This window comes from Dasypus novemcinctus, chromosome 13 (assembly GCF_030445035.2).
Source record: "Dasypus novemcinctus isolate mDasNov1 chromosome 13, mDasNov1.1.hap2, whole genome shotgun sequence".
In the NCBI taxonomy this organism is placed as follows: domain Eukaryota; kingdom Metazoa; phylum Chordata; class Mammalia; order Cingulata; family Dasypodidae; genus Dasypus; species Dasypus novemcinctus.
Window position 1 is genome coordinate 31,502,691 of NC_080685.1, and position 234,070 is coordinate 31,736,760.

The following is a 234,070-nucleotide window of genomic DNA, read 5'->3' on the forward strand; positions in this document are numbered from 1 at the left end:
TTCCTCTCTGCAGCCGGACTCCTGCCCAGGCTCCTCTCACCCCCACCTCCAAGGGGGCTCTGCTTACATGCCCCAGCATTTCCACTACCCTACACGCCCTCCTCCTTAGCTCCACCCACAGCCCCACAGTAGGCTAGCAACCAAAAATGGGAAGTAAAACTAACTAAAAACAAGAACTGAAGCCAACCACTCTCTCACTGCCTCTAGAAAAAGAGGCCAATGGGCAGTCCCCCTGAGGGGAACCATCTGAAAGAGGTCACCCAGGGCCCTGACACCAGGGCAAACGGGCAATGGGCTGACACGGGCACACCAACCAAATGAGATGAAAATAAGTTTTCTAATATTGGAATCCCCAACTCAGCCACTGGAACCCAAATGAATGCATCCCTTTATTTTTATCCTTGTATTTGTCAATACCCTGTGCCTTATTCCAAGAAAGATGTGCAGCTGCTTCCTTTGTTGGTGCCCCCTCTTCAGTGAGGCAGAGAAAAGAGCTTTTTCTTTCTGAGGAGCCGAGGTCTCTCCCTGGCTCTCCGACTCCCCATCTTCCCTCGGGGCTGGTAGATATTGACAGACAGCATCTCATGGGGTTCCAGGTCTTTTAATTTTCCCTGCTTGTTTTTTTTTTTTTTTTTAACAATCAAATTGGCAGAAAAGTGGCTGGGGATGGTGGGCACTGGGGGTCCACTGAAAACACCCCCAAATTCACACCGAGGTTTCAGGTCACGGTTGCTGAGGTGGTGGATGAGCTTCGGGTTTGTCGATTTCCCATCCCACCCCAGAACTTCTTTTTCCAGATGGCTGGGGAAGAGGTCGGAATAGATCCCCACTCCTGTAGCTGAGGTGGGAAGACATTTCCCCTTCCCGCCTCCACCCCTGGAGTCCTTCAGAGATGTGGAGCTACAAGGCTGCGGTCTAACTGCCTACAATCTCTTAAAAATATAAAACACGTGCAGTTGGCTTTGGTACAAAAAAACACAAAACAAAACAAAACATTCTGGTCCCTGTGGGGGTTTCTCCCTCACCCCCCCACAAGCCACGGCCTCCCCAGCCTCCATACCATCAATTCTGGGAAGCCAGGTTACCTCCCTGGGGTTTCCCCAGAGGACAGAGAGCAGGGAGAAACAGCAGTCCAAGTGGCGGGAGGGGGACACGGCCCTGCCCGCACCCCTTTTAAAGGGGCAGGCGGGCCCTGTGGCTGCAGCCTCCCCCCAGAGATGGGTGTTGCTGGGGAGGGGTGTTAGGGCTAGAACCCAGCAGCTGCACGGAGAAGCCCAAATGTACCCCCGTAGTGTTAAAGGACAAGATCCCCACCCCCCGATCCCTATGGCTTGGTTCCCACGTCCCTGGTCCTTTAAATCTCCCCCTCCCCCCATAACAAATAAACAATAAATAAATAAATTTTCCTAAAGTAGAGGGAAGAAGGCATGAAAACTTGGTATCCATGGTGTTCCTGTTGGAAGCCACCAGGGGGCACTGTGGCCTCGCCCCCCCAGCTTCCTGCGTGGCCCCAGGGATCCCCGGATACCAAGAGCTGGCAAGGCCAGTCAGCAGTTCTTTCAAATGTTCCCTCGCCAGTGGCAGATTGGAGTCCCCAAGGTTTGCCCCCCGCAGTAATGTTCTTCAAGGGGACACAGGGCAGGGGGGGAGGGCAGCCTTAACTCTCTGAAGCCACAGGCTCCCCGTCGCGGCTCTCGGTCTCCTCCGGGATGTCCTGCATTCGGGTGAAGTCTGAAGGGGGACAGAGCAAGGCCAGTGAGTGAGCAGAGCTCCCACGAGGAAGCGCACCCCTAGACCAGTGCCTCCCAACGGGGGCCGAGGAGCTCCACGTGCTAGGGAGGGCTGGCAAAGGGTCTGAATCCTCGGGTGAGGGGAAAACCTGTCAACAAAGCAAGCACTATACCTACACACAGGTACTCTGCACACCTGGTAAGTATACGAAGATACAACTCGATTACTAATACTGGCTTTGGCTATTTTGTAGTTTCTGGACCAACTATTAGAACTTGGAGGTCTTTGAAGTTTTCATTCTTTAAAGATCCCTGATCCATGGGAGAGGGGGTGGGCCCTAGAACTGCACCCCCCGCTCACCATCAGACCAGACAGGAAGTCCTCCCTGTGCCCTCCCAAGAGCTGCTGCAGACCCCGGCGGCCTACCAGGGCCCATCCTGAAGATTTCAGGGCTGCAGGTTGCACACACCATTTGGAAACCATGGCCAGAGGGCCCATACCAGTTGCACCCCACACCTGTCCCGTCTCTCCAACGGGTCTCACCTCGTGGACTATGGGGCGGAGATAGGCGGCTGCTCCCTTCCTCCTCGCTGCCGGTGTCGGGGTCACTGCTGTCTTGCAGCCGCTCCTCAGGGCTGCCCAGCTCCTGCCTCTCTCGGTCCTCGAAGGGCCGATGGGTGGAGCGAATGGTCACAGGCAGATCCAGGCGGTCGTGGCCTCGGCTGGGCTGCGAGAGTGGGCAGGAAAAGCACTCACCTGGGGGCAGTGGCCCTGCTGGGCCCCGGGACGCTACTCTCTCCACCGCAGCTCACCGAAGACCCTCTATCAGTAGATCCGCCACCAACTGATTTCTTGCAGAGCTACCACCAAGGCCTTTCTTCTAACACTCCCTCAACCCTGCCCCCATTTCAATTTCTTTTCAGTTCTTTAACCAATATTCTAATGTCCTTCAAGTGAGCTGCCTGATTTCATTTGAGCTCAAACCTCCAACAGCCCAGTTTCTTTCAGGTTTCCACACGAATACTCCTGTCCGGCCCAGGTCAATTCACTCCTTACCCCAAGCTTCTTACCTGTGGGGGCGTGAAGCTCAAGTAGAGGGCATCGCCTGCGGGGAGGCTGCGCCGCCGCGGATCCAGAGGCCTGCGGGCCCAGGGGGCCTCGGCAGGGAGGGGCTCGGTCTGGCCCAAGGCGGCCAGCTGCCTGCGGGCCTCCTCGGCCTCCCGCTCCAGCAGAGCCCGCGCCTGCTCGCTCTCCCGCAGCCGGGCTTCCAGACTGCCGGCCTCCGTGGCCCGCTCCTCGCCCAGCCGCCGGCAGCGCCGCAGCTCCTCCTGCAGCAGTGCGTGTTGCCGCTGCAGCAAGGCTAGTTCCGTGGCCTGCTTTTCAGGAGCTACAGGGGCAGCCCCGGCCCTGCCTGCATCTCCATCCCGGGAGTTGGCTCGGGACAACTTCTCCCGCCGCTCAGGGCCCTCGGGGAACCGGGCTTCCATCAAGGTGTCCTGCTGGGCCACAGCGGCCTGGGGACGGAATGGGAATAGACGGGTGAATCAGCCATCACGCCCCCCATTTCCTTCCACCCCTCACTGTCACCCCTAGGGCCCAAGCCATCAATCCTGGGGAGCTCGGGTTGGGAAAGGCTTAGAAAGGCCGGTTAGGATGATTCCGTCGCTCCTAAATGGGACTGGCTCTCTTCTTCCTCATTCTAGCCCTAGTCCCTCTGTGGCCTCTCCCCTCACTGACCTGTAGGCCATGCAGAAGTCCATAGAGATTGACCAATCGCTGTAGCGCCTCCTGAGGACAGAGGAGAGGGTGGGAAGAGGGCCCAAGCTTCAGGGCAGGAGAACTGCCCAGAAGTTGAACAGGTGTGGGTGTGGGGGCAAGAGGACACCAGGTATTTTGAGGTGTAGACTCTCCCCAACACCACTCTAATTTGGGCTCCAGTTTCTCAGGCTGAGAAACCCTCCCTTCAACCTCTTCTACCACCAAATTCCCATCTCACCTCCTGGGGAGATCTCAGCTGATTTCCATTTCGATCCTGTGAAAATGGACAAGGATGGGGAGTTAGCAGGCTCACAAGTTCCTGGTGCCTGCCCTGACAGCCCTGTGCCAGGGGGGGTCTACAGGCCAGCTGTCCCTGTCCCAGCCTCTAGCCAAGTCCTGGAGCCTCTTGAGGACCCACCTTCTGACTGGAGTCTGAGTCGGCTCTACAGAGCTCAATGGAGCCATTGAAGGTTCTGGCCTCACCATCTGTTCAAAGGGGAAAAGGCTGGGCTGAGCTCACTTCCCCAGGGCCCTGACACCACTTGATCCCTGGTACTCCCCCCACCTCTTCCCTTTAGCCCCTCCCACCCAATCCCTGGTCCCCTGCCCTGGCACTCACTGGCAGTGACCCCAGGGCTTGTGTTCCCACCGCTGTCCAGTTCCACAGGCAGGGCTGGGTCCCGGGACATGAGGAGCAGCTCTACCCCAGGCCCTACCAGCAGGTCTTTCAAGCCTTCCACTGAGGAGAAAGCGAAGAGGTGAGATCAGGAGCTGCCCAGAGCCGGGTGCAGAAGGGGAGGGGATGGTCCTCATCCAATCCACAAAGACCAGTCAGGCGTCTAGGAGAAGGCTCCTGGCCCCAAGGTAGTGGGGTCTCACACAACCACATTTGCCCAAGGGGCAACACAAGTATATACAGCATGAGACCAGCCCCTTCCCACCTTCCCCAGCGCCTGGCACAGCACAGGTACCCAAGTGTGTTTATGGCCTATGGGGTTGACAGCCCCCTTGTCTGTGTGTGTCCAGGTCTAGCCATGTATCCACATTCTGTGATGGCGGGCAGATGAGCCTGGGCTCTTCCCTGAGAACTCCCTCACCCTCACGGATGGCATCCTGCAGCAGCCGCTCGCCACGAGGGGACTCGAGGGACTCAGAGCGGAAAAGACCCCTGGGCAGAGTAGGCAGGGGCATCCCACTGCTGCCATCCTCTTCGACCTGGAAATGGGTCATCTCAGCAAACAGCCCGACCTTCTCCTGCAGCAGCTCCACCAGTGCCCGGTCCTTCTGCTGCAGCTCCACTGTGGATAAGGAGTAAGTGAGCAGAGGGAGGGCCAAGGGTGTGCCCAGAAGAGCCAGTGGAGGGACAGCCCTGGGGAATAAGGGGCCAACGCTGGGCAGACTGACAGGACTTGATTTTATTTTGTTTTGCTTGCATTTACAAAAAAGAAAAAAGAAAAACCATTTCTTAGGAGAAAAAAATAATAAATGCACTTTTGTTTTAAGAACAGAAGTAAAATGGTTTGTGGCAGGAATTGCAGGCTGTCCACCCGTTTTCATTCATGCCATCTTCCTTTAATTAGAGAATAATGCCTACAAGTTTCATCTGGGCACATGGCCGTCCAAGTGAAAGACTACATTTCCAGCCTCCCTTGCAGCTAGACATTGCCACATGACTAAATTCTGGCCAACGGAAATGAGCTCTTATGGATCTACCCTTAAAAGCAACTGATTTTTGTATAGCAGTTGGTCTTTTTGCTTGGCAGTTAGATCACACCCTAAACTAATCCAAGGCTCTATGGTGAAAAAGTAAATTGCTCTCCCAACCTTAGTCTTCCTAGTTTCTCTTCCCATAGTAATCTTTCTACAGATATCACACACACAATACATGTGTGTGCATATATATATATCTCCACCCCATTAATATATATTGAATTTGAATTTTTCTAATTCAATATATATTTTTATTAGAGAAATTATGAGTTTATAAAACAGTCATGCACAATGTGCAGAATTCCCATACATCACCCCATCCCCATTCTTTTTACACAAATGGTAGCATGTACTTTAAATGTTTTAAATCTTACTTTTTTCACTTAATATATTTTTAGTTATGGATTTATCTCAGTCCACATAAGGGACATCTCATTCTTGTTAATAGTTGCACAGTATTCCATTGTGCGGCTGTTTCATAAATTACGTAATGAGCTCCCTGTGGGTGGGGACTTACTCTTGATTCGTCGCAGGTAAGCCTCGTCCTCTGTCTCAATCAGGGGGAAGTCCTCCCTGGATGGGCACCTAGAGGGATAACAGGTTGGAAGGGTTGGAGAGAGGAAGCTAGACCAAGAACTGCCCTCTCTGACTCTCTGGGTCCTGCTTTCCTTTCCAAACATGTTCTATGTTTCTTTCTTCTGATAAGACCCATCAGCTCCATGGCCTGGCCTCATTCACTCTTGACCCTCTCCTTTCCTTAGCACAGATCATATGCTTTTACTGGTATGTACGTCTCCAAAGACCACTTGGAGAGGGATAAGTGGCATCAAGCAAACTGGGTTCAAATCCTGGCTCCACTACTCATAGGAAGTAACCTATTTCCTCACCTGAAAAATGGAGATAACATCTTCCTGACAGGTTTTATTGGGTTAGGACTAAATGAAATAATGTAATAGTGCTTTCCATATGGCAAAAGTTCAACAAATTACAATTAATAATGTAGTTAAAATTTTCACAATTTTAAAGAATACTATTGGGAAATGGATTTGGCCCAACAGATAGGGCGTCTGCCTACCATATGGGAGGTTCAAACCCAGGGCCTCCTGACCCATGTGATAAGCTGGCCCATGGGCAGTGCTGATGCACACAAGGAGTGCTGTGCCACACAGAGGTGTCCCCCACGTAGGAGAGCCCCACGCGCTAGGAGTGCACCCCAAAAGGAGAGACGCCCAGCGCAAAAGAAAGTTCAGCCTGCCCAGGAGTGGCACCGCATACACAGAGTGCTGACGCAGCAAGATGACGCAACAAAATGAGACACAGACTCTGGGTGCCGCTGACAAGAATATGAGCAGACACAGAAGAACACACAGTGAATGGACACAGAGAGCAGACAACTGGGGGGATGGCAGGGCAGGTTAGGGGACAGAAATAAAAAAAATCTTAAAAATAAATAAATAAAAAATAAAGAATACTATTAATATAACATCACAGTCAGATACACAGTTGACTGACCTTAAATCTCATGCATGTCCAACAGAAGCTGAAGATTTGCAGCTTTAGCACACTAAATAATTTCCCTCTAGCTGGTACTGTATTGAGTTTGTTGGTGGGACTGGGTCCTCTTATCTCTAGTATCAATGCTTTCATTAGCCTCTTTTTCATCCATTTGTAGAAAATGAATGTGAAATGCAATACAATCCAAATAACTGCCCACTGCTTACAGACTGAGATGTGAAAGCAGCTGCAATTGTATAGTTGGCTGGCAGGCTTACTACCATGTGACTGCTCAAAGTATTCCTTTGCTTGTCAGCTTGAGCTGCAGCATTTGAAAGCTGGTCAGGCTTGTCAGCATATACAATATGACTTTATAAGATATAGGAACACTGATGAGCTTTCCTGCCTGAGGCCCCCTGGTCTCTCCCCCAGCCTCGGCCCCTTGCCCCCTGAAAGCTAGGTTCTGTTTCCAGGGAGCACGCTGGCCTAGAACTCGAGACGGCAGGTACCCCAAGGCCACATGCTCGTGCAAGCGAGCAGGCACACACTCACACGCGCACGCTCTGCTGAATGACACGGATCCAGGTGCTCCGGTCATCCCGGGATGCTGTGTGGACCTCGTACATCTCTGGGGGAGCCGCGCTGATCAGAAACATCCCTTTCTCCTGGTTGGCGATATCCCGGACTATTAGATTTTGTAGCGATACCACTGAGGGCTTGTCCTGCCAGACAGGGGGAAGGAAGGATGAAGCCTGGGAATCCCACCCCTTGGGTATTTAACTCTTCAGTCCTTCCAGAATGCCCAAAGGATGGAACAGTCAACCTACAGTACAAATTAAGAGCCCAGGCTTTGGAGTCAGCCAGAGAGAACTTAGAAACACACGTCACCCTTGACAAATTATTTAATGACCTTCAGCTTTACTTACCTCACCTACAAAAGAGGCTGATAATAACAGACCTTCCTCATAGGTGTCAAAGTGCCTGCACATGGTAGTTATACCTCTTAGCTACTCTCGTTTATTGTTATATTGTAGTAACAGTTACAATAAAGTTGCTTGACTCTGGAGGACTCCAGGGTTCTTTTGGGCTTGGGCAGGAAAGCGAGGAGGGCCTGAAACACCAGTCTGTGCTGAGAAAGGGAAGGAGGAGGGTCTCACCAGGGCGGGAAAGATGTACTTCTGGTCCTTCTCCTGGAGAAACACGAGCACATCCGTCATCAGCAGCATCAGCACATCTGGCAGGCAGACCACGGGGGGAGCACGGTCAGCGCTAGAGGTCTGAGCAGCCGGGCCTCCCTCCTTCTCAAGGACCAGGCTACCCCTTGGAGCTCCGGATTCCTCTCTTCCCAGCCTCTGTCTTCCCTCAGGTTGTTCTCTCCACCTTTTCAGACCTCCCACCTAAAACCTCCCCGTTCTTGGAGCTCAGGAGTGGGGGAGGGGAGATGCATGTGTCATCAGGTGAAGCATCTTCTTAAGCCAGAGGGTGCCTCCAGGGGTCACCCCAGGCCTCCTCCCCAACTGCTGGAGCTTTCTCAACCTGGGGCAAAGACCTCCACATGATCCATCGGTGGGTCTCAGGGGCTCTGCAAACCCTCTGAAGGTGCATAAATACTTTTATGTGTTAACATACACTTGTGTATTTTTCTGGGTAAAAGGGTCTAGAATTTTGTGAACATCAGAAAGGGTTCCCAGAGCAGTAAGGGCCGCCCCTTTTAGGTTGCATGTCTAACTAACTTACAACCTTTTGGGTATCTGACCTAAATCTCCCCACTCCAGCCTATCCCTACTTCTCATTCTGTGCTCATGGGGAGGGAGAAAGTTGGTTTCTTTCCTTTAAAGGACTGAAAAAAACTCTCCTCCCCCATCCACCCATCTCTCCCAAGGCTGAATAATCCCATCTTATTCCAGCCTACCAGGCTCTTCATTTTCCTTCTCTGCCCCACCCTTCAAGCTCTCAGATCCTATGGGGTCCTGTACTTTAGGACTGAGGGAGAAACAAAGGTCAGTTCCATAAAACTTGGCTGTCACAGTCAAGAAAAGGCACAGGCACCTTTGCCCCTGGGGCTCTGACTGAGCTGTGGGCACGTAGAAGGGGAGGGCTTCTGCTAAATGCTTCAGAAATAAAGCTCTCCAGCCTTGCTATTTTTAACCCCCCATGGTTTATATTCTTAGCTGCTGCGTGGGAGGGATGGGAAGGAGAGAAAGGGATGAAGGAAAAAAGCTGGTAAAGACTGACAGCATCCAAGCCCATGGACTGGCATTTTCATGACATGGGTGCAGAGGCTCAGAAAGGCTCCGGGCTCAGGTACCACAGTTTACTTTTGTCCCTCATTCCTCACCCCCAAAGCCGAGGCTGCTAGTCTCTTGCTTTGATCTAGGTAGGAGAGACCGCCAGCACAGACAGACTCTGGGAAGAGTGTGGGAAAGTGTGCCGTACCCCCAAGTGCCCCCTCTGCTTGCTCTCTCTCCCTCGGCCCTGCCCAACTTCACTGGGCTCAGTCCCCACCTCTAGGTCTTTCCCAGCTGCCTTCCCAGAGCATCTCATTCCCCAGCCCTAGTAGCTGGGAATCCAGCTGGTGGAGCAACTGCCCTGATCTTATCTTCTGGTCTAGCTGTTTCTCTGTCTTCCGCATCAAACTGATAGCTCTCTGGGGACACAAGGTCCAAAGAAATGAATACTCATCCGGAAGTCTCTGTATGGTCATTGAAGTTACACCTAGAACTCGGACTTCTGCTGCAACAGAGAAGTTACATCTACAACGTGGACTTCTGTTGCAAGTTGTTCCCTGTTGTTGGGTCCTATCCACTGGGTGTAGGGCTGCAGGGAGGCCATCAGGGTTGGCTATTTCTCCCTCTCTCTATCTGACCCTAGATCCTTGCCTGTCCTGAGCAGACCACTGACCTTTGAAGCGCCCGGTCGCCGTCTTCCAGAGCAAGCAGCCATCATGGATGAGTTTGCGCCGCAGAAGCTCTTCCCGGCCAAAGGGTCCCTTGCCAGGCACTGGGGCCTGGGCCCGGGGGTCCATGCGGTTATAGATCTCCTGCAGGCGGGCCCCCTTCTCCAGCTCATGCACGTCCTGGTCCACGTTGGACAGCAGCTCCTTCACCAGCCCCAGTGCCATCGTCAGGTCCTGGCGCTCCTCCTCAATCCCTGGCACCAGGGGGTTGGGATGGGGGTGGCTCAGCCAGCTGCATTCCAGCCCCAATTTCCATCCTGTCTTGACTCCATCTTGGGGGGCTGCCCAGGGTCCCCCACCGACCCCAGGCTGACCCTACCCTTTCCCTCGGCCATCCCGAGACTTTCCTCGCCCCGCACCGCCCTCTCCCACCGTCCTCTCTCCCCGCACCCGCCTGCTCACCATGGGAGTGCTGCAGAATGCGGTTGATGAGCACCGGGTACTTGGTGATCCGCTGCGTCACCAGCAGGATGCACTCCTGCACCCCGTGCCGCTTCAGCACAGCCGAGCGGGTCACCTTCTGCAAGGCAAGAGGCAGGGCTCAGGGCCAGAGTGGCACAGAGAGGAGGCCGCAGGGGCATCACAGGCACGAAAAAGGGTGCTGGCCTTAGAGCTTGCGCCCCAGTGCCAGCCCTGCCCTGGGCCCCTGTATGCCTGTCCTTGGCCTGGGTGAGGCACCTGCCTCTGGAAATCAGGGATAACGACGTCACGGGGATTGTGAGGACCAACCAAGACAAAGGAGAAGTGCCTGGGAGATCCTAAGAAGGGCTCTACCAGTAGGAGGGTTGTTGCTGACTGGCTCCAGGCATGGACGGCCCTTAAGGGCTGGTGAACTTTTAAACCGATCCCCCCAATCACATGAATGGGGAAAGCTGAGCGTGCGCCGTTAGACAGGGTCCTGAGTGTGGGTCCTGTTGAGGCATGCTCACCCGGATGAACTGCTGGAAGCGTTTGTCTCGGGCATACAGCTCCTTATAGAGCTTTAAGGCCTTGGTGTGGCGGCTGCAGAATTCCGAGTAGGTCTTACGCATCTGCTCTGCGTTGGGGCCTGAGAACTAGAAGTTGGGAGAGGAAGGTTAGATCAGCGTATCCTCTGAAGCCACGATCTATCCCCTGGACACACTTCTGGCCTCCTGCCAAAAGGGCCAGCTTCCCACTTCCTCCGAGAGCTTGGAGGCAGGAGAGGTCTACTCTAGTCATGCCTCCTTCCATGCCAGTGACCCCCGGGGTCCTGCCTTTTCCCACCTGGTTGATAAGCAGGTCGCCCAAGCGATGGATGACGAAGTTCCGGCTGCTGCCGGGACACAGGGCCTGGTGTCGGCGTTCCAGCAGCTGGCTGAGGAAGCGCGTGTGGATGTCGCTGAGCTCATCCACGCAGGGGAACAGGCCCTGGACCACGCCCGGCTCCAGCTGGAGCTCCTCCAGCATCCCCGTGCGGAAGAGGCGGGTCATGATCTTGAGCGTCCGCACGTGGTGCAGCTCCGTCTGGATTAGCTCTGTGGGGACCACAGGACACCCAGTCTCGACCTTGGTTTGGCCGTGACTGGGGGGGTGCCCTCGGAGCTCAGATGCAGCTTCCAAGGTCCCTTCCAGGCTGCCATTCTGCACTATCATGATCTTAGATCATTTTCTAATCATTGCTGTTTCAGGGCAAGAACCTGTATCTGCTCCCTGTCACTGCTGGGCCCAGAGCAGGCAGGGTAAAGACAGAGGGTTGGGTTGAAGGAAGGGAAAACACAGGACCTTGGAGACCAACGGTCCCCAGCAGTGGGGGCCTCCTGGGTAAATTGTGGGGTACCAGGCAGGGGTTCGGAGGCCAATGGGATGGACAGGAAGGGTCTTGAGAGGTGGAGGTTGCAGAAGGAAAGACAGTGATAAACAAGGCCGAGTAGAGGGCAGGGGCTGGGGTGGGCATCTTGGCTCACCATAGATGACGTCCTGCTGCTTCATCACCTCCTTCTTGTGCTGCTGCAGGAAGCTGCTGTCCACAGCAAGGCTCCAGGAGTCGGCTGCAAAGTCCTTCTCATCCATCTCAAAGTCACTCATAAGCTCATTGTAGATCACCTCTGCACCTGGATATAGGTGGGGAAAGCAACTCACAGCCGAATTCTCTTCCTGGGATCCCAGGCCCTTTCCAGATCCCTCCCGTCCCTGCCCTTCCCAGACCTGCCCCCACCAAGCCCTCCTCCCCGGTGCCCCCCAGGCCCGGGCATGCCCACCTTCGTCGATGAGGGACTCCACTGACAGGGTTCGGTTCCGCATATTGAGGGAGTCCGTGGACTGAGAGAGGATTCGGCGCAGTCCCAGGGGAGACTCATCATTGAAGTGTCTGGGGGGGGGCAGTCTGTGTCACCCCCGCCTGGGCAGGAGAGCCCTTCCCAGGTAGGCGACCAAGCTGGGATCCAAGAGGGAGTCATCCTAGGTTCTCCTCACCTGTCCTCAATTCTGAGCCCCCCGGTCTCCGCTGCCACCCTCTCTGCCTGCCTGGCTTCCCCTTGCCCGAGCAGAGGCTCACCCAGCAATGTTGGTGGTGGAAACGCTCTTGGATAAGGATAAGGAGGAGCGGCCGCGGCGGGAGCCGAGGAGGGACTGCCGGAAGCTGTCTGATGGGTAGATAGCAGAGCTGGGCCGCTCCCGGATGGTTGCTGTGAAGGAGAGGGGTCATGGAGAGGATACTGAGCAGGCCAGCTTCAGGCGCTGAGGCCTTCCCGAGGCCCTCGCATGAGGCCTCCCCTCCTACCCCACCCTCCATGCCCCTCCCGAGAAGAAACATGACAGCAATGCCACCTCACATTTGTGCAACACCTTCAATGTTTACAAAGAGCTTTTACTTGTCTCATCTCTCCCCCAAAACACGCCTGCACACAAGAGGTGAGAATTTTCCTATTTACTTGTTTGTTTTTTGTTTATTATTGAAATAAGGAAAATGCTCTCATAATAACTGAAGTGGCGAATGCACAACTAAGTGATTATACCAAATGCTCTAGATTGTACACTTTGGATGAACTGTAGGCTTTATTTACAGGTACCAATTAAACTGGTTTGCTAAAAAAAAAATTAAATAAGATAATCCAGGAAGGGATCAGATCCAGGTGACCAGCAGTCCATCTGGACTCTCCTGACCTGCCAAGAGCCTGGACCACCCTTTGCAGCCCCACCCTTGGAGGGGAAGAAGGTGCTGTGTGGGAATGTGTGGTGGGGGGTCCAGGGTCCTAAGGGGGGGTGCCTCACTCCCCTACTACTCACTCTTGCTGCGGAGCGAGACAGACTGCAAGGCAGTGTTGTTCTTCAGCAGGGCTGCTTTCTGCTGCTGTGAGACAAAGAGCAAGAGAAACACCGAGAACAGCTGTCACCTAAAGGTCACCCGACAGGCACAGGGCAGGTGCTGGAGCTGGGTGTCCGGGCCCCTCGGGTGGAAGCTGGCACTGTGGAAGGGCATCGGGGTAGCTGAGCCCAGGGCTGGGGGATCCGTCCACAGCAGTAAGCCTGGCCCCCACAGGGCCGGGGCCTGGGGCTGGGGGCCCAGGCCGCCGTAGGTAGGGAGAGGGGTTGAGGAGCACAGGGGAGGGAATGAATGGGAAAGGCACGTGGGCACCGCACACTCACTGCCCTCTCCCCCAGCCCTCTGCCCGCCCTGCCGTCTCACCTTCTGCTTGACCTTGGTACAGTTGGCGAGGGTGTCTTTACAGCGGTTGTGGATAGTCACATTGCAGGCTGGGAGGGTGGGGTAGAGAGGGTGAAGGGAGGGCCAGGTGGTACAGGAGGGGACACACCCACATGCAGACACCCATCTCCCCCTGGCCACATGGTCCTCAAATATCCCTACTACCCCCTTCCCAGGCTTCTCAGCCATTACCGCACCCCAGGCCTTCCTCCCCCCCCCCCACCCTTCTTTCAAGGAGGAAATGGACTGAGAGGGGGAACAAGTGCTGAAGGTAGCTAAGCAGTCAGGAGGGGTGGGCAGTCCTAACTCAAAGATAACCTTGAGGGGTGGACTGGAGGGAAGAAGGGGTACTGGGTGCCAGAGAAGAGCTCAAGCACAAAGGTGGTTGAGAGCGGCAGCTGGACAAGACGGTCCCATAGAACAGAAGGGGGCACAGGGGCAGCTGGGATGGGGCCAAGGAGAAAATGAACATTTTCTGAGCATTCATTTAATCCTAATGACACCTGAAGGGGCAGCCAACCAACCTCACTGTCCAGAAGAGAAACCCGTCCTAGGGAGGTTAGGTCATCTGCCAGAGGCCACACAGCTACCGGTAGAGCTGGGACATGAACTCAGGCCTGCCTGAATCCAAAAACTGGGCTCTTTCCGTCCAAAGAACACATAAACCCATAACCTCTGGCTAGACCTAAGCACCTCAAAGGCCGAAGGACCCCCTGGAAGAGTGGGGACAGCCATGTCCTCCCCTGTCCCTCTCCCCCAAGCCTGCCTACAGCGACTCCAGCCGGTCTGCTTCTCCCTTCCAGGCCCAGGGAGTCCTGTTCCCCAACTCAAGCAAACCCCCAGCTCCCACACTCCATCTGCTTGTCCCCTATCCCCCGCCTGCCTTGCCATGGGATAGGAGAGAGGAGGAGAGGAAGGAGGAATCGCCAAGCCTCGGCTCTGGGACCGCTGGCAGTCCCCCTCTGGGGCATGGCCCCTGACCTTGGCCTTCTCTGGCTTCCCCTCTCCTGTCCAGCACAGGAAACTCTGCTAACTCCTTCAGACAATAGCCAGCACCATGCTCACTTCCACAAATACAAGGCAAACAGGGTGGGGCAGTAGTGGCCAGACAGAAATGGGGGCAGGGGCTGCTCCCCCTGCCCTGAAGCTCCCTTCTCCCACCCCCACCACCCAGTGTCTCTGGATCGAACCTCCGCTTTCTACCTGCTCTCAAAATAGGGCTGCCCGCCTCCCCCGTTCCCCTGGTAACAAGCTTCCCGATTGGGATTTCTGTCAGGGATCTAGATTGGGGTTCCCCTCCTCATCTCTAACTCTAAATTGAGCACTGAGGAAGTAGGGAGGCCTCACTGGTTCTTTCTAGGGGTTGCTTCCCCCAGTGCCACAGGGATTTAGAAGCTAGAGCTTTTGTCCCATCTTTCAGCAGCAGATCCCAGTTACCTCCAATCTTGCTCCACTCAGAAGCATCTCTGCCATAAATTCAGGAGGAATCCGCAGGGAGAGGGGGAGGGGAAGGGGGGCAGGCACCCCCTGGATAGGCATCTTGGGGAAGGAAGGAATTCCCTGTGTACATTCCCTGCGTCCAGGGCTACCCTCCTATGAGGGAAGGTCAGGAGTTCTAACCCCTACTCCCTCCACACACACACACACATCCCTACTGTAGCTTTCTCACTGTATAGTCAGACTAGGAATTTGAAGCAGAGGGTCCTACTCCCACGTGTCAGGCTCTGCCCCCAGGCAATAGAAAGGTAGGGCAAGGGGACCCTGAAGTCCTGGGTGTCCGGTTCTGCCCAGGAAGATGGGCAAAACCAGCTGCACGGCTGGCAGCTTTCAGCTCAGCTCCTCTGCCCCTCTCGCCGCCACACAGCATTCCTGTTCCTTCTCCAATCGGTTCCTCTAACCCGCAGCAGCTGTTGTGGGAGCCAGGGGGATACCCAGTGGACAGCAGCTGCAAGGGGCACCATCCCAGCTGCCCTTCCCCCACATTCCTGCTTATGCCACCTCTGACAGCCACCGCCCCTCAGCATGAGGACACAGAGCAAGGGATAAAGCATCTGGCCCTGGCACGTGGGCCCAGCAGGGGGTAGAGAGGAGAGCGACCCTTACGGAGCCAGGGTGGAAAGGACAGATGGAGAGATTAGGGTCCGTGGGCTCCAAGGCAGAGTGACATTCAGGATCCAACAACTTACTCGGGCAGATGAGGGCTTCCTTGGCCGTGATGCTCTTGTTGCAGGCATAGCACATGGTCATGCCCGAAACGGAGATGGTGGTGAAGAGGTGCCCATTGGTGTAGCGGGCATCCTTGGCTTCCTTCATCTTTTCCTTTTCCCGGTTCTGCGGAAAGGGTGAGAGAGACAGGAGGTAAGGCTGGGAGGTTCCAGGGAGCCTGAGGAGTCCAGAGAGACAGTCTGAGGGCGGAGGCCGGGAGAAGCGCTGGTCTGGGATGCTACATAGGTCCCAGCTTCTAAAGCAGAGCCTGCTGTGGGGTGTCAGCGCGGCCGCCCGGGCCGGGCTCCGGTGCGGCAGCCCCGAGGGGCGTCTGGGTCCCCGACCCTCTGGGTCCCCGACCCACCTGGCCTCTGCGGCTGGGCTGCCTCCTGTGGCCACTCATCTCCCCGGCTCTAGACCTCTGCGTCCTCACTCCACCTCCCCGCCCGGCTCTGCTCGCCCCCGAGCTGCTGTACGCTCTTCTCTGTGCCGGGTTGGGGGGGGGAAGATGCGCAGAGAGGAGGGGAGAGCGGGCGAAGCAGAGGGTGCCAGCTCACCAGCGCTTTCAAATCTATGGGAGTTAGCTCCTCTCATAACCATGACAACCAGTGTTGGAGCCACTGTCTCCGCGGCAGTCACGGGGGGGGGGCATGCTGGGGTGGGGGTAGGTGATCCCCTTATTAGATCGGCTATGGGGGCAGAAAGCTTCCACTGCCATCCCCGACCCCAAGGTCAGGATCCCAAACCCTTAACTCTTCCCTAACGCCCCTGGGAGGCAGCGTGTCCTCCATTAACCTCGAGGCGGGAGGGGCCTGGCCGGGGCCTGGGTCACTTGTCCTCTCTGGGATCTTTAGGGAAGGAAACTCAGGTGTTCCTGGCAGGAAGTCTCCCCTGCAGTCTAACTTGCAGCCCTTCTTTGATAGCTGCTCCTCTCTCGGATGACCTAGATAGCTCCCTCTGTTCCTCCTCGCCCAATTCCTCTCCGCAGCCTCGGAAGTCCTTGCTGACATGTGCCCTCCAGCCTCCCACTGCAGGCTGAGCTCTTCTGGCTTTGGTCTCCCTAGAGACCGGGCTCAGCGTGGGCTTCCTCAGAACCTCGGCGGCTGGAGCGTTTCCTCCTCGGCCTTCTCTTCTCCCGCTGCCCTGCGGCCGCCGCACGTCATCTTTCCTGATCTCTTTTCTGACCCCTCCTCAAGCCCCCAAGTCTCTCACGAACTGGAAAGGTGGGGAGACGGGGCTATTTCCTTTCCCCCTACCCCAGGCCCTTCCTCAGCTGTCACCTCAGACCCCTGGATATGTCCTCCACCCTTGGAGGACAGAAAGCAGGAACAGGAGCTGCCCAGGCCGCTCCTCCCACGGTTTCCTTGCCTCTCAGCAACCAAGGAGCAGGGACCTCGTCACCGGGGCTGAGGGCGCGGGCCCCGAGTGCGGGCGGCACTGGCTGGGGCTCTGGGGCAGGAGAGTCAGGACTGGGCGGAGGGGCTGGACTTGGGAGACCCGTCCTGACGCGCAGCTCCAGCCACCCTAGCAGGCCCAGCCACCCTAGCAGGCCGACAGCCCAGGGGTGGGGGAGGGGAAGGGCGGCAGAGGCAGAAAAGGGAAGTGTGGGGGCCTGAGTCAGCAGCGCGGGGGGCCACAGGGCACTGGCCGCGGTGCCCGCTCGACTCAGGGCTTCCTGGAGGCCCAAGAGCCTCCTCTCTCCTGCCTCCCCTCGGAGGCTCCAGGTTTGCCTGGTGATGAGCAGAGCCCAGAGGTCCTGAGGGTGCTCCCTTCCCTCTTCCTCACCCCTCCACCTACTTTCCTCTTCTCTCCCCATCTCCTGGTCTCCCTCTCCCTCCTCTGTTCCTCCACCTCTGCCTCCCTTCCCCACCCACCCTTCCCCTCTGCTGCCCCTGGCCCCTCCCTGCCTCCTCCCTGGCGGCCTCTCAGGGCCTCACCCTGCAGACACCCCCCCCCCCAACCGCCTCGGGAAGCTGACCCACAGCTAACTTTGCAGCCCCCCTCTTTTTCTATTCTGGCACCTACCTACGTGGACCACTAGAGAATTCTCCATTTGGTCCATCTATTTTACTCCAAATTATAGCTCTTCATTTAGAAGGTCAAATCCCCTCTGAATAATAACCTCAAAGCCAAGTCCAAGCATCCCTTGTCACTGCCCCCACACTCCCTTCTCCTGCCCTCCAGCCTTCTTGATGACACAAATAAAAAGCCTGAGCAACTTATTGCGTTCGAAAAACAAACATGCACACAATATCAGAAAGAACAGTATCTGTCTGGATCAGTGAGAGCTCCAGCACGGGCAGGGCTGCAGAACAGCCCCTCTGCTGCGACAGCTCCCACTTTGCTCATGGACTTCTGCCTCAGGCGTCCAGGACCACTCACCTGCCTAGTTGGCTCTGACGGAAGTAAGGAAAGGAAGGGAGAGAATTGGGGCTGCCAGAGGATGATCTCCTGTACCCCACCCCCTCTCTGGTATCGTAACCCCACAAAGTGACAACCCAAGTACTTGGGCTGGCCTCCTCCGCCTCCCAACACTCACCCTCTCCCGAAGCGACCCCCTCTCTAGGTGGGCCAGCAGCGGGCAGCAGCCGCAGCAGCAGCACATCCCGGCACGGGCACTGCCCAGCAGCCAGCGGCCCTGGCACTGCCTAGAGCTATTGTCCAGGAGGCAGCCTGTGCCCGCCCCAGGGCTCGGGCCGCTAAGGGTGGAAGGACGCGGGGCCTGCTTACCAGGGCTGGCTGCTCCAGCGATGGCGTGAAAGGGCCTGTTTGGTTCTTTGTCTTACTCTTTTCCAGGTGTTCCCCAGATAATCACATGGGTCCCCCAGTCACCCCTGCCAGCAGGACAGCCCTTCTCCATGCCCCAATCTGTCCTCCAAGAGAAAGGTACTGGTCTACAATCCCCAACACCCAGCCCTAGCCCTAGGGGCCCTTCCTGCTGAGATTTGCTGCAAGTCTCCTTTCGTCTCCTCTCTGTCCTGTGCCTTCCAGCCCTTAGACTCCTTCTGTCTCTTTCTCACAAACCCGCAGGGGAAGTCTTGCTTACTATTGCGCCTTCATCTACACCACTGCAACATCAAGGATTAAGTGAATCAAGCATGTGAAAGCACCTAGCCCAGGGACTGTATATTACAGACACTCAGTACCTGTTTGGCAACGAAGGAAAAAAGGCAGGCAGGCTAGACGGATGGATACTAAGACATGGGGTCACAGCAGCACCCTCTCCCTTGCTCTTGGGCCCAGCAAGACCCTCATCGCTGCTCTAGGGACCCACCCTCATTCCCTGTTAGAGCGTCAGACCTCAGACTCCTCTCCTCTCCTCTCTCCTGTCCTCCCTCCTCCTGAAGGCTCCCAGACCATCTCTCCCTCTAGTTCTTGAGCTCAGAAGGTTTCCTCTGGTGGTCAGAATAAGGCCAGCCCAAACCTTCCTTCTACTGTACGAATTTGGTCACTTTAGGGAAAGAAAAATGGGGTGAGGGGAGCCAATATGGCTTGGTGTCTGAGCACTGGCTTCCCACGTACGAGGTCCCAGGTTCAATCCCTGGCCCTGGTACCTCAAAAGAAGAAAAAAAAAAAAGGGAAAAATGGGTGAATGGCAGAGGGCACTGAGGTGACTACTCAAAAGCTCAAAGCCAGAGACAGCCCTCCCACCTGTGTCTCTCAGGCCGAGAGAGGAGAACAGCGATGGACACAAAGAACAAGGTATTACCAAAGCCTGTACTTCAACTTCCTGTGCCCAGTGGGCGGCAGGGGCTGCGAGAGGCCTAACCAGGAGAGTCAGGACTTCTCCAAGCAAGAACTAAACTCTTGGCTGCCCTTCTTCCTCCATCCAGTTTATCCAGACCAAGGTCTCTGGGAGGTTCACATGGTACTCAGAATTGCCTCTGCTCCCGCTGCAACTGCCCGCAGCCCTTTCCTCAAGACTGTGAGGCCCCTCTCTCCACACAGCTCTCTGGATGGTGGCCACTTATAGTAAGGTGGCCCCTAAATGGTTCTGCTGGGGTTCCAGTCCCCTGTGGCTCAGCCCCTGGGCGGCAGGCTGGGGAACGGGCTCTAAGGCTGGGAAATGAGGAGGTAGAGGGTTCCTGACCAGGGACTGAGAAGAGGGCCTGGGATGGTCTCAGCTACGCCCTGCCCCTTTATGAGCTTTCAGGACAAGATAAAGGCAGAAGGCTGAGGGAAGGCAGCCAAACAGAAACACTAACGTGCCAGTCAGAAATACTGCACAAAAAGACATTGCTGAACGCACAAAGGCACTTAATAAATGCTTGCTTAATGGAGATGAGACAGCGGGCCGAGGGGGTGGGCACGCTGCTGAAGCAGAGGAGGGGGAAGGGTCTAAGGGACACAGGGAATCAAATTTAGGCTAAAGAGAGGTAGAGGCCCTGAGACCCAGGCATGCTGGAGCCCAGCCTGCCCCCCACGCGGTCACACCTGTCAGGCCAGGAGAGAGAGGCAAGCAGAGAAGGAGCGGGGAGCAATGCAAACAGACGGGCGTTTGTGCTGGCGAACAATGGCCGTGCCAGGACTCCCTGCCCTCCTGGCACAGGGCAGGCCGGCTGGGTTGGGAGGGGGGCAGCTGCTGCCTTCAGCCCAGCCCCCCAAGGAGACATAAACAAACCCAGAAGGGTCTAGCCAGCTCCTCACAGCCCTTTCTCTTACCGGCTCCAGGAACCCTGACCAGCCCACCCCCTCAGCTCCTAGATAACCCTTCCAGCCAGAGACTCCAGCTTAGAGGGGCACTCGTGTGCTGAGGAGGCGTGAGCCCCCTACTCGGGGGACCACCGTTCACAGCAGTCCGGAGCATCTGGGAACAGACACAGGCGGGGCAGGCACGCAAGTGCACACACGAGCGCACACGCACACAGGCCCCATGCACACACGGCATTCACACACTCAGGTCTGCCCCCTCCCTGATTCCGCCCGGACTGAGGTGGAACCCCTGTGAGTCCAAGCAGGACCCAGCAGGTCCTTCTCCAGGTACCACGCACACCCCCTGCAGCCTGGAGTGCCTCGCAGGGACTTCCCTAAGCTCCCTGCTCCCTTCCCCCATCCTCGCTTATCCCTGCCCCCTCAGCTCTTTCCCTAACCTTCACCACCCCTAGAATCTTTTCCTATGCCCCCCAAAGCCTCAGCCTCCCCAGGAAACCCAACTCCTCAACTCCCTGGCAAGGCTACCAGCCCTCTCGGCTCCCTCCTGAGCTCACCCAGCCGTCCTCTCTCTCCTAGTCCTGCACACAAAGCCAGCCACCTCTCCCTTTCTTAGAACAAAGAAATAGTCCCTCTCCTCTCTCCCCACCCTACCTGCCTACCACACACTCCAACGCTGGGGACCTAGAGATTCCAAGGGGCCCCCAAGGCTGCAGAGCCATCCCTGGATCTCCGGCCCCTGCTCGCTCCTAGACAGAAAAGGACCCTTTGTTCTGAAAGAGAAGAAGGTTCCAGTTTGGGGGAGGAGGGAGAGGAGCTAAGGAGGGAAAGGGGGCCTGTGGGGTTTGGGGCCTGTGGAGGTAGGAAGTAGAGCAGAGAGGATTGAGGGGGTGGAGAACTGGAGAGGCTGAAAGAATAGAAACAGAGTGAAAAGAAAAAGGAAATGGGGGGGGGGCACAGAAAGAGCCTATGGGGGAGGAAAGGAGAAGGGGAGCAGGTGACACTTAAATCCCTCCTCCTATAAGGAGGTCCCAGAGAAAGGCAAAGACTGGGGTCCGGTGGTTAAGTTGTCAGGACTCATCCTCCAAGCCGGCAGCCGGGAAGCCCATCTTCTTCAAACCTCATCTCCTGCGGGGCCCCCCTCCACTTCCCACCGCAGTATAAAAAGAAAGGAGACAGCTGGTGTGCTTGGGGGAGGGGGAAGAGGGGATCCAGGGCTTGTTGGCTAAGAACCAACTCCCCCCTTCGGTAACCACAGCTTTCCGGAGGTGGCCCTCCCCTTCCGACCAGCCCAAACTGCCAGCCACCCTCCTCCGGTGGCCTTCTGGCCCCCTCATATCTATCCCACCCCCACGCCCCAGCCAGAACCCCAAATCCTACCCCAGCCCCAGGGCAGAGGGAAGAGGCAGGCTTCTGGATTCCCAGTCCTTATACCCCACCAAAAACAAAAAAACAAAAAAATAAACCACACACACACACAAAACAAACAACAACAAAAAAAGCAGGGCATGAGGATCCAGGTACTCGACCTCCCAGCTTCCCCCAGTAATGATGAATCCTGGTATCTAGCCTCCACAAACCCCTCTCTACACCCCCTCTCCAGTTCTGCTCCCCCCCCCCCCATGGCCTTCCTTTTTAGGGTGGAACCAAATTTCCGTAGTTTCAAAAAACCTCTCCCGCCCCCCTTGGCTCCACTCCAGGGTCTCAGTTCAAACGTCTGAAAAAATAAACAGATTTTCTGAGCTGGGGCCTGGCCTGGCACGGGGCTGAGCAGAGCCTGCTTGCCACCCCACTGCTCACCCACACTTCAGCCATATCACCAGGCCCTCTGTCTCAGGCCCTACTCAGAGCCCCGCTTGCTTTCCCGGCCCTCAAAGGCAGGTCTTAAAGCCTCCCCCCCCCTCCACCACGGTGGAATCTTTCCCAATTTAAGTCTCAAGACAGGTAGCCTAAGGGACTAAGAGCTGGGGGAGAGGGGAGGAGCCTTTCCAACGTGCTCGAGGGCCCCAAGAGGCTCCTGCCCCAGTCTGAAGCAGCTTAGGCTGGCACCCTGCGGTGAGGCACTGCGGGAACAAGCCGGAGATTAAACTAGCTGGGGACTGGGTCCTGGCCTTTCTGATAATGGCTGCAGTGTGGGTGCCCTGAGGAGCTGGGGGTACTGTCTACACACGCCACCTTCCTCCCACCCCAGCTCTCACTTAGTCACCTATAAGCCAGCTGCAGCGTTTGCCGGGGCCTGGGCTGTAGAGAGGTCACGGCCTTTGGGAGTGGGCCTGGGTACAAAGACAGGGCTAAAAGGTGCTTGGAATGAAGTGGCCAAGAGGTCACGAGGGGGTGGGGGAAGGGTGTGATTAAACGCCCTGACTTGAAATGGCAGATGAACCCTCGGAAGATGAGGGGCTAAGAGAGCTGGGGGGTGGGAAGGGGCGTCTGCTGCTTCAGCGTTTCAGTTTAGAACAAGGAACTTGGAAGCTAGTGGGGAAGATAGGGATGGGGCGCCCAGGAACAGGGGGTCCTTAGAACCCCTAAGGGAGGAGAAAGGATCCCAACCACACAAAGACCTCTCTTCCCTTCACCTGAGGGTGACGAGGGGGGGCCGGGGGGGGGTCTCCCTCGGCCGCCGCGACCCCAGCCACCCACCCACCCAGAGGGCAGAACTGAATCACAGCTGGAAAGTCCATTTGCTAGGAGAGGAGGAGCTGACTTTTGTCTTGGAGGGGTGGCGGTGGTGGTGGGAGGAAGCTGGGAAACCACCCCCTCCCGCCCCCTCCGCCGAATGGAGGGGACAAAGGGGGAACGACCAAGCCAGCGACTGGGGAGGGGGTACGCCGAGCGCAGCACAGTGGGGCCGGGGTGAAAAGGGGGTACCAGAGAGTCCTCACCGCCCCCACCCCCGAGACACACACCTCCCTCTGCCCGCTCTGTCCCTTACCGGATCAACTTTCTTTCCTGAGACCCAAAACACCCGGTCCCGCCGGATCCGAGGCGACCGAGCCCCAGGTGTCCTCTCTTCCCGGATCCGGGCACTAAATCCGCGCGGAGCTGGAGGCGCGGGTCGCGCCTACCGCCTCCCCCAACCCCCTCCCCACTCACTCACAGTCCCCACCCACCCCGTCCCGCCGCTTTCCCGCTGACCGCGCCGCCTGGTTTTGGCGCCCAGAAAGCTGGCGGCGATGGGGGGTGGGGGGTGCGCTGCGGGTGTCTGGGGTCGGAGGGCACGCTGAGGACCGCGAGCCGGGAAAGAGGGGTTTCACAGCCCACCTTGCTCGCCAGCTCTTTGCTCCGGTCGATCCGCGCCCGCGTGAGGGACTCGATCCGAGACATAATCCGGTGGGGGGAGCCCCGGGGACGCGGCGCGGACCCAGGCGTCCAGCTATTGTGGGGGGAGGGCGGGGGGAGGGGTCCGCCCCGCACGCGTCGGGCTCGGGGACAGGAAGTCTGACTCCCCTCGCCCGGCACCCAGCGCCAGTTCCTCAAACCCGAGTCTCCACCCCCGCCCGAGCTCAGGAAGGGGGGAGGCGGAGCGGACGGGAGGGCGGGGGACGCGCGCGCGGGACGGGGCGCCCGGGTTTGTGGGGGGCGCGGCCTGGGACAAGTACGGGGAGCCGCCGACAGGTGGAGGGGCTCCGGGGTCAGTTTCCCCTCCAGCGCCTGGGGGCGCCCTCCAGCTCCGGGGACCGGCCCCCTAACTCTGGCTGTCCTCAGACCTGCGCTCCACCCCACGCCAGGGCTTCCCTTTCCCCTCCCCCACCGCGTGACTTCGGTCTTTAAAGACCCGCCGAACGACCAGAGATTCCATCCGCCCCCAACTCTCCAGGGAACCTGGGGCCGGTTCCTTCCTGGCCTTCGAGACCCATCAAAGCAGACCAGAGCAGACCCCTTTTACGACTGGGGGAAGGGAGGGGAAATCAAAGGGGAACTAAAGGCCGCCTCTTTAGAAAGCTTGAAGGCCAGGATTCGCTACCAGAGGTCCAAGAATCGGACAGAGAGAGGAGAAAATTCTTCCACGAGCCCCCACCCCTCTGGGGCCTTCTGGACCGCACTCCCAGCCCCGCTTCTGCCAGCAACATCTGGGGTTTGCCACCTTTACTGAAGGCCACGAAGCAGAGGAAGTCCTTCCTCGTGTCTAACCGCACTTCTCTCTGTGGCAAGCTAGGCCCGACCCAAAAGACCAGAAGCCAGCCTGCACTAGTCAGGGGGCACTTGGGGCATGGCGGTCTCTCCACACCAAGGGAGTTGGGGGTGGGGAGGCATTCGCCTTCCTGGACCCTTTGTCCCGGCCTGAGCCATCCTCCACCTTTGATGAGTTTCCTGCTGTTGGGAAAATCCCTCCTTCAGGCGAACTACGGTCACTCACACTGCAGAGTATTTCACCTTTCGGGTCTCCCGTTCTCTGGAGAAAGCAGAAGCACAGAAGCCCTGGGACAGAGCCTGTGCTGTGTTTGCTCGGCCCAGGCTGCCTTTACTCCTGAATGGTCAGGCTGGGGCAGGGCGGGGAGAAGGCTCACCCCAGTCACCCCAGATCCACCGGCTCCTCGCCTGGGCTCCACAGCAGGGCCCAACTCAGCACTCTTGTAGGTGCCAATTTTAGCCTCTGACACTATTTTGGGCTCCACTGCTCACCACTGGCTGAGCTGGCTGAGCTCCTCACCCATCCCCAGCAACCCCCAACCCCCCCCCACACACACACACACATACACACGTGGTTCCCCTGGCCTCCCCTCCTGCCAAGCAGCTCCTTCTTCACCCATTCCTCTGCTGAGGATCCTTATATAGCAAAGGCCAGGGGAAAAAAGAAATAAACCATATTCGCTGCAGGGCGAGTGTAAATTAGAGGGCAGAAAGGACTTTCCCAGGGCCACAAGGGAGGCTGGTTTCTCCAGGCTTGCACCTGCAGTGTAGACCTATGGAAGGCCCCCCGGAACTCCCCCAAACCAGCAGGCTCAGGGTCCTGGTCCCAGTCCTCTTCCTCCCCCAGGGGGCAGTCAAGGCGGAGGAAAGCACTAAATTTAAAAACAGCCAGGGGCCAGGATCTGGCCTCCTGACTCCGCCCACTGGGGGCTTAAGAAGGGGTGGGCTGGGATCTCTGCTAGAAGGGAAGGGAGAGTATTGCGAGCTAAGAATGGAATCTTAAAGAGCTATACTGTAGCTTGGAATGTAAAAAGCCTGGGACCTGAACCTCAGGGTTTCTTTTGGGGACCTCCCAAACCCAACCTCAACTTAGGAGCACTCTAAGAAAGAAGAGGACGTGATCCTCCAACCCCTTTCTGTCTCCCACCCCAATCTTTACTCCACTTTCCCTCCGTCCCATCTACTGTTTGTTTCCCTGCCCCTCACTCTGTGCCCTCTTCTTCCTCTTAGGAGATGAGTAACTGGGAAGAGGGGAGGGGAAACTCCCTCCTGGCTTTAGTGAGCTAGGCCCGCAACTTGACTCATTTTCCATTTTCTATGTCCAGTGGCACAATGAACTCTTCATTCTTTTCCTTGGCATTCTCTGCTCCTTCTTCCAAACCCCTTCTTCATCCCATCCCTCCTTCTCTTAGCTAGTGATATCTCTCAGATTTTCAGTTTTTTTTTTTTTTTTGGGTACATTAGCAAAAACAAAACCAAAAGCCAGCCTTAATTTCTGCCAGAATCTAAAAATAGCCACCACCTTCCTTAGACAAATGTGTCCCTCACATTGCAAGACAGGGGAAGTCCCAGGTTGGCTCCTGGCTGTCAGAACTGCCAAAAAGCAGTTCATTTTCCTTCTTATTGCTCTGGGCCTTGTGTATTCTATGAGGGAGTAGCTAAGGCATAAGTAACTCCAGTGGACAAGAAGATGATAGAAAAGGGGAAGGGGAGATAAACTGTCATGTAAGGTTTACCGAGAAAGGCAACATTAGATAGTCAAACCTCGGTTTGCAATACAGCTCCACCTCCTATAGCAGTAGGATCTGGGGCAAGAAACTTCAACCTCTAAGTTATCTTGTCCATAAGATGAAGATGAAAATGCTTATCCTTGCCAGAGTGTTTATAAGAATTACATGAACTGACCTCTGGGAGTGTGTTTTGTTAACTGTACAATGCTGTGAAGTGGGAAAGAATAAGCCACTTCCTCCCTCACTGCTTGACTGAGTTTCTCTCTGGCCCCACCCCCTAATGTTTACTGGATTCAGGGTCCCCTCTCCTGAGCTGGGACCAGGGGGAGAGAGAAAGTCTGGGAGGAGGGGAAGGAAAAGATTAAATGCAGCAGGCATACTCCAAAGAACCATCATCACAGTCCCCTTGAGAAGGCGTGGATTCTCACCCACTGGGATTGCTCAGGCTCCTCCCAGCCCCACCCTCTGTGCCAGCCTCTCCTCGGCAAGCCTTTTAGCCAGGATTCCCCCGTGCTCTGGGCCGGCAGGGAGGGGAGAGGAAAACCTCGTGGCATTGTTAGTAGCTTCTCATTGCAGGCGTGGATGGGGGTTGAGGCTGATGTGGGCATGAGAGCTACATGAGGGTGGAAGGAGGCGGAGCAGGAGATGACAGAGCGGGAAACAGGGCAAGACAGGACCAGAGACACTGGTGAGGAAAGGCCGGTGGGGAAATCTGCTTTACTCTGGCTCTTTGCCTGCTGCATGACTGGACTCCAAAGTCTCTACCCACATTCCCCTTCCCCAGGCCACTCAACCCCACCAGCCCAGACCTGCACGTGTGGGCAAATGCAGGCTAACTGGGATTTGGGTAGCCCTGGGCAGCACCAAACCCCCCAAACCCACACTCACTCCCACTGTAGGAGAAGAGGGTGACTCCACCATCGGACTCTGCTATCCCGAACAGGAGAGCCGGTGGGGGATGCGATCAGACCCCAAAGTCTTTGTTTTTGTTTTCTTCTCATGGGAGAGAAGAATCCTTACGGCCCCACTACCCTCCCCACCTCCATCTTTCAAATCTTCTGACAGCTTCTCTTTCTCTCCTGCTCACCTGGTCTCCTCCCTACACCAGCCTCAACTCTCCATGGCCTGCGGTGAGAAGTTGCTACCAACTCCACGAGGTTTCCCTCTCCCTTCCCAGCTGGCCCAAAGCAGAGGGAATCCTGGCTAAAAGGCTTGCAGAGGAGGCACAGGCTCTGTGCCTGGGGCTGGGAGGAGCCCAAGCAACCCTGATGGGTGAATCCCTGCCTTTTCAAGGGGACCATCGTGCTGCCTGCTCTGGAATTTCTCTCAAAACTCAGCAGCCAGCCCCCCAGCTTAGAGAGTACAGGTCTACTTGGGAGGCTAGCAGAGAGGGGGAGGCGGCGGCTCCTTCTGCCAGTACTTGAAGAAAGGGGAAATGACTTCAAGCACCAGGCAGAGGTCCCAGTTGCACCAGTGCATGGAGGTTAGTAACATGGAAGAGAGCACCATGCCTTCACCTTCCTGGGATCAGAACTGCACACGGCCCCCACTCGTACGCCTGTGCATGTGCTCCCATAATCATATACCTTCCTGGCTGCCTCTCTGCCTATGGTCTAATTTCAACTCCTTCAGCTGCTGTATCTACCCATAAAATTATGTGTGTAAAAGCACTTTGCCAAGCCCAACACTCTATGAAGAAGTACAGAGGATGCTGTAATTATGATCATTATTATGCCCGATAGCGATAGCTAAGACTTCTGCTGCCCACTGCTTAGCTATGTGAGGCCTAAAGGGAGGGTGGGTTGGGCCCTCCCTTTAGGAGCTTCTGAGACTCCGGGCCTTTCTCTTCCAGCTGTCCACAGTTGGCTGCTGAACTTGGAGGCATGGGGTAAAGCAAAAAAAAAGGAGATTTCCTGGCAAATGGGGAGGAAGGCTGGGAGAGACAGCACGTGTTCCTTTAAAATTTGAACCCATGCCCGGAGTCTCAGTCTAACTGGGGGTGCCAGGGAGGATGGTGAGATGGTGAGGAAAGGAATCGGGCAGGGCAGTGGGTCCCACGCCTCTCGCTTCCCCAGTTGGCTCCTACCTTGGCCTTTCCGGTCATGCCGAAGATGAGGCTGAAGGTCCGCCGCAGGGAGGAGCCTGCCCAGGTACTTGAACTCCCTTCCAGTTGGCTACAGTTGCTGTCCCAAGGACTGCAGAGAGAAAAGGATGAGATGAGGAGGTGAAGACAGAGCTGGGAAGGAAGAAAGTTATGCCCAGAGAGATGGCGGATGAAGGTGCCATGCCCAAGAGAGGAAGAAAGGGCGTGTGAGTGCGAGACCGTGAGAGAAAGGGCGAGGACGAAAGAGGAAGACTTGGAGAGAAAGCAACCCCCCCCATCCCCGCCCTGACCTCCTCTGACTTCCTGGATGTGGACACTTGCGTTTCCAAGGCCTCTCTATTTATGAGGAAAACTCCAGGCTCCTCCCACATAACTGCAGGCTCCCCCTTCCTACCTAATCCAGGCTCAGGATGGGAGGCTCAATCTCCTCTCCTGCTGCTTCCAGCGGAAGTGGTATGGGGTGGGGGCTCTCCAGGGCCGCATTTCCCTCTTGCAGAACAAGAGCGCTGTATGCGACCCTCTCTGCTGTTTGGAAAGGGCCTCTGGGCCTAAAGCCAGTGAGGACTGAATTTCCTGGGATTTCATCAGCCCCATCCCATGAGCTAATCCCAAACCCAGAGCCAGGAGGATGTGTCAGCTAGAGATTTTCAGGACCACAAATCAGAGCCTGATATCTTAAAGGGCCCATTACTTGCTCACACACCCACACTGTCTTAGAGGCCTGACCTGCTTTAAGCAGACTTTGGCTGTAGGAGCCAAATAAACAGGTGCTGATTTTGCATGCTTATGTACATAGTTATTAAATCCCCAGCCTCACTGGATTCCTGAACTCTGCCTTCAGCCCCTGCCCTCTCCCCTTGGAGCTCTATAGTCTTTGCCCAGCTCTCCTTAGAGCCACTCCCCATTGGTCAATTAGCTGATCCACGGTCCTTGGTCACTGTCTCGCCCTCAGACTGTCCAACGGTGGCTCTGTCTGCTCACCTTTAGGTTACTGACATCAGCAAGCAACTCCCACTTTCCTTTGCTGAACTGGCACCCTGTGGTCTGGATACTCCTATTTTTCCCCCCTAATTTCTTTCCCATCCCATGGGGCCACGGGAAACCTGCCGCGCCTTCCCTCCTACAGAGAAGAGGGAGAATTCTGTGCGGCTCAGGGAGAAGGGATGTTAGGATAGTTGGAGGTCTCTCATCGGAAATGGAAAAGGGAACAGTGTTTCAGGAAGCAGAGAGACCCCTGAGACCACAAAATCCAGGACCCGGTCCCACTGCCCCTCCCCCACCTAGGTCTTTGAAGAGCTTCCAGTCCCCCAACTCACCTTTGGCTGAGGTCAGCAGCAGGGGACTGGGGTAAATTCCCTGCCAGAACAAAAGGAGAGGAGAAGTGTCTGGCTAAGGCCAGACAAAGGCGTCCAGGGCTGCCTCCCCCGCCCCCTCCACCTGGATCAGGTTCCCAAGCTGCAGGTGCATGTGACGCCATTCCTGAGGGCGGGCGCTGGGGAGCAGGGAGGGAGGGCGGGGTCTGAGCAGAGCAGACCTGGGGAACTTAGGAGCCAAGGGAACAGAACACCAGGGTTACGTGGAGAAGCCGGCTGGGGCCCTGATGCCTCAGTTCTGTTTCTGGTGATGGAGAGGACAGAGGTTTCACATTAGGCTCTCAACACTGCACCTTGAGGACAAGGGTCATTGCAGGTAACTGTCCTCCATCTCTGATGAGAACGTGGGTTGAAGAGCCTCACTCTGTCCTATGTCCTCCTTCATTGGAAGGAGAGTCTCAGAAGGTCAAAGGCTGGAATTCAGAGCTCTCATTTAAACAATGGCATGTTGGGGCTCCATGGGGGTGTGGTTAGACACATTCCATGACATCTGGACCCAAACAGCTGGCTCTGAGAAGTGGTGGTGAGATGGGCAGGGGAAGGGGCTACCACTGCTTTGCTCCCCACCTTTACTCACCAGCTGGATCTGAGCAGCTCACGAAGTCATTGATGCCACTCATGGATACAGATTTGGAAAGGATGCCAGTAGCCAGGTGGTCTGAAGGGCCACGAGATGGATGGCAGGAACCCCGATCCTAGAAACACATCAAGAGTCCTCACCCAGAGATCAGGTTTCATCATCTTCCCCTATGCTCTCTGCTTCCCCACAGACTGGCCCTTCTTCAAATCAAGGGCTCCCACCGCTCTCCACAACCCATATCTGTGATATTCCACTTGAAATAGTTGGGAAGTTATTTCTGCTATTTAGTATTCACCACTCTGCTGCAATTCAAGCCCAGGTTTTCTTAATATAGAAAATGTCTTGAAGAAGAAAAAGATTTGTGCTGAATGGTTTCCAGAGGTGACAAACTTAACCTATAGGGGCAAGTAATGACAAAAACTGAAGCAATAGGGAGTAGAAATAGTCATAGACCACACATTCAACCACTGGAGAAGGACTTTTTTCTCAAACGTACATGGAGCATTACAAAACCTGGCCACCTATTGGGCCATAAGGCAAATCCTAACACATTTCAAAGAACCAGTATCATAGAGATCACAGAAAACAACCTAGAAGTCCATCTTTAGCAAACTGGATAAAGAATCTATGATCTATTTATACTGTTCAGCAATAAAAATGAACAAACCACAGCTCACTCAACAACATGAAAGAATCAAGACACAAAATATTTAAATTATGTATGATTACATTCATATAAAGTTTAAAATAGGTAAAACTAATTGATATTGCTTAGAGATGCATACATAAGTGGTAGATCTATAAAGAAAATCAATCTCAAAAGTCAGGAAAGTGGTCATCTCTGCCAGGAGAGAGAGGGAAGGGGAGGGAAGGCTTCTGGATTTTTTTTATTAGAGAAGTTACAGGTTTACATAAAAATCATGCAAAAAATAGATTTCCCCTGCCATTAGTACTACTTTGCATTAGTGTGGTACATTTGGTACAACTGATGGAACAATATTATAATTGCACACTAATGCAAACTATGAGCAGTAGTTAATAGTGGTTACCTGCAGGTTTGATTCCTAGTTATTCACTAATCTTACTTTTAAGTTTTATACACTTTTCTGTATGTATTTTCTATTTAAAAATTTTTTAAGTGTTAAAATCAATATATATTTAGAATTTTAAATCACCCTTTTATTAAATTATTGGTTAAAGAAGAAATGATAATGGATATGTAAAGATATTTTAAAACTGAATAAAAGTGAAAATATAGAATGAAACTTGTGAGGAACAGCCAAAGTGGTATTTCAAGGGCAATTTATAGCCTTAAAACACTTCTATTGAAAAATTTTTGAAGCTGAAAATTAATGAGCTATGCCAACTTAAAAAGTTAGAAAAACAACAACACAACAAACCCAAAGATAACAGAAGGAAGGTTATAATCAAGATAAAAGCAAAAATCAGTGATGTAGTAAAGGATAAAACAGAAAGGATCAAAAAGTCCAAGAATTGTTTGTTTTTTTGAATGGGCAAACAAAACAGACAAATTCTGATAAGAGGAAGAGAAAAGAGAGAGAATACACACAGACAAAACTAGAATGAAAAAGTGGGCTTAATACAGAAAGACCAGTAATTTAAAAAATAAGATAATACTGCCTGCAACTTCATGCAAATAACTTTGAAAATATAAACAAAATAGACAAATGCTTTCAAAAGAAAAAATATATATATATAACTTACCAAAATTGAATCAAGAAGTAATAGAAAATCTGAATGGTCCTATTAAAGAAATTGAATCAGTAGTTAATTTTCCTATATAAACAAAAACAAAACACCAGGCTAAAACAGTTTTAATAGTCAAGGGATAGATCTTTCAAGGAACAGATCACTGAAATCTTACACAAACTCTTCCAAAAAAAATAGGAAAAGAATACTTTCCAACTTAGTATAGAGCAAGTACAACCTTGATTCTAAAATTACGTAGGGACAGTACAACGAAGGAAAATTATGGGCCTGTCTTTCTTTGCACCTAAGTACAAAAACCTCAAACAAAATATTAGCAATATTAGTAGATTTTAAATGGCCACAAATTGTTTACAGCTCCTCCCATTAAGAAGGAGTCTATTTCTTCTGTTTAAATTTGGGTTGATATTTTTCCTTTTGCCTTACTCTGATGAATAGAATGCAATGGTATTATGTGATTTCTCAGTCTAGGCCTTAAGAAACCTTGCAGTTTCCACATTTGCCCTCTTGGAATTCTACTGCTGTAAGAACAAGCCAAAGTCATGGATCAGATCCCAGCTGGCCTGTTAACCACCAAAAAGACTGATAAATTAGACTTCATCTAAATAAAAAACTCATGCTCATTAAAAAGACACTATTAAGAAAGTAAAAATAGGGAAGCAGACTTGGCCCAATGGATAGGGTGTCCACCTACCACATGGGAGGTCTGCGATTCAAATCCCGGGCCTCCTTGACCCGTGTGGAGCTGGCCCATGCACGGTGCTGATGCGTGCAAGGAGTGCCGTGCCACGCAGGGGTGTCCCCTGTGTAGGGGAGCCCCATGCACAAGGAGTGAGCCCCATAAGGACAGCCGCCCAGCGCGAAAGAAAGTTCAGCCTGCCTAAGAATGGCACTGCACACACAGAGAGCTGATGCAACAAGATGAGGCAACAAAAAGAAACACAGATTCCCGGTGCCACTGATAAGGATAGAAGCGGTCACAGAAGAACACACAGCAAATGGACACAGAGAGCAGACAACTGGGGGGGTGGGGGGGGAGGAAAGGGGAGAGAAAAAATAAAAAATAAATAAATAAAAAGAAAGAAAGAAAGAAAGAAAAAGTAAAAATGCATGACAGTAAAAGTAATCACAGACTTGGGGAAAGTATTCACAATACATATATCTATCTGGCAAAGGATTCATATCCAGAATATATAAAGAACTCTAACAAATCAATAAGAAAAAGACAGGGGAGGGGGTGGTTGAGTGACTGCTTCCCATGTACGAAGTTCTGATTCAATCCCCAGTACCACCTTAAAAAATAAAAATAAAAAAAGACAAGCAAATTTATAAAAACTGGACAAAAGATTTGAACAGGCACTTCACAAAAGAAGATATTCAGATCATTAATATATTTATGAAAAGGTGCTCAACATCATTTTTCAACAGGAAAATAAAAATAAAACCAGAATGAAATACCGCTAAGACATCTACCAGAATGGCTAAAATTAAAGATTGACAAAAAATCCATATTCCTAAAAATAAATCTAACAAATATCCTCAAGACCTGTATGGAGAAAATGGAGGGGTATACAATTGTCTTTGATAGGAAGATTCAATATTGTAAAGATGTCACTTTTCCCTAAATTAGTTTATATTCAATGCAACTCCAGTCAAAATCTTAAAGAATTTTATGCACTTTTTTTACTTAAGTAAATATGTTCATTTTTAAAAATTAAGAAATTCTGTTTATTTAAAGGCATTTTAGGAGAGGAAAAGACAATAACAAATTGAGAAAAGGTCACAACACATGTAACAACAAAGGGTTAGTATTTGGAATATATAAAGAACACACTGAAAATAATAAAGGAAAAAAAACAGAAGAATGGGCAAAGACATGAATAGGAATTTCACAAATGATAAAACACAAAAACAGCCAATAAACATACGAAAAAATGCTCAATTTCATTTGTAATAAGGTAATTCAAATTAAGACCACAGGGAGATGTGTAAGTACTAGATTGGCAAAAATTAAGTCTGATGACACCAAATGTTGAAGAGAATGTGGATCAATGGGAACTCTTATATACTGCTGATGGGAGTGGAAAATCATATGGCATTATCTTGTAAAACTGAGTATCTAATAACTCTATGACCTAGCAATTTCACTCTAAAGTATCCACTCTAGAGAAATTCTTGCAAATATGTGCACAAGATGGTGGTTACCTCTGGAGGGGTAGCAAGAGAATAGAAGGGAGGGCTACGTAAGTAAAGACAGATACCGTGGTGGGATTCTAGTTCCTGGGATGGGTGGGTGATGGAACATTTAAAAATATTAAAAAGACGAAAATACAGCAGAAAATATTAGCAATGCTGGCAAACTGGAGAGCACAGGTCCCATTTAAGGACATCTGAATTTTTAAAAGTGTAAGCACAGTTCTGGCCAAACAAAACAAATTTTTGGAGCTAGATTTGGCTCCTGGACTGCCAGTCTGCAACCCTGAGTATAACCCAATGAGTCTCAGACTTTAGATCTATAGGAAAACAAAACTTGCAGGAAAACAAAACAAACAACAACGAAACAAGCATATAAGAAAAAGAAAACTACAGGAGGGTTTAAAGAAGAAAATATATAATACCAAAAAAGAAAAAAAAAAAGTGAAAGAGAAGGAAAGAAGTACAAGGCAGGGGAGGGGAGAAGAGGAAAAGACAGTTCATTGAACTCATCTTCGTCCTGTGTGCCAGTCTCTGTGCTGGGCACTTTAACACCTTTTTCATCTAATAATCACAACTTTAAAAGACAGTTTTTATTGTTCTGATTTTCAGGAAGAGGAATTTACCGGTTGGTAAATGAAGGATCTAGGAATCAGTTTAACTCCCAAATCCCTATTCTTTTCAGTATGCCTCACTGAACTAGGATAGTGGCAAGCATTTGGCGATAATGGAGGAAAGCAGGTGATGGGATGAGGTGGCTCCTCGCTGCTTCCCTGACAGGCTGTACACAGCCCCTTTCTCTCAGCCCCTTTCTCACACCATGTGGGTTTGGTACCCTTGGCTAGCTAGAAGATGAGCTGGGGGGCAGGAAACCTTTAGCCACCCAGCTTTGGAGGCATCTCTGTGTGATGAGGGACCTTTAGGTAGCAGACCCAGGGGTGTCTCTAAAGCCCTCGTGAATCTGGGTTCTTAGATCCTGGTTGGAGATTCCCCTCCCCACTCCCGCCCCCCCTCCCACCCCAGTTATGTTCCTTCAGCCAGAAGGCTGGGCAATCTCTGTATCTTTTCTCATTGGCTAGTTCTATATTATCTTGTTAGACAAGTCTTGCCTTTCAGGGTACCAGATGCCTGGTTTCACCCCACAAATACTAAGTTTAGCTCCCCAGCTGAGAGATGTGGGTCCACAGAAAGAAGTGGTTGTCATGACCAGGGGAACAGGGGCCTTTTAATAAGGAGGAACGGGTACCCACGTGAATGCACAGGCACAGACACTGGAAGAAACAGAGTCTCAGAGACTGAGGCAGGACCCCGAGGTGGGGACAGAGCATGCAGACCCAGGGAAGCAGACAGTGGGGTACAGACCACAGATGCAGATTCGTCAGATAGAGTGGTGGAGAAATGCCTGGGCACAGAGAGCCCCCCGCAGCCGGCAGAACAGAAGAGGGAAGGAGTGGTGCGGCGTGGGGGGGGGGGCGAGGCGGTGGTCTTCATGGGGGATTTGTCTGTCCATACCACGCGGGACGCTTGACCACCCTGCTGCTGCAGTTCCAGAATGTCCAGTTCCTCTTGGCTCCGCAGTAAGGGGACCTGGTAGGGGTCTGCGCATCCCGAGGCCTGAAGATTCCTCCTGAAACACACATGGCCACCCCTGGCCTCCGTATCCAGCAGCCAGTGACAGGCACCAGGAGCACCACCCAGCTCAGCCCTGTTGTTTGCCCCCAGCCCAGCCCTTCCTGTTGGCATAGACTTAGTCCCAACCCAACTGGCCTCCCTTCGGAGTTCTGCTTTGACAGAGCAGCAGAAGTGGCTGCGGGCGAGGGGGGCCCCTGCTGGCCACAGGGCAGTACTGCGCTCCAGGGGAAAGCCAGTGTTCAGGGAGCGGCCAAGGGCAAGCTGGGTTCTCACTCCGCGCCCTGATTCTGACGCCATCCTTTGCCCCTGCCCAGCTAAAGGGTATGCCCAGGACTCCCTTCTCTCTCTACCCAAGGGGCAGACTTAATACTTGGTCAGGAAGGGTGAGGAGACCCCGAGGTAGAGTTGGCACCATGTAGGTCCACAGGGCTTCTCCATCTTCCATCAACTGTCTTTAAGAAGGTGCCACAACATGAATGAATAACCCTTAACTTGTCAGAATATAAACACCTCAACGAGGGGATGCAGAAAGCAGCTTAGAGCTTAAGTGATGGCCAGGGAGCCAAGGCAGCCCAGCTGCTGCCAAGCCAGCGTGGGCTCTCCCCAGAGACACATGGCACGAGGAGAGGAGGGGAGGGGAGGGGAGGAGAAGAGGGGAGGGGAAGGTAGGGGAGGGTAGAGGAGGGGAGGAAGGTGCCACAAGCCCTGGGAGAATTTCTTCAAGGCTGTTCAGGCAGGGTCCCCCTCACCTGGCCCGGCCAGTCCTGCACGGGAGCTAGAGAGGGTTGGCAGACTCACCAGAGCCCAGGGAGCTTGTCCAAGGGGGCCAGTGCCAAAGCGGAGGGACCGTGCCCGTCCACGACTAGCAGGCCCCACAGTGACCACTCACTGAACTCCTCACGCCGACCACCTCCCCGCCCCCCACCCCTGCCCTTCTCTTTCTGACTTCCTCTGACTTTGGAGAAGTGGCGAGGGATTTTCCAGGGGAGAAGGAAGACACGGGTCCCTCTTCTCCAGCCCCCCGAGCTTGTACAGCATTGTCCCCCATTGCTGGGCTATACTATGAGTTAGTCCAAGACATCTTGGGGCTCCCGCAGACTGGAAGCAATAGGTTGGCGGGAATCTGGAAATGGGACAGACCCAATGCCCCAACCCTGGGACCACTTCTTTCAGGAAATCTCCCAAAGTTCTATGGGCTTTAGTTTCTTCATCTGTAAAATGAGGGGATTGGGCCAGATGACCCCCAAGTCCCTTCCAGCTCTGACACTGTGGCATGGTTCCATGAAACCCAAAATGGCGCATGGAGGCAATAAGCGCTAAGAGCCGAGGATCCTTCCAGCCACCTCCACACCCTCTCCCCGCGCCCATCCCCAACCTGCCCTAGAGACCAGATCAAAAGAAGGAGCCAGAACCACTAGGAGGAGCCACTTTTGAAAGGCTCGTTCCTATCCCCAGGGAAAGTGCCGAGGGCCCAGGGCTCTTCAACTTCTGTCATTTTCCCACGGTGGCTGTCTCTCTAGGGAGATAATCAGGGGCCGAGTACACCAAAATATTCCTTTCCAGTGACTTTCTCCAAGGTGAGGGCTTAAGGGAAGAAGGGTCGGAGGTGCCCTGGGGGCTTACCTGCTCAGCGGATCCTGGAGCTCCCTACCAGACCCCCAGCTATGTCTCTTGAAGGGGTCGTAGTTGTGGTTACGGGCGCGGAAAGCCCCTGACCTTCGGAGGGGCACAGCATGGAAGCCATTGTCCTCCTCCTTCTCTTCTTCCTCCTCCTCTTCCTCCATCTGCTCTCTGGACTCAACCGCAGACAGGCAGCGGCGAGTGTGTCCTTGGGGCACAGGGTCTCCGCCTGCCAGGAACACCTCGGGGACAGCTCTGTTCATGGGAGGCACATGCAGGCTGGTCTGAATCGAGAAAGCAGAGGAGGGTGAGCAGAGTTCTGGAACTTGGAACTTGGAACTATAAGGGTGTCACATTCAGCAGGGCCTCGGAGACCCTTTGCTTTACCGAGGCACAGCAGTGGAGAAGGGCTGTCTCAGGGTCTCATCATGAACCGACCTCAGAGTCAGTTCTTAGGTTTTCTGCTCCCAGTCCAGAGTGCTTTCCAGAACCTAAGAGACCCTCATTTGCTCACTAATAATGAGCAAATTCCATTACTGAGCACCTGTGTGGCAGAAGGCCAAACCAAGCAAAGAGAAATAGACGTTTTCCTGCCCTCAAGGAGTTCAGTCTTATGAGCATGTACGTGTGTGTGTGCATACGTAGACAAACACACACCTGCAAATACTAAACTGTCCAGGGTATGCCAAATGCCAGCCAGGGAAGTATCAACAAAAGGCTTTGGGCTATCAAAGGAGTGTGCACATACACCTAATTGGGAGAGTTAGTAAAAGGAACCAGAAGGAGGTAGATTATGGGCCTGGAGGGGCAGAGGGGGTTGGCCTGGTTGGTGTGTAGGATTCTAGGCAGATAAAGCAGCACAAGGAAGGGGGAGTGAGGATTTCTTCTTCCTAAGGCTGGACATACGGGCAGTAAGAGCTGTTCTGACTCCTCCCCATGGAGAAGGGCCCCAAGCAGCAGCCAGAGCACCCCTCAATTCCTTCTCTCTTTCCCAGATGGCTTTGTTCTCACTGCCCAACTCCCCTGACTGGCATCAGAGTTCATCTCAGTGTGTCTCAGAGTTGAGTTGAGAACCCTTGGGCACTTTTTTATTTTTTAAGTACCAGGGGCCAGGGATTGAATCCGGGACCTTGTATATGAAAAACCGATGCGTAACTACTGAGCCACATAGGCTTTCTCCTGCATTGTTTTTTTTTCATTTGTTTTGTGTTTGTTTGTTTGTTTGTTTTTTCAGGAGGCACAGGTAACTAAACCTGGGACCTCCTGTGTGGGAGGCAGGAGCCCAACTACTCGAGCCACATCCACTCCCCCTTGGGTACTCTTAAAGTCAAAATGCTGAGCCATATTCCCCAAAGAAGGATCAAGTACTGAGGAGGCAGAGGGGCAGGTAAAGCACTAACATTTCTTTCGTACCTCTGTCCACCTCACTCCTAGGCCATGTTTCTCTAGACCTTCTGCTAGAAAAGTCTCCCAGGCTCCACTTCTCCCAGGACCACTTCCCGCTACTGAGATGTTAGGAGGGCCCAGGGCGACCTGGAAGCCCTGAGCCAGTCATCCCTCCTCCCAGGTTTTCCGTAAGAGTGTCGAGCCTTTCCCAAGTCCTCTTAACCATCCTGGCAAAGTCCAGGTTCTTAGAAAGTTGTTCCTTCAGTCCACTTTGCCCTCTCTCACTATAATTTGTCCACTCCATCTGGGGGCTGCCTAATGCCTGTTTACCACAGGGACGGAAGGGAAACAGGCACTCAGGCCCCTGCAGAGGGCATTTCTGATGCCCTGCCGGATGGGTCTTAGAAAAGGAGAGACTGAGGACACCAGCCCAGGCTCTGTGCCCATCTATGGTCATTCACATCTGGGAGCAACACAGAGGGGGGTCCCCCTTCTCCAGCCACTCACCAGGAGATACCCTCTCCTCCTTGTCTACAAACTTGGGTGCTGTGCCCTCCGGTGGGCTGGGTATAAATGGGATGGGCAGATCTGCAGGGAGCAGGCCAGAGCACGGTCTCTGACAACCAGTGGGCTCCAAAGCTGATATCTGGGTGGGGTAGGGGTGGCAGGAGTTGACAAAAGCAGCTTGAGAAGCTGGGGTGCTGGGATGAGAAGGAAGTGGAGATGCTCACTTGGAAAAGAGGAATGGAGGCTGGAGACAGGACAGAAACTGAGGGCCACTGAGGCAGAGAGGAACAGTGGGAGGATCTGGCAGGGCTCTGGTATTTGGTGACCTCACAAAAAGGGGACAGACTGCTTGAGTTGCACCCCCTGTACCCTGCCTCTGTCTGTTACTCTTGCACCCGCTCTGCCCACGGGTTTGGACTTGGCAAGATGAGTGACATGCAGGGACCTGAAGCCCTTTCCTCTTTCCCTCCATCTCTGGAGAACCTGCTACCCTAGCCCCGTGGAGAGATGCCTCTGATCCTGGGATCAATGTGTGCCTCACCCTTCTTCCTTTTCTCCAGCATCTCTGTCATTCCATTCTTGTTGTCTGCCTACTGGGAAAATGGAATTCATCAGGCTCCTTCTCTTTCACTTCCTCATTCCATTTCTTAGAAAATTTTTCATTTTTTCACCTCTATCCCTCATGCTATAATGCTAATCATTTCTGCTCCGTCCTCCAAAGAGATGAGATTTAGCAAGGCATCTTCAACCTCCTTCCCAGAGATGGTCCCTCCTCAATTTTCTGAAATTCATGTTGGGTCCCCCATCATTATGTTCTTGTCCTCGCTTCTCCTTCCATCAGTTCTCTCCCAGCCCCCTTCCAACTCCCCCTGGCCTCCTGAGCTCAGGAAATGGAGCTAGGGCACAGCCAGGGTTGGGTCTCACACAATGGCTTTATTTAGCTTCCGAATGAGATCACATCATGTCACATCACTGTTTCCGCTGAGCAGAAAGATAGGAGAGTCTGAAATAGGTCTGGAATCAGATGCTTGGGGTGGGGGCAGGGGAAGAAAGCAAGAAGGAACTCTAAGAAGTCGTTTTACTTCTCTTCCTGCCTCTGGATAGGATGGTTTTCTCATCATCACAGACACATCTGTGTCTTGCCCCCTTTTCTGAGTGTGTGACACTCACAAATGGCTCTAGTCATCTGTATTCCTTAAATACAACTGGGCACTGTGGGATGGGAGAATATAATATTTTAATAAAGCCTTCTGTTTGCCAGAGCTCTGAGTCTATGGCCCCATTTTAGGGTGTCAAGGTGGCTTTGAATTACTCTCAGGTAGCTTTGAAGTAGATCAAATTTGTTAGCTCTGCCACCTTCGTAAGCCATATAACCTTGGGAACTCACTTAACTTTTACAAGCTTCAGAATCATCTATAAAATGGGAATGATGATACTGACCTTGTAAGGGTGCTGAGAGACTTGATGATAATGGATATAATACCACTAACATTGTGCTTGATGAATGTTAGGTACTTGATAAAGGCTATTATTATTGATATGATTAGTAACAGAGAGAAGACGGGGCATGGAGAAATGGAGAGCCAGAAAGAAGAAGATCCAAGACAGACGCAGAAATAGGCCAAATCCATCCTGCCACCTTTTTCAAATGGTTGACAAAAAAATCAAGAGAATAATAATATTTTGTGACGCATCAAAATTATTTGAGGAAAGCAGATGTGGCTCAAGCAATTGGGCTCCTGCCTACTACACGGGAGGTCCTGGGTTTGGTTCCCAGGGCTTCCTCAAGAAGATGAGCAAGACGGTAAGCTCGCTGGTATGACGGGCTGGAATGGGGAGCTGATGTAACAAGATGGCACAACAAATGACACAAGGAGGAAAACATAATGAGAGACAACAAAGCAGGGAGCAGAGGTGGCTCAAGTGATTAGGGACCTCCCTCCCACAAGGGAGGTTATGGGTTCAGTTCCCAGTGCCTCCTGAAAGGAAGACAAGGACACAATGAACAGACACAGCAAACAAACAATGAGGGTGTGGGGAGAAATAAATAAAATAAATCTTTAAAATTGAAAATAAAAATTATTTGAGGAAAAAAAAATTATTTGAGGGGAGTGGATGCGGCTCAAGCAGTTGAGTGCCTGCTTCCCACATGGGAGGTCCTGGGTCCGGTCCCTGGTACCTCCTAAAACAAACAACAGCAAAGTGGCTAAGTGCTGGCTTCCCACATACAAGATTCCAGTTCAATCCCTGGCCCAGGAACCTCAAAAAAAGTTGAGTAGTTACTCTCTGGTTCTTTACAGAGAAAGTTTTGCAGGTTCCGGATCAAGAGCAAAAGGATCTCAAGATCTCAGGAAGGAAGGAAAAAGAACTGGCAGAGGGACATTAGGCACATTTGCACACCAACCAGGCATCCTGCAACAAGCCTGGAGGTGAGGGGATACTGACGACCCAACATACCCATTTCCTAAATGTCATCTGTGTGTGCCTACATTATCTCGTACAATCCCCACCATCATTTCTTGAAAAAGACATTGTTAACCCCATTTTACATATGAAGAAACAGGCAGCGCAGAGAAGTTTAGTAAGTTGCTCAAGGTCCCATAGCTAATAAGAGGTGCAGGTGAGTTTTCAAAGCAGATCTGTCACACTGTGGACCTTGAGTCCTCTTCTGAAACCACAGAGGAGCTCCCAAAGAGAGCAAGGGACTAGGTTTGAAAGAAACTCGGCAGCATTATTACTCACTGCCACCACCACCCCTGCCAAAGAAAGAAAGTTTCCAAAAGAAAATAAGATGGGGGTTTCAAAGAAATTGAACCTGTCCTTTTTACTCGATCTTAGAAATCTGCGTGCGGTGATGCCGGCAGGCAGGGCTCTGCTTACAGGTGCTGCCAGCAAACGCTAGGGGCTGGGAAGCTCTGCTGTCCACAGTCACGCAGGGCAGAGTAGGGGCAAGGCTGGCTGGCCCTTTCACAGCCTGGCCCAGGGCCCTCCATTTCCCCAAGGGGCGCAATAATGGGAAAGACACGAGGGAACCAGATAATGAAGACTGGGGGGAAGGGAGAAGCCAGGTGACATGGTCTGCTGGCTGCTTTCTCCGCTTGTCCTGGCCCTAAGGGGACAGGGTCATAGAAAACCCTTTGATGGTTCAAAATTTAACCTACCACTTCTTCTCCTGTAGAGAGTAAACCATTAATCCAACAGTGCCCCAAGAAGGGGGCTAGGGCAGCCTTCCTTCTCCTCCGATAAAGAAGGCTGGTCATAGTTCCTTCCTAGCCCTGCGCCCTGGACACCTCGCTCTGTGGCAGGCCATAATCCCCGAGCCGCCAGCCCCTCCTGCCTCCCCAGCAGCCTGACTTCAACGAGACACGATGAGTTCTGCTAGGTGCGGAAACCTGGGGTGCTGGAACTCACACGCTCTCTAACTTTTCTGCTACTTGCCACAATCCCAAAAATCAAAGAAAGGCAAAGGAGAGGATTCATTCATTCAGCAAACTTTACTTTAGCATCTACGAAGTGTCAGGCACAGGGTCAGGGATTGTGCAGGGTCTATGCAGGAATACAATGCATAGAGGCACAGGTCCCGTCCCCTGGCGGGGCAGGCGCTAGTGCGGACAAAAGCCACCTACCCAGATCAACTTCCAGGCTGACTCCTGAGGGGCACCCCCTTGCTTCCGGGGCCCACAGGGCAGAGTCTGTGATTTTATCATTAGTACTTAATTCCGGAAGTTCAGAGATGGAAAGAGAGAGCCAAGCATTCCCATCTCCCTCATCTAACCACACACCCCCATACTAAATCAGCAATCCGGCATCTCAAACACCCACCCGAAGTCACCCCTACCCCCCAGACATAAGAAGCTCACAAGTCAATCCGGATTTTTGCTGCTCTGGGCTTCCAAGTGTGATCACCTTTTCTTTTTTTGGTGTGGAAAATGAGCCTAGGGAACACCGTGCCCTCTTGCCTTCTGGGCCCTGTCGCCTATGCTTCTTCTACCAGGGGCGGAGACTTGTGGGGGCTAGGAAAGAAAGGAGTAAGACGGCCAGCTAGTCCTCCTCTACCTCCTGTCACTTTCTCGGTAGGCGTTCTGGGTGTAGAGCCAAAAGGGTGGGGCGAGAGGGTCTGAGGTTCAGAGGGACACACCTGTGAAGACTTTGGCCTCTGTGGCCCAGGAATTAACCCGTCAGATCCCAGGAAACAGCTAAAGGCAGCAGGCAGAGCAGGGAACCCCTAAATTGATGGATAGGGTAACCTGAGATCTGGAAGTCCCTGGCTCTCACGTCTGGGTTGATGGCCCTTTAAATGTCACAATAAACCCTGAGAGTTAAAGGAACAGTATTAAGCACAAGACCCTGAATTCGGACCTCTAGGGTTTGAAATGCCAGTGCAGGCTTTGAGTCATTCCTCCCCAGCAAGAAAAAGAAACCAATAGACAATATATTGGGTTTTTGCATGAGATGAACTTGAGTGAGAACCCAGGTCCTAACAATTTACCTCTTAACTGACATGGGTTAGTTAACTTCTCTGAATTTCACCTTTAATATAGGGATATGGCTGTCAACTCCACAGGACTGAGGATTTAGAAAGCGTGTTAAGGGTCGGGCATCCCTTGCCTCACAAATGGTAAGTGTTCAGTAACTGTTGGCCATGATTGTGATTTCCTGTTTGCACACTTGTACCCAACACACACACACACATATACACACACTCACACAAATGCCCCTTAACTGGCTAAAATGGAGCCGAATGCAGGAGGCTGATGGGGAAGCAACGAAGGGTCCCGCCGCTTCCTGGGGTGCCGTGGGCTCTGAAGATCTCTGGTTCTGTGGGAACGCCCACTCTTGGAGTAAGGACCTCAGCCCAGGGAAGGGGAAGAGGGAAACTCACCAGACCTGGGAGATACCCCAAAGATCGGGGACCTGGGAAAAAGTCCTATTTCATGCAGTCCCTTCGAGACTCCAGTCCAGCACGTCGGTGGGAGTGCCTCTCTCTTGGCCCCTTTATGGGAACTGCTCCTGGTCCAGAAGTTTGCATAGTAGCCGGGGACTGCTCCAGTTCAGACCAGCTGCCTCTCCAACTACTCCAGACCTTTTCTTCCCCGCCCTACTTCAAACACCCTAGACGCCCTGTGCCCAGGCCTGTAACCCCTTCCGTGCCATCACTGGTCCTGAGGCCCTCCTGGGTCCCCTATCCTGAGCACTCCCTAAGCAAAGGGCGGCTAGAGGGTGCAGGCTGGTGTGGAAGCAGGTACCGGGCGCCAAGCGGGAGTCACCCCAGGGGAAAGTAAGTGGGAACCTGCCATCCCAGGGAGGCTTCACCCTCCCTCCCCCACAGTGGGGACAGGTGCAGCTGGGCTCAGGGAAAGGGTCCACCACTGGGAACCTCTTTAGCAAGGTCCCCATTGGGGTCAGAGAGTCCTTTGCCCTCTTTCAAATTTGGCCTCAAAACTGCTTGTTGGTCCCTTTAAGAGGCAGGTTACAGAAGGGGAGGAGGAAGGATGGTATTTTTTGGTGATGAAAGTATTGGGAGGAGCAATTGTGATTACGAGGGCAGCTATATCTAAGGAGAGCCCTCGCTTCCGCCAACAGGAGCAGAGGTGACCCAGCAACTCACACACGCAGGCAACACTCACGGCTTGTTGTGGATACCAGTCTGCAGGATGTTTGACTGGCTTCCCCACGCCCCTCTCTGATAACTTCTCCACCGGTGGGGGTGGGGTTGACTCACCCACCCTGTGTCCCCAGAGGCAAAGGACAATCTGGACAGACAGGACAGACATTCCACTTCCTGAGTTACGGAGGGGTCAGCGCCGTCCTCAGAGACAGCGCTGTGGGCCAATGGAGCTAGTGGTTTAGTGGAAAGGGCACAAGTTATAGGATGTTGGAGACGTTAGCCATTAGCCTCAAGTTTCCTCATCTGTAAAATGGGAATGTTAAGAATGCTCTTCAACTTTGTATGAACCCTCTTCTTACAGCCACCCCAGGAAAAGCCCTGGAGTCCCTGCATCTTTTCTTACCCATATGTAAATAACACGTTACTCCAAGTCTTTTTCATTAAACATTTAAAAATTTTACCATAAAAAAAAAAAAAAGAATGCCCTTCAAGCTACTGATGAGAGGATTAAATGAGATGTGTGCAAAAAGTGGAGCATAAATGCTGGGTCCTTGTCAGCTGCTACTTGCTGTGTGACCTTGGATAAGTCACTTTACTTGCTGTGTCTTTCTTGACCTATGAGAGGATGAAATCAGGTGATCTATACTCATCCCCTGCTCTAAAATTCTTACTCTGGGTGAAAGGAAGAGAGCAGCTGCTGCCAGATGTGGAGCTGTATACCTTTTCCTATCTGGCAGGGTCCCAAACCACACAATGAGAAGATGAGAGGGGGCTGTTTCTCACCTCACAAGAACACAGGTGAGTGCCTGCCTCATCTTATTGATGTGGGGTCCTCAGACACCCTCTAGTTAAGCCTCCAGACGAGGAAAGCAGCTCAGAGAGGCGGTGGTTTCCCTGTGGTAGTGGCCGAGTTTGGACTGGAACCCAGTACTGCTGTCTCTGTGGCCAGTGCTGCTTCCACGGCCCTGAGCTGCGCTCTCAAGGGATTGAGGCTTGACAACTCCCCATCCTTTCACGGAATCACTCCACTTCGCCAGCTTCTTGCAAGTTTCCCCTTTACTCTCTCCAGGTAGGAGCCCGAAGCCTAGTATGGCAAGAGGACAGGCGTCCGGGCACCTGGTTCTTGCCGGTACCAGAGCTGGGCGTGTGGGTGAGGAGAGGCCAGCTGGAGGTCTGGATGACGTGGGCGGCGTGGAGGGGACGTGGAGCACGTCGGCAGCCGGGTGTGAGCGGGAGCCCCTCAGCTTTGGTCCCCAGGCTCCAGGAAGGAAGCGGCAGAGTGCTCGCTCTCCCTTCCCTCGTAGACCTGCAAGGGACACTGGGCTCAAGGCTCACTCCTCCCTGGGGTGGCTTTCAGTGGTGGAGAAGTGCTATTGCCCCTCAGCCTCCCCTGAAACAACCTCAAGCAGCTAAGAGCTCAGTCCTCAGGCCAACTATTCTGGCTAAGTCTCTCTGTCTACAGACGTCAGAGGCTCTTACATTCTCCAACACCACTACTTAAGGGGAGTTCAAATTCCATCCTGACTCCAAGGAAAGTTGATCTCTTGTGAGATGAAGCACCTGGTTTCGGCCTTTTTTCAAGATGCCTATGACGCTAACTGCTGTCACAAGGCTTCTCTTGCTGTCTGTGTTGGGTCTGGGTTCCCCTCCCGGAATCTCCTCCGTAACAAGGATCAGGGCACAAAGTGCTGAGTTCTGCAAGGAAAAGGGCTGTGGACTCTGCCCCAGCTTTTGGAAAAGGAGTACCTCCCAGAAATCATACTGAACAAGAAATGTCTTGTATTACCCCCCAGTTAAGTTTATCCTAGTCTGTAAACCAGAACCCCTCCTCCTGGAGGTTAACTCCTCACTACAGCTTCAGTGGAGGCCACAGACATCTGGAAGACTGCGTTCCCTCCCACAAAGACTAACATTCAAGGTCCTAGTGATGACACGTCGCTGCCTTTTGCCTAATCCACACCCCATCAAACTAGCTTCCTGCTTCTTCCCTACACTTGCTCTCCACCCCAAGCTTCTGACCCATTGCCCTTTCCCCTCATACTCCTGAGCACATCTCCAATGGGGGACAACGAACAACAGTAAAGAGATTCTTCTCGCCCTCTGACCTGGCCAGTCCTGGGGTGTCCGAGCCGCAGCCCCTGAAAGAGGGATGTGAGCTGGCAGAGGGCTACTCCATTCGGAGCCTCTCGTTGTCTCCATGTCCTTTTCATCCTTCGTGGGGCCCAGAGGCTCTGACTGCTGGGCCAGGGAAAGGTTAAACCGGTTGGGCAGGGGAGCAGAATCTAGACTGGGAAACTTGGTGGCAGGAACAAAGCGGCTGTTTGTTGGGTTTTCCTCCTGCCTGGGAGGCTGTTCTCGGACCACGGCATTCCTGGGTGGACAGAGTCAGCTCAGAGTGGCTTCTCCCCGCTGCTGCTGCAGCAAAAGCCAAGCACTCAGCCACTGCCCTTCCACAGGCCAGGCTTGACAGGGGCCAACCCAAGGAATGCAGGCCTCCCTTCCTGAACTGAGCTCAGAGGCACTACAGTAAGTTCAAACTCAAGAAGATCTAGTTCTAAAACGGGGAGGGCTGGAGTCAGGCACAAGCGAGAGCTTTTCAAGAACAGTCAGTAATGGGAAACGGACTTTGGCCCAGTGATTAGGGCGTCCGTCTACCACATGGGAGGTCTGCGGTTCAAACCGCGGGCCTCCTTGACCCGTGTGGAGCTGGCCCATGCGCAGTGCTGATGCGCGCAAGGAGTGCTGTGCTACACAGGGGTGTCCCTGGCGTAGGGGAGCCCCACGCGCAAGGAGTGCACCCATAAGGAGAGCCGTCCAGCGCGAAGGAGGGAGCAGCCTGCCGAGGAATGGCGCCGCCCACACTTCCCGTGCCGCTGACGACAACAGAAGCGGACAGAGAAACAAGACGCAGCAAAAAGGCACAGAAAAACAGACAACCGGGGGAGGGGAGGGGAATTAAATAAAATAAAAATAAATCTTTAAAAAAAAAAAAAAAAAAAAAAAAGAACAGTCAGTAAATAAATCCCACCAGGATGACTCCCGGGGCATGAGAACAAGCTGCTGATCTGCAGACCATCTCTCCACTCCCTCTTCCTCTAGCTGTGGAGAGGGGTTAACAGGTAAGGAAGGTTTAGGAGGATAAGAACAAGAGGGCAACAGAAGGATGGAAGCAAAGGAGTCCTAAAGGGGGCAGATCCCTGCGTGGGACAGGACCCACCACCCTAGAGGAGAGGCAGGAACTCAGCTCCCTTGCCCGAAAGCCCAGACCCTCAGGGCCTGAGAGCCACCAACCAGAGTTCTCCCAGGTGATGAAAAAATGGACAAATAGTGCGGCATTTGTTTTTATTAGAAAATCCCATTCGGTGAGCGCTTCCCTAAATCACAGCAGAGGCTGGGCAGCCTCCAAGAGTCCCACAGCTTTCACTGCATCTTCCACCCTCTTCTAAGGGGGTGAGTGTGGGGCTAGGGGTGGTGGCAGGCAGTCTCTGAAGTGCCCCCTCCTGGACCCTGGAGAGAGTTCACAGTGCCAGTTATATACCCAACAGCACCTCAGCAGGGCACCAGAGGGCCCTCTAAGCCTGAGAGAGGCATTCCTGTTTCTGTAAGAACCCACTGGATGGCTTCAGGACGGAACCAAGGAGGCTCTCATCGAGTCCTGGGCCTTTTCCTTCACTCTGGTTGAGAGTAGGGCAAGATCCAGGAGGAAGTGGCCAAGGGTGAAGGGAGAAGAGACTGCATCTGAGATACCCTTTGGAGTCTGGAAAGCAGCTGGATATTTCTTGGGAGGGGAGGGCCATGGAAGCCCCACTCAGTTCTTCTTGCTTTTGGGAGTGTCATATTTCCTCTTGCTGGAGTACCACAACAACAGGGGGATGCCGATGGAGGGAAGGGTCATGACCCCGAAGGCTGCCCAATCCAGCTATGGAGGAAAACAAAGTCGGGATTAGACCAAAGGAGAGAACTGGGAAGGAATGGGTCCAATGAAAAAGGAAGCAGTCCAGCCCAGATTTTAAGCAGAATTTTGGCAGAAAAGTTCCTAACCACTCCTGACACAGAATGGCTCTTTAAAGACCAATCTGTCTTTCAAGGTCTGAAGCCAAGGCCTCAGCTGACTCAACCCAGACTAGAAGAGAAGCTTCTCTCTTGCAAAGAATTTTTGAGAAAGGAGATGCCCCAGTCTCCTGTGACCTAACCGCTGTTTTTTTTTTTTAAAGATTTATTTATTTACTTACTTCTCTCCCCTTCCCTCCCCACCTCGGTTGTCTGTTCTCTGTGTCTATTTGCTGCATTGTCTTTGTCCGCTTCTGTTGTTGTCAGCGAAACGGCAATCTGTGTTTCTTTTTGTTGCGTCATCTTGTGTCAGCTCTCTGTGTGTGCGGAGCCATTCCTAGGCAGGCTGCACTTTCTTTTGCGCTGGGCAGCTCTCCTTGCGGGGCACAATCCTTGCGCGTGGGGCTCCCCTACGCGGGGGACACCCCTGTGTGGCACGGCACGCTTTGCGCGCATCAGCACTGCGCATGGGCCAGCTGCACACGGGTCAGGGAGGCCCGGGGTTTGAACCATGGACCTCCCATGTGGTAGACGGACGCCTTAACCACTGGGCCAAGTCCGCCGCCCCCTAACCACTGTTTACCCCTCCCCTCTCTTCCATTCCTCTGCCTTACATTCTGCCCTGCACCTTCACTAAGCTACTTACCATTCCTGGATTACACTGTGCTTTGACTTACCACTGAGCTGCTCTCTCTTCCTAGGATGCCTGCCCTCCTGCACCTCTTTGATTGGTTAACCCTCACCTTCTCTAGGAAACACCCACCGTCACAAAAGACCAGGGTAGATGTTCCTGCTGCATGATCCTACAGCACCTTATATAACCTCCATCCCAGCAGTTTTTTTCCCTTCCATTTACTTGTTCTGAGTCCTCTGTGGGCCCAGAAAATCTGGGCAAGGTCTATGTCCTATTCGCCGTTGTTTCCCAAAGTAAAGCACAAAGAATTAGGAACCTCGACAAATTCTAGACTAGACCACAACAGAGTCCCACTTAACCTTCCCAATGCTCTATCACCTAGACTTGGAACACCCCAGGACTCTAAGAAGGGGTAATACTTTCGAGGTTGAGTAGAGAGGAGGTCACATTTTTGGTTTTGGCAGTTTTTTGGTTTTGGCGTCGCTCACTGCCAATGGTTAAATCAGGATATGTGATGGTTGTCTATATATCAGATGGGGCAGGAATCAGCCTACTAATCAAATTTCTGAAGGAGGCTAAGATGTCCCAGAATCAAAGGGTGTTCTCATGCCAGCGGAAATATGAAACACCATAAAGCTTACAAAATGGGGTGAGAATCTCCTATCAAACTCCCGCTGAGCCAAGATTCCTCCTTGTCCCGGAGCACTGGTAAAGCCGATCTGAAAAGAAGAAAAGAAAGGCTGTTACGCCAAGCTGCAAATGCATGGCATCTGAGAAAGGGCAGTCTCAACCAATCCAATCGTCAGCATTACATTTTCAGTTCCCAAAGGAACTGAAGTTCCCAGAGAACTTCAAAAAGATGAAGAAAAGCTTGTGAACTGTGGAAAGCTGGATGATTCTCTCTTTACCATCTTATTATTTATTTATGTCTCTCCCCTCCCCCTTGTTGTCTGCTCTACGTGTCCATTCCCTGTGTGTTCTTCTGTGTCTGCTTGCATTCTTGTCAGCGGCACCGGGAAACTGTGTTGCTTTCTTTGTTGCGTCATCTTGCTGCATCAGCTCTCCATGTGTGTGGCACCACTCCTGGGCAGGCTGCGCTTTTTTTGCGCGGGGCAGCTCTCCTTGCAGGGCACACTCCTTGCACATAGGGCACCCCTACGCGGGGGACACCCATGCGTGGCACAGCACTCCTTGCGTGCAGCAGCACTGTGCATAGCCAGCTCACCACACAGGTCAGGAGGCCCTGGGTATAGAACCCTGGACCCTTCATATGGTAGGCAGACACTCTATCAGTTGAGCCATAACTGCATCCCTCTCTTTTACCATAAACTAGCAGCCAGGAGACCCAAGATACTTCTGTGAAAACACTGCCTTTGATAAGCGTTTACTAAACAGGGTAGGCCAGGTATACAGCTGGAATTAAAGCCAAATTCTTCTGTCTTAACCTCAGACCCTGAAAAGAATGAAGCTGCTTACTACCACTGGCACTGTGCAGGGTTACATGTGGAATGGAATGACTTGCCCTTGGCAACCATTTCCTCATTCTTTAAGTGGAAATACCCTTCTCCTATACTTGAGAGGGTGGATGCAAGGCTCCAAGAAAATAATGAGAAGAATTCTGAAATGCACAGAGCCCTACCAAGTGAGAGGAAGGACAGAGTCTGGCCTGCATTCCTTTGTCTTGGAGAGGAGGCCAAGAGTTTGGAGCACAATGCAAACAACCTCGTTCTAAGTAGCAACTGAGCCTTTGATGTGTTGTCTATTAACTCATCAAGTACCAGGTAGAACCAAAGATTCCTGAGGTTGGTTCTGAAAGTAGAAATGACCTAAGAACGTGAACACATAACCAGGAGTACAAGAATACAGTTCTGTACTATTTATGAGAGAAGAAAATTTAGAGACTGAACTGAGTGTTAAAGAATCTTGGATTTCTTTTAGTTCTTTGGTTGACTCTGTTAAGTGCTGTCCCTACTGTGCAATTACCATGTCACCTACAGCCCATTTATATGATCTTGTCAGAGGCCTTTATAAATTGGTAACTTAAGCTTTCTGAGGGCTTAGTGCCTTAATCGTCTTGCTATTCTCCGGTCTTGCATAGTGCAGGGGCTCAGTAAGTGTCTATTAACCTTTACATCAGTCAATCAAAAGACAATTTACGGGGAGCAGATGTGGTTCAAGTAGTTGAGCACCTGCTTCCTACATGGGAAGGTCCTGGGTTCAGTTCCCAGTGCCTCCTAAAAACAAAAAAACAAGCAGACAGGCAAAAAAAAAAACAACTCAGGGGAGTCAATGTGGCTCAGTGGTTGAGCACCAGTTTCCTGCATACGAGGTCCAAGGTGAATTCCTGGCCTTGGTACCTTAAAAAAGAACAAAAAAACAAGAAGAGTTTACTGCCAAGTTTCTATTATAAATGCAGAACCTTGGAAAACAAAGAGAAATCTAAAACAAAGTCCCTGGCTCCAAGGAATTTATAATTAAATTTGGGGATAAAGATTTATGCATAAGAAAGAGAACTACTGAAGAGAGAAAGTAGTTAAATGTAGCATAGACTGTAAGTGCTATAGAAGTTTAGATGTGGTCAATGAATGTTCATTGAGAGAAGAGAGAAGAGCAGTAGGAATTGCAGAAGCAGAAGACAGACCCAAGGAGAAGCAGCTCAAAGTCAGGTCTTGAAAACGCTTCTAATAATGAAGTGGAGGCAAGAGAGTATTTCAGAGAACAAAGGCAAAGAGGAAAAAGGAAGCACTGAGAGAAGAGGGGTGCAACGACGGGCGGAAAAGCTCAGCCTTGATGTGATAAGGAGTGAGTGTTCAAACAAGGGAAAGACATGCTAACGGTTGAAACTGGTAGTGGTATAGAAGATGGTTTGGAAGGGCAAGGATGGCAGTAAACTAGGCAGTAAATGACACATTCCAGACTAAAAGGGAAGCAGAGGGAATGAAGAGGAAGGGAATGCTATGATGCTTCCTTCCCACCCATTTCAACAGCTCTAGTCTGGTCACAATTTATAACATACCTCCTTCTTTAGGACAATACCGAAAGTTTCTGGTCAATTTTATTTCTAACAGAATTTAGTGGCTGCTTTGGAAAATATCTGCACAAGTTTTCAAAGTAAGGCCTACTAAAATTAGGCTGGGTCAGGGAAATTTTAGAGATCTGAGTTCCATCCAGCTAAGGGTTTGGACAACTCACCACAACGGGTCCATCCTCCTGGGCCAGGTACGTAATGGTTGCTGAGGTGAAGTTGAAATAACCAGCCTTGAGAGGGCGCAGGACCACAGTGTGGGAGACGTTGCTCGCACTGGCCCAGAGTTAAGGAAGGGATTGTAACAATCCTCCAGAACAGCTTTCAATTTGTGGACTACATGCTCCATTCACAAAACAACTGCCAACATGATGTGTGTCACGCAACATGACTGCAGGAATGAAGGCTATTTTTTAAGTCTAAAGTATGGGGTATGATATGATGCTTCCTAGTCAAGTTTTATGAGTATCAAGTATCAAAGTTTTGGAAGTAAACTTCCAATACGTTATGAGTCTGGGGAGTGGATGGAGCTCAGTGGTTGAGCACCTGTATTCCATTTACAAGGTCCTGGGTTCAATTCCCAGTACCTTCGGGAGAAAAAAAAGTTATGGGTGAAAAATTATAGTCAGTTAAGCCCATAGAAAAGAATTCATTTGCTATAGCTGAAGGAAGTTCCTGAAAATACAAAAACAAAAACCAAAAAAAATACAAAAAGAACATTTACCCTCACCAGAAAACCTAAATGGATTTTAATTCATACGGGAAAAATACAATCTAATTAAAAATACTCAGGAAATAACTGGTGCATAAGCATAAGAGATGTAGTGAATAAGAAAAGACTTTAAAGGGTCACCCATGTCCTCCACTCTAGTATCCTTCTTTAAGAGCACGTCAAACATCCTTGCCTGGCCACAAACATCTTTAGAAAAGTCTATATTGTCCTTATATGTTTCAGGAACCTGCTTCCTTCCGTCTCTATAAATTACACTCACACAACTTCCACATGTCTCTCTTGCCCCATTCTACACAGAGAGATAACAGGAGAATGGCCATGCACACTCGGTCGGCTTGAACCAACACTGCTGCTTTGCTGGTAACCTTCCTTCCCACACACCAGCCTTCATCACCCACTGCCAAGAGGATACGGGGCAATCCGGTCCCATTTGACATTGAGCATTCCAGAGACAATGCCAAAGTCTTCTGGGGGAAAAGAATCATCAGATAATTCCACATCTAAAGCAGCACTAGAAAAAGGAGGAAACAAAATGGGTAAGTAACAGATATAAAATGAAAACAATCAACAATTAAATCTGTCCCCTTGTCCTAAAATATGAGAATGAGTCACATGGTAAGTGGGGTTTGACTGAAGAATAGGATCAAGGATGGAATTCTACGGTTTAGGAGCACCAAAAACTCAGACATCTAGGAGCTGATGGGTCCAAATCTTTTCTCACCTCCATTTCTCATTATGTGGAACATGTGTGGAGAGAAAAGGCGGGGAGGAACAAGGTGCATATGGGAGAGAAAATTAAAGGGAATATAATGAAAGAAAAGGAATAAAAATGCTCATAGGAGGTTGAAACTATAGACCCCAAAGTAACAACGTCCTCTCCCTATTTCACCACAATTCTTGCTTCGATTTCTCTCTGAAACTTTTCCAATCCCAAAACTGTAAGATGGTTTCTTATTGCTTATGTAAGAATGTCCTTCTCTTCCGAAACTAGGTCCAGCAGTATATTCACTGGTGATAGCTGATGCTGGAGGTCTCCCAAAGAAAAATCACTCCCCACCAGGATGTTTCCTGTTCCCTGCTGGGAAATCCAGAAGAGCTGTAGCTCATGGGCCTCAGGTCCTTACCTTGAGCCAACATTGTAGATGTTGTATTGTAAAGTCAGGTCTCGCCCCTCCACAGCATATCTATTCAACAGTGATTTGGAGGCCAAAAGCCTGGCCCCTTCCTCTGCTTGAGTGACAGCAAATAGAGCCAACAACACTAATGCCAGCAGCCTCATCTATGGAGGAAAAAAAGAAAGTGGGCAGTTATTCCAAATAGCTTTAAAAAAATTTTTTTAATTAAAAATAAATAAAATTTACCAAAATCCTCCTGAAGTCACCCCTTACAAAGTCCTATAGTTCTGATTCCATTAAAGAGCAGTTTATAAGCCACTAGAGCTGACTTCCCTACCATTTCCACCCTGCAGCCTTTGGAAAACAGGTCTAAGCACCAGCATATCCATGGGCCCCCTTCCCCTTAGGGGCCCGGAATGAATGTGTCCAGAACAGGGCTTTCCGTGGGACGCCTGAATTGGGCCCATCTTGGACCTGCAGCAGCCTCTAGCTTTCCCTTTCACTGAGGAGTCTCCCAAGGCTGCTGCGTTCCCGTTAGTCCTCTCCCTCTCCGCCCAGCTCTACTGGGATCCCACCGAACAGCCGCGGGATCCTCCCCTACGCTCTGTATCCCCCTTGCAGCCCTTCCCCAGGGATCCCATTCATCCTCTCCCCTCACATCCCTTCTGGGTCTCAGTCCGCTCTGTTCCATCTTGTCAAGGTTACACGTCCTCACGCCGTCGTGCCCTCTCCCTTTCCCGCTTGCCCCGAGCTAACTCCCACTTGCTGGGTGGGCACTGATAAGAGACTCTCTCTCTTTCCGCCCGGACCCCCAAAGCCTCAGGACTCACCATGTACATGCCCAGAACCTTTCGGGAGCCACTAAACCGGAAGAGAGCGTCAGCATCCCAAAGACCGGAAGCAGCTCTGATAGGAAACCTCGCGATTCCGCCCGATGCCTTGTGGTAGTTGTAGTTCGCGGACGAGCCGCACCTTTCCCTTTGCAATGCCGGTAGGCCTCGCCGACCCTATCGCTCTTAAGACAGGCACGTGGGTGCCTTCTCTACGACTTTATTATTGTCTTCAGTGTCTTTTCAAGTTGACTTGCCGCTACTGTGTGTGACTAGCAACTGGTTAGAACTAACAAACCTACAGGTTTGGTTCATCTGTCTAGAATGTCAAGTGTGCTGTCGTTGGCGAACTAGGAATTAGAGAAAAACTGTTACTCTCAGGTCTACCAGCATTCTTTCTAGTCCCAGGAGAGAAACTTAGTTATCCTCTATTCAGTAAGTCACCAAGCCCTGGCTTTCATTTAGAAGCCCTTTGAAATGACTCCCCCACCCCCCCCAAAAAAAAAAAATTGATCCTTTTTTCTCCATTCCCCCATCACCATTTTCGTTCCGACTCATAACTCTGTGCTTCCCTGCACTTTTCATTCAGCTACCAAACCTCCCCAAACAGCAATTTGAACAATTTGAAGCTATTTGATCCTTGGTTGAGAGGTTGGGTTATGGAATTAGGCAGTCCTGAGTTCATGTCCCTAGGTAATCTCGAGGCAAGTGTATAGTTCCATAAAGCTTTGGTTTCCAAATGTGTAAGATGGAGATAAAGTACCCTCAAAAAGTCGTGGGACAATCAAATAAGATAATACACATAGCCTTGTTATTACTGTGCCTGGCACATGTATGTGCTCAATAAATGATAATTATAAATACTACTACTATTGTTCTGTATCTCCGTTATAGCCTTCCTTCATTCATTGTGCATTTATTGAGCACCTACTTTGTGCCTATCACTATTTTAGGTACTGAGAATTCAGTGACAAATAAGACAGATAAGATTTCCTTTCCCATGGGGATTACGTTCTTGTAGAAGGATACACATCACCTTGTATTTGTTTTAGAATCACCACTACCCTACCCCCACACTCCAGCTCCTAGACTGAGAGCAGGGATGTCTGTTTTTCATTGCTTAGTGTCAGATTTGAGCATATGGAGGTACTCCAGGAATGGATAATAATGACTTCTCTACTAACCACTTCCAGTCTGCTTCCACTATAGGCCTTTGTGCAAGCTGCTTCCCTGGAATGCCCTACTGGTCCCTCTTTCCTTAGCCAACTCCAAACCATCCTTGAGGGTCCTGGTCTAGTCTCATTCCCTCTGCGAAGCCTTCCTTGGCTTTTCCAGACCATCTTGATCTTTTATAGCAACAGAGTTAAGAACTTTTTTTCTAGTTGTTTCTGGCCTGCAAAAAGCCACCATAAGGATTAAGTCCTATTTCTGCAGTGTACACTTGTCCAGAGTCCCTACAGCCATCTTGAATACACAGGGAGTACCTGTGTGGTTGGGGAAATTTTCATTCTTTCCCAAGATTGCCTTCTATAGTAATTTCTCCAGGACTGAAAAGATACATGATATGGGTGTTCTTGTTTCTCAGGCTCAGCTGCATCCAAAAGAAATATATCTTCAGCACATACAGTTTGGAGTCCCTACAAAATAGCCTCTTCTGGATTCAAAAGAGAAATGCTTCATTTCCACTTTTACTGTTGACCCTTCTCCCATCTCTTCCCCATCCGTTGAGTCACTTGTTCATTTATTGATAAGTTTAGCATTCATTTTTGAGCACCTATTATGTGCCCAGCATTGTAATAATCACTGTGGGAGATAGAAAAATAGGATATGATGTCTACCCTCAAGAAGTTTAGATCCTAATGATGGACTGAGATATACTTGTGATAAATACTCATGATAATACAAAGACAAATGGAATGCCACAAAAGAGGTACAAAGTGTCACAGAGACCCAGAGGAAGGAGAGCACTTATTTGGTTGGGGTGATCAGTAACATGCTTTCAAAGAAGCTTCCTGAATCTTCCAGTACAGGCTGAATTCTGACAGGAAACAGGCATTCTGTGTGAGAAGCATTTCAGGTAGAGGGAAGAGTTTGGGTTGTTTTTCTCCTGTAGTCCTCATTTTCAGGCCCTTATCACACTCCTTGAGTTTTGTTTTGTTTCAGGTCTTGTTTTGTTTTTTTCCTAACTACATCCTCCTCAACTTTTTTTTTGGGGGGGGGGGGAGAATTGTAGGTTTACAGAAAAGGCATGAAGAAAATAGAGTTCTCATATACCACCCCTATTGTTAATACCTTGCATTAGTGTGGTACATGTTATATTTGATGGAAGAATATTATAATTGTACTATTAACTATAGTCCATGGTTTACATTAGACCTCCTCAAATTTGCAGCAGCCTCCTAACTCCTCTCTGCCTCCAGTCTAGCCCCTCCAATCCATCTGTCCCACTCTTGAAAGGGTGATCCCCAGTGTTTTCCCATCATCTACAAAATAAGATCTAAAAATCCTTGGCAGGCCGTATATGGTAGATTGAATTATGTACCCCAAGTCAGACATGTTCTTAATCTTAATTTGCATTCCTTTGGGTGTGAACCCATTTGTAAATAGAGCTCTTGAAGATGTTATTTTTATTTAAGGTGTGGTCCAACAGCATGAGGTTAGATATTAACCTGGATTCCTGGAGAAATTCAGACATAGTTAGAGAAAAAGCCTCAGGTAGGAGCCAGAAGCCAGAAGTCAATGGAACCCAGAAGAGAAAGGAGAGGACATCACCATGCAATGCGAGGCAAGGATACAAACCAAGGCAACCCAAGGATCACCGTCAGCCAGCCCCAGAATGCTCCGGTCTTCCAGCAGACAGTGCTGCCTTACTGATGCCTTGGTTTTGGACTTCTCATAGCCTCAAAACAGTGAGTCAGTAACCTCCCATTTTTTTCAAGCCAACCCATTGTGTGGCATTTGTCATAGCAGCCTGGAAAACTAAGACACCATACAAGGACATTGAGATCTGTCCCAACCCACAGCATTGCTCATGCTATTTCCTCTGCCATGAATGGCCAGCTGGGCCTCTCATTCCCTGCTCTATCTTATCTATCCAACCCTTTCTCACTCCCTTAAAACTCAGCTCAGAAATCCTCTCCTTCAGGCAGACTTCACTGATTGTCCCCAGATGGTAACCATGCCGCTGGCCTCTGCTCCCATGCTAACCTAAATGAACTGCATTAACGGTTTCCCTTTCTCTCTATTGGTTGGATTGGATTTGACCAATGGGTGGGTGGAGGGCATACCCATAAGTGATTGGAGGACAGGAAGAGGGTCCATTTCCCCCCATCTCCCTCTCTGATGAGTTGGCTCCTGGCAGGCATCTCCCTCCATGTAGGTACTCTCTGGGTTCTGATAGCTGTTCCCTCCCCTAACCTCATCTGATCAAGAAATGTGAATGGTTCCTGGTTGTGTGAAAATGCCAACTGGATTCTGCATCCTTGCTGATACAGTGACTGGAGCAGACTGAGCTATTCTAAATGTAGTGAATGCAGTTTAGTTGGAACCAGAGATATTTATAAACCATTCCTTTAGGAGAGGGTGATAAGGAAATCTCAGTCATCCCTTGGTGCAGGGATGCCCTCACTAAGAAAGAAGGAGGCCCTTGGTGAGGGCATCCCTGCTTCCCAGATTAGAAGTTTGCACACATCCAGGGATTCCTCTGTGTAAAAGAAAAAAAAAAAGTGGATATGCAGAGGGCAAGTGGAGCATTTGTCTCAAGCTCAAGTGAACGTTCAGCTCTACATGCCCACTCTGAGTCCCTTCCTCCAGACCTGCAACCCACAATGCCTTTCCACCAGGTCTTCCCCAAAAATTGCAGATAGAGGGGACATTGGATCAACCCATGTTGGATGGTGAGTTTCAAGTGCCTCTCATTCATCAGTCATCTTGCAGCTTTGCTTGGCCCATGCTTTCTACAAATCTGTGGGTCTGGGTCCCTATGACTTGAATATAGAAAGTTACCTTACCTGGGATGTGCTGTGGAAGCTGAGGGATCAGAGAAGCAGGGGACAGTGCTGCAGTACTACACCCAAATCTAGAGGTATTAGGCCAGTGTGGGTGGCCAGCTGGGACCTAATCCAAGTGCTTTTGGATTTTAGTCAGCAATGGGAGGCCAAGTAGCAGCTCATAAGGCTCCCCAAATTTCCCCTGAGGCTCTTGCTCACCTTGTCTACCAGGCAAAAAAAGATGGGAAGAGCAGAGCAGTAGCTTCCAACAGGCCTCACTCTGACAGGCTGCCGTGCTGGGGGATCCTCAACATCTGAAAGATGAAAGAGAAGAATGGAAGCAACAAACTAGAAGTGAAATATGCTTGCTCCATTCAGTGGGTTTCCAGTAGAACTGTTAAGATAGAGACTAAGGATAAATCATATGAGATCATATGCAGGGATTTTTTTTTTTTTAAGAGGTACCAGAGATTGAACCCCGGACCTTGAACTTGGGAAGCAGGCGCTCAAACCACTGACTACACCCACTCCCAGAGACGTATTTTTTTATTTATTTTTTTATTAGAGAACTTATGGGTTTACTGAAAATTTATCCAGAAAATACGGAGTTCCCACATACCCGCCCCCATTATTAACATTTTTGCATTAATGTGGTACCTTTATTACATTTGATGAATTATGTAATATACTATTAACTATAGTCCATAGCTGACATTAGGGTTTGCTGTGTGTATACAGTCCAATGTTTTTAAAAAAATTCTTATTATAGAAACATATGTACAACCTAAAATTTCCCCTTTTAACTACATTCATGAGAATTTTTTTATAACCGACATTTTAATTGCTAACATAGGTTTCAGAGTCCCTGTGTATTTTGATTGTGGTTTACATAGAACAATCCAGAACATTTAGAATGGGGTCAATTTTGGGATACTGAATTTAAGGATATTGACCAAGATGGCTTAATTCATCAGACTTCAAGTTCAGGATGCCTTGGTCTACATCTCATGGAAGGCCTAAGAGTCTAGATTAAGCCAGTGTCCCTGAATTTAAGGTGACATTACCAGATATCCTTGGCAGAAAAGCAATAAAAAGGAGTCTTTCTTTGCCAGTTTGGGCTTTGTCTTTTGGAGAGAATATCTCAGGCTCCAGACCACTTTCTAGACTGATAGAGTGTCAGTGATGTCATAGTTTGAGTTGCTGCCACTTTTTTAAAAACTTATTTTGAAATAATTTCAAACTTTCAAGACAGTTGCAAAAAATAATATAAACCCCATACAGAGAACTCCAACATAACCTTCACCCAGATACTCACATCCCCCAGATACTCACATCCACCTTTTAAAAATTAAAGCAGTTTTATTCACACACTATACAATCTATCTGAAATGTACAATCAGTGGTTCTCAGTATAGAGTTGTGCTTTCATCACCACAATCAATTCCAGAGTATTTTCATTGCTCCAAACATAAAACAAAACAAAACAAAACAAAACAAAAAAAACTATTACCTCTTATACCCCCATTATTGACCCTTAGCATTGCTATAGTATCTTTGTTACAACTGATTTTTTTAAAAAAATTACAGTAATACTGTTAACTATAGTTGATCATTTGCACTAGTTGTGTTTTTCCCATATACTACCCTATTATTAACACCTTGTAATAATGACATGCATTTGTTATAGTTCATGAAAAAACATTCTTATATTTGTAGTATTAACCACAGTCATCGTCCAAAATAGGGTTCACTATGTTATACAGTCCCATGTTTCATCCTCTAGCTTTCCCTCTGTAACATACATGATACTAAACTTCCCTTTTCAACCACAATCACACGCACAATGAAGCACTGTTAGTTACCCCCACAATAATGTGCTCCCATCACCTCTATCCATTTTCAAACATTTACTATCAACCTCACTGCAAATTCTGCACAAATTAAGAATATGTCCCCATTCACCACCTTCATTCTGTTTCCTGGTAATCTACATTCTAGATATTAAGTCCATGAGTTTGCTCATTATAATTAGTTCATATTAGTGAGCTCGTACACTAATGATGTTTTCATCCCTGGCATATTTCACTCAACTTAAAATCCTCAGGGTTCATCCATGTTGTCACGTGTATCAGGACTTCATTTCTTCTTACAGCTAAATAATATTCCATCGTTTGTCTAGATCACATTTTGTTCATCCATTTATCGGTCAATGGACACTTGGTTTGTCTCCATCTTTTGGCAGCTGTGAATAATGCTGCTATGAACAGTGTGCAGACGTGTTTGCTTCCCTGCCTTCAGTTCTTCTGAATATATACCTAGAAACGGGATTGCTGGATCATATGGCAGTTCTATACTTATCCACATCCAGTTACTTTTAATGTATTGCCACATTTGCCCTATCATTCTATCTATCCAACTATCTATCTTTCTATTTTATCTATTTTCTAAATATCTGAGAGTAGGTTAAATGCATCATGCTCTTGAACACTCAATACTGCTGTGTACATTTCCCAAGAACCAGGATATTCACTTATGTAACCACCTTAAGTACTCTTAAAGAATTCAAGAAACTCAACGTTGATATAAAGCTTACATCTATAAGGCAGTTTTTTGTCTATGTCCTAATAATGTCTTTTGGGGCAATTTCTTCTCACTTATCAGATCTAGTCCAGAATCATGTGTTGCCTTTAGTTGTTAGTCTCCTTAATCTCTCTTCCTCCCTTTTTAAAAATGTGAATACTCTTACACAACATGAGCTTCCCCATCTCAGCCACTCCCAAGCATACAATTCAGGAGGATTGATCCCATTCACAATGTTGTGTTACCTCATCGCCAGCCATTACCAGAACTTTCCCATCAACCCAAACAGAAACGCTGCTCCCATCATGCATGATCTCCCTGTTCTCCCTCCTCCTGGCTGCAGTAACCTGTGCTCCACTCTGTCTCTATGAATTTACATAGTCTAGATATTTCATATAAGTGGAATCATACAATATCTGTCCCTTTATGTCTGACTTATTTCATTCAACATGATGTCCTCAAGGTTCATCCATGTAGTATGTGTCTCAAAACTTCATTTCTGTTTTTTGTTTTGTTTTTAGGAAACCTCTTTCATGGGAAGCAAGTGCTCAACCACTGAGCTACACCTGCTCCCCTTTATTCCTTTTACTGAATTCCCTGGGGAGAAGCTGGATGGCTGAAGTAGAGGTAGAACTTCTTTCTTTTCATTCATTCATTCATTCATTCATTCAAGATTTATTTTATTTCTCTCCCTTTCCCCCCCATACTTCTGGGTGGGCTGCGCTTTTTTCATGCAGGGCAGCTCTCCTTGCAGGGGGCACTCCTTGCCAATGGGGCTTCCCTACATGGGGGACACCCCTGTGTGGCACGGCACTCTTTGCACGTGGTGGCACTGCATGTGGGCCAGCTTACCACATGGGTCAGGAGGCCCTGGGGATCGAATCCTGGACCCTCCATATGGTAGACGGATGCTCTATCAGTTGAGCCATGTCTGCTTCCCCAGAACTTATTTCTGAATTCTAAAATCCTCTGTTCTGGCTTCTAAGACTTCTAATTGATAGGATGAGGAGATTTTCCTCATTGCTGAGGACAATCTCCTTTGTTGATTATAGATACAATTAGTCAGAGATACAATCAACTGACTATAGATGCAAATTGATCTATGACGTATCATCAAAGTAACAATCAAGCCAGTGCTTGCTTGGCCAAGCAACTGAACACCATGACCTAACCAAGTTGACACATAAAATTAGCCATCACAATCTCCTATTGATGTTTTTGTATGGGTTTTTTTGGTGCATATATGCCCATATTTCTCTTGGGTATATACTTAGGAGAGGAACTGTTGAGTCATAGAATTAAAAATATGTTTAGCTATAGTAAACATTGCCAAACTTTCCCAAAGTTGTATCAATTTATAGTTCCTAAGCAACGTTGAGAGTTCCATTTGTTCCACACCCTCACAAATACTTGGTATCATCGATCTATTTAACTTTAGCTACTCTGGTGATGTGTAGTGGTATTATTGTAGTTTTATTTTCATTAAAAAATTTATTGAAGTATATCATTCATACAAGAACATACATAAACAATAAATGTATAGTAAAAGTTGTGAATTTACAAAACAAACTTGCAATAACATCATATAGGACTCCCAAACATCACCCACCACAGATATCTTCCATTATTTTTTGTTTTTAAAGATTTATTTTCTTTATTTCTTTCCCCTTGCCCCCCATTGTCTGCTCTCTGTGTCCATTTGCTGTGTGTTCTTCTTTGTCCACTTGCATTATCAGGCAGCACTGGGAAACTGTGTCTCTTTTTTGTTGCGTCATCTTGCTGCGTCAGCTCTCTGTGTGTGCAGTGCCACTCCTGGGCAGGCTGCACTTTTCTCACACAGCGTGGCTCTCCTTGCAGGGTGCATTCCTTGCGCATGGGGCACCCTATGTGGGGGACACCCATATGCAGGGACACCCCTGGGTGGCATGGATGGGGCACCCCTACGTGGGGGATACCCCTATGCAGGGACACCCCTGCATGGCATGTCACTCCTTGCGTGTGGCAACACTGTGTGTGGTCCAGCTCACCACACGGGCCAGGAGGCCCTGAATTTGAACCCTTGACCTTTTATATGGTAGGCGGATGCTCTATCAGTTGAGCCACATCTGCTTCCCTTTTGTATAATCTTGATTAATTTCCTTTGAATCTTTTTTTTTAAATTTTAACTTTTTTTTTTTTTAATTCTTTTGAATCTTGATAGAATTTCCTTTCCAGTCTTTGGTTTGTCTTTTCATTTTGTGTCTTTTGATGAAGAAGGGTTCTTTGTTTTAATTATAATGCCCCTTAAAAAGGCAGTTAAAACTACCTCAGAAATAATGCTTCTTTGTGATGTGGGTGAGGCATGAGGTCTTTGGACATTTCGACAGGAAACAGACATCCAGGTTAAGACAAAATATGACAACTATTCCCAATATAGTCAATGGAAAGCATTGTCCATCAATCCTTTCAAAGCCAGTTGCTAAAAGAAATGTTTTCACTAAAAGACTCCCAGAAGAACACAACTGCTTCTCACCATCCTCAAGGAGACCCCCACCTCGAGAGCTTGAGAAGAAGGTCATTAAACATGCAGGGATCTCTGTGCTGGGAACCAAGGTGTGCAGAGGCAGAGAGAGGCTCCCTGCCGTGCCTTCTGTGCCCCTGGAGTGCCTTCACAGGTTTCACTGCCTGCTTGCTGTGTTCCTGAGCAAGCCCCAGCTGCCCACTGACCTCTCTTTTGGGATCTGCAACAAGAGGGCAAACCAAGTGTCTGTAGCAAAGACAAGTGCTTAAACAACGGAAATTTATTATCCCACAGTTCTGAAGGCTTGATGTTGGAAATCAAGGTGTTGGGAGAGCCATGCTCCTCTTAAAGGAGAGAATCCATTCTGTGCCTCTCCCCTGAGTTCTGGGGGACGATCCTTGGCTGGTGGCAGCATTGCTCAACCTCTGTCTCTGTCACATGGACGTCTCTTTCTCTGTCTCTGTCTCCCTCTGTGTCCAAATTTCCTCTCCTTTTAAGGACACCAGTCCTATTGGATTAGGGCTCACCCGAGTCCAGTTTGGCCTCAAAGACTCTCTTTACAAATAAGGTCACATTCTCAGGATGGGGGTTAGGCTTGAACATGTGTTTTGGATGGAAACAATTTAATCCATAACACCAACATACTTTGTAGCGAAGTTGAGAAGGAAATGACCTGGAGATAGTCTTTCTACCAAATGTAGGGGCCTCAGATGAATATAAGCTCGCTGGAAGGGCAGTCGTTAAGGGGTAATGGATTGTATATGAACCATGCCAGTTTTCCAGAAACACCCAGAATCAGACCTATTAAAATAATACATTGCAATGATCACTTTTCTTTTAAATTCATCTCAAATTTATACAAATAATACATCCATTCGTTCTCATGGAAAAGAAAGGATGATACTGACATAGTGGGTATAAATCTCAGCTTGCAAACTTGGATTCCAAAAGATGTTAATTTACTTTTTTTAGGTATAATTAAAGTTAATTTTTATTTCCTGTTCCCTTTCCATCAGGTAGTAAGAACTTAATCTCAGTGAAGGCAGGGCTTCCCATTTTCTCCAGGGTCACCTCTAATTTTCTAGACTAGACCTCTGGTCCTTGGTCACGCATACATTTCCTCACTGGCATCCGCTAATACATCCAGACCCTGTCTGCTCACTGGCTGTGAATTCACACAGAGCACAGCTACAAACCCTCAGCCTGATCCCAAGGCCTCCCAGGCGAGCTCTCTTTCTCTTTCTACTGTTTCGTGCCTCTCTGGAGCTACAAGGGAACTCGATGGGCTGTCTAAGGCCCTTCATTTCTTTCTTGCTACTCAAAGTCATTCCTTGACTAGCAAGAAATCTTGAAAGATGTCCCAAACCTGTGGACACCCCACTGTCAGCCACTCTTTGGCTTTGGCACCCATGCTGGGGTTTGGAGAAACTCTGGTACGGTCCATTGCTCTACCTGGGAGTGGCACAGAACCCCTCTTTTTATTGGATTCGCCAACATTCTGTACCTCCCCCCACCAATCCAATACTGTGTCACGTCAGAGGGTGGGGTGGCCAGCAAAGCCTCAGACCTTTCCTCGGGGATTTATCCATAGATGGCTAAATCCATTTCCCTCCAATCTCTGCATCTTCTTTCCTGCCTCCCCACTTTGGGCAGTCTCTATCAAGCTGAGATCAGTTGAGGGAAGGGAGCAGTTGGGTAATGGAAAATGGCTCTAACTTCTCTGGTGTTCATTCAACAAAAGTTTACTAAGCACCCACCTTGGGCCAGACACTGTTCCAGGCCCTGGGGCTGTAGCACTGGACAAATCAAAGACAAGACACTGCCTTTCTTTCTTTTTTTTATTTTCTTTTTTATTTCTCTCCCCTTTCCCGCCCCCCCCCCCCCAGTTGTCTGCTCTCTGTGTCCATTCGCTGTGTGTTCTTCTGTGTCCACTTGTATACTTGTTAGCGGCACCAGAATCTGTGTCTCTTTTTGTCGTGTTATCTTGCTGGGTCAGCTCTCCATGTGTGCGACACCACTCCTGGGCAGGCTGCACTTTTTCGCACTGGGCGGCTCTCCTTGCGGGGCGCACTCCTTGAGTGTGGGGCTCCCCTATGTGGGGGAAACCCCTGCATGGCAGGGCATTCCTTGCGCGCATCAGCACTGCGCATGGACCAACTCATCACATGGGTCAGGAGGCCCTGGGTTTGAACCTTGGACCTCCCATGTGGTTGCCCCATCTGTTGGGCCAAATTTGCTTCCCTCTGCCTTTCTTTCTAATGCAACATGGTCCAATATAACTTGAAGTTATGAAGGAAATGTTCTATAATATCTGCACTGTCCAAGATGGTAGTCACTAGACACATGTGGCTTTTGAGCACTTGAAATGTAAATGTGGCTTGTGAGACTGTGGGACTGAATTTTTAATTAATCTGATTTTAATTAATTTCAAAAAGCCAAACGTGGCTAGTGTATTGGACACATCTCAGGCTGTCAGCTTTTGAAATGCAAAAGTCAAGAGTTTTGAACACATTGTTTGTTCTGTTGAGCTAAACTTGCTCCCCAAAGCCAAGAATTTTGATACTGAGGAAGCTTTTTCTCTGAAACAATGCTTCTCCCTGAGCACTGTGAAAACTCAGGGACAGAGGCACAGGATATGGGACAGCCCCCAGCAGTGTCTCCAGGAAATCCCCAAGTCTTTACTGACTCAATTGCTTCTGGGTGTGCAAAGCACAGGTCGCCTACTCAGTAAGGGGGAAGGAAGTCGAACTCCCTTTTGACGGCTCAGAGAGATCTAACAGTAGGAGAGTATGATATGAAGGACTTCTGTGTCCCCCTCGGTACCTTCGCCCCTTTGTTCCTCCCCGACCTCATTTCTGATAAGGGTGAGGAGCTATTTTAACATAAAAGCACATCAGTGCTCTGACAGACATTCTCTATGAGCAAGAGTACGGCTTGTTTCCTGTAGATGCCATGCCGTGAAGAAGGCATGGCTTAGTCCACTGTGAGACCCCCAGGAAGGGGTGAGAAGTAGGACATAGTGATTTCCCCACCACCACCGCAAGGAGCCGCAGCAGGAGGAAGTAGGGCCCAGCAGAAAGGAGATAAGGAAAAGGAAAGGCTCCTTCCGGAATAGGTACTTCCAGAGATCTGTTCAAAGGCTGACTCTGGATGGCAAACTTTAGGAGAAAGGGAATACATGTATGTCCCATTCTCCCAGGCCCGATTCCACTTGTGTTAATGGCCAGCCAATAGGGCAGTTTTCCTTCAGATAACAAGCTGTACCCACCCATTCATCCTTCCAGACTCTGGGGAATGACTTGACCGCATTGCCGAGCCTCTCTCTGCACTCCACTCTGCCACTGTGCTCATCACACAGTAGTAAGATGACTTGTTGCCAAGTCTGCCCTTCGTGGGACTGGGAGCACCTGGAAGGCAGGGACACACCTCACCTTTGTTGAGTAACTACCCTATAGATCAGGGGTTCTTAACTAGGGGCTCACGGACCCCTGAGGGGTTTGTGGAAAGATTTCAGGGGGTCCGTGAGCTTCAGTTGAAAAAATTCAACTTATTATATTTATTTCCCCTGACCTCTAATTGAAATCTAGCATTTCCTTCACTTATGAATGTCTGCAATAAATTACAGTAGTATTCATTTCATATCACATTACAATTGTTGCATGTCTTGAAAAAATCACTTACACTCATCCATACTTTGAAAATACAGTAGTTAGACCCAATGCTAGTTGAGTGTCATAAAACTATCTGTTGCTACATTCTGAGAAGGGGCCCATGGTTTTCACCTGACTGGCAGAGGGATCTGTGGAACAAAAAAGGTTAGGGACCCCTGCTATCGATGGTTATTGAACAGAACCAAGCCATGGTGGGAGAGGAAGAGAATCAGGTTTGGCTGGAAATGGAGAAGAGGCTAAAAAATGCAGACCTGATTATAGAACCAAAAACACTGCCCCACACACAGTAGGCATTCAATAAAGCCTGCCCCCAATATTTTATTTTGAAATTTTTCAAACCCATAGAAACCTGAAATGATTCAGTGAACACCTGTATACCTTTCACCTAGATTCACCAATTGCTAACATCTTGCCCATTTGCTTTACCTATCTATGTATAATCATATACATACATGCATATACAATTTTTGGAACCATTTGAGAGTCACGGACATGATGACACTTCACTAATGTGTGCTTCAGCATGTATCTATATTCCAGGAACAAGGATATTCTCCTCCATAACTGTAATTCCGTTACCACACTCTGAAAAGTTTCACATTGCTCTATTATTACTTTTTAACAGACAGGCCATTTTCAATTTCCCTCCAAAATTTCTTTTAAGACTTTCCAAAAAAATCTAGGATCCTATCAAGGATCACGTATTGCAGCATTGCATTTGATCTACACATGTGGTTAGACTAAACCCAATGAACTTCTCCCAGGGAGAGTGTAGAGAGAAATGAGAAATGCAAGGAAGATGTAATCTTGGCTATTACTTGTCCAGATTGAGAGGATGGGAAGAGAAAGGGGAGTGGAGACGGCTCGGCAGAGCTCAGGCTCTTGAAACAGACATTCAGGAATTACTTTGAAATTCCTAAATCCCTTGAAAATCTCAGACAGACCTGGCCACCTGAAGTTGGTGATGGTGTCTGCTTCTTGCCAAATTTCTCTCCAACATGTGTGGATTCTAAGGTGGATTCTGGATTTTACGTGTGCTATGTCTCGGTGCTGTTTGGGGTTTGTCCCTTTTTCAGGATTTGACCACCATCTCTTCTTCCTTTCTGTTAGTCCTGGTGGGTGCTAGAAGACGGGGTGTGATAGATGGTGGGGTGTGAGCAGGCCTAGTCTCCTCTTGCTAAAGAGTGAAGAAGGAGAGATGTGTGTGTGTGAGTGTGTGCTTCATGCTCACATGCGTAGGTGCATGTGTTGGGAATGATGTGAGCCCTCACATCCCTCGGAGGAGCCCTCCTTGAATTCAGAGGCCTGGGACCCCACCCTCCTGTTGCCATGACAACCACTTCTGTGAGGACACGGGGACTGAAGAATTGTAAGTGTGTGGTGAGGGAGGGAGGGGACACTCCAAGGTCTCATTGCATTAGTGACCATAGAACTTTAATGATGATGAAGAAAGAGAATATGACTTTGTCATCGACTCTCAAAGTGAGAGGGCAGGATATGGGCGGCAGATGGAAGCAAGGGCAGGGTGACTCCCGAACTTCTGCTTGGTGTGAGCTGCTCCACCTCTGATCAACTGCTCCTTCTCCCCTTTAGGAGCCCAAAGAAGCTTGGGGAGCCCCGGGGGTAGAAAATCCCTCCTTTAACAAGACTGGTATATCTTGGAGCTCCATCTGCAGCTTCACAGATGACCTGGGCTACCAAGCAAGCCAGGACCTGAGCAGTGTGAGTGCCCTGCCCCTGCACCCCTCCCTCCTCAGCACCCTCACCCCTTGCCCGTCTACCATACAAGCGTTTTAGCTCACCAACCACCCCAAGACATCAAGGGGCAACCTTCCATGCCTTCTCTACATCCTTCCAATTCATGCTCTTTTTTTCTAAGCATGGTTTACATGGTTCAAATTTACTCCTTCCAGAAAAAATGCCAACAAATAATAGCAATCACAACCTACATTTATTGCATGCTTGTTCCATGTCAGTATTTTTTACAGGAAGTCATATCATTTAAGCCCCATACAACCCTATACTCTTCTTTTTTATCCCCATTTTTCAAATGAAGAAATGGAAGTACCAGCAGGTGAAGTAACTCCCGAGATCACTTACGTAAGAGGCAGGGATACTAGGGTTCAAGTTAAGTCTCTGACTCAGGAACTCACATGCAAAACTGCTCCTCAATTTTTATTAGCCCCCCTTGGTAGCCTTTCAACATTTATATTCTGTTAGACACACTTGGCATGTGGACTTTTTGTTTGTTAGTTTGGGCGGAAGGTTCAAATGCTAACCATGCTTTTGTTGTTGTCGTTGAGGTATAACTGACATACAATAAACTGCACATATTTAAGGTGTACAATTTGATCGATTTTGACGCATTTACATGCACGTGAAACCCTCACCACGCTCAAGATAATAACCATACCCATCACCCCCAATTATGAGCAACCAAGCTTTCTAGAAGAGATAAATTAGAGGGTGATTATTTCCCTTACAAAATGAATCTTTATTTATACAGAGTACTTGCATTAGGATCCTTTCAGAACAATGAGCTCCCTTCTCTGCATCCGGAATATGCCCATGTGTCCTTTGCAGATGCTGCTCTAACCTCTCAGTAGTTATTTTCAGCGGCTGCTCCCCCCAAGCAGGGGGACCGCCTTTCATGACAGTGTTCCCAGTGAGTGCCAGGCTCACCCTTGCCCTCTGACCTCAGTCCTCTGCCTCACCTCCCCCTGCTCAGGCATGCAGTCCCCTAGGTAATGGGATAGGGCAGGGGAGAGCACGCTTCAGCCCTTGCTCTTGGATTCCCCCAGGAAGAAGAGCCCAGCTTTTCTCTGTCCAAGAGGCGGAAGCGGAGCAAGGCTTCCACTGTCCGGGTGCAAAGACATGGGGCGAAAGAAGAGGACGACGAGGACGAGAAAGATGAAGACGAGGGCAAGGCAAAAGGGTCCCCTACCTCTTCGCGAGCTCCTCGGTCGATTCAGAAGCGATGCCCACACTCCAGGACCCGCCAACTGGAGCACAAGGAGCACTTGAGGGTCTTGGAAAGTAGCTTGAGCATGTCCACCGCCGAGGTCAAATTGTCCCGCTGGAGCCTGGCCAGGTTGTGTGACTACTTATGCAGCTGCTGCCACAGGAGGCAGAAGGCGGTGGAGGAAAACAAGACACCAGGCTCCAGAGAAAGGAGGAGCCCAAGAGAACCTGGCTCAGGGTGGACCAGAGCTCAAAGGGGCTCCTTAGGGAACTCCAAGGAAAGGTCTGGGCAGAAACCAGAAGAAAAAGCATAATCCTTCAGCTTGTAAATAAAGCAGATTTTATTTTTGTGAATGGCATGTATGACCTGGACGATTCCAGGATTCTTTTCTTTCTTGATTTTTTTAATGGTGGATGTATCCTCTTTCTTCCTCTTTTTCTACCCTTTTCCCTCTCTGAACATCTCTTCTTTTTCTAACTCTTTATGAATTTCTGTCTCTAAGAAATTGGGCCAGTATCTAATTGAGACTTAACCTCTCAATGTGTGAGATGCTTACATTTATTGCATGCTTGTTCCATGCCAGGACATTTTACAAGAAGCCATATCATTTAAGCCTCATACAACCCTATACTCTTCATTTTTAGCCCCATTTTTCAAACCTTGAGGCCTGGGACTCCAAGAAGGGGAAAAACAACCCAAAGAGGGAGTGTCTTGAGGTAACTAACTGGCGAGGCTTCAAGGCCTAATTTTGCAGGTGTTCAGCTTCAGAGTTCTCTCATTTTCTTCCTAGTAACTCAGCTCTAAAGCAAAGCCTGTGAGCTTCTAACAACAGCAAACAATAAGAAGGAAAGAAAAACTGTTTTGACCTGAAGGAACTTAGAAGCCGTATCTAAAATTATAGTTGCTCCTGGCAACAAAGTTTAAGGAACAGCTCCCAAATTTATATTGCCCTCTTTCCCCTCAGCCTAAATAAAGGAGAAAAGAACTCGCTGCCTTCCACAACTCCCCTACTCCCTCCCCCTCACCCCCCACATTAATAATTCAAAAGGAACCTTAGAGTTCAAAAGATATTGCTAGGGAGCTGATGTGGCTCAAGCAGTTGGACGCCTGCCTCCCAAATGGGAGATCCTGGGTTTGGTTCCCTGTACCTCCTAAAGAAAACAAGCAGACAATGAGCAAAAAACACTAAAAAAAGCCATGGAACTGTACATTTTTTAAAAATGTGTGAATTATCAAGTTTGTGAACTATATGTCAATAACATTTTTTTAAATTGCTACCTTAGGTCATGTTCCCTAGAAGCTGAGCCTGAGATGGAGATTCTTGTGCAAGTGATTTATTTATTTATTTTTTAAAAAAAAGATTTATTTATTTATTTAATTTCCCCCCCTCCCCTGGTTGTCTGTTCTTGGTGTCTATTTGCTGCGTCTTGTTTCTTTGTCCGCTTCTGTGGTCATCAGCGGCATGGGAAGTGTGGGTGGCGCCATTCCTGGGCAGGCTGCTCTTTCTTTTCACGCTGGGCGGCTCTCCTCACGGGCGCACTCCTTGCGCGTGGGGCTCCCCCACGCGGGGGACACCCTTGCGTGGCACGGCACTCCTTGCGCACATCAGCGCTGCACATGGCCAGCTCCACACGGGTCAAGGAGGCCCGGGGTTTGAACCGCGGACCTCCCATATGGTAGACGGACGCCCTAACCACTGGGCCAAAGTCCGTTTCCCAAGTGATTTATTGAGAGAATGCTCTCAGGAGAAGGGGGGCAAGAGAAGCAGAATAAAGCAGGCGAAGAAAGCTAAGCAAGGATGTGATCTGAGAATCTGCTGCAGCTAATCCCAGGGAGCTGAAGCATGCATTACAGCCACAAAGTTGGCCCCACTTTTTAAATTTTCCCTTAGGGGATATGGGAACCAAACTGGGGACCTCCCATGTGGGAAGCAGGTGCTCAACAGCTTGAGCCACATCTGTTCCCCATTGGTCCCATTTTTTTTTTATTTGAGGGACCAGGGACCAGGGATTGAACCTGGGACCTCCCATGTGGGAGGTGGGCGCTGAACTGCTTGAGCCACATCTGCTCCCTGGTCCCACTTTTGAGGCAAGGATTTGGCCTTGTGTAGGCCCCTATCAATTTAAGAGTAAGGGGTTAGAGAGTGGATGTGGCTTAAGCAGTTGAGCACCTGCTTCCCACACAGGAGGCCCAGGGTTTGGTTCCCGGTGCCTCCTAAAAAAGGCAAAAACAAACAACAAGCAAAACAAATGATAAAACCACCTCAGGGGAAGCAGATGCGGCGCGAGTGATTGAGCTCCTGCCTACCACACAGGAGGTCCCAGGTTCAGTTCCCAGTGCCTCCTAAAGAGAAGATGAGCAGATACAAAGAGCACACAGTGAATGAACACAGACAGTAGACAGCAAGTGCAAAATGATGGGGGAAATAAATAAAAATAAATCTTAAAAAACAAACAAACAACAACTCAGGGAAGCCGATGTGGCTCAGTGGTTGAGCATCAGCTTCCCATATAAGAGGTCCTGGGTTCAATCCCCGGCCCCCAGTACCTATAAAAATAAAAATTTAAAAAATTAGCTGTAATTTCTCCAGCAAGGCAGCCCTTGGTGGCTGAGGGCAACTGTCCAGTGAAGGGGCCATCCATGAGCAGCCAACTATCCCCCTTCACAGCAGCTGGGTCTGGGTGTATGGCCCAGAAAAGGACGTCTGGGTAAGGCACCGACAGCAACTACTGTCACAACACACTTGAAGGGTACACAAAAATAAACATACAAACGTAAACCGAGAACTAACTGCTTCTGCCTACTAACCTTCTTAGGTACAGAAGAATACTCGACTGCAGCTCGGATACCTTTCCTTGTAATCGGAAAGGAATAGAGACTCTTGTGACCCCTTATCCTGTTCTTCTGTAACTTAGTGGTCTTAAGATCCTGCTAACAGCCCCTCCTGTTTATTAATGAGGAAACCTGAGTCATCTCACCCCACTTGTAGTTTTTCTTCTCCTAGAAGCCAGTTTCAGTCAGAATTGGCCCTCTAGACATGTACAGTAATACAGAGCCTTAACCTCTAGTAACCGATAGCTCATTCTAACACAGAATCACCTGTAGTCATGTCAAGGCCCCATTTTCGTATAGCATCCTGTGACTAAGCCTGCAACTGTTGTGATTCCATCACCTTAGACCACTTCCTCATTATCAGAACTGCACCTTTACCAGCGTACTGTGAGACCCTCAGAGTCGCTCCGGTTCAGGGAGACAGATCCGAGGCCGGCTTGCCTCCTGTCTGCTTCATTAACACAACTCTTTCTCTCTTAGAAACCCTGGTGTCACAGATTGGCGTCTGCGAGCATCGGGCAGCGAACCCGGCTCAGCAACTGTGGGGGAGAAAGGACAGCTCTTCCTTACAAAAGAATTGGCAACGAACAAATATAGAAGGAATAAGGGAAATATTAAATCACCGTTAGAACGCCAGCATTGTTATGGTTGCAGCAAGAACTAACTATGATCGTGAAGTTTGTGGGTGAAAGTTTTAAGAGAAATAGGATATTTGCCTAGTCTCAGTATCTCCCTCAAGATATTTATGAGTTACAAAGGGAAAAAAACAAACTTTACAGGGGAGAAACCTGGAAGATATCACATTTTTTCAACCAAATTATTAAGGTTAACTTTACCGCTAATATATAAATTGAGGGAAGTCTATTTGACCCAATGGACAGGGCATCCACTTACCACATGGGAGGTCCAAGGTTCAAACCCAGGACCTCCTTGACCCGTGTGGAGCTGGCCCATGCGCAGTGCTGATGCGCGCAAGGAGGGCCCTGCCACGCAGGGGTGTCCCCCGCATAGGGGAGCTCCAGACACAAGGAGTGCACCCATAAGGAGAGTCGCCCAGCGCGAAAGAAAGTGCAGCCTGCCCAGGAGTGGCACTGCACACATGGAGAGCTGACACAGCCGGATGACGCAACAAAAAGAAACAGATTCCTGGTGCCACTAACAAGAACACAAGCGGACACAGAGAGCAGACAACTTGGGGGGGGGGCGGGGAGGGCAGGAAGGGGAGAGAAATAAATAAAATAAAATCTTAAAAAAAAAACAACAACAACAAAAAGATAAAGATTGACATTGTACCTCTGGCATGAAAACACTGAGAAGGCACATCACTGCTGTGGCATTCTTTCCAAAAAGGCCTAAACTTAATCTAGGGAGAAAACGTCAGTCAAACCCAAATGGAGGGACCATCCTACAAAATAACTGCCCAGTACTCTTTAAAAGCTCCAAGACCCTGGACGATGAGGAAAGACTGAGGAACAGTCACATGTTAAAGGAGTCTAAGGAGACAGGACGATTAAGTTAAATGGAACAGAAGAAGGCCATTGATGGACAAAGTGGTAAAATCCAGATAAAGTGTAGTTAATACCATTGCACCACTGTTAATTTCTTAGTTTTAATCATTGTCTATGGTTATGCAAGATATTAACGATAAGAGAAGCTGGGTGAACTGTCTGTACTAGCTTTGCAACTTTTCTGTCGGTCTAAACTTATTTGTAAATATTAATAAAAAGGTAAATAAATTATCCCTTTAAGGAATTATAGAACATTGCCAGCCCTCCGGAATCCTCCCACATACCCTCCTTCCTAATCACAACTTTCTGCCTCCTCACAGTTCTGACTTTCATGTTAATCATTTTCTTACTTTGCATTATGGTTTTTCCTCCTAGGCAATCAGCCCTAAAAAACAAACCTTAGTCCAGTTATATTTAACAAAATTATTGATGTATTAGGGTTTAAATCTGCCATATTATTTGCACTTTGTATTCTGTTTATTTCTATTTTATCCCTTGTTTCAATTTAAATAAACTTTTAATTTAGATTTACAGAAAAATTGTGAAGATATTACAGAGCATTCCCATATACCCAATACCCAGTTCCCCCCTTATTAATATTTTATATTAATATAGTATATTTGTTACAATTAATGAACCAACATTGATACATTATATTATTAACTAAAGTTCATACTTTATTCATATTTCCTTAGTTTTGTTCTGTTTTTATGCCCCCCCCTTCTGGCCTTTTGTGTACTGTCTGCTCTCTGTGTCCATTCACTGCACGCTCTTCTGTGTTTTCGCTTGTGTCCCTTTTTTGTTGCATCACCTTGCTGAGTCGGCTCTCTGCGACATCTGTGGGCAAGTCTACCTTCACAAGGAGGCCCCAGGATGTGAACTCAGGGCCTCCCATGTGGTAGACGGAAGCCCAGCTGATTGAGCCACAGCTGCTTCCCCATATTTCCTTAGTGTTTACCTAATATCCTTTTTCTGTTCCAGGATTCCATCCAGAATACCACTTTACATTGAACCATCATGTCACCTTAAGCTATTCTTGGCTGTGATACTTTTTCAGACTTTCCTTGTTTCTTTATGACTGTGACTGGTTTGAGGAGTACTAGTCAGGTATTTTTTAGAATATCTCTTAATTAGCATTTAGCTGCTGGTTTTCTCATGATTACACTGAAATTATGCATTTGGGAGAGGAAGACAAAAGATGTAAATGTGTCGTTTTCATCTGTCATCGTTCCAGAGTATAGACAATGAACATACCTTACCACTCTCACTGTTGACCTTGAGCTCCTGGCTGAGGTAGTATTTGTCAGGTTTCTCCACTGTAAAGTTTACTCTGTTCCTGCCACCCTCCTTCTACACTGTTCTCTTTGGAAGAAAGTCATTACGTGCAGCCAATGCTTCTGGTGTAAAGAGTTTTTTTTCTACTGCCTTATGGGCAGAATATTTACATAAGTTAGTTGGATTTCTTCTGCACAGACTATTTAGCTCTTTTTCTCTTCATTTATTTTTTTAATCAATTATTTACTTATATTAGTATGGATTCATGGATATTTATTTTATATTTTGGGTTGTAATCCAATACTACTTAATTTTGTATAGGGGTATCAGAATTGTTAGCCACATATCCATGGGAAACAACTGTATCAACTAAAGTACAGTGTTTATGTATTGCTTCTTTGCCTTTAATCTTATAAACTCCACTCATTTCCAAAGTTACTTAGATCATTATCTTTCCCTTCACTCCATTCCGTAAGGTTGTTTCATACATATTTTCAATAGACTTTATTTTTTTAGAATAGTTGTAAGTTTACAGAAAAATTACACAGAAAGTAGAGTTCCTATATACGCCCCCACATATACACAGTTTTCCTGACTGTTAACGTTTTGCCTTAGTATGGTACTTTTGTTACAGTTGAAGAACCAATGTTGTTATGATTATATAACTAAAGTTCATAGCTTACTTTAGGGTTCGCTCTTTGTGTGGTACTGTTCTATGTTGTCATTAATTTTTATTGTGGTAACATATATACGGCATACATTTTCCCATTGTTACCACTTGCAAATATACAATTCAGTGATATTATACTCACAGTGCTGTGTTACCATCACCACCATCCATTACCAAAACTTTTCCATCACCCCAAACTTTGTACCCATTAAGCAATAATTCCCCATCCCCCCACCACCATCCCTGGAAACCAGTAATCTAGTTTTTGTCTCTATGAATTTCCATATTCTATTTATTTCATTTATGTGAGATCATACAATATTTGTCCTTTTGCCTCTGGCTTATTTCACTAAACATGATGTCTTTAAGGCTCATCCATGTTGTAGAATGTCCAGAACTCCATTTCTGTTTATAGCTAAATAATATTCATTGTATGTATATTTTGTTTTTCTATACATGTTGATGGACACTTGGGTTGTTTCCATCTTTTGACTATTCTTGAATAATTCTGCTAGGAACATTGGTGTACAAATACCTATTTGAGTCCCTCTTTCAGTCTCCTTTTGGATATATACCCAGAAGTGGGATTGCTGGGTCATATGGTATTTCTGTGTTTACTTTTGTGAGGAACCACCAGTTTTCCACAGAGGTGCACCATTCTACATTTCCATCAACAAAGGATGAGGGTTCCTAATACTTGCTTTGTTTTTAAAAAAAATAATAGTCTAGTGAGTGTGATGTGGTATTTCATGGTGGTTTTTTCATTTGCATTTCTCTAATGGCTAATGATGGGAATCTTTTCACAAGCTTATTGACCATTTGTATATTTTTTTTGGAGAAATGTCTATTCAAGCCCTTTGCCCATATTTTAGTTAGGTTGCTTGTTTTTTTGTTGTTGAGTTGCAAGAGTTCTTTTATATTCTGGCTATTAAACCTTTATTTATTTATTTATTTATCTATTTATTTATTTGTTTATTTTTCTCCCCTTCCCCCCCCAGCTGTCTGTTCTCTGTGTCCATTTGTTGCATGTTCTTCTTTGTCCACTTCTGTTGTTGTCAACGGCACAGGAATCTGTGTTTCTTTTTGTTGCATCATGTAGCTGTGTCAGCTCTCCATGTGTGCGGCACCATTCTTGGGCAGGCTGAACTTTCTTTCACGCTGAGCAGCTCTCCTTATGGGGCGCACTCCTTGCATGTGGGGCTCCCCTACGCGGGGGCACCCCTGCGTGGCACGGCACTCCTTGCGCGCATCAGCACTGCACATGGGCCAGTTCCACACGGGTCAAGGAGGCCCGGGGTTTGAACTGCAGATCTCCCATGTGGCAGTCGGACACCCTATCTGTTGGGCCAAGTCTGCTTCCCTATTAAACCTTATTAGATATCTGATTCCCAATTAATTCCTCCCATTCTGTGGGTTGTCTTTTCATTTTCCTCATGATGTTCTTTGATGCACAAGTTTTTAATTTTGATTAGGCCCAATTTATTTATTTATTGTTGTTGCTCATGCTTTTGATGGAAAGTCTAAGAATCCCTTGCCTCGTATAAGATCCTGAAGATATTTCCTTGTGTTTTCTTCTAATATTTTTTACAGTCAATCTTTATTTAGATTTACACATATATTTAACTACTTTCATCACTCTCTATTCCTTCCACATTTTTTTTCTTTTTATTATGCCAGAAAAATACCCTTTAGAATTTCCCTTAATGTGAGTCAGCTGGTGGTTGGTGAACTCACTTTTTGTCTGAAAATATATTTATCTCATCTTCATTTATGAAAGATATTTTCACTGGGTATAGTATTCTAGATTGGCAGTTGTTTTCTTCAGACATAGCAAAAATGTCATTCCACTGTCTTCCGTAACTGTTGCTCCTTTGAGGGTAATTGCTTTGAAAGATTTTTCTGTTTTCGCCTTTTTTTCAGGGTGCATTTTCTTTTTTAAATCATTGGGCTTCCCAAATCTGTGGGTTGATGGTTTTCATCAATTCTAGATAATTTTCAGACATTATCTCTTCAGAGATTGCTTTTCCTGCTTTCTCTCCTCTCCTTCTAGGACTCCAATTAAACCTGTAGCCCAATTTGCTGTTTCATGTCTCTTTTCTAATCTTTATTCTCCATCTTTTTATTATTCCAAGTTTAAGCCTGTATAATTTCTCTGGCCTTTTTTTATAATTCAGTAATCCTCTCTTTATCTGTGTCTATCTCTTATCCAATCTGCCATCTGTTAAGAACTTAATTTATTTCAATTGCCCAGCTAGAAATTTTCAATTGTGCTATTTTTATTGCTTCAATTTCCTTCTGAAATTTTCAAGCTCATCTTTTTTTTTTCCTTTTCTTTTTTTTCAAGGTATCAGGGCTGGGGATTGAACCAGGACCTCATATGTGGGAAGCTAGCGCTCAACCAGAGCCATACCAGCTTCCCCAAGTTGGTTTCATTTGTTCGCTTTTTTTCAGGAGGAACTAGAAACCGAACCTGGGACCTCCCACGTGGGAAGTAGGTGCATAACTGATTGAGCCACATGCACTCCCTCAAGCTCACCTTTTATTTTCTTGAAATACTAAGAACAGTTTTTCTGTATGGTAATTCTAATATGTAATTTCTGAGAGTCTGTTTGTTGTCTGTTGTTTCTGTTTGGTTTCATTCACATTGCCTTTATTGGGGTTGGATGTGTATTTGAAAAATTGTTACAAACATTTTGAGGTTTAGGACGGTTATCTTCCTCCAGACTTTTGTATCTGGAAATGAAATCTGCAATTTATCTTATTCCAACTTCAAGGCTTGAGAATTCCTGAACCACCCAGAATGTTGGGAAGGTGGGCTACAGATTATGAGGCCTAGTTTACTCCCAGTTTATCCTTAGGGATTCCAGTCCAACTAAATGTTTACCAGAGTCCCTATCCGTAGCGGTCATCAAATTCTTACTTCTTGTCCCTTTAGTTCAGTCCTACAAGGCCCCCCAAAGCACAGCTCAACTGGCAAAGGCAGCCTTTCTCCCCTGTCTGGGTTCCCAGCCAATCTTTTTAGCCCTTTGATGCTTTTTAGAATTTTTTTATATTCTTAGGATCAAACCCAGGACCTCGTACTTGGGTAGCTGGCACTCAACCACTTGAGCTACATCCACTCCCCTACTTAGGTATGTTTTTGTTTATTTGTTTGTTTGTTTTCCAGGTACCAGAGACCCGGGATTGGATCTGGAACCTCATATATAGGAAGCTAGTGCTCAACCATTGAGCCACATTAGCTTCCCTGAGTTGGTTTCTTTGTTCGTTTTGCTTGTTGTCTGTTTTTGTTATTTCAGGAGGAACCAAGCCCAGAACCTCCCGTGTGGGAGGTGGGCACTTAACTTCTTGAGTCACATCTACTCCCCTTAGGTTTTTCAGTTTCAAGTAAGAGTTGGCCTGAAACATCTAGACTACCATTATCAGAAGTGGGACCTCCCACTCATAGATTATTCACATATTCAAGAACTCTAGTCCATAACCTCACTGTACAAAGATGAAACCTTAGAGTTGTGAAAAGACTTTAAGTTCACGTAATTAGTAGTAGAGCCAGGATAAACTCCACTTGCATAAGCTCTTAACACTTCAAGTTGTTTTTTTCACCTGAGGCAAGGAGAAAGCAAGCTTGGCTGAAGATCAGAGGATGGAGCTAATGACCTAGTCCTCTTCCCAATTCCTTTCGTACATCGCTCTCCCAACTCTAATCTATATAAAAATCTCAGATACCTTATGGTCTGGGGATGAGGAATGGAAGAATGTAATCCTCCTCATTCTAAACCGTGGATTGTTGATTCTTCCAGACCAGTTAATTCCTTAACCTTCAATGTTTCTTAACATCTGTTGTGACAGAGCCTAACTTCAGATTCCTTTAGATCATACTTTATGTCCTCTAAAACCAAATTGTCTTCAGCCATCCTCTTCTCCCCAACAAAACGAACACTAAAACACTCTCACAACAAAGACCACGCCATTTATTTACAAGGGCCAGTGTGGGAGTTGGGTAGGGAAAGTCCTCTCTGGACTGCTTGGGATCCTTTCCCACTTAGAGCAAACTTCTGTTCCTCTTGCCTTCATATTCTTAGTCATGAGTCCTCCAAGCAGCTGTGCCAAATAGCACAGGGAGGAAGTGATGTGACATTCAACAGAGTGATTTCCAATTCCAGATCAAAGGTATCATTGCTACCCTTTCCTCTCCCTCCTCAAACAGAACTTTCTGGCCTAGAAGAAAATAGTAAAGACTTGAAAATATAGTGGTTGGGTAGCCAATAACCAGGGGCTCTGGAGGGAAAGATCCCTTTTCTGTTCCCCTAAAATACCAGAGTCAGGGGTGATAAAATGTGCTGGTTACAGTCCTAATAGCTTCAGGAGTACCCACACTACCTTTGGCCTACCTGCATCCAAAGGCCCAAGGGACCTAGCTTTCTTGGCTCTATCCATTCCTGCCCTTAAATGGCCCTTCTACCCACTTCCCTCTAGTTGGAGAGATCTTTGAACTGTAAATCAACAAAAAATCCACACACATTCAAACCCCTTCTCTCACACACACATGCACACAATTTCCCACTATTAAGACATACACCTATCCCCTCCAAGCTTTTTGAGGTTTTGATGGGGACCCAAGTCATTGGTGCTAAGGGACACAGACAGGTCCTGGGTTCATGGAAATGTGTGTGTATGTGTGTATAATGATGCTAAGGGACACAGACAGGTCCTGGGCTCATGGAAATGTGTGTTTGTGTATGAGTGTGTAAGCACATGTGTTTGAGGAAATGGTGCCAGTATGACCCCTTGTGAGCTGCACCCCTAAATTCAGTGAGCCCCTTTCTTTAGGTCAAATTCTATTGCATCTCTAAGTCTCCTCTGCCAGGCTATCTCACCTAAACGAACTATTAGTGCTCCCACTCCTTAACGGTCAAGTCCAACTTCTAAGCCTTTAAAGATAACTCACATTGTCTCCTTCATTCCCTTCCTCCAAAAAATCTCATTTCCTCCTCTTCTGCACAAATCTCCATTAGGCTGGTCTAGGGCTTGCTAGCTTCTTGTCCAGAGGTCTGTGTCTCAATTCCCTCTTCAGACAGGGGGAACAGGCATCTTCCTCCTCCCCCTGGAAGTCCCAACAGAGCCCAGGAAAAGGTGCCGGATGTAGTAACCAGAACAGGGGTGAGGAGAAAAGTCACAGACTGCCTGTTTCACCTGCCCTCCTACAGAGTGTGAAATTCTAGTACTACTTTTCTTCACAGAGGTTGGGCTGGGAGTGGGAGGGGAAGAGGAGGGAGTTATAAAAGTAAGCATAGGACAATCAAAGCCCTAGTGGTACAGTGGAAGACCCTAGTCCAGTAAACTGCACTGCCACTGAGAAGTTTGGAGATTGTAAAAGGCGGTTGTGTGGCAAGGAGGACGGGCCAATCAAATAAAACTGTGAAGACTGTTTAAAAAGCCCTGCTCAAAGAGGATCAGGAGAGAAGATTCAGTAAAAGATGTAAAACCAGAATTCTCTGGCATAGCTATGGGGTTGGGGCCCATGCCTCTAAAGCCACCCTGCTATCTGGAGAGGACAACGGAGAAGGCAGAGGGATGACAAGCTGCAGAGGGTGGGGACTGTCAGAAGAACCAAACACTGGCATCACGGGAGGGGAGAGGTAAGGGGCAGGGGCCGAGGGATTAGGAGAGCTGAGAGCCCAGGAGTCTCTCGATGGCCGCGTTGATGTCCCCTCCTGTGGCAATCAAGGCCTGCAGGTTGGCCTCCCGATTGATGAACCCCATGGAGTTGAGCTGCTCCAGTTGCTGCTGAAATCTCACTTCTGGCATCTGCACCTGGAAGGAAGAAGCCTTGTGAACTGGGCACAGGACCAACCAGGGGCCTAAGTAAATCCGAGGGTTTATAGTGGAGGGAAAAAGAGCAGCAGGTCTTCTCCAAAGTCCTCAGAGTCAACCGGGGGGTGGGGTGGAGGAGGGTGTCTGCTGCAAAAGGAATGGAGGCAAAGGAGCCTAGATTTCAAGTCACTAGTCAATGGTGTAATAAGGAGGGGGTATCTTAAAATTTCAAAGTAACCGATAGGCCTAGCTCAGCCTCTGTTCCTAACTGCTTTCCATAAGCACTCTGGAGATATTAACAGGCATTCCAAAAACCAAATGCTCTGTGGTCAAATAAGTTGCATGGTAACACTACCCCCAAGTGCCCTCCTGGCAGTCATCACGTACATGTTGATGTTAAAGCCCGGAGAAGGCCCCAGGAAAGAAAGAGCCCTTTAATTTTGTTGAACTGACCAACAAACACAATTATTTACAAAAGAAGGCTTTTCATTCTTAATACTCCTATTAACATCTCCTGGAAACTTTTCCCAAGGACTGTTTGGGAAGCACTATCATAGATCAAAAACTGTAGGCTCTTAGAGCTAAAAGGAGCCCAGATATCACAGTCTACCTGCCCATTCATAGGAAGAAAATGTGATCCAGAAAAGGAAAGGACCTGCCTAGGGACTCTGGTGTTCTGTGTTGCTTCTCGTCACTGTCCACAAAATTTAAACTACTCTGGACCTCAGAGATCGCTCAATCCAGCTCTCTCAGTGCCTGGCATGGAACTGAGCATGCAGCAGGTACAGAATATATTTTTGTTGAGTGACTTTTCCAGCTGAGTCATCACAGAGTCACAGAAAGGTTAAGCAGCTTGCCCAAGGTCATCCCCACTCCTCCCCAGCCCCATGCTTTGACTCTGTGGCTCAGGCGCTAGTCACCTGACTTTCCAGTTATCTCTTTAGCTATCAAAAGAATTCTTTGATATAAATAGAAATGGTGTAACATAGTGATCAAAGTGTAAATTCTGGAGCCAAAATACCCAGGTTTTCAGGTATCCATTACTTCCTAGCTATATGACCCTGAGCAAACCACATAAGCTCTCTGGGCCTCAGTTTTTTCCATCTATCAAACAGAGGTAATATTAATAGCTTCCTCACAAGGCTGGTATGAGGAGTAAATTAAGTGAGCTCTTATAAAGCACTTACAACAGTAGCTGGTACCCAGCAAGTGCTATTACTCCTCTCCTTTCCATTTTACAGCTGTGGAAACTGAACCCAGGAAGGACAGGTAACTTGCCCAAGGCTGGTAAGTGGTGGACCAGCCTGCTCTGCTGCCTCCACCCTACTGCTCCCCTTACTCTAGCCTGCATCACGAGGTGGTGGTCCCAGCACCAGCTCTGCTGCCCCACAGACCTGTGAGTTTCCACTTCCGGCCAAAAGCTGGATCATCTGTTGCATGAGCTGCTGCTGAGCACTGGAAGTCCCTGTTGGAGATGATGTGGCTGGCATGGCTGGTGAGGAGTTGGGGGCCTCGGGTGCAGACCCAGCATTGCTGCCTGCCGAGGGGGCTGCGGGCCGGGACATCCCAAAGGACCCCAGGCTGCAGGTAGGAGAAAACTGCATAAGAGACTGAGAAGTAGGAGATGGCATCCAAGAAAGGGATGGAAATGTGAGATCCAAAAGGAAAAGCAGTTGGAGGAAACAAGAAACAGTATGAAGGCTGCCAGGAGCCAGTGTGAGGCCTGGAGAGTGGCAGAGGAGTCGAAGGGGACGAGTGGTCAGAACCTGCTGTCCACCTGCCCCCACCCTCACCTGGGTACCAGCCCGGGAGCCTCCGTCTGCAAGGTCTGCAATCCCTGCTGAATCTGCAGCAGTGCCTGCATGGCGCGGGGGTTGGTAAGGATGGAGAGTGACTCTGGGTTCTGCATCTGGTGGGAAATGAGCAGAGAAAGTCAACGGAAGGTAACAGGAAAGGGGAGGCAGCCCAAACCCTGAGACCAGAGCCAAGCTGTGCCCCCTCTCTTCAGTCCCACCCATTGGGCCTCCGTGTCCACCCCTTGCCTTCAATCTCTGACTCTTCTAGGCTCCTCACTTACCTGCTGCAGGAAAACTGGGAGCTGCAGGCGGAGCTGCTCCTGCAGCTGGGGGTTTCCCGCGAAGAGCGGCACGTTCACCATCATCTGCCAAGGTGAAGGTGGTAGGGGGGAGGCCTGGGCCCATCCACCTTAAGGATTCCCCCGCCCTTACAGAGTTTTAAAACCCATGATTCGTCAATTACTCATGTAGATTGAGGTTAAACTATGTGTCCAGAAAGCTACCTATTCATGAATGGAGGTCTATAGGTTTAAATGAAATCAAAACATTTTGAAAGCCAAGATACATAAGTATTTCAAAATGTATTTCAAATGTCTGTTTAACTGAGTCTTGAGATAAGCAGAATAAATAAAATTTTCAGAAGTGAAAAAAAAAAAAAGGGTTCCCCCACAGCCAGACTCCTTCTACCCGTCCACCACCACAGGAAATCTGGCCAGCTTTTCCAAGGATCTCAAAGTACCCTGCAGGCCTTGATAGGACAGTGAGAGGAAATGGAACTATGCTCTGGACAATGATGAGTATCAGGAGTCAGGCAGCTCGGCCCTGGGTCTGATGCTGATGGTGATAGCTAATGCTTCCAAGTACATAGTGCTTACTATGTGCCATACCTGTTCTAAACACTTTACAGGGATTGACACATTTAACACTCACAATAACTCTATGAGATAAAAACTATTAAGTAGCAACATTTAGGATGCAAACCCAGGCAGTCTGGTTCCAGAGTCTTTGCTCTGCCCTTGACCACCACAAGACACAGACTTCAAACAGGGATGCTCTCTCCCCAGCACACTCCCCTTGAGCCAGTTCAATACCTGAGCAGCGAAGTCAGGGTTCTGGGCAAGCGTCTGCATCATGCTGCGCATGTAGGGGGCTGAGATTACATTCTGCATCAGCTGGGGGTTCTCAGAGATCTGCTGAAGGAGAGCCTGCATTTCTGGGCTGTTGAACATCCCTAGGACAAGGGGGGAGTAGAGGGAATGGGAGAGAAGGGTCCAGATGGAAACCAGATGCCTGACTTCAGTCTACCTTTCTTCAGATACTGAGGGGTTACAAAACTCAGAAAGGCAATGGTAAAATGGGCACCCAAGTACTATGGCATGGGTCCAAGTCTTTCCTGATTCCGAGGCTGTGTTGCCCTTCTCTGGCCTGGCCCCTTTCCCATTTACTTTGCTAAAGACAAGCCAGTTGGAACTTGGGTCTGACTCATGCCCCTCTGTACTGTTCCTACCACAAGCTCAGATAATGCTGGCAAGAATCCACTAAAGACCACCTAGATGTGTCTTAGCAGTAGAGACCCACTGCTCAAATCAAATCCCACTCAGAACCCAAGGAAGTCAAAGTTTGGTTGGAGCTGGGGCAGGAGGCCTGGAGCCTCTCCCTTTTGGTCCTCCCTCATTCTGGAGATGGTCCAGACCTCCCAGGACTCAGGAGCATGATTTAAAAAACGTGGATCAAGCCCAGGTTCCTTATTTTATAAATAAGGATACTGATGCACAGACAAGAGAAGGGACTTGCCAAAGCAAATTGTCCCCCAGGGTACAGAAAAATCAGGGCGTCTACCAAAAAGATCCTCAGGTCCGTGCATATAGCCATAGTCCTTAGAAATGAGGCCTCCCCTAGGGCGGTGCAGTGTATAACCTGCACTTCTGCTCACCGCAGTCCTGCACATCCCTCACCCCCAGCCTCCTATCTCCCTCTCCCCAGGTCTGCCCTGATTCCTCTGCAAAGCTCCCCTCCCCAGTCTGACCCATTTACACTGGAAAGGACCCATAGTGCTCAAAGAGCTTAGGAGGTGGGGCATGGTTTATTCCTAAGCCCTTCCTTAGGTCACCACCAGAAACATCAGGACCTGACCAGAACCAACCCTCACCCGTTAATGGGCTTGGCCACTACCCCAGGCTGCAGAGCCCCCTCTGTGGCTTCAGTACAGTCTCACCTTCCAGATCCTGGGGCAGTGTGAACCCCATTCAGTCCTGGGGCAGAGGGGCTGCCCTGATGACCCCACTAAGCTCCTTCCACCCTAGGACATACCTGACCCCAGGCTAGCCGCATTGATCCCAAAAGGGTTCGAGACTGTCGGGTGCACCTGGCTGGTCCCCGATCCTCCGGTGCCCTCCCCACCGGACCCGGGGGCCTGGGAGGTGGGGGGCGAGGGGCTCCAGGGGTTAGGGAGGGGCTCTCGATTCTCAGTCCGCAGAGGCTGGGAGGACGAGCTGTCGGAGTTCCCGGCCAGGGAAGAGAAGGGATTGTTGCCAAACTGGGAGGAGGGAAAGGTTTTGGGTTAAGGACTGAAACAAATCAAGGGCAAGGGCCAGCCCTTTCTCTCCTCTCACCGAATAGCCTCCCCTGCCCCAGGAAAGGGAGAATGCTCTAAGCCCTTGGAGGTCTCTGTTCCACAAAGGGTAGCTTCACCCTGGCGCTGCGGGGCTGAGCTGGCTGATGCTAATGACTGGATAACTGAATCCCTCAGGTAACTGGAGATATCACAGTTCCCCTGGTGGCTCCAAATAGTCAGTCTCTAGTCTCCTCCTCTGTGCCCCCACAGCATTTTACATACACATTTCCCACAGTTTAGTGAGATATCTATTTTCCTATAGCTCTGAAGGGGCAGAGACAAGGTTGGATTCACCTTTGCACACCCAACCCCTGGCACTAGTAGGTGCTCAATAATTGTTGGCTTGGTGGGAGCTGGCTCTCAGACCTAGCTCTTCTACTTAAGCCCTAAACTGTCTCCAGCTCCCTTTTCTAGCTGCTCTGGCCCAATCACAACTCCCCAAAGCCCTCTCCCTCATTCCCCAGGTCCCCTATTGGCATTCTCTGTCCATCCAGGCCTGCCACAACGGCATCCCACAAGGCCAATCCTCTGGTGGAGGATGCCCTGCCTAGGCCTTCTTCACCTTCCATTGCTTTCCCCACCCAATCATCCCCTCCCTCCCTGCCTAGCCTACCTCCTCACACTGGCCACTTCAGCTGAACAGGCCTCAGTTCTCTCCTGCTCCCCTCAGCACTGGACTCCTCACCATGTTACCCAGGATCATCTTGGGGTCTGTACCCCATTGGAGGGAAGGCTGCCCAAAGGCAGCTCCTGAACCTGCTTCCTCTGACCCTCCAGCACCCAAGGCAGAGGTCTGTCCAAGAGGCATGCTCAGGGTGGGCTTGCTGAGGGAGTCCCAGACCCCCTTGCCCTTGTTCAGCCTTCCTCGGGTCCCTAGAGCTTGGCAGTTCCTTCTCCCCAGCTCCCAGCCGTCCTGGCCTGAGCAGAGGTACCAGAGCAGTCTCAGCCCCTCCCCACAGGGGATTCATCTCCAGTCACTTCTGTTTGTTCAGAGTGGCTCACGGGGACTCTCCAGATCTGGGTTGTGGTTCCTTTGCCTTACCAGATGCCTGTTCAGATAACAAGGCTTGCAGGCCAGACTGCTTTCAGTCTTTGTCCCTCTTTCAGATTTCCTGTTTTGGTAACTGCCTAGCACCTCACCCCACCTAGTTCTGGGCCCTGCTTTGTTCTTCCCAATAACACCCCATGGACTGAATCCCTTTTCCTGAACTACCCATAGTGAAAGCAGCCACCATTTATTGAGCACCAACCGTGTGCCTGACACATTCATTCGAATGCTTACAATATCCCTCTAATACGCCAGTTCTCAAAGTGTGGTCTGAGGACCCCTGTGAGGTTCAAAACTGTTTTAAAAATTCTAAAACAGGTTTTCCTTTTCACTCTCATTCTCTCATGACTGTACGTGGAGTTTTCCAAAGGCTACATAACATGTGACATTGCAAAGGCCTGAATGCAGAATGCACAAGCAGATCTGAGAATCCATCTGTCCTGTATGAAGCCAGACATTAAAGAGACCTGCAAAAATATTAAACAAAGCCACTCTAAATTTTTGTTTGTTTTGGAAAATAAAGTTATTTTTCAAAGGGACAGTTATGTATATTAACTTTAATGGATATAGTTATTTTTAGATGAATTAATAAGTAATTTAAAGAAATACCTTAGTTTTAATTTTTGATACAGTAAATATAGATCAAGATATCCCACAAGAACAAAGCCTCTTTAGGATCCCCAATAACTTTTAGGAGTATAAAGGGTCCTGAGACCAAAAAGATTGAGAACTGACTGCTATAATATCTCCTTTTTTGAAAATGAGGAAGCTACCACTCAGAAAGGTTAAGCAACTCTCTTAAATCACACCACTAGAAAATGGTGGAGCTGGTATCTGAACGCAGTTTGTTGATGGCAAATATGGTTTTCTTTCAGCTAAACCAGTGGTTCTCACACTTAGTGTGCATCAGAATTAGCTGGAGTGCTTGTTATAAGCCTTTTTCAACTATTTGATTTTTTTTTAACCAGGTACATGCATTACTTTGATAAAAGAAATTTAATGAAATCCTAAAGTAAAATAAAAAAATAAATTCCTTAAACATTCACAGTTGATCCCTACAAGCAGTTTCTAAAATTCATTTGAAAGAGCAATGCCAAGAATAACTAGGGTGACACTGAAGAAAAACATGGTAGTTTCACTCTACCAGACACCAAGAAAGTGTGGTACCAGTGCAGAGACAGACCAACGCCAGTGGAACAGAACAGCCAGCAAGAAGGGCATGCACTGTGGAGACAGGGTGTGGGACAGAGGTGGTGCTGGCAAAGTGTGGGCCACCTGTACGAGGTACCAGCAAACTGGTTATCCACAAGGAACAGTAATGTGAGCGGCTGACCTCACACCTGGCTACTGCTTTCGGGACTGTGTTTAGCTGTGTGCTGATGAAATGTATATTTTTCTGTACATATTTTAATCTTCAATAAAACACTTTTAAAAAGTTAAAAGCAAAATTTGTGTGATTTATGTATCTTTAAAAAAAATAATTTTCAAAAATGTAAAAAAAAAGCAAGGGAAAAATGATCTGAGCAGCATACCACTTCTATAAGATTTAAAAATATGCAAAATATTATAGATCATTTATAGATACATATATGGATAAAAAAATAGAGATGGGGTGGGGGCGGTGGGGTTGAATGGGGCCTCATATTTTTTGAATGTAATATTAAAAAAAAAAAAATAGAGATGAATAGGAATGATAAACAGCAACCTCAGGGTGTAGTTACTTCCAGAGAGGGAAAGAAAGTAATAGGTTGGGGAGAAAGAACATGGAGGCTGCAATTCTATCTGTAACGTCTTATTTGCAAATATTAAACACGACTGGAAAAACACAAAATCCTAACAACATTAGTTATCTCTAGGGTAGAAAAGAGGTGACTGACAGGCAGAAATAGAAAGATCCCTTCTGTATCCTTTTGTTTAGTTTGTAAACTGTTCCACACTTTTTGAATGTCCTTTTGTTTCTTTTTATTACTTTTAAATTTTGAATCAAAATGTACATGTAAATGTACAGTACATTCCATATAAATTAAATTTTTAAAAAGAACCCAGAAAAGCACTGAATACATACGGCAACACATTAAGATTAGATAAAGTTGGGTGCTGGATACAAGAGAATGCTCTGTTTTTCTCTACACTTTCTAATATACTCGGAAATAATTCATGAAGTATTTTTTAAAGTGCAGATTCCTGAGGCCCAAGCCCAGAAATTGATTCAATAAGTAGTCCAAGGGTAGGTACCAGGAATCTCATTATTAACAAGCTCCCCGGGTGATTCTGATGCAGGTGCTCTGTGGACCACATTGGAGACACACTGTGTTAGGGTCAGTTGTCTGACCCCCGGGCCTGCCCCACCACCTATGGGGCCCTGGTACAAGAGATTTGTCAGAACAATGTCAATTCCTTTGACCCTACACCTCATCTACTTCCCCAGTAAATTCTGCTACCTTTTGTGCTAGTGCCTCAGTCCCGAGCCAAATTGGACCAAACCTGCCTAGGCACTGAGAGCCAGCCTTCCAGCCAAGGCCCACCCATCTGGGGGCTGGGGGAAGAAAGAGTTGACAGCACCCCAAGGCTTGCCTGGGTCTGGGGACAGGGAATCCCGAGCCCAGACAGCCCCTCCCTCTGCCCCAGCCCCTGGCCCCACCTGCTCCCGGGCAGCACTGAACATGGGCTCTTGGATGTCCGTGTACATGCGGCGGAGGGCATTATACCCTCCGGGAATGCTTTCGAGGTTGCTCAGGGCCCGGTCCTGGTTCCGCATCATCTCCTGCATCATGGCTGGATTCCGAGCAAGCTCCATTGTCTGGTAGAGGAGGGAGAGAGACAGGATGGGCCCTGGAACTAGCCCAGAACCAAGCTAGGTAAAGGGTGAACCCTGAGGAGGAGGCCCACATTAGAGCCAGAGTCCAGGGCCCAGGGTCCAGGGCCCAGGGCCCAGCAACTGCCCCACAGCAGCAGGGAATAGGGTGACCTGGACTTCCCTCTTTTCCTACCACCTTGGCTCCAACCCTGCCTCCCTGCAGGTATTTTGGCTGGCTTTTTCTGGTAGGGAGACAAGGTAAAGGCAACAACTTCCCTCCCTCAGGCTCAGGGGTTCCACAGAAGTGTCATGAGCACTGAAGAACCTGAGTAAGAGGGGACCCACCAGAGGGAAGGAGGCAGAAGAGAAAATTAACATCTATTGAACACCTACCACATAAAGGCACAAGGGTAAGTACTTTACAGAATTTAAGTCATTTAATCACCACAGTAACTCTCCCAGGTAAGTCTTCCTGTCATTATTTTGCAGATGAGAAAGGCTCAGAGATGTTAACTGACCTTCTGTCTGTGGACACACAGCCAGTTCTGCGGTGGAGCCAGGTTTCAAGGCCAGAAAGGTCTGTCTGACCAAGACTACAATGTGCTTCACAGTAAATGACAAGTTAGGAAGGGAAAGGATTCAAGTTGGGACAATGCTACCAACACCCTCTAATCCCCACCCCCAGGTCTTTGGCCTGACTTCACCTTGAGAAACACTGAGGATGGGGCCAATGGCTCACTCTCAATACGGGGTGATCTGTGTCAACCCCAAGATAAAGCAGTGCAGGAGAGAAAATGAACATAGCTTCTTGTTCCCATCCAGCTTGGAATACCTTCTCTCTCCACCCATCCCTCCATCCTTCCTCCACAAACTCCCCTCTTCTAAGAGGCCTTTATGAACCCATATACCCAGGCTCATGAGGCTTTGATCTCCTCCCAGTAGTCATATATTCATTGAGTAAATATATGTTAAGTGCCTACACTATATCAGGCATGATTCTAGGCAGTGAACAAAACACACACTTAAAATCTCACTTATCTTCTAGGGAGTTCAACACTGGAATCCACAGCTCTCTACTGGGGAAACTGTTCATCCTTATCCTTCAAAGGATTGAATGGGCCAGGAGATGGAGCTCCCAAAGACCAACACCAAAACTGCTTCCCCCGGGTCTTTCTTCTCCACTGGGCCCTGCCCGGCCACAATAATGTTCCCAAACACTCTACTCTCTTTTACTTCCAGGCCTATGCACTTGCTATCCCTCAGCCCTGAACTTTATTCTTTTTCTTCCCCTGATTTAGTCCTTCTTCTCCTTTGGGTCTCAGCTTGGATGACACTTCCTCTAGGAGGTCTCCTCTGAGCCCCAGAATAGGGTCACAAGTCCTTCTCTGCTCTTAGGGGACCCTGTACTAGCCTTATGATAGAACCAATCACACTCTAATTGTCAGTTTACCTGTTCCACTTCCCTCTGAGACCAGGAGCTCCTGGAAAGCTAGGCCTGTGTATTTTCATCATTGTGCCCCCCAGTGTTCAAGCATGGCTGCTGAATGAATGAACGTCCATCAATCAGTCAATCAATGTAGGACAAGGTAGGAAAAGGCTGGGCAGGGCATGCATGGTTCCAGGTGTCCACCTCCTATCCAACCTCCTCTCGTACCCACCTGCCTCATGAGCTCGGGGTTGTTGAGCATGTGGCTAATCTCGGGGTTCCGCTCCATCAGCTGCTGCATCTGAGGGTTGGCCATGATCATGTGACGCATCAGGTCAGGGTTCGACATCATGTCCTGGACCAGGGGATTCTCCATGATCTGCGACAGCATCTCGGGATTGGACATCAGCTGTCTCTGCATCTGCTGCTGCAGCTCCATAAAGTTGGCGGAGCCGAGGCCCAGGCTGCCCAGCCCCAGGATGCCCCCAAAGCCAGCTGTGGGGAGGGGCAGGGTCACGATCTTCTGCAAGAGCCCTCTCCACACCTGGGCAGAGCCACCAATTTCAGGTTTCCAGAATGGGCCCCATCTGTGCTCTGCTTCTCACATCTTCCTTTTCTACTTACTCCCACAGCCTCAGCTCTGATCCACTGCTGGCAAGATGTCAGCCTACTAGACCGAGACCTCTTTGATGGCAGAGACTTAAATTACTCCAGAGCTAAGCACAGGACCTAGCCCAGCACAGGCAGCCAGTGAGGGCCTATCGAATGAGTAAATAAATATTCCCTGTCTGGCTCCAGCTGAGTCTACCTTTTCCCCAGACTCTCCGGGTGTTCCAGTATCCTCACCCAGGCTCTCCACATCCCCAGCCCCATTTCTCCCCTTACTCCTAATACTCAACCACGTTCCCCTCCTCCAGGAAGCCCTTACACACTGGGCTCCTCCCCACCCCACCAGACCAGGAGCAGGGACCATTTTTCTCCCTCCTCCTGGTTCTCCCTCATTTCCCAGCCCAAAATAGGACTGTATTCTCCTTCCTAGAAGCTTACAGAGTATGGAGGCAGGGGCACTGGGGGGGCTCTCCCCAGCCCCTGGGGAGGGACCCCCCCCACTGCTCCTCCGGCTTCCACTGCCAGTGTCTGAAGTGGCGCTGCCAGAGGTAGAGGGCTGGGCAGGGGTGGCAGGTGAAGCAGGCGTGGTGGAGGGTACAGAGGCAGGGTCTGGAGTGGAGGGGGAAGAAGCAGTAGCAGCAGCTGGATCTTGAGCCCTGAGGATATAGAAAGGAGAATTAGTTGCTTGGGACACCAAGGAGAGACAAAGCACTGCCCTAATCTCAAACTATCTCCTGAGAAACCCGGAGGCAGGGGGAAGGGTGGTCAGTAAACCAGGGAGAAGGAGGAGCAGCTAGTTATCATCTGTCTTCACAGCATTCAGGGAGGAGGAGTAAGTCAATTTCCCTTCTCCAGCAGGTGAGATCGTTGTACTGCGGGGCAACAAGTGTAGAAGCCACCTTCCTGGGCCTTGGGATAGGCTCTCCCGCTGAGAGATGGGTGAGAAAGTGTCAAATGGGGGAGAGAGGGGCCCAGTCAGAGGCTAGAACTGCTCATCTTCTAAACTTACTTCTGAGGGGTCTTGATCACCAGGTGCACAGTGAGCCCATCTTTGATCCCATGCTGGTTCAGTGTGTCCCCATCCTTGAGGATCTTGCCGGCAAAGATCAAGACGAGCTGGTCTTGCTGGGCCTTAAACCTCCGGGAGATTTCCTCTTTGAACTGTGAGCAACAGGCAGAATCCGTGAGGAGGCTACTGGCCTCCTCCCACCAGGGATCCTGCCTCTTCTCTAAGAGCCTCTGCAATTCCCATGCTCCCACTCTAGTCCTGTGCGGCAAAGTTCTTCCCGCAGTCTCTTCTCCATTCCTCCAGTTGCAATAAGCAGCTCCCTTCTTAACCAAGAAGATGGACTAGTGAGAGGCTCCTCTCTCGGTTCCATCCCCAAGTCTCCCACCCTAAGAAGTCTCCCACCCTAAGAGCTCTTGCTACTATCTGCCATCCCACCTCCAATGCCTCCACCCAGCCCCCAGGGAGGGTGCTGCCCGGGCAGCCCTTCCTACCCTAACTCCTTCAGCAGCTTTAGTCCCAGGCCCTGTCTCCCTTCAGCCATTTCTCAGACCCCAGGTTTCTATCTTTCTTTATTCCCAGTTTCTGCTTCAGCATTCTTTGAACTACAGTAACAAATAGCACTTGATATTCACCAGTGAACAGTCTAAGTCCCATGAGATCCTTATTAATTATTATCTTCACTGAAAGCTGAGAAAATGAAGGATCAGAGAAATTAGGCAATTTGCTTGGGGCAGAATGGGACTCAGGACTTGACACCACAGCCAATGCTGCTAAGGGCTCAGACATATTTCTCAATTAAAGCTGATTTCCAATTCAGCTTTGCAGGGAAAAGGATTTTAATTTTGAAATAGGGTCATTTTACAAGGTTGGGGGGGGCAGTGATGGCAGCAAGGGCTGGCTTGGGGAGAGTGAGACTCCCCAAACTATCAGCGCCCCCCAACACAAAATAACATTCACTCTAAGGAAAAACAGTGCACTTGCTAAGCGAAAGCAGCTTCCAGGGTCCCTCTATTCCAACCAGATGGCCTATCTTAAGCCCCGCCTTTGTGAAATTTTGGAGTAGCCACTGAGGGTGAGAAACACAGGCAATATTCTCTCATTCCCGTATTCAACAGATTTTTTATTGAGCACCTACTGCCACTGCGTATATCCTAGAGGAGGTGAGAACCAAAGAAAACCACTTAGATTTCTCGATTTAAAAGAGTAGGAAAACCTGAGCAGAGGAAAATCCTGCCCCACCGCCCCAGGTTTTCTCCCAAGACGCTGGGCCTCCTCTGAGGCACACAGTAGACACCCGGGGTTCTCCTGCGCCCCCCGCCCGTGCTCCCGGTTCAGCACCTTGCCTGGACCCCCCCTACTCTACCTCGACACCTGGAACCCGACCAGTAGCCGGGGAGCGCAGTCCTCTTAAAGCCACGGCTCTTCCCCCTTCTCGGTGCAAGGTGCCCCCTCCACCACGCCCCCAGTCCTGGCCCCACGGCAAACCCCGGCGCCCTCGCCTCAGCACGCACCACGCTCCCCGGATCTACCCTCGTAGGGCGCCCCCTGCCCGCCTCTCCTTCCTTCCCGCTCCTCGGGTCCCTACCGGACCCCTGCCCTCCTCTCCCTGGCCCTCCCCTCCCCTCCCTCAGAGCCGCCCCCACCCTCCACCTCCCCGCAGACCCTTCCTCCGCGCGCGGTCCCCGCCGCCCGTGCTACCTCCTTGACCGAGGCTCGATCGCAGATCACAATTTCCTCCTTGTCCTTGGGGGTCTTGACGGTGACCCGAATGGGGGGCCTCGTCTCAACCCCGCTCGGCTCCGCCATGCCGCCGCCGCCACCCGGCCGCCCGCCAGCCCGCCCGGGCTCCTCCTCCTCCTCCCCGCCAGCCGGGCCGGCGGGGCTCCGCTCCGGCGCCTCCAACACTCCCCTCTCCCCGCCCCTCCCCAAGGCTTCGCCACCCCCTCCGGACCCGCCGCAGCCACAGCGCCCCGGGCGGACTGGGGGGACCACTGCACCGGGGTCCGCCCAGGGCCAAGCCCCGGGTCCGGGAGCCTGGACGGGGCCTCGCGGGGCGGTGGCCTCTGGAGGGGCTCTGGCGGGGCGGGGGGGGGAGGGGCGTGTCCCTTACTGCGGGGTTCGGGGCGGGGCGAGAGCGCAAGTCCCACCCCAGCCTCCCCGGGCCCCTTGGCGGTCCCGTCCGGCCCAGGACTGCCCCCGCCCCCTCCGCGGATAACTCCCGCTCTGGGACAAAGGACTTTCTGTGTCGCCGCTTTATCTCCGCTCCGTGTGATAACTTGGTCCTTCTGGGGAGGCCCGGTTCCCTTCCGAGCCTGGGCCTCTGTTTCCTGTCTTGGAGTTTGAATTTTCCCACCTCGGGACGTCCCCTTACGAACTCAGCCCCAGAATTGTCCCAACCCCCCCAAGGGTTGTGGCTTTACTAAAGGATTATTAAATATGCTTTCAAGACCTGGGTTTGACCTGCGCGGCCTTTCTGAGCCTCGGTTTCCTCAGGATAACAGTATCTGCCGCCTCATCTCACAGAACTGTGCATAACAGAGGAAACTGCTTTGAAAAGTAACTAAAGGTATGCTTGATAAACACAGGGTTTAAAAAATTATTGGATCGTGGCTTGTCAGGCGGACGTGACGACTTCTCTCTCCCCGAAGGGGTTAAACGTCCTGTACTATTTCCACTGTCCTCTCACTCCCACTCTTCGCCCCACACCCGCGTGGTCTGACTGGAAAGGCGAAGCAGACTTCCCAGGGTGCCTCGCGAGCCCGCCAGGAACTTCAGTTCCCAGGGCCCTCCGCGGCGGGGCGGGGTTGGGGCCGAACCACCGCAGTCAGGCGAGGAAACTACAACTCCCAGGGTGTGCCGGGGCAGCGCCGCGGGGTTACGGGAAGTGACCGGCGAAGGCCCGCGGGAGGCCGCTCGCGGGGTCTGGGTGCGAAAGCCCGGGGTTAGAAGTCGCAGGCATGCTGCGCCCCAAGGCTTTGACCCAGGTGCTAAGCCAGGCCAACACTGGAGGCGTCCAGAGCACCCTGTGAGTGCGGACCGAGGACCCGAGCGGCGGGCGCCGAAGCCGGAGTGGGGCGGCGTGTGACTCTGCGGGAGGGCTGGGGAAGGATCTCCGGGAAGGGAGGAGGCGGCAGAGGGAACAGCAGCCGGCGGAGAGCCGGCCGGGAGGGCCCCCCTCGGAAAGGGAAGACGGCGTACTGGGTGTCCGGGCCACGTTCCCTGACACACTCAGCACGGACCCTTGCTTCCTAGAAGCGCCGGTGGCGGGGTTGTGATGGGAACCCAGGCGTCCTACTCCCTGTCTTGAGCGCATCGATATCCCTTCCCGCCCCTCGCCAGGCTGCTGAATAACGAGGGATCGCTGTTGGCCTACTCGGGTTACGGGGACACGGATGCCCGGGTCACTGCGGCCATCGCCAGTAACATCTGGGCCGCCTACGACCGGAACGGGAACCAAGCGTTTAACGAGGACAATCTCAAATTCATCCTCATGGACTGCATGGTATGGAGAGGAGAGCCTCTGGCCTCCAAGGGGGATAGGATCCCTAGGGGGTGACCCGAACCCCATCCTGGATAGTCGGAGGGGCAGGGACAGGATCTCCGGAAGTTTACTAAGAGTTGTTCTGCAACAGCATTTAAAATAGGCAGGACCGTGTGCAGCGAGTGGTGTTGAGGAAGGAGCCCCCGACGGAAGGTCTGCCTGGGGTTCTGGTCTCAGCCAGCCACTTAGCAGTTGTGGGGCCTTTGGGTAAGTCACTTAACCTCTTGGAGCTTCCTTCCTTCTCAAGGTGGAACCGATACCCTGGCCCCGCCCCCAACCTTTCCTAGCTCACAGGATTGCTGTGAATTTCAAATGAAAGAATGGATATAAACTGTATGGTGAGGTGCAAACACAGGGTGCTGTCATCCCAGGTTCAGAACCATAGAGCTGGCAGGGTCTCCAGACCCTAGTCCAATCCCTTCTGTTTACAGAGAAAGGAAATAAAGTCCAGGAAAGGGAAGTAGCCATTAGACCGTGAGCTCCTTGGAAATAGGGACTGTGTCACTCACTATTGTATCTGTTCATTCAACAAATATTTACTAAGTCCCTGTATTTTTCTTGAGGCTGGACCAAAAGTAGTAATCAGGACAGACAAAACCCCCAGTCTTCATGAAGTTTATAGTCATTTATGCTTTAAATTCCGTGATGAAAATGCTGTGGAGAAAAATAAAGCAGGGAAAGGAGTTGGAGGTTGTGAGGGGCATGTGGTAGAGAGAGTCTCACTGAGAAAGTGATATTTGAGCAAAGATCTGAAGGAATTTGGGAAGCAAGCTGTGTGGCTATCTGGAGAAAGAACATTTCAACTGCAGAGGCCCTGACGCAGGATGATGCGAGGCCAAGGAACAGCAAGGTCTGTGTGGCTGGAGTGCCATGAGATGGGGACCAGTAGTGTGGGGATGAGGCCAGAGAGGCAGGGGGTATAGCATCTGGCTCCCCACACTCAGTGAAGGTTTGCTGAACCAAACTGAATAGACCCCAGAAGGTTCCCCGCAGTAACTCAGGTGGCTGGCTACCTCTCCCAGATCCCCTGGCCAACCAAAGAGGCCATTTCAGTTCAACAGATGACCCCTACTGGGTGCCTAGCCTAGAACTGGTGCTATAGGGCTATGGCTTTCAAATATTCATGACTGTAATCTAGCCATAAGAAATACACCCACTAAAACAAATATTTCATGAAACAGTACTACCCTTGTCATATGCAATGCACTTCATTTCTTGTCTCTTTTTTTTTTTTTTAATGTGGATCAGCCTTCTAGATTGATCTAATCCTAGGGTCAAACCTGCAGTTTGAAAAACCTTGCCATGGGAAAAGAAGAGGAGTATAAGTTGGGTTACTGTTCCCAAGCCCCTTGCAGTGTCTTTGGATTGAGCCCACAACAATAACATCACCCATTTGGACAGGCCTTTGTAGAACTCTTTCAGGTGTTCACCAGCTAGGGTGGACTAGAGATGACAAAAAGAGAAGCTACGTTTCTGGGAGATTAAATGAGTTTTCTAGGGTAACTTGGAGGTGGCTGTGCTGAGGCTGGAGCCTGGGCTCAGGGCCCCATGTATGTACACGGCTGTAACCCCCCAGCTGAACCTGGGTGTAGAAGGAAGGAGGAGGCCTTTTGGAAGGAGGGGGCATGAGGCTGCAAGGCAGAACATTACATCCCATCATATCTCCCCCACCAGGAGGGCCGTGTGGCCATCACCCGAGTGGCCAACCTTCTGCTGTGTATGTATGCCAAGGAAACCGTGGGCTTTGGCATGCTCAAGGCCAAGGTGTGTATGTGTCCCATTCTTCATAACCCTGGGTCAGGCCGTCATGCTCTGTCTTCGTGTCCCACTCCCACTCCCACTTCCTTTCTGGGACCCTGCTCATGTCCACCCAGCCCAAGCCTGGTGTGTGCTAATTCCCAGGAGCGGGCAGAGGCTGGTGATCTGAGAGTATGGTGTTGGGGGTAGACCTTCGATTAAGAATCCCTCTACCGGCAAGCCAGCGTGGGACTGACTTCTGTTCGCCCTCTTGCAGGCCCAGGCCTTGGTGCAATACCTGGAGGAGCCCCTCACCCAAGTCGCGGCGTCCTAACGGGCATAGATGGAAGCTGGACATCAGGGGCAGGGCCCCTGGGAAATCTTCTTGGACTGTGGGAGGGGAGATTGGGACTTGGTTTTTTCCAAGAATAAACTTCAATTCCTGCCGTATGTCTTGGCTCCTTTCTTGGATGGGAGGAATCGGAGGAGGTAGGAAGGATCAGGAATTGCCCATAGGATTCCTCAGCTCTGCAAGGATGGATTTCCACCCACTCCTTCACCATCATCATCCACAAGCAGATGGTTTTTGACTGTGGTCCCTTTGGCCCCTCTGGTGTGACCTCACCCAGCCACTGCCACTCAGCAGAATCATACCCACCTGCCTGACTAAACCTTGGGAGTGGGCAAACAGGAGCAAGGTCCAGGTGGGGGTCACCTTGGACAAAGCATAGGAGTTCAGCGTCCTTTCTTCCAGGCTTCTGGGGGTGACTTCTCTCGGGATTGGGAAGGTGTCCCCTAGCTGCCTACAAGGGGCCAACTCTCCTTTCCTAGGCAGGGAGTAGAAGGAACCCAGAGAGGGGTCTCTGAGAGGCCTTCAACTCAAGATCCCGACGGTACACACACCCTTCACCTTATCTGGCTGTTCTTGCCCTTGGTCTCCCCCGTCTCCACGTCCTTGGAGCAGATTGCTTTAGGGAGCTGCCAGCCCCTTTTCCTAGTGCCATAGGAAATGACCCATCCCAGGGAAGCGGGTGAGGCCAGAAGTCCCGGCCTCACCCAGGATAAGAAATGCTGCCCATCCCAGGCCTTGGGCTGTCAGGGAGAGGCAGACGGTGCTGTGGCCAGGATGCAGCTCCCACAGCTCCACACCAGTAAGGGTAACTGGCATCCCATCAGCCCTAACCCTGGCCCCAACAGCCCTGCTACTGGTGCCCCCCGCCCACCCACCAGTGGCTCTTTGTACCTTTCTTTGAAGAAAAAGTGGGTTTCTGCTCCCTAAGGGGCTCCTTCTAACTCACTGGTGGCTGGGACCCCACTTGCCACAAGTCCCAGGAGATCAACAACACACGTGGCTCTCTCCATAGGTCCTGGTTAGTCCCCACGTCCCCTCCTACCAACCCCTGGAGCCTGCTCCCTGGCTGCTGGAGACCAGACTGAGAGCAGATACCCAACCTGTCTAACCTGTCTGACGTCATCATTTCTCCACCCACCTGGGCCCCAGGTCTCCAGCCACCTGCTCTTCCTGTTCTCAGCTTCCGTCCTCTCAGCTTCCTTACAGTACCTGCCAGAACCGAGCGTCCCTAGGCCTTGCCTAGCCTAGACTGTGCACTCAACCCCTCTGGCTGCAGAAGTCTCCTTACCCCCAATGAGAGGGGTGAGTCCAGGACTCTTGAAAGCCGAGGGCTGAGGGCTTTGAGCCAACGCACAGACCCGTCACCTCTGCTCGCAAAGACACTCGCGCCCTCCATGCGGAGCCAAGATGGGCAACGGAACCGAGGAGGATTATAACTTTGTCTTCAAGGGTGAGTTGGGGTCGGTGGGGGTAGAGGAAGGCTGAGAGAGATCTAGATACAGAGACTGAGTGAGGTAGAAGGTCCCTTCCCACTTTTTATCTCCTACCAGGATCCCCCCAGGGGGTCATCATTCCCTCCTGATAAGGAAGCTGGAGGGAGTGGGAAACAAAAGTCGCAGGGGAACTGCTCTTTACTGTTGTAAATATTGTTGTTGATCATTCTTTAATAGTGCTGAGTTAGGCTCCGCTGCCTGGTTTCTAATGGAAACCCAAATGCCGAGAATAGTCAGCCACTGCAGCATAAGAGATGGAGGTCAGACTTCAGAAAGGACTTCCCTCATGAGAAGAAGGAAAATGGGAAACAGGCAGACTTAAGAGGAATAAAGCCATCCTGAACAACTTATCAGGTACAGGAAAGGAAAGACTTATCCCTTTAGAGGACTGGATAAACACGTGGGGGAAGGTGTAACGAATTGGGAGCAGGGTCTGGTAGAATCCAGAGGACTCCTGAGCCTGTGGCCTTGTCTACTTATCCCTTGGCAGATTCCTCGGGCCCAGATACAGGCACCGGGCTCAACTTGGTTCAGCTTGGCTGTCCCCGAAAGTGCATGTATCCTTCCTGCTTCTTTATCTGCCTCTGTGCTTGGCCCCTCTATTGCGCCCCCATACACCCCTGTCCCTCCTGCAGGGTAGGGCGGACTGCCTGGTTCTGCTTCCCCGTGCAGCCACCCCACCCCTCTGCCTCTCCCAATTTCAGCCTCACCCTCATTCAGGCTGGTACTCTCAGCCAAGCCGGAGTTGGGAAACCTGTACTCCCGCACCTTTCCCAGGTAAGGGAGACAGGGCCAGTTAGCAGCTGTCTGGGGCAACACTGCTACTAGTAACTACCACTTATTGAGCCCTACTGTGTACCAGCCCCTATCTCACTGATCACCATAACAACACCCGAAAGTTATCTTTCATCTTGAGAGGTGGTATAGAATAGTGATCACAAGCCAAACTAACTGAGTTCTGATCTTAGCTCTGCCACTACCTAGGTATTGCAGGTTGGGGTCTCCAGACACTGAGAAGAAGCTTTGGGTGTAAGATGTTTATTATGGATAATACCTGTGAAAGGAATGGGGGAGAAACAGGATGGGGCAGAAGGTGAAGTCAAACTGCAAAGCAAATATGACTCATTGGAGTGGCTGGGGGCCTGTCACCCCCCCACCTTGTTCAGTCCCTGGGCTCAGGCTGCCCCAGAGCTGGCGGCTGGAGGCTGACTGCTGGCCGCACTCCCTGCAGCAGGGTAGAAAGTCCTTCCTCCAAGGCCGGATCTGGGCAGCACATCTTTGTGTCCACCACAGTAGCTGTGTTATCTCGGGTAAGTCATTTTACTTCTGAAGTGCCTCTGTTTCCTTGTCTGAAGAAATGGGGCTAATAATAATGGTTTTCACCTCCCTGCATTGTCGTGAGGGTTAAATGAGTTAAGATGTGCAAAGCTTTTAAGACAGTGGTCAGCACTCAGTAAATGTTCACCACTAGTATCTCCATTTTACAGACGAGGAAACTGAAGTTTACAGACAAAGTAGCTTAGAAAGGTTAGAAAGCCGGTACTCAAACCCAGGTCTGTCTGACTCTAGAACCCTTGTCCTGAGCACCTTTGGGGCCTAAGGATAAGGCTGGGAGCCCACCCACAGGGAAGCTGAGATGGGGATGAGGTTCCCAGTAGGGGAGAGGCACACTAACAAGTACACACTCTTTTTTTTTTTTTTTTTAAGATTTTATTTATCCCCCTCCTCCCCCGTTGCCTGCTCTCTGTGTCTATTCCCTGTGTGTTCTTCTGTGTCTGCTTGTATTCTCATTAGACAGCTCCAGGAATCAATCCTGGGACTTTCTGGAGTGGGAGAGAAGCAATCATTCTCTTGCGCCACCTCAGCTCCCTGTTCTGCTATGTCTCTTATGTTCTCTCCTCTGTGTCTTTTGTTGTGTCATCTTGCTGAGCCAGCTCTCTGCCTTGGCCATCCCTCCTGCGTGGGGCAGCACTCCTGCACAGGCTGGCACTCGGCGTGGGCCAACTTACCACACAGGCCAGCTTGCCTTCACCAGGTGACCCTGGGCATCGAACCCTGGACCTCCTGCTTGAGCCACATCCATTTCCTATTACACACTCTTACCCGCATACACCCATACTGCTCCCTGCTCTCTCCTGCCCTGTACAAATAAGGAACTTTTTATGTTGAAGGGGTCCTCTATCGACTTAATTAAAAAGGAGACAGACCAAGAAAAAGTGATCCACTCGTTCAAGGTCACACAGCTAGTCAGAGGCTGAGCCGGGATCAGAGCCCAGGACATGTGACTCCCAATCCTTGGGTGCCAGGCTGCCTCTTCAGAACCACCTTGGGTCTAAAGGGTGGCCTCCCCCATCCCGGGTTCTCAGGCAGTGCTGGTGCAGTGTGTGGGCCGCGCTCACATCAGCCCCACTCCCGCCGCATGCCAGCTCACCTCCGGCGGGTAAGGCTGGGCCCTGATCCCTGCCACCCACTGGTCCAAAAGCTCTGCACAGCGCTTCTGGCCCTTGTCCCCGAAAACCCGAAGGCAAACGCCCTAACCTACCCACAGCGGTCACAACACGAACAGTTTCCTACACTCACTGTGCCTTGGGCAATATCTCATTTACAGCTTTTTATTTTTAAAATTTTTTACTTAGGCCAGTAAAAAGAATTTTTTGGGAAATGGGGGAAAGGAACAGAGCTTGCTGAGAAATGGGAGAGAAAGATGGAAATACATGGAGATTTGATGCGGGCTCCTCTAGGCAAAGAGAGCCCCTTTTACTTCTTACCACAATCCATAAGGTAAATATTGTTGTTTTTCCCATTTTTCCTATGAACAAAAATAGGCTCAGAGAGATAAATAATTTGCCCAAGGACACCCAGCTGGTACAAAGTAGAGCCAGGACTGGGAACCTCAGCTCTTGCATCCCAGCCCCACGCAGGGAGCAGGGACAAAGGGATTCTAACCTCTCGCCCCTCTGGGGCACACCCCCCCAGACCTCCCCCAGAGGGATCACCTGCCAAGCTGCCTCCTCACACACACCTCCACTCTCACTCGCTCCCGGCGCAATCCCACGCACCAAACCTCCCACTCTCCCCCACCTCCTCTACAGAGAGACAGGCCCCACATTCCCAGGCTCCAGAGAGACAGGCCCCACATTCCCAGGCTCCCTCGTCCAGAAGCCGCGCTCAGCCCTGCTCTCTCCTCTCCTCCAGTGGTGCTGATCGGCGAGTCGGGCGTGGGCAAGACCAACCTGCTGTCCCGATTCACGCGCAACGAGTTCAGCCACGACAGCCGCACCACCATCGGGGTCGAGTTCTCCACCCGCACGGTGATGCTGGGCACGGCCGCCGTCAAGGCTCAGATCTGGGACACGGCGGGCCTGGAGCGCTACCGAGCCATCACCTCAGCGTGAGCCGGGGCCTGGGGGCCTGCTGCTGGCGTCAGGGTCCTGGGGAAGGCCGGGGACACCTCGGGAGGGAAGGAGAGGTGCAGGATGGGGCGGCCAGGGACACCGTGGTATGTGTTCCAGGGTGGAGGGGGGGGGTGGTGTCACAGGACGCCAGGTGAGGCTCCTCCCTCAAAGCATTCAAGGCCCATTTGGGGATACCGAGTCCTGTGAGCAGCAAATAGTCCGAGACAGAATATAGTGAGACTGACTACTAGGATTAAAACCAAGAATCGTTGCCACTACTTACTAAGCCTTTGCTATGTGCCCTGGAAGGTACAAGGCGTTTTATGTAATCCTCCAAGGGCTACCAGGAGTAACCCCTGTTTAAAGAGAAGAAACCCAAGGCTCAAGCAGGTGAAATGAGGGAGGGTGGAGGGGAAGTGGGGACTGGCTCTGTGGGTGGAGATCGCCCCTCCCCTCTGTACTGTCCTCGTGCTTGGCGACATCCACCATCAAACCACAAATGCCAAGGGCTGGACTGGTCACCTCCATTTTACAAAGCAACAAGACTCAGAAGACACACAGGAAGTTATGCCTCCTGACACCTCGTCTCGAGTGTCTCCCAGTCAGCTTCAGGCCAGACTGAGTGAAGGATGGCCTTGTGTTTACGGTGGGCAGTAGCCCTTGCCAAGGGCTGGGAAGCAGGAGGGCTTCAGTTATCCACACTCGTCACCCTTGGGCCAGTCACCCTTGGGCCAGTCACATGACCTTTTATGAGCCTCCGTTGACTCATCAGTAAAATGGGAATGATGAGACATCACTAGACCTAAGGAGCCTATCGATCCCCTAGAGGGAAGCTGAATGCTTGCAGGATGCCCGGGTGGGCAGGTGAGGGACTGCTACGAGGGGTAGCTATTCGGCTAGTCGTAGAGAAGTGGGCAAGATTTGGCTGGTTGCCAGACAGAGGAGGATGCTGTGGTCAAGGAGCCCTAGGAAGAAAATCTCAGAGGTGGGGCATCCAGGAGGCAAGCTTGGCTGGAGCCCCACGGGGCCTGGGTGGATAAGACGGCTAAAATAAAAAAGGAGCTGAGCAGAGCAGAGGGCCTATGGAAGGAAGGAGGGAGCCAGTGGAGGTTTTGGAGCAGGGAGGCAAAGCTGCTGAAGACCCCAAGGCCAACGTCCCTGGAGGGCTCTGAGCATCAGGGACTGGGGCCGTGGCCTGCCCTGCTGGGCTTTGGGTCCCTGGACCTCAGTTTCCCTATTTCCTGATCTTCCATGTTCTGATCTTTGGCTTTTGGGCTCCGAGGCTGGACCCGACCGCCCTGACCTTGCCTCTGCCCCTTCCACTCCCCCTCCTCCAGGTACTATCGTGGTGCAGTGGGCGCCCTGTTGGTCTTTGACCTAACCAAGCACCAGACCTATGCTGTGGTGGAGCGCTGGCTGAAGGAGCTCTACGACCACGCCGAGGCCACCATTGTCGTCATGCTCGTGGGTAACAAGAGCGACCTCAGCCAGGCCCGGGAGGTGCCCACTGACGAGGCCCGCATGTTTGCCGGTGAGAGCTCGCCACCCCCCGTCTGGCTCCTCCAGCTTCACCAGCGCCCCCAGCTCCAGCCCCCCAGCCCCTGTCCCCACCCCCAGGACCCCCAGCCTGGACATCTTCCGCAAGGTCCTCTACCTCTGTCTCCTCCCCGCGGGGACCTCCTTGCCTTCCCATCTGTGTCCCTGTGCCTCCTGGCAGGCCCCACCATATTTGTCCTCAGATTGTCTTCATGGGCAATTATTCAGAGTTGATTTTAAGACAGCCCCACCTTGCACTGATCAGAGGGTGGGCCCCCTTTGGCTCCTGCCATCCGCACTCTCTCCAGGGGTTCTCTGGAGTTTAGAGGCAGCACGGTATGGGGGAAAAGGGACCAGGCTCAGGAGTCCCACGGCCCAGCCTGGCCCCATATCTTGTCTTGGCCAGTTACTAGACCCTTCTTCATCCTCTCTGTTTCTGGACTTCAGTTTCCCTTTACTATAAATGAGTAATAGTAATCCCATCTACCTTGTAGGTTGTTTTAAGGTTTAAATGAGCTCCTACTCATTTTAGCACAGTGCCTGGAACATAGCAAAAAATAAGTAAACATTCTTGTTACTGACCCCACAGTTAATGATGTTTTTCCCTTCCTGTCAGAAAACAATGGGCTGCTATTCCTGGAGACCTCAGCCCTGGACTCCACCAATGTTGAGCTGGCTTTTGAGACTGTTCTCAAAGGTTAGAGCCCCTGCCTCCATTTGACACCCCCATCCCACCCCTCTGGTGTCTGTGGGCAGCAGAGGGAAAGAAGACACCCTGACCTCCCTCCAGCTGATTCCTCAGCTCTTCTCCGGGCCCCCAGCTTCCCCAGGGCCTCCCCATGCCATGCCATTGACTAGCTTCCCTTGGGCAGTCCCCAGTGCCCCCGACTCAGCCTGGAGCTTAGGGAAGGAACCAGAAGGCCCCATTTTCCAGGGGGCTGGGTCTTGGCCCTTCTCCACACAGGTAAGTAGAAAGGACCCAGGGGCCCAAGCTCCGCTTCTGCCCAGCAAAACCTCCTTTCAGAGTGGCCAGCCCCAGGGCTCAGAAGGGGGCACGTGTGTGCTGAGGGCAGTGGGTTTGGTGGGGGTTCTAAATCTTCTGGACTGATCACTGCCCTCTCCCCTCTCAGAGATCTTCACCAAGGTGTCCAAGCAGAGGCAGAACACTATCCGGACCAATGCCATCACCCTGGGCAGTGCCCAAGCTGGGCAGGAGCCGGGTGCTGGGGAGAAGAGAGCCTGTTGCATCAGCCTTTGACCTTGGCCGGCACCTCCCCTATCTCCACCAGCATTTTGGTCACCACCCTCACCTCCTTTTGGGAGACCTTCCCTGCCCTTTGTTTCCAGATGTCAGGGTGTCCGGTCCCCTGCTCACAGTCCAGAGCTCTAAGGTCTTCATGCCACACCACACATCTCTATTATCTGTCCACCCCTCCCAGACTAGGGCCTTTAAATAAAGCCATATTTTGTATCCATGCCTGGCCATCCTGCTGCCTCCGTCTGTTCCTCCCTCTTCTGCTCCAGCCCCTGCCTCCCCTTCAGCTGTGGCCCCTCCTCTGAGTCCCTGTTCCCCTTCCTCCCCTCCCCCTACCTCTGTCCTCCCCACCATACCCAGTGCCCCCCAGGGCCAGCTGCCTCTGGAGCCCTGTGGTCTGGGGACAGTGCCAAGGGGGCGGGAGGTGCCCGCCCTTCCCTCTGCCAACCCCCAGGGCAGGTGGAGGAGGGAGGATGGCGTGGAGGGGAGGGGGTATCTGGAAGGCGAGACAAAGGAAACGGCATCAGCGGGAACCATCTGGTGCCCAGGGCCCTGGTGCCAAGAACTGAGGTCACTCCAATGCCAGGGGCAAGGGGAGGAGGCCGGGGGTAGACATGAGGGAGAAGGGGGAGTCAGGGTCAGCCCTGCATGTGTGTCCCAGGGACGGGGGCCTTCAGCCCACCAGGTGGAATGCCCCAGTCCTCTTTCCTTCCTGACCCCTAAGAAGACGTGGGTGGGGAGGGTCTCTGTGTCTCTGTTCTCTGCCCCTTCTCCACCCAGCCCAGGCAGGGGCTCCATCACCCTGCCTGGCCTTCCCATTCTACAAAGCAGGGTGGAGGGAGGTGGGACTACTTTCCACGGAGAAGGGAGGAAATGGGGAGAAGAGAGAGGTTGAGTGTTGGGAGCCTCAAGTCGGCGAGAGTGGGGGGCTGTAGAGAGCAGACAGGGGGAGCCCAAGGATGGGAGGGGGCCCTGGAGACATCTGCTTCTCACACGGTATGGGATGCCCAGAATTACACTAGAGAAAACCGCAAGCTACATCCCCCACAGCGGATATGCCTATACACCCCAAGATGGTCCAGAGCCACCTTCTAGAGACAAAAGACAGAGCCGTAAGTAATAATACTTTTAATAAAATTAAGTTCTTAATAGCACATTTAATACATTAACCCTCCCCCTTCTTGGTTTCTCTGCATTTTGTGCAACATCATTTTTGACTTGATTATTCATGGTCGGTTTTACTTCCCGCCTTTATTTTTTCGTTTGAAATCTTTTTTTCCTCAGTGGATCTGTGTGTGTCTTCACTAGTCTGACCACAATCCTACTCTACTTTCTACAGTGGGGAGACCATCCCCCCTGCCCCAGGGCTGTCTCCCCCAACCCACCCTACCCCACCCGCACCCTCGGGTGGAGAAGGGGACCGCCCTTCCCCACCCCAGACGCTACCATCCCAAACTAGCGGGGTCTCTAGGACAAACAGCAGGGGGGAATTCTGTCCCTAGGTGGGGCGGGAAGAGTAAAATGGGGAGAGGGAGATGTGTTTGGGGTCTCGGGCCAGGGAGGGGCACGACAGAATCATTGGTGGAATGGAACAGGCCCCTCTGGCCCAAAGGAGCGCCAAGGAGCCTCCCGCCCCTTCGACAGGAGGGAAGGGTCCCGACCTGATTGCAAGCTGGGGCTGGTAGAAGGCAAGTGCTTAAAAAATTAGTTTATTTCTCACATGCAAAAGTCAGCATCCCCAATTTTCTGTGTTGGTGTGTGGGGGGGGCAGCGATGTGTCCAGGCCAGGGTACAGTGGATGGCCCCCACTGGACACTGACAGTTGAAGGTGGACTGGGGGATCAGGGTTTGGGTCTCCCAAGGTCGCCGCTGCCCTCTCCTTGCCTGTTCCCAGGGGACCCGGTTCTCCCAGACCATCCTTCCACCCCACTGGATGGGAAGTCCTTCTATGAATCTAACTTCTGAGACACAAGAAAGCCAGTTGCAAACCTGTCAAGCACAGTACTGCTCTAAAGAACCATTATTGCGATTTCTCCCGCTGCCACGATGGCCGTCAAAAACAAAGTGGGGTCTCGGGTGGGAGCAGGAATGGGAGACGACTGTCTGTCTCCCCAACTCCGAGAAGGAAAGTGTAGTGTTGGCATGTGTGCATGTTTAAGGAATGACCTACCAGGCTCTCCAATCAACCTGCAATGAGGTGGATTGAGATTACACTTCAAGAAGGACTTCCTTAGGCCTGGGAGAAGCAAGTTTAGGAGGGTTTAAACTGTGCAGTCCCCATCCTCCCTGGGAGCCCCAAGAGAGGACCGAGAGACAGGCAGGATGGAGAGCAAGCCCAAGTTCTCAGCCTCCCCTGCCGCCCCAGCCCAGTTCCCCATCCCGCTGACAAAAGCAAGGCCCGTCCTTTCAAAGACCCTTGGAACTGAGCCCCTCACCTATTTGTCCTACAATTTAAAAATCCAAAGATTCTCAGAATCAACCCCAGCAGGCTGGAAACGCCCAACCTTCACTAACGACGTGCTCCCACCCGGTTATGTGAGGGTGGGGCCTCTCTGGGTGGGCTCAAGACACTTCCCTCCTCTATTTTCCTTTTCTTTACGACTTTTATACATTCTACTGGGCCCAGGGGCCCTCAATGCTACTATACTTTAAGCTATCTGAATATCTTCTACTAAGTAACTAGTAATTCTTTCTCTCTTTCTCTAGGATTATATGAAATAAATTTGTATTATTATTATTATTAATAATTATTATGTAGTACTTTTTCTTTTAAACCCCTCGGTTTCTCTTTTTCCTCTCTCTCTCTCTCTCTCTCTCTCGTTTTTGGTTAAAAAAAAAAATCTATTTCTCTGAAATCTCACACCTCTCTGAGGTTCCCGCGGGCTCACCAGGCCTGTTCTTGGCTTCCCTTCCTCACTTACCCCCGGGACCGGGTAGGGGAAGGGGGGGGGGGACACCCCAGGATCCTCAGTCCTCAGCTTCTTCCTTTCTTCTTAATCCCTTTCTTTGTTTGGCTCTGCCGGCTCCCCCGAGGGGAAGAGGGGAGGGGGGAGGGGGAGCCCACTGAGTGAAATCCAATCTCTTTGCAGGGCCCCAGAAGGGACCGGTTCCCCCAGCCCCTCTCCACCATCCATCCCAGGATGCTCCCCCCAGAAAAGCAAATGCTATTCCTCCCCAAAGAAAAGTGGGGGAAAAAAGGAACGTAAACCCGAACATATATTAAAAACACTTTTTAAGATTTAACTCTGAATACAAATGTATTTTTTTCTTCTTCTTCTCTCCCTACATATATTCTAAACCTTCTAAAGTTTTTTTATTTTTTTTAAGGATCACTTTATCATAAAATAAAATATCCTTTTCATATAATAAATTACCTAATAAAAAGTCTTTTTTTTTTTTCATATTAGCCCAGGTTCTTTGCTACATTTATACGGTAATAAACGCCTTTATTAAAATAGAATATTAAATTATAAAGAACTGCTTTTTTTTTTTTTTTGCTATTTTTGTTTTCTCTCCTCTGTTGGTCGCCTTTCTCGCTCCCTCTCACGCTCTCTTTCTCCCCTCTATCTCATCTTTCGCTATGTGTGTTTTGTGTTTGTTTCTAGGTTTGGCTCAATTGGTAAGGGTGGGATTGAATTTTCTGAGCCGCCTAGTGTAACAGTCTTCTGCCTTTATGGGTGGAGAGGGGGAGGGGGATCAACAGACAGACATCCTTTCTTCCCAACCCCCTCCCCACCCCACCCCCACCACACCCTGGCGACCAACCGAGGGTGCCCATTTGGTTTGGTTTCTATTGTATAGACATCTCAGGATGGCTCACATTGGCGGGAGGGAGGGAAGTGGTCACCGGCCAGTGTTCTTAGCTGTGACCTCCTTCCTCTCCCCTCCCTAGCTGGTGGTCTGGAGGGGAAGGCAGAGGGGAGGCGATTAATTCACATCGGGAGGAAGGAGAAGAGGGAATCCCCTCTGCACCCCCACCCCTGTACCCCCTCTCCACCCAGGAAGAATGGGAGTCCCACCCCATTATATACAAAGATCTCCTAGGGCCCTCTGGGACCATCCTCCATCCTCTCCTGGCCCGACCAGCAGAACCAGGGGGGTGGGAGGCTGGGGGAAGCCCCAAGTGAGCATGGGGAAGCTGCAAAGAGGGGGCACAGGCGGTAACAATACACGATTCTTGGACCATGCCCTGTTGCACCCCAATCCTGCTTCACCCTGGACTGACCCTTCTCTGAAGACCTGGTCTCTCTCCTCAACCACAGTGAGTTTGGACAGAGACATCATGATTAGTTTGCTAATGATTCAGGTCAGGTTCAGGGAGGGGTGCAGGGAGTGGGACACTGTAGGGGAGGAGCACGAGGGTGGGGGCTGCCCTTTCCTCTACCAGGCTCTCTTCCCGCCCCAGGCCCCTTTCCTTCTCCTTGAATTAGCAGATACACACGACCCTGGCTCCGGCCCCCATCCCTACAGCGATAAAAGCCAGCCCAAGAACTGTTTACTAAACGTAATGCCCACAGATGATGAGGGTGGACGTTGGACACTTCATGAACCTCAGTCTTAGTCTCCTCCCCAAATTTTCACGGAGAATGGGGACATGTTCTATTAAGAATTCGAGATGTTTCTTTGGAGGAGTGGAGGCCAGGGATCCCAGAAGGAAGAACTGAGGATGTTCTTCTCCCAGGGGGGGTGGTGTCCCCAAAGCTGGGCTGGAAAGGACAGCAGAGCAGGCAGGAAAAGCGAAGAAAGGCACAGAGAAGAGGCAAGACAGAGCTGGGACTGAGAGCATTAAGGGGAAGCAGAGGGAAGTGCTGAAGGAAAAGAGCAGAGGAGAGAGGAGAGAAACCGCAGGGAGGCAAGATGGAGAGAAGAAAGTGGAGGGAAAAGCTGAAGGGGCAGCGAGGAGCCCCGCTCTCCCGATTCCTCTAGCCCAGTTTTGTGGTGACAGATGAATTCTGAGCCCTTTATCCATTGCCTTTCCCTCCCCCAGAAGTTCTAGGCAGACTTCCCAGAGGGCCCCAACCCGTTAGGCTGTGGGAAACTTCTGAAGGGATTCCCAAACAGAATAGGGGGGTAGGGGGTTAAAAGGTCATGTTAGGAGGTCAGAGGTCAGGGCCAGAGGGCTTGAGGATTGGAAAGAGCACCTCTAGAAATAATTCTCCCTCTCCCTATTCTCTACCTCCTTCACAAAAGAAGGGGTAGAGTGACACACAGATGGGGAGGTGGGCAGAGGGGGTCAGGATTATGAGATTCAGCCTTAGCCGCCACCTCTGGCAAAACAAGTTTCTCTTTGCTGCTTCCAAGATTTAAGGGTGCGTTGAGGTATCAGGGTTGTAACTCTAGTAACATTTCCGGTCTGGCCCTTTCCCAACCTTCCCAGGGCAGGGTGACCAGAGGCTCTGAAGGTGGCCCACCCTCTGGCCACGATCGCCTTGCCTTCCCTACCCCCTCCCCAGCGAGCGAGTATCTCTAAGCACCTTGCCCCTCAAATCACTGATTTCCAAAAGGCCCGAGTGGAAAACAGCTTCCGGGTAGGCCCCTGGGAGTCGGCCCAGGAGGCCGGGGGCAGGGAGGCTTAGGAGAATATTCGGATGGCTTGCGTGGCTGTGATGTGGCAGACGGGACACTCCGGGTCCGTCCTCTCGCAGATTCGTACTGCACATTCCATGCAGAAAAGGTTGTGTCCGCAGGGAACGAGCGCGGCAGTCACCTCGCTCTCGAAGCACACCATGCAATCCCGCCCGCCGCCCGGGCTGCGCAGGCCGCCCCCGCCGAGTTTGGAGAAGCCCTGGAGAGGCTCTCCAGGCGGGCGCCTCGGGAGTCCGGCCAGCTCGGGCCCTGCGGAGGTGGCAGGCGAGCGATGCGCCCCGGGAGGCCCGGCTCGGGCCTTGGCGGAAGAGGAGGAGGAGGAGGAGGAGGAGAAGAGCACCGAGGTGGGCGTGGCGTTCTCCTGGCCCGCCCAGAGCGGGGGACTGGTCTCGGCCACGCCGTAGTACACGTCCTGCTTGCCCACACCATAGCCCGGAAACAGGTACCCGCCATAGCCAAAGTCGCCGCTCTGCTCGCCCAGGCGCGGGGCCTCAAAGCCGGAGTCCACGCCGCACTCGCCAATGCAGCCCAGGCTGTTCTGCCGGAACGTGGAGAGCGGCTTGCAGCCCGGCGGGTGCACCCGCCAGGCCTCGGAGTAGCGGCTGTCGAGCGCGGCGTCGGGGCTGCCCGCCAGGAAGTCGTTCTCATTGTTGTACTCGAGGATCTTGCCGGTGCGCACGGCGATGTGCGTCTCGATCTCCTCGCGCGCACGCTCCACGTTGCCCGGGGCCCCCGTGATCTCAAACACTGGGTCGCGGTCGCGGCTCGGCGTGATGATGTACGTGTTGGTCTGCTGCTGGATGCGCTTGATCGTGGCCCCCTTGGGGCCCACCACCAGCCCCACCACGCGGTAGGGCACCCTCACACGGATGGTCACCTGGCCGGGCAGGGCAGGCGCCACACCGAAGGCCGCTCCGGACTTGTTGCGTGAGGCTCGGATCATGGAGAAGTGCTCGGCGGCCGAGATGATTTCCCGCCGGGCTGTGGCCACGTCTTCCCGCCGCCCGGTCACCATGAACACCGGCTCCTCGCCCCGCACCGGCGTCTTGATGTAGGTGTTGGTCTTGGCCCGCAGAGCCTTAATCTTGCAGCCTGGGATAGGGTGAGGAAGGGGAGAGAAACCCACGGGGCGAAAAGTTTGTGCTGGGACCAGTAAGTTCCCTGATCCTCACCCAGAAACCACAGCCCCCCAGAGACCTCTGTCTCTGCCTTTTGAGCCCCCCCTCATTTGAACAATGTACTCCCCAGATCTCAAATCTACCCAACATGCGTATTTAACCATAGATTTCAAAACGTACCAACTTCCCCGCGTGTTCCATTCGGGACCTTCCAAATGCATTCACTGACCCTCCTAGACAAGATGTGAACCTCAGATCTACTCACTAACTCCTCCCCACCCACCGGCTGTTCCCTCAGTTTCCCTGCTGATTCCTGAGACACAGTCCCCCCATCTGTTACTGACCTCCATCTTTCCACAGAACCTCCCGTGCGCTCAGAAACCCCACAATCTACTCCTCACTTGACCCCCTATTCACGAAAAGTGTCCTTAAATCTACTAACCCCCATCTGCTCTCTGACCGCCCCCCCTTGCCGCCTATCCGTTAGTCTTTCTCAGTAGGTCCCAAATTCATAGCGAGTTTGCAGCAACTAGTGGGGTGTGGGAAACCAGCAGAGCTTCAGGAGGGGAAGGAGTGTGAAGATACAGATAATCACATCCGAGGGAGCAGCGCCCAACCCCATGTTGGCTGTCCCCTGGGGGCAGGAGAGCAGAGCTGGCCTGGGGGCTGAGAAGGGTGAAGGCCAGAGGGTGTTCTGACCCCTTCTTCGGCTTCGAAGTAGGAGGGGGCTAAAACTGGGAGGCTGGGGAGAAGCACAGGAAGAGAGAGAAGAAAAGCCGAGACAAAGAGACAAAGAGGGAGAAGGGGAGAGGGGAAAGTAAGGGGGGCTGGGATGACCAGGCCATCTCTGATGGCTGCAGACCCCGATGGCTGACGAGGCAAGCCCCCCTCCTCCTTTCAGCCATCCCCCATCCTAGTTCACACAGGAGCCCCAGACACTTAGACCCTGTCACAAAACACCCATGCCACATGTATGTGAGTTTGCACGCACATGCACCTAAGAGCCATGAGGCACCGTGTGCCTTTATCTAAACAATACTTGTGGGCCGAGCCGAACGTACCCTTACACACGCCTTTCACACACGGAGTCCCTGTGGTTCAACCTTTTGTGCATCCCACCCTTCCATCCCCATCCTCTCCAGTACATAAATAGCACATTCCTATACACGCCCACAACTTTTGCTCCATTCACATATACACACGCTCACACCCTTCCCCAGATATGCAGTTCGCTATTCCCTTCTGCGTTCCCCACCACACTGCCTATCCCCCCAAAACCAAGGCCAGTGGTCCTAGTTTCTAACTCTGCCCCAGCCCGCCAACCACAGGCCGGGAGGCGGGGGGGAGCCTTTTTTTCCCCCTCTTTTTCTTCTCCTTCCTCCACTCCAGATGGCCTTTCCTCCAACCCTACCAGATTAGCAGCTCTTCTCATCTTCAAGAGACCTCAGGAAAGAGAAATTGCTCCTCTTCCTTGCCCTGTCTTCATACCTCTAGGCAGTTGAGAAGGCCTACCTGTTATCAAGTCCACATCCGTGCTGCTGTAATTGTCAGTAAATGACTTTTATTTGTGAGGCATGGATGGTGCAGGGAGAGTGAGGCCCTCTCTCCTACCACCTCCACTCACATGGCCTCCGAAGGGCACCCAGGATCTGAATCTAAGTTTTGGCTCCACAAACTTAAGTGACAGCAAAGTGTCTTTGGGGCCGGGGGCTGGGATGAGGAGGACAGGCTGGGGCATAAGAGCAAGGAGAAAAGCGAGCGGCCTGGACTGCCGGCGGCCCTAACCCTACATTCTGCAGCCCTGTAGAAGAGTGTCTTCAAGGGACCTGCTGGGCTTCACCTTCCTAGAGGTCAAACCAAGGGGTACTGCCACTGCAGCAGGAGGAGGGAGGTTAGACAAGAGGGAGAACTTCCGTACACTTAAATCCCCCTATTTTTATGAGGAACAGGCCCATCGGATGCTGAGGTAGAAGAGTGCTCCCATTAAATTCCAGGACCTCCCAAGACCACCCTCACACCTGGGAAAATATATAGTGTCCCCACCCAATTCCAGGGCCCGGGATCCCCAGATTCTGACAAGAGGAAATCCAACTTTCCCAAACCTGAAATCTCGAGAGGGAGGGCCCCAGGGGGATGAGGGGTGTGCAGGGAGTGGCATCGTCCCCACCTCCATTCTGGGTCTCCCTGCGAAAACCCCCCAGCCCCCCGCACTCCTGGTGGACGAGGTGGGATGAGGAGCAGGGGCCGGCCCGGCCGCCTCCCCTCTTCCCCCGCCGGCAGCCGGCCTCCTGCCTCACTCCCAGCCGGAATGCAGCTCCTCTATTGTTCCCCACTGTGGGACAGCGCCTCCCCCGCTCCTCCCCCAGCCCACACCTCCCCAGCCCAGCCCCTCTGCAATTTCCAGACTCCCTCGCCGCCCCCCCACCCCCAACTCCCTTCTTGGAAACCCTGAGAGGGAAGGGTCCCCAAGATCCCGTCTGTTCGATCTGGACTGTCACCAACACCTCCCCCTCCCCGGCCGCCCAGGGATGCTGGAGCCAGGGAGGGTGTGGTATCAGACACACTACACTGGATTAATTCTACAGCCCCCCCCCCCCCAACAACACATCCAGACACACACCCTCCACCAAATGTCCAGGTGAAGGTTCCTCGCACCCCGGCACCCCTACCCCCTGCCCTGTGCCACTCTCTCACTACTAGAGACCCCTCTCCAGGCCTCTGGCCCCCGGCCATGGCCAGCCCAGAACAAAAGCCGGAGACGGAGGAGGAGAGGTCCAGGCCCCGACATTGCTCTTCCTTGGAGGCAGCCCTTCCAAAACCCCGTAGAAGGTCCAACTTGGATGAGTGGGTGACCACAGGACCCCCCTCTGCACAGCAGCCCCCGTCACCAACTCTCCCCCAGTCTGGGACCCTCCCCTGAGCCACACCCCCTTCCATTCCTACACTCAGCCCAACAAAGAGACAGCTACTCAGTCTGGATGCCCGGCCAGGCCTCCCCCAAAGTCTGTAACTCCAGGAGGCTGGGGGTCCCAGGAGTGCCCCCCTCCCCAGTCCACCAGCAGATACCGGAGTAGTGGCTTCTGAGTGACTCTTTGCACATTCCGCCAGTTTTTCCAGCTAGGAGTGGACACCCCCTCCGGACAGCCTCCCCGGATTGGGGGACCGAGCCCCCTCCCCTTTCCCTCTCTCCGTGCGAGGATATTTCTTTGTCTAAGGGCAGCTCCCTGGGGGAGGAAGGATCCCGAGAACCGTCCCGACTAGGGGTAGCAGGGAACTTTGTGGCACTTGGAAATCAAGGGAGGGGGCGGGTCCCCCTTTGTGGGGAAGGGACACAGCCGGAGGCGGGCAGGAAGGGAGGAAATGAACTTTCCGCGCGGGGGACGGGTGCCCCCCACCCCAGCCCCACTCCGCGGTCCCGGCGCCCGCTTACCTTGCCTGCCCACGATCTCGGCCACGTGCTCCGAGGTGGGCACGGGCACACACTCGGTGGTGTTGCTGCTGCCCTTCAGGCGCAGCTCGGCCTCTTTGTAGAGAGCGCAGAGCTTGGCGTCGCTCGCCCCTTTGGGGGCGGTGGGGGGCTGGGGCGGCTGCGCCGCGGGGGCCGCCGTCGGGGCGGCCGGGGGCGCCGCGGGCGGCGGCGGCGGGGCGGGCTGCGGGGGGGCGGCCGGCTGCGCGGGGGCGCCGCCCCCCCCGCCTCCCCCATCTTCGCCCGCCGTGGGGGCGGGGGGCTCCCCCAAACCCAGGAGGCAGAGTTGATCGAGAGCCAGCTGAAGGGCGCGCTCGTCTTCCAGCAGCCCTCGGTCCTTAGCGCTTCCCCCGAAACAGCCTAGTTCCCCAAAGCCCCCATTTCTTTCCATTATTCCAGATACCACTAGACTAGGCATGGCGAAACAAAAGCTGGGGGAGAGAGAGAGAGGGAGAGAGAGAGGTGGTGGAAGGGAAAAGAGGAGAGAGGAGGGGAGGGGAGAGGAGAGGAGGGGGGTGTGTGGGGAGGGGGGAACAAAGAACTGGGGAGGGGGGAAGAAAGCGAGATAGAAAGATAGACCCTCCTCCTAAGCCCCCCTCCCCAAACACCCTGTAACCCGACTCCCCTCGCCCCAGCCCCCGGGATGGGGGTGGGGGGAAAGAGAAGCAAAACCAAGAAAGCAGATCTCTTCTCCTCTCCCAGGGTGACGGGGGGCGGGGGGCTGCGGGATCTCTGCCCCCACCCCTCCCGCCTCGGACCCGGAGTCTCTAGCCCCCGCCGTCCAGACGCCCCTCCCGGGCTCCCGCACCGAGCCCCAGTCCTGGAGCGGCGCTCAGTGGCCCCCAATAGAGCCCAGCCCCTTCCAGCGCTCAAACTCTTTTGTTTTAAATGAACTGGATGGAGCAGCATGGAACTGACGGGAGGGGGGGCGCCCGGGGCATGCTGGGAGTTGTAGTTTCCCGCCCTCGGGGGGCGCGTGGACGAATTCCTCGACCCGCGGAGGCTGGGGCTGTGCCCTTCGGGCTGCACCCGCCGCGCGGAGGCGAAGCCGGGCAGCGGGATGGGCGACGAGGTCCCTAATTTTTCCAAGGGGCGGGCGCGGGGAGAGGGGGCCGGGCGCAGAAACGGAGCGGGTTTGTAAAAGGCTAACGCAGCGCGCGCTCTTCCCAATACGGCTTCCCCACCCCTCCCCGCCGTTCCCGGGTCCCTCTTTTTTATGGTAATGAGGGGGGCGAGGGGCGGGGAGCGGTCCGGGCTCGGTCACTGCGGCTTTCTCTCCCTCTCCCCTCTCCCCCCTCCCCGCCGCGCTCTCGCGCCGCCGTCCCCCTCCCGCCCTCCCAGAGTCGATCTCGGCTCCGGGCCGCGGGGAGAGGTTCTCAGCAGAGCAGACAAAGCCCGCAGCCGCGATGGGGGGAGACCCGGCTCTGCGCCCTGTGGGGGCCAGAATAGGGTGCCGGGCTGGGGGGTGGGACCCCCTGGCAAAGGACGGGATCCTCTTGACCCCAAGCGGCAAGCCACCCCCCGCCCCCCAGTCGCGGAGATCTCGGAGGCACCGACTTGGAGGTGAGTTATTTCCTGGTCCTCTGGTCAGTGGAGGGGGGTCGGGGAGGGCTGTGGCGTGCTGGGGTGAGGAGGAGGAGGTGGGGGCTTGGGAGAGGGGAGAAGTGGGAGGCCGAGAATGGCGCGACAGCGGTACTCTCGGAGGCACGGTGTGACAACAGTTCTGGGTGAGGGTCTTGAGCTTGGAATGCAACGGAAGGAGGAGAGACTGGGGGTGGCCTGGAGACCAGGCTTCCTGGAGTCCTGGGCCAGGAATACAGCTGGGGGTGATCGGTCCTTTGGCTATTATTACCATCCCACTCTTCTTCACCCACCTCTTCCCCATGAATTCAGCCCCTTTGACTCAGAAAATTTTGGTGAAAGTGAAAATAAGTTTTTAAAGCTTAAATGGAATGACTGGGGACTTTTAGAGTTTGAGGAAGTTGGAGCACAATGCAGTCTTTCCTTCTTTTCCCACTTCGTATCTTCGGTATTTCTTTTGTCACCCTTTTTTATGCCCGGGTCTTCCCCAAGAAGAGGGATAGTACTGCAGCTTGAGGGTCTGAGGTCAGACTTGAAGAAGGACTTCCCTAAAGAGTATTATAAGAATGGGTGGCTGAGCTACACTGGTGAGATGTCCGTTTCCGGAGTGCCTGGGAAACCAAAAATCGGAACTGGTTTGTGAGGTAAAGCCCTGCTTGGAGGCAGGGGAATGAATAAGATGACCTCACAGACCTGGCACTGCGAGGCCTGGAGGGCTGAGCTGCAGCCCAGTTCCCTAAATTGATTCTTAGAAAGAGTACCTGGAGGGGCTGGGGCATGGCACGCTGCAGGGCTCTGGCTCCCTTGCTAGGCAGAAGATTCGGGAAAGAAGAGCCTTCACAGAGGAACCCTGCAGAGGGGTTGGGGAGGTGTGCCCCCAGATCAGGGGTTTAGCGTAAGATTAACAAGATTAACAACCACACGGGTGCCAGCACACGGGGCAGGAGTGGCAGAGGAGGATTGGACAGGCAGGACCGCGGGGAGTGGGCTCTTCCTGAGCCTCGTCCCCTCTTGTCTGTCCCAAGGACCTGGATTGGGGGGAACCGTGGTGCTGGGGACCTGGAGCTCTCGCTGGGGGAAGATTCCTACTCTGTGGCCGGGAGACTGTTTTTCACGTTAACAGACATCGTGAGGACTTGCATAGGACTTCCTGTGTGCCAGGCATCTTTATGGGGCCACCAGCTGGTTTGAGCCTGCCTGTCCCCACCGAAAAGAGTCCCCTCCCCCCTGAGACACCCACTCCTGAATTTGCCCTGCCTCCACTTTCCTCCCTGCTAAGCTAATTAAAGCAGGAGGTTAATGACCAAAGAAGCCTTGGGGATTTGCCCAGGGAGGAAAACAAAGGACAGAAACAAGTGTGCCTGAGTGAGGAGGGGACAGCTGCGGAACGGGAGAGGGGAAGGCTGAGGGGTGGGGTGATGGACCCACGTTACCGATGCACCAACAAGGACGATTCAGCCCCTTGGGTGTGTCAAGGCACCACGTGTCCACCCTCAGGATCCCACTGAGACTCCCGACAAACATCCTTGATGGCAGAAGAGAGGCAAACGTGGACCTGGCACCCTGGAGGGCAGGTGTGCGTTTGAGGGCACTTAAGGAGGTGGCACGGGTGCACACACATGGGCTCCTGCGCCGAGCTATGACGTGTGTGCCTGCAGCTTGGAGGGGGCCAGTGTCCACACTGGGGACCACCAGAGTGCCCAGGCCCCACAGGAGCCCAAAAGTGGGCATCTTTAGGGGCGGGATCTCGGGGCAATGGACCCTCTACAAGCTCCCTGAGACTGGAGGCTTCCTTTGTTCAGGGGACCTGCCTGTCCCCTGCCAACGCACTTGTGCTGGCCGAGCGAGGCTTCTGTTCACGGGCACTGCTTTGTCTCCCCGCTCCTGCGGCCCAGTCTAGAATTATGCTGATGAGGGCAGGCCTTCCTCAAGCGATTTGCTTGGAAACAGATGGATACCTCCCTCTCGCTTTATGACCAGAAAGGTGTGTGGGGGCCATAGCTTCAGGTCCTTGGAGGGCAAGGCTCTGTCTCCCGTCTTTGTCATTGCTCCCACCCTGACCCCCCAGTGCCCAGCACACAGCCCCGCCCAGAGCAGACGCCCTGTAAGGGTACGCCGAGTGTCACTGCGTGTGCAAAGCCTCACGGTCTAGAAGGAGCAGGCCTCTGGAGCCAGACATGCTGCTTGTGAGCTTGCCATCTGAGCAGCCATTTAATGCTGAGCCTCAATTTCCTCATCTCTAAGATGGAAATAATAAACCAAGTCCCCAGCACAGTGCCGGGCTCAGCCTAGGTGTGCAATCCATGTTAGTTTCCGGGCCTGGTTGTTCTGCCCTTGCCGCTGATTTTAGCCGAGTTGTGGTCTTTGTTGGTTACTTTTGATTAATTCAGTCATTCAGCCAACCAATTCCTATTGCGCTAATTCGTGCCAGGCATTGGAAGAGCTCCTGACCCACTGTGAGGCACTTGAAGTCAGTTCCGGTTCTAGACTTGCCAAGACAAGATCATCCCAAACAGCAGATTATTCCAAAAATAATTCCTGTTGAGTAGTGGAATGCAGGCAAACTCTGTCGCTGTCTCTCACTAACACACACACACATACACACACACACACACACACACACACACACGAGCGCCAGGCTCCTGGCCTCAGGCCTGGGAAACAAAGGACCCTGTTGAGTTGGCCGCAGGTACCTTGTGTGCCTGTGCGAGTCTAGTGGGCCTGGCTGCAGGGCAGAATGGGTGACCCAGGCCAGAGTGCAGGGCTCCAGGTTCCACGGGGAGGCTGGAGGGTGGGAGCGGGGCATGTGACCCAGGCTGCGGGCTAGTCTGCGTGGGTCGTGTCCATTCTCTCCTCTGAGCAAACCCAGGCCCCAGCTGTCCCTATCTGGACACCAAGTACCCAGGGATGAGGGCACACACCTAACATCTGCCAGCCCCCCCATCCTATTCTCATCCCTAGACACTGCTCAGAGCCCCTGGGGTCGGAGGGAGACACAGGAGGCTGCCACCAAGGCTGTCCTCCCAAACAGGCAGGCCTTCAGAGAGGTCACCTCCTCCATCTCCCTGCTCCTATCAGGATGACGTCTTCCTCTGTCCTAGTCAGCTGAGCCTGCCCTCCTCTGCTTTATGGGGTTCTCATTTTTCTTAATACCACAACTTGGTGGGAAGTCCACCTTGCTATCTTACCATCATCCTTCCTGTCGAGAGCCAATTTCCTCTCTGTTGCTGGAACACTCTCAGCTCATTAAATAATTTATTTCAATCAATGAGGATATATTGGGAAAAATTCTCTAGGCCACACAAAAGAAAGCTCAGACTTGATCTCTGCCCTCAGCGAGGCACAGAAACTGGCCTACACAATCCAGAGAACACGGACGAACAGGAGTAAAAGTGAGGGCAAAAATGTCCTTCGGGCCTGGGAGGGCTCCAGAGATTGGAGGGAAGAGGAGGTCACGGTGGGCCCGGCCTCCAGGGGCCTCCAAGGCCTGTCTGAAGTTTGAACTGGGACAGATGAACCCATCTCCTTCCCTGGGGCCACCTCAGCCCTCCCCCTCCTAGTTCCCCTGCACTGGCTGATTTCTCCAGGGAGAGCAGCTCGGAGGGGCTGGGGTGGAGCCTGGGCCCCCCAGGACAGCTGGCTGACAGGGCCCCTCTGGGACTCAGGGCTGGACCCGGGCGTCCGGGAGGCGGGTGATACCAGAGCTGTGACAGTTGGTCCCCAGATTCCTCACCCAGTGGCGCCAGCTCTGGTTTCGGGCTGGGGCGGGGAAGGGGAAGGGGGCCTGGTGCCAGTCAGGGCTGGGAGTTCTCGGGGGGGGAGGGGGGGCGCAGGGAAGGGGAAGTAGTAAACATGCCCTTGGTGCGTTGTTGAGGGGATTTTTCTAGTACACTGTCTGTGCCAGGCACTGTACTAGGTGCCATCAGGGGATCTTGAAGAATCAGACAGTCTGGCACTGCTTTCAAGAGGCTTACAGATGAACTGATGGATGTAAAAGTCATACTTATAAAATTTTAAAAACAAAAGAAAAACAACAAAAACATTTAAAATGCATAGAATGTCAGAACTGGAACAGAGATTGAATGAATGAATGAATAGGTCATCAATTATCTAATGGCCACATTTTAAAGAGGAGACTGAGGCGTAGAGAGACCAGGTCCTGGGACTCCACTGTATCTTCCGTTCCATCGTGTTTCCCTTTTCAGGAAAGGGAAGAGGAAGTCGGGGAAAGGGGTGAAAAAGGACTTGCTGTTTCCTGAATGCCTGTTTGGTACCAGCCTCTCTTCTTGCCCTTGACAGACTTGATCTCACTGAGCCCTCATCACACCTTTTTGAGGCTGGAATTCTGCCTCTGCCCAACATTTGGCCAAGGATGGAGTGATGGCCAAAGCTGGGAACAGCTTGGGGAACTTCCTGGAGGAGGTGGGCCTGAAGGAGTCCCCGAAGGATGGGTGAGGCTCATTCAAAGGGAGAGGATTCAAGGGATCTGGAGCTCTGGAGCTCTGGAGCTCTGGTCAAGCCTGCCTGGATCCTGGGGAGCAGGGGACCCATGGAGGAAACGCGAATCTGAGCCTTCGCCGCCAGGTGGCGCTACAGGCCAACTGCTGGGTCCTGTCCTGGGTTCCCCCCCCTCAGGTACCACCCCACACTTGGGGGACCACGAGGTTACCAGTCTGTTCCTCACTCAGAGAACAGCCCAAGTGGCCGAGGCCTGGCCATCCTCAGGGGTCTGGCCAGCTCCCTGGGTTATCCTGAGCGCCCTCCAGCTGCCCTCCTGTTTCCCTGGGAGACAGGGTTCAGGAGACAGGCTAAGAAAGCAGGCATTTGAGCCCCCTCCCTGCTGGCTAGCTGGGTGACCTGGGCCAAGTTTACTTCATCTCTCTGCCCAGCGCTAATGATAACACTACCTACCTAACAAGGATTTTAATTTTTCACTCGGTTAATATATACTGAACACCTACCTGTGTTAGGTGCTTTTAGGCACGGGGGATACACTAGAGACCAGGACAGACAAAATCCTTATCCTCACAGAGCTGATAATTCTGTGAGAGAGAGGAGGCAACTAGTAAACCAGTAGATCATCTAATTCCTGCTAGTGATAATCACTGTGAAGAAAAACAAAGCAGGTTATGCAGTAGGTAGGTGAGTGTTGGATAATGGAAGAGGATGTGGAGAGAATTTAAGTGGATGTATATAAGGGATGGGAGCATGTTGTCTGGCATTGGGTTAGCTAACAGTACTATTTTTTGGTTTCCTTTTGCTTTACCTCACTCCATCCCCATGCCTACTGCCTTTCTCTCACATTCCCAGCAGGCCCCAAAGGGAAATGGCGGTGCTAGCTTGGGAACCAGAGCCCTGAGTTTTTAGTTTTAAATCTGCCCCCAGCAGCCCAAACCTGCTCCTCCACTAGTGGCCCTAGATTCTGGTAAATGACATCACTATCCACCTGGTTGCTCAAGCCAGAAGTCTGACACCATCGATTCCTCCCCCTGTCCTGACTTTCCTGTCTGGTCTGCCAACAAGTGCTTTCAGCTGCGTCTCAAAATACTCCCCCATCCATCAGCCTCCTCCCGCCACTGCTACTCCCCGGAGTCCAAGCCGTCCTCAGCTCCTCCCGCAGAAGCTTCTGCCTCACTGGTCTCCCTGCCTCCACTCTTGCCCCCTCCCGCAGCTCCCTCCAGTCCAATCGCCACACCGTAGCTAGAGAGATCATTTTTAAAAAACAAATCTGATCGTGAAACTCTCCCGATCAGATCAGGACCTGTAATAACTCCTACTGCTGTTAGATTAAAAACCAAACTCTTTATTGTGGTCTATAAAATCCTTCACCGGCGGCCCCCGTGCCCCTGCCCGGCCTCATCTCTTGCCCCCTGCCTGCTCCTGACCGCCCACCCCTGATTCGGGTTGTCGAGCACGCTCTCTTCTCTTCTCCCAGCCTCTGCCTGTGTTCTCCCCAACATCTGCTCTTCCCTCACCTTTCACCTACCTGAGGTTTGTTCATCTTGCAGGGCTCAACTTAGATGTCACTTTTCCAGGGAAATCTCCCCCATCATTTTTGGGTATCTCACCATTCATCACGCTATACTGTAACTGTCTCTTTACATTTGTTTCCCCCTGTACATTGGGAGCTCCTTGAGGACAGGGACTGGAGCTAGTCCACTCCTTTATTCTATACACAGTAGGTGCTCAATAAATGTTTGCTGTTTGGAAGCGGAGCCTGCTCCTCCATACCTCCCCGTCATGCCCGTATCCCCATCAAGTCTTACCTCCTCCCTCTGCTTTTCCATACCTCCCATCCCCACACCCAGCTTCAGCCCTCCCCACACTTGATCTCCAAGGAGGTGCTGTCTACACAGTACTTGGTGCATACTTAGTGTATACTGTGCTCTCTCCAGTCCCGAGTCTGGGGCTTGTGTATACAGCAGAAACTCAATAATGGTGCTGAGTCACTGTCATAACTTTTTTTTTTAAAGATTTATTTTATTTATTCCTCTTCCCTTCCCCGCTGTTGTCTGCTGTGTCCATTTGCTGTATGTTCTTCTGCATCTGCTTGCATTATCCTGCGGCACTGGGAAACTGCGTCTCTTTTTTGTTGCGTCATCTTGCTGCATTAGCTCTCTGTGTCCAGGGCCATTCCTGGGTGGGTTGTGCTTTTTTCACGCAGGGCGGCTCTCCTTGTGGGGCACACTCCTTGCACATGGGGGACCCCTACGCAGGACGCCCCTGCATGGCACGGCACTCCTTGTGCACAGCAGCAGCTCACCACATGGGTCAGGAGGCCCTGAATCAAACCCTGGGCCTCCTATATGGTAGGCGGATGCTCTATCAGTTGAGCCATGTCCACTTCCCACAGTCATAACTTTTTTTTTTGAAAGATTTATTATTATTTCTCTCCCCACAGTTGTCTGTTCTCTGTGTCCATTTGCTGTGTGTTCATCTGTGATCGCTTCTATTCTTATCAGCGGCACTGGGAATCTGTGTTTCTTTTTGTTGTGTCATCTTGTTGTTGCGTCAGCTCTCTGTGTGTGTGGCACCATTCTTGGGCAGGCTGCACTTTCTTTCACGCTGGGGTGGCTCTCCTTATGGGGCGCACTCCTTGCGCGTGGGGCTCCCCTACGTGGGGGATACCCTGCGTGGCACAGCACTCCTTGCGCGCATCAGCACTGCGCTTGGGGTGGCTCCACGCAGGTCAAGGAGGCTCGGGATTTGAACCGCGGACCTCCCATGTGGTAGGCGGACACCCTACCCATTGGGCCAAGTCCGCTTCCCTGTTACAACTTTTTGACTGAGTGGGAAACCTCTCCCTTCAGTCACTGCCAATTGCCAGCAAAATGAGTCTTGCAGCTACATAGTAGGACCTTGAGAGTGCAAAGAAGTATCCAGGGCTCCCATGGTCCTGGCAGGCCCTGTCCCCATTCCAGGTCTTTGCACATGCTGTTCCCTCTGCCTCAAACCTCTCCCTTGCTCATCTTGGCTGTCTCCCACTCATTCTTCAGACAGGAGCTCAGGAGCCTCCGGGAGGCCTTCCTGTCCACACCAATGGGCCTCAGTACTCCTCAGGGTCTGCAGTGGCTCCCGGTCCTGTGCTCTGTTAGCGCTTTGCCCGCAGTGCCGTCCCAGCCCGTTCACCTGGTCTGCAGGCTACACCAGACCAAAAGCTCCCCCAGGGCATGGGGCGCATTTCTCTAGAACCTGGCACAAAGGAGACACTCAAAAATTTGTTGAGCTAATGAGTGATTGAATGAGTATAAGGAAGAAAATTACGGTGTGGCACTGAACAAATCACTCCACGTGTTTAGGCCTCAGTTTCCCCTTCTGTAAAGCAGGGACAGGAGAGTGGAACAGTGGTGTATGTGTGAATGTTTACCTATAGCCAGAGGAGAAAGCCCTGAGTTGTGGCACCTGCCACCTTCCACAGTGTAAATAATCTCACTGCAGCTGACTTCAAGCAACCAACTTGACATTGGCGAACACGCAGAGATGGGAAGAGATGTGAACACCAGCTCACCAGCTCACCACTGCAGGTGGAGTGGCTGGGACCAGATAGCTTCCGAGGTGCTTTTTGGTTTCAATGCCCTTGTATAACTGCCCCCTACCCCCACCACCTACCCTCTTTCCCAGGAGCCTGGAGGTCAGAGGTCCGGCTCTGGATTCCTACCCCAGCTCCCCACTCTCATTACTTCCCCAGAACCTCAAGTTATTTCTTGAATCCACATCCAGGTCCTGGAGCCTTACGCCCAGCTGGAAGCTGCCTGGTAGCTTCGCGTTGCCAGGTGGTAACTCCGTCTCTCCCAGGCAGCCTTTGCAGATGCGCAAGGCCTGTCAGTTGGCTCAAGTCCCCTGTGTCTCTGTTACCCCACCTTCCCACCCTTACCTTGGGACACCCTGAGGCCCTGGGCTGCATCACATCTCAGTTTCTAATCTTGCCTGACGTCTGACCTTGCAGGCGCTTCTCTCTTTCTCAGAACCATCCCTCCCTGGCCGCTCCTTTGCCCATCTCTCCTCTGTCCACGTGGGCACTGGTCTCCCTACTTACCCTTTCCTCCACCGGGGGCACACTTCCTTCTCCCTTTCTGCCTGGCTTTTGAAGCTGGGAGCCTGCAGGGTGGAGGTTAACTGGGATCCAGGCAGCAGGGCGTTCCCTGCCGCCTGCTACCTGGGAGCAAATTACTTCACATTTCTGAACTTGTTTTCCCAACTATAAAATAAAGATATTGTAGCAATTACCTCATGAGATTGTTGTGCAATTAGCGGGCAGATGCATGCAAAGTACTGACATAGCGTCTAGTACACAGAAAGCGCGTAGTAAATATTGGTTATTATTCTCCAGGCCGAGCTTAATCGCCGCTTCCTCGGGGAGGCCTCCACAGCCTCACGCTGCCCTAGGTACCTGGTTCCCTGCTTCGTGCCTCCTGAGCTTCCCTTTACGAGGCACTCATCTCACTTTACTTGTTGCACGAGGACAGGAGCCGTGCTTGGCACACAGTAGGAAGGGGGTAAATATTTGTGAATAAATGAATGACCAAATGATGTGCATAACTGACTTTCCTGAGAGGACGGGGCGTCCGGCCACTGTGACTGGTCTGGACATGCCCGAGGGAAGGAGAAGGCGGGGCCGGCCCCTCCTGGGCCAGCAGGTGGCGCCAGTGCCCGCCGCTCCTTGCCCGGGGCCACCTCCCTTGCCTGCTCACGCCCCGCCCCGGCCGGGTGGGGTCTCCACTGGGGCGAGAGACGTGGGGCACAGGCCCCCGGCGGCTGGGACTAACTCTCGCTCACCCGTCCTGGAAGGATGTTTTCCGAGGGATAGTTCAACCTGTTGGGCAGTGAAGGGGTCGGGACCCTCTGGGGAGAGGGGCAAGGGCCGAGGTGCCGGGGACTCAGACCCTGCGGGTGGGGACGACGAGGCTGCAGTTCTTCTGGGGACACAAAGTGAGAAGCGGTTGAATCAATCAGAGAGTCAAAAGCTGAGATCTAGGAACCAGACGCAGCATCGGGGAGGATGCGGTGAAATCAGAGAAAGGAAGGGGAGGCCTGGTTTCCATGGCAATGGTACTGTTTGTGGCAAGCTGGGGACTCCTGGGTCCCCAGGGGCTGCCCACAGTGATTCACCACAGGAAGGGGAAGGCTGCGGAGGGACTGGGTGCCTGGCACGCACTGGCCCGGCCCCAGCCCCTGGCCTCTGCCCTGGCAGGTGCCGGGAGGCTGCTGTGACCAAGGCGCCACGGCCGGGGGCACCCTCTGCCCCAGCTGCACCTGTTACCTCGCAGTCCTCATCCTCACAGTGGCCCTCAGGAGTTAGTGTTATCCCCATTTTACAGAAGGGGAAACTGAGGTACCAGGTCTGGGGTGACACACCTAGGACGTGAGCGGCGAAGCCGGACTTGGAACCCAGGCGAGGCTGGTTCTAACGATGCTTGGAAAGGCCCAGGAAGCAGAAAAGGAAGAACAGGGGTGTGGGAGCTCGAGGGTGGCAGAGACCCTGGAGGAAGTGAAGAAGGGGCCCTCCACCTCCCCCAGCCTCTCTGCCTGCCCTGCCCCGGGTGAGCCCCACACTGAGAGGGAGGGAGGGTGGCAAGCCGTGCGACCCGACGCGGGCCAGAAACCTCTCGCTCACCTCCAAGCCCGAGAGTGGGCCCCAGGTCCCGTCCACCCAACGTCCCTCGTCACTTTCTCCCTGCCCTGGTCCTGCCCTGACCATCGTGTCTGATACTGTCCCACCCCAGCCCCTCCTAGAGCTGGGGCGTTCTCGGCCTTGTCCAGGCTCTGTCGGGACAGTGCCGTTGTTCACTTGTGGGGCCCTCACGATTTCAGCAGGAAAGGGGATCCCCACTCCACCCCTGGGCTCCAGTGGCACGCGAGCGGGAAGCCCAGCCCCTCCCCCTGTCTTCCGCAGCAGAAGGGAAGGAGGTTGGAAGGGCCTCCGCAATCTTCCCGGTGAGTCCTCTCCTTTTACAGGTGAGGAAACTGAGGCTCAGAGAAGGGAGCGGGTTAGGGGAAAAGAGAACTAGATCCCCTGTCTCCAGACTCAAAGTTCGTGATCCCGAAAAGGATCTCTCGAATGTGGCAGTGGGTTCTCAGGAATGGCGTCAGACAGATGAACAGAGGGAAAGAAAGCAGAGCAAATGGGGTACTTTGCGTGCCTAGCAAAGTGCAGCACGTGGAGAGAAGGTGCACTGACCTCAAGAGTAACCGAGGCAGGATCATGGAGAGATAGCAGGCAGGTCAGGATAAAGCGGTCACGGGGAAGAGGACATGGATCTGGGGTCCACGTGGCTGTGGTCTCGGCAGATCGCTCACCCTCTCTGAGCCCTGGGTGACAATGCGAGTGCCCTTCCTCCAGGGGGGAGGATGGCTGAGAAGTATTGCGAACTGTGGGGTGACGTTGTATTGTCAGGTCGGCCAGTCCTGTCTGGTGGGACAAGGAGAGAAGGGGTCCTGAGGGGCAGAGGTGGGATAAACCTAGGTGCTTGACCCTTAATCCTTGGGAAAGCGACGATTGATACAGGTGGCAGTTCTCTAGGGGTGGAGGAAGGTGGGCAGCAGGTTCCTGCAGACCCCCAGGGTGCCCAGAGGCTGCTGGAAGCTGAGCACTCATTAGCTCTCCCTCCCTAATTGGGCTTAATTGCCTCCTTATGATCAGCAATTAGGAGGCTGCATCAGTTAGCACCGGGAGGGGGACAGCTCAGCTGGGGCTGGCCAGGGCTCCCCTTAGGGAAGGGTGGCCCCATGGGAAGTTGCCCCCTGCCCACGCCCTTGCCACCCCCTCCCTCCTGCCCCTGTGAGGGAGGGGGCCCAGAGCCTCTGGGGCCTTCCTCTGGATGATGACTTCTCTGACTCAGTTTACCCACTGTCACCTGCTTTCTGACTTTTTTTGCTCCCAGAGGAGGCCTGGATTCCGGCCCGGCTCCACCATGGGCTCATTTGCAACTTCGAGGATGACAGCTATTGGGTCAAGGTTGACAGTGTAGACTTCGAAGACAGGTCCCTGCGGTTTAGATCCCGGCTCCACACTCACTCTGTGGCCTTGGACCCACTGTACTTCATTTGCTCATCTGTCAAATGGAGCTGAGAATAACAGCCCCCACCTTGTGGGGTTATGGTGAGGATGAGGTGAATGACATAGAGGCAAGGCTTACAACAGTGCCTGGCACAAGTAGGCGCTCAATATGTGGTTGCTGCTCTTATAATTCCCGCGCCAAACCTCGATTTCTTCATCTGTAAAATGACAGATTGAAGTGGTTCTAACTCTGGGGATGGGAGGCACTGAAAAACTGGGGGTCACCCCAGATCAATTACCAAATCAAAACAGCCGGGGCTGTGGGGCCATGGGCAGTTTTTAAAAGCCTCCTTCCGTACTCCCAAGTGATCCTGTTGCCCAGCATGACCACTGGATGGATGGAGGGTCTAGGAGAACCTCACACACACCCTCCAGCTCCTCCAGCCCCCTCCCCGGCACAGCACCCCCTGGTCTCCCCATCACACAGGATTGTGTGCACAGCCCCAGAAGGTGCTGCAGTTTGGATGGGAGCTCATTACCACCTGTGGCTCCAGACGCAGGTCCCTCCCCACTCACTCCCGTCTAAGAGGAGAGCCATGACCTTGCCTTGCTCACCTCCCTGGGCTGCCAAGAGATAATGTTTGACTAGTGACGAGAGTTCCTGTAGAGGTAGGCAGTTAAAGTTGTTTCTTTCCCCAGTAAACATTTCCTGAGTGCTTAGCATATGTCCCGCCCGGCTCACACAGGTTGACCGGGTTGACCGTGCGGCTCTAAGCCCCTACTGAACCATCAGCCAAGTCAGGTCTTTTTCTCCTTTTTCTCAAAGGAGCGGATGGAGGGAAAGAGCCTAGAACAGGCCCTGACCTGTAGTGTGCTTTATAAACTGCAGCTATTATTTTTGTTGATTTTGTGAAGCCAGGTCAAGGAATTTGGATGAAAATAATAGGGATCCACTGTGAGTTCGAAGCCCTGAGCTTTTCATTTAGGAAAGGTCCCCGTGGTTTAGGGAGGAGAACGGCTGGGAGCAGAGGCAAGGGCGGAGGCCGGGAGCCTGCTGGGGAGGCTCTTGCTCTCCCCTGGGCGAGGGCTGACGGTGGGCAGCCTGGGGAGCTGGAGGCAGTGGGCAGCATGGAGAGAAATTCTGGAGGTAGGATCCGGAGGACTTGGGGACTCTGGCCAAGGAAGATGGAGGGGGCAAGGCTGGGGGAGGAGGAGCTGGAGGGGCTGGCCGGGGGTCTCTACTTGGGACAGGATGGAAGCTGGGAAATCACTCCTGGCCTGGGAGAGCTTGAGAATTCTGAGAATTCCCTGGACTGAAGGGGCCACCCACCTGGGAGACACCCTGCTGGGACAGGCCTGCCTGGCTCCTCCAAAGCCGGGAGGGAGGCATGTGCCTGCTCCAGGACACAGGAGGGGGCTGGAGGGACAGTGGGGTGGGGACGGTTCAGGAGAACTCCCCCCCCCACTCCCGCCTCCCGGGGCCTCTGGCCTCAGTCGTGGCCCTGGGAATGGGTTCAGAGGCCAGCTGAGCCCTCTGGGCCTGGGGTGCGAGGGTAGCAGGGTGCAGTGGACACAGTGCAGACCAGTCAGGCAGGACACCCGGATTCTACCGCGTCTCTGCCGCCCGCTGGTTGGGAGATTGAGTGCTACCGCGCTCCTGCTGGTCCTCACACTGGGCCTTCCTGGCGGTTTGGTTTGGGGAGGGGTGGTGGGAACGAACCCTTCTGCCTCCTCCCTTAAGGTGAGCACCTGAGTGTTTGGAACCTCCCCCCAAGGGGGTCTGCAGCTGGCGATGGCCACGCCCTCACCCATGCTGGCCCCATCCCCAGGACACATCTCTGGTTCCAGCCCCCCCTCCTGCTCCCCGTCCTCCCTCCCTAAGCGTTGGTTTCTGGGAGAATGTGATTTGAATTAACTCTTGGGAGAAAAATCACAGAAACCAGGAAAGGGGGGCCATGGGGAGGGGGGCAGTGAGTCACGCTTCCATGTGTATTTTTCAAACTTTCCGATGGGAGTTTGGAAGACAACGCCCTTTTGGTCGCCAGCTTGGCCCTGGCTGTCCAAGGGTCTCACGGTCTGTGTCTTTAGGTCTTACCCCTACCACAGCACCCTGGCCCGCTCTTGGCTTCTGCTTTGTCCTCTGGGAGCCCCTATCCCTTCTCTCTCTGGGCTTGCCCACGCTGTTCTAGGGGCACTGAGAAGACCCTTCGTCTACCGCCCTTCGGGGCGGCGCTGTGGAGGCTGCAGCTGAGTTGGGGACTCTGTCTCTGTAGCCACTCCTGCCAATCCTCCAACCCCTGAGAACCTCCATCAGCGCCTGTCTGTCCCAGCAGCTTCCTCTTTGGGCAGCCCTTCCTTCCCATCTCTGCACCTCAACTTCTGCAAGGCTTGTAACTCCCAGGGAGAAGCCCAGAGGCCTCAGCTTGATAAGGTGGGCAAAGAAGAGAACCTCTTGTGTGCCCCTACTGTGTGCTGGGTCTTTCAGATTGGGGAGGAGCTCGTGCATCGTGCAGCCCCACCCCCTCATTTCTGGCCCGCATTAGTCTAATTCCCCGATTCCCCTGTCCCACAGCCCCTAGGCCAGCCACAGCCCTCCCCAGTTAGCTCAAAGCTTACAGGGTCCCCTGAGAGCCCACTCATTTTGGCCTTGACTCCTGAGGGGGTGCATGTCTCATGCCAGGGACTCCTCCCACAGTCCCGGGCAGGGGTGTCAGGATCCTCATTTTGCATATGGAAACCAAGGCCAGCCTGGGGGATGGATGGGGACCTGAGGACGGTGGGGGACAGGACAGGAGGGCAGCCCATGCCCTAGCCAGCCCCTCGTGACAGGCCCTGGGCCCTTTCGCCCTCCCTGCCAGCGCCCATCTGCTTCCTTGGGGTTCCTGGACTAGCTGGCCCTCTCCCTTGCCCAGGGGCTTCCCCTCCCCACCCCAGCTTCTGACTAATCCTTCCCGGCGGCACATCCTTCCCCTACTGTGCCCCTGCCAGCAACGGCCCACATCACATGGGCCACATCTGGCTCCATCTGAGTACACCGCACCCTCTTCCCGTGCCTCTCCCCCTCCTCTGCCCAGGGATCAGGGCAGGGGGTGCGCTCAGGACCCCTCTTCTCCACCAGCCCCTGTTCCCTGCCTCTTTGCAGCCTCTAAAGGATCCACTCCTGTCCCTCGGTCCCCCTTCCTCCCTCCCTCCCCCTCCTCAGTCTCTCTTCCAGCCTCGATCCCTGGACACCTTGACTCCATCCTTCAATACCGCCCCCCACCATATTCTGACTTATTGGACCCCCTTCCCAGTCCCCATTGGACAGCAGATTGGAAGGGGGCACATGGCAAGGTCTGAGGCCCAGAGCTGGCCCCGGGTGAGGAGAAGGCATTCTAGAGATTAAGCTCCTAGCCCAGTCTCTGGCCTCTTGCCAACTTGGGCTTGGAAAGGTAGGGCTGACTCCCAAGATACGGTGTGCAGGGAGGGGTGCCCCTGAGCCTGTGGGGTGGGACGAGGGCTACTGTGAGGCTCCTGCCGCTCTAAGCAGGGGTGGGGGAGGAGCCCAGCAGGCCCTCCAGCTACCGACTTCCCGCCTCCTTCCTCCCTGCTTAGCAACTGTTGCCCGGTAAATATTTGCACCAGGATCCCGGGCTGGTGCGCTGGCTTCCATTGGGCAACTGCCCCTTTCCTCAATTCCTGGGCCTCTCCTTTACCTGCTACCTCCCCTGGGGTCCCCTGGCCTGGACTCCAGATGTGACGCCTCCCCACCTCACCCCCACCTCAAAGTCCAGTTCTTTCTCCCTCCCCACGGAATGCTTCCCCCACCTGCCCCCTTGCCCACTCTTACCTGTCCCTTCATCCCAGCTTGCCCCTGCGCTCAGCTTCCTGGTCCACCTTCCGCCCCTTGATCCACTAAGGTACCTGAGGGAGGCCCCACCCCTAAGCGGGAAAGGTCTGCTGCTGCTTCCCCACCTCATCCCCCTCGCAGCCCTGCCTTGCTATGACGCCTGGACCATCACTGGGGTGTCCGGGGACCCCACCTCTCTCCTCCAACAGGAAATAGGCCCTCCCCTCTAACCCTTGGTTCAGCTCTCCACAGCCGCCGGGGGAGGTGGGAGAGGGGAGATGGGGTGTTTTCCTGGACACCCATCCCAGGCTGGGAAGTTTTTTGCACCAGAAGGCCAGTACCATTCTCACCTCCTCTGGGGGTAGAATGAGGGAATCATGGCCAAGAGGAAACAGATGCCCCCTCGGCCCCGCCCTGGGCGGCCTGAGCGGGCCGGAGACAGAGAAGCTGCTAGCCTCAGCCTCTGCATCCTCCTCCTCCCAGCCAGCCCCCCCCCCCACCGCCTGCAATTACCTGCCACGGTAATGAAGAGCTCTCGGTTCAGGGGCCAAAGTGAGGCGGGCTCTCAGGGTGCCCTGTGAGCTTTGAGCTTACTGGGCAAAAAGGGCCCGAGTGTGCTCCTCTGGGGAGGGCTGTGGGCTGGCATAGGGGTAGAGGGACGGGGGAATCTAGGGAACTATACCAATGTAGGGCCAGAAATGAGGGGTGGGGCTGCACGAGGCCTGAAGTCTCCTCCCAGCTCGGAAGAAGTTCTCCCTTCCAGCTTCCAGACAGTGAAAGACAAGGCGCTGGCCCAAGCCCACCCCCTCCCCCATCCCGTAGGGCCTCCCTTCAGGAGGACAGCCTGGCATAACCCTGGGCATAATCAGCCATTTCTTCTAGAAAGTAGCCCTGGCTCCACCCCATTCATCAGGAAATCTCCAGCAGGTTGACCATGCCCTCCTGGCTGAGAGTCCGCTTGCCCAGTTGATTCCCCTCTGGCTGGAGTGCCAGCAGGGAGTCTTCAAAGGGGACCCGGAGGAGCTAGAGGGTAGCAGGGCAGGGCACAGGGGTGGATGCAGGTGACGCTCCAGGGCCCCTCTCTAGCACAGGCCCTGCCTAAGGCTGCCAACGTCTCCTCATGGTCATATGTCTGTGTAAAACTTGCAGAAGATATTTTTAAAGAGGGCCTCCCCACAAAACTGAACAAGCTGTCGGTAAGGTGACCAGTGGTCCCGCTTTGTCCCCGGGCTGTGCCTGTTTTAGCATTGAAAGTTCTGCATCTGGGAAACCCCTCAGTCCCGGGCACATCAGGACAGCTGGCCACCCTCCTTCAAGCCCCACACACTTTTGGTCCCGCCTGGGTGAGGAAGTGAAGGAGAAAGGGAATCCTTCTCTGCCTCATTTCCTGGAAGTGGGGGCTGGGGAGGTGGGCGAGACAGTCTCTTATCCAGCTCCAGCCCTGGAGTTGTGGCGCTTCTGTTTGTTTCCCTGGCAACAGGGAGAGGAAACCCCCCTGTAGCAGTCAGGGGAGGCCCCAGCAACCACACACAGACGTACACACAGCCGCCCACATGCAGGCGCTGCGTCAGACCAGCCCGTGCTGCCCGCCTCTGGGCTGGGGACGGGTGAGTGGGGGCAACCCGGCCGCCGGAGCTGGAGTTGGGCTGGAAGCCCCCGACTCATCTGCCTAGGGACCCAGGCCGGGCCCACATCGCTGGTGCCCCTCACCTTCCTTCCCTCTCCTCAGCTGTATTAGTGAGAGTTCTCTGGGGAAACAGAATCAACAAGAGATATGTCAATAGTATGCGATATTATAAGAGTCTTTCACGTGGTGATGGGGATACCCAAGTCCACGTTGCGCAGGCAGGTGCAACCAGGGGCTCCGATGAAAGTCCAGTGAAGGTTCTTGATGAGTTCTGGGAGACCTTGGCTGTCCAAAGACTAGTTGGGAAATTCTCATGCAATGCTGGGATCACTTTCCCTTTTAAGGCATTCAACTGATTGGATAAAGCATTGTTCAGTGCTGATGGCAATCTCCTGATTGATGTAATTATAACCAGCTATCTACGATTTACCACTGCAGTAAAGTCAAAGTGACTAAAGTCCATAAAAGCCCTTGTATTACAGTTAGCCCAGTGCTTGCTTGACTAAACTACTGGGCACAATTTCCTGGCCGAATTGACACAGTAGCCTAACCATCACATCCCCCAGGCCCCACCGAGTGGTGAGGGGTCCAAGCTGGAGGATGAAGAGGAGAGGAAGGGGATGTCTCTGCTGAGTTTTGTTCTGTCCACCGCCAGCTTTCTGTCTGGCTGGATTGTAGGCTGGCGTGTGTTGTGACAGGAGCCTGAAGTTCAGAGAGCCGGAGACTTAGAGGTGGACGCTAACTTGGCCCAGCTGAGGCAGGGGAGAGGCGTTTGCAATGTGGGAAACTGGTCTCCTCCACAGAGACTCGAGGATTTTGCTGCTGGGGTGGGATCCTTGGGGTCCGGGCTGAAGAGAGCTGGGGCAGAGTTAACCTGGAGGCAGAAACCCAGGGCTTGGAGCCTGGTTCTGTCACATGTCAGCTGTGTGACCTTAAGCAAATCAGTTAACCTGCCTGCGCCTCCACCTGCCCATTTGTAAAATGAGGTAATGGGGCCTGCCCTGTGCTCTGCAGGGTCTTGAGAGGGTTACTTGATCTTGACTGTGAAAGCCTTGCCACCGGTCAGACCTGCCCAGGTGTGGGGTGAGAGGGGTTGGTTCTCTCCTTATTCAGCCACCCCTGCCCTTCCGGCCTAGCTGGAGCTGTGCAGGAAGGCGGCGGGCTCTGGCTCTAGCCTCCTGCGTCCTGCGAACACCGACGCCAGTCCCTCGAGGTGGAGAAGCACCTTCAAATCTGTCCAGAGTGCTGTCCTGTCTCCTGTGTAGTGGGGATGGGGATTCTGGTTCCATCGTGGCCCTGCCTTGCTGTTCGACCTTGAATAAATCTTGCCCCTTGAGAAGCCTACCTGTAAAGAGGGGCTTTATCAATTTTCAGAAGGGTTTTAACTTCATTCCTCAGAACCCTGGGGTGGGGTAAGGGGCTGCCCTCTGGGCCCCCCTTCCCCTATCGGAGAGGCTCTACCTCTGTCATTGAGTATACTGGGCTGTTTAAAATAAGATTTCCTTTGAATGAGGGGTTCTCTGGTTTTAAACGTGGCTGTAAATCCCTCGCTCCTGCTTAGAGCTCTTCCTCTGCTAATCAGCGGGAATACTCAGCTGTGCTAGCCAGGCCAATTACTCAACCTCTCCGAGTTTTGGGTTCTTGGCATTTAAAATGCAGGTAATACGTACCTCGTAAGGTCGAGGTGAAGCTTAAATGGAGCATCTCCACCCAGTCCCAGGTCAGGTGCCTGGCACAGGGCAACCGCTTAAAGAATGGGCAAGTTCTGTCCCTCTCAAGGTTATGACTGTCACCTGTGCATGAATGACTAAGCATTCAGCAACAGTTTAGTGCCAGACCCTGGCCTCAAAAGGGAGAGTCATAAGGACCCTCCCTCAAGAAACTCATTATAAAGGGATTCCCAAATCATGGTCTTGGATCTCTAAATCACCCCTACACCTCAGACATTCCTCCAAAGAGTCACCCTTCCTGCCACCCTGAGGGAGAAAAACTGCTCCCTGGTGGCCTAGGATCCCACCTGAAGCCCCCTACCGCCCACTCCCACCTGTCCAGTATTATAGCCTGATTCGAGCCAGGCCAACCTGTATTAAAATTCCAGTTCTGGGAGTGTGTGTAGCTCAGTGGTTGAGTACCTGCTTCTCATGTATGAGGTCCTGGGTTCAATCCCCAGTGCCTCCTAAAAAAAAAAAAAATCCAGTTCTGCTGCTACCCCTATGACCTTAGACCTTAGACCAGTGGTTCTCAAGCAGGGGCAGTTTTGCCCCCCAGGGAACATTTGGCAATGTCTGAAGACATTTCTGGTTCCCGTAATTGGAGATGAGAGGGCTGCTGGCATTTGGTGGGCAGAGGCCAGGGATGTTGCTAAACATCCTACAGTGCACAGGACAGCCTGGAACAACAAAGATCTGGCCCCAAATGTCAGTGCCAAGGTTGAGAAATTCTGCCCTTATTCTGGGCTTCAGTTTTCTCACCTGTTTAAAATGGCACTAATAATAGGATTATTTCGTGGATTCAACAAGGTAATGCAAATCGCCTAGTGCCTAACAAGAGTATGCACTCCATAAATTTTCCTAGAGTGATCTTTATTAGTTTCACTGAAATCTCTCTGGGTTTCATCGCTCTGCTGACGCTGCCCCAAGGCTGATGCCTCTTTCCTCGCTGGCCTCTGTGCCTCCCTTCTTCCCTTCTTGACCTCCAGCCCCTGCCAGCAAGTTACCGCTCCCCCAAACCCCACCCTGCACCCGAGCTCCTCGCAGGTCCATGCCTGCATCCCCCTCTTCTCCCTCCTGCCTCCTCTTCCATCTCTTGCCCTTACCTCTAGTGCCTTCCTGCACCCCTCGACGGGCCAGGCCGCACACCTTCCTCAGCTCTTCTCCACTTCTGCACCCCTATACAGGCTTTCTCCCCAGCCCCCGCCCACCCCCCACACCTCCCACGCACACCCAGCACCCAGCACACCCAGCATCCAGCCCAGGCGGCTGAAGCCTGAAGCAAGTGAAGCACATCCTGGATTGAACCAGGCTGCCTGGTGTCTAGTCCGGACTCTGAGCTCTGCCTGTTACTTACCGTCTGGTCTGGGGAAAGTGAGCCTCATCTGTAAAACAGGGACATAATCTCCCAACCCATCTGGTTATTTTGTGGACCAAGCTAGAGAATGTAAGTGAAAATATGTAGTCATCTCTAAAGAGCTTAAATCAATTAATTGCCCTGCTTTATATTTTTATTGCCACAGCCCTTACCATCTTCTAACAAACTATAATTTAGTCTTTTGTTGTGCAACTCCCTCCACTAGAATGCTGGCTCGCGAGGGTAGGGATTTCTGTCTGTTCTATTCACTGCTATATCCTTGGTTTCTAGAAGAGTGTCTGGCACATAGAAAGTGCTCAGTAAATATTTGTTGAACGACTGAATTCACTATGTTATTTTTTTTTTCTTTTTTTTTTTAATATTTATTTATTATTATTATTTTTTAATTACATTAAAAAAATATATGAGGTCCCATTCAACCCCACCGCCCCCGCCCCCCACTCCCCCCACAGCAACACTCTCTCCCATCATCATGATACATCCATTGCACCTGGTAAGTTCATCTCTGAGCATCACTGCACCCCATAGTCAATGGTCCACATCATAGCCCAGACTCTCTCACGTTCCATCCAGTGGGCCCTGGGGGGATCTATAGTGTCCCGTAATTGTCCGTGAAGCACTATCCAGGACAACTCCACGTCCCGAAAACGCCTCCACATCTCATCTCTTCCTCCCGTTCCCCACACCCAGCAGCCCCCATGGCTACCGTTCCCACACCCATTTCACATTTCCTCTGTGGACATTGGATTGGTTGTGTGAATTCACTATGTTATAAGGCATTTCTGCAAACTCTATAAAATCTACTTCCTCCAAAGAGCTTCCTTTCAAATGCACATTACCACAGCATCCCCATTTTATAGACAAGGAAACAGAGGCTGAAAGTAGTGAAATTACTCTTCCACAGTCACTTGAAAAATGGCAGGACATTTGTTCATTCAAGAAACACTGAGCACTTACTGTGTATCAAACACTGGGCCAGGTATTGGAGACACAGGTGACCAAGACTTGCTCTTTCCTGTCCCTCACGGAGCTCACCAAAGGGTGTGTGTGTGTAGGGAGAGGCCCAGAATGCTATAGCAGCACAGAGGAGGACCTCCTACCAAGGTCACTCGTCTCTAAAACACTGCCCAAGCCACTCCCCAAACTTTCCCCACCGTCTTCTGAGATCATTCATTAACTCTCCAACCACCTGGGATTCGTTTGTAATTCATTATCCAGTTCAGAGACCTATGCTGCTCCTTAACCCTTCTTGTTTGTCCTTCTGCCTTCCCAGCCAGGGGGCAGCCCCTCCAAGGGCGAGCAGAGCGGCATCATTACCCCTGGCTTGCTGTGCAGAATTCTGCACACTTACCTAGGAGCTCAGTCCCCAAGCAGTGAGCAGCAGAGCTAGCATCACCAGCAAGTGGGAGGCAGGATGGGGACCTGGTCTCCAACCAGGCACAACTTCCTCCTACCCCAACACCTCTCAGACCCAGGTCCATCTGGCCTCCCCTTCTCTCATGGGACAGGTGCTTCTCCTGGGACAGGTGATCCATTCTCTGGAAGGAGGAGAGCAGACCGAAAGCATTTGGGGTCCAGGGTTAAGACGGAATGTTCAGGATAGAGGTCCGCTTTCAAGTTCAGATTTAGGATTGAGGCCATTTTTGTGGTGGTGATGGGGGCCCTTTGGAAAGAGCCCAGACTGAAATGTGGGGGGAAAGCCCCTCTTTTCTCCTGCCCCTTGCCCCAAAGATGGGGAGGTCCAGGATAGGAAGAGTTAAGTGCGGTTTTCTTCCCCAGCCAGGAGGGGAAGCCAGTCCCGAGCTGGGTGGGGCAGAGGGGGGGCTCGGTGCCAGGGAGGGGGCTGAGGCAGCAGGAACATCACGAGCTGGGTCCCTCACGTTTCACTGGCTCACCCACCCCGCCTCTGCTCCCAGTTTGGGGAACAGAAGAGGGAGAAGCAGAACAAGGCTTTTTGTTCTGTCTGGGAAGTGGAGGGTGGGGTGCCACGCCCTGGGGCAGAGGGCTGCAGGGAGAGGAAGCAAAGCCAGGGTCCCCTCCAGGGTCCTCTAGGACAGACCACAGAGGTGGATGCTCGCCCGACTGCCCAGTCGCCCTCACAGAGTTGGGGGCCTCCCCAGTGCCCCTTCCTGGACACCCAGAGTCCCTGCCACAGTCCCACTACAGTCCCTTGTCCAATGTGAGGTCAGCTCCAGAACCCAGAAGCGAGGGCCCGGCCAGCCCTGCTTGCCTTGTGTATTACAGAAACCCTAATATCCTGGAGCTGTAGGAGTTAGCAACATAATTTAATTTCCCGGGTTCCTCAGCAGGGAATAATAAGCTGTGGGAGGCATCGGGACAGGCAGGCTGGCAGAGGGGCACCTCCTAGAGAGGATGAAGTGGCCGGCAGGGCCAGGTCAGGAATCAGGGAAAGGAGTAGAAGCCTGATCAAAGGGGTCCCTGGTGAGGTCCCCCGGGCTCCAGGGGTGGGGAAGCCTGGGGACTTGGCTGCTCCTGACCTGGGAGGGGGCCTGGTCCCCTCCCCAGAGCCAGCTTCAATCGGACCTGGGCAGAGAGGAGTGGAGAGTGCCAGGCTGGCCTCTGCAGCCGGCAGGGCTGGAAAGTGGAGGTGGAGGCCTTTGCCGTCCCTACCCTCACTGCCCACCTTTGACTAGAATTGGGTCCAAGACCCAACTTTGGCTGTCCAGCCCCTGGCCCTGTTCCCCCTTTCAGGCCCCCCCTGGGAACCACAAAAATCTAGGACCTGGTGTCCTGGCAACGTGATGAACGCATGCACAGCTCTGGTATCTGTTTTAAATTATCCAATAAAATAAGTACAGTCTTGGAAAAAAAAAATAAGTACAGTCCTAGGCTTGGCTGGGTGGGGTGAGGAGGAGGAGAAGAAAGGGACTGATGGGGGCAGGAACCGAGGCAGCCTGTTTTCCCAACTGCTTGGGCCAAAGGAAGAGGGCCCGGGCTGGGGACATGCAGCTGCCTTCTCTGGGGGACTGGGGTATTGCTTGGATCTAACACTCAATGCTCGGTTTGGAAGGGAAATAAATAGGTGCTGAAGACAGGAAAGTAGGGACCCCAAACTCCTGGATCTTGCCTCAAGATTGAGGGAGTGGGGGAACTCAAGACCCAGAACTTCACTGCCCACCCAGGGAAACCCAGGCATTCCTTCCCCCACTCCACCCCTGCCATCCTGAGATACAGCTTTGAATGGGCTGCCCACGTGGGTGGGGGGGACAAAGGGTGACTCACCATTACTATGGGGAGGAAGGGGGGAGCCAGTGGTAGAAGACGGGTGAGTCACCCTGCTGGGCGCCAGCCTCAGCCCTTCCCCCCACTCTCCTGGATTCCAGTGCTGCCTGCCTAGACCCTCCCCTCCCTTCACTTTGCCCCCAGTCCCCTCTTCCCCCTGCCTTTTGCCCATCCACTGTCACCCCTGGCCTCTACCCTCTACTCCAGAGGGTAAGAGAGGGAGTGGGGGAAGCTTTGAGCTGGCACCGCTGAGCAGGCAGAAACCAAGAGGGGAAGCTTACAGGGGTGCGCGGGAGAGAGGGGCCCCACCCCACCACCTCCTGCTGTCCTCTCCCCCCTCACCGCTCCACCTCTGCCCCAACGGGTATGTGGCGGCCCCTTTAAGAGCAGTGGCCCCTCCTCCCTTTCCCCAGACCTATTAGAGCCTTAGCCCGGGCGCCGGTGACTCAGAGTGTTCACGGGAGCGACGCGTCCACACTAGCCAACCCGGATCCCAAGGTCCGACAGCGTCCGGCCCAGATCCCCGCGCCTGCCAGGAGCAAGCCCAGAGCCAGCCGGCCGGCGTGCTCTGACCCCGAGCAGCCTCTGTCCTTCGGCCCGAGCTCCGCGCCCTTCCCGGGACCCCTGCCCCTCGGGCAGCGCTGCCACCCTGCCGGCCATGGAGACCCCGTCCCAGCGGCGCGCCACCCGCAGCGGGGCGCAGGCCAGTTCCACCCCGCTGTCGCCCACCCGCATCACGCGGCTTCAGGAGAAGGAGGACCTGCAGGAGCTCAATGACCGCCTGGCGGTCTACATCGACCGGGTGCGCTCGCTGGAGACGGAGAACGCGGGACTGCGCCTTCGCATCACCGAGTCCGAGGAGGTGGTCAGCCGCGAGGTGTCCGGCATCAAGGCCGCCTACGAGGCCGAGCTCGGAGATGCCCGCAAGACTCTCGACTCCGTGGCCAAGGAGCGCGCCCGCCTGCAGCTGGAGCTGAGCAAAGTGCGCGAGGAGTTTAAGGAGCTCAAAGCGCGGTGAGTGCGCCCAGGTGGCGGCGAGCGCGGCGGGAGAGCGCGGGCGGACGGGCGGCTCCGGGAAGGGAGCGGGAGGGCTCCCGGCGGCTGATAACTTTGTCATGCAGTCTCCTCCCTCCCCGGAACTGCCCTTTGGGGGTGATTGGCGGTGCCTAGGGATATTGTCTTGACTAGGACGGAGGGGGAAGGATTTTGGGTGAGGGTAGGAGATATATAATGAATGGTGGGGTCATCGGGGTCCAATAGGGGTTTGCCCCAGACGCGCGTTTGGTCAGGGTGGGGTTTGCCAGCCATTCGGAGCCTAGGGGAGGAGCTTGAGGAAAGCCGATCCGGCCCTGCCTGGTCTGAAAAATCTGGACATGCAGGACATATTGGAGTGGGAGAAAAGGTCCTGTTAGAACTTTCGTGGCCGGCGTGGCACGGTGCCACCTTTGCCCAGCCTGGGTCTGGGCACAGATACTTGTTAAGACAGAGCTTCCAAGCTGGCAGATGTCTAAAGGTGCCGGAGAGAAGTGACCAAGGAGTATGGCGGTGGCCTCCTTGCCATGACGTTTTCCTGGGGTCCTCCTAAGAGTCAAGCTCTGCCTCATTCCCTGCATGTCCGGGACCTCTCTGGGCTCTGGCAGGCCCACCTACAACAGAGCCGCTCCCCTGCAACTCCCACAGCCCTCGGCTTGCTCGGGAGTGCAAGGGAGGGAGGGAGACAGAGGGCAGAGGCTCCCACCTCAGGAAGCTGTGCTCTGCCTGGTCTCTGGGAGGGCCTCGGTCTCTGTCCTGCCCTCCCTCGGGGTGAGCCGCTTCCATCCCAGCCAGAGCCAGTCTTTGCTCTGGCACATCCTCTCAGTCTCTGACGTTTTGATCTTTGACTTATTAAACTGCTGGAATACAGCGACATTTTTGAAATCCAGCTGTTGAGAGCTTTAGGCCACTCCCACCCCATCCATCCCCGCCCTGTTCTGCTCCACCCTCTTTTCGAAAAAGGCCTCTGGGAGCCTGGAAGTTTAGTCCCTCATCTCCCAGCTCCTCAAGATTTTGGTTTCCTTCTCCCCACTCCCCCTACCTCTATGAAGACCCAGGCCAAAAAACACTTAAGGTGCTTATAGATCCCGGGGTGGGGAGATGGGGACCTGTGGGTTTGGCTTTCCCCCTCCCTTTATGTCATCTTTTCCAAACTCACGTTCTTCCCAGATCCTCTCTACGGGGGTTCTACTCCTTCACTGCCCACTCCCCATGTGGACTTGGCCAGATCTCATCACCCTTCTAATCGAGTGGAAGGAAGTTCTCTGAGGAGACTGGTTGAACCTTTATTTCTGTTAAAAGGGATTACTCCTGTTTTTCCCCTAGTGAGATGAATAATTTAGTTAGCAGGACAAACAGGAGACAAGTTAGTGGAGTCAGCCCCTCCCCCCACACACACTGGTTGAGAATTAGTGTTCTCAACCAGGCCACTCAACTACCAAAGCTGTATCTTTTTCTGGAGAAGGCACTGGTTGGCGGAACGGGCGAGTGGAGCCTAACCGGGCCAGGCCAGTCTGTCTGCTCGGCCTCCTGGTGCAGCTGTCCAGGCCTGGGACACCAGGCGGGTGTGTGTGCACGTGGGGGTGGAGCGTGCCTTGTTATATTTAGCCACCTGCTTCTCTTCTCCCCCACTGATCCTGGCCGGGGAGGCTGGGCTTCCGGAAAAGGGGGTGGGTGTTGCGCACCTGGATCTCAGGCGCATGGGAGGTGGGGGTGGAGACAGAGGGGGCTCAGACTGGGTGTCTGTCCCCTTCTAGGTCCCCAGTAGAAAAAGCAAGCTTTGTTGCTCCCTTTTGTACCTGTTGTGCTCAGAATGGGGTGGAGAAGTGGAGAGAAGGAAGAGTTTGGGAGAGGAGGAAAGGCAGTGCCTCAACCCCTCCCACCGAAGCCCGGTTGAATGTTTAATTAGAGCTGGGAGCTCAAGGCCAGGCTTGGGGTTGGGATCCGGAGCTGCCTGTAAGACCCTGTGACACTGGCCCTGCCTGGGTACCTCAACCACACTCCAGGGTACTGGGCTGGGCCATAGGGTTCCAGCAGAAACACCCTTTGACCCCCACCCCCATACTTTCCTCACTGGAACAGGTGGGATTTGGATACCTAAGTGTGGGGAGGATGGGGAAGTTGAGAACGGCAGGCTTGGAACTGGGCCCCACCCCAGGCAGGACAGCTGGGTGGATGACTCAGATGCTGCCCCCCTCTCTTCCACCCTGGCTTTACAAGAGACAACAGGAGACAGGGTGGAGGCAGCAGATGTCTTATAGGGAAGAGATGGGGGCCCAAGGGCCTGTGTCTTTTACCCCCCTCCCCATTACATTCTGGAGTCTCTTCCCTGCCTCCTTCCTTTGGAGCCGGGGTTCTAGATGGGCAATGTGCACAGGTGGTTCTAGAGTTGAATCGAGAGCTTGGGCTGCAGGATGGTGCTGGGGTCTGTGCTTTCCCATGCGGAGCCGACAGAGGAAGGCTGACTCAGAAGTGGGGAGATCCCAGACCCACAAAGCAGAAGCGCCTCTACCCACTCTCCCCCCAGACGAGGCCTTGGTGCTCAATGACTTCCTGGATGGCCCGCCTTACACAGCCTGGTGGGGATGGGCAGGGAGGCACAGGCGCAGGCTCGTGCGGGCTCCGGGCAGGACCAGAACAGCAAAGGCTGCGGAGGTGTAGAGGCTTGTCCCATGTCACACAACGAGTGGAGTGGGCCAGGACTTGAGCATGGGCTCTCTTGCTCCCAGTCATGTGCTCTGACCACTAAACCTCACTTCTCCAGCTTGAAGCACAGGTTGGGGTTCTGAGGGTGGAGGCTAGAGGCTCAGCGCCTGGGGCCTGAGCCCCGCTCCTGCAGCCTGAATCAGAGGCACCTTACCGCTCTGCTGTCCTACCAGGGCCTGTTAACAGCCCGTGCCCCAGCCTGTACCTGGAAAGACCCAGGACCCTGCCAGGTCTTGCATTGTGAGACAGTCAGAGCTTGGAGGCTATGAAAGGCTGGTGATTCTGACTTGAGACTGTCTTGGGACTTGACTTGGGAATTTTCTACCTAGCTCCAAAGGACGCTGTGCCCTTTGGCAGAGACATTAGGATAATGGGGTGAGGGCTTTGGAGATACTGGGCCCCAGCCTTCACCTGGTGTCACCTCTCCCATTCCCCTGCCCTGAAGTCCATGCTCTGATCCAAATGGGAAGAAGAAGGTGCTGTTAACCCTGGGGCCTGAGAAGTACTTAAGGAGCCCAAGAAAAACACACGAGAGAATTCTTCGCTAGGGCTGTGATTGTTTTCCCGGGATTCGTGCCCTTGGTTGGCCCTTCCCTGGCCTCCAGGAGTCTGAGACCCTGACTTTTGGGTGGGAAGTGCCCAGTGCCCCCCCTCCCAGCCCTGTTCTCGGTGATACAGTAGCTCAGTATCAGGACTGAAGCCAGGGACAGCTGGGGAGACAACTGGTCGAAGATACCAGTCCACATACCAACTGTGCCCTCTGCTCCCCTCCCCGCCACCCCTCTCCCAGCCTCTCATCATCTCTAGCAGCTGCAGCAGCCAAGTCTGGCTCAGAGGCCCAGACACTCAGGCAGTTCATCGTATTCCTACCTCAGGCCACCTGTACTGAAGGTGACACAGGCTGAGCTCTAACATGCTTGGAGATGTCCGGAGAGAGGGTCTTTGGGGAGGGTCTCCTATGCTTAATAAGAGTCAGGTTAGTCTACCAAAAAATTGCCAGGCAGCATGGAATGGTAGAAACAGTCCTGAATCTCAGTGTCCTTAGTTCTAGCCTTGGCTCTGCCACTAAATTGCTGTGTGGCCTTGAGCAAATTACCTTCCTTCTCTGGATTTCTTTAGCTATAAAAGAAGAAAAAAAAAAAGAATGAAAACAAACAATAAAAAGAAAGAAAGAGAAAAAAGGGGGTTAGAGCAGCAGGTCTCCAGAGATCCCTAAGTTTCCAAAGTAGTACAATGACTCACAAAATGAGAAAACCGTCTACTAAAATACCAAGCTGTTACTATTAAAATCAATTACAGTTAATGAGAAATAATGAATAGCCAATGGTCTTCTCAACAGAAATATTTCCCATGACCTGTGGGATTATAAGTACTAATGTTCTTCTCTATTTCTCAAAAAAAAGTTTATTAGAAATGGTTAATTGTTATGCCATCCTCTCTTGGCTCAGACTTTGTTTCATTGCTAGGAGGAAAGGATTGTATCGTGAAATAGGGAAGAGGGAGAGTGAGCACAGAAGGGGACTCCCTCTGACCCATGCTTGGTGCTAGCGGGCAGGGCCTAGGAAAGGGTAGGGCTGTTGTTTTCAGCTGGGCAGGAGCAGAGGGCACAAGCCTGGAGCCAGAGGAGGAGCAGGGCGACCTTGATCTGCCCACCTGCCACCCTTCCTGCACCCACCCTGGCTTCCTCAACCTGAGGCTGGGCCGTGAGACGTTCTGGGCCCTTTTTAGTCCCTTAAGGGAGGGCACAGGGCTTGGGAAGGAGGCAGGGGGCTCCCCCTGTCCCTCTGTGGGAGAGGAAGCGGAATCCTGCCTGTGGAAGCCAGGACTAATTCTGGCTGGGATCCCGGGCCTGGCAGGGGAGCTGCGTCACCGTGTAGGGCAGAGCGAGTGGGAGATCCTGTGCTTGTCCCGCCGGGAAAGTCAAGGCTGAGGGGTGGCCTTTCCTTGAGAACTGTGCTCGGGTTGCAGCCAGGGATGAGGGTCTGAATCTGGTGGGGGACAGACGGAAGGGGAACAGGACACATGGGTCCCTTTAGGGCCGGCCCAGGGGAGCCAGACCCTTCATCTTAAAGGGTCCAGCCTCTAGGCCGATGAGCGAGGTTGTCTGGGACTCTCCTTGCTGGCGAAGCCCTGGCGCTGCTGGATAGAGGGCTGCATCTTCCTTGGGCTGGAATGCAGTGGGACCAGACCTCCGAGGTCCTCCCCCGCTTCCTCTCCTGACCCTGAGGTGTGGCTCTCTCCCCTTCCTGGTGTTGTCAGGGTTAATGACTGAGCCACCAGATGAGAGGCTAAGAAAGGGCTGCTGAGTTGGCTTCTTGTGGGGATTCCTCCCCCCCCCAAATGCCCCTCCCTTTGGCCAGTGGCCTTCTTCTCTCCATCGGGAGAGACATTCTACCTTCTTCTAGGGCCTCCCTCCCTCCCCGGTACCTCTGCTGCTTTTGGTCTATCTCCAGGCCCCACCCCCTGCATTTTTGTGACAACACAAAAATGACTTCTGGAGAGAGAGGCCGGAAGACTGGAGAGTGAGGTTTGGCAGGGGACCTTGCAGGGGGCGGCTGCTCAGGAGGCCAGCAGCCCGGTGTCCGGGGTGCACAGCGCCCCGACCCCAGGCCCCAGGCTTCTGCTTCTGCACAATGCCACGTTGATACACCCAGCAGCTGTGACTCAGGCCTGGCCCCGTGCCAGGCTCAGCGCCTCTGCCCTCGTCTGGACATGTAAACAGACCTCCGAGCCCCCATTTCAGCGGCAGCTTCCCCCACCCCCCGAGTCGCTGCCTCTGACTCTAGTCAAGACCTGGCTCTACTCGGGTTGGAGGGCGGAGCGGAGCGGTGGCAGCGGGAGCCCGGCGGCCCTGGAAGGGGATCTGAGAGGCCTCAGACCGGGGCACGTTTGGTGGTGTTACACCCAAGCGAGGCATGCAGAAGCAGGCTGGCCCGGCTGCGGGCACACGTGTGCCTCTGTGGGGGGGTCGCTGGGTGTGGCCCGTAGTGGAGGGACACCCAGAACTTCACAGGATGGGGCTTGGGGAAGGCTCACTAGGAACACCTGCCCCCTCCTTGTGGGGAAGTCTGGGGATGAAAGACTTCCCACACCCTGCCCTTACCCGACAGTGATGGCAGACCCACAGGCCAGCCCACAGAACAAGCGCTAGTTAGCTTTTGGGGTGGAGAGAATGTTAAGTCTCCTGGCTGCGCACCCGCTTATGGGTGCGTGTGATGTTTGGGGTGGGTGGGAGTGGTGGTTTCGCTAGGTATCACTGTCCGGCTGGGGTGTCTCCCAGCAGGAGAGGCAGAGGCCGCCGCGGCTCCCGGGCCCTCTTCCTGGGCTCTCTGCGCTGTTCCCTGCAGCCCCCACGTGCATCCCACCATTCCCTGGTTTGTCCTGTCTGCTGTGAGTGTCCTCAGGTTACCCAGAGGGCAGGTTTTCAGTGAGTGAGCCCGCCCCTCTCCAGGCCTTGGTTTCCCCCTCTGTAAAAGTGCAGGAGTTGGTCCAGGACGGGGTCCCTCCAGAAGCCTTGAGCATACGAACTTACCTCTAGACTAGGGCATGCAGGGGACATACAGAAAAAGCCCTGAGACACAGCACCAGTGGAGAGAGAAAAAACCCAAGAGGTAAAACAAATGGCACCCTTGGCTCCAGCCAGAGGCAGCTGGAGGAGGGAGGGACGGGGAGTGGGGTGGTGGCTGCGGTGGTGGTTGAGCTGGCAGAAGGCGGTGGACTGGGATAAATGGCGGGAACGAGGGAGAGGAGGAACACTGCAGGGGAGGAGGTGCAGGAGTAAAAGGAGGGGTGGCACGAACATGCAGGCAGGCTTGGGATGGCCACAGGAGATGCCCGGGTGCCCAGCACGAGGTCAGCCTGGGCGGAAGTCTAGACCACCCGGAGGGCTGGGGGGCTGGGGGGCGCAGTCACCTGAGGGCAGAGCCTCCCACCACCCACCCAGCCCTGCCCAGCCCGGCCACAGGGGGCGCCGTTTCCCACGAGGCAGGAAATGCCCCCGGCTCGGAGCCCTTGTCTTCTCTCCCACCTCCAGCCATGGGGAACACGGAGGGCCGGTGAGGCAGGGCTGCCATGGTGGGGGGGCCCCAGGGTGGGTCTGAGGGGCCCCTGCAGGGCTGGACCAGCTGCTCCACCGCCCCCTCCCCCTGCAGCTCCTCCCACTCGTTATTTTCAATGTCTTTCCCAGCCCGGGGAGGAAATGGGGGCCTCTCCCTTGGGCCTTGCACACTGCTCCCAGCAACCGGGCCCTCGACAGCCCGTGGCCAGCCCTGGCTTCCATATCTGGCATCGGAACTGGCGGAGGCGGGTGACTCAGCAGGCGGGCCAGCGCCTGGCCTGGTGCCCACCCAGCCCCTCTGCTGTGCTGAGCACCTTTCTCTCCCCAGAGCAGCCCCGAGAGTCCTGGCCTTCAGCGGCCCCGCAGCCAAAGCCTCACAGCCCACCCCACCCCCCCGCCTTGCGCCACAAACCCACCAGCCCCCAGCTCTCATTTTTCCCCCGTTCTTTCCCTCTCTGCTACTCTCTCCTCCACCACCCCAATCTCTTACCTCTTTCTGAGGTCAGATCTGCCCACGGTGGGAAGAGTTAGAAACAGGATGCCCAGCCCTTCTTCCCTCACAAGGCGACAGGGATGGAGCCGCTCCTGAGCTTGGAGAAGCTGGCGGATGCAAGGGGGCGAGCCAGTCCCTCCCACTGGCATGCCATGGGCCTGGAGCAGGATGCGGGCACAGCCAGGGTCTCCCCTGTGAGCACTAGAGGATTTCCCGACCCCTGCCCCCGAGTATTGTCTGCCTGAGAATGAGTCACCTGAGAAGCCCCTGGTCCCCACCCTTCCCAGCTCCCCTCCCTCGCCCCACCCGGTCCTCCCTGCCAACCCCGGGGCGGGGGGACGGCAGTCAGCACGTGCCCAGCTCTCCCGACCCTGATGGACTCGGGGGCACGGGCAGCATTACCGTGGGCCAAACACCACCGTGGGGCCAGCGCCTGCTGTGGGTCCCTGCTAGGACTCGGGACCCGGTCTAGGGACGGAATGGCATTTGGAGCCACTGGGTAGGCAAGACTGGGGAGGTGGTAGGCGAGGTGCTGCGCTCTGCACCCCAGCCGTCCCTCTAGGAGTGTGTGTGGCTCTTTGGCCACAGCCTCCTGCGGTCTGAGTCATGAGCCACGGGTGATAGTGGCTTCTTCCCCCGAAGGAAACCGCAGAGGCCCTTGCTCCCATTTCCCTCTGCTCGTGGTTCCCCTCATCTGCAGGGTGTGTTTTAGTCCTTTCATCGCATCTCTTTCAAGTGTTAGTCAAAGCCTTAGGGAGGGAAAAGGAAAATAGGGCCCTGAATTTTTTAGGAGGCCACATAGCTTGGCATGTGTTGGAGCAGTACTACATTGAGTTCCAACTCTGTGGGACCCTGGCCATAGCTCTCCGTGCCTTAGTTTCCTCAACCACATAGTACTAGCCCTGTCTCACAGGGTAGCTGTGAAGGTTGAGTGAGTGAAGTGTGGTGACGTGTAGAGCGGCCCCTGGCACATAGGAGGCTGCTACCATCATCATCATCACCACCGCCACCACTGCTACCTCCACCCTTGGGAGCAGGAGGAGGTGACAAGGTTAGACGGAAAGAAAAATTCCTGTACTTGTCAGACTGTCAGCTCCCAGAAGGCAGGAACCACACACCTCTGTTTTCCTCAGACAGTGCCTGGCACTGCCGTGGAAAGGGTATTTCTGAGGAAGACTCCTGGAGTTCCTCGTCTGGGTGTCAAAGAGGAGGCCAGGGGAGGAGGCAGGGTGAGGGAAGAGATGCCCTTGAGATGTGTTCTCAAGCCATCCTGTCGCTCCTTCCTGCTTCTCCCAGCGCAGGTTGGCTGGGCCGGGGAGCTTTGTGCCAGCGTCTCCATTCTTCCTCTGGGCATGTGGCTTAGGAAGGCACCTTGTGGCTTCTGGACCTTGTGATGAGGTGCAGGGGGAGGAGCCCTGGGCCAACAGCCAGAAGTGACTGTAACCCTGCCCCTACTGCTGGCCGGCCGTGCTAGATACTGGGCCAGTCGCCTTCTTCCTCTGCACCTCAGTTTCTTCAGCTGTAAAAGGAGGGCGTTGAGCTGAACCGACTCTGAGCTCTTTCTCGTTCTCTGAATTCTGAGAGCTGAGGTCCTTCCCCTGCCTTGCAGTGCTGCCAGCCACGGCCGTTAGCCTTCGGGGCAAGGAGGCCTCTTCTGGGAAGTCCCTTGCCAGCCTTGGAGTCTGCCCAAGGGGCTCGGAATCTATGTCCACCGCGTCGCTTCGTTTTACCAGCGGTTTTTCTTGGTCTTCCCTCCTCCCCCTTGTAGCTGCCTCAGCTTCGGAAAAGTTCTGAAGTCATGGAAACTTGGGGCTGTGCTCCCAGCCAGGGGCTGGGCCGGATGGCAGCCAAAACTTGAGCCTGGTTTTGACTTTATTTTTAGCTTTTCTGACTGAGACAGGGGAGGGGAGATATCCTCCAGGTCTGGAAGGGCTTCTTTTTGCAGGAGACAGACACTTGCATTAAATAACTTGTTCTGAGGTGTGGCCAGCTGCCTGGAGCGAGCGAGGATGCAGGCCTAGGGAGCTCCCGCCGGTCTTCGTGCCCTTCCCCTGTCCCTCTGGACATCGCTCGGTCCCCCTCCTGGCCCAGCGGAGACTCCCTTTTTGGAATCTCCTCCGCTGGGGGAAGGTGACCCCCTCCCTCCAGACCTTTCTCAAGTCTGTTCTTCTCTATCTCACTTCAGGGGGAATTGTTGGGTCTCCTGAGCTTAGGGCTTCTGTGGCAGGGGAAAAATGTTGGCAGAGCTGCTTTTCTCCTTTCCAGAATAGATTTCCCCCCCTGCCCACGTCTGGTTTTCCTTTTTTCCATCTGCTGTGGTGGGCTCATGCGTAAGGAGTGACGAGTTACAGATGGCAGCTGGGACCAGGCTCCCTGGGTCTACTGCCGTCTCTCACACGATGTTTGTGAAGGGATCGGAACGACTGGAAAGTTCCTAGGATTCCGGGAGGTTTTCAAGAAAACATGACCCCTCCGGTTTGCTATCCAGTAAAAAGGGACCTGTTCTAGCTAAAGCAGGGGCCCCGTTCTAGCTAAAGCTTTACCCAGCTTGAGGGGCAGAAGAGGCTCCAGCTGGACGCGCTCTGCCCTGCCCAGACCAGAAAGCCCAGTCTGGGTCCGAGCGCCCCTGGTTGCCCTCATCCGTGGCCCCCCGGGGCGCCTCTTGCCTTCCCCGCAGTCCCAGCGGTGTAAAAGGGACTAGGAGTGCTCAAATTGAGAAGCCTTGGGGTCACACGGACCCCAGAGCTGGGAGCCTGGCTGTCTGAGTCCCCAGAGGGGGGGGGCGGAAGGTGGGTGGAGCCCAGGGAGGAGGAGTGTAAGGCCCCGCAGCGTGGGAAGGGGCAGGAGACAAAGGTGCCCCTGTCTCTAGGGAAGGGATGGGAGGGGAGAGAGGGAAAAGCATTCGCATCATGGGATGGAGCTTTGCCCTTAGCCCCAGGCACGTTCCTGAGCCCTGAGTCATGGGAAGGGTGGAGGAACAGGAAGGGGGTTTTCGGGGATCCTGCGGGAGGTGGGAGCAAGTGGGCAGATGCAAACCAGCCGAAACCGGGCTGCCTTCTCCTGGTAGTTGGGGGGACAGCAGAGCCGGGTCCCACGGCCCAGCTCTCAGGGAAGGGCCTCCCTCCCCCCACGGGGGCCCGCTCTAGGGAATGGGCTTCTCTTAAACCCACGCTTCCCTCTCTTCAGCAATACCAAGAAGGAGGGAGACCTGATGGCCGCCCAGGCCCGGCTCAAGGACCTGGAGGCTCTGCTCAACTCCAAGGAGGCGGCCCTGAGCACCGCCCTCAGCGAGAAGCGCACGCTGGAGAGCGAGCTGCATGACCTGCGCGGCCAGGTGGCCAAGGTGAGGCCTTCCCTGAGGCCCGTCCGGGACCCCAGTGGACCCCTCCAAGCACACGCACCCTCACCTTTCCATCCCAGTCTGCCCAGGAAGTGCCTGGCCTGACCTGTCACACGGTAGCAGTTACCTGCCTAGCATCATTTCCCCCACCAGACCACATCTCACCCTTCCTTGGCTGTCCAAGGTCTCTGGCAGAGCACAGGTGAATTTCTAAGAACCCACAGCCATTTCCCTATAACTGCAGTGAAGTGTGGCTGACCCTGAGTCCCTCCCGGTTTGGCCCTCCTATGAACAGCCTGTGACCTCTCTGGAAAGAAGGAGAGGAGCTGGAGGTCGTCCACAGAGCCCACAGGAGCTGATGGCTAAGTACACATGGGAGGCACATGAATAAGGCCTTACTTGGAGAGTGTAGCTTTTACTTTCAAAGCACTTTGCTATCTAGTCTCGCCTCTCACTTCTCGTGTTACAAGCTAGGAAACATAATTAAAGAAATTGGCTTATTTCCAATTTTATAGCCTCACCTGCTCAGAGCAGGGCCAAGACTAGAACCAGTTGCCCAGCTGCCATCCTGGGCTCTCTCCCTTCCCAGGCTCTGCCAGGCTATGCCAGCGGGTCTCCTACAAAACCGAGGCTGGGCCATTCTGGGCCCCTTGCCTCCAGCTCTGTGCCTCCCCCAGTCCCTCCCAGCTGTGCAGGCCAGCCTGTGCTTTCTAGAGTGAAAACTCTCAGCAAAGGTGGTCCCCTGCTCAGACTTCTTCAGGGTTCTTTTCCTGGCAGGGGGGCTGTCTTCTTGATCCAGGCCCTGCCTCCCTGTCCGGCCACCTCTCCCTGCCTGTTCTGCAGGCTCTGGCAGTACTAATCATCCTGAAGATCTCAGAACACATGCGTGCCTCAGATCTCTGTGCCTCTGCCCCTGCCCCCAGCCCCGGCCTTCAAGAGGTCTCAGCCTCTTGGAGGCCTTCGCAGACCCGCCGCCACCACCACTACGCCAGGCACACTGTGGTTCCTTTCCTTCCCCCCTGGTCCCTCTCTACTTTGCACCTACCTCCTTTACAGCAGTCGGTAGAGGAGGAGGTCCTATGGGGGTGGGAGGGGCCCAGCACCCACCCAGAGTGGTTACAGTGAGTGAGTGAGGCCAGGACCTCCACCTGAGTCCCCCGGGGCCTGTTTCCTCACCTGTGAGAGATGGAATAGCCCATCTCTCAGCTGCCTTCCGGCTCCGACCTCTGCCCCACTTCCTCAGCTCGAGGCAGCCCTGGGTGAGGCCAAGAAGCAGCTTCAGGATGAGATGCTGCGGCGGGTGGATGCTGAGAACAGGCTGCAGACCCTGAAGGAGGAACTGGACTTCCAGAAGAACATCTACAGCGAGGTCGGCACCGTGAGCTTGGCAGGCCAGAGGGCCGGGCTGGGAGGTGGCAGACCTGCGTCCGGGGGGTCTGGGGGTCAGCGGTGGACAGCACTCTCCTGCCCGAGCCCTCAAAGCGGGGCCGACGGTGGCTTGTGGGGTCAGGGTAGGGCAGGGAGCTGGGCCACTGGGGCTCTCAGTCTCCAAGGAACCGGTGCTGATCTCAGTTTCGACGTCTTGGCTCCGACCCTTCCAGGAGCTGCGCGAGACTAAGCGCCGTCACGAGACCCGGCTGGTGGAGATCGACAACGGGAAGCAGCGCGAGTTCGAGAGCCGCCTGGCGGATGCGCTGCAGGAGCTGCGGGCCCAGCACGAGGACCAGGTGGAGCAGTACAAGAAGGAGCTGGAGAAGACCTATTCAGCCAAGGTGCTTGCTGTGCCCCAGCTCCCTCACTGCCTCGGCCTCCACTGGGATGTTCCATGCGGCCCAGGCGGGTGGGGGCAGGCATCGGGGCCTGAAGCCGCAGCAGCGATGCTGTCCTCCTCCCTCCCCCCTGGCCCCTGCAGCCCTAACCCCGGCTCCTCCCCTCCAGCTGGACAATGCCAGGCAGTCGGCGGAGAGGAACAGCAACCTGGTGGGGGCCGCCCACGAGGAGCTGCAGCAGTCCCGCATCCGCATCGACAGCCTCTCGGCCCAGCTCAGCCAGCTGCAGAAGCAGGTGATGCACCCCCTCGCCCTCCCTCGTGCCCACCGGCCCAGGCAGGACGGGGGTGGAAGTCCAGGGGGACTTCTTGAGGAGGGCGTGGTAGAGGGGAGGGACAGAACATGCCCCCAGGACACAGACCAGAGCCTGGGAGTCGGAGGACCTGTGCCATGGCACCATCTTCTCACCACTACGACCTTCTCCCCTCAGAGCCCCTATTGTTCCGTTTGGAAATGGAAATGGTTCTTGTCCTCCCTAACTCACAGACTCAAATGAGTATTTATTAAGTGCTTCGAAATGTGCCGTGTTAAAAGCCTCCGTGTTATTCTTTTTTTTTTTTTTAAGTTTTATTTTTTATTTCTCTCCCCTTCCCCGCCCGCCCCCCACCCCAGTTGTCTGCTCTCTGTGTCCATTCGCTGTGTGTTCTGTGGGAATCTGTGTCTCTTTTTGTTGCATCATCTTGCTGCGTCAGCTCTCCGTGTGTGTGGCGCCATTCCTGGGCAGGCTGCACTTTCCTTCGCGCTGGGCGACTCTGCTTACGGGGCGCACTCCTTGCGCGTGGGGCTCCCCTACGCAGGGGACATCCCTGCGTGGCAGGGCACTCCTTGCGCGCATCAGTGCTGCGCGTGGGCCAGCTCCACATGGTTCAGGAGGCCATGGGTTTGAGCCCTGGACCTCCCATGTGGTAGGCGGACGGACCTACCTGTTGGGCCAAATCTACCTCCCACCTCCATGTTACTGGAGGTGGCTGTGCCATTTGTAACAGGAGGAAATAACCTTAGAACAGGAGATTTTAGTGAGGTGTCGGGAAGGACCTCGCGGTTGCTAGCCAAGGGCCCGACAGAACCTGCCCTGGGCTTGGATAGGAGGCTTGAGATCCTGGGGAGCATATCTAGGTCTTCCCTACCCCTTACCACATCCTTCCCTCTCAAAACGTGGGGCCCTTGGGAGCTCACCAGACCCCCACCCTCCCTACCCCAGCTGGCAGCCAGGGAGGCGAAGCTGAGGGACCTGGAGGACTCCCTGGCCCGCGAGCGAGACACCAGCCGGCGGCTGCTGGCGGAGAAAGAGCGGGAGATGGCGGAAATGCGGGCCCGGATGCAGCAGCAGCTGGACGAGTACCAGGAGCTGCTGGACATCAAGCTGGCCCTGGACATGGAGATCCACGCCTACCGCAAGCTCCTGGAGGGCGAGGAGGAGAGGTGGGCTGGGGACAGGGCGGGGAGGGGCTAGGAGTGGCCTCTGACCTGCGATCGGCGTCACCGGGCCCCCCACCTTGTCTCCCCCCTCCGCAGGCTCCGCCTGTCCCCCAGCCCCACCTCGCAGCGCAGCCGCGGCCGAGCCTCCTCTCACTCATCCCAGACGCAGGGCGGGGGCAGCGTCACCAAAAAGCGCAAGCTGGAGGCCAGCGAGAGCCGCAGCAGCTTCTCGCAGCACGCTCGCACCAGCGGGCGCGTGGCCGTGGAGGAGGTGGACGAGGAGGGCAAGTTTGTGCGCCTGCGCAACAAGTCCAATGAGGTAAGCCCCCGGTCGGGATCTGACGGAATACAGCTGGGTTGGGGAGGAAACCCGAGGAATGAAGGCACCAAATCTGGAGAAAGGAGCCCCCTTCCCACCCACAGTCCCAGAGAGCGCGTCTCCGTTGCCCTCTAGCCCCAGTCCCGGCTCCGCCACTTTCCAGGCCGTCAGTCCTTGGGCAAGTGATTTATTCTTGTAGGTTATCAGTGTCCTCATCCGCAACATAGGGATAAGTCGTGGCCCTGTGTCTTTGAGTGGTTGGGAAGATGACAGCTAAAGCATCAAGGGTGTCAGGCACAGCTCCTGGCGGCGGGGGGCTGGGGGCAGGGGCCTCTGATTGGGGGAGGGTCCTGCCAGGCCCTTGAGCTGGAGAAACCTCCTGGCCCCGGATGCGCCTCCCCCACCTTCCTCTCCCCGCCCTCCCTGGCAGGACCAGTCCATGGGCAATTGGCAGATCAAGCGCCAGAATGGAGAGGACCCCTTGCTGACCTACCGCTTCCCACCCAAGTTCACCCTGAAGGCTGGGCAGGTGGTGACGGTGAGTGGCCGGATGTCCCAGGCACTGGGGCGGCCTGGGGGTGGGGGCCGGGCTGAGGATGGGCGCGCTGGAGTGAGCTGATCCTCCCTCCCCAGATCTGGGCTTCAGGGGCCGGGGCTACCCATAGCCCCCCTACCGACTTGGTGTGGAAGGCGCAGAGCACCTGGGGCTGCGGGAACAGCCTGCGCACCGCCCTCATCAACTCCACCGGGGAGGTGAGTACGCCGCCCGCCGGCCTTCCGCGGGGCAGGCCCCCCTGCTGGCCAACACCGGCCCGCTTCCCTCAACCTCAGGCAGCCACCCTGGAGTCACTTTCTCTTGCCTCTCGGGTGCAGCCCCAGTCCCCACCCTCCCCACCCAGGAGCAAACTGAAAGCTGCTTCCCCCGGTGGCAGGAGGGCTGGAAGTTAGACAGTGAGGCTTGGTACAGGCCGAGGGCCAGGGTGGATCCCCTTCCTTTGGGGGGGGACACGAGTTGCTCAGCTCCACCACCAGACAGCAGAGGACAAAGCGGGCCAGACAGGGGGCTCCCGGGTGGCCCTGGCCCCCGCCCCCTCACCCCCGGCCCGTGTCCCTGACAGGAGGTGGCCATGCGCAAGTTGGTGCGCTCGGTGACGGTGGTGGAGGACGACGAGGACGAGGACGGTGACGATCTGCTCCATCACCACCACGTGAGTGGGAGCCGCCGCTGAGGCCGAGCCACACCGGGCGCCAGCCAGGCCTGGGGCGGCCTCTCCCTGGCCTCCCCGGGCCCAAAATCTTTTCATTAAAGAATGTTTTGGAACTTCACTCGCTGCCCTGGCCTTTCTTCTCTCTCCTCCCTGTACCTTGATCAGGGAACCCAGGTGTCTGGGTACCCTACTCTGGTAATGAAGGGAGTGGGAACTTCCCGATGCCATGGGGTATTCCCATGGGAGCAGTGGACAAGGGTGTCGATCTGTGTCCCGGGAAGGGGGCGGGAGGACAGACGTGGGGCAGCCGAGCCCTGCCTCTCTCCCCCCATTTTTCTTGCATGCTTCTCCCTTCTTGTCCTTGCCCCATTTCTGTGGCATGCATGTTCTCTCATCTTTCCTGCAAGAAGGTTCTCTGGTCGCGCTCTCCCACACCATTGATTTGCATGCGTTCTGTCCTGCGAGCTTGCTTTGTCACCCTTCCCTTCGTAAGCTTAAAACAGCTAGAACAGAAGCAAAGCCACAACGCCCGTTCCTTTTCCCCAAGTCCTCCTGAGCCAAGTACCCTTCTCCCCCCTTGTGCATTCCCTGCCCACCTCTTCCCAGCCCCTGGCCCCCCAAGTCCCCATCGCCCCTGGTTCTTGGGGCCCAGCCTCCCCTCCTTCCTGCCTGGTGGCTGGGAGCCTCAGGACACGCAGCCTGGGTGTCGGGGCCTGAGTGGTCGGTCCCAGACTCGCCGTCCCGCCTGAGCCTTGTCTTCCTCCCCAGGGCTCCCACTGCAGCAGCTCGGGGGACCCCGCCGAGTACAACCTGCGCTCGCGCACCGTGCTGTGCGGCACGTGCGGGCAGCCTGCCGACAAGGCGTCGGGCAGCGGCACGGGAGCCCAGGTGGGCGGATCCATCTCCTCTGGCTCTTCTGCGTCCAGTGTCACAGTCACGCGCAGCTACCGCAGTGTGGGGGGCAGTGGGGGTGGCAGCTTCGGGGACAGCCTGGTCACCCGCTCCTACCTCCTGGGCAACTCCAGCCGCCGAACCCAGGTGAGTTGTCCTCTTTGCCTCCACGCCCTGCAGACAGAGCACCCGGGGTCTTTGAGGCTCTCAGTGCGGGCCTGGGTGGGGGGGAGCCTTCTCTTCCGCAGCCCGGGGGAGTGGGCACCCCCTCCCCTCAGCCCAAGGTCCTAGGCAGCCCACTCCTGCATCCTGCCCCTCCCATCTGAGCCCCAGACTGGAGGGCAGGGCAGGCTGGACTATGAGGGGTGGGTGGACACTGCTCCCCGGGGGCCTGGGGGAGGGCCCCGGACCCCGCATTGCCGCTCACACCTCTTCCCTTCTCTCTCCTCTCGCAGAACCCCCAGAACTGCAGCATCATGTAACCTGGGACCTGCCCGGGCAGGGGTGGGGAGGAGGCCTCCTCCTCCTCTTCCTCGCCCATCCCCCCCTCTGCACTAGGAGAGGGGGCTCGAAGCCAAAGAAAAGTACCCCTTTGGTTTTTTTTCTTCTGTGTTTTGTTTTTTTTCTAAGAGAAGTTATTTTCTACAGTGGTTTTATACTGAAGGAAAAACACAAGCAAAAAAAAAAAGCATCTATCTCAATCCTAATTTCTACGCCCTTCCTTTTCCCTGCTCCCGGGAAACGCCACGTCTGCCTTAAAACCAAAGAGGGCTTCTCTAGGAGCCAAGGGAAAGGGGTGCTTTTACAGAATCTAGTTGCTGCTCTTCTGCCCTGACTGCTGCCCACCCCCCCACCCCGGGGACCCTGTGACATGGTGCCTGAGAGGCAGGTGCAGAGCCTTGGCCGATCCTCCTCGGTGGGCCCGTTGCCAGGCGCCCCACGCCCAGCCTCCCACCCACTACACCTTGCTGAGGCTCCTCAGCCTGCCCCCCACCCCCACCCCGGGGTGCATTGCTTCTCCCAGGTACCAGCTGCGCTTGCTTTTTCTGTATTTTATTTAGACAAGAGATGGGAATGAGTTGGGAGGGGGAAGAAGGGCTAGTCTGAGTCTGCCTTCTCCCAGCTTTGGAGCAGGGGGATGGGCTCTGCTGGGTCACCGGAGGTCGAGGTCAAGTGGGGCGCAGGGGAAGAGGGGGATGGAGGCCTACTAGAAAGGGTGAGAGCCCGCTGGGGCCCCACCCCAGAGAAGGGAGCTGAGAAGGGGTGGAGAGAGTATGGCAGTGGTTTTTGGCAAACACTAAGGAGCCCCTTGCCTCCCCGTTTCCCATCTGCAGCCCCCCTCTCCTCCCCAAATCAATACACTAGTTGTTTCTATCCCTGGCTGCTGTCGTGTCTGGTCTTTGTTGGTGGGCGTCATGGTGTGTTTGAGGGGCCGAGGGGCACACACACACGCACACACACGGGAGCTTCGCGTGGACCCCACACCTCGTGCTCGTGGCCGCCCAGCCTGGTCTCTGCTCTGGGGGAGGCAAGAAGAGATGAAGCCCTCAGAGCACTTTGGAGACTGGCTGGAGAGGACAAGAGATTGCAAGGAGCGCATTTCCTTCCTCACTTCCTTCGACCAGCATTCACCAGGCATCTTCCACCTGCTGGGCCCTGGGCTAAGCGTGCAGATGACATGTGAAACGGGCCTTCTAAGGGTAGCAACACCTCAGGACCTGGCAGGAAGACCAGGACGGAACAGGAGTGGAAGCTGGGCCCGAGGGGGCCGGAAAAGATTAGGACTTATGCTAACTAGCAGCTAATGTCCCGCCGTGTCCTTCGCCAGTCAGCTGAGAGGGCGGGAAATGAACAAGACGACAAGGCCAGTGTCAGGCAGAGGAGACGCCTCTGAGGAGATGGTTTATGATCTGAGGAGATGCAGGGGTCCGATTGGGGGAAAGGGCCCCCTCAGGAAATGAGAGTGAGGGTCACCTCTCTAACGTGTTGGGGTTTCCAAGGCCTTTCTGTACTGTTTCGTTTGACCCTCACATGGCTCGTGAGGTAGGTATAGTCGCCTCTGCCCCAGGAAGTGGGGATTCGGTTAACTTACCCAGGGCCGTGCAGCTAGTCGGTGGCAGGGAGTCCACGCTGGCTGCAGACTCCTGCTCCTTCTGGGCCATCCTGCCCCAACGTGGAACAAAAAATATCCATGGTACAATATAAATTATGGCCTTTGGGCAGAGGAGTTGAGCCTGCAGTCTAGATCAAAGAGAAAAGGGGCATGTTGGGGATTATGGGAAAAGAACGTTGGTAAAAGCAAAATTAACAAAGGAGGGTGGGGGGTGGGTGGGGAGTGGCGTATATGGGAACCTCATTTTTTAACGTAACATTTTGTGTGATCTATGTATCTTTAAAAAAAAGACAAAAATTTCATTTTCAGAAAAAACATTAAAAAATAAAATAATAAAAATAAAAGATTAAAAAAAAACAAAAACAAAGGCGGAAGGTTTCTGAAGTCCTGCTGGCAGCTTCTGAGCCCAGGACAGGCTGAGACCAGGTTCTCTGGGACAGGGATGATAAGAGGAGGGGCTTTAGGAAGGGGTTCCTGCCAGGGACTGGCAGATTCAAAAGGAAGAAATCCTCCCCCAGGCCTCGCGACGGCACCCAGGCCTCGTGGGTACCGGATCTCAGGAGCGGGCCCAAGGGCCGGCTGCTCGCTTAAGCGAAGGCCTCTCTATGCACTCCCAAAGCCGACCACCTGGGGGCGCCAGAGCCCCACGTGCGGTGGGCGAGGCGCCGCACACCCTGGAGGGCGTCCTGACAGCAGAGCGCTGCGGAGGAGGCTCTGCCGGCACTGCGCGCGGGCGCACCCGGGACCTGCAGGCGAAGTAGCCTCCTCTTCAGGAGAAGTGCAAGGCAGTTATGCGAAAACTGCCTCAAGTTCTTGCCTTCTCACACGTTCTGACTTCCACAGGGTCCTCCCGTCGCAGCTTAGCGCTCGGCAGGCCGCATGTGATTATGATGTTTTAAGTTTTCATTTTGGTTAGCGTGAAACGCGAACTCTGCGGTAAAACTGAAAACACAGATACGTACATTGAAAGGAAAAAAGCATCCATATTTAGGCACCCAGAAGCAACCACAGGGATTTCCTTTGAGTTTTTCTTTTTTCCTGGGCATATAATCTTTTTTTTTTTTTTAAAGATTTATTTATTTATTTAATTTCCCCCCCTCCCCTGGTTGTCTGTTCTTGGTGTCTATTTGCTGCGTCTTGTTTCTTTGTCCGCTTCTGTTGTCGTCAGCGGCACGGGAAGTGTGGGCGGCGCCATTCCTGGGCAGGCTGCTCTTTCTTTTCACGCTGGGCGGTCTCCTCACCGGCGCACTCCTTGCACGTGGGGCTCCCCCACGCGGGGGACACCCTTGCGTGGCAGGGCACTCCTTGCGCGCATCAGCACTGCGCATGGCCAGCTCACACGGGTCAAGGAGGCCCGGGGTTTGAACCGCGGACCTCCCATATGGTAGACGGACGCCCTAACCACTGGGCCAAAGTCCGTTTCCCTGGCCATATAATCTTTACATAGTTAAGATCTCACTGGAGTTTCAATTTTGATTCGGCTTTTTGCAGTTAACGTGCACAAGCACTTTCCAATGTTATTTCAAAGTTTATAAACATTACTTAAAAACTAGCACCTATTATTTCCTTTACTGTTCAGGTACTATCAGATCACTACAAGAAGTGTAGAAAAGGAAAAAGAAAAACAGAAGTAATCATCTGTATGTCCACCACTCAGGTTATGATGGGAGACCTTTCCACACTTTTTCCTATAGATAGCATGTATTTACATTTTTCTGCTGGCTCTTATAAATAATGCTTCCCTGAATATATGTTCTATGTCATTGCACACATACCTTGTTTTTTATTTTAGGAGGTACAGGAGATTGAACCCAGGACCTTGGACCTGGGAAGCAGGCATTCAACCACTGAGCTACACCCACTCCCCTTTGCACACATATATGAGCGTTTTTCCATGAAGTAAATTCCAAGAAGTGGAATAGCTGATTCAAGGATATACAGATTTCAAAGCCCATTGATATGGGAGGCAGACTTGGCATTCGCCTACCCCATAGGAGGTCCAAGGTTCAAACCCAGGACCTCCTTGACCCGTGTGGAGCTGGCCCACACGCAGCGCTGATGTGCGCAAGGAGTGCCGTGCCATGCAGGGGTGTCCCCTGTGTAGGGGAGCCCCACGCACAAGGAGTGCCTCCTGTGAGGGGAGCTGCCCAGCGTGAAAGAAAGTGCAGCCTGCCCAGGAGTGGCGGCGCACACACGGAGAGCTGACGCAGCAAGATGATGCAACAAAAAGAGACACAGATTCCCAGGCTGCTGACAAGAATAGAAGTGGACACAGAAGAGCACAGAGCAAATGGACACAGAGAGCAGACAGCTGGGGAGAAGAGAAAGAAATTTTTAAAAAATAAATAAATCTTTAAAAAAAAAAAACAGAAAAACACACAAAAAGCAAAGTTCCTTGATAATATTGCCAAACTGCTTTCCAGAGAAGTAGGGCCATTATCATTTTTACTTGCAGCAGAGCACACTTTTCCTCATACTCCTGCCAATACTGGAATTATTGTTGGTTTTAATCTTTGCTAATTGAGTAGGAAACAACTGTAGTTTATTATTGTTTCTTTTTTTTTTTTTTAAGATTTATTTATTTATTTATTTATTTATTTCTCTCCCCTCCCCCCGACCCCGGTTGTCTGTTCTCTGTGTCTATTTTGCTGCATCTTCTTTGTCCGCTTCTGTTGTTGTCAGCGCATGGGAATCTGTCTTTCTGTTGCGCCATCTTGTTGTATCAGCTCTCCGTGTGAGCAGCAGCATTCCTGGGCAGGCTGCACTTTCTTTCCCGCTGGGCAGCTCTCCTTACGGGGCACACTCCTTGCGTGTGGGGCTCCCCTACGCGGGGGACACCCCTGCGTGGCAGGGCACTCCTTGCGCGCATCAGCACTGCGCATGGGCCAGCTCCACACGGGTCAAGGAGGCCCGGGGTTTGAACCGCGGACCCCACATGTGGTAGACGGACGCCCTAACCACTGGGCCAAGTCCGCCACCTATTATTGTTTCAAATTGTATTTTGTTGAAAAGAAGGTGACGTTTTTTTCCACTCATGTATGTACACTGGTTTGTTTTTCTTCCAGTGTGAGTAACATTTCTATCCCATTTGCTCAGTCTTAATTGGGAAGATTATCTTTTTTTCATTTAAAAATTTTATTGAAGTAAAGCATTCATACATGAACATACATAAACAATAAGTATAGAGTAAAAGTTGTGAACATACAAAACAAACATGCATGACATCATAGAGGGCTTGCATACATACCCCACCACCAATACCTTGCAATATTGTGATACATCTGTTACTAATTATGAAAAGCATCCTCAAAGTACTACTACTAAACATAGTCCATATCTTATATTTGGTATATTTTGACCCCAACCCACCCTATTATTACTTTTTTTTGTTCATAAACCATACACTTTATCTAAAGTGTACAATCACTGGCATTTGGTATAATCACAGAGTTGTACATTCATCACTTCAATCACTATTAGAGCATTTTCATTACTCCAAAAAGAAAAAAGAAAAAAAAAATAACAAAAAAACAAAAACTGTCATAGCCATATGTTGGTGCTTCTCATTACAAATGCTTTCACCATTTCTATTCATTTCCATTTCCAAAAAACTTTTATTAATTCTGCACGGATTAAACCTCAGCTTTCCATTCTCTAACCACATTTTATTCTCTGGTGACTTATATTCTAGCTATTAATTCTATGAGTTTGCATATTATATTTAGTTCATAATAGCAAAATCATAGAATATTTGTCCTTTTGTGCCTGGCTTGCTTCACTCAACATAATGTCCTCCAGGTTCATCATGTAGTCACATACTTCATGACTTCTTTTCTTCTTACAACTGAATAATATTCCATCGTGTGGATACACCACAGTTTGTTTATCCATTCATCAGTTGATGGACACCTGGGTTGTTTCCATCTTTGGCCAATTGTGAATAATGCCGCTATGAACATCAATGTGCAGATGTCTGTTCGTGTCACTGCTCTCAGATCTTCTGGGTACATACCCAGTCGTGGTATTGCCGGGTGACGTGGCAGAGCTCTATCTAACTTCCTTAGGAACCGACAAAGAGACTTTCACAGTGGCTCTACCATTCTACCATTCCCACCAACAGTGAATAAGCATTCCTCTCTCTCCACCTCCTCTCCAATTTTTGTAGTGTTCTGCTTGAACAGTGGCTGCTCTAGTAGGGGTGAAATGATAGCTCATTTTAGCCTTGACTTGCATTTCCCTAATAGCCAGTGATGCTGAGCATTTTTTCATGTTTTTTCACCATTTGTATTTCTTTTTTAGAAAGTGTCTAATTAAAAAAAAAAATGTCTGTTCAGATCTTTTCCCCATTTTAAAAATCAGGTCATTTTTCTTTTTATTGTTGAATTGTACGATCTCTTTATGTATCATGGATATTAGACCCTTGTCAGATGTGTGATTTCCAAATATTTTCTCCCATTTAGTAGGTTGCCTTTTTTAAAAAAAGATTTTATTTTTTATTTATTTCTCTCCTCATCTCCCGTTCCCCCCAGTTGTCTGCTCCCTGTGTCCATTTGCTGTGTGTTCTTCTGTGTCTGCTTGTATTCTTGTTAGCAGCACTGGGAAACTCTGTCTCTTTTTCTTGTGTCATCTTGCTGCATCAGCTCTCTGTGTGTGCGGCGCCACTCCTAGGTGGGCTGTGCTTTTGTCACGCTGGGCGGCTCTCCTTATGGGGCACACTCCTTGCGAATGGGGCTCCCCTACACGGGGGACACCCCTGCGTGGCAGGGCACTCCTTGCGCGCATCAGCACTGTGCATGGGCCAGCTCACCACACAGGTCAGGAGGCCCTGGGTTTGAACACCGGACCTCCCATGTGGTAGGCAGACACTCGATCAGTTGACCAAAGCCTCTTCCCAAGTAGGTTGCCTTTTTACCCTCTTCATAAAGTCTCTTGAGGTGGAGAAATGTTTAATTTTGAGGTCATGTTTATTGATTTTTTCTTTTGTTGCTCGTGCTTTGTGTTTAAGGTTTAAGAGACTCCCACTTACTATATGTTCTCATAGATGTTTCCCTACATTATTTTCTAGGAGTTTTATGGTCCTGGTTTTTATATTTAGGCCTTTGATCCATTTTGAGTTTATTTTTGTGTAGGGAATGAGATAGGGGTCCTTCTTCATTCTTTTGGTTATGGATATCTAATTCTCCCAGCACCATGTGTTGAAAAGATTATTCTGTCCTAGAAAAGTGGACTTGGTAGGCTTATAAAAAAATCACTTGACCAAAGAGGTGCAGGTGTATTTCTGAACTCTTGATTAGATTCTATTGATCAGTGTGTCTATCTTTATGCCAATACCATGCTATTTTGACTACTGTTGCTTTATAATATGCCTCAAGGTCAGGACGCATAAGTCCTCCAACTTTGCTTTTCTTTTTTTTTTTTTTCTCCAGGTTCAGGGCCAGGGATTGAACCCGGGACCTTGTATATGGGAAACCAGTGCTCAATCACTGAGCCACATCAGCTCCCTTCTTTTTTTTTCCTAAACAAATCAATTTTATTGATACATATTAATAAATAAAACATAATCCATCCAAAATGTACAATCACATAGTTGGAATAATCACATAGTTGTACACTCATCACTTCAATTATTAGAGCATTTTCATTATTCCAATAATAACAATAAACAACAAAAAAACATAAAACTCATCACCTCTCAATCTCTTTATGCTTCCCTTGACATACATAGCTGCTATTCTGTTTCCATCTCCTTAGTTTATTTGTATTTGTATTTTGTAAAAATAGTCTTCCATATGCCATCTTACCCAAATTCATATTTCACATGAGGTTTCACTATGCTATACAGTCCCATGTTACATTTTTTAGCATTCTCTCCAGTAATATAAATGTCCTTAGACTTTCCCTTTCAACCACTGTCAAACCCATATAATAGCACTGCTAGTTGCAGACACTATGGTGTGCTTTCACTATTTCTATTCATTTCAAAGATTTACAGACAACTTTTTCACCAATTCTGCACAATATAACTCTCAGCTTTCCATTCTCTAAATTCATTCTATTTTCTGGTGACCTATATTCTAGTTACTAACTCGATGAGTTTTCACAATATGTTTAGTTCATAATAGTGCAATCATACAATATTTGTCCTTTTGTGTGTGGCTTGCTTCACTCGATAGAATATCTGCTAGGTTCATCCATGTTGTCATATGCTTCACGACTTCATTTCTTATTTTTTTCTTTTTTTATTAAATTGTCTTTTTTTTAAAAGGATACATAGATGACAAAAAATGTTACATTAGGGAAGTGGATTTGGCTTAATGGATAGAGCGTCTGCCTACCACATGGGAGGTCCAGGATTCAAACCCAGGGCCTCCTCACCCATGTGATGAGCTGGCCCATGCACAGTGCTGATGCACCGAAGGAGTGCCATGCTACGCAGGGGTGTCCCTGTGTAGGGAAGCCCCTTGCGCAAGGAGTGCACCCTGTAAGGAGAGCCACCCAGCGCAAAAAAAAGTGCAGTTTGCCCAGGAGTGGTACAGCACACATGGAGAGCTGATGCATCAAGATAGCACAACAAAAAGAGACACAGATTCCTGGTGCCACTGCCAAGAATAGAAGTGGACACAGAAGAAGAACACACAGCAAATGGACACAGAGAACAGACAACTGGAGCAGGGGGAGGGGGAAAAGGGGAGAGAAATAAATAAAAATAAACCTTAAAAAAAAAGTGGCTATTCTAATAGCTGTGAAATGATATCTCATTGTAGCTTTGATTTGCATTTCTCTAATCTCTAATGACGTTAAACATTTTTTCATGTTTTTTTAAAATTTGTATTTCTTCTTTTGACAAATGTCTATTCACATCTTTTGCCCATTTAAAAAAAAAGATTTATTTTATTTCTCCCCCTCTCCACATTGTTTGCGCTCACTGTCTGCTCCTTGTGTCTGTTCTTTGTGTGCTTTGTGTTTGCTCATCTTCTTTTTAGGAGGCATTGGGAACTGAACCCAGGACCTCCCATGTGGGACGGAGGTGCACAATCGCTTGAGCCACCTCTGCTCCCTGCTTGTTGCCTGTTTTTTGTGTTTCCTCGTTGCATCTCCTCATTTGCATCTCCCCACTGCATCTCCTCATTGTGTCAGCTCGTTGTGTTGGCTTGCCACACCAGCTTATGGTCTTGCTCATCTTCTTTAGGAGGTACCAGGAACCAAATCCAGAACTTTCCATGTGGTCATGTGGTAGGCGGGCACTCAACTGTTCGAGCCACATCCACTTCCCCTTTTGCTCATTTTTCTTTTAAAGATTTATTTTTCTCCCCTTCACCCCCCCCCCCCCCATTGTCGGCTCTCTTGTGTCATTTTGCTGTGTGTTCTTTTGTGTCTGCTTGTATTCTCAGTGGCACTGGGAATCTGTGACTCTTTTTGTTGTGTCATCCTGCTGCATCAGTTCTCTGTGTGTGCGGTGCCACTTTTAGGTGCTTTTTTCAGGCAGGGCAGCTCTCCTTATGGGATGTACTCCTTGGGTGTGCGGCTTCCCTATGCGGGGGTGCCCCTGCGTGGCATGGCACTCCTTGTGTGCGTCAGCACTACGTGTGGGCCAGCTCCACACGGGTCAGGAGGCCCTGGGTTTGAACTCTCTGGACCTCCCATGTGGTAGGCAGACGCTCTTATCAGCTGAGCCAAATCTGTTTCCCTTTGCTCATTTTTTAATCAGGTCTTTTGTCTTATTGTTGAGTTGTAGCCTCTCTTTATATATCATAGATATTAAACCCTTATCAGATATGTGATTTCCAAATATTTTCTCCTATTGAGGCAGCTACCTTTTCACCCATTTGACAAAGTCCTTTGAGGTACAAAAGTTTTTAATTTTGAGGAAGTCCATTTATCTATTTTTTCTTTTGTTGCTTATGCTTTGGGTATAAGACAAGAAACTACACCTACCACAAGATCTTGAAGATGGTTCCCTATATTTTCTTCTAGTAGTTTTATGGTCCTAGCTTTTGTATTTAGGTCTTTGATACATTTTTAGTTGATTCTTGTACAGGGAGTGAGGTAGGGATCCTCTTTCATTCTTTCAGTTTGGGATATCCAGTTCTCCTAACATCATTTATTAAAGAACTTTTTTGTCCCATTAATATGGACTTTGTAGTTTTGCTGAAAACCAGTTGGCCATAGAGGTGAGGGTTTATTTTTGCACTCTCAATTCTATTCCACTGATTGATGTGTCTATCTTTATGCCAATACCCTGCTGTTTTGACCACAGTAGCTTTGTAATATGTTTCAAGGTCAGGCAGTGAAATTCCTCCCATACTGCTCTTCTTTTTTAGAATGCTTTTGGCTATTTGGGTGCACTTTCCCTATCACATAAATTTGGTAATTGTCTTTTCTCTTTCTGTAAAGTAGGCTGTTGGAATTTTGATTGACATTGCACTGAATCTAGAAATCAGTTTGGGTAGGATTTGACATCTTCACGATATTTAGTCTTCCAATTCGTGAACACAGAATGTCTTTCCATTTGTTTAGGTTTTCATTGATTTCTTTTAGCACTGTTTTATATTTTTCTGAATATAGATCCTGTACTTTCTTGGTTAAATTGATTCCTAGATATTTGACTCTTTTTGTTGCTATTGTAACTGGATTTTTCCCCCTAATTTCCTCCTCAGATTATTCAATATTATTGTACAGAAACGTTAGTGATTTTTGCATGTTGATCTTGTATTCTACCACTTGGCTGGACTCGTTTATTCATTCAAATAGTTTTGTCATAGTCATTTTGGAATTTTTTTTTTTTAAAGATTTATTTATTTATTTAATTTCCCCCCTCCCCCGGTTGTCTGTTCTCTGTGTCTATTTGCTGCGTCTTGTTTCTTTGTCTGCTTCTGTTGTCGTCAGCATCACGGGAAGTGTGGGCAGCGCCATTTCTGGGCAGGCTGCACTTTTCTTTCGCGCTGGGTGGCTCTCCTTACGGGTGCACTCCTTGCGCGTGGGGCTCCCCTACGTGGGGGACACCCCTGCGTGGTGTGGCACTCCTTGCGCGCATCAGCACTGCGCATGGGCCAGCTCCACACGGGTCAAGGAGGCCCGGGGTTTGAACCGCAGACCTCCCATGTGGTAGACGGATGCCCTAACCACTGGGCCAAGTCCGTTTCCCTGGAATTTTTTAAATATAGGATTGTGTTGTCTGCAAATAGTGAGATTTTTACTTCTTTTCCTATTTGGATACATTTTATTTTGTTTTCTTGTCTAATTGCTCTAGCTAGAACTTCTAGCACAATGCTGAATAACAGTGGTGACAGTGGGCATCCTTGTCTTGTTCTTGTTCTTAGAGGGAAAGCTTTCAACCTTTCCCTGTTGAGTATGATGTTGGCTGTGGGTTTTTCTTTTACTTTTTTTTTTTTTTAAGATTTATTTATTCATTTCTTCCCCCGTCCCCCCCCCACCCCGGTTGTCTGTTCTCTGTGTCTATTTGCTGCGTCTTCTTTGTTCGCTTCTGTTGTTGGCAGCGGCCCGGGAATCTGTGTTTCTTTTTCTTGCATCATCTTGTTATGTCAGTTCTCCGTGTGTGTGGCACCATTCCTGTGCAGGCTGCACTTTCTTTCACGCTGGGCGGCTCTCCTTACAGAGCACACTCCTTGTGCATGGGGCTCCCCTACGCGGGGGACACCCCTGCGTGGCAGGGCACTCCTTGTGTGCATCAGCACTGCGCATGGGCCAGCTGCATACGGGTCAAGGAGGCCCGGGGTTTGAACCGCAGACTTCCCATGTGGTAGACGGACGCCCTAACCACTGGGCCAAGTCTGCCACCTGTGGGTTTTTCATATATGCCCTTTATCATATTGAGGACTTTTCCTTCTATTCCTATTCTTTGAAGTGTTTTTTTTTTTAAGACTTATTTTATTTCTACCCACCCCCTCATTGTTTGCACTTGTTGTGTCTATTCATCTTCCTTATTTTTTTAGGAGGCACTGAGAACCGAACCCAGGATCTCCAATATGGGAGGGAGGCGCCTGATCACTTGAGCCACCTCCGTACCCTGCTTTGTTGTATCTCATTGTGGTTTTCTTCTTGTGTCTCTTGTTGAGTCATCTTGTTGCATTAGCTTGCCTCACCTGCCTGTTGTGTCAGCTCACTGTCTTGTTCATCCTCTTTAGGAGGCACTGGAACCTCTGCTCCCTGCTTTGTTGTGTCTCTCATTATGTTTTTCTTCTTGTGTCTTCTTGCATCAGCTTGCTGCACCTGCCCATCTCACAAGCTCACTGTCTTCTTTAGGAGGCACTGGGAACTGAACTGGGGACCTCCCGTGTGGTAGGCAGGAGCTCAATCACTTGATCCACATTCGCTTTCCTCTTTTTTATTTTTTAAATTCAGCTTTTTTATTTTTTAATTTTCTTTCCCCTCCTGAGACGACTCCCTCGTATGTCTGCTTGTTGTCTGATTACTGTGTCTGCTCATCATCTTTTTAGGAGGCGCCAGGACCCAAACCTGGGACCTTTAATGTGGGAGGTGGGCACCCAACTGCTTGAGTCACATCTGCTCCACTCCCCCCGCCCCCGAAGTGTTTTTATCAAGAAAAGATGCTGGATTTTGTTGAATGCCTTTTCTGCACCAATCGAGATGATTATGTGGTTTTTCTCTTCAATTTGTTAATGTGATTTATTACATTAATTTATTTTCTTACATTGAACTACCTTTGCAAACCAGGAATAAATCCCACTTGGTCATGATATATAAGTCTTTTGATATGCTGTTGGATTCTATTTGCAAGTATTTTGTTGAGAATTTTTGCATCTTGTTTTTTAGAGAGATTGGTCTGTCTTTTTCTTTTCTTATAGTGTCTTTTCTGGCTTTGATATTAGGGTGATGTTGGCTTCACAAAAATATGTTGGGTAATTTTCTCTCCTTTTCAATTTTTTGGAAGAATTTAAACAGGATTGGTATGAATTATTCTTGAAATGTTTCGTAAAATTCGCCAGTTGAGCCATCTGGTCCTGGACTTTTCTTTTTGGGAAGACTTTTTTTATCCCCCCTCCCATGGTTCCCTCATGTGTCTGCTCATTGCCTGTTCATCTTCTTTAGGAGGCACCAGGAATCAAACCCAGGACCTCCCCTGTGGGAAGGGAGTAAGCCACTTCCACTCCCTGCTAGTTGCAGCATCTGCTGGTTGCTGTGTCCATTGATTGTAGGCATCTACTCATCTTCTTTAAGAGGCACCAGAACTGAACCTTGGCCTTCCCATGTGGGAGGCAGGTGCCCACTTGCTTGAGCCACATTCTCTCCTCCTGTTGGAAGATTTTCGAGGACTGATCCAATCTCTTTACTTGTGATTGGTTTGTTGAGTTCCTGTATTTCTTGTAGAGTCAATGTAGGTTGTTTGTGCATTTCTAGGAATTTGTCCATTTCATCTAGGTTGTCTAATTTGTTGGCATACAGTTTCTCATAATATCTTCTGATCTTTTTTATTCTGTGGGGTCAGTTGTAATGTCCCCCCTTTCATTTCTGATTTTATTTTCATCTTTTTTTTTTCTTTGTTAGTTTACCTAAGAGTTTGTCAATTTATTGATCTTCTCAAAGAACAAACCTTTGGTTTTATTTTCTGTATTGGTTTTTTGTTCTCAATTTCATTTATTTCTGCTCTAATCTTTATTGTTTCTTTCTGTTTGCTTTGGGATTGGTTTGCTATTCTTTATCTAGTTCTTCCAGTTGTTCAATTAGGTCTTTGATTTTAGGTCTTTCTTCTTTTTTTTAATATGGGCATTTGGGCTGTAAAGTTCCCTCTCAGCCCATGGGAGTTATGGTCATGGCCGATGGGGTTAACTACCAGGTCAGATGGCCCCTCTTTGGAAATGGTGTTTATGTGTGATGAATCTGGACTCAGATGGGATCTCTCTTCATAAGACTTTCATGCTAATGTGGTGGAGGTGCAGTTAGTGTTGGGGTTTAAGATATATTTAGGGGATTTGAATCTCTGGACTGACAATGTGATAGCCAGGTCCTGAGCCTCAACAGACTCCAGCACCTACAATCTGATTTATTGGACTTACCACACTCAGCTAAGATGGAGTTGAAGAAGGACAACCACCACACCATGGAGCCTAGAGTGATTACAACTGAAAGTGGGAGGATTGCATCCAGCATCCATGTGGAATCTGAGCCTCCTCTTGACATAGAGGTGCAATGGACACAACCAATCCAATGTCCACATAGAAGAGGTGGCATTGGATTGGGAAAAGTGGACATGGTGGCTGATGGGTATGGGGAAATACAGGAAGAGATGAGAGGTGGAGGCGTCTTTGGGACATGGAGCTGCCCTGGATGGTGCTTCAGGGGCAATCACCGGACATTGTAAATCCTCACAGGGCCCACTGGATGGAATGGGGGAGAGTATGGGCCATGATGTGGACCATTGACCATGAGGTGCAGAGGTGCCCAAAGATGTACTTACCAAATGCAATGGATGTGTCATGATGATGGGAAAGAGTGTTGCTGGGGGGGGAGAGGTGGGGTGGGGGGCTGGGGTTGAATGGGACCTCATATATATATTTTTAATGTAATATTATTACAAAGTCAATTAAAAAAAAAGTTCCCTCTCAGTCCTACCTTCACTGTATCCCATAAGTTTGATAAGTTGTGTTCTCATTTTCATTCATCCTGAGATATCTACTAATTTCTCTTGCAATTTCTTCTTTGATCCACTGATTGTTAGGAGTGTGTTGTTTAGCCTCCATATATTTGTGAAATTTCCCCTTTCCTGCCTATTTTTTTTTAAGATTTTTTTTCTCTCCCCTTCCCCGCACCATTGTCTGTTCTCGTGTCCATTCGTTGTGTGTTCTTCTGTGTTCGCTTGCATTCTCAGTGGCACCAGGAATCTGTGTCTCTTTTTGTTGTCATCTTGCTGCGTCATCTCTCTGTGTGTGCGGTGCCACTCCTAGGTGGGCTGCAATTTTTTGCGTGAGGTGGCTCTCCTTGCGGGGCACACACCTTGCATGTAGGGCTCCCCTACATGGGGGGCGCCCTTGTGTGTCATGGTACTCCTTGCATGTGGCAGCATTGCATGTGGGCCAGCTCACCACACGGGTCAAGAGACCCTGGGTTCAAACCCTGGATCTCCTATGTGGTAGGTGGATGCTCTATCAGTTGAGCCACATCTGCTTCCCCCCTTTCCTGTCTATTACTGATTTCCAGCTTTATTCCATTATGATCAGAGAAGGTGCTTTGTATAATTCCAATCTTCTTAAATTTATTGAGAGCTGTTTTATGACCCAACACAGGTCTATACTGGAGAAACATCCATGAGCACTGGAGAAGAATGATACCTGCTGACTTGGGGTGCATTGTTTTGTATATGTCTGTCAAGACCAGGTTTTCTATCATATTGCTCAAGTTCTCTGCTTCCTTGTTGATCTTCTGTCTAGTTGTTCTATCTATTGATGTAAGTGGTGTGTTGAAGTCTCCAACTATTATTTTAGAGACATCTATTTCTCCTTTCAGTTTTGCCAGATTTGCCTCAATTATACTGGGGCATTTTGGTTAAGTGCATAAATATTTATAACTGTTACTCTTTCCTGGTGGTTTGTCTCTTTTATTTTTATTTTTTATTTATTTATCTCCCCTTCTCCTCCCCCCAGTTGTCTGTCTTCTGTGTCCATTCTCTGTGTATTCCTCTGTGTCCACTTGTATTCTTGTCAGCAGCACTGGGAAACTGCGTTTCTTTTTTGTTGCATCATCTTGCATCAGCTCTCCGTGTGTGGCGTCACTCCTGGGCAGGCTGAATTTTTTCGCATGGTGCGGCTCTCCTTATGGGGCACATTCCTTGCTCGTGGGGCTCCCCTACGTGGGGGACACCCCTGCATGGCATGGCACTCCTTGCGCATATCAACACTGCGTGTGGTCCAGCTTACCACACGGGTCAGGAGGCCCTGGGTTTGAACCCTGGACCTCCCATGTAGTAGGCGGATGCTCTGTCAGTTGAGCCAAATCTGCTTCTCTGTCCCTTTTATTAATATATAATGGCCTTCTGTACCTTCTGTATCTCTTATCACTTTTTTTTTCATTTAAAGACTGTTTTGTCTGATATTAGTATAGTTAACCTCATCTCTTTTGGTTACTGTTTACAAAAAATATATTTTTCCAACCTTTCCCTTTCAGTCTATTTGCATCCTTGGGTCTAAGGTGAGTGTTCTACAGATAGCATATGGATAGCTCGTGTTTTTTATCCATTCTGTCAGCTTATGTCTTTTGACTGGGTAGTTTAATCCATTAACATTAAAAGTTATTACTCTAAAGGCATTACTTAGTTCAACCATTTTATCCTTTGATTTTCATAAGTCACATCTTATTTGGTTACCCTTTCTGATAGTCTTCACTTCTACACTCTCCTTCAAGCCTCTCTCTCTTGTCTTTTCTTTTTTGCTGCAGAACTCCATTTAGTGTTTCCTGCAGAGCTGGATTCTTGTTTGTGAATTCTCTTAGCTTCTGTTTATCTGTGAATATTTTAAACTCACCATGATGGTTTGAGATTATTTTCGTGAATCCCAAAGAGAGAAACATTATGTTTGTAAACTAATCTCTTTCTCTGGATGTGATACCCTTGGATTGTATTAAATTCAGTGAGGGGCCCTCTGAGTCCTTACCCCCTTGGTGGGCTGATATAAATGGACACTCACTCAAGAAGACACACCAGAAGAGAGAGAGCACTGTCATTTTTTATCCCTGGGGAGAGATGAGCCATTTGCCTGATAGCATATAGCTGACCTTGGGAAGAGAGCTGAGACTGATACAGAAAGCTTGGAAAGAAACGAGTCCTATGCCGAGAGAGAGGAAGCCCTGAGAGACAAGCTCTATGCTAGCCTGCAGCTGAGAGAAAAGAAGCCCAGAGGGGAAGGCCGAACCCTCTCAGAGATCAGCGGCCATCTTGCTTTAAAACGTGGCAACAGACTTTGGTAACAAAGCAACCTTGCGTTGGACTCTTTAGGGACTTGTAACTGTAAGATTTTACCCCAAATAAATACCCTTAATAAAAGCCAACAGATTTCTGGTACTTGCATTGGCACTCCTTTGGCAGACTAATACACTCATCGTCATATTTGAACGACAGTCTTCCCAGATAAAGAATTCTTGGCAGGCAGTTTTTCTCTTTTGGTACCTTAATTACGTTACACCACTGTCTTCTTGCCTCTATGATTTCTGAAGAGAAATTCTCTCTAATTCTTATTGGATGTCCCTTGTGTGTGATGTTTCACTTCTTCCCTGCTGCTTTCAGAATTTTCTCTTCATCCTTGGCATACTGAATATTATGTGTCTTGGGGTAGATCTATTTGGATATATTCTAATTGGAGCGTGTTGTGTTTCCTGGACACATATATTCACATCTTTCACGAGAATTTTTAGCCATTGTTTCCTCAAATACACTTTCTGCCCCCTTTCTCTTCTCTTTTCCTTCTGGAACTTCTATAACACATACGTTGGTGTATCTCATGCTATCTTTCAACTCCCTGACGCGCTGCTCAATTTTTTCCATTCTTTTCTCCCCCTGTTCTTTCATTTCAATTTCAGCTGTTCTGTACTCTATGTTGCTGGTTCTTTCTTCCATGATTTCAAATCTGCTGTTCTATGCCTCTATTGTAGTTAATATTTATTTATTTGTTTTTATCCCCCCCCCCATTGTTTGTGCTTGCTGTGTCTGTTCGTTGTGTGCTTGTCTTCTTTTTGGAGGCACTGGAACCAAACCCGGGGCCTCCCATGTGGTAGGCAGGGGCTCAATCACTTGAGCCACATCCACTTCCCTCTACTGTATTTTTAATCTCACTTATTGTGTCTTTCATTCCCAGAAGCTCTGTTATTTTTCTATTCAAGGTTTCAAATTTTTCTTTGTATTCACCCAGTGTCTTCTTAGTGTCTTTTTCCTCCTTTTTTTTGGGAGGTACTGTTGTGGAATTTAAGAGAAGTTCAATTATTTGAGAATAGAGAGGCCAGGACTCAGGAATGATTTTGAGAAGGAAAAATGGTTTATTGACGGCCGGCCGGACTCGGGAGCTTTCTGTTTCAATCCCGAGCCCCCAACAAGATTTTCAAACGTCTTTTATACAGAGAGGAAAGGCCAAAGGTCCCTTTGTTTCAGTTCTCAATAGGCTTCAATTAGCATATATCTCTTCCACATCTTAGGTAAGCTTTTAGCAAGGACTCCAGACATTTTAGATAAGCCTTGGTTTTTGCATTTCCCCTAAATACTTAAAGTTTATAGCCCTTGCTTTGTTAAACATTTCCTGGGACTGGAGCCTGCTGGTCCCTAAGAGCAGGACTGCAGCCTCTTACCGTTTCACACCCACAAGTCAAACAACTTAGTTATCTCTGAAGAGACAAAGAGCCTTCCACCCATAGCCCACATCATTCCCCCCCTTTGTCAAAGTTTACTTGCTAAGCTTTGGCATAATTATTGTTGTAGCTATGAGGTGGATGACTGTTTGTTGTCTTGACTGATTATTTATCAGTCTTTAGTACAGCATCAAGGACCGTTTTTAGAAGTTTAGAACTTTTCATTCTGGACAGCAGAATCTTGGGCAGGGGCCTCCTGCAGTTATTCTGCTGCCACTGGCACTCACGTGGATTTCCAGTCAGGTTCCAGATCCATCTATTACTTTTATTTTACTCTTAAAGAGTTTACACCTTTAATTTAAAAGGGATGCTGAAGGGAGACGATCTCTTTTCTGTAACTGCTTCCTGCTGGCCATGGGCTGTAGTCATTGCCTAATAAGGTGTAAAACTCTTTAATTTATTCTAACTGGAGGAAGATGGATCTGGCATTCTGTACGAAGTTGGATGAAGTTTTCATATGGTTAATAAGATGTTCACTCTGAAAGAAACAAACTTAATTAAAAATTTGGAATACCCGTTTTTAAAAGAGGACACATTGGATTACAGAGATAGACAAGATTAGATGCCTATAAAGATGGCATTCCTTAAAAGCTGGTGGGAACAGCATATATATTCTTTTTTAAGTTATCCATCTTTAGAGAGAAATTGCAACAGACACTTAGCTTTGTCTGAAGACACATTCCAAGCTGTTCAATGATTGACACTCATTCACTCTGTCAGATGCTCCTGGTGAACTGGCACTCCTTGGGCAACTGGCTTCACGCAGGATTAGAACACTAATTTGGAAATACTCTTAGTTTTCACCTGTGGGAGTGATCAGAACTACAGAATAAAGATTTTTACACCTTGGTTTTCATTGTACAATTTCTAGCAATTTTGACTTGTTCAATAGGTGACTCACCATCAGCAAGCAAGCCTCACTTTTGCTAACTTGAGACTGGCTGAGACTGCCACCTTATTCTATAGACATGTTATTAACTGTTTAGAAAATGATTTTACCAGGAATTTAACATGTCTAATATACTTCTGCACTTGATCCAAAATAGAAAAGATAACATTACAATTATTAGGCATATATTTAGTACAGGATAAAAGTACAGCACTTAATATTAACTAATGTATTACTTAATGCATAAGGATTCAGAGTTGCCATTATTAGTTTTGAGTTTCAGGTTTGTAATACTTTACATGTTATCTCTCCATGAAAGCAGGCCATAATGCCAATTGTGTTTAAGTTTTACTTACAGTCTCCTGGTATCATGGCTCCACTTAGCATGTTCTTCAACGCAGTGAGCAAGTTGCAGCATCCTTCCAGTATTCCAGAGATTTTCCAGTATTCTACTAGCCTGGTGCATAGTGCTCTCTGGCACCATGGAACAGTGCCAGTCTGGAGGCGATATCCATTGTACACTTGGCTGTACCGAGTCATTATTGGCTGCAGGAGCTTGAAACTGCAATATAGTTTCCATCGACTTCAGGAGCAGAACCAGAGACTGATATAGCACATATTTTTAATTGAGGGGTCAGTGACCAGCCTAGCCAATAACTCACATGGAGAGGCCACCTGTAATGTATACAAGGCCTGGTTCGAATGCACAAGAGTTTGACAATGTTAAAGTTTATTCCTTGTTTTATATATATTTTAAACAACTTAACGCAATACATATATCAAATGACTATTTACTTACACAATTTTACTATGAAGATAACAGTAGGTGCTTTACTTTAGTAATAGAGGAAAAATATTATTTTTCATTGTTAGAATGAAAACAATTTTTCCAATAGAATCAAGACAACTTTTTATTACCATTTACTTAAATGTGTATTTTGCAGTGGCCTTCAGACAGGTTTATTATTATGAAGTTATTTCTGCTACCAATACCAATCTAAGTTTCTTTAGTTAACAATAACTTCTACAACTAGAACTATTTAAACATTTTCAGTTTGGAAGATGTTTTACAAACTCTTTATAATTGACTATAACCACATTGACTAGCCACCTCATGTTTAAATAAACTTACTAAATTACAATTACCAATGAAAGAAATTTACTCTCTATTTAAGAGAGCATATCTACAATCTTTTCCCTTTAGCCTAATTTCACCAATGTGAACTTACAATTTTCACTTACAATTTTCATTACTGTAAAGATTTTGTACATATGTTAATTTAGTTTATAAATTAACTATGGGAGATTACACTCAAGTTAAATAAAATTGAAACCATAATAGTTTATGCAAGGAATGTTCTCTTTTTCCCTTACAGGAAGCTAAAAACTTCTTTTCTTTAAGTTATGAAAATTATTAATTTAAAAGCATAACTGACTACCAGGTTTTAAAACACATGCATACTGACTTCCAGGTTTCAAAACACATTACACAATTACTTAATTTTTTAAAATCATAACCCAGGAAAGATCTCTCCATAGTTTTTATGGACTTTCCTTTACTTACTGAAATTTGTTAATAGAGCCACTAATTACCTTATTTTGTTGGAAAGAAATCTTCTGGAAGAAAATAAGGCTCACCAGATTGTGGAGAAGAAAATACTTTATTCTCAATCTTGCAAGAAGGGGCGCAGAGCCAGATATGGCTGGTGCCCCGAACAAAGAAAAATGACACAATTTATACCCCTAAGCCTAGCATGCAAGCTCTTCCTGTTTTTCCATAGATTGGATACTTCAGAAGTTACAGCTTATCTGAGATTTAACTTTCCCACGCAAAAGTTTGATTTAACTGCTTCTTCTATCACATTCCAACCATTTTAGTTTTTACCTGCTCCCCCCCTTTGTCAAATAAGGAATAGAATTTAGTGCTGAAATGGCACCGACTTAGTTAGCTCCTTCTTGGGCATCCTTCCACTGCCCATAGGACTGGCCTAAACTGGTCTCCTCCACTGCTGTCCAACCCGGGAGTGGGAGACTGAGGCAGCAGGCCGCCGGGTTACATCAACATTTTTCTTCTGTGAAAATTAACCTAATCTTTGTTTTGTTTTGTTTTGTTTTGTTTTCCAATTTATGGCTGACAAAGGTTTAAACTGGGAAATTACCAGGCAAACTGATTCTTAATTCCCTAGCCTAGTAGATAGGTTTAATCTGCCACACCTAGTCTTGCCTTAAAAGCTCTTGCAAAGAGGAGGCCCTTTCCCAATTGTTTCCATAATCAGATTTCTATGACTTTCTCATCCTGCTTAGTTCAATTTGGGCTTTAAGAATATTTATAAATATAACTGCATATTTAACCTCAACAATTTGAGCAAATAGGCAGACATGAATAGTTTGGCACAACAACATGACTTTAGTTACTTTAAACTTTTCAAAGACTTTTGAAACTCTTCTTAATTTGCACTATGACCATGCAGTTTACCACAAGAATTTTCTTTCTTACTTAATGGATTGTAATAACCAAAATGTTCTCAATGCCTTAGCACCATTTTGTTTTAGAACTTTATATTTTACTTTGAAATTAGCAGAATTTTGGATAAGTAACAAGATTAATTTTATATATATTTACTGAGGCTATTTGAAGCCTCAGGGAGACAGACTGCTTTCTCTCATGAATTGCCACTCTTAGGAACACTGACCGTCAAGGCAGGAGACTTCTCCCCCTCCACCCCCCTTTTGATTTTGGAGATAATAAAACTCCAGTGGCCATTTAACCTTATTCTATCAGGCAGCCATTTATTTAGTTTACACTTGAATTCATGAGAGAAAGGGTTACTAATACCAGAAGAGGAGACAGTGATGTCCCAGCTCTTCTCAATTATGAAATAACCATAGGCAAAGGCAAAGGGTGAGGTTAGGCTTGAAGTAACCATAAACAAAGGAAAGGTTAGTGTAGAATTTACACTTAAATAATAGTTTCAGGCTAAATTCACCCAGCTATAATCTCAGTTATTGTCTTTCCACTGTTTTACAATATAAATGCATTTATAAATGATTTTAACTCTTAGTTACAGTTTTTATTAATTTTTTTAAAACCTATTAATTTTATAACACCTTTAAATACCTTTCATTCAACTTATAACATATTAAATGAACTTAACCATTACTTTAATTTTTCCTTTAAAGTGAAAGAATAAATCTCTTGCAGTTAGTTTGAAATAAAAGGCTACTTTTCAGGATTTGATTTCTAGAACATAAAATGTTCTTTTAAAAGAGGTAAGACTCTTCTTCAAACATTGAGGATATGATGAGGTTAAAGCACAAGAAGCTATTGATAAAATATTTTCTTTGTATATTGATCTTACTCAATTTAATCATAAAAATTTCTCTTCCACAAACCTTCTACACTTTCAGTATTCATTCAGGTTCTGTCCCACACTCTACTCTTTCCAATAATCAATCATTTTATCTTAGGACAAAATCATCTTCTGTTTCCTTAACAATAAAAACACATTCCATATATCCCACATACTAAGTTACCAGGCAAACTTCTTACAACATATAATTGCCATTAATACTAACCAAGTTTGTTAAAATAATGAACTTTTCTTCACTTTAAATACTTAGTAGCATGTAATACCAGAAACAGTTTTTTTGGAAGCAAGTTGGCAGGGGAGATTGGCTGCCGAATAAGTTTGTTATAAAATTGCCTTTTATTATTATTATTATCAATTCAGTTTTGTTAAATAATGACTTTCTGCAATTAGCCACTTAAATACCTTAAACAATGCTTTGTAAAACTTTTATAATTATTTATACCCTTAATACAAAGTTTACCTTCACAGAACACATTCTCTTACTTAAGGTTACTACAATACCTTCTAAGAACCTGAGCAGAATGCAAACGTATTTTGGCTTTGACACCCTAAGGAGGGAACTTTACTGCATTTATTCTGATTCTGCTTTTCACCTCCTTCACTTCCCCCCCTTCCAGGCAGTCGGGTGCACAACAAACAGGAATGCGGCTTATGAATAGAAGGGTGGACTCACTGGAAAGGGGCAAGCCGCTCCCCCCTTTCCAGCTTTCAGCCAAAATGGGCAGACAGAACCTACTCAAATTTGGCAACTCTCCCAGGAACCCAGCCGCCCTGACTGGGACATTCCCAACAGACTTGGGTGCTTGGCTCGGACACAGATGGCCTCCAAGCCCCGGCAAAGGGCCAGACCAGAGACAAGACACCAGAACATGCACAAACATCTAGACTCCGCAAACATCCAGACTCCTCAGCTTTTGCCCCAGAATCATTTCACCCCCTTGCCAATGGCAAGGGAGGGCTCCAGCTCAGCTGTAATTCTACTTCATGTAAGGACACAACTCCAACACTAACATTGAGCTGACACAGACAGAAGCACAAAGGTCACTAATCTGACTCACAAGTTTATATATTTATTTTCACCACGGCTGCCCCCACAGCCATCACAAACCTCAGAACACTTAACATTTGGTATAAAGCAAATTCATTCACAAATTAGCACCATAACAAAAGATTTCAGCTAGACTTTTTCACTGTTTAAACTTTACACCCAGACCAAGCTCCACCAGAAAAGCCGATCCATTTTCCTGTAACCAAGTTTTGTTTTCCTTAATCTAGACCAATTTCCAGGATATTAGGACTCGAACCTATAAATACCCTTCCTATTAAAATCGAGACTCCACTCCTTTAGTGGATATAAGACCAGTACCAGATTCTAACATGCAGTTAGACAAACCCAAAACACCAGGGCTTTTCCCCGGTTTTCCTCCTTTTCCCAAGCCTAGAGAGAACGGCTTCCCCCCAGCCTTCTGGGGCTACTAGGGTTCTCTCGGGAGGTGATCAGCCTCCCCTTCCTAGCAATTAAAGCTAGGGCCTTCCAGACTCTGCTCACCCGGGGAGTCTTACCTTCTTCCCTGTTCGGAGCTCTTTTTCGTTCCCAGAATCTTTCTCTTCAGACCTTCCATTGCCCCTTGATTTTGTCGGGAAGATTCTGGTGGAGCCCACATCTTTTCTGGATTAAATTTAATCCAGGGGCGCCCAGATTTGGGGTTCACCCGAGTCCTCCCGGCTTCCTTGGGGATTTGGAAGGGGCAGCAAAATGCTACCGTCTCTGGCCTTCATTTTTGTCCCTTCGCGGTCGCCATTAATGTTGTGGAATTTAAGAGAAGTTCAATTATTTGAGAATAGAGAGGCCAGGACTCAGGAATGATTTTGAGAAGGAAAAATGGTTTATTGACGGCCGGCCGGACTCGGGAGCTTTCTGTTTTAATCCCGAGCCCCCAACAAGATTTTCAAACGTCTTTTATACAGAGAGGAAAGGCCAAAGGTCCCTTTGTTTCAGTTCTCAATAGGCTTCAATTAGCATATATCTCTTCCACATCTTAGGTAAGCTTTTAGCAAGGACTCCAGACATTTTAGATAAGCCTTGGTTTTTGCATTTCCCCTAAATACTTAAAGTTTATAGCCCTTGCTTTGTTAAACATTTCCTGGGACTGGAGCCTGCTGGTCCCTAAGAGCAGGACTGCAGCCTCTTACCGTTTCACACCCACAAGTCAAACAACTTAGTTATCTCTGAAGAGACAAAGAGCCTTCCACCCATAGCCCACATCAGTACCAGGGATTGGACCTCAGACCTCATATGTGGGAAGTAGGAGCTCAAACCACTGAGCTACACCTGCTCCCCTTCTTAATGTCTTTTATTTCTTTAGTCATCTTGTCTTTCAACACCATGATTTGATTTAGGAGATTTGTATGAACATCATTGATTGGTTGTTTCTAGTCCTGTGTTTCATCTGGAGCTTTTATTTTTTCCTTTGCCTGAGTCATATATTACCTTTTTTTAGTATGGCTTGTAATTTTTGCTGATGCTTAGGCATCTGATTATAAAGCTGAGTTTACTCTGACATTCAGTTTCTCTCCCTTGCTTAAGGATTTACTGTAAGTAGCTGTGTGCTGCCACTGTTCTTTGAATATTGGTTCAACTTGTTCTAGATATTTAAGATTGCCCCTGTTTAACTGCTAAGACCAGGGCTAAGGACCTAGGAATGGGGTGCAGACTAGTTTTCAAGGGCCTTGGAGAGGGGTGCAGTAAAAGTACTACATTTCCAAGAATTTCTTACTATTTTTTCCTTCTTTGCATGACTTTTCCTGATCTGCCAGCAGATGGCACTCTTCACCAGGCCTCTCAGCTCCAGCCCCAGAGGGGAGCGAAGAATGCATTCAGTGTAACCTTACCCAGCCTGGTGCAGAAGCAATGTCCTCAGGGCCTGCCAAGCCTAGCAAACAAACTTTCTCAGATCTGCTTGGTGGACTGCACCCTCCCTCCCTCTGTGTTCTCAGCAACCAGCCCAGGGCCGTAGGGAGGGTGTTTGAAAAAGGCAAATTATTTTCAACTCCCTGCTGGCTCCCCACATGGCCAGAAAACATGCCGCCCTTTCAATGCAGCAGACCAAGTTCTCTGACCAACATCTGAATTTGCTGTAAATTTTGTCCCTCCTACATCCCTTTCTGGGGGAGAGGACCCATGCAACCCTCTTAAGTCAATAGCTGCCTGCTTGGCGCCAGAAGACCTAGTGCTGTTTGCTCCAAAGGTTGGGGGGATGGGTACCAGCAATTGCTACTGCATCTCTACTCATGGGATTTTTCCAGCCAGCTGAGACTCTTTTCTTTCATTCCTCTCTCTTCTAGGTGGTGTCTAGCCTTCCCCTCGTGTCCTTAGCACTCCAACAGTTTTCCAGACAGTTTCTGTCTATCTTCTAGCTATTTTTCTGGGAGAGAAGTGAGCCCTCTGCTGGTTCTTAAGAGTAAGAGAGAAAGCTTTCCCTTTTTATTTTTCTTATATCTGTAGACATTAAACCATACATTTTGCATATATGTTTATGAAGGATGTTTATTTCATAATAACTCTTTTTCGTGGCTGAATAATATTTTTAAGGATGGATATATAATTCATTTACCGAATCTCCTCTGATATTTCAATTCATTTTCAATTAATTTTGTGATTGTAAATAATGCTGCAGTGAATGTCCTTTCTTAAAATAGTGCAGGTAGTTTCTTAGGATGGAATCCTGGTGGTTTCCCTGCTAACCAGCCTCGCTTTAAATCCATGTGCACACTCCCTGCTAAACTGCCCCTAGATGAGTTGGCCCATCCTCTGGACATGTCTTTCCCCTGCTCCCCTCTCTTCTAACTCCAATACCGCCTTCCTTTCCTCACTCTTGGCTGCTGAACATCTTCCGACCTCACCCCAAGGAGCCTGCTTTTGTCAAGGCACGTTGCTAACCCAGTGGCCACTTAGTCCTCATTACTTGACCTTGCTTGTCCCAGGTGACTCCCCCTTCCCACAGCTGCTTTGCTGACTCTTCCCTTCCCCTTGACCCCTAGCCAACAGAGCGCCCGGGGCTCAGTTCTCTCTATCTGTACTCACGCCCTGACTGCCCTCCTCCAAGTTCATGGCTTTAAATATCGTCCATTGATGGGCGACTCTCAGATCAGTCTGTTCCTCTGTCCTTACCTCCAGACCTGAAGACTCACTCTCGGGTCTAATGGGCACCTCAGGTTTAACACGTCCGAAATGAAAATCCTGAATTCTTCCCTGCCCACCCCCCAATCTGGGCCACCCACTGCCTTCCCCACTCCAGTGATGACAATACCATGCTTTCCTCCTATCACTCAGGCCTGAAACCCCAGTGTCATTGTCAATGCCTCTGGCCTCTCCCCGCCTATGTGCAATCATTTGCAAATCCTATCAGCTCCATCTTGAAAATATATTCAAAATTAAGTCACCACCCCACCCCTCTCTCATCACCTTTTGCCTGGATTATAGTATTTAGTCTGTTGCCCTTGCCCCATCCAGTTTATTCTCCACACAGCAGCAGAGTGATCCTTTATCAATTTGGTTACTCCTCTACACAAAACCCTCCAAAGCGGGAAGCGGCTGTGGCTCGATCAGTCGACCTCCTGTTTACCATATGGGAGGCCCTGGGTTTGCGTCCCGGGGCCTCCTTGTGAAGGCAGACTCGCCCCCACACTGCCGGCAAGCACTGCAGACAGCCAACTCAGCAAGGTGATGCAACAAAAAAGGGAGACAAGCAAAAAAATTGCCAAGAACACAGAAGAGCATGCAGCGAATAGACAGAGAGAGCAGACAGCAAGCAAGCCGCCAGGGGGGAAGGGAAATAAAATAAACAAATACAGACACCGAAGAATGCACAGTGGTGGAGGGGCGTATAAACAACAAACAAACAAAACCAAAAACCCTCCAAAGCCTTCCCAAAGCACTCAGGGTAAAAGCCAAAGTCCTCAATGATAAGCAGAGTTCAGCATGACCGCCCTCGCTCCCCATCCCGCACCTCACTTCCCGCCACGCCCTCTTCCCCACTCCACTCAAGCTGCAGTGACCCCTTAGGTAGTCCTAGAACAACAGATTAGGCGCACTCCTGCCTCAGATGTTTGCATGGGTGGCACCCTCCTCCTGGAATGTTTTCCCAGGAAATATCTGCCTGCCTTGTTCCCTCACTTTCTTCAGGTCTCCGGTCAAATGTCACCGTCCAATAGAGCCTTTGCCAACCAAATTTTATTAAACAGCAGCAGCCTCCTACACTGAACCCTAATGCTTCTACACACCCCCTCCCTGCTTTATTTTTCCCCCAGGAGCCTTAACGTCACTGACTATATTACTTGAGTATTTGTTTATTTTTTGTCTTCTCTACCAGAATACATATACCCAAAGGCAGGCATTTTTGTCTGCCTTATTCGTGCTGAATTCCCAGTACCTCGTCCGATGCCTGCCAACATCATAAGTACTTTGTAAGCATGTGTAAATGCATAGACTCTCAGAAATGGATAGAGGATTTTGGAGAACCTGAGACCTATTACCAAATTGCTTCTAAAAAGACAAGCCCCCTCTTGATATAGAGGTAGAGTGGACATAACCATCCCAGGGTCCACAGGATGGAGGAAGAGGGTATGGATTAGAGTGGACTTACTGATATTCTACTATGGAACTATTGTGATTAGTAATGGAAGAAAGTGTAGCAGTGATGTGGAGAAAGTGGCCATGGTAGCTGCTGAGGGTAGGGAGAGGGAAGAAGAGATAGGATGTGGGGGAGTTGTCCTGGGTGGTACTGCAGGGACCGATGCTGGACATTTCATGTCCTGCCATGGCCCACTGGGTGGACTGGGGGAGCGTGTAAACTACAATGTAAATCACTGTCCATGTGGTGCAGCAGTGCTCCAAAATGTATTCACCAAATACAATGCATGTGCCATGATGATGAAGGAGGTTGTTGATGTGGGAGGAGTGGGGTGAGGGGGTTGGGGGATATATGGGGGCCTTTTATATTTTTCGAATGTAACATTAAAAAAAAAGAGAGAAAAAAAAAACTTAGCACTTTCACCACTAGTGGGCAGGTTATTACTATTCCTGTTTTAAGTGAGGAAATAGACCCTCTGAGAAGGCAGAGGTTTACCCAGTCACTCAGCTTTTGATGATGGAGCCCAGAACTCCTGACTCCCTGAAAACACTGTGGGGGAGTGGGTGTGGCTCAAGCACTTGGATGCTTGCCTCCCACACGGGAGGCCCCGGTTTTGAGCTGACTCAACAAGCTGATGAATGAGCAGACACAACAAGCAGGGAGCAGATGTGACTCAAGCAGATGGGAGGTCTCCCACATGGGAGGTCCTGGGTTCAGTTCCTGGTGCCTCCTAAAGAAGAAGAGCGGACACAACAAGCAGAAACAATGAGCAGACGAACGAGGGAGCCATCTCAGGGTGGGGGGGATCCCCTTAATAAAAATACTGTGGGGAACTCAGAATACTGTGAGGGTACCTGAGGGCTCTACAGAGGAAGGGGTTCTTTGGGGACAGTCAAGGAAGGAAAGGAAGATATTTGTCGGGGAAGAAATGAGAAGAAATATCATTCCAGACGGAGAGAATAGCATAAACAGAAACCTGAGGCAAGGCAGGGCCCGAGTTGACTGGGGTCAAGCCTTCCCATGCTGAAGTGGGAGTGTGGCCTAGAACTCCAGCCAGGAAGTTTGAAATTGACTTTGTGGGCACTGGGGAGCCAGAGAAGATTTTGAGCCTGGGAGTGATACGAGTACTGACGCTTTCTCCTGTCTCTCCACCGGTCCACTGTCTTTCAGTTTCCATTTCTTTGCCTCCTTCGCTGTGTCTCTCTGGGCTGCCCTGACCCCACCATGGCCAGAAGTAACCAGCTAAGGCTCTTTCCTTTCCTGCTTCACATCCTTGATGGCCATCGGGAAGTGGGGATGGCCAGGAACTTAGGCCCCTCAGCCTCTGGAGCCTGGGGTGGGGGTGGGGATGGAGGAGAAAATTAGGCTTGGAGAGACAACTGGGAGGAGAAGGTGCCTCCTGCCGCACCCATCCCCCACCCATTCCCAGAACTGGCGGCGTCTGAGCCCTCCCCTCCCCACCCGGGGCCAAATCTCAGGCTCTTACCCTCCTCGGGCTGAGTCTCCGTGCCTAGTACCAGCCCGTGCCAGCTGGCAGCTCCCACCGGAGACTGAGGTGGCACGAATATGGGGGGGGGGCGGGGGAAGGAAGTGAGCAGGGGCCCAGAGGGAACAGGGGCCAGGATCTGAAGAGGTGGTGGTCAGAAGCTGCGCGGCCAGCACGGGGGGTCCCTTTGGGTGAAGGAAAGGCTAGGCAGAGGAGCCCCAGGCTCCCAGGGGAGCAGGGGAGGTGTCAGGCCCCCCACCCTGGCTCTCCTGCCCTCGGCCATGCCAACCCTCTTCCCACACCCCCATTCTCCTGTCCACCTACCCCCTGAAGCTTCCCTGGCTAATCTGTCTTGGTCCCTTTAAGAGCTGCCTGGGAACTGGGGCACTGGAGGGGGCTGGCAGGGCCCCCACCCTCTCCCTCTGCCATGCCCGCCCCTGCTCCACCCCCTGCCCGTTCCAGACTCTGCTGGAAGTCTTGGACGCCTGGGTTAGGGTCTCCACTGCTGGGCTAGGGGTAAGGCTGGAAAGTGGTGGGGTAGGGGGACGTGGCCCCGAGGTGGGAGCGGGGCTGGGGATGCTCCGTTCCGGGGGCTGTGGACTTGGAGTGTCTGTGCGCCCACCTCCATGGGCAATGTAGGGGGCCTGGCTGGGGGGTCTCCTGGCCCCTCAGGCTGAAGGAAGGGCAGCTCCAGGGATCTTGAAGGGCGGGAACGAGGGGGCGGGCTGCCCAGGTCTCCTCACCGTCTGCTCCCCCATCGCATTTTTCCTGGGACTTTCATTTGCTAAACTCTTCCAGCCACTCTGTGCTTCTGCAATCATAGGCACATGACCCCGATCCTCCAGTGTCCCACGGGTGGGGAAACTGAGGCAAACCAGAGGAACTGGAATTATGTGTGATGCAGCAGGTGAGCTGCCGGTTAGGAGCAGCTCTCCATCCTCCTCCATCCCAGGGAAGGGAGACAGGGGCTCGGGGGTCCAGCTCATCCCAGCAATCCCTCTGCAGCCATGGCCACTGCCCGGGACTAGGGCCCTGCTCCCCGGGCAGGACAGCATGGCTCCTTCCCGGGAGTTCTGCTTCCAGAGGCCAAGGCCGGGAGCGGCCTCTGAGGCCCCGCTGGGTAACCCCGAATGAAGCAGAGCCAGAGGAGACCAGCAGGCCCCTTGGATTATTTCAGAATTGCAGCCCCCTTCCAATTCTGCCACAAAGACTGGGCCCAACTCCTCTAAAAGGGAAGGAGATGGGGGCAGGGACCCAAAGGCATGCCCTAGGGGACGGGAAGTCTTCCTGCCGTCTGACCTTCTTCCTTCCGGTTAGAGTACCAGCTCAGTTTCCTTTAGTCCTTGCCATCTTCCTCCCAAATCTTTTCTTCCCCTGCTACACAGGCTTCCCAGCCCAGGAAGGCGAGAGCCCGAATCTATAGGTGCCCCCTGAGTCCCCAAGCCTTATGGAGGATGGAGTGTCAGGGAGCAGTGGGGGAGGTGATCGCTCCGCTCGGGGTTCACTTCCGCTCTGCTCGGGGTTCACTTCTGCTTTCAAGGCATGCCATGCCCTCTTCACCCGCCCTAGATGGAAATGTCCACCCATCACCCCAGTCTGGACCTAAAAGGAAGCTGTTCTTGGCCTGGGAAACCCTCTGCCCCAGGCAAACACCAGCGTGCTCACTTCCTTCATCCTGAACATACGAGTAAGTCTGGGGAGGAGTCAAGCAGCTCCCAGGTCGGCCGGAAAGCCTTTATTTTACCTTTGTGCATCAGAGAGTGCAAGTGCCCTGCACAGGATCACACAGCAAGTACCGGCAAGCAGGCCTGGCACTTAAGAGTCTTGCTCCCCAGCCCAGGGATGCCTTTTTCACAGTCCTCCGGCAAGCTGAGAGAGGCCAGCCCGAAAGGGGTATTTTCCATTCCTCATCTCACCCGCGAGAAGCTGAGTCCAGGGGCCAGGAGGGAGCTCTGGGCGACAGGGCTGCTGGGATCAGGACTGGGGGAGGGTGCAAAGCCAGCCCTCAACCCCCTGCCTGCCTCTGCTCCTCCCCGGCTGGGAAGATTCCTGCTCAGTCTCAAACTCACTCTCTTTTTACAATCCCTATCTAGATCTTTGGCAAGTCTTTTCTGAAGTTTGCCTTCCATCCCTCCTGCAGCACAGCCCTTCCCCTCTTAGCAGAGCTCAAGGGGTGCTAACCACAGAGGGCCTCTGCAGGAGCCACCTTCTTGGTAATTTGGGGCAAAAAGGCCAATCCTGGACCTGGCCTTGACCCCTTCCTGTGGAAGTCAGGATACTAGCAGCAGAAGAGGGTTCCTTTGGTTTCTTGGTTTTATTTTGTTTTTTGTTTTATAGAGACCCTGTCCCTTGGCTCATTCGGGTAGATATTTATGTGTTTCCTTGCATCCTCGGCTGGTAAGCTCGGTTTGCATGAGGCCAGGCTCTGACATGCCCCTCCGCCTACCTAGGAGAGGAGAAAAGGCAGAGAAACTGGCCGGAAGGAAGAATGGGCCCTAGCTGACCCTAGAGCCCAGCTGGGGGGACGTCTGCATTGTGGGAAAGAGAGCTGAGCTGGGCCCGGGGACGAGCGTACCCCCTCCCCACCCCCGCCCCCCCACATCTGGAACCCTGTCTTCTCCACACATGTGGATCCAGGAACCGCAGAAGGTGGGGCGCAGGGGGAAACGGGTAGGAGGAGAGAGAATATGGGGAGATTCTAGTCCCTCCCACTTAGAGATGTGGTCGCCATGGCGACTGAGGACCAGTGAGGCGGGATGGGGTTGGGGATGGGGGGTGGAGGTGTGGCAGGGACTGAGGCTTTGGGAGGCTGGAACGCCTGGCATTCCAGGGGGAGGGAAACGCGGCGGCTGGCCCCAAGCTCCAGGTAAGGGAGCAGGAGAGCTGCCAGGCAGTTCTGAAAGGAGGGGGCGGGCCATTGTTGGGAAGGCTCTGCCCTGAGGAGGGGGCAGACCGAGGGGCTCGGGCCGTTGTGTGGTTGTGTGGCTACTCAGCTCAGCTTTCAGCCCTAATCAGACAGGAGGAGGGGACCCAGGAGGCACTGGGTAAGGGGTGAGGGGGCCATGGGCTGGGCCGGTGGCAAGAAGGCGGGGAGACAGGGGTGTGTGTGAAGAGGCGGGGGACCCTGGGGAGCGAGGCGTGGGGGCATCCCTAGTGCCTTGCACGCAGGCGCTCCATAAATAAGTTGATTTGACTTGCTTGCGGTCATAAAAAGAGGGCAGATGAGCAGGGCAGGCGGGGCTAAGGCAAAGAGCAGGAAGCAGACGTTCCCCAGGACAGAGCTCTGGGACCCCGGTGGCCCTGAGGCCGAAAGGAAGGAGGGGCTGGGGGAAGCGGGACCTGTCCGGTCACAGGCGAAGCCGGGAGTGGCTTCTCTAGTGGCTCCAGGAGCCCCTTCCTCAGGGAGGCAGCAGGGGAGCAGAAGAGAGGGGGCCCCGAGGGCTAAGGCTCCCTGGTACCAGGGGGCAGGGGTGGGGAGCATCCCACCTCCACATCTGGAGCTCTACTCCTTGAGGTCTAGGGGGTGCTTCGGGGGGGAGAAGTCCCTGGAAGAGCTGGAATCGGCGGAGAGGCTGAAGTCAGCATTATTGTCACGAGAAGTCTCCGGGGTTTAGAGGAGAGGGGGCTGGCGCAATCCCCAGGGTAGGCAATGACGCTGCCACAACCCCCCTGGCCGGGGCGCTGGCCACCTGACCCCTTCCCACTGCCACTCCACCTGACCGCCAGACTCCAGCCCCTGCCAAGTCACTTCCTCTCGCCGGTCTTGGTTTCCTCATTTGCGACTGAGGGAGGGGGCGGGACCTTGCAGCTCGGAGCTCCTCTTGGATGCCCTGGACGGCACCTGCTACGCAAAAACGAAACCGCAGAGACCTCGGCTCAGGTGTTAGTAAGGATTTCGAGGCAGCCACAGCACGGCCTTCCACCAAGCACGGGGCCCTTCTGAACCTGGGCCCTGGGTGACTGCACGGGTCACAAGCCAGGAAGCTGGCCCTGGCTGTGGGCTGTGTCAGCTGCAGCAAGGGAGGCGACAGTGACACTTGGGCTCTGACCAGAGGTTCCGGTGTGAGGGAGGCCGTGCTGGGGGCAGGGTGCTCGCCCCCGGTTCTCGGCCAGGAAGGAGGTCCATGCCGAGGCAGGGGGTGGCACCCGATGGCCTTCTGCGGGGAGGTTCCCTCTGGGTCCGGAATCGATCTGGAGACCTTGTTTCTCAGCTCAGAGGAGCTAGAGCCCACCACCTCCCCAACTGCCTTCTCCAACCGAGTGCTCAGAGCTGAATTTCCTGGATTGCAGCGGAAGGAGGAGGGAGGGGGTCGGACTCCAGGATCCAGGGCTACGGGATCAGCTTTGAATTAGGCAGATCTGAGTTTGATTTGCCTTCTAGCTGTGTTACCTCCAGTAGCCCAGTTTCTCTATCTGTAAAATACCTGCTAAAGACGTCCTACCTGCTAAGACTATGGAGAGGACGAAAGCCTGGCCGGGCAAGCTATTGACATTGGCTGGAGGTCCCGGGAGGAGGAGAATTCCCGGGTCTTAGGAGGAGGAACTGGGCTTCGGCCAGGAGGTGGGGCCGGAATTCCCCCTCCCTCTGGCCTACAGCTCCTCCCAGCCACCCAGATAAACCAACCTGTCCAAGCAGACAGGCCGGGGTCCGGATGGGTCCCCAGATCTGAGCTGGGGGTAGGGGAGACACCACAGGTAGAGCTGGGCAAATGGGAGTTTCCTGTGATTGGGAGAGCTGGAAGACTCTTTCTCTGGGTGACTTGGCCCAAGGAGAAGTGAGATTCTGCAACCAGAATGCGGAAGAGTCTGGGGGAGTCTCATGCAAATCGTGACAGGAACAGCTGTCCTGAGGGGGCAGTCTGAGACCAATTCCCAGAGAAATCCAGGGATAAGGGGAGCAGAGGGAGAGGGAAAGAAGGCTGAGCAGGCTGTCACGAGGAATTTTTCTAAGAAGTAGCTGGGGCTGTACGTCAACCCCTGCAGGCTGGTGCTGTAGCAGGAGGGATGGAGGTTACACTACAGGAAGGACTTTCTGAGTCTGTGGAGTGTGAGTTTAAGAGGGAGGTGGGTTGTTTATTGGAGTCGGATTTGCTCTGGGATGTCTGTGCTCTTTAACCTGCCATCAGCTGACCCAGGCTGAGTGGGCAGGAAACTACCCACTTTATAGACCATGGAGTCCTGGGCGCAGGATGCTTCATTAACCCAGTCTGCCTGGAGCTGGCAGGCAGGGGCCACCACGGGGGGGGTTGGGTGCCCTAGAGGCCTGGGCTCAGATGGGAAATCTGCTGGGCCTCCCCCTGGCCCGATGCTACCCTAAAGGTGATGGAGATTACACTACAGGAAGGACTTCAGCAAGGCCAAGGATAAGGGCCTAAGACAGTTGTTTTATTTTAGAGAATAGAGCCCAGGAGGAAGTGAGAGGTTTGAAGGTTAGACCACTGCAAGGACTTTCCAATAGGTAGGAGTGGGGAGGCCTCCCTTCTTGAGTAAGTGAAAAGAGGAATATGAAAGACAGTGTTAGGTCTCCTGCTGGGGAAATCTTGAGCAAGAGGAGAAACCACTCCTGGGCTGGTTAGACGGGATACGATTTGATCAGAGGCAGAGGAATGGCTAAAATGACTTAGAAGGACCTTTTACACTTTCTGGATGGATGAAGATGACAGGACGGAGAAAGAGAGAGGTGTGCCTCCTGGGAGGCGGGGAAGCCTCTTTTTCTTCCCTCCCAATCCACCAACTTCCGCCCAAGCCAAGGATCTGTCACAACTGGAGAGGTGGAAATTCTGGTTTCCCTGGCCCACGGCTCCCGGGGCTGGCTTGGCACTATGGGCACCTGGAGGGCTGTGCTCCCGGCCCAGCCCGGCTAAGCCTCCCCTAACCCTGCCTGCTGGGCCTGGGAAGCCCCCTCCTGCTTTCTCTTGGATGGCATTCCCGCGAGAGTCTGGACACCCGGGCTCTGTACTGTGAGTGGCTCCAGGGTAGGTGAGAAGGACGGATTGGGGTTGGTGGCCTTGGCGGGGAGGGGAGACAGATAACCAGAGCACAAGGCAAGAGAGAGTGGGGGGGAACTGCAAAGGCTGGGAGACCAGCCACCCCCTGCCCGGGACCACTCCCCGGATAATGCCGAGAGCCAGCCTGGCAGGACAGATTCTCACTGCCTCCCAAGAAGAGGGCCACGGAGGCCTGAGTGTCGAAGACCCCTGCATCCACGCAGGGCTGAGAAAAAGTTCAGAGCAGACAGACGCAGACCAGGTCTGTGGCCTGGGTCATCAGAGGGCAGGGGTGAGTATAAGGCCTGGGGTACCGACACTCCTGATATTAGACTGTGGCAGGAGGATAAGGTCTGAGGAATCTATCTGCCTAGTAAGTTCCCTGCCCAGGGCCTGGCAATGATTTGGGTTGTGGGAGAATGGAAGGTAAAGGTTAGACAGCAAAGAGGACTTCCTTGATGGTAAGGTGAGAAAAGACAAAGCAGGACTATTGGTGATCGGAGCCCAGAAGAGGTAGCACAGGGAACGGCTGGGATCCTACCCCGAGGCAAGAGCGAGGCAAGAGGCTGCGGCCTGTGAGGCTGGTGGAAGTGAGACTCTCTGAGGGCCTTCCCTGTCACCTCCCCTTTGGCACCCACCCCCACGAACACTCACTTCTGCTGCCTGGGGCTCTCTGATTGGTCCCCAGGGGGGATGTGGTGACAGCTCACTCCTGCAGAGTGTGCCCGAGTGCATGTTTCCCCAGAGCCATCTGGTAACAGCCCCTGGCTGAGCATGCCACCCCCAGCGCGGGGCCCGGACCTCTGGCGCCTCCTGGGCCTTCTCCTCTTCCAACTGCTGCCGCCAACTGCGGGGAGTGGTGGGCAGGGACTCGTGCCCAGGGTCAGCTACCGCGCAGGTGAGTGACTGGGGGCCAGGAAGGAGGGGGTGGGAGGAGGGGGGAAACGGACAAGGAGGACCACAGCGGCACAGGGAGACACCCGGGGAGAAACGGAGAGCGAGAACCAGAAATTGAGAAAGGAGGGAAGGGTGAAACCCACTTGGGGCCGAGCTTGAGGACAGGCACGAGGGTGGCGCGGAGGTCCAGGGGCACTGCTCCGTCTGGTTCTCCAAAGTTGCCGGTTTTTCTTTCCTTCCACCAAGCCGGGCACCCCAAGCCCCTAACTGCTTTCACACCCTTGGGTGCCCCAAAGCTGGGAGATGGTGGACCTGGTGGCCCGCGGCTCGTCAGGCCCTTGCCAACCACACAGACGATGCGGGGCCGCTCCAGGGCCGCGGGGACCCAGCCGGGACCCCCCTCCAGGGATGCGCACGGGGGCCGGCGGGGCGGGTCCTGCAGCCCTGTGGGCACGGCTGGGCTCTCTTCTCGCTGGAGCTGCGGGGCTGCTGCCCTCTCACCTCCAACAAGCCTCAGGGAAAGCCTCCTGGACACGGCTGTGTCTTTAGCATCTTTCTGGGGCGACCTGGTGATGGGAGTACGTGTCACCCATTGGTGGCGAGGCCTCCCCTGTGTTGGAGCGCAAACGTGGCCGAGGCTCCGTCTCTGCCCGCAAGGTGCTCCCACTCCAGAGAGGGAGGCAGAAGAGCCGCCAGACCCTCCCGCCGCCGGAGGATTAGTGCAGAAACGGGGGTGGGGTACGGTTTGGGGGAGGCCGGGGCCCCTGTGGGAAACACCCGTCTCTGGGGCCTCCTCATGGCACCCCGAGTCCTCTTGGTCCTGTCTACGATTTTCTGAGCCTGCGAAGGTCCCAGTTAGCTGGCCAGTCCACTAACTAGCGCAAAGATGCCCAAGGGCTAATGGGAGAGGGTCTGAGGAGCTCCGCCCCCCTTGCTGATGTGCCGGGAGGACAGGAACCCACATAAAACCACACTCAGCACATACCCCACACCCCACAGCGAGGTAAGGGAGAGGGCCGAGGTACGCCTCCCGCGGCCGCTCGCCTCCTGCCCTGCCAGGTGCCACGCACAGGGAGGTGTGAAGAAAATGCTTCTTTCTGTTCAACCTGGGGCAGTGATTCTAGGGGTGGAAGTTTCCAGCATTAGAGGGGGAGGAAGTGTGGGTGCGTGCAAAGAACTCCTAAAACCCACAGCCAGTCCGACATGCAGGCCTGCCCCTGTCTGGCTCTCCCACCTGCGGCTGACAAGCCTTCTTGTCTGCCTGCTGCGCCCCCTGCCAGTGGCGACCGGGGTGTCCTCCCCCAGCACAGCCCCCCAGGTCTGGGCCACCCTCCCCTGGGCCTCACTTGACGTCGGTCCCTTTGTCTGCCTCTCCCTCCTCCCTACCCCAGGCTGTCATTACCCCGTCTCTGGCTGCCAGGGGCTCAAAACACAAAGCCCCTGGGGCTGCCAGCGGGGTGGGGCGCAGCGGGGAGCTGCTGATAAGGAAAGTGGGTCCAGCTGCCAAGGCTTGGGGAGCACACTCTGCCCCTACCCCCTCTTCTGTCCCAGGAATCAGCTGCCCACCCACCAACTCTCCATCACTCACTCTTCCTCTCCATCTCCCAACAGGGGACGGGCGCAGGGCACTTGGCCTCTTCCACCAGAAGGGCCTCCAAGATTTCGACACTCTGCTTCTGAGTGATGATGAGGACACTCTCTATGTTGGGGTTCGAGAGGCCATTCTGGCCCTAAATATCCAGGATCCAGGAGTCCCAAGGCTGCAGAGCATGGTGAGGAGGCCAGGGAGAAGGGGTGGGCGCTAGGAGAAGGAGGGGGCCGGCTGGGCCCGGGCTGCCTATCCGTGAATAACTACCCAGTTGCTACTCATACAATGGACAAGAAATAGTCCAGTGGCTTCACTATGCATTGGCATCCAGATAACTGATAGAATACTATTAATCGCCAAATGGCTGAAAAGGGAATCATTGACATAGGAGGTAAACATTGACTCAATTTTTATCAATAATCCGATATTCGCCCACTGATAGAAATCACTGAAGCTTCTGTGTTAAATTACGGTCACCTTTCTAAGAGGAACAATGTGAGGGAGGGAGGAAGGGAGAAAGAAGAAAGAAAAGGAGGGAGCTAGCAGCTACTGATCAGCTCCGGGATTTGTTTCTCAGTGTGTGGTCCGTGGACTTGTGTCCAGAATCATTCGAGGTGGTGGTTTAAAATGCAGCTTCTCTGAAGTGTGACCCAGGAGCTCGCTTTTTTTTAAAGCTCCCCTAGGAAATGAGTGGTTTGACACCTGCTGCTCTGTGTCTGCATGGTGCTAGGTGCTTTACATAAGCCACTTACTCGTGGCCCTCTGGCAAATTGACCAACCGGTAAGTGGCGGAGTTGAGATTAGAACTCAGGTTTGGCTGATTCCAGAGGCCATGGTCTACCACGCAGCTGTGTCCTCTTGAATCTCAGTAGCATCAGAGTTATTGCTGTGGTCCTAAACTGACGGGGCCACAGCCTGTCAGTATGTCCCTAGCCGCCATGCCTGCTGGTGGCTTCATACCTGAGCCAAAGAGGGACACGAGGCCAGAGCCGGAGCTGAAAACCTCCCCTCCCTTCCTCTCCCCCTCCCGACCCCCTGCTTCAGATACCTTGGCCAGCCAGTGACAGGAAAAAGACGGAATGTGCCTTTAAGAGGAAGAGCAACGAGGTAAGTGAAGGGGAGACGCGGCTGCGGTGGGGAGTTGTGGGGAGTTCCGTGGCCCCCATCCGCTGGGATGACCTCAGGTGGGCAGGCAGGAGAGAGTGCTCCTGCGCACCATGAGCTGCCCGGATTCTGCTCTGTGAAGGCGGAAGGGGCCTGCTCCCGCCCGGCCCAGGCTTCTCCCCACGGGGAAGGGAGGGGGCAGCCTCTGGGGCCCAGGAGTTCGGGGCCCTTAGTCTGGAGTCTCTGACTCCTCTGTCTCCCCCAGACCCAGTGTTTCAACTTCATCCGTGTCCTGGTCCCCTTCAACGCCACCCATCTGTACGCCTGCGGCACCTTCGCCTTCAGCCCGGTTTGTGCCTTCATTGTGAGTTACCTGGCACCCAGCTCTCAGGCCCCCAACCCTCCATCCTCACATCTCCCTCCGGCTCAGCCTCTGCAGCTCTGGAAAATTCTAGTCTTCCAGACACGGGATCCTCGTGAGCTCCCTGACCCTAGATCAGTGTCCCTCGGTGTCCCTTTCCCTTCCTCTCCCACGCCCCTCACCTCCCAGATGTGAGACTCCTGGCGCTCTGGCCCCCCAGCCTCTTCCCCCACTTTAGGAACTCCAAGAGTCTTCTCTGGTGCCCCTCTCGGAGGGCAAGGTCATGGATGGGAAAGGCCAAAGCCCCTTCGACCCAGCCCACAAGCACACGGCCGTTTTGGTGGGTGAGTGCCCGACACCCTCCTTCCCAGGTCATTCTGTGAAATCCGACAGTTCCCGGAAAGGCAGGGGACAGAGGCAGGGGAAGCCAGGAGCTTCGGGGCACGAGGTCCGAGGGAAAACTAGCAGCTCCTGCTGGGACTGTCACCGAACAGGTGGAGAGAGATGGTTGTGGAGAGACGCAGAGGTAGGAGGGTCTGGGAGGGGTCTCAGGGAGAGACGAGGCCTGAAATCCAGGTGTGGGAGCACCTGCTCTGCTGTGCTAGGCAACATGGGGTGACAAGCAGCCAAGGCCCCATGACCTACGGACACAAAGCTCCACAGACCTCCCAGCCTGGCCTCCTGGAGGAGGTGACTTTGGCTTTTGAGTGGGACCTTGATGGGCAGAGAAGGGGCTTCAGATAGAGACGGTAGGGTCCAGGATGTGGAAGCAAAAAAGCCAGACACTTTAGGGGAGCAATAGGTGCTTCTTCTTGGCAAGTGAGTCAGCAGAGCGTGGGAGGGAGCAGCCACAGAAAGGTCGGACAAATGCCAAGACACGGGAGGCCACATGGGTTGCCCAATCCCTGTGGCAGAAGGGCGAGTTAGTTCAGCATGGGGGTGCGAGCTGGGCTTTGGGGCCCAAAGGAAGGTGTAGAAGAAACAAAGGGGGCCAGAGATATATGTGGACCCGGTCCAGACTCAGGCGGGTCTGAGGGGCCAGGGGGCACTCCGCCTAAGTTCCTCTCTGTCCCCCCACCCCCCAGATGGGATGCTCTATTCTGGCACCATGAACAACTTCCTGGGCAGTGAGCCCATCCTGATACGAACGCTGGGATCCCAGCCCGTGCTCAAGACCGACACCTTCCTGCGCTGGCTGCACTGTAAGGACCTGACCCCACCCAGCACGGGCCCCGCCCCCTCCCGGAGTTCTGCAGACCTGGCATTGTGGATTGCTCTAAATTCAGTCAACCATCACTTTTTTTTTAAGATTCATTTTTTATTTATTCTCTCCCCTTCCCCGCCAAACCTCAGTTGGCTGCTCTCTGTGTCCCTTCGCTGTGTGTTCTTCTGGGTCCGCCTGTATTCTTATCAGCAGCACCTGGAATCTGTGTCTCATTTTGTTGTGTCATCTTTCTGTATCAGCTCTCCGTGTGTGTGGCGCCACTCCTGGGCAGGCTGCACTTTCTTTCGTGCAGGGCGGCTCTCCTTATGGGGCACACTCCTTGCTCGTGGGGCTCCCTTACGCAGGGGACACCCCTGCGTGGCAGGGCACTCCTTGCACGCATCAGCACTGCGCATGGGCCAGCTCCACACGGGTCAAGGAGGCCTGGGGTTTGAACCCTGGGCCTCCCATGTGGAGGCGGATGCTCTATCCATTGAGCCAAATCCGCTTCCCCAACAATCCCTTTTTGAGGGTACACGATGGACAGGGTGGTGGAAATCCAGCACAGAGGACAAAGCACCTGCCCTGTGAAGCCCACGCCTGCCCCAGCCCTCCACCGCTGGCCGTGGGAGGGGAGGCACGCTGTCTCCCAGCCTCCAGGGCCAACCTACGGGGTTTCACCGCGGGGACCCCCAGGCAACCAGGTGCTGAGTCTCTAATCCCACCGCCTCGCCCGCAGCCGACGCCTCTTTCGTGGCAGCCATCCCTTCCACCGAAGTCGTCTACTTCTTCTTCGAGGAGACAGCCATAGAGTTTGACTTCTTCGAGAAGCTGCACACATCCCGGGTGGCCCGAGTGTGCAAGGTCCGCAGCCGGGGCCGGGGAGGGGGGCTGGCCATAGCGGGGGCGGGGCGTGGGGGTGGCGAATGGGGGGATCGCGGAGGCAGGACCGAGCGCCCGGGACCCACAGAGGCCCGGGAGAGACAGGCCCGGGGTGGGGAGCCCCCCCCCCCCGGGCTGGCCCCCGCTGACTCGGCCCGTGCGCCCAGAACGACGTGGGCGGCGAGAAGCTGCTGCAGAAGAAGTGGACGACGTTCCTGAAGGCGCAGCTGCTCTGCGCGCGGCCCGGCCAGCTGCCCTTCAACCTCATCCGCCACGCGGTGCTGCTGCCCGCGCCCGGCCCCGGCGCCGCCGCGCGCGTCTACGCCGTCTTCACCTCCCAGTGGTGAGCGCGGGAGCGCGGGAGCGGGCACGCGCGCGGAGCCGGGGGACCGCCCCAGGACCTCGGCCGGCCGGGAGGCGGGAACTCCCACCTGCCCGACGTCTACCCCTCAGTTTACACAGGAAAGCGTTTGCTCCTCCCAGAAACCACCTCTTAGAAATACGACTCCTGCCTTTCATGTAGATGGGAAAGAGAAAGCTCAGAGAAGTTTAAATATATATATATATATCCAGCCCAATTCCACAAAGGAGGGGAGGCAGCTTACAAAAGGCAAACTTTAGTGTAAAAGAAGGTAGCTAAAGAAGTGAAAGTGAAGGAAGAACAAGAGAAAGCAGGGGTAGAATCAGCATATACAAATGCTTGTCACAAAGTATTGTATGGTCCCTGTATACCAGCCCCAGATTTAATTCTGAGCTTCCTAATGGCCAAGACAAAGAGGGAAACATGCCCTGCATGATAAGATAAAAATAAAGTCATTGCCTGGAGGCTGAGAAGGGTTAACGGATTTTCCCAAGGCCCCGCGGGTTGAGGTGTCTGCTGCCTATGTCTCAGGTACTGAAGCTCTCTGGGCTAAGTGGGGTCCCGTACCCATCAGATGCAGCACTGAGAACCTGGTGTAAGCCACAGTCAGGTTACAGAGATCGTGAGACACGGATCTTCTGTCTGCACAGACGAGCGCTGAAGGAATAAAAATGGTCATCGTTCAGGCAGTCTGGGTGGGTTCTCTGAGGACCAGGACTCCTTGGTACCCCGAGGAGGAGGGCTTGCTCTGGAGCCAGCCCGTAGCCAGGTTCACGGCCTCCTCCGTGGGTGGAGCCCAGCCTGGGCAGGACAGCAGGAGCCACCTCAGGGCCTGAGCCCCAATTAATTCTCATTAAGACAATCACGCTTCAGATCTTAAAATGGGCCTAGAGCCGGGGAACTCTGCCTGGCTAAGCCCGCGTCACTGCAGCAAGGGGACGGAGGGGCAGCTGGAGCCGGCACAGCCTTCTCCATTCCTGCCCTCGGGTCTTCTCACCGAGGGTGGGCCAGAGCTGGGGGGGAGCGGCCTGGTGGGCAGAGGAGACCACGGAGTCCCCTCTGGCTGTCTGCAGGCAGATCGGCAGGACCAGGAGCTCCGCCGTCTGTGCCTTCTCTCTCCCAGACATAGAGCGTGTCTTCAAGGGGAAGTACAAGGAGCTGAACAAAGAGACGTCACGCTGGACCACTTACAGGGGCCCCGAGACCAACCCCCGGCCAGGCGATGTGAGTGCCACCCCTCCACAGAGCAAAGCCCCCACACCCCCACGCACAATGTGCTCGTGAAAGCACCTAGCACGGCACGGTAAATGCTCAATGAAGGTAGAGCCCCCGTGCTCCTCATCCTGCCTGCTCAGATGCAGTGTACGTCAGTCCAGCTTCCCACGCTCCGCAGGGGCCCAACGCTAGCGTGCGCACGAGGGGCTTGCAGGGGCTGCCACCCTCCCTCCCCCAGGCTACCTGGATATGCCACTCAGGAAACGAGGGGGCACATGACGGGTTGGGCATTTTCACCTGCATTTCTTATTTAATCTTTTTTTTTTCTTCAAATCAAAATTATATATGTACACCGTTTAAGAATCAATTAGTTAAGTAAAAATAGAAAAGAAAAAAAATGTATCAATTAGATCTCTAGGGTTGGTTATAAAACACAGACTCACTTCCTCTCTTCTACCTTCCCCTGTCTAGAGATAACCGCCTTCAACTCTTTTAGCTGATCCTTTTGGCATTTATCTCCAACTCTCTAACATGCTTTTATTGCTAGTTTCTTGTAACTTAAATTAAAAAAAAAATGTTGGTAACAGACATATATAACATAAAATTTCCTATTTTAGCCCTTTCAAATATATAATTTGGTGGCATTAAGTACATTTACAATGTTGTGCTGCCGTCAACATCATCTGTTATCAAAACTTTTTTTTATCACCCAAAACAGAAATTCTGTACCTATTAAGCAATAGCTGCCCCAACCCCCTCTCTTTTAACTCCTAATCTACTTTATGTCTGTACGAATTTACCCATTCCAGATATTTTCTATAAAGGGAATCATATAATTTCTGTCCTTTCGTGTCTGCCTTACTTATGTAACATGAAGTTTTCAAAATTCATCCCTGTTGTAGCATGTATACATTCCTTTTCATGGCTGAACAAGATTGCCCTGCATGGATATGCCATGTTTTGCTTATCCATCCATCTGTGATGCACTTGGGTTCTCGCCGCCTTTTAGCTACTGTGAATAACGCTGCTGTGAACACTGAAGTACAAGTATCTATTTGAGTCCCTGCTTTCAGTTCTCAAAGTTGAATACCTAAGGGTGGAATTGTTGGGTCATATAGTATTTCTACATATAACTTTTTGAGGAACTGACAAACCGTTTTCCACAGTGCCATTTTACATTCCTATCAGCAATGCACGAGGGTTCCTATTTCTCCACATCCTTGCCAATACTTGTTACTTTTTGTTTTTTAAATAATAGGCATTCTAGTGGGTGTGAAATGGTATCTCATGGCTTTGATTGGCATTTTCTGAATGGCTAGTGATGCTGAAGTTTCTTTTTATGTACTTATTGGCCATTTCTATATCTTCTTTGGAGATATGTCTTTTCAACTCTTTTGCCCATTTTTAAATTGAGTTGTTTGTCTTTTTGTTGTTGAGTTGTAGGATTTCTGATTTCTTTGTATATTCTGGATAGTAAAAACCCTTGCTGGATATGTGGTTACCAGATATTTTCTCCCCTTCTGTAGGTTGTCTTTTTATTTTCTTGATTAAGTCCTTTGATACATAGAAATTTTTTACTTTGATGAAGTCTCATTTAACTATTTTTTCTTCTGTTACTTGTGCTTTGGGTATAAAGTCTAGGAAACCATTACCTAACACAAGGTCCTGAAAATGCTTCCCTATGTTTTCTTCTAGGAGTTTTATAGTTTGCGTTCTTATATTTAGGTTTTTTTTTAGAAGCTTCTTTAATTATTTATTTATTTATTTATTTTATTTCTCTCCCCTTCCCCCCTTCAGTTGTCTGTTCTCTGTTTCTATTTGCTGCGTCTTCTTTGTCCGCTTCTGTTGTTATCAACAGCACGGGAATCTGTGTTTCTTTTTGTTGCGTCATCTTGTTGTGTCAGTTCTCCATGTGTGCGGCGCCATTCCTGGGCAGGCTGCACTTTCTTTCGTGCTGGGCGGCTCTCCTTACGGGGCACACTCCTTGCGCGTGGGGCTCCCCTACGCGGGGGACACCCCTGCATGGCAGGGCACTCCTTGCGCGCATCAGCACTGCGCATGGGCCAGCTCCACACGGGTCAAGGAGGCCCGGGGTTTGAGCCGCGGACCTCCCATGTGGTAGACGGACGCCCTAACCACTGGGCCAAGTCCACTTCCCATATTTAGGTTTTTGATGTGTTTTGAGTTAAATTTTTGTATATAGTGTGAGTTAGGGGTCCACCATCACTCTTTGCATATGGATAACCAGTTTTCCCAGCACCATTTATTGAAGAGACTAGTTTTTCCACATTGAGTAGACTTGGCACAAATGTCAAGCACATACACGAAAATTAGAATGATACAGAGAAGATGAACATGGTTTCTGCACATGGATGACATGCAAATTCGTGAAGCAGTTCATATTTTTCATAAATTGTAACAAATGTACCACACTGATGTAAGGTGCTAGTGTTAGGGTGATATATGGGAACTCTGTATTTTATTCATGATTTTTCTGTAGACCTACAACTTCTCTATTTAAAAAAAGTTTTTAAAATTAATTGACTATAGATATGGGGATTGATTTCTGAATTCTCAGTTCAATTCCATTGGTCTATATGTCTGTCCTTGTGTCAGTACCATACTGTTTGATTATTATATCTCTGTAATAAGTTTTCAAGTTGGGAAATGTGAGTCTTCCAATTTCATTCTTCTTTTTCAAGATGGTTTTGGCTATTTGGGGCCTCTTCCCCTTTCATATAAATTTGATGATTGGCTTTTACATTTCTGGAATAAAGGTTTCTGGGATTTTTATCAGGATTGTGCTGAATCTGAATATCATTTTGGGTAATATTGGCATCTTAACTATATTAAGTCTTTCAATCCATGAACATGGGATGTCTTTCTATTTATTTAGGTCTTCTTTAATTTCTTTCAGTATTGCTCTATAATTTTCTATGAACAAGTCTTTCATATCCTTTGTTAAATTTTTTCCTAAGCATTTTTTCTTTTAGATGCTATGATAAATGGCATTGTTTCCTTGATTTCCTTTTTGCATTGTTCATTGCTGGTGAACAGAAACACAACTGGTTTTTGCATGTTCATCTTGAATTCTGAAACTCTACTGAATTCATTTATTAGTTCTAGTTGTTTTCTTATGTACTCTTTGGGGTTTTCTTTTTTTTTTTGATTTTGAGAAGGAAAAATGGTTTATTGACAGCCGGCCGGACTCGGGAGCTTTCTGTTTGAATCCCGAGCCCTGAACAAGATTTTCAAACGTCTTTTATACAGAGAGGAAAGGCCAAATGGTCCCTTTGTTTCAGTTCTCAATAGGCTTCAATTAGCATATATATCTTCCACATCTTAGGTAAGCTTTTAGCATGGACTCCAGATATTCTAGATAAGCTTTTGGCATATTTTGTTTTTGCATTTCCCCTAAATACTTAAAGTTTATAGCCCTTGCATTGTTAAACTGTTTCCTGGGACTGGAGCCTGTTGCCATTGTCCCTAAGGGAAGGACTGCAGCCTCTTACCATTCCACACCCACAAGTCAAACAGCTTAAGTTATCTCTGAAGAGACAAAGAGCCTTCCACCCATAGCCCACATCATTCCCCCCTTTTGCCAAAGTTTAACTTGCTAAGCTTTGGCATAATTATTGTTGGAGCTATGAGGTGGATGGCTGTTTGTTGTTTTGATTGATTATTTATCAGTCTTTAGTACAGCATCCAGGACTGTTTTTAGAAGTTTAGAACTTTTCATTCTGGACAGCAGAATCTTGGGCAGGGGCCTCCTGCAGTTATCCTGCTGCCACTGACACTCACATGGATTTCCAGTCAGGTTCCAGATCCATCTATTACTTTTATTTTACTCTTAAAGAGTTTACACCTTTAATTTAAAAGGGGTGCTGAAGGGAGACAATCTCTTTTCTGTAACTGCTTCCTGCTGGCCATGGGCTGTAGTCATTGCCTGATAAGGTGTAAAACTCTTATTAATTTGTTTTAACTGGAGGAAGATGGATCTGGCATTCTGTATGAAGTTGGATGAAGTTTTCACATGGTTAATAAGATGTTCACTCTGAAAGAAACAAACTTAATTAAAAATTTGGAATACCCATTTTTAAAAGAGGACATTGGATTACAGAGATAGACAAGGTTAGGTGCCTATAAAGATGGCACTCCTTAAAAGCTGGTGGGAACAGCATATATATTCTTTTTTTTTTTTTTTTTAAGTTATTTATCTTTAGAGAAAAATTGCAACAGACACTTAGCTTTGTCTGAAGACACATTCCAAGCTGTTCAATGATTGGCACTCATTCGCTCTGTCAGATGCTCCTGGTCAACTGGCACTCCTTGGGCAACTGGCTTCACTCAGGATTAGAACACTAAGTTGGAAATTCTTTTGGTTTTCACCTTTATTTTGTTGGAAAGAAATCTTCTGAAAGAAAATAAGGCTCACCAGATTGTGGAGAAGAATTTATTCTCAATCTTGCAAGAAGGTGCGCAGAGCCAGATATGGCTGGTGCCCTTCTTCCATGTTCGGAGTTCTTTTTCATTCCCAGAATCTTTCTCTTCAGACCTTCCATTGCCCTCGATTTTTGTCGGGAAGATTCCGGTGGAGCCCACATCTTTTCTGGATTAAATTTAATCCAGGGGTGCCCAGATTTGGGGTTCACTCTTTGGAGTTTTCTATACACAGGATCATGTCATCTGTGAATAGCAGTGACATGATCTTTGCTCTTTCCTATCCAACTTGAATGTCTTTTTTTTTTTTTTTCTTGCCTCCTTATTCTGGTTAGAACTTCCAGTACAATGTTAAATAGCTATGGTGAAAGTAGGCATTCTGTCTTGTTCCTGATCTTAGGGGGAATGCTTTCAGTCTTTCACCAATGAGTATGATGTTAGCTGTGGGATTTTCATATATGCTTTTCATCATATTGAGAGTTCCCTTCTATTCCTAGTTTCCAGATTGTTTTTATCAAGAAAGTGTGATGGGTTTTGTCAAACACTTTTTTTTTTTTGTCAATTGGGAAGATCATATAGATTTTTTCCTTTTCATTCTATTAATGGGGTATATTATATTTATTTGATTTTCTTAAGTTGAACCACTCTTGAATTCCTGGGATAAATCCCACTTGGATTCAGTGTGCTAGTATTTTGTTGAGGATTTTACACCTATATTCATAAAGGATATTGGTCTGTAATTTTCTCATGTTATCTTTATCTGGCTTTTTTATCAAGGTAATGTTGCCCTCATAGAATGAGTTAGGAAGTGTTCCCTCCTCTTCTAATTTTTGGAAGGATTGGTGTTGATTTTTTGAATGTTTGGTAAAATTCACCAGTGAAGCCATCTGGTCCTGGACTTTTCTTTGTTGGGTGGTATTTTTTGGGGGGAGGGGTATCAAATTACTTTATTTGATTTGTACAAATGAAAGAACTTGGTGTTGATACAACTTATAGAAACAGTAAAGGTAAGCCCAGCATGCATGCACCCTCATAGTTGAGGGAAAGCAAGCCTAAGTCTTAGCTCTTGTCATCCCTGTTTCCCTGCTTGTTAAAGAGATACTCTGCCAAGCCTCCAGGGCCCTCATCTTGTGCAAGTTGGCTACATAGTCACCCAATTCTGTGATGGATTCCATCTGCTCATTCAGGGAATGAGTCTCAATGAAGTCGTACAGGTGGGGGTCTTTTGTGTCAGTGGCCAGTTTTATGCAGTTCCAGTAGTGACCAATTCATCCTGTGTTCCAAGAATAAAGCACAATCCATTGCATTCAACCCGTTCTCCCAGTTGTCATGTGGTAGTTTCTTGATATCCTGAAGGAAGATTTGGCCACTTCCTTGCCACTTCACAAGTTTCTCAGCACATTCTCTCTCCTCATGAGACTGGTAAAGAAAATACTTGGCAATGTTCTTCAAAGCCACATCATCATGGTCAAAGCAGTAGGAAACTGACAGTTATAATAGAAGAGGCATCGAACTCCAGGTTGATCTGGCGGTTGGTGGCAGCCTCAGAGTCCTGGTTATAGTCCTGGTGCCCTTGTGAGGGGTTGTGCGAGGGCAGCTGAAAGGAGGTGGCAGTGGGGACCTTGGGGTGTCCTGAGGGCACTGTGAGAGGTGGCAGAAGCCTGGCTCCTGGCCACTGGCTGAGGTGGGCAAGTTGGGGCTCCGCTCAAGCATTGTTCCAGCAGGGGACTCTCTGCGAAGATGCCTGGCCTGTTGGAGGTTTTTGATAACCAATTCAACCTCTTCTTTTTATTGCTCTATTGAGATATTCTAGTTCTTCTGAGTCAGTTTAGGTAGTTTGTTTCCAGGAATTTCCCCATTTCATCTAGGCTATCTAATCTGTTGGCATACAGTTGTTCAAACTATCCTCTTATAGTTCTTTTTATTTCTGTGGGGTTGCTAGTACTGTCCCACCTCCATTTCTGATTTCAGTTATTTGCACTTTCTTTTTTTTTTTTTTCAATCCTAGTGAAAAGTTTGTCAAATTTATCAAACTTTTCAAAGAATCGAGCTTTGGTTTTGTTGACTCTTTCATTTTCTATTTTCTATTTCATTTATTTCTGCTCTAATCTTTATTCCTTACTTACTGCTGCTAAACTAGGTTTAGTTTGCTCTTCTTTCTCTAATTCCCCAAAGGGTAAAGCTAGGTTACTGATTTGAGATTTTTCTTCTTTTTTAATGTGAGCTTTGCTACTTCTTGATGTTTCAGTTTTAGACAGTATCTATTGAATTCTCATTCTGGAAGATGAAATTTCAGTTATCCCCCCACCCACCCATACACACACACAATGTTGTGCTGGAGTTGGCTCGCAGCAACTGGCAAGAGTGAATCTTGTGCAGATCTTTCCAAATTTGTATTCAATGACATTATATCGGTGGCTTGAAATCAACCATGGTAGGAGAATTTACACCACAGAAATCAGCAAACCCTAGGTATCAGGGCTTTTGTGGAGGGTGAGAGAGCTGGTTTACTAACATATTTGCATTCATCCCCAATCTCTCATCATAGTTTTATGGTAATTTTTGGTTAGATCAATATTTATATCATGAATATGAATATATTATTATTCACAGCTGAGCCAGGTAGTCAACCATGATTACTTTTTCCTTATACATAACTTTTGGTTTTCCCTGGGGTTAGTAATTTGTCTTGAATTTTTTGCTTGCTTTGTTTTCTAAACTCTTATCTCTAATTCAACCCCATACTCTTCCCTAATTATCTGAAGACAGACTCATCAGCTATTCTCACAATTTCACCATCCTGGAGAGTCTGGACGGATGGGCCCATATTTGGGGCACAGCCACCTTCCTGGAATGTCCCTTCTCCATTACCCTGGGGATCCCCTTGCCTGTGATGGATCTTGTGTTTCTTGCATCATATGGCTTCCTCTTTTTTTTTTTTAAGTCTTTACTATCTCAGTTAGTGGAGGATGATATTCCCCATAGATTCCTAAGAAATGATATATGGCTGATAAAATTCTTTGAGACTTTGAATGTCTGACAGTGTTTTTAATATACTTTCATATTTAATTCATAGTTTGGCTAGGTACTGTATAAGTAATTCTAGACTAGAAACAATTTCCCTTCAAAGTTTTGAAGGACTTGCTCTAGTATCTTCTAGTTTTCAGTGCTGCTATTAGGAAGTTCAAAGCTTTTCTGACCCCTAATCCTTTGAACATAGCCTGTTGTGGGTTTTTTTCCCCACTGAAATCTTTTTTTTTTTTTTAAGATTTATTTATTTATTTTCCTCCTCCCTCGCCCCTGGCGTCACCTTCTCCCTGCTGTTTGTGTCCATTCACTGTGTGATCTTCTGTATCTGTTTCTCTTTTTTGTCTTCTATTCTCATCTTTCTCCTCTAGGATTCAGAGGGATTAGATCCTCAGGACCTCTGATGTGGAGAGAGGTTCCCTGTCAATTGTGCCACCTCAGTTCCTGGTCTCTGCTGTGCTTTGCCTTGACTCTCCCTGTCATCTCTGTTTTGATGCATCTTGCTGCGTGACTCGCTTGTGCAGGCACTGGATCACCGTGCAGGCACTGGCTCACCACGTGGGCATTCACGTGGACACTCGGCTTACCACGTGGGCACTGGCCCATTGTGCAGACACGCTTTCTCTTCTTCTTTTTCACCAAGAGACCCCAGGGATCGAACCTGGGTCCTCTCAGATGGTAGGCGGAGGCCTTATCGCTTGAGCCACATCCGCTTTCCTCACAGGAATCTTGTAGTGCCTTTTCTTTGTCCCAGGTATTCTGAAATTTCAAGACGTTGTGTTTTAACAAGACTCTTCATTTACTGTGCTGGGCACTCAGTGGGCTCCTTCACTCTAGAAATTCAATTCCTTCAATTCTAAGTTTTCTTAAACTCTTTCCTTCTATTTCCTTTTCATTCAACAGATCTGTACTGAGGACATGTCCTAGGTACTGTTCTAGCCTCTGGGAATACAGCAGTAAGCAAAACAGACAGAAGTCCCTCTCCTCGTGGGGTTTACTCACTCCTGGGCTGTTTTCTCACTGCTTTTTGGATCTCCTGGACTGTTTCTCTAATTGTTTTTAATCCTTTCCTATTTCTAAGTCTTTGGTTTGGTCTACTTTCTGGGAGAGTTTCTCAACTTCAGCTTCCAATCCTACTATGTAATTTTTCATTTCTACTAAAGTATTTAATTTCCAAGAATTTTCTGAACTTTAAAGATCTCTTTTATTTAAAAAAATGTATTATAAAGAATTTCAAATGGATAAAAGGTAAACAGACTACTGTAATGGACCTCGATGTACCCATCAGCCAACTTCAAATCACAGCCAATCAAAGTTGTTTCTTGTATAGCCCATCCTCCACCCCACCCCAGCCTTATTATTTTGAAGCAAATTCTGGGCAACATATCATTTTAACTGTATTAGCCTCCTAGGGCTGTTACCACAAAATTGGTGGCTTAAAACAGCATAGATTTATTTTCTCATGGTTCTGGAGGCCAAAAGTCCAAAATCAAGGTGTCGGCAAGATTGGTTCCTTCTGTCTCTAAGGAAGAATCCATTCCCTGCCTCTCTCGGCTTCTGGTGGCAGCTTGACATTCCTTGGCTTGTGGACATATTACTCCAGCCTGTGCCTCAGTCTTCACATTGCCTTCCGCCTGTATATCTCATTCCCTTCTACTGTCTCATAAACTCACTTCTGATCAGGTTTAGGGCCCGCCCTAATCCAAGATGATCACATCTTGAGATCTTTAACTTAATTACACCTACAAAGACCCTTTTTTTCTAAATATGTTCATATTCACAGATATAAGAGGTGTTCTGGGTAGACATTTTTCGGGGAGCCACCATTTGACCTACTACATAATCCATATTTTATTATATATCTCCAAAAGGTAAGATTAAACAAAACAAAAAACATAGCCATGGTACTGTTATCACACCTAAAAATACAATTATAATTCCTAAACCTAATATGCATTCAGTGTTCAAATTTCTAATAATTTTATAAATTATAAGTATTTTTAAGATTTATTATTTATTTATCCCCCCCACATTGTTTGCGCTTGCTGTAACTGTTCAATGTGTGCTTGACTTTTTTTTTTTTTAATTTTTTCCCCTTCCCCCCGACCCCCGCCCCAGTTGTCTGTTCTCTGTGTCCATTTTGCTGTGTGTTCTTCTTTTTTTGTCCACTTCTGTTGTTATCAGTGGCACGGGAATCTGTGTCTCCTTGTTGTTGCAGCATCTTGCTGCGTCAGCTCTCCGTGTGTGCGGTGCCATTCCTGGGCAGGCTGAACTTCTTTCGTGTTGGGCGGCTCCCCTTACGGAGCGCACTCCTTGTGCGTGGGGCTCCCCTACGCGGGGGACACCCCTGTGTGGCCCGGCACTCCTTGCGTGCATCATCACTGTGCATGGGCCAGCTCCACACGGGTCAAGGAGGTCCTGGGTTTGAACCGCGGACCTCCCATGTGGTAGACGGATGCCCTAACCACTGGGCCAAGTCCGCTTCCCCTCGACTTTTTTTTTTTTTTTAAAGATTTGTTTATTTATTTATTTATCTCCCCTTCCCCCCCACCCCGGTTGTCTGTTCTCTGTGTCTATTTGCTGCGTGTTCTTTGTCCGCTTCTGTTGTTGTCAGCGGCACGGGAATCTGTGTTTCTTTTTGTTGCATCATCTTGTCGTGTCAGCTCTCCGTGTGTGCGGCGCCATTCCTGGGCAGGCTGTGCTTTCTTTCGCGCTGGGCGGCTCTCCTTACAGGGCGCACTCCTTGTGCGTGGGGTTCCCCTATGCGGGGACACCCGTTTGGCAGGGCACTCCTTGTGCACATCAGCACTGCGCATGGGCCAGCTCCACACGGGTCAAGGAGGCCCGGGGTTTGAACCGCGGACCTCCCATGTGGTAGACGGACGCCCTACCCACTGGGCCAAGTCCGCCGCCTCGACTTCTTTTTGAAGGCATTGGAGTTGAACCTGGGACCTCATGTGGGAGGGAGGCACCTAATCGCTTGAGCCACCTCCACTCCCTGCTTTGTTGTGTCTTTCATTGGGTTTTCCTCCTTGTGTCTCTTTGTTGCATCAGCTCACTGCACCTGCCCATCACGTCAGCTCACTGTTGCTCATCTTCTTTAAGAGGCACCAGGAACTGAACCCAGGACCTCCCATGTAATAGGCAGGGGCACAATTGCTTGAGCACATCTGCTTCCCCTAAGTAGTTCTTTTTTTTTTTTAGATTTATTATTTATTTATTTAATTCCCCTCCCCCGGTTGTCTGTTTTCTGTGTCTTTTTGCTGCGTCTTGTTTCTTTTGTCCGCTACTGTTGTCGTCAGCGGCATGGAAAGTGTGGGCGGCACCATTCCTCGGCAGGCTGCTCCCTCCTTCGCGCTGGGCAGCTCTCCTTATGGGTGCACTCCTTGCGCGTGGGGCTCCCCTACGCAGGGGCACCCCTGCGTGGCACGGCACTCCTTGCGCGCATCAGCACTGCGCATGGGCCAGCTCCACACGGGTCAAGGAGGCCCGGGGCTTGAACTGCGGACCTCCCATGTGGTAGACGGACGCCCTAACCACTGGGCCAAAGTCCGTTTCCCTCCCCTAAGTAGTTTTAATGCAATTTATTTGAATCAAAATCCAAGTAAAGTCTTCAAACTGTTGTCTTTTAAGTCTCTTTTATTCTAATTGTCCCCTATCTATCTTTTTACTCTGGCAGTTTATTTGTTTGTCAAGTGGACCTCAACACAAGTCTGAATTTTGATGAGTATATCTCTGTGATATGGTTTAAGTAGATTTTGTTTCCCTTGGCTGCTTCAGCAAATACCACGCATGGACTGGCTTAAACAATGGGAATTTAATGGCTCAAGGTTTTGAGGTTAGGAAAAGGTCTAAATTACGACATCAAGGTGATGCTTTCTTCCTGAAGACTGGCATTCTGGGGCTGGCTGTGGGTGATCCTCGGCTCCTCTGTCACCTGGCAATGCAAATGGTGCATTGCCTAACTGGTCTCTTCCTTCTCTTCTGGTTCTGTTGATGTTCAGCTTCTGGCTCCTCCCTCTGTGGCTTTTTCCATGTCTCAATTTCATTCTCTTATAAAGGATTCCAGTGATAGGATTAAGACACATCCTGGGCCACACCTTAACTGAAGAAACCTCATCAAAAGGTCCTGCTTACATGGGTTCACCACACACACAGGAATGGATTAAGTTTAAGAACATGCTTTTCTGGGATACATACAGCTCCAAACCACCACAAAGTATTTCCTATAAGCTGATAGATACTTGGATCTAGAGGCTTGATCAGATTCAGGTTTGATTTTTTTTTTTTTTTTTTTTTTTTTGACAAGACTACTTCATTGTGGTAGTGTGCTCTTCTTTCAGGAAGCACATAATGTCCGACTGTTTTCTTTTTGTAAAGTAAGAACTATTCCTCTTTTGTAGCATTTTGTTCTTGTTTCATGGTTATAATGTCTTTTCTTATCTTTTTGAAGATAATAATGAAAGTTTTCTGTGATATTTTCTTCTCTCTGAATAACTTGTTTCTTCTTGTTTGCTTTTTCTATTTGTTTTTGTTTTTTTTATTTCATGTTAGTGGTTTTACCCATGTTTGGTAAACCTTGGATATCTATTCATATTTAAGAGTGGGGACTAGGGGAGCATATGTAGCGCAAGTGGGTGAGTGCCTGCTTCTATGTGCAAGGTCCTGGGTTCAATGTCCAGTACCTCTTTATTTTTATTTTTTAAAGATCTATTTTCATTTATTTCTCTCCCCTTCCCGCCCTGCCCCCCATTGTCTGCTCTCTGTTTCCATTCCCTGTGTGTTCTTCTGTGTCTGTTTGCATTCTTGTCAGGCAGCACTGGGAATCTGTGTCTCTTTTTGTTGCGTCATCTTGCTGAGTCAGCTCTCTGTGTGTGTGGTGCCACTCCTGGGCGGGCTGCACTTTTCACGTGGGGCAGCTCTTCTTGTGGGGTGCACTCCTTGCATGGGGGCATCCCTGCGTGGCATGGCACTCCTTTGCATGTGGCAGCACTGCACATGGACCAGCTCACCACGTGGGCCAGGAAACCCTGGGTATCGAACCCTGGATCTCCTATATGGTAGGCAGGTGTTCTATCAGTTGAGCTACATTCGCTTTCCCCCAGTACCTTTTTTTAAAAATATCCTATATGGGGGCAGGAGCCATAAAGCTGTTTGGAAACTCTGCACCTGGTATAGCTTGGCAACTTGGGCTCCTTTATACCTCCACTGAGGACAGTTGGCTGGGCTGCTTTGTTGGGGACCCTGAATGTCAGCAACTGTAGGTCTTTCCTCTTGGACATCTGGTCATTTTCCCCAGAGCAGACGCCTCTCGTCTATTCTGTTTGGAGGACATGGTCTGTCTCCAGTGTCCAGCAGCCGTGGGGGAAGAGGGCTGAGTGTGGGGAGGGACTCTAAGCATGTAATGTACCTACCTGTACTTAATCCCCCTCAACTCTGTCTGCTGCCCTCCATCCAGAAACCCTCTGTTTTACTCCAGAGAATAAATTTCCAGTCTTGGGCCAGAGTGTAGAAGGGTCAGTCACCCAGCTTCATGGAGCTGGGAAGGGAATCTGTATGCTCATTTAAACTTTTAAACAATCTTCCTTGTTCAGTCCCTGCTTTAACTCCACTTTCAGAGGTAACCCCACTCCCAGAGGCCACTCATTTGTGAACTTTTAGGAATTTTGCCTTGTAAATTAGGGTAGCTTTTGGCTTCTCCTAATGCTGACTTAAGATTTTCCTTTTCTCCCTCTCCACCAACTCATTTACCATTTTTGTTGATTTGCTTTCCAAAATGTGGCTGCTTTTGCCTCCTGTCCCATTCTCCCCATCTCTGTAGTTTATACTTTTAAGAAAACTCCCTTTGGAAGGAAGCAAGAGTGAGTGCATCCACTCATTCTAGTATCAAAATGAGAAGTAGACGTTAGTACCTCACTTTCCAGATGAGGAGCTTGAAACACAGAGGGGCGGGGTAGCTTTCTGAGGGCACAGCTTGAAGGTGGCAGAGCTGGGGCTGGCCCTGGCCCACACTTTTGAGAATGGAGGACAAGGCTCCTGACCAAAGACTGGCACACAGGTGTCCCAGAGCCACAGCACACGACTGCTGGCAGGGCCGCTGGAGAACAGCCGGTCCAACCCCCTCATTTTACGGGTGAGAAAAAGGAGGTCCAGAATGGAGAAGGGACTTTCCCACAGTCACGCAGCGAATTCACACAGAATTTTAATGAGCTCCTCTCCCTGCTACACCATCCCTTTCTGTCACCTCCTTCATGTAGCCAGCACCGACTGAGCACCAGGTCATGTACTAGGCATTAGGCTAGGCGACAGACATGAGTAAAACATGACCTTTGACTGCAAGGAGCCCCTACCCTGCTTCCTGCCAGCTGTCAGGCACCCCTGGTGAGGGCTTCGAGGAGGAGGAAAGTAACAACAGCTAACATTTATTGAGTACTCACTTCATGCCAAGGACTGTTCCAACTGCTTTTCATGTATTAAAGCATTTCGTCCTCACAGCAAGCTTTTGAGGAAGGTATTAGTAATATCCTTATTTCATAGTTGGAGAACCTGAGGCAGGCAGAGCTGGAATCCAAAGCCGGGCAGCTCTAGCGTCTGAGCATTTAAACGCCATTCTGAGATGAGGACCGCATAAGCCATGAGGGAGGGGGACAAAGGAGGCCAGCCGAGGGGGAGGGACAGGGGGAGAGGAGGGTCAGGAGGTGAGCGGCAGGGAAGGGAAGGGCTGCCCTGACCTGCCTCCTTGCCCTCTTCAGTGCTCCGTGGGCCCTTCCTCTGATAAAGCCTTGACCTTCATGATGGACCATTTCCTGATGGATGAGCAGGTGGTGGGGACACCCCTGCTGGTGAAGTCTGGCGTGGAGTACACGCGGCTTGCGGTAGAGACAGCCCGGGACCTTGATGGGCACAGCCACCTGGTCATGTACCTGGGCACCAGTGAGTAAAGGGCCCTCAGGCATCCTTCAGCAGACTAGAGCAGGGCTGGGGAGGAGAGCCTTTGAGTGCATGCATTTGCTCATTCATTCATTCATTCAACAAATGCTGCCCGAACACCTACGTGTGCACCGTGCTAGGCTCTGAAAACGCAGCAGAGAGCAAAACGGCCCAGTCCCTGTCCTTTCTGAGCTTTCAGCCTGGTGGGTGGAGACAGACAGCGACACCTTTGGTGGCTGTAGCAAGAGCTGCTTGTCTTACTGGGGGAAGCTGTGTTAGAGGGCTGAAAGGTGAGTGGGTGGAGGGGAATGGAAACAGTGAGTGTAGAGATCACTCCTTCAGGAACTTGGCTGCGGAGGGGAAGAGAGGAATGGCCGGTTCCTGGAGGGGGGAGTGGGTCCAGCATGGGCTCTCCCCTTAAAGACAGGAAAGATCACAAAGATCCAGGAGAGAGGGAGATGGTGAAGAGGTGGGCAAGAGAGGGAGTAATTAGCAGGGAAAGTTGCTGTGGGAGCAGGAGGCAGGAGCCCAGGGCCCGGGGGAGGGCCTGGCCTTGGGGCAGGAGAGCTAGGGAGTGGCAGCTGAGGGGACCTGCGGCGAAGGCTCTGGTGTTCCCTCTGAAGTAGGACACAAGGTCATAAGCTGGGAGTGAGGAGTGCAAGAGGTGGGAGGTTTAGGAGACAGGGGCAGATTCAAGTAGCCATTGTGAGGAAGGGAGAGGGACTCAGCAGGGGAGTGAGGAAAGACGGCCAGGCGGATGGAGGGCCTGGCTGAGGCGAAGGGCCGGGAGCGCTGGTGGAAGGAACCCGGCAGGCTCCTCCGTCCCTCCAGGACATGTTGTCATGTTTGTCGAGTAGCTGCTCTTTACTAGGCGCTGTATCAGCTCAGCATATTGGGTATATGGTAGCGGACGAAAGAGACAAAAACCTCAGTCCTTGTGGAGTTGGGGAAGACAGACGATAAACTTCCAGAAAGGATACATTACCTAGTACATGACGAGCTTAGAAAGTTAGTAGAGCCGGTGAAGACCAGAGCGCCAGGTGGGGCAGCTGCAGTTTTGAAAAGGGGGGTCACTCAAAAGGTGCCTTCCACGCAGGTGAGGGAAGCAGGGGATGGGCTTTTCTGCAGAAGCGCTCAGCTGCCCACTGCCCCACGTCTGTGGAGGATGTGGACAGCCGGGGTGCTCCAGGGGTGGGGTTTGTCAGGCAGCTGCAGAGGAAGGACAGAGGGGCAAGGGATTTTAGGCCATTTGCAAGAGAACGCCATCTCCACGGCATCGAGGGCGGCGGCCAGGCCATTTTGTAAGTAGTGCACACTACACTTCAGAAATAACTTTCTGACAGCTGGGGGCAGGGACGGGGAGGAAGAGCGGGGTCTGTGGGTGCGATGAGGAGGTCGCAGCTCTCTCCACCGCCCCCAGCCACAGGGGTCCTGCACAAGGCTGTGGTGAGTAAGAATGGCAGCGCCCGTCTGCTGGAGGAGATCCAGCTGTTCCCTGACCCGGAACCTGTTCGCAACCTGCAGCTGGCTCCTCACCAGGTGGGAAGGCACCTGACGCCCGGGCCACCTGGCGGTGGGGCAGGGCCTGGGGGCGGGTTGGGCTGGCCCCCTGGACCCGGGCCAGGGAGCCAGCACTTGGCTGCGTGGAGCTGGGGGAGCCTGACTCTCCACCCGTCTTCCAGGGAGCCGTGTTTGCAGGCTTCTCAGGAGGTGTCTGCAGGGTGCCCCGAGCCAACTGCAGCGTCTATGAGAGCTGCGTGGACTGCGTCCTTGCCCGAGACCCCCACTGTGTCTGGGACTCCGAGTCCCAAACCTGCTGCCTCCTGTCCGCCCCCATCCAGTGAGTGCCAGTCCTGGACAGTGGCCGTGGATGGCCCAAGGGACCCTTCTTACCCAGCTTCTGCCTCTGTCCTCCTCTGTCCGGGGGCTACAGACACTTTCTCCCCAAGAGCCTGCCCCTCCTGCGGGGGGTTCCTCCAGGGATGCAGTTTGGCCAGGCAGTTTTAAGCTGCACCTGCTGTCCTGGCTTTCTTCCCCTCTCCTCTCCATACTCCCTTGTCTTCCCCCACCCACCCTCTTCCCCAATGCACTTCCCTCCCTTCCTGCCCTTTCTCCCTTGTTTGTCTGTGTCAAGGCATGCTTTTGCTTCCCCTGTCCCCTCAGGAACTCCTGGAAGCAGGACATGGAGCGAGGGAACCCAGGGTTGGCATGTGCCAACGGCCCCATAGGCAGGAGCCTCCAGCCTCAGAGCCGCCCCCAAATCAGTGAGTGGGGGTCTAGAGGAGACACAGGGGCTCTGGGGGATTCGGGGCGGATGTGGGTATCCCTGCCTCAATTTCCTCCCAGCCTCTTCCCACACCAAGAGCCGCCTGGCTAGAGATCTGAGCACCAGAGGCGAGTGGGTCTGGGTCCTGGCTGCAGGGAAGAGGGATAGGAGTTCTCGGCTGCGGGCCAAGCTGAGATTCAGGATGGAGTTCAGGAAGTTGGTTTTGCTGTTCGAGTTGGAGTTAATGGGGAGGAGGGATAGGATTGGAGGTTCATTACTGGAAGTGGGGTTGGGGGTCAGAGTTGAGTGTGGCCATTGATACAGAACTTGGGATAGTGATGGAGATGAGAGTTGGGGTCCAAATGTAGTGTAGCAAGCCTCCCTCCTCCCTTCCTCCTTCCGCCATCCCTTCTCCCTTTCGCCCCTTTCTTTCTCCTACAGTTAAAGAAGTCCTGGCTGTCCCCAACTCCATCCTGGAGCTTCCCTGCCCCCACCTCTCGGCCCTGGCCTCTTACCGCTGGAGTCACGGGGCAGCAGCCTCGGTCCCTGGCGCCTCTTCTACGGTCTACAATGGCTCGCTCCTGCTGCTCCTGCGGGAGGGGGTGGGGGGCCTCTACCAGTGCTGGGCCACCGAGAACGGCTTCTCATACCCTGTGGTCTCCTACTGGGTGGACAGCCAGGACCAGCCCCTGGCCTTGGACCCTGAACTGGAGGGCATCCCCCGGGAGCGCGTGCAGGCCCCACTGACCAGGGTGGGTGGAGGGGCCGCCCTGGCCGCCCAGCGGTCCTACTGGCCCCACTTCCTCACCGTCACCGTGCTCCTGGCTTTCGTGCTCTCGGGGGCCCTCATCCTCCTCCTCGCCTCCCCCCTGGGGGCGCTCCGAGCCCGGGGCAAGGTGCAGGGCTGTGGGACCCTGGTGCCCGGGGAGAAGGCCCCGCTGAGCAGGGAGCAGCCCCTCAAGCCCCCCAAGGAACTCAGGGCCCCGGCCAGTGACGTGGACGCCGACAGCAGCCCCCTGGGCTCTGAGGTGGCGTAAACTCCGCGGCCCACGCTGGCTGGGGGGCCCTGGAGGAGCGCAGCCCCGGCAGGGGGAGAGGAGCACAAAGGAGCGCCTTCGTCCCACGCCAGGAGCTCATCTTGCCACTCTGTACTGCCGACAGCATGCGGCAGGCCCAGGCCTGGACCCAGGCCGTCCTGGGAGGACCTGGGGAGCATCCCTCAGGCCTGGCCATCCAGGGACCTCCAGAAACATCTTGCTCCGGGAGGCCCTGAAAAGCCTGACTGTCCCAGGGCCCTGCAGGAATGAACACCAACCATCTCAGCAACCAGCGGATAATGCACCGCTCCTGGAGACCCCACTCTGAAAGCAGCTGCCACCTTGGACTCCAACAAGCCCCTCTCCCAGGGGTCCCCAGGGGTCCCCAGGGCTTTGTAGGGAGCTGCTCCTTCCTGCTCCCCTTACCAACCATGCACTGCTGATTCCCAGGAAGTCTTTCTTGAAGTCTGACCACATTCCTTCTTGCTTTGGGCGGGGCAGATTTTGACCCCTTCCACCCTGGCTAGAATGACAGGGGCAATCTGAGCCTTGTTCACCCCTCTTCCCTGGCTGACCCCTTGACCCCTCCACTCCCTTTTCCTTTGTTACGGGATTCAGAAAACTGCTTGTCACAGACAGTTTATTTTTTATTAAAAGACAAAGCTTATGACTTGTGCTGTTTTTGTTGGAGCAGGGTGCTCTGGCAGAGAACTGCCGGGAGTGCGGGCAGCAGGCAGCCCAGCAGCCCAGGAGGGAGGAGGGCGAGGGCTGCGGAGCCGCCTCTTCTGCCTTGCCAGCGCCTGGCCCAGAACCAGCCCCACAGCCCTTTCCTCCCCTCCAGGCGCTGCTAGAGAGAGCCTCCAGCTCTGCCTCCTGGAACAACGCAGATCCCTACTGGCCCGTCTTGGCTGGCCAGGCCACTCCTCGTCCGTCACCAGCTGCCCTGCGGCCTCACAGTTGCCGCCCCCAGCTTTCCTACACGTTCCGAGAACCCCCTCGCCACCGCGACTGTTGGCTTCGATTCTTGGTTGTGAATTGAATTTACAGAAAGACCACACCGCCACCCCCATCCCGACACATCCTTCCCACTGTCTGACAAATGCTCTGTCACAGCGCCACACCCCCTCCCCTCACGAAGGAACATGTCCCTCCTCCCACCAGGGCTAACCACTGCGTTTGCCCCCTCCTCTTCTGGCACCACTAGGAATTTGTTCTGTAAGGGCACTGGCCCCCAGCAGCGCTCCTCTTCACTTTATCTCCCCTCTCCCCTCGTCCCTTCTCTTCCACCGCAGGTGTGTGCAGGTGTTCTCTGTACAGAGAAGACAAAACAACATCCTTCCCACCATCCCATCCTCTCAGTCCACCCCCTCCGTTTGCTTGCTCTCTCCTTCCTATAACCAGACAGGGTCCACACTGGCTGCCTCCTCAGTGTCGCCCGCACTCTCTTTTACTCTTTGTGGTCTGGCCTCTTGCCTTTCCTGTCTGCTCAAGTTACTCTTGCCAAGATTACCCATGACCCCCTAACCGCCAATTTGTGTTGGTTTTTTAAGAAGGGACTGGGTATTGAACCCAGGACCTCATACATGGTAAGCAGGTGCTCAACCATTTGGACTACATCTGCTCCCCTTAACTGCCAAATTTGACCTTGACTTCTCTGCAGCCTTCACACTTGGCAGCCTCACTCTCTCACTCTTCTCTCCTATTGGAGCTTTTTTTTTTTAAGATTTTATTTATTTATTTCTCCCCCCCTCCCTCCATTGTCTGTTCCCTGTGTCCATTCATTGTATGTTCTTCTGTGTCTTGTATTCTCATTAGGTGGTTCCAGGAATCGATCCTGGGGCCTTCCAGAGTGCGAGAAAGGTTATCATTCTCTTGCACCACCTCAGCTCCCTGGTATGCTAAGACTCTTATTGTCTTTCCTCTGTGTCTCTTTTGTTGTTATTGTTGTTGCCTCATCTTGCTGCATTAGTTCTCCTCCTTGTCCGGCACTCGCGGGTGGGGTGGCTCGTGCATGGGGTGGCACCCCTGCGTGTGGCAGCACTCCTGTACAGAGGTCGGCCAGCTTGCCATGTGGGTCAGCTTGCCTTCACCAGGAGGCCCTCGGTATCAAACCCTGGACCTCCTATATGATAGACATGAGTCCAACTGCTTGAGCCACATCCATTTCCCTACAGCTTTTTTCTTGCAGTTACTTGACTTGGTTACTTTTTTCTCCCCTGCTGGCCCCTTTGTTCCTCCCCCTCCCTAATGCGCATGTCCCTCAAGACCCAGCTTTGGCCATTCCCAGCACTTTTTCCAGACCCCTCTCCTATGGCTTCCTGATGACTTCTATCTAGGTCAAGGGCTATGGGGCAGCCTGGGGCTGAGGAAAGGACACGGGACCAGGATCGGGTGCCTGGGGCCTGCATCTCTGTTGATAGACTTGGACAGCCCTGCCCAGTTTCTACCTCAATTTCTCCACCTGTCCGCTGACGGGAATGGATGGGAAGCTCTTCTCACTTTAAAGCACTATGACTCCCTCACTGCCAGCTTTCTTCTGTGCTCCTGGCCAGTAAAGGACAAGCCTCCTGGACATCTTCCCCCAGGTGAACCAAAGGCTCCTACAGCACACCCCTTTCTCTCCAACCTTTCTCTGCCTCCCCCCACATCACTCTGAAATGCCCTCTCTCCTCGTCTCCCTCTCAGGTACACTTCACAGGGTCGCCTTCCTAGCCTGTCCCAGTCCTCGCTGATTATTCTCCCCTAAAATTTTCCCAGCACTCTCAATCTATCACTCATGCAGTGCTGAGACTCACCACAAGAATATAAGTCACAGGATGGGATGGCACATGTGGTTAACGTGTTCTGGACTATCAACACCCTAAGGAGAGGACCTATCTCACACCATCTTAGTATCCTACAGCCCAAGACCCTGTGCTGTAGGGAAGGGAAGTCCCTGGGAAATGCTTGCCATTTGTGAGGTCAAAACCTCGTCAGCTTTTGTCATTGGTGGTGTATTCGTTAGCGAAAGGGGTGCTGATGCAAAGTACCAGAAATCGGTTGACTTTTATAAAGGGGTATTTATCTGCGGTAGAAGCTTACAGTTACCAGGCCATAAAGCACAAGTTACTTCCCTCACCAAAATCTATCGCCACGTTTTGGAGCAAGATGGCCGACCATCTCGCAAGGGGGTTCAGCCTTCTCCCTCCTAAGGCTCTGTGGTCCCAGCTTCTTCCAGTCTCAGCTGAAGGCTGGGATAAGTCTTGTCTGTCCCAGGGCTAGTTTCTCTCTGGGCTCAGCTGCTCTGCTCTCTCCACAAGGCCAGCTGTAAACTATCAGGCAAACGGCTCTTCTCTCTTCCTGGGACATCTGCCCTGTCTAATGGAACCTTCTCTCTTTTCCCACATATCTGCTTCTCTGTGTTTATTCCCTGGGACTCCAGCATCAAAAAATTCCAACTGGAGGCAGGTTTGGCTTGTCTCCAGTGTGGGGCTCACATGGCAGTGCCCCGCAGCCCAGCTTAAATGTGCAGTCCTGCTGCGGGCAGCTGGGTCAGGCGCTCACTGGGCACCGCGTGTCTGGAAAGCGCTGAAGTGCCCTGGAAAAGGCAGGACAGCTCGCTCAGCCCACAGCCGGTGCTAGGCTGGGGAGCCACGGACGCTAAGGAGCGCCTGGGCCACGACAGCGGTGGCCCTGGGTGCAGAGGTGGAGCAACCCAATTACGCTGAAGATGACAGCCTGGGGCTGGCTGGCCCGGCTTCTGGTTGCCCCAATGGGAATTGCCTGGCTCCTCGGAGCCAGGATCTACATTGTGGAGCATGCACGACTCTGGACCTGGAGTGGCAAATTGCCCAGGCAGAAAAAGACCATTCAGATGGGATCTTTCTGGGTCAATCCAGATGGCAGCCAGTCAGTGGTGGAGGTGCCTGATGCCCGCTCAGAGACCCACCTCACAGAGCTGCTAGAAGAGGTGTGTGACTGGATGAGGGAGTACGGGGAACAGGTCGACCCTTCCACCCACCGCAAGAACTATGTCCATGTAGTGGGCCAGGGCGGAGAATCCAGTGAGCTGGACCTACGGGGCATCTGAATTGATTCAGACATCAGTGGCAGCCTCAAGTTTGCGTGTGAGAGCATGATGGAAGAATATGAGGATGAACTCATGGAATTCTTTTCCCAAGAAGCTGACACGTTGAAGACAAACTTTAGTAAGCGAAGAGATCCATGTGCCCATGCCCTGCACATATCTCATGACGAGCTGTCAACCAGAAGAGCGGCCCAGACCAGCTGGCTGGATGGCACACCCCCGGGGAAGAGGGTGGCAATGCCTCTTATATTATGTTTTTACTGAAATGAACTGAAAAAATATGAAACCAAAAGTAAAAAACAAAAAACTCCAACTAACTCCTCTGCCTTGTCGTTTTTCTCTGTTGAGAATGTCCTATTGAAGTAGCCCAATCAAAGCCCTAATCAGAATATAATCAAGTAAAAGTGAAACCTCTGAAGATAATGCAATCTAATACATCCAGAGGAACAGACCAGTTTACAAACATAATCCAATATCTATTTTGGGAAATTGCAAACCAAACTGCTACAGGTGGCAGTACCTTCTTGAAACATAGTTCCTCGATGTTCCGTTTCATGCTCTTACTTACCTTCCTAGTCTCCACTTCTCCGGTCACTTCTTCTCGGTCTGCTTCACACCCTCCTCTTCTTTTCTCTCCCTTTAAAGGTCTCCCTCGGACAGTCTCCCCCATGCCTGTTATTTCCTCTCGCACCTCTTTACCAAGGATGCCCATTCATTCATGTAGCCAACGTGCACTTGACACCTCTGTGGTTCTAAGCATCTGACCTCGGCGTCTGGGGAACCGCTTCCTGCCTCACAGGGCTGGCGATCCAGCAGTGGGGATGAAATGAGCAACAACCAGAGCCATGGTAGGGGCGGGGGCTAGTGCATTTGCTAGCTCAGTGTATTTGCTAGCTCAGGCTTCCTGCCTCCCTAGCTAGCACTGGTTACCTCCGCCAGGACATCGCTAACGCAACCTGCCCCAAACTGAATTTACCACCCCCGCCACACCTGCTCCCTGTTCGGGGTTCCGCCTGCTGCTTAATCACACGGCAATGCAGAAGCTTGGGACTCATCCACATTTTCTCCCTTCACTCCCTCCACATTTAGTGGGCCCCCAAGTCCCCCACTGGGCCCACACCACCTCACTTGCATAACCACAGTCTCTACTGCCTCCTCCTCCCATCCCTACGTCAGAATCAAGGGGAGCTTTGTAAATAACAATAATATTAACAGTAATAATAACTAAGTATCTTTTAAAAAATCTGCTTTATGTCGATGGAACAAAACAGTCTTTTCAACAAATGGTGCCGGGGCAACTGGGTGTCTATAACCAAAAGAATGAAAGGGGACCTCTATCTCACTCCCTGTACAAGAATCAACTCAAAATAGATCAAAGACCTAAATATAAAAGCCAGGACGATAGAACTACTAGAAGAAAATGTAGGGAAACATTTTAAAGACCTTGTGGTAGGTGGTGGTTTCTTGGACCTTACACCCAAAACACAAGCAACAAAAGAAAAAATAAATAAATGGGACCTCCTCAAAATTAAACACTTTTGCCCCGCCCAGGATTTTGTGAAAAGGGTAAAAAGACAGTCCACTCAATGGCAGAAAATATTTGGAAATCACATGTCAGAGAAAGGTTTAATATCCAGGATATATAAAGAGATGTTACAACTCAACAATAAAAAGACAAAAGACCCAATTAAAAAATGGGCAAAAGACTGGAATAGACTTTTGTCCAAAGAAGAAATACAAATGGCAAAAAAAACACATAAAGAAATGCTCAACATCACTCATGATTAGGGAAATGCAAATCAAAACTACAATGAGATATCATTTCACACCTATAAGAATGGCCAGTATTATAAAGACAGAACTACAAGTGTGGGAGAGGATGTGGAGAAATAGGAACACTTATTCACTGTTGGTGGGAATGCAGAATGGTACAGCCACTGTGGAGGGCTGTTTGGCAGTTCCTAAGAAGTTGAAAAAGACTTGCCACGTGACCCTGCAATACCATTACTAGGAATATACCCAGAAGAACTGAGAGCAGTGACACAAATAGACATCTGCACACTGATGTTCATAGTGACGTTATTTACGATTGCCAAAAGTTGGAAACAACCTAAGTGTCCATCAGCAGATGAACAAACTGTGGTCTATTCACATGGTGGAATATTATGCAGCTTAAGAAGAGATGAAGTCATGAAACATATGACAACATGGATGAACCTGGAGGACATTATGTTGAGTGAAGCAAGCCAGACACAAAAGGGTAAACACTGTATGACTGTGTTACTATGAACCAAATATATTGTATAACATATTGTATATTCAAAAAAAATTTATATGTATCCAGTACTTTTAAATGAGAATGTATGTTTTTATTCAACTATGTTTCCTTTTGAGTTTTTAACTATTTATATTTTCAATTATTAAATGTACAAAATAAAGTTTAAAAAAAAATCCTGCTTCAAACTCTAAATTCAGAATAAAAACCCAAAACCCCTTGGTGTGCTTTGCCTCCAACTCCTCCATACATACTACTTGCAGTTCCCGAACCCTCTAGGCAGTTTCACAGAAACCTTAATTGAGTGCCTCACACTGCTCTAGGCTGTTTTAGTTTCCCGGCTGCTAAAACAAATACTGTATAATGTGTTGGCTTAAACAGTGGGGATTTATTGGTTCACAGTTTTGAGGCCAAAAGAAGTCAAAATCGAGGCGTCAGGCAGCGGATGTGGCTCAAGTGGTTGAGTGCCTGCTTCCCACACGGGTCCCGGGTTCAGTTCCCGGTGCCTCCTAAAAAAAAAAAACAACCACCACCACAACAAACAACAAGAAAAACAAATGAAAAGACCACCTCAAGAGAGCTGATGGCTCAGTGGTTGAGTGCCAGCTTCCCACATATGAGGTCCTGGGTTCAATATCTAGCCCCTGGTACCTCAAAAAAAACCAAAACCAAAATCAAAACAAAATCGAGGTGTCAGCGAGACAATTCTTTCTCCCTGAAGACTGTGGCATTTTAGGGCTGGCTGATCTTGGCTTTTCTGTCCCGTGGCAGTGCACATGGCAGCGTTTTCTCCTCTCTCTTCTGGATTCTACTGACTTCCAGCTTCTCGCTGTTTGTGGCTTCTCTCCAGAAATCTGGACTAAAGCCCAGCCTGATTCAGTGGCGCCACACCTTGACTGGAATAACATCTTGAAGAGATCTTCTTTCAATGGGTCCACACTCACCAGAATGTGGCCGAAGACCAAGAACAAGTCCTCGCTGGGGTACCCAAGGCCTTGATACAGAGATGAACAGACGTGGTCCCCGCCTTAAGGAACTAACAATGAGAATCCTTCGGGCAGGCTATTTTCTCTGACTAGATCATCCTCTCTGGGTATTCTCCAAGCTCCCAGAGTTAGGGCTCTATACATATCTCATTAAAGCTCTTTTCACGTAGTGCTGCTTTTTTTTATTTAGGAAGTACCTGGAATGGAACCCAGGACCTTGTACGTGGAAGGCAGGCATTCAACCACTGAACTACATCTGCTCCTCTGCTCCTTCTTCATTGTGTTTCCATGTATCTGACATATGGTAAGCACTCTCTAAAAGCCAAAATTCATTCTTTTATTCAACAGTGCCAGGCACTGTTAGGTGCTGAGGACAACGTGAACAAAATAGACAAAATTCTTGCCTTCATGAAGCTTACATTCTAGCATGGGAGACAGATAAACATGGGAAGCAAGTGCTCAACCACTAAACTACATCTGCTCCCCAGTGAGAGCTGGGATTGTTGTTGTTGTTTTTTAGGAGGTACCAGGGATCAAAACCAGGGACCTCGTACGTGGGAAGTAGGTGCTCAGCCACTTGAGCTACATCCACTTCCCTACAATTTTAAATATGGGAGTCATGGTGTCGCTTGCTGATAAGAAGTTTAAACAGTGGCTTGAGGTAAATGAGAGTATGAGTTGTGTATCTTTTTTTTTTTTTTTTTTTTTTTTTTAAAGATTTATTTATTTTTATTTAATTCCCCCCCCTCCCCTGGTTGTCTGTTCTTGGTGTCTATTTGCTGCATCTTGTTTCTTTGTCCACTTCTGTTGTCGTCAGCGGCACGGGAAGTGTGGGCGGCGCCATTCCTCGGCAGGCTGCTCTTTCTTTTCACGCTGGGCAGCTTTCCTCACGGGCGCACTCCTTGCGCGTGGGGCTCCCCCACGCGGGGGACACCCTTGCGTGGCACGGCACTCCTTGCGCGCATCAGCACTGCGCATGGCCAGCTCCACACGGGTCAAGGAGGCCCGGGGTTTGAACCGCGGACCTCCCATGTGGTAGACGGACGCCCTAACCACTGGGCCAAAGTCCGTTTCCCAGAGTTGTGTATCTTGAGGGAAGAGTTTCTGGGTACAAGCAGCAGTCAATGTAAAGGCCCTGAGGCAGGAATGAGACCAGTAGATGAGATGAAAGAGTGCATGGAGACACTTAAAAAAAAAAAAGCAAGAAAGTGTGCATTGAAGCTTTGGTGGACCACACAAAATAGGGTTCTTAAAGCTAATCCATTCCTGTGCATGTATGTTGTGGGAAACTGGCTTACCTGCTCCTTATTGTAAATGTTACACCTGCTCGATTGTAGATGTTGCAGTGGTTAGATATTGCAGTTGTTCCCTATTATTGTAAATGATGTTGTAGTTCTAATAGCAAACAGCTGCTTAGCAGTTTCCAATAAGTACGAGGTGGAAACTAGGGTCAAGGCTCTCAGTTCCAGAAGCTGTGAGTCCCCTGGCCCCATCTTTACCTCCTCTCTTGTGTCTCTCTCTGTCCCTTTATTTTGTAAAGTTCTGTGTTGCCTTCCCTTTGAGCCAACCTATTGTGAGCTGATTGCAGCAACTGGTGCCCAACATGGGACACAAAAGGAAGAAGGCTCACAGCACATGTAAACCTACATGTAAATTGTAGGTGGAATCATTTGATTAAAGTAATTCAGGGAAGCAGATGTGGCTCAACTGATAAGCGTGTCCATCTACCATATGGAGGGTCCAGGGTTCAATCCCCAGGGCCTCCTGACCAGTGTGGCGAGCTGGCCCACACGCAGTGCAGCTGCCGCACACAAGGAGCGCCATGCCACGCAGGGGCATCCTCATGTAGGAGTCTCCCACATGCAAGGAGTGCACCCCGCAAGGAAAGCTGCCCTGCGGGAAAAAAATGCAGCCCGCCCAGGAGTGGTGCCGCACACATGGAGAGCTGATGCAGCAAGATGATGCAACAAAAAAGAGATGCAGTTTCCCAGTGCCACAGGATAATGCAAGTGGATGTAGAAGAACACACAGTGAATGGACACAGCAGAGAATAGGGGAAGGGGAGAGGAATAAATAAATCTTTAAAAAAATAAAAAATAAAAAGTAAAGTACTTCAGTTAAGGGCCTTTGATTTGATTGCATGAGCCAGGGTAGATCTTAGTGCTCTTACTGGAGTCCTTCATAAATGGAGGAATAAACAGCTGCAGAGACAGACAGGAACACAGAAGCTGAGAAAAGACTACTTTAACCAGAAGCTGAAAGCAACGAGTCCAGGGAGGAGAGGGCACCATGAGCCTGATCACCCACAGCTGCAGCTCAGGGAGAAAGGATCTCCTGAAGATGCCTTACTTGGACACTTTTATGGACACTTTCATGGCTTCAGAACTGTAAGCTTTTAACTCATGTGTCCCCATTGTAAAAGCCAGTCCATTTCTGGTATATTGCTCCCAGCAGCTTTTAGCAACTAAAACAGGGGCAGATCCTGTAGGACCACGTAGGCCATTGTAAGAGTACTGGAGAATTTTGAACAAAGAAGGGACATGATCTCACTTTCAGTTTAAAGGAATCACTCTGGCTGTTTGTGAGACCAGTGAGGAAGCTACTTAAATAATCCGGAGAAGTAGAACCAGTAGGAAACTATACACATACACACCACTCACACACACGTTTTTTTTTCCTCATTCAAGAAATTGGTTACATGATAGTGGAATCTTTTTTTCTTCTCCTTCTAAACCAGGAGTTCTTAACCTTTTTTGTTCCATGGACCCCTTTGCCAGTTAGGTGAAAACCATGCACCCCTTCTCAGAATGTAGCAGCAGATAGTTTTATGACACTCAATATCGGAGGTCAGAGAAAATAAAAAGTTGATTTTTTTCAATTCAAGTTATGGACCCCCTGAAATCTTTCCACAGACCTCTGGTTAAGAACCCCTGTTCTAAAGAGTGGCAGCAAAAAGGATTTTTTTAACGTTTATTTTTATTTTATTATTTGAGATTTATTTTATTTATTTCTCTCCTCTTGCCCCCCATTGTTTGCTCTCTGTGTCCATTCGCTGTGTGTTGTTCTGTGTTCGCTTTCCTTCTTGTCATGCGGCACCAGGAAACTGTGTTACTTTTTTTTTTTTCTTTTTAGATTTATTTATTTATTTTTAATTCCGCCCCCCCCCCCCCCCCCCCCCCGGTTGTCTGTTCTCTGTGTCTATTTGCTGCGTCTTGTTTCTTTGTCCGCTTCTGTTGTCGTCAGTGGCACGGGGAAGTGTGGGCGGCGCCATTCCTGGGCAGGCTGCACTTTCCTTCGTGCTGGGCAGCTCTCCCTCGGGACACACTCCTTGCGCGTGGGGCTCCCCTACGCGGGAGTGTGTCACTTTTTTTGTTGCGTCATCTTGCTACGTCAGCTCTCCATGTGTGTGGCGCCACTCCCAGGCAGGTTGCGCTTTTTTTTTGCACAGGGCAGCTCTCCTTGCAGGGCACAGTCCTTGAGCATGGGGCTCCCCTACACAGGGGAGACCCCTGCATGGCACGGTACTCCTTGCACGTGGCAGCACTGTGAGTGGGCCAGCTCACCACAAGGGTCAGGAGGCCTTTGGTATCAAACCCTGGACCTTCTATATGGTAGGCAGATGCTCTATCAATTGAGCCACAACCGTTTCCCTTTTAATGTTTATTGTGGTAACATATACACCATATAAAATTTCCCATTTTAACCACTTTAAAATGTACAGTTCAGTGGTGTTACTTACATTCACAATATAGTCCCGCCATATAATTCTATATGCATTAAGTATTAACTCCCCACTCCCTACCTCCATCCCTGCCTGATGCTGCTATCTTGAGTCAGAATTTCTTCTTCCTCTGGTACATTTCAGTTTTGCTCTTAAGGCATTTCATCTGATTGGATGAGGCCCACCCACATTATCAGGGTAATCTCCTTTACTTAAAGTCAGCTGATTGTAGATGTCAACCAATAGTGCCTTTGGTGGTGATCAAAACTATAGAGGCTATGGTGGATATGATCATACTGGGTATAACTATGAGAACCAGGGGTAAGGACAGGGAAATGCAGACTACAGCGGCCAACAGAACACATATAGGAAGGCATCTCAAGGGGGTGGCAATCACCAAAACAATTACCAGCCATAATAAAGGAGGACATTGGAGAAAAGAGGAGGAAACGCTAAAGCAACCCATCTTACAGAACAATGTTGAAGATTGAGCTTCCGTTGACCTAACATGATTATTTTGTAAAAGACTTTCTGGTGTACAAGACACAATGGTGTCCAAATGTATATAGCTGCCAATTAGTTTTCTTTGTTTTTTTTTAAGTGTAAATAATAATAATATAGAAATTAATTATAACACAATTCTAATTTTTATATTACAGCTCTAACTGTTGGACATAATAATCTCTAAGAATGAAATAATTATTGGTTTAGTTATTTAATTTCCATTTAGGCCATAATTCTTTCTGGATAATCAAATTCCTATTTGGGAATTCTTCACATGTTATTGGAATGAATTACAGCAGATAACAATATGCCAAGTTATAATTTTATGAGGCAGAAAAACTCAAAATCTTTTTCAACAATAGTCATTCTAAATCATTATTTTTTTTTGAATAATTCATTTTTCTGTAACCCTTTCTTATGCATAGTCATTAATTAAAATAATCCATCTGGATCAATAAAGATTAATTTTATTCAAGTTCTATAATTCTAGCTTCTTTAGCCAGTGGTCATGTGATGAGCTTTCCAGAAAACATCCTATCTTATTTGCCTTAAACCAAATTCAAGCTGTTAGTTTGCAGTGGTCCCCTGAGATGTGGAGCCTCAAGTGAAATACATGATACCCCAAATGACATAAAGTGGAACCATGGCCACAGTTTTCTTTGTTTTTATTTTGTCCTTTGCTATCTGTGTTATGCCTCAGTATGGATTTGTGTCTATACAAATTTTATTTGTACAATTTCATGTTAAACCTCAAATAAATGCTTCCTTATGTGAAAAGAGAAAAAAAGCAAACACATTTCATGGTATCTGCTTTGAGCAGCTAAGAAAATTAAAACACAGACCAAAACCACAATGAGATACCATTGGAAGAAAGAAAGGGAGGGAGGGAAAAGAGAAAGGGAAAAAGTAAGTGTTGGCAAAGGGAAAAATTGGGACCCTGTGCATTGTTGGTGGGACTTTCAAATGGGCAACTGCTGTGGAAAACAGTTTGGTGGCTCCTCGATAAGTTAAACATGGATTTACCATATGAGCCAGCATGTTCACTGCTAGGTATATATCCAAAAGAACTGAAAACGGGCGTTCAAACAAAAACTTATACACAAATGTTCATAGCAGCACTATTCATAATAGCTAAAAGGTAGAAGACCCAAAGGCCCACAACTGTTCAATGGATAATAAAATGTGATATATACATATAAAGGAATATTATTCAGCCATAAAAAGGAATGAAGTACTCATATATGCTAATACTGGGATGAACTTGGAAGCCATTATGCCTAGTGAAAAAAGCCATATGCAAAGGCCACACGCAGTGTGACTCCATTTATATTAAACATGCAGAATACTCAAATCCATAGAAACAGAAAGCAGATTAGTGGTTGCCAAGGGCTAGAGGAAGAGGGTAATGAGGAGTGAGTGCTTAATGGAGACTGGGTTTCCTTTTAGAGTGATGAAAATATTATGCACAACATTGTGAATAA

General features: G+C 51.1%; 8 protein-coding genes, 1 long non-coding RNA gene, 1 other non-coding gene and 1 pseudogene across 23 annotated transcripts; 7 read left to right on the plus strand and 4 right to left on the minus strand.

The window, feature by feature from the left end:
- Nucleotides 1-585: 585 nt before the first annotated feature.
- Nucleotides 586-46,985, minus strand: ARHGEF2 (Rho/Rac guanine nucleotide exchange factor 2). Of its 9 annotated transcripts, none has more exons than XM_058309857.1 (28): nucleotides 46,866-46,985; nucleotides 37,263-37,543; nucleotides 35,520-35,634; nucleotides 31,812-31,850; nucleotides 30,084-30,201; nucleotides 29,450-29,489; nucleotides 28,116-28,224; nucleotides 15,500-15,644; nucleotides 13,296-13,363; nucleotides 12,896-12,956; nucleotides 12,165-12,294; nucleotides 11,869-11,978; nucleotides 11,575-11,721; nucleotides 10,895-11,145; nucleotides 10,579-10,704; nucleotides 10,052-10,169; nucleotides 9,595-9,843; nucleotides 7,851-7,927; nucleotides 7,246-7,415; nucleotides 5,717-5,784; nucleotides 4,587-4,787; nucleotides 4,109-4,228; nucleotides 3,908-3,975; nucleotides 3,728-3,763; nucleotides 3,469-3,519; nucleotides 2,802-3,245; nucleotides 2,275-2,458; nucleotides 586-1,731 (listed from the first exon to the last, which is right to left on the minus strand). In XM_058309857.1, the coding sequence occupies exons 1-28, from the start codon at nucleotides 46,968-46,970 to the stop codon at nucleotides 1,658-1,660; spliced, it is 3,705 nt and encodes a 1,234-aa protein (XP_058165840.1). In that variant the 5' UTR covers nucleotides 46,971-46,985; the 3' UTR covers nucleotides 586-1,657. The 9 variants fall into 9 exon arrangements, with proteins under 9 accessions (XP_058165840.1, XP_058165839.1, XP_058165843.1 ...); XM_058309856.1 differs by having other exon boundaries at nucleotides 12,896-12,959; XM_058309860.2 differs by lacking the exon at nucleotides 46,866-46,985 and adding an exon at nucleotides 44,035-44,122 and having other exon boundaries at nucleotides 12,896-12,959.
- Nucleotides 46,986-48,088: 1,103 nt separating this feature from the next.
- SSR2 (signal sequence receptor subunit 2) lies at nucleotides 48,089-55,256 on the minus strand. Its single transcript, XM_004462557.5, has 6 exons — nucleotides 55,148-55,256; nucleotides 54,327-54,481; nucleotides 53,615-53,713; nucleotides 52,637-52,745; nucleotides 50,086-50,163; nucleotides 48,089-48,679 (listed from the first exon to the last, which is right to left on the minus strand). The coding sequence occupies exons 1-6, from the start codon at nucleotides 55,154-55,156 to the stop codon at nucleotides 48,569-48,571; spliced, it is 561 nt and encodes a 186-aa protein (XP_004462614.1). The 5' UTR covers nucleotides 55,157-55,256; the 3' UTR covers nucleotides 48,089-48,568.
- A 2,542-nt stretch (nucleotides 55,257-57,798) lies between these two features.
- Nucleotides 57,799-71,207, plus strand: LOC131280896 (uncharacterized). Its single transcript, XR_011645433.1, has 3 exons — nucleotides 57,799-58,056; nucleotides 69,481-69,609; nucleotides 70,689-71,207. It is a non-coding gene; the product is annotated as an uncharacterized lncRNA (long non-coding RNA).
- Nucleotides 71,208-81,081: 9,874 nt separating this feature from the next.
- On the minus strand, nucleotides 81,082-96,287 carry UBQLN4 (ubiquilin 4). The gene is made up of 11 exons (XM_004462556.5): nucleotides 95,943-96,287; nucleotides 94,245-94,396; nucleotides 93,674-93,891; nucleotides 92,859-93,121; nucleotides 91,045-91,203; nucleotides 87,052-87,277; nucleotides 85,833-85,972; nucleotides 85,023-85,106; nucleotides 84,739-84,854; nucleotides 84,340-84,526; nucleotides 81,082-82,945 (listed from the first exon to the last, which is right to left on the minus strand). The coding sequence occupies exons 1-11, from the start codon at nucleotides 96,048-96,050 to the stop codon at nucleotides 82,793-82,795; spliced, it is 1,806 nt and encodes a 601-aa protein (XP_004462613.1). The 5' UTR covers nucleotides 96,051-96,287; the 3' UTR covers nucleotides 81,082-82,792.
- Nucleotides 96,288-97,097: 810 nt separating this feature from the next.
- LAMTOR2 (late endosomal/lysosomal adaptor, MAPK and MTOR activator 2) lies at nucleotides 97,098-99,972 on the plus strand. The gene is made up of 4 exons (XM_004462554.4): nucleotides 97,098-97,269; nucleotides 97,584-97,746; nucleotides 99,460-99,549; nucleotides 99,800-99,972. Exons 1-4 carry the CDS (start codon nucleotides 97,202-97,204, stop codon nucleotides 99,854-99,856), a joined length of 378 nt encoding a protein of 125 aa, XP_004462611.1. The 5' UTR covers nucleotides 97,098-97,201; the 3' UTR covers nucleotides 99,857-99,972.
- A 1,060-nt stretch (nucleotides 99,973-101,032) lies between these two features.
- RAB25 (RAB25, member RAS oncogene family) lies at nucleotides 101,033-107,774 on the plus strand. Its single transcript, XM_058309868.2, has 5 exons — nucleotides 101,033-101,324; nucleotides 104,563-104,758; nucleotides 106,100-106,293; nucleotides 106,915-106,995; nucleotides 107,429-107,774. The coding sequence occupies exons 1-5, from the start codon at nucleotides 101,282-101,284 to the stop codon at nucleotides 107,554-107,556; spliced, it is 642 nt and encodes a 213-aa protein (XP_058165851.1). The 5' UTR covers nucleotides 101,033-101,281; the 3' UTR covers nucleotides 107,557-107,774.
- Nucleotides 107,775-111,034: 3,260 nt separating this feature from the next.
- Nucleotides 111,035-118,232, minus strand: MEX3A (mex-3 RNA binding family member A). Its single transcript, XM_058309869.2, has 2 exons — nucleotides 117,688-118,232; nucleotides 111,035-114,231 (listed from the first exon to the last, which is right to left on the minus strand). Exons 1-2 carry the CDS (start codon nucleotides 118,139-118,141, stop codon nucleotides 113,126-113,128), a joined length of 1,560 nt encoding a protein of 519 aa, XP_058165852.1. The 5' UTR covers nucleotides 118,142-118,232; the 3' UTR covers nucleotides 111,035-113,125.
- Nucleotides 118,233-118,674: 442 nt separating this feature from the next.
- On the plus strand, nucleotides 118,675-161,261 carry LMNA (lamin A/C). The gene is made up of 13 exons (XM_058309875.1): nucleotides 118,675-119,286; nucleotides 143,001-143,601; nucleotides 154,062-154,218; nucleotides 155,459-155,584; nucleotides 155,817-155,987; nucleotides 156,154-156,279; nucleotides 157,246-157,466; nucleotides 157,560-157,782; nucleotides 158,213-158,320; nucleotides 158,416-158,535; nucleotides 158,901-158,990; nucleotides 159,759-160,028; nucleotides 160,337-161,261. The coding sequence occupies exons 2-13, from the start codon at nucleotides 143,246-143,248 to the stop codon at nucleotides 160,361-160,363; spliced, it is 1,995 nt and encodes a 664-aa protein (XP_058165858.1). The 5' UTR covers nucleotides 118,675-119,286; nucleotides 143,001-143,245; the 3' UTR covers nucleotides 160,364-161,261.
- A 28,928-nt stretch (nucleotides 161,262-190,189) lies between these two features.
- On the plus strand, nucleotides 190,190-221,704 carry SEMA4A (semaphorin 4A). Of its 6 annotated transcripts, XM_058309872.2 has the most exons (16): nucleotides 190,194-190,254; nucleotides 191,308-191,425; nucleotides 196,471-196,623; nucleotides 198,234-198,394; nucleotides 199,255-199,317; nucleotides 199,580-199,678; nucleotides 199,914-200,019; nucleotides 200,761-200,877; nucleotides 201,619-201,743; nucleotides 201,929-202,104; nucleotides 203,196-203,346; nucleotides 217,557-217,737; nucleotides 219,155-219,273; nucleotides 219,417-219,574; nucleotides 219,898-219,998; nucleotides 220,442-221,704. In XM_058309872.2, the coding sequence occupies exons 2-16, from the start codon at nucleotides 191,308-191,310 to the stop codon at nucleotides 221,035-221,037; spliced, it is 2,424 nt and encodes an 807-aa protein (XP_058165855.1). In that variant the 5' UTR covers nucleotides 190,194-190,254; the 3' UTR covers nucleotides 221,038-221,704. The 6 variants fall into 6 exon arrangements, with proteins under 6 accessions (XP_071063577.1, XP_058165855.1, XP_058165857.1 ...); XM_071207476.1 differs by lacking the exon at nucleotides 191,308-191,425 and having other exon boundaries at nucleotides 190,190-190,254; XM_058309874.1 differs by lacking the exons at nucleotides 190,194-190,254; nucleotides 191,308-191,425 and adding an exon at nucleotides 192,522-192,604.
- On the plus strand, nucleotides 205,640-205,744 carry LOC111765149 (U6 spliceosomal RNA). Its single transcript, XR_002797567.1, has one exon. It is a non-coding gene; the product is annotated as a U6 spliceosomal RNA (small nuclear RNA).
- Nucleotides 221,705-224,746: 3,042 nt separating the features above from the next.
- Nucleotides 224,747-225,409, plus strand: LOC101411643 (protein canopy homolog 2 pseudogene; annotated as a pseudogene).
- The last annotated feature ends 8,661 nt before the right edge of the window (nucleotides 225,410-234,070 follow it).

Bases quoted from the DNA above. Each gene is read 5' to 3' on its own strand.
- MEX3A (XM_058309869.2), bottom strand. From the start codon at position 118,141: ATGCCTAGTCTAGTGGTATCTGGAATAATGGAAAGAAATGGGGGCTTT. The intron at 114,232-117,687 runs GTAAGCGGGCGC...ACCCTATCCCAG, and splicing joins CGAGATCGTGGGCAGGCAAG to GCTGCAAGATTAAGGCTCTG.
- LMNA (XM_058309875.1), top strand. From the start codon at position 143,246: ATGGAGACCCCGTCCCAGCGGCGCGCCACCCGCAGCGGGGCGCAGGCC. The intron at 154,219-155,458 runs GTGAGGCCTTCC...CCACTTCCTCAG, and splicing joins TGCGCGGCCAGGTGGCCAAG to CTCGAGGCAGCCCTGGGTGA. The intron at 158,321-158,415 runs GTGAGTGGCCGG...CTCCCTCCCCAG, and splicing joins AGGCTGGGCAGGTGGTGACG to ATCTGGGCTTCAGGGGCCGG.
- SSR2 (XM_004462557.5), bottom strand. The intron at 53,714-54,326 runs GTAAGGACCTGA...TCCTTTTTCTAG, and splicing joins ATCTACAATGTTGGCTCAAG to TGCTGCTTTAGATGTGGAAT. The intron at 50,164-52,636 runs GTGAGTTGTCCA...TCTTCTTTTCAG, and splicing joins AGGAGGATGGACCCGTTGTG to ATCGGCTTTACCAGTGCTCC.
- SEMA4A (XM_058309872.2), top strand. From the start codon at position 191,308: ATGGAAATGTCCACCCATCACCCCAGTCTGGACCTAAAAGGAAGCTGT. The intron at 199,318-199,579 runs GTAAGTGAAGGG...TGTCTCCCCCAG, and splicing joins TTAAGAGGAAGAGCAACGAG to ACCCAGTGTTTCAACTTCAT. The intron at 203,347-217,556 runs GTGAGTGCCACC...TGCCCTCTTCAG, and splicing joins CCAACCCCCGGCCAGGCGAT to TGCTCCGTGGGCCCTTCCTC.
- ARHGEF2 (XM_058309856.1), bottom strand. From the start codon at position 46,970: ATGAAAAGGACATGGAGACAACGAGAGGCTCCGAATGGAGTAGCCCTC. The intron at 37,544-46,865 runs GTCAGAGGGCGA...TTCTCGATTCAG, and splicing joins GACACCCCAGGACTGGCCAG to ACCAGCCTGCATGTGCCTCC. The intron at 9,844-10,051 runs GTGAGCAGGCGG...CCCTGGTGCCAG, and splicing joins CATTCTGCAGCACTCCCATG to GGATTGAGGAGGAGCGCCAG.
- LAMTOR2 (XM_004462554.4), top strand. From the start codon at position 97,202: ATGCTGCGCCCCAAGGCTTTGACCCAGGTGCTAAGCCAGGCCAACACT. The intron at 97,270-97,583 runs GTGAGTGCGGAC...GCCCCTCGCCAG, and splicing joins GGAGGCGTCCAGAGCACCCT to GCTGCTGAATAACGAGGGAT. The intron at 97,747-99,459 runs GTATGGAGAGGA...CTCCCCCACCAG, and splicing joins TCATCCTCATGGACTGCATG to GAGGGCCGTGTGGCCATCAC.
- UBQLN4 (XM_004462556.5), bottom strand. From the start codon at position 96,050: ATGGCGGAGCCGAGCGGGGTTGAGACGAGGCCCCCCATTCGGGTCACC. The intron at 85,973-87,051 runs GTATGTCCTAGG...CCCTTGTCCTAG, and splicing joins TGCGGCTAGCCTGGGGTCAG to GGATGTTCAACAGCCCAGAA. The intron at 82,946-84,339 runs GTCTGTGGGGCA...TCTTCCTTCCAG, and splicing joins CCGGAAGTGGAAACTCACAG to GTGCAGATGCCAGAAGTGAG.
- RAB25 (XM_058309868.2), top strand. From the start codon at position 101,282: ATGGGCAACGGAACCGAGGAGGATTATAACTTTGTCTTCAAGG. The intron at 101,325-104,562 runs GTGAGTTGGGGT...CCTCTCCTCCAG, and splicing joins TTATAACTTTGTCTTCAAGG to TGGTGCTGATCGGCGAGTCG. The intron at 106,996-107,428 runs GTTAGAGCCCCT...CTCCCCTCTCAG, and splicing joins TTTTGAGACTGTTCTCAAAG to AGATCTTCACCAAGGTGTCC.